We start from the raw sequence: 288,358 nt of genomic DNA, 5'->3' as shown, positions 1-288,358 counted from the left end.
TTCTGGCGGATTCCGACGAGATATAAAGCTCTTTTTCACAAATGTCCAGTTGGGGCAGGTCAGAACGTTACAACAACGAACAACACAAACACAAAACAGGAGTGCAAAGTATAGGAAAGGTAAACGAATCAATTAAAAAATATATACAAAACAAAACGAAACAACTTTAGCGAGCGCACGAAAATGTCTTTTCAATCCGCGAGTCAACGGACACCGTTGCGCGCGCCTGGCACTCGAGGTGTAAGCGGGACGCACGTTGTTGTTGAGGTTGGCGAGGAGTGGGAAATGCAGCAACGGATTGATATCCAGACCAGGCTGCAACAGTCCAGTCGGTCCCCGCACCATCGCAGGAAGCATTCCTCCCGGGCAAGCATTGGCTGCACAAGACAGGGAACAGATCGACGTGACAGACAGACACACACACGCCACTTAGACGTTTTACGTTTAATCCCGTTCCCATATATGGGGCACTAAATTCTTTTCATTTTAATCAAAAATATCTATTGTTTTTGGGCGTGAAAATAAAAGTTATCCATGTGTAATCCTGCAGTTTATTTTTTTATTACTGTTTAAAGTCGGCAATAGTTCTTTCCTCGCGTAATCATATTTTGATCATCAGTGATGAGGCTTCGCGGAACAATCGTCTGACCAAGAACTTTTAACATAAAGTCGATAATGGTTTTGTCTATGAAAAAATGCATTTAAAAAGTAGTGCCCAGGTGTGGGAACGAAAATAATTTTCTAGCCACTTTTTCCTAGTTCACCTTTATGGCCTAACTCTCAAAACTTCCTTTTCATTTTAAATGCGTCTTCATGGCCACTGCAACGGTGTGATTATCCAAGCCGGACATGTTCACCACCCCCCCTCACCCCCCGTGCCCCTAAACCGCCCAATGCTCTGCGCATAAAACCAATCTAAGCTAATATTGCAACTCGGAGAGCCAGAAAGAACAGGTTTGATGTTGCGTATAATTGGCGGCTAGTAGCTCGGCTCAGAAGGAAGGGTTGGGAAGACGTGTTATTGTGATACAACGTGTAGTGCGATTTGTTTTTATTGCCGGATTACGAGTGTAATACAGTTGAGTTCTGGTTGGCGGGGCGGGTGTCTAAATTATGCTTTAGTCGTTAACCTGTAAAAAATATTCTGTAAAAATAGGGCTGTGTGTTTTTGAAAGGGGGAAAAGATGTCTCAAAATGTTCAAGACGAAGACAAGAAAATGTGTTCCATATTTCTCGATTTTTTGTTAAAACACGGACGCCTGATTTTAAATGACCATCCTATTTTAAGCCCCCTTTTTTAACGGTATTGAAGGTATAGTGCTAAAAATACGATCCCATGAACCCGTTTCTTGAAAAAAATGAACGACCTGAAACACATTACTGCAACATTATCTTCCTGCATTTCCTTTGGCTTCCTCTTTTTTTGCAAGGCTGATCTTTTCTATTGGCAAACATGACATTTCCCCATGGTCTGCACGAGTAATTCTTGTAGGCATTTTGCTGCGGCGTTTAATTGCAGAAGTCAGGTTGCTTTACATGATGCTTCATATTTCACCTCGGTTCGGCACTGTTTGATTTTGATTTTTTTTCTTTTTGGGATGAAATTTAATTTCCTCCCACCAAGTCTTATTTGTTATTGTTAAACGTAACATTTTGGTATAGTTTTACTTTTTTTTCATGCTACAAAGGCAAACCAAACCAAAGAGGCCTCATTAAACGTTATATACTATTTCAGAACAGATTAGGCAAAAAACATGCAAATGCTTTAATGCTCGGCGGTTGTGTGCACAGAATACGGCAATGGGCTTCGGGAAGCCGAGCAGTGCCTGCTTGCTGAATCACTCTTCTAAAATATGGAATAAGAATCCATTAACCTTTTTTTGGTGGCAGTCGAAACTGAAATAATACATTTTAATGCTAACAACCACTCCAGAGCCCAAGGAAGACACGGGACAAATTAGGATGGAATCCCTCCGCATAAATAAATTTGGGATCGGGGTGGGGGGGGGGACACTGCTTATGGCACTTCGTAATATGTAAATGACATCATTAACATTGTAATAAGCAATAATGATGTTGGTGATCATCAGTACATATTTGGGATTGATCTATTACGACTGTACAGCCTTTTGAGGTTGTGCTGTGCGTCTCTCCGACGTGTGTTTGGTTTCGCGCCTCGCGTTCTTCTGTTTCTTGCAGGAGCTCCCAGCAAGTGCAGCGAAACGTTGGACATCGTGCCGGACGACGCGCGGTCGAACCCGAAAACGCATGGGAGAGAGCTGCAGATTCACTTATTGTTAGGCAGCTTCAAACACGACACCCTGTGTCGCTCTTCAAAGGATAGGACACACACTTGTTGTGTACTCCAACATGCAAACAACCAAACAGTGCGTGTTATCGCTCTCCTTTCAGTTATTATGCTCAGCATGATGACAATTTCAATGTCAGACAACATCCGAATCGCCCTTCGGATCCATGTGCCACGTAGGCTCGCAATGAATGCACAACACGTGGATTAGAGCACGGGGAACGTGGGTAGAGAACAAGTTGGAGACAATTCTCATAATCAACGTTTTTGGGTTTAGATCGCGTTATTTATAAATGTGTCGTAACCCTCCACCACTCGACAGGGCCAATCGGCAAAACAAGTGTCACGTTGACAAAAGACAAATAGTTCACTGCTTTAGCCCACCGGTGTGTTGAAGCGTGAAACCACAACATTTACAATTGGAGTACGACGTTTCGCTGGTAATTGCATCCAGCATCATCATTTTAGAAACATACCCCCTCGGTAGAATATTTGTCCACTAGAAATGTACACGTGATAATCCACTTTGTTGAGCTAACATTTGTGGCCAGGTCACTTCTGAAAAAGAGCAATATAGCTCAGTGGGCCTTACTTGGAAAACTAAAAATAGTTTTAAATAGTTTATTATATCACGGAGTCAAGACATATTACAACGGCTTGGCAAAGCCTTCGTTAAGCAAGTGAATTGGTCACGGCTGCTGCTGATAATGACGGATATACAACTTGCAATGCGAGAGATTCACACAACTAGCAGCACCCCAAGAAGTGGCCTTTCATAAGAATGCAACGTGCAATTGCTCAAATTTTCAATCTTATTACAGTGACCACTCTCATCAATGCACGTGGTTGCCCCTGTCAATGATTTACATTATGATATGGTAGCATTACCAAGTTGTTACAACTTCAGCTGGTATTCCAAACAAAGAATAGAAGCACGCAAACATATATGTTGCTTGTGAAAAATTGCAACTTATTCACGTGACCAAATTGTGAAATGAAGCTGTTTCCCCCCCCCCCCCCCCAAATTCAATCCCGATAATATTGCACCGATGTGTTTTCCGTACACATATCAAAAGTAGCTATTGTTTACAAAAAGAGATTAATTGTTTTCGTTCAATTGTGTTCTTTGAAAAAGATGTCGGGAAAAAAATACATTCTGAATGCTCGTTATGAATGGTCATACAACTGCTGTATTTTCCAAAACGAAATTCTATTATGATCCACAGGGTGGAAGATGGTATATTATTATGCGGTACATAGAGACATTGTACTCTGAAAGGTAAATGATGCCAACCTACAGATAACCATGAAGACACTTGAGAACATCAATTTACAGAATCCCTGAGATAACTTTTACATTTATGCATTCTTCACAAAGAGTTTCAGTTCGCCCTTTCTTATATAAATGTATCGTTTTATGTGATCTCTTCTCCACATATAAACTCACCTTTAAGCGATAACCACACACGAGAGGCTTATAGCATTCTATAAGATAAGCCAACAATGGCTCAGATTTTTTGAGTCAATATTGAATCCCATTTATGTAAAAAAAAACTGATAAAGCTATAAAACAGTGAGTACCACACTGATATGATCTAGATATTATATATAATACAAATCAACATTTGTATTTTTTCATACAATACAGTAAAACAAAAGTAACGTGTTATCAATACAATTAAAACACCTGAAAAGTTGAATATTACATTTGTGAACATTCAACCTCTGAGATAAATATGAATAATGTACAGTAAGTAATAATTCGTCTTTGTTAGCCGTGCAGTAAAGTTCTTAGATTACAAAATGCAATTTCATGAAACATAGGACCTTCATTACTTTAAAATACGGCTTTCAAAATATAATATTTTATGGGCTTTGAATATTTAATTTGACTGACCAAGAATTTTTTCTCTAGCACCATGCAAAGCAAAGTAGCAATTGTATTACATCTACAGTCCTTTTTTTTTTATCTAAAACCCATATGTATACAGAGTATATCTAATACGAATCTGTAAATTGAGATCTGCGATTTAAGTTTTGCAAGAACAATGCATTGCATTCCTGACTCTTAAAAGCATAAACCAATCCAATAATAGGCCCTGGCTGGAAAGCTGATTTAACAGGCTCACACACAGCAAAGCCATGAAAAGCAAACGTTTATTTAATTTATGTCCCTGTGATGTGTTTTCTGTTCGGCAACGCAACACAACACATCTTTAACTCACCTAGAAGCATTTTTCTTCAAGAAGAAGCAGCAGCAGCAAGCGAGACTCAAAAAAATAAAAAATAAACCACTCTATCTTGCTACAAAATAACACGAGCACAGAGCGATGATAATCCGTTTCCCCGACAATGGAGACGTCGCTGAACCGTTTGCTGCGAATTGCAACGCGGAATAAGCGCGTGTCTCTGCCACACTCCACACACCACCACAGGTGGTCGGCATGGGTTACGGCGAGAGAGGAGGAGGAGGAGTGTGGTGGTGCTGGTGGTTGTGTTCATGCACGTTTCTCACACACACGCACGCTCGCTCGCTTGCTAACCCTTTCCCTGCGCCCATCACCCGATCACCCTCCAACCAGCTGAGGCATCTGCAAGAAGCGCACGCAATTTTCAATTCGGGCAGATCGCACGCGAAGAATGCGCCAGACGTCACGGCTGCGATCTCTGCTCCGTTATCGCAAAAAACGACAGCGGCTTTTTAAAAATTGTTGCACGTTTAAACAACAACAACAACGACAGAAATGTTTTGGCACAGGCAGCCAACCCCACTGTGCGGCAGTTGAAATAAACGGGTTAAAGCGGACACTCATGTTTGCGAGACGACGGTGGTGGTGGTGGCATGTAGGGTGGAAAGGAGGAGGTTGGTTGGTTGGAGGGGAGGGTTTACTCGAGTGCTTCAAAAAATTAACCCGTAAAAACAAAGTTTTCACTATAAATCCTTTATATGCGTGGCATCGATTTTATTTTATTATTCATTTCTGTTTTTCTTGAGTAAGAGTTTTATTTTTATCACATTGGTATTTTAAATTAAATATGAACATTTTTTTTCCTAAAAAGTAGAAAATTTTGGAAAAAAATTTTCACGAAAATAAATTGTCACGCACAACGAGTCTGTGTGCAAAATGTCAGCTCGATTGGATCACGGGAAGTGGGTTAAAAAACGACCGAAAGATTTGCACGGTCGTAAGCGCGCAAGCAAGCAAGCAAGTGAACTTAATATAAAGGATTTAAAAAAGTAGGGTCGGAGGGTGGGTGATCCTCCACCCACCCTCCTTTATCTTTCCTCCCAGCCATAGAGGCGTGGCGTCCCTGCAATTTGTATCTTGGCCCGTGAGCACCAATTTAGGCAGGGAGGTTCCCGACGACCATCCCCGTGTTTGGGTCGGAACACGCGAAGTCGCCAACGTCGCCACGTCTTCTTGGTTCTTTCGGGAAAGTCACGTAGAAGGGAAGTAATAAAATAATTAAAAATAAAACATAATGAAATTAAGTTTTATTTTATGTAATAAAATAATAAAAATAAAACATAATAAAATAATGTTTTATTTGTATTATTTTATTACTTCCCTTCTACGTGACTTTCCCGAAAGAACCAAGAAGATGAATCCCTGCAGACACGAAAGCTTTAAATCGAAATTTAACGTCGCCACGGTCGGCAAAATAACGTCAGACCTCGCGAACGGGTTTCATGTGTGCATTTCTTTGCGTGGGTGGCGGTTGGGGTGGTGGGGATGTGATCTCCTCTTCGCAATCGTCAGGTCGGCGTCGTCTCCACCTGCCCGCCCCACCTCTGTGCGCACCAAGAATTTAAAGACACCGAGATGGGTTCCCGGGTTGTTCTATCAGCACGCGATGATTCGTGTTACTGTGACGCGCCACCTGTGTGCGTGACTAATGAAGATAATTAGGCTGCGGATATTGGCTCGACGTTTCCGAAATAGATAAATAAAAATTGCCCTTCTTTTTAAGTTATGACACCGTAGCGTTTTTCGCGGATATGAAATGGATCGTTTTGCATATGGCACACACCTTAGATTAGAATGTAAATCAAATTAAATTTAAATCTTAAATCCGACGATCATAAAAACAATTGGGCACAAGAAGTGTATATATGTAGTTCTTATTCATTTGTATTCAATGGGCGTGTGAAATGATGAATTAAGAGATTTTGTATGACATCTTCAGTACAGTGGCCTTAATTAAGATGGTTATTAAAACCCGGTATAAATGCGTACGCTGATATGTGCAGACCGATTCCCCCTAGCAGCCAAATAAAAGGCGGGTTCTAAACAGCTCAGGGCATTATGAGCGGAGCAGACTGGGGATCTGGGCAATTATCTGATAGAAATGTCATCAATCTACGAGACAAAGCCCGTGTGAAGGCAACACATTACATTTCCCCCTGATATTCTGCCGTCTCTCTGTCTCATTTCGTCCGCGTTCCTTACTCTCGAGATACAAAAACGGCAAATCGTAAGATCGAAGACCTAAGCGTTCCTATGCACAGCAGGGGTGGAACGATGCGAGCCTGACTTGGCGGACGATATGCGCTCCGTTTCTTAAGTTGAGCGCGTCATAATTTAGATTTTGTTTCGATTCGTGCACCGTTGCACGTTAAGCGGGGTTTTCGCGATGCTTTTCATCCAGTTTAACACGTAGTAGGGCTTTCGCGACCAATATTATCCATAATAGAGGTTGTTTTTGGGTTCGATCGCGTAAATGTGAATGTGTCGTTAAACTCGCCACCACCCGACACGGCCAATAGGTGGAGTTTGTCACGTCAAAAAAATGCCAATTCGTTGCCAGTGCAGCACATTGGTGTGTTGGAGAGTAAATCTCACAGCATTTACAATTCGAGTAACGACGTTTCGCCAGTAATTACAACCAGCCTCATCAGGCGATAGCCAGATTTTAAGTAACAAACCTTACTAATTGGCTGTGTCGGATGATGGCGGGTTGAACAACACATTTATATTAACGCGATCTAACCCAAAAAACATTTTCATGCACTAGATGCTGCTACATTCATATGATTGACCATCACGTGGCGTTTATTTATTTATTCGTGCATGCCCATCACAGTCAATAGCAGTGTTGCATATTTGTGTTGCTACATACTTGACAATCGAAACAACAAAAACTGAATCAATCGATCATTGAATTGTATCCTCGCCACAAAATCGGAACAATTAATCGAATCTTTGAAAAGGCAAACCCTTGCACGTACAGTTTTGACACATGTATAGCCATGCGTATAGGTCACTGTCTGTCCACTACTTGAAGGAAGTTTCCTCGCTCCACTGCCATTCTAATTCCTGCAATGCCACAGTCCATCTCACTCCTGCACAGGTACTGACCCCATTTCTCCATCTCTGCAGTGACCATCCACGGTGGCTAGGAAATGTTAATTATCTCGCGTGGTATTCAGGAGGTCGTGGGTTCAATCCCGACCCTGACGTCTGCTGTGTATTTGGTGTTTGAGTGTCTCTCTCTCTGTGGTCGCGTGGATTTTTCTCCGGGTCCTCCGGGTTTTCCCTCCACATTTAGAATCAACATCACGCGTTTATAGGTATGTGGCTGCTCATAGATTTACACGTGCGATAAGCCACTTTGTTGAGCTATCATTTGTGGCCATGTCGCTTCTAAAAAATAGCTACATAGCGCAGTGGGCCTTACCTAGTAAAATAAATAAATATACATAGTTTAATCCTCCGAGGAATATTCTCTCATTTGGCTGCCATTCCATCACTAATTTTATCCATGATCCCTTCTCATGAAGCGTCTTCACCCAAGCCAATTTCCTTTCCTCCATAGTCAATATGATGTCCGACTTCTGATCGTTCCCCAATCCATGTGATTTTTTTGTCTCCATTATAAATACATGGAATATATCAATATATATATCATGGTCGATGTTTAATGTGGTTTTGTTTCTGTCGGGGATGCTACTCGAGCTTTCTGCCAGCAGCTCTTGGCCATCGAGATAGAAAACACGTTGACACAAAGACGGCTTGTTACAACTCCCACATCTGTACCAATGCAATGCACACTCTCCCTATACAATATAACTGCACCATTAAATTCTTAAAGGCAAAGTTTGGGAGGTGCTCAATTTCGGTTTAAATAATTCCTGTAGCGGGGGGGGGGGGGGTGGTGAGTTTTCCTTAATTGTAAAGCTACTGCCCGCGAAGTGGCATGCATTTGTGTTGACCCCAGAGGCATGATGCATTGAGTTCCCGACTGGCGATTGAACTGGCAACACTCCCATTGCAAATCGCGTGCTCCCATCAATTGCACAACTCAACCAGAATGACACATGCTATTAAATTAGCATGACAATCACGACTAGGCAGCTCTTTCAACGAAGTGGATTACGTGGAAATTTACCTTGAATCAATATTTCTAAGAAATTTGATCCACGCTTAACATTAGCGAGCAACAGTTGAAAGGGAGAAAGAAGCAACTTGTGAAACGTGGCCGGTGCTTCCCAGCAACAGACAGGTTAGCCAACAATCTACAAATCTTATTTGGAATCCCTGCAGGATTCTCGGCGGGTGTAGTTGTCGGAGAATTAATGCCACGTGTTCGCTACGCGTGCATCCTGCGCTTATTTTCCACTCGTCGGGAGAGACCTGCTGGTGTCGTACAGATTTAAGCATTAACCCCGGGGGGAGGGGGGGGGTATTGCACAGGATTACACGGCCGTCAAGAAAATAAAAAAGTCATATTCGGTGTTGGTTGCTTCTTTCACGGATTATGACAGAATCCGGCATCTGAGGGTTTACACAGCAAAGCGTCGCTCCCGCGTACATTCAAAGCCGTTGTTTCTGTGCGTCTCGCATCATCCAATGTGGCCCATAAATTTAATTTGGAATCAGACAACTGTGTCTGTGGCCAAGGTGGTAACACAGTTCAGAGATACGCTATACAGCCACACGTCCCTAGCAAAAAAAAAGGCGAAACAATGACGGCGGAGAGTATTTCATTTCACGTTTATAAACCCCACGAGTGGATCAGATGTTGCGGCTCTGAAAACATTCATAGTTTACCGAGGAACGGGAGGCAATGAAAAATAAAATATGCGGCACTATTGGATTTGTATGTTCATTGAAGTAGGTTACCCCCCCCCCCTATTCATGCATGCAGCAGTCATCGCTTATGAAAATGATGCATTAATAAAACAAAGGGTGACAATAGCAAAAAAAAAATCCATCGCGCATCACCATTAAGCTCGCTTGTGCATGTCAAAATCACTATTAGAATGTAATCAACGAGATATTTAATATGGATAGCTTTATATTTGACACCATTGTATGAAATTGCAGGTGACTTTTTGATTGCCATACTGACCTCGACAGACGGTTCATGAATTATTTAGCGAGGGTCTTGCATTCTTTAGTGGCTTCTATTGTAATGAGGCCTGCGCGCAAGGCACCGTGTCTCTCTCTCTCCGTAGCGAGTTACCCAAACCGCAGGACAAAAAAACACCATCACCACGGATAACTCTCGAGTCAGAACTATACACGGGGAGTCAAATCAAAATGCACTTTCAGGGAGCCCACGTTTAAATGAACCCGCGTGTACATCAAGCGGCGGAAGAAAGAAATAATCGCAAGCCACTATTTTGTGAAGTACAAAACATGACTCATTAAAGTTTGACCTTTGGAATTATCAAACAATGTGGACTCTGAATCCCCGGTGAGATGGTGTGTTGTGTTTTTTTTCCCCTTGAACTGTTATTTCACATTCTTGCACCGAGATTTTTTTTTTACAGCCGTAATATCTTGCAAATGGATAAAGAAATAGCTGTGAGATTGTAAACACACCATGGGCACAATCCAATATATGTTTGATTGTATCTTGTGTGTTTTTTCTGGATTAAAACTATTTAACATGTGGGGGGGGGGGGGGGAATTGTTTTTGGTAATTTAAAAGTTAAATATTTCACACAAACAACACATAACTGTAAAACAGAATGCAATTGTGCAATGCTCTACTTGATGCCTAACCAACGACCATCGACATGAAAAATTGCTTCAGCAGCAAACCACACCTCCGATTAGCATGGTTGGTTACGTGAAGTGTGAAAGAATTTGAACATATATCCATACAACCGAAATATATTTTGGCTATTAATAGCATCTCTCAGGTCTCGACAAAAAACCTTCTTTAACAACACACAATGTCCAGGTTCTCGTTCGACATGACGTTCGACGTTTCGCACTACCTATGAGATCTTCACTCAAAACTGCTCTAGAGGAGTTGTCCACCCCTAGCTGCCACTGCAATTCAGTGGCCTCAAATACAATGTTTCGCTCCGGATGATCGCTGCAAAGTATGATCTGTGTTTTGATTTAGTGTGCTGATCTTAAAGGTGCACTGAAAAATGTTGACACTCCGACTGATGCTCCTGCTGTTGTGGAGTGACTCATGCAGCCAGCTATGGCTGCAGGGTTTTGGTAGTACGTGTTGTTTACGTCGTTCATTGTGAAAATTCGGTCACAGTTCCTATGATCACTGTTACATTGCTTTTATGGCTTTATTTTGGTGATTTTCGAAAAGTTTTTGGTTTGGTCATGTTTGTTTGTTTGTTGTAGTACAGAGTTAGACTGATGGCCTTAATCTAAGTTGTCTTGTGGTTGTTGTTGTTTGACTTGCATCCCACTGGGATTGTTGCACACAGTGTTGGTGTACGGTGCTTTTTCTGCAATGTTTTGCTGTCTTTTCTTGAATTTTCTGTTTGCACATAGTCACTTTAAGATGTTTTCTTGTTCATGTTTTTGTTTTTTGTTTGTTGCAGTTGCACCCGATTCAAGAGCCGAATGGCTCACAGGGCTACACCTAATAAATTATGATAGCTTCTTCAGTTCAATTAATGAAGCAGCTCTCAGCGATGCACAAAATGCTGAATATATTTTGGTACAACTCGAAAAATATCGGAGAGCTATACAGCGCAACCGTACAAAGCTACACAATTGTAATATACAATTCTCGCACGCAATTTTAGGGCTGCAAGCGTTAGGCCCATGGGTGCGATTTTGCGAAGAGTTTGTCCGTTGTCATCTGTAATTTCCAAAAAAGCAATTCCACCAAAATCGTCATGTGCAATGAGTGGGCCCTTAATCCACAAACAAGATTCTGCAGCCGATCGGTAGCTGGGGGAATGATGATGAGAATATGGACCATGCTTGCTTGATGCTGACACGCTCGGCATTAACAGACGGAAATGACAATCAGCCTCTGTCTATCTCTCACACACGAACACGCTCATTGCGTGTGCGAGACTTTCTCCATCATTCAATGGGGGTTCAGATTTGTAGGGCTAAGCCAAAGACTGCTTTACGCTGCTTAAAAATAACGATGATGAAGACGACGACGTTAAAGATGGGAAAGGCGATAACGATAATGATGAAGACATACATTTCGATTTTAAGCTTTCGTGACTGCAGGGATTCATCTTCTTGGTTCTTTCGGTAAAGTCACGTAGAAGGGAAATAATAAAATAAAATAAATACAACATAATAAATATTATGTTTTATTTTTTATTTTTTAATGTTTTTATTTTATTATTTCCCTTCTACGTGACTTTACCGAAAGAACCAAGAAGATGAAGACATAGTTCGAATGATAATAATGACAATGATTGTAATGATCAATGAATGTGATATTGATGATGATGATGGTGATAATGCTAAATTAATATGATAAAGATGATGCAGACAGCAATGATGATGATGCTGTTCCTGCTACCGCTGCTGCAACTACTGAGGATCCACCAAGCCGTAATTCTTCAACACACACCATTACGTACCCCTTGGTAATACACTCACAACCCGTGAGGCTGAGATGCCCTCAAGAAGGCTACAGAACAGAAGCACGGCTAACGTGCGCTGCGTCCAGTAATCAAATGTAAGTCGCCGGGTTTAAAGCGTAATCCACAAGTTAGTGCCCTACCACTACCACATACACACATTCAACAATTAAAGGCAGCTGATTACTAAACCGCCGAGGGAGAGATTAAACAAAGTAAAAAAGGTGGCTGAAACAGGATGATTTGATAATAGCAACGCCCTAGATCGCTAGTGAAAGTCCACACAGAAAAAAGGGTCCTTCACTTTCATAATAATAATATATGTTGTATAATATCTCGTAGCAATTTACAGACCTTGTCAATCCACTGCTGGATGAATGCCTCTGCATGTTGCGTCATCGTGGGGGATTGTTGTTGTTTTCCAGTGCAGGTTGGCGAATGAGAAACCAGGACAAGATTGAGATGCGACTTCACACTGACTGTTATAAGCCAGGGCCAGGAATCGAACTCGAGTCACCAGGTACATCGTGCAGAGCTGCTTCTATTCCCCAACTACCTCTACCATTTGCCTTATTAAATAGCCTATTCGATGGCTGTGAAAATGGTTGTGTATGTGTCTATATAAATGTGTTCATGTCTTCGTATGTGCTCGCTAACAGGCACTTGCCCGAACAGTCTGTTAAGGCTATGCAGGGGAACTTTTTCTTTGTTAATGCGCACTGCGCTACGAACCCGGCCACCCGGGTTCGATTCCCGCTCATAGCCACCACCAGTGACGATTATCTGAACCGGTCCTGAGCCTCCCTGTCTCGTCGACTCAGCCTCAAATGAGTAGCTATTGCTATGTAAACATAGCCACCTTGGAGACAAAGGCGGCCGGGCGTGGTGCTGGTCACCCACCCCCTCGTGTCCAGTGGCGGCCTTCACAGTTGCTACATGCTGACAGCACTTGCCCAGCCAGTATGTTAAAGCTATTCGGGGGATATTTGTGTAATGTGTGGAGTACAATAGTTTGTGGAGCTATGCTCTTTTAAATCTAGATTTAAAACTCTTTTCTATAGAACACATTTGTTGTGTTTAGTTTGTTGTTTTGTCTCTTCCACCCCACAACTCCGATTAGCACGGTTGGTTACGCACAGTGCGAAACAAAGTTCAACGTAAGGGTGCGCACCTTGTGTAAAGTTACAAACTGCGTGACGAGTGTGACTAACTAGCCATGGCACAGATCGTTGGCCAAGTGGTACCTGAGCCTGCTGGCATCTCGTAGGTCAACTGAGACCAAAATGTGTTGCCTTGTGCAATGTACGCACGGTGCTTGCGATGTTTTACATCGGAGGCACGGGGTTGGTTTGGACCACGTGCAGAATTGAGAAACCACCAAAACGGAGTGCAGAGTAACATCGCTAGGTTACTATCAAGACCTCCCAAAGTAAAAAAAATATATATGACAAAAAGTAAATTCTAAAATAATCATGAACTGCACATGTTATTTGCAACATGATCTACAAAACAGTGGCACGTGCTGTTAGGTACATCACAGATGTAAAACATTGTTTTTCGTTAAAGTTATGTTGGGTGCAATGATAACTCGTCACGGTGTGTCTATGTTGTGTGTCTCTCTCTCTCTGTGTGTCTCTGTGTTGTCTCTCTCTGCTTGTATGTCTGTCTGTGTGTCCCCGTGTCTATGTTATGTGTCTCTCTCTGCTTGTGTGTGTCTGTCTGTGTCTGTGTTTTGTCTCTCTCTCAAATTTAGCAATCTTTGGAAGAACGTAATCAACCAGGTGAGGTGCTGACTGTTGTGTTAGGCGACTCTCTGTGTTGGATTGCATTGTATTTCTAAGTTCACTAGGTTTCTTTGCTACCTGATGACGATTGCTTGTGTTGCAATCGAAACGTCGTATTCTATTAGTTAATTTATTTTCTTTCTATGTGACTTTACCGACAGAACCAAAGAGTAATTCCTGCAGTCACGAAAGCTTCAAATCAAATTTGAATGACAATTATGTTTCGAGTCGGGTGACATATATATGCGTTCCGCCCACGGAATGGAAAGCGTCTGAGAGGGCCGACCGCTGATAGAGATGGAGTGATGAAATCGGATCATGTGCAGGTGCTGGGTGATTACATTGCAGGATCGTAAGGAGTTAAATATAATTCTGGCATTTCCAGGAGACAAACATGAACACATGTTGATTATTATTGCCCCCAACTTGTTTTTTATATATATATAAATAGCAGTGCGTTGAATTTCCCTCGTGAATATTAATACGATACATCTATGGGACTTTTTTGCCAGTATCAAAATGATGAAAACAACAACAAAAATAAGAATGGCCGTTTTAACTCCTAACCAGCAGTTGTTTTCACCGTAGCTGATAATATATGCAATTGTATGCAACAAAAACAGTGGTGCGATGGTTGCGACTTTTAACAAGCAAGATTTCAGAGCGACGATTTAATCACGTGGATATAAGACGCAACAATTTGCGCACATCAATAATGACAACAGTTAAAATTCGAACCTCTAAAAAAAGACCAGCCGAGCGCGCAACGGCCCGCGATGACACAGTCCTCGACAACATTTCCACGGTTTGGCTCGTGGTGCTTATCTGGGCGCAATGGGCATCATCACCAACGGCCCCCTCGTTGCAGGACGAGGGTTTGGCAGCGATTTAAAACGGCAGCGCCATAGCGCCACCACACGGGCGCTCTGCAAACTGCAACCGGAGTCAAATTATGATTTTAGTTTTTTTAAAGTCGTGCTTTAACGGGTATATCTGTTTGGTGTTTGGATAGTCTTGACGCCTGGGTTTTTTTTTGCCAGAATTGAGTTAAAACGCCCATTCTTATATTGTTGTTGTTTTCATTATTTTGATACTGGCTAAAAAAAAGGTCCCGTTGATGTGTCGTATTAAAATTCACGAGGAAAATTCAACGCACTGCAATTTCTATATATTTTTAAACAGTTGGGGCCAATTATTTTTTCTTTTTTAATGTTGGTCTTCTGGAAATGCCGGAATTATATGTCACGCACTTCTTACACGGTCACCTCCCAGTACTCAGCAAACGTCTTAATCAACATACATATACATACAGTATATATTAATATATTCATATATAATCGCAAGTCTGGTACGACAGAATCATCCTATGCATATCATACCTTTTTTAAAGAAGGAATCTCAGAAATTAATGTGGGGCAGCCACCTAAGGTGATTTTATAAACCCACGCACACGACAGTATGAACATATTAACGTTCATACATTATAAAGAGAAGTGCATGAGTATTATTTCTAAAGTCTACGCTGTTAATTGGTTACTATCACTTGCATATTAATTCACTCATTAACCTATGCCCTATACCCAGCAGTTAATGAGACTATTACACACATGGATAGAAAAAAGAAACCTGTTATTTCTCAGTAACTCATTGTTCATGCAAGCCAACCACAGATATTACATCCTTCACGGCTACTCTAACCTTGGTGTAGATGTAATGACACAACAGCTGTTATTTCTTTATCCTTGAAACTGTGCAAAACATTCTAGATTTGAAGCTTTCGTGACTGCAAGGAGTCATACTCTTAGTTTTCTCGGTAAAGTCACGTAGGTAAAAAAATGAAATTAAAATTAATAAAAAATAAAATAATAAAAAATCACGACGTTTCGGAGGCAACACACACTTGATGACGGAGACTTGTGTTTATATTATTTAATTTTTATTAATTTTAATTTTAAAAAATTTACCTACGTGACTTTACCGAAAAAACTAAGTATGTGCAAAAAATGTCTCGATGCCGACTCATAAGCATCATTCCACTAAATCGACGTTTCTCATTCAGAAAAAAAAATGTCTGCGTAAATTTAGTAAGAATCTTTCGCTAGGCTGCGATTTTTTTTGTTTTGTTTGCAACTACAAATGTTCTGCTGGGCCCTCGCTCAACCGGAGGCGTATAAACCATTTTTGCCTCTCTCATTGAACGCGGAGCAGAGCTCCCTCTTGCGAGAGTGGAGACGCAAAACAGGGGGGGCGCCAAGGAGTGCAAGTCTATTGGGGGGTTTTTTCTTTTCTTTTTTTTTACGATCAGTGGAAACAAGAAGATGATCGGTGTAGTCGGCACTTTGCTTCGTTCATCATTTCGTAATTTTTTTTTAACTTTGCTTTATGTAAACCCCCACCTCTCGCTCACTCTCTCGGTCACCCTCTCACTCACTCTCTTCTCTCTCGTTCTGCACGCAGCCCTTCTCGCAGTCCGACGGCCTCCGACGGGGTATCTCATAACAGCACGCAGAGCTCCCCGTCATCTGCCACCGAGCACACGGCCTCCTCCATCGCACACAGCTCCTTCTTATTTAAAGCAACAACCAGTGCAACGACGACCTTGCTTTGTGCGTGCTGCAACGAGCCGCGAAGGGCGGTGTGCGTACGCGCCTCGATACAGATAAACACGACACGTGGACGCGTCGCGGTGATAACTCACAATGGGGGGGATGTGGGAAGGTGGGAGGGTGGGGGGAGCACATGTGTGTGTGTGTGTGTCGCATGAATCACAATCAATCGATGATCTTTGAAATATCAAAAAAACATTTCGACCGGCGGCGAGCCTCTTTTAACAAGGGAGACGCGAGATAAATGCAGCGCCAGAACAATTAAACGGAACGAACGACCAGGGGAGGGACAGATTTTTTGCAAAAAACAGACGCGAGATTGAGTGTCGGTGCGGGACAGGGGGCGAGGATAAGGGGCCATAACCACACCGGGAGTCGGATTCGCAGGGGTGGAAAGACAGAATGCTCGTTTAGGCGGCCCATTATGTGTTTTTCTTTATGTCAGCTGTGTTTCGGTTATATCCCCCCCTGTCTTCCCATTGTTATCCTTTCTCCCTTAAAAAAAAGTAACAATTTCCCCCTTCGCTGGGACCCTTGTGTGGATTTTGGGCCAGCGAGCACGTTCCCATCTTTCTATATCCCTCCCCCGCCACCCTCGCTTTTGAATACAGGTGTGGCTTTATGTTGACGGTGTGTGCACGCGTGCGTCACAGCGTGATGCATTGGGCCCTCACATTGCCTCTATAAAAAAACAAATGCATTAGAAAGAAAGCCGACACGATATAAATTAAGAGTCATGATTTCACAGCTCAATTTACTCAATTCACTACCCCCCCACACACCCGTGTCGTTCAGTCATGGGGGCCAGACGCGATTCGCCCACGAGGATCGTTTTGTTGTGTTTAAAAACATGTAAATAGAACGATTCTTTCAACGTACAATTGCCTCGTGAAGATAACATTCTAAATTGCTCGTATCAGAAATAGCTGCGACGCAGCGGTCTGATGCGTGCCCCGGGGAGGTCTCGGGGCGGTTGTGAAGGCGTCCGAGTGAGAGAGATGTCCCCCCCCCCCCTTCGTTGCGATTTTGCAGTTTCTCGGCATTGCAGCTACGCCGTTTGAGACCCATTCAGGGTGGTCAAACAAAAATGCCGCCCATGTCTGTAGTGACGACGTCACAGCGCAAGGTAGCACTGTGCAAGTATAGCAGGTCACAGTTTAACACGGAGACTTTGGCGACCAATAGTATTCATGATAAAGGTTTTTGAGTTAGATCGCGTAAGTATAAATGTGTCAAGACCCTCCACCTCCCGACATGGCCAATCAGTGAGGGATTTGTCACGTAAACAAAACGGCAAATAGTTACTACTTTAGCCCACCGGCGTGTTGAAAAGTGAATCCACAACATTTACAATTTGAGTATGACGTTTCGCTGGTAATTATTTGCCAGAATAGTGAAGCCACCCACCTGCTTCCGTCATCATTGAACCCAAAAACCTTTATTATGAATAGCAGGTCACAGCCTACACGCTCTAGGCTTTTGGCAGTGTCAAAGGGGGGGGGGTTTGTAGTGTGGACATTAGGGTCATGGGGACAGCATTTGAGTGCTTTGTTGTTTCGTTTCGTATTCTTTATAAATGCCTACCGTTGGTCGATAAGGCAGTTCTATCACTTTCACGTGAAGGCCAATAACATGACGAGCTTGTTCTTAATTAGAACGCCACATTCCCAGAGGTCACTCACAACCGCGCCAGCTGGTGGCAATGTCACGAGCCCCAAATGCATCGGGGTATATTTTGTGCGACATAGAATTGTAATGTATGACTTACTGTTAGTAGCTCAGCTTATTGGAGAGTATATTTAGTATATTGATGATACTAATGTAGTTTATATTTTAGTTTTTTACGTGGTGGTTTAGCTGCTGCAGCTCCATACTATTAAAATTCCTTCCCTTTATTAATGCTAACCCTACTCCCTCCCTTTGATGCTGCTAATCCTGCATAATACACGGGCATAATATGACTTTGAAACCCCCCGCCCACCTCCTACGCATTCCACAAGTAGTGACTAATCCCATATCTGCATTTCCCATAAATATGCTAAATTCCTCTTGATATGCAAATTAATTTGTCAAGGCGCCCTTCCCCCTCCAACCCAGCTTAAATATACGCTGCCAAGCCTGGTGGTGTTCATTCAGACGCTGTCTTTCCGACAGACCTGTTCTTCACCTGAGGACGGCTGCTTGCGTTGTGGCCGAAACGTCGTTAGAATAGTTTTTATTTTTTTTATTTTATTATTTCCCTTCTACGTGACTTTATCGAAAGAACCAAGACGATGCATCGGGGATTGCTTGAAGTCGACTTCGCCACACTTGTCAAGGCGAGATGGTGAGGACCGGTTCAGATCTCACCGCGCCAAGGGGCGTGAGCTTGTGACCGTGAACCTCAAATCGGGTCACAGAGTTGCTTCATTGTGCAACGCGCTAATAATCAATTATTCTGCAAATCCACAGCTGAATGTGTGAACTTAGTACGCGGTATTATGCTTGACATGCCTCATTCTGCGTATGAGACACACGGTCAAAACCAGTCCACAATTTCGATTTGAAGCTTTCGTGACTGCAGAGATTCATCTTCTTGGTTCTTTCGGTAAAGTCACGTAGAATGGAAATAATAAAATAATAAAAAGAAAACATAATAAAATAATTCTCACGACGTTTCGGCCACAACGCAAGCAGCCGTCCTCAGGTGAAGACCAGGTCTGTCGGGGAGACAGCGTCTGAATGAAACAACACCACGCTTGGAGCGTATATTTAAGCTGGTCTTCACCTGAGGACGGCTGCTTGCGTTGTGGCCGAAACGTCGTGAGAATTATTTTATTATGTTTTATTTTTATTATTTTATTATTTCCATTCTACGTGACTTTACCGAAAGAACTAAGAAGATGAACCAGTCCACAGTTTGTTTTCTTAACAAAAATGCTGCTCGATCACATTAGTCTAGAACAACTAAAGGGCTCATACATATCAGAAATATTAATGTAAATATATTAATTGGGCATAATTCCCCACTACAGCATATACTTATAATGTAATGAGGGTTTTTATTACTATCATTACAGACAACCAAAACTAAATCTTAAAATTTACATGAGTTCGTGGAGTATTATTAAATAATGCAAGTGATCATTAGAAGACAAAAGACAGCCACTACATAAAGTATTGCATTTTCTAATCTGCATTTAATGCATTATTCACGTATAACCAACAAAGGTGTGGTTTGTCAATCACACTCATAATTCATGGGTTCTTTCGTTTTTATTTGTGCTTCAGGAACTACAGCGATAAATACGTGTATGTAAAACATGGCACGTTTTCGCGAGTTGTATAAAAAAAAATCCGCGGTCCTACCAGTGTTTATCTGGCAGGAGGAATACGTCAATAGGATGCCATATATATATGTCAATAGGATGCCATATATTCATGTTTTTCAAATTATTCCTTTTCATATGTTGTGCTAATGCAACAACGCACCAGCAGCTGCAAGCTGGGAACGCCCACTGATATTATTTGCCTGCAGCCCAGAGTTGCTTATGCTGCAATCCATCGTGCAACAACACAGATTGCAACAAAAACAATGATACCGGAAACATTGTGGAAGTAAAAAAAAAAAATACGATGCACAAATATTAGTTTTAATTAAAAATAAGTGAAAATAATGTTATTCCGAGTGATCCTTACAGTGTACATTTCACCAAGACTTAATCCACACGTGTGTAATTCTGAGAAAATGTTTTTTTTTTATTCGGCCACCATTAAAATAATGAGACTGGTGAGATGCCCTCGCTGTGCTTTTTTCCCCCTCGCAAGGTCACCAGAACGCCTCTCGCGGAACGACGCTCGACGCTCAACGCACGCGGCTAAAGGCATCGGGGGGTTGTTCATTTGTTTCTGCAGAGCGCCGTCCAAATCAAGCGCACACAAATTTACGGTGGCATTTCAGCGCCCGGGGTCAAGGGCGATTCGACACTTTGTCCGAACGTATTCCGGTGGAGAAGCTACCGGTAAAATACGACAACCCTATAATCCCACCATCCTGGTACATCGATAATTTTACGTGTAAAAATAAATGCGGATATTGAAAAATAAAATTTTGCATTGCCGAACTATTAACGTTCGTTATTTTTGCGTCCTGTTAATACCGCGATTGTACCAATGAATCTTTCCATTCGCAGCAATTACGACCGCTCTTTGTTACTGTTATTATTTTATCTACTCGCATAGTCTGTGCTCGAATTGCTTGCGGAGTGCAACGACGCGACGATTGGAGGATTTGCGCGGACGAGCTTTATTTTGTTGCACCGTTCAGTGCCCGGTGAATTTTTTGTTTTGTTTTTTTTTCTGTCTCGTGTTGTTTACCACCGCTTGCCACTAGTGGACGTGCCGCCGCTCGCCGAGATATAACGGGGGCACGGCGATATCACCAGTCACGGGCTGCGTTGTTCGGGACACCACGCGGCCCTGAAATGTCTTGCCCCGCGCCACCGCCTACGGAAGAGTTTCCGCTGGAGAGAGCCGTAGGGGCACCCGTCCAGAGGGCAAATCTATTTTTGTTTTTAGCTCACTCTTCAACGTTGGCCAGACAACTCGGAAGTGGTGGGTTGCACCCACAATTTACACCATCACACGGGAACATGCCTTGCGTATACCTGTGATGTATCCGTTTACACTGCTGAGTGAACAGAGACGATGGGGGCAGCAGCGGGGACGGGGGGGCTATTTAAGAATCTGGTGACCTATTGGTTTCAGGTCCAGTATGCTAACCACTTTGGAGTTAGCCGTCCTTCCAACGCACCTCCGATTGGTACGGTTCGCTACGTACGGTGCGAAAGAGGTTCAACATACAGGACATTATATCATGGCTCCTTCCCTACTGCATGTTATTTACCCACCATTCTTCCGTAATGAGAACCGCAGTCATTCATTAATAGGCATCTGCGGTCGTTTATATTTTACCGACGTGAAGAAACAGCATGCTCTTAAAAACAACAGCATTTTTTGGTATGCGTCTTCTTAATTGTCAGTGTATATTTTGAGAAATTCGAATGGGTCTTTTTGAAATTTTGATTCACGTTATTCGCTTGTGTCAAACAATTGCCTTTTGTCATATGTACTTAAACTATTATTGTTGTTCCGCACATGTATATGAACCGCATATATAGGCTGTTACAAAGACGTACTGTATGTATACAGCTACGATAATTGCCAGCTGTATTATTAAAATAATTCGCAGCATAGCACAATACCTGTAGAGCCATTTAAATGTAAAGTACCTGACCCGCACAGCCCATTGGCTTTTATGATGAAATTGCTTTGACCAATCTGGCTGCTAAGCAACGGTCACGATTCATTTAAAACTCTTCTGCTGTGGCATCTTTTTTTTATTATCAAACTAAGCTCAGCAGCAGCCACTTCAGACAGAGAGATACATACCCCCCCCCCCCAAAAAAAGCCTCTCCAATACAGACAGGTGGCTGCTGTGATATAAACCTTTGCAATTGCTAATTTCTTTCCGTTGCCGAGTGAAGTATTTATTTCGGTCACATTTGTTAATTGTACGCTTGACCCTTTTGTTTTTGTTCCAGCATATCTGACATTGCCATGCAGGTGTCACGAAATCAATTTTAATTAACCCGCGGTCTTCTGCCGATCAGCGACCTCAAAGAACAGAGGAGATTGTCTTGATATTTCCGAAAACGGAGATGCAAACTGCAAAAGCCTCAAGTCCTTCGAATACTCAACACTGCACCGTTGTGTTTTTTTAAAGCGTATTGACTTGCATCCACCTTACCGCTAAGGGCACTTTACACCATGGGCAAGCAAAGGCAGCAATACCAAGGTGCCTTTTTGGCAGCTCATTTTACGCAAAACCTATTTGTCAGACACTTCGGGGGTTTCAGTGTTATGAGCGCAGCTGTGAATTTTGTTTGCCAAGTGCAATGTGCGAATATTGTATGCAAGTCCCACAACATTCACCGCCACAACTCTAGAGGCTTTTTGAAAGCAATTAATTTATCAATTGCTTATCCGAAAGGGGATCCAATTAAGCGGTTTCCAGATTAGTCTTTGTTAAGTAAGAGGGGGGGGGGGGAAACATGTTTTTTTATTCAGTGGCGAAACAATGATTTCTACAATGGTGAATGTGAAGCAATTACTGAAACAACCCAGTGGCTCGTTTAAACACGATATGCATCTAAAAGGTTGTAAATAATTCTTGAAATACCAATGTTACATATTTTCTATATGTTTTAAGGAATTTCCCATTCGGGCACTATAAAAACGATCTAAAATGTCTGATTTCACCACATTGATATTCGTGCCAATATTAAATCGAAATAGTGCATTAAAAATACCTTTATTTTGTGGCAGTGTATCAAGTTTAAGTAAACGGTTTTCCTTAAAATACTCTTTCAACTTTGCAATGGAGATGTTAATCAATATTAGATCACGAGGTATCCGTGAATACCTTCCACTCGTGCACACAAAAGGAGACAGAGTGAGAGGTAAATGATTTAACAGCAAGCACAATTGCTTTGAGATTATAATTCATATTCCATAAAGGTATCTTGCTGGTGCATCACTAAAAAGGCCATGGGCTTTGAACACAACTGCAACCTCAAAATCAATACCAGTGGGGTTAGAAACCCCAACAGCAAATTCTAGATCCACTGAGACAAACAGAATTTAGGGACATCTGTGGCACATCAGGACACAGCGGCATTTGAATCATTAACGCAGCTTACATTATAGAGGCACATCTGCCTACTGCCACATTCACATAATCATTTGGCATAGATTTTCTTCTCGTGGCTTCATGACCTCGAATGTGAGGATTGTTTTATTATTGTTGCCGTTATTTATGTTTGCTGAAGACAATTTAGAGACATTCCGATTCATTTACTCGCTCTAGCACAATCACAGATATCGCCTACAACCACAAAATACATTTGTGCCTCTTGCTGTCACTTCGGCTGATCGTGATGACGTTGTGGTAAGACATTTCCTTCATGGTTGTTGCGAGGGAGGGGGGGAGGGGAGAAAATGACGAGTAACAATATCAACATTCAGATATGATGCTCGGTAATAAAAACATGCCATTTCGAAAATGGCCAAACAATTTTGATGATTATATATAAATGTGGCGAAGTATAGTCAAACAACTCCCATGACTAAAACGGAGTTTCATCGAGCAATGGAATGACACAGTGGAATAAAACATAGTTATTGTTAAGCAATCCGCAATGCATCTCACAGACATAGAGAGATGGCCAGGAGTTTTCCTTCAGAATAGGATTTTGGACGCTTATCTTTGGCTTGTCAAATGGACCACAGAAATTACAATGACAACCATTACAAGTAAAGTATGCCAAAGTATATATATATGTACAATACACAGTGAGGAGCCAAGTAATATTACGCTTCTTTACCAAGGAAGACCTCACCGAGCCTCAAGAATTAATTTTCAGGAGGGTCCTGCCAAGTTTTCACAGTCGGGAGGGGGCGGTCGATGTTGATGCATTAAATCCCAATTGAATATTTTTGGGGTACATTTCCAGCATTGGGATGTTAAGCCAATACCAATCACATAGTTATGTTTGTTAGCTACGAGAAGAAACCAAACAAACCTTTAAAACTATATATTTTTTTTAACCAGGCAAGGCCCACTGAGCTATTTATATCTCTTTCAGAAACCACGTGGCCACAAATGATAGCTCATCGAAATGGCTTATCACGTGGAAATTTATAACAGCCAAAAACTCGACACTCATGTCTATAAGTGTGGAGGGAAAAAAACGGAAGACCCGGATAAAAATCCAAGCGACCAAGGGTAAAACATACTTTTATGTTTTTTCGGTAAAGTCACGTAGGTAAAAAATAAAATTAAAATTAACAAAAGTAAAATAAAAAAATGACGACGTTTCGGAGGCAACACAAGCTTCCGTCTTCAGGTGGAACCGTCACAGCACTATTGCTGTATCAAGTAAAGCAATTGTGCTGTGACAGTTCCACCTGAAGACGGAAGCTTGTGTTGCCTCCGAAACGTCGTGATTTTTTACTTTTATTAATTTTAATTTTATTTTTTACCTACGTGACTTTACCGAAAAAACCTAAGAGTATGAATCCTTGCAGTCACGAAAGCTTCAAATCAAGGGTAAAACATACAAACTCCACTCCGAAAGATGCCCCGTTCTGGAATCAAACCAAGACGCTTCCTGCCGCGAGGCACAAGTGTTACTGCCGTGCCACCCTGTCCCATAATAATGGCTAATTATGCGTCTACAACACTGGGAATTAAATGCAAGGGATTTGGCGACTAAAACACGTGCGCGGTGGTGTGTGTAATGCCTGGTGCGTGCCCATTTGCATGGGGCTGTATGGGCACACACAGAGCATTCGCTAATGGGGGCTGCAACACTAGCGCCTGCGTTTCAAATCGTATCATTGCGAGTTATATCTATGGGACCTTTTTGCCAGAATCAAAATGATGAAGAAATTATAATAGGCTTAACCTCTTCTGGCAATAAAACAGTAGTGTGTTTAGATGTTCAGAGACCAGATAGATACCTATTACAAGGCATCAGGTCTGTATTAACCACGCATGCTTGTGGCAGAAACATGCAAAAAACATGCTCTGATAATATATGCATTGTCTTTGAAACTGATGCCTCGCAATAGGTATCTAATTGGTGGCTGAGCAGCTGTTTTATTGCCAGAAATGGTAAAAAGCCTATTCTTATTTGTGTTCATCATTATAATTGCAATGTCGTGTTGCACCAACACCTGCACACGCGAATACACGCATGTCCTGCCTGCTTGTATAGAGTGTTCATTTGCACAGCTGGAAATATGTAGCTTCATGCGATACCGCACAGACAAAGTGGCATACGCCATAGAAACAATGATGCACACAATGACGGTGCTTTGGGGCCAGCATGCCAGTCTTCGTAAATGGTTCATTTTGGCAAAAGAAGAACAGGCATGGTGGCCTTCCTTATCAATAAATAATGCAAATGTACAGCAATTCTTTGCCCATGCACCTTGCTGGAAGAGGGACCTCCGCTCGAAGAATCACTGCATAAGAGAACCTCTCCTGAACTTATTTTAGCCTCCTCTTCCACGCTTGCCCCACGCCTTGGAAGAGATGGCAGTGCCAAAACCTTACCCTGCTGTGCCGATCGACTGACTGTGATGTCTCATTTATACTGCTGCTGGGTGAACAGGGTTGGAGGAGGTGGAGGAGGAGTAGGGGAAGATGGTAAAATGTAATAAGCTTGCCTATTGTTTCAACTGTCGTGGTCGGAAGATCAAATCAGTGATCTACAGAATGCAAATTTAGTGTGATAACCATTCGACCGTGGCAGCATCGCCATAAATGGGCACCGCAGCAGAATAAACATTCCCTTTGGAAGGATGCTAGATTCTGTGATGTTGCTTCCACTCATACAATGATGGGGTTTTAGCAAATTGCGGCTCGGCTCAAATATGCAGGCTTGAGCCATTCCTGCACCCCCTTGCTGCCAAAAAGAAAAATGTTCAGCCATAGACCTGGCGTTCGTGCCTCCTCCATGTAACCTACAATTACTGGACCATTGCCACAACTGGTCAAGCTGCAGTGAACACTCGAGGTGACTTTTCTACTTGCATGCGTGACGGCCAAGATTGTAGTCTTTGGTTCTTTTTTTCTAAGTGGCCATAATGCAGCGAAAGTACAGGTTGGAGGACAGCAGGAACGGCAATTTGGAAATATGCAACTTTTTTACAGACCATACTGCCACCTCTGCAACTCTTATAGGCTACAGCCAGTACCAAGGCATTAGTCCAACTTGAGGTAAGAATGGTGTGCCCCTCGTGTTTTATTTATTACTTTGCACCAAGTGTGTCTCGTTTGAGCCCGTCAGAAAACTTGAGTTTTCGCCTGCACTTTTGTGTTTCCTCGCTCTGAAGAACCCACGGTGGGTGATAAATAAAACAAAGGCGAGCTCATTGCCTTCCCAAACTGAATTCATTCCTCACAACTGGCAACCTACCAAATAGGGGAATTAGCCTTTAATCCGTCATGTGGTCTCTGAAGTGTAGGATTAATCTGCAAACTACACCCACTACTACCTGGATTCAAATCAAACGTTTGGGTCCCTTTCCCAAAAATGCTAATCCACCTGTATATTTCCTTTGGCCCTCATTGTTTACTTGAAGCATCCCGGAATAAGCATTGTGCATACAGTTTATAAAGCGTGATGGCAGATGGCACCAGTTAAACAGTTAAACCGCGAATAAGAGGACACAGGCCAGGGGACAGGGCTGCTTTGGCCATCTGGTTCACTCGCTGCCTTTGCGTGATTTCATCCCACCACTCGGAAGGGCAACAAAAGTACGTCTATTCTCCCCGCAGTGGAGAACGTGTCCAAGTGGTGCGGCTGCCTGCTGTCCTCTCTCTCACTCTCTTGCTGGTTTCCAGAAAATACAATACATAATCAGATTAGGTTCACTGAGAATGAACAAAGGTTAACGAATACCTTCTAAAACGTTTTGCAGTCGTGTCCTGTTTCGAGATGTCATTAGCCTAATGGAGTACATTTTATGAAAGTGCTTCAACTCTGATAATATTAACCTTGGAAATATCATATCACAGATACCCTCTTATATATATAACATGACGTCATTCATATAGTGCGGCGTGATGTGTACATGCCAAATATTGCCTTGTGGAAATTTGAGCCAGTGGTTTACGTAACCCAGCATTGGTGACGTTCAAACTGAAAAGCCACACATTTGGCAAAACATTCTCACATTCTCCTGCTTGCAAGGCGAACACTCAACACAATCATACTTGACTAAATATGTAGCCCGCGACAATAAAAATGCACACATTGCTTGGGAGTATGTTTTCCAATGGAATTGTCGGAAAAAAAATTCTTTAAAATTTAATATCGAAATAAAGAGAAGGCTTACAGTACCTGTGCAGACCAGCCAGCCTTTAGCCAGCTGCCGTATCCGTTTGCGGTGCGACTTCCCGTTGTAGTGGATCTGAGTTTGCGCTCGCGAGTTGAGCTGGATGTTACAGATTTCACAGAACGTAACGCCGGACTTCTTGGCCTCCCGGTGACCATCGACATCTTGAGGCCCATGCAGCCCTTCCTCGGGTGCCTCTGCACGCTGCGGGCATTCTCTCGGCAAGTCTCGGCCGACGTCCCAAATCATGGGTAGCCCAAACTCGTCTTGTGTCATCGCTGGCAATGGCTCAGCACCGTTGCTCCAGCACCCAGAGGTGGGCACCACGCCACTCGCAGAGAGATGCTGGGCCGGAGGGGCAGTGTCCCACGTTTCAGCCGGGGCGGTCACGGGATCTGCTAGGTTACCTGCCAGCTTGACGGGGCGAGAGTCACTGCGCGCCCAGGGCCCTTGCATCTCCGGGAGTGCGTTCCCAGTGTACAGCATGGGGTCTGGGGGCTTGTCAGGTCCCCCTGCAGCATCCCAGTATTCTGAGGTTGACGGGGGAACGATGGCGCGGTTTGCAGGGATTTCCCGCGAGAGAAATCCATTGCTCCAAGCAGAAGGGTCTCCGTATACGTTCCTCATTGGACTCGGTGGCCTTTTCATAACCTTCGGGGGAATAATAGGAAGCAAACATCGAGAACAAGAACACATATAATCAGGTCTAAAACAACTTTAACAAATAAATGTAAACCGTGCACAGATTACGTGTGCTCTACTTTAGCGAGCACACGTCAGCGATTCATGAAATAAACATTGCACCTTTGTTTGAAATGCTGAAAAAAATACAATTAGGGTACACATTAAATATACGAACAAATAGCTGCAAAACAACACGTGGCTTCTGTTACTCAGCGCTTGTTCATCCATTTTAATAAAACGTATTAATACGTACATAGAATGCAAAAAAACACACGACAAGTTATTTGCGCAGTTCATTGGCAATAAATATTCCTTTGAATGCGGATTTAGTATGAAAATGCAGAAATCCTCCAAAAGGAAAGTGCAAGAGCCAAAATTCTGTTCGTCATTATCCTTGCGAGTGGAGGATTATATGGTGGCACTGCATCAATGTACAACAATGCTTGCTGTCACACGCTGAGGCTGTTTTTTTTTTATGCCAAGATCCCCGGCGCTCTGCCTCTGTCCATGGTGCTGAAATTTGGCATCCCTCCCAAAAGTCAACATAACCTATCCTTCCTTTTCTCCCCCGATGGCACTTGGCGAAATCACTTTCCTAATGTTTGTTGAAACCGTGACATTAAAAACTGCGTGATTTTTTTTTCCTTTGTCCTACTTCTCGTCTTTAAAAAAAGGTAAAGAACACGATTTAAATATCCCCGGCTTAATTAATGAAAACGTAATTAAACCATCGCAGTGATTTTTTGTTTTCAATTAACCACACTGCCACATAAATCAGCTCACTCTGCTTATTGAAAACGACCACATTTATCATTTGCAATTCACAGACATAACCATCGTCACATATTGTTCTGCAGGCCGTTATTTTGCTGCTTAAATGGACAGCAGCTGCAGGCATTAACATTGGATGGGTATTCTTTGTTAAAGTGATGAAGAAAACTTGAAGATATTAGAAAAAATTACTGAACATCAAAAAATCTAGATAATTGTTTTGTTTGCAGTGATCATGTCTGTATGTTAAACGTATTTATTCGCACAGTACATAACCAAACGTGCTAATCGGAGACGTGTGTAAGTTGAACTTCTTTCGCACTATACATAGCCAACCATGCTAATCGGAGGTGTGTGTGTGTGTGTGTTGAACTTAAATTTTGATTTAAAGCTTTCGCAACTGCAGGGATTCATATTCTTGGTTCTTTCTTCACCGAAAGAACCAAGAATATGTTGAACTTCTTTCATGAACTTCTCTCGCACCGTGCGTAGCCAACCGGGTTGACCGTTAAACACGTAACAGTGAGTAAATAACAACATTGGACTACTACAAATCATACTGGCAACACTGGTATCCAGGCTGTGTCCCATTCTGTAATTCGCAAGCTGTGAGCAGCAATAAACTGAAGGTACTACATCTCAAAGGGCCACTTTGCATCAGACCTTGCCACCGTAACTCAATGCCACCCCTCCTATGCAATTCCAACCTCAATCTTCCTTCGTACAATGTGGTCTCCCAGGTGAAATGTCACTGTCGCCGGTGAATTCTTTTCGAGATAAATAGGGAGGGTTCAGGAGGCCCTGGGTCATTCGTGTCTTTTGTTAGCTGGGACAGTTTGACCTGTAAAAAAGAATTCCTGATGATGCCATCACACGAGTCCATTGAAGTATATTTACTGCACTTTCAAGTACATGAATGGTTGTTCTGATGAGGTCTGGCCTACGATCACAAGGTAATGGTTTGCCCTTAAACGCAGGTGCAAGGTGATAAAAAATAAAAATAAACAACAACAACAACGGTGTCTGGGACCCCTTTCTTAACGCCCTCAAAGTACACGCTGCTTTCGGCCACATTCCCTTGCAAAAGCTCTCGGCTTAACAGAAGTCTCTGCCCTCATTTCACAGAGTCACTTACGTCGGGCAAACCTGATGACCTCTTGCAATTGGTTTTTCGTGTCTGCGACCGATGCGTGTCGTGAGTTAGCGCACATTGCCGCGCTCCTCCGTTGTGGCCCTCCTGCCGAAACGATGTCAAGAGAAAAATTTCTCGGGGAAGCGCTCGCAATCAATTTGACGCTTTGATGCTTTGTGACAATTATATATATCTTCATGGTTCTTTCGGTAAAGTCACGTAGAATGGAAATAATAAAATAATAAAAATAAAACATAATAAAATAATTCTCACGACGTTTCGGCCACAACGCAAGCAGCCGTCCTCAGGTGAAGAATAGGTCTGTCGAGAAGACAGAGTCTGAATGACGGCTGCTTGCGTTGTGGCCGAAACGTCGTGAGAATTATTTTATTATGTTTTGTTTCTATTATTTTATTATTTCCATTCTACGTGACTTTACCGAAAGAACCAAGAAGATGAATCCCTGCAGTCACGAAAGCTTTAAATCGAAATTATATATATAAAATATATATTTGGATCAATAATCAGCATCTAAATTATTTATTTATCTGTAATACCATTTCTTCAGGAATGCCTGACTACGTCTGAAGATTGTGTTTCATGAGGGTCCTGCTTCGAGGTGTCTAACCAAATGCAGTTCTGAGTAACACGTCACTGAATCTCATTCCCACATTGTGTATTTTGTTTGACCATACTTCGCCACGCTGGTCAGTGCAAGATTAGTCACATTGTATCCATTAGAATAAGAAATACGCCAGTAAATATATATTGAAATGGAATTTTTATAACAAAAACACTGCATAAAATACCTTCATACAGCCCTGACAGTTCAACTTGGCATCCTTCACACTACGTTTATTCAAATTTAATGTCGCAATGCCAAAGGTTCCTGGGCAGACAATGCAAAAGTTGAGAGCCCAGCTGGAAAGAGGGCACAGCGAGCCCCATGCTGTCATTGCACTGCCAATCATCGTTACCTTAAGGTTTAGCAGAATGACCTTCCCCCTGACCCACTCACACCCATCAACTTGAATAAGGAAAAATATTAATTCCAAGAATATGAATGAGGAACTGTGTATGACCACAGACTTTGCAAACACAATGCGTTCTGGAGAAGCTGCCTGCAACATTTATATACATTATATATATATTATATATACATTATGTATATAAGGGACACTGCTTAAAATACAGGAGACTATGATTGTCTCGGGCAATTAATGGAAGAAAGATCCAGATTTAAAAATAATAATAAAGGGCCAGACAACATCGTGGTTATGCGCTTTAAAAAAACTGAACTGGATGATCCAAAGTGGGGTTCAGAAGAAAGTTTTCAATCAGTCCACACTGCCGCTCATGCTATGTGAACCAGAATCAGAATGTGTATTTATCCTGGAGGAATCTGATGAACTATGAAGCTCTTTTTCACAGAGGTCCAGCAAGGGCGGGTAGGAACGTTACAACAACAAACAATACAAAACACGATAGGTGTGCAAAGTACAAGAAAGGTAAACAATTCATAATCAACGTTTTTGGGTTTAGATCGCGTTATTTATAAATGTGTCGTAACCCTCCACCACCCGACACGGCCAATCAGTAAAACAGTGTCACGTTGACAAAAGACAAATAGTTCACTGCTTTAGCCCACCGGTGTGTTGAAGCGTGAAACCACAACATTTACAAGCAATAGAACTATTTGTCTTTTGTCAACGTGACACTTTTTTACTGATTGGCCATGTCGGGTAGTGGAGGGTTACGACACATTTATAAATAACGCGATCTAAACCCAAAAACGTTGATTATGAGGGATACATACATATGTAGTGATATAGCGCTGACTGTTGGACATCAGCAGCAGCAACTGCAGGTGGGCACTTAGCGCAAACGCCGCTGAGCATATACGCGGGCGTGCCACAGGGCGGAGGAACTGGGAGAAGGGTCATGATAGACTTCGTGTGGAAGCCCCTGGAACCCTCTAGAGGGTTCGAGAAGGGAGGCGCGGCTAGGGCGGAGCCAAGCCGCGCCGAGGGGAATAAAAGCAGCTGAGAGCGAGAGCTCCAGGCTGCCGGTTCTGGGATTGGACTCGTCTCGTCATCGTTGTCGTCGTCGCCGCCCTCGTCGCTGCCGCCTTCGCCCGATCATTGCGTGGCCAGACAGCGGTTGGCTGTCCCGGTCGATGCCTTCGGTGCAACGCGGACAGGGTCGTGTCTGGGATGGGTCGTGCGGCAGCGGGGTCGTGTGTGTGAGAGAGAGAGAGGGGGCCCAAGTGGTGGTGTGAGCTCGGCAACAACAACGAATAAAGAGGGCAGAGCGGTGCCTCCTGCCACCACCTCGTCTCCGGCTGACTGTGTGTGCGACGTACACCACCCGCACGCACAGACGAAACTACACATACAAGGGGATGACCACCACAGAGATGAAGCAATGAGATACCATCAAAGGACTCTGAGGGATGGTGACAGCTAGGGAAGGCCTTCATCTGTCAGTCAATAGACAATGTGTGATGAATAAAAATAAATCTAAATCATTAGACTATTCAATTAAAACACAAACAGACAGTCATTATCACTGCCGTCATATTTATAGCAGGGACTCTGTATACTCCGTGACAGATGAGACTGTACTCTGACTTTAAACATTCGTTTCCGATCCAAAAGTAGAACGAGTAGGTACTGACGTGGCCAATCGAATGGTTTAATGAACTGTGATATATTACGGCGTGGATCCAATGAGCTCACTTTGGCAGCGCCTGCTACGTGGTGGCGGGCCAGGAACAGTCCACCTTGCCCTGCTTTGGAGCTGCGCGGCCAATGTCACAACTTTGCTTGACTCGATGGAAAAATAAAAAAAAACCTCTCGAATGAGTAAACTGATCGGGAGCATTTCGATTTAAAGCTTTTGTGACTGCAGGGATTCATCTTATTGGTTCTTTCGGTAAAGTCACGTAGAAGGGAAATAATAAAATAATAAAGATAAAACATAATAAAATACTAAAATATTATTGTATTATTTCCCTTCTACGTGACTTTACCGAAAGAACCAAGAAGATGATCGGGAGCAGATAACTGTTCAATTTTTATCCCCTTACTAGTGGGGACATTTGCAACAACAACAAAAAATTGTATGCTGAGCTCTTTAAAAATATCACACACCTACATCTACTTTATGAAGGTTATTATATCGGTGAGTTTTTTTTAAGGCGCTATTCACCTTGTGGCCCTATTATCAAGGGGGTTTATTTTATTTTATTATTTCATTACAAAAAAAAACGTTGATAGGTTTCAGCACACCCAGGTGTGCTGTGGATGCCACTCTATAACCTCATTTCACCAGCCGCAATGTCATCTCAAACCCAGTGTATTGTGAAACTGGGCAGAATGTCAGATACTTTGTTTAAACATTACATACTGCGCATGGCGTACAGCAGCTACTTCCGAAAATATATTCTATTTTCTCTCCCACAAACATTATTACTTGCGACCTTGACAAACCAAGCGAATCAGCTAGCTCATGCTGCTGCGTTTCCATGGCCACTGGATATTAATGTATTGTCTGAACGCTTAGAGAGCCATACGACTTCAAGGTCTTGGCCCCATCACTTTGTTGCTCAGCCCCCAACACACGGATGGTTTAGGTGCAAACAAAATCGTTGACGGAAGGGCTTCCACCCGAGGGAGCTCCAGAGAGCCCCTCCCGAGAGATATTTAACCTACTCCTCCATGCTCGCCAGATGTCTTGGAAGATGTTAACCGTATCCACACTTTACCCCACCACGCGTGACTTGCCGATCGATTGAGGTGTAACCCAATCTAGATTTGAAGTTGTCATGACTGCAGGGATCCATACTCTTTGGTTCTTTCGGTAAAGTCACGTAGGTATAAAATAAAATAAATTAAATCACGACGTTTCGATTGCAACACGAGCAATCGTCATCAGCTGGGAAAACCACAGCACTTCAGCATAAAACAAAAACAATTTATTCCTGTGGTTTTCCCACCTGATGATGATTGCTTGTGTTGCAATCGAAACGTCGTGATTTATTTTATTTTATACCTACGTGACTTTACCGAAAGAACCAAAGAGTATGCGGTGTAACCCATTTATTTCGCCGAGTGGACAGAGGCAAGGTGTGGGGCTCGAGGGTTTGAAGAAGAAATTCGCCGAATGCTTCGACTGCCACGCCGGGGATATCGCAAAGTCCAGGGCGTGAACCATTATACCACACGGGGGGCAGTGTCCGATTTAGATTACGTTTTCCCACAAATTAAACATACTGTGATTGTCATTTAAAATGTTCCGCTCCGTGTGACATCATTACGGCCCTTTTCCGAGGGCTGTTTAAGCGGGCAGCGTGCAGCTCCCCTGCACAAAGCGAGCCACGGGCTACACAGCCTAGTCGCTGCTGGATTGGCCCAATATGTCAGGTACGTACGTGGGACTTCTTTCACACCGTACGTAGCCAACCGTGCTAATCGGAGGTGCGGGAGAAGGGCAAACAACTTAACGGACAAAATCAGTTCTAAAAGAAATGACTATTTTCAATCTCGATTTAAAGCTTTCGTGACTGCAGGGATTCATCTTATTGTTTTTTTCGGTAAAGTCACGTAGAAGGGAAATAATAAAATAATAAAAATAAAAGATAATAAAATAATTCTCACGACGTTTCGGCCACAAAGCAAGCAGCCGTCCTCAGGTGAAGAACAGGTCTGTCGGAAAGACAGCGTCTGAATGACGTCTGAATGACGCTGTCTTTCCGACAGACCTGTTCTTCACCTGAGGACGGCTGCTTGCTTTGTGGCCGAAACGTCGTGAGAATTATTTTATTATGTTTTATTTGTATTATTTTATTACTTCCCTTCTACGTGACTTTACCGAAAGAACCAAGAAGATGACCGGGAGAGTTTGCGCGATAGACAAAGTCTGAATGTGGGGAGGAATCCAGGCTGAGCCCGCTCACCTGGGTGGCAAAATCTGGGTCGGCTCACTTTTTGAGCGGTGGTGGTGGTGGGAACACAGCATTCAGCATGAGCACGTGTGGGTATTAGCTCGCACATCTGTAGGGTAAATCACGGAGAGCAAACTGGCCGATGAGAAGCATTGAGAGCAGAAGCTAGCATGACTGCTCAGAAGTTTTGGGTCCTTACTCGACGTATCGAGATATAGAAGAAGAAAAAATTAAGACATTGGTGTGAGACTTTGCTTCACAAAAGCCTTGGTATCTTGAAAGCAACACATTGATACTTAATGCCAATGCATTTTCTGTCTTGTCTTACACGCTTAGGCCTTACAAGGCCTTCAGCAGTGCCGATCGAAAGCGGACGAGTGCTGCAAATCTGACTCTATACAGGCGTTATTACGGATTATATTAAAACTCTTACATATTTTCTCTAAACCAACCGTGCTGCATCCTATGATATAATGTGCATAATCTGACAGTTCGGTTTTTAATAGCATGCTTCAAAAAGCCTTCGCGTAGTTGAAGCTTAGGGGTCTCTTAACCCCCCCCCACCCCGTTTTTTGGAAGGTAGCAATAGGAAAATACAGACATGGCTTAAAAACACCTCTCTTCCTCGGAGAATACTTTTAGACTGTAATCCGATAATGCTATGACTCGTCTGTCAAAATACATGGCTAGAAATAATTGTATCTGCTTATTTATATATATTTTAAAATATATATTTCACATATCAAGTATATGTATTTCTCTCGTCGAGGAAGCATACACCATCACGAAAACTCTGGTCACGATCGTAGCGGCCTTTGGCTAAGCCATCGAACAAAGACAGTCACTGTATCGGTCGTCTGGAACGTTCTTTCCTTCCGATATTAGGAAGCCACTGAAGCTATGCACCTTTAAATCCAGATCGAAAACTCATTTCTTTAGAAATGTTTTTTGTGTTTAGTTCGTTGTCCTTCCTCAGGCACCTCCGATTAGCACGGTTGGTTATGTACGGTGCGAAAGAAGTTGAAACATACGTACGTTTACACTTTATTACAATGAAAATTACAAAAACGACAAACCAACAAAATCTTAAAGCAAGCGGGCCACCTATACTCTTTGGTTTTTTCGGTAAAGTCACGTAGGTAAAAAAATATTTAAAAAATTAAATCACGACGTTTCGGGTGCAACACAAGCGTCCTTCTTCACATTTAGGCGGTGTTGCTTTCGTTGTCCCCACCTGAAGAAGGACGCTTGTGTTGCGCCTGAAACGTCGTGATTTAATTTATTTTAAATAATTTTTTTACCTACGTGACTTTACCAAAAAAAAACTAAGTGTATGAATCCTTGCAGTCACGAAAACTTCAAATCTATAATCAAGCGGGCCCCCCCTACCCCTGGGATCACAGACGATATTAAAAATGCCACCAATCATGCAACACAATTTATTTCACCGAAGCCGCGTCACTCCCAAGACAAAACACTTTGGATAATATTTTGGATAACACTGGTCGCGAAAGCCTACGTGTTAAGATGAAGAAAAAAAAATGTGCGTGTGTATATAAAACGCCGCGCGTTAGGAATGCGCTGGGTGTACACACGCACAGCTCCGTAATGAGCGAGAAAAGTGTAAAGCCTACGCAGGAGACGCACGCTTTTTGTATGCAGCGCATTGTGAATTTACACTGCCGCATCTTGTCCGAGGTGGCTTCATTAATCTTTCTTAACAGGATGTGGTAAAGGGCACGATTGCACCTCTGCAAGAAAAATTCGGTCACGATGTGACTGTGTGTAAAGGGTGTTGTGAGACCCCATGCATCCCCTATGGCAGCATATGGGACCTTGGTATTAAAGACCCCCCTCCAGGATCATGGCATGCTTATTCATCACAGGGATATAATTCATCGCAGTGGGAATTGGGGGATTGCGGTGGCCTGAGATTCCGGTGAGAAACGTTGAATCTCATTTCCCTCTTCCCGGTCTTCAAGTCTCATAGCGGCGGAAGTGGCCAGGTGACTCAGAGGTCAGGGTGCTGAGCTGGCACCACCGTGTCTTGTATTCGAATACAGGGGTTCAACCACCTGTGATTAAACCAGGTTCTCAAGGGTCGTGAGTTGATGCTCTTAACCATCACATTCTATGGGAATTTACACTTAACTTGGATAAATTCCGGGTCTGAGAATTGAGTGAAGGCGAGGAATGTTTTGCACAGGCACTATATTGGTCACGTGACTGCATTACTCTCTGTGGCAGGGCAGGTGGGTAAGTGCTACCTCATACTGCGCGGACCTGAGGTCATTTAAAGGGATCTCAAAGGTAGCTCTTTGATATCAATTTCCGTTGCCCGTGTTCTAACACAAAGGGTTGCCCTGCTCTGTAAGACACCCACATTGACTCCGCTTCTCATGATGTGGTGGCGCCAATAGCACAATCGGTATAAACATTTGGAGGGAGTAAACACTAAGACTAATTGTAGTGAGTGCTTATACCTGTTCCATATTCTCTGTCTGGCTGACTCAGGAAGGAAGGCGAGGAATGTTTTGCACAGGCACTATTTGCCTTCCCAAGCACAGCCCGAGGCCCTTACTGCAGCAGATCCAACCCTGAATGCATCGCTTAAAATATTGTGCCTCGTTTTCCCACAATGCAATCTTTCAGTCACATTATATGTTACTGTAATTATAAATTAGCTTATTTAGTAATACATTTGATTGTATAAGGGTTTGTGTGTTGCCCGATGGCTTCTATTACGTAACTATTCACGCGCCAATTTAAAAACTGGTCAAAATAAAAAAGAATTGATTCTCACCAGGCCCCATGGTGCAACGTGCAGTTTCCATCTCGTATTAACCACTCTGTCTCTGGCCTCTGTTTATGTGCTATATGAAGAAGGAACATTTGCCAAAAACAGCGCCTATTCTGCATGTTTCTCTTAAGGCCAGAGTGTTATTGACGAATGTGTTTGGCTCTATATGAAGAAGAAGAAGAAGCTAAGCGAAGTTTAATGGAACTTAATGCCATGGAGGTCGGGATTTCAAAAAGACCAAAAATATTTGGAGCAACAAAAAAACACAATGCCAGTTATCATGCTGCAGTAAAAAGGAAATGTATATTTAAAACGTTTTTAAGACCAAAAATGTGTTTTCCGTTTTTTAATTTCATGAGTCCTGGTGAATTGTCATCTCATTTTTCACAGCTCCAGTGATAAATGTGAAACATCAAAAACAGCTGTTTCATTAAGCGGCTCTTTTTTTGAATGCGCAGAACACGATGCCATAACTCAGCCTTAGCACCTTGTTTACATACTGCTACTGCATTATACGGACAACACCGCCTTGTCAGAAGATTGCCAGTGGACGATGCATCAGCGTGTCATCTCTCACACAGCATCCCATTAGGGAGATAGAGCCACGTAATTTGCTCGTCTATGTCACGGGCTCTTAGGCGGTCTATGACTCGGTGCGCCTTACCGGACTTAAAATCAGAAAAAAAATACCCTCTGAAAGGCTTGGCAGCGTCGTTAGGGCGTCTAGCCAATACTCGGTACAACGTCAAATGCCTTGGAAGCCAAACGCATTTCCACAACTGATTCAAACGTACAAAGCGGTGAATTTTTTATTCGGGGAATCGCTGCACAATTTCGAGTTTCGTGAGAAGCTTCAGAGCAAGTCTCTCATTGAATCACATGACAACGTGTGGGTGTTGAAGTGAGTGTGTGATGTAATGTATTGCCTGCGAGCATTATCAACCAGAGGTCGCCGGATCAATCTTCCCAGCAAAGTAAGGATGGGTACATTTCTTCAACCGCTCATCACGCCTCTGTCCACCCAGCAGTATAAATGGGTGTACCAGAATCAGAATGTGTATTTATACTGGAGGAATCTGAAGAGCTATGAAGCTCTTTTCACAGATGTCCAGTCGGGGCGAGTAAGAACGTTACACAAACGAACCGTACAAAAACATGATAATAGTACAAAGGACAAGAAAGCTAAACAAATCACCAAAACACATACAAATGAAACTATATCATTCCCATCCTACCAGGGAAAGCCCAACGAGGTATCAACTTATTCTTCAGAAGTGACCTCGTCCCAAATGATAGCTCAACAAAGTGGCCCATCATTTTGACACGTATAGCACCAAAATTATCGAAATGATCTTAATGCATGCTACTAAATGTGAAGAAATACACCGGAGGACCCAGAGGAAAAAATCCACGCGACCACGGGGAGAACATACAAACCACAAATATACAGGCGCCTGGGTCGGGATCGAACCCCGGACCTGCTCCGTACCGGGCGAGGAAGATGACATCCCACCACCGTGGGTACGCCACACTTAGTCGATCAGCAGATCATGTGTGGTAGGCCAAAGTGTGGCCACTCCCACGCCTTCTGGGACGTGTGTATGTATGCTGAACTTCTTTCTAAGGACATCAAACAAGTGTGGAATAGAATTCCGAAAAAAACCCTCTATAGGAGGGGGCTCTCCAGTGCTCGCTCGAGTGGAGGCCATTCCGGCCAGAAGTGGCATGAGTAAGCGATTGCAAGGGCGTTCACCCTTTCACTTTTAGCATTGTTATTTATGGTAAACTTATTTTGTTTTTTAAATGTGTACACATTTTAAAACGGCGATAGACAACACCGACGAACCGACTCGCCTTCGTTAATTGTAAGTTCATGACGATAAAATAAATACGGTGGTGGATCGTTTGTGCCGTCGTTTGTGCATTGTTTTATGAATCCTATGGCCCGAGTTCAATTCCTGGCCATGGCAGCCGTGAGCGGCGAGTAATATCTGAACGTGTCCTGGGCTGCTCAATTCACCAACACACACTAACCTGTGTGGTCAAGTATGGTTAAATCAACCTCCATGACAGCATGGGGAGGCCTCCACATGAAGAGGTGTATTTACATCATTATTTAAATACAAAATTCCCAATGATTCCCACCTTCGCATTCAATTGTATTCACATTCTCAAGAATGTATGCAACCGTATGACGGAGATGCAATAAATGCATGAAAGATTGACAGCTAAATTACAAAACACATCAAAGCAGAACATATTCCATTGCGGAGGCGTACATACACAATCAACCAAAGAATGCCACACAAAAACAGCGAGGCAATGAACTTTTATAATAGCATTTAAGATAACCTTCATCCTCAAAATTAGAGAGGAAATTGACTTGTTGATTTTTCGGTTCTCGACTCTGCACTTTTTACCTAGGCGTACGCTTTTAACGAAAGCAATGACGTCCGCATGTGCACGAGTATATGTGCACGCGTGTGTGTGTGTGTGCATGCGTGTGTGTATATTCGCGTAGTGGTTAGCGCGCTGCGCTATGAACCTGGCGACCCGGGTTCGATTCCCACTCATGGCTAACACCAGTGACGATTATCTGAACCGGTCCTGGGCCTCCCCTAGGTCGACTCAGCCTTAAACGAGTACCTGGTGCGGTGTGTAAACATCGCAACTGGGGAGACAAAGGCGGTCGGGCGTGGTGCTGGCCACCCACCCCCTCGTTCGTGTACCGTTCCGGCCTTCATAGGTGCTCGCTAACAGCACTTGCCCCTACAGCCTGTTAAGGCTATACGGGGGATCTTTGTGTGCGTGAGCTTCATGTACGGAACTCTTAGGCCACGCACCGCTTTCGGAAAGGGGTCCTCCACTGGAGGGATCTCCATAGAAGCCCCTTGAGAGGGTCCTTTGGCCTACTCTTCCATGCTGGCCAAGACGTCTTGGAGGAGATGGAAGTCACGCGCACTTGGCACCGTCACCAGTGAGCTACCAATCGAGCGGCGTTACCAATTTATACTGCGAGCTGGAGAGAGGTTAAGGGGTTTTAGAAAACGTCACCATTGCTTCCACTTGCTGTGCCAGGAGATTGCACCGGCGACCTCTGATTTGTAAGTACAGCTTGCAACGCAGAACCAATTGCTGCATCCTTAGCTTTGAGCCATGTTTCTATATGAAACGGAAATAATAACAATAGCAAATAAATAAACCGTTATTCCATACGAGCATCCGATCGCCGCAGCAGCAGCAGCAGCAGTATCAGCATCTGCCTGTCAATCTTCTGCGGATTCACGGGCAGATGCAATCAAGTGCACGTGATTCTCACAGAAGTCGACCTGTGCTTTCCTCACGCTGCTCAGAGTGAAGATGCCACTTTGCAGGCTTCAGTGTATGCAGCATATGACCAGAGTCAATGAAGCATGCGAAATAGTAGACTGTGAGCTGGTCAAGCAATTTTCGCTAGGTCACAAATATAAAAGTGGATGTCATGCTTGATTTTCGTTTGCATCAAACTGCAGACCCGTTTGCAATTTTTGTTCATCTAATACGCAGTCAAGTAATACATAAGTGAGCGTATCTTCTTATTATTTCAAAATTGAGTAACTAAAGTAAAAAAATGTTTGCATACTACCTCCTACGACTCACTTCATAAACATGGTTATTAACAAAAATAATGGCATAAAAATGGAAAAGTAGGCAAATAAGTATTCAGAAATGATGGCTTGGAAGAATATTTACAGATAAAAAATGAAGGAACACCGGGATTAGAGAACACATGCAGATTAATTACATCATTAAAACCGTTAAGATGGTGAATTGTGGCTAGAAGAGATGATGGCAGATGACCAAGAATTATGATGAAATGGCAACTAAGGAATGGAGTGCGTCCAAGAATATGTAAATTTAACTAAAACGAAACTAAATTTTGACTTAAAGCTTTCGTGACTGCAGGGATTCATATTCTTGGTTCTTTCGGTAAAGTCACGTAGAAGGGAAATAATAAAATATTATTAATATAAAACAATAATTGTTTTACATTAAAAGTCACGTAGAAGGGAAATAATAAAATAAAATTAATATAAAACAGTTATTGTTTAATATTATTATTTTATTATTTCCCTTCTATGTGACTTTACCGAAAGAACCAAGAATATAAAACGAAACAATTTTTGTATTATACCAAGTAAGGAACGCTGAGCTATGTAGCTATTTTTCACAAGAGACCTGGCCACAAATTATAGCTCAACGAAGTGGCTTATCGTGTGGAAACTTAAATCAGTCAAATTCTCTGAACGCACATTGTTACATTTGTAGAGAAAACACGGAGGACCTGGAGAAAAATGCACGCGGCCACAAAGAGAGAGAGACATGCAAACCCCAAATATACAGGCATCAGGGTCAGGATCGAATCCACGACCTCTTGTATACCAGGCAAGGTAGCTAACATCTCGCCACCGTGGCACCCCATGTCCACTCAGCAGTACAATATTGTGTGCAGGTGCTGGGTGAATTGTTACATGGCAGGACTGTGAAGAATTGCAGTGTGCTTGGCTGATGACAATGAAAGTCTCGAATTTACAAACATCCCCAAAGCTTCACCCAATTGTTAATCCTTATTCAATCTGAGCACAGGATTGGTAGCATGCACGAATTATTTATCTTTATTTATGTTTCTGTGCATATTGCAAGTTGGGGCAGCCATGCCCCGTGTCGTGAATCCGGTCAGCCGAGGTCAATTCCCGGCCACGGCTAACGTTAGTGTCGAGTGATATCCGAACGTGTCCTGGCCACCCATTTCACCAACTCGCTGTGAGCAGCGTGGCAAAGTTGTGCGTCAAGGAACCGCCCCCATGGCCAACGTGGCGTCGATTGACAAAGGAGGCTGTGAAATATTTTTTAACCGCCGTGCTAATTGTGTATCGTCGATGTGTTTATCAGCATTATCAATGGCATCGCAACGTAGTATTTCACGGATGGAAGCCTGCCATTCTTCAACATTAGCTCGTATCAGCAACATTGCCATTAGTGATTTATTTATTTTTTTGTCCCTCGCTTTTTCTGTTATGTAGAATTTTTAAGCTAAATCGATGCTATGACGGATCACCGGGCGCCAGTTCATGCCACGCGATTGATCCCACGGAAAACGTGACCGAGATGTCTGTTGCGCCCTTTCAACAATTTGCACGCACAATGATTGTGTTGCCATTGTTTCAGCTGTGGCCCCCCCCCACCCGATTTAATTTTCTTGGAGACCCTCATTTTGTTGCACGCAAATCCTATCATGCCCCCCCCCCATCCCCCCGTTATAACCCAGTGTTGAGTCTAACAACACCACTGTATTGACGTGTTTTTCACCACTGTTATGTTCGTGTGTATAGAACTGTTAAGCATTCCCCCCCCCCTCCCCGCCTGCGGGCCACTCTGCCGATGCAAACATTTCCGTGCACCACCCCAGCCAGCCCGGCTCCCCCTCCCACCCCTGGTGACAAAACGCATTCACAGTCTCTCTCTAAATACCAGTTAATACAAAATGATTAATGTTACCGGAACATAAAAAAAAATGACGCAGACATAAAAAAAAAAATTCGGGAGCGGGGTCGGGGCGGCATTTAGATCTTAGGGTGGGTTAGGATCGTTTAATTAGGGTCGTTTACCGAACTTACAATTTTCTAAATCAGCGGAGGCAGCTTCACTAATAATTTGTGGTTTCCTCCCTTAACTCATCTTTTTCAAAAGCGTATCCCGAAACTGCTTCCTGTCCTTTAAGCCTTTACCATCCTCCTCCCCCCTTCCCCTTCTTAACCTCGCCCCTGCCTTTCCCTATCATCACCCTTCCTTGCCATCCCTCCCACTTCCCAACACTCAAATCCCATCCCTTTCCCTATCATCACCCTTCCTTGCCATCCCTCCCACTTCCCAACACTCAAATCCCATCCCTTTCCCTATCATCACCCTTCCCTGCCATCCCTCCCACTCCCCAACACTCAAATCCCATCCCTTTCCCTATCATCACCCTTCCCTGCCATCCCTCCCACTCCCCAACACTCAAATCCCATCCCTTTCCCTATCATCACCCTTCCCTGCCATCCCTCCCACTCCCCAACACTCAAATCCCATCCCTTTCCCTATCATCACCCTTCCTTGCCATCCCTCCCACTCCCCAACGCTCAAATCCCATCCCTTTCCCTATCATCACCCTTCCCTGCCATCCCTCCCACTCCCCAATGCTCAAATCCCATCCCTTTCCCTATCATCACCCTTCCCTGCCATCCCTCCCACTCCCCAACACTCAAATCCCATCCCTTCACCCCAGCAGCCAATAGGAATGTACCATTTATCATGATTGTAAACCGCGTTCGACAAAAGCGCTTTGTAAAATCCTGGATCAGATAGATAAGATAAAATATATATATATATAAGTAAAATATGAATTCATGTCCGAAACAAAAGATATAATAAACGTCGTCATTATTGTGCGGGATCAATATGCGCATTTGCATCACAGCCTCGCAGACCATTTAACACAACGTAATTATGAAAATGCAATAACATAAATCTTCAACTACATAATTGACTTACATTCTTCTTCATCTGTCGCATGGTTATAGCAACAGTTGCAAAGCTACATCTGGCGAGATGTTAACGTCCTCGCCTGGGATACACAGTCATCTCTGACGAGGGAGTTCAAATGTCTTTCTCCCCATGGTCGCGTGGATTTTTCTCCGTGTCCATCCCGTTTATCCATTCACATTTACAAACATGCATTTAGAGTATTTGGCTGCTATAAATCTCCACGTGATAAACCACTTCGTTGAGCCATCATATGTGGCCAGGTCGCTTATGAAAATGAAGCTAATAGCTCAGTGGGCATTACCTGGTCAATTAAAACATTATTTAATTTTACTTATATTTTTCGTGTGATGTCATTACCTTTCCTATGCTATATACTGTAGCTCAGTGGGCCTTACCTGGTAAAATTTCAAAACAAATGTGAATAGTTTTATAGTTACCAGATTTAATTCAGAGAGCCAGTCAAGAGCATCATCGGGTGCGGAAAGAACATTCGTTGTCCTGCAGGGAATAAGTGAATATAAGGGGCTACTGCCCACGATATGATCCGTCCATTGTTTGACGATCGCACAGCTGCAGCGTGGTTCGCCTTGTAATCATCGCCACTCGTGCATCAGATATGATCAACATCGCCCATGGGGAGTCCTCATGCGGTTAATGATCGCCGACTGCCACCGGGATAGTGGCTTCACAGTATAAACCAGTTTATGTTTTTTTTTTATGAACGCTTATTCGTGTGTTCGCTGCGGCAGATTTCGACGCGAGGTAGGTATCTTCTATGAACGTACGGCCCAAATTTCGATTTAAACCTTTCGTGACTGCAGGGATGCATCTTCTTGGTTCTTTCGGTAAAGTCACGTAGAAGGGAAATAATAAAATAATAAAAATAAAACATAATAAAATAATTCTCACGACGTTTCGGCCACAACGCAAGCAGCCGTCCTCAGGTGAAGAACAGGTATGTCGGAAAGACAGCGTCTGAATGACGCTGTTCTTCACCTGAGGACGGCTGCTTGCGTTGTGGCCGAAACGTCGTGAGAATTATTTTATTATGTTTTATTGTTTTTATTGTATTATTTCCCTTCTACGTGACTTTACCGAAAGAACCAAGAAAACGTACGGCCCCTTTTGTTTTTTCAATCCACCGGTTGACGATGATGACCGTGCTTCACCACATTGGTCAGCGGGGGTTGGTGAAGGTTGTAGAGGATCGGCGTGGAAGCATAGGAAGTACAGTACAATACAAAAAATTAGTTTGCAGCACTACCTTCTCTTGTGCACAGCGTGGTCCCAAACCAGCCTATAACACCTGTTTCATGGAGGGTGGTCACCCAATCCAAGCGCTATCCAGACTCAACCCCGCCTAGCTTCTAAGATTTGGTATTATTGGGCACATTTTGGACGATTTATTCGCAAGACAAAATACAGATTGAGAGTAATTAATTTGAAATAAATGTTACAGCCACCACCCCGTGCCATGCCAGACGTGGGGCTCGTTTCACCATACTTTACCACGCTAGACATGGTTAAATTTGGGTCCCGGGACCGGTTCAGATGTCACTTGCCACTGATGTTCGTCGTGACGGGGAAATTCACTTATGTCATGGGATTCATAGTGCAGTACACATATTCACTACGCCACTGCTTATTTCCATATATATATTTTAACCAGATGATAATTCAAGAGACAAAGATACTCTCATTTTTTTTAAGTGACTTGTTCAACCACTGTTATTACAACTACAATGTTGTTATTATTCATGTAAAAAAAAACATGCAATTATTCACTTCCTTGGCGATTAGATGAATTGCGGCGTCCAAAGTATTTTGCACGAGGTGCAAGAAAATCAACTCTCACGTGCACAATTCGCAGCGTGCGTCGGTGATCCTAGGAATCAAATTTGTATCGACGAATACGATTGCGTTCACTCAGGAACACCGTGTGTGTCTGCAAATACGAGTTGTGAATACTGGCAAACCGGATTCCGGCTCTCGGTCTACATTGTTTCATCGTGCGGTATTATCGCTGCGAGGGTCACGTCCAGCGCAGCACCATCAATCATTGCCGCGATAAGCGAGCCCGTGCGAGACTCGAGTTTAATGCCGCTGTAATAAAAACACGGGGACGCTGCCATGGTTAGCGGCGCGCCGGACTCATGATCCAGATTTGAAGCTTTCGTGACTGCAAGGATTCATATTCTTAGGGGTTTTTTTCGGTAAAGTCACGTAGGTAATTTTTTTTTTATTAATAAAAGTGGCTTTACCGAAAAAAACCTAAGACTCATGATCCAGAGGTCGCCGGTTCGATTCCATCTGTCCCGGCGTGGTAGTTTAAAATGATGGAAAACTGTCTTTCAGTCCTCCCTGCCTCTGTCCACGCATCAGTGTGTTCGAATGTGTGTGTTATACTGCAGGAGGAATCTGATTAGCTGTAAAGCGCTTTTTCACAGATGCCCAGGAGTGTCAACGGGTACGCCACAGTAAAGCGATTGGCAGACCGTGTGTGGCAGATAGTGTAAGGTGTGGGTCCCTCCACCTCTTCTAAGATGTGCCTCCAGCGTGGAAGAGGACGCCAGAGCTCTCGGGAGAGCTCCCTCAAGCGGAGCAGCAGCATGAGCAAGCAACTGTAGGGTCGCATCTTTACCTTTACAATATAGCAGACGCAGTTTATTTGCATGCACATCCAATTAATTTGAGCAATGTTCAGAGAGGGGGTGGGGTGTGCCCATTCGGGACACTTTTTTTCCGGTATGCGTGTGTGTACATTCCAGTTGCTTCTTGTTAATGCAAGTGGGGCTATGGATAGGACGAATTGCTGGGAGGGGTGACGGGCAAAGGAACAAACTAATGATGGGATGGCTTCCAATGGAGAGACATCACATCAGGGGCACCGCTGAAGGGGAGATGGATGAACTGAAATACTGGCATGTATTTCAGCTGCACAGTACCAGAGATGGGAGCGAGTGAAATAAAGTTAGCGCTTTTTTATGGGTTGAATTTTTTTTTTAAATGTCTTCTGGGATTAAATGTGATCACTGAGTTTGCACAGGCGAGGGGAGAGGGTGGCGCAGGAAAGGGTTTATATTATTAATTGTTATTTCTGGTGCCCTCTACTTGGCTAACCAACGATGGCCACTACACACAGCAGTTGCTCAAGCAACGCCTAACGAATGCTGATATTTCCGTGAGCCATGTGCTGAAAACAATGCAGCGAAACGCTCTCTTGTGGAATAACGGCAAGCTCCTGCAGGCCATTGGAACATCGCACGAATAGTTTTCCTGCCGCACTGTCTAGACATCGAAAGTGAAATTGGCCATTCGTTCATGCCAATGTGCATAATGTCCAAAAACTAAACAAAACAACACAGTATATACGTAACTATGTTGATCTTGATAATTGTTTTTTTACCCTTCTATCTGGCAACACAACTGACACCTTGTTTACAAGGAGTCATGTTTGCATAGACCACAATACCTGCAGTCATAATGCAAACAAAAAACATAACTCTGATAATGTATGCACTGTCCTTGAAGTTGATTGGTCCACACCCGAGACAGCTTTCCTTAGAGCCGCGTCATCTGGTCCAACCCATGTGAGACTAGGCTCTCAGGAAAGCTGTCTCGGATGTGGACCAATAAACTTCAAGGACAGTGCATACATTATCAGAGTTATGTGTTTTTGTTTGCATGATGACTGCAGGTATTGTGGTCTATGCAAACACGACTCCTTGTAAAAAAGGTGTCAGTTTTGTTGCCAGATAGAAGGGTAAAAAAACAATTATCATATTTTTTTTACTGGCAAATGAGGTTCCAATGGTGTAAATGTTGATCTTCTTTGGCACCGTAAGTAGCCACCCGTGCTAATCGCTAAACACGTAACAGTGATTAAATCACGTGCAGAAAGACAAATTGCAATGAGCCCGCTGCTCCAGGCTGCTCTGTTTAGTTTCACTCGGAAGACGTTGTTATGTAAGACCCAACACCGCCAACTGCCGCTCATGCACATTACATTTTCTACTCGATCACCTCCTCCACCCAGAACAATGCACGTGTGTACGTTGAACTTCTTTCGCACCGTACGTAGTCGACCGTGTTAATCGGAGGTGCGGAGGAGGGCGGGGGGGGAACGAACTAAACACAAAAAGCGGTTCTAAATAAATTAGTTTTTACTTCCGAAAATTGTGTGCGGTGCCTCTGAGAGAAGATCGTGGCCAATCTCAAAAAGTCGCATGTTGGAACACAAATCCTTGCTCCAAGCGATGTCCTGCGAAAAGTGGAATGAATATTGATGCACAATGCGTCACACGCGTGTACATGTGACCTGCATACGGCATAACCTTAATTAAAAGTTGAAACAATCAATATTCAATGTGTACAGTAACGGGTCAATTAAAAACGAGCAAATGGTTGTATTGTGTCAGTGCGTGTTGTCATTTCGCATATTGGGGCTTTAATATGAGAACATTTATTTGGTCAGCAGCAACTGCAAAATTGGACCTTTTTTGCCAGTATCAAAGTATGAATAATTAACAATAAGTTTTGCCCTTGCTGGCACTAAAACAGTGATGTTCAAACACCAAATAGAAACCTTTTGCGAGGAATCAAGTCTGCATTAACCTCACGGACTTACGGGTTGTGCTACTCGTCTTGTGTGGTTCTCTGGTTTGACACTGGTGAGACCAGGCCCAAAAGAAAGCTGTCTCTGGTGTAGGCCAATCAGTTGCAAAGACAATGCGAATATTATCAGAGCATGTTTGTTTGTTTGCATTTCAACCACAAGTACGCGTGGTTAATGTATCATTGATTCACACTCTTTGGTTATTTCGGCAAAGTCACGGAGGTGCGAAGGGACCAAAGAGTATGGATTCCTACAGTCACGAAAGCTTCAAATCAAGATATAATTAATTCCTTACAAACGGCATCAATCTATTTGGTGTCTGAACATCTAATCACCTGTTCTAGTGCCAAAAAGGGTCAAACCTATTCTTAATTCTTCATACGAACTGCAACAGTTATTGAGTTCTCGAAGCACAACAACAACAACAACAATAAAATCCCCATCATTCACAACGGCAACTTCAAGCAGAGCATCGGAAAGGCTTCCGTTTGGCGACGAAAAGCAACTTTCATCAACTCGCTCCGAAGCGGTGAACTCGATCCATCGCCGTCAGTGTCTTTTCCGACTGTGACTTGGCTCGTTCTCGCTGAATTCCTAATGTGACGGAGGGCCGTGGAAGTCGGCCACAGCGACAGCGTGCTCAATGAAAACTGACGGGTTTTTCTCACCGGAGAGGAGGAAAGGGAATTTTTTTTTAAAAACCAGCAGTCGGTGGCAAGGGATGACGTTTCCTTGACAACGCTCGCCGCTTCAAATAACAAGTTGACGAAGGACAAACTTTGGTCACATTCGAGCGATATTTCAGCTCAAGAAAAAAATGTATAGGGAGCTTTAACAAAAATAATGATTTCACGAGAACGATGACTGCTCCCACTCGGTACAGGACATACAGTCTCTACCACGGAATACGCTATGCATGTAATGTTTGCTCGTCTATATGTGCACGTGTGCACATGTACGTGTGTGGACAGGAGGTGCATCTGCCCGTCATCTCAGTCAGTCAAACCACTAACACCTGGGTCTCTCCTGCGACCTGCTGCCAGCGAGCGTTCGGCACTGCACCGAGCCTGTTGTCCTTCCACCGCACCTCCGATTGACACGGCTGGCTACATACGGTGCGAAAGAAGTTCAACGTGCATACACAAGCACCGTGGCGATGTCACTGCCACTGCATGACGAACGACGGTTGTTGTTGTTGTTGTTGTTGCACGGCATGTACTCGAACGGCGTGGTGGTCTAAGTGGGTTTCTCAATTGGCTATGAACACAACTCGAAACGTTCGATTCTTAGCCACAGCTATCAGTGGACCGGTGGTGAGCCTCACTAGAGCATGGAGACATCGACACCGTGGAGACAAAGGCGGCTAGGTGTAGCCCTGGCCGCGACATCCCCATCATGCATCTTGGCCACCTTCATAGGCGCTCACGAAAATAATCTATGGGTGGGGGAAGGATCTTGGGAGGGAGGGAGGGGGGGGCAGGATTTGTATTTATTTAAATATCTATTATAAAGAATGGCAAGGTGTGATTGGTAACAAGTATAACCCGTAAAAACAAAGTTTTTCACTATAAATCCTTTATATGCGTGGCGGCTAGATTCCTCTCGTCCTCTGGCTTGAGATGGCTGCCACCTATGGGTCAGATGATTGCATGGCACCATTAAGCAATTGGTAATTAAATATAATATTTTTGTCCTAAAAAGTGTAAAATTTTGGAATTTTTTTTCACGAAAATTAATTGTCACGCACAACGAGTCTGTGTGGAAAATGTTAGCTCGATTGGATCACAGGAAGTGGGTTAAAAAACGACCGAAAGATTTGCACGGTCGTAAGCAAGCAAGCAAGCGCGCAAGTGAACTTAATATAAAGGATTTAAAAAGGGACATGTAATGGATTGGTTGTGCTCAGGGAATGACAAATTGTTTGGGTGGTGCGCACGCATGCTTAATATTGTCAAGCATTTCAAAAATACCACGCACTTTTATTCAGTGCTGCAACTCAATATCCGTTTCATTCGTTGACAGCATCAGCAATTCAGAGATGAATGTGTTATTTTTGTTTTATTCACTAAAGCTTGGCTCCGTGCCAACTTGATTCATCGATTGATTGGGTTGTGTTTGGTGGTGGCAGGTACATAGCTCCATGAAGCCGCCAAAAATCACAGATGACGTATTAATAACATCGGTGGTCAGGGCCCAAGTATAAAATGAGCAAAGCTTCTCGTGATTTGAGGCGAACACAACACAACCGTGGAACATATCGCTACGCAGTGCCCCGTTCACAAATACGAAGGAGGAGTAGGAGGCATCATCACAGTGATACTGCTCCATTCTCCGCTACTCCTGACGCAATCATCTGGCGCAAACCACCTCGACGTCCATTACTCTACATCGGCATCGGCCATATGGGGAAGAAGGGGAAACAGCATCGAGGTAGACCACTACAGCACTACATCTTGCTTACATGATGAACGTGTTCACGATTATGTCCAATTGTGCCGATTATCTGCCCGCCACAGCATCGGTGAGTCTCGAGGGCCTACTCAAGAGGGACTTTGCGCATTGCGATGCTTGGGGTGACACTGAACCGTGGCAAGTTATTCACATTGAAGTGGTGTTCAAGGTGGAGATGAGCAAAAACAAAAGTCATGTAGAGAATGAGTTCTCGCCAAACAACTGGAGATGTTTGTCGGAGGGACATAACTGGTAAACACAGCAGAATGTGTACCCAGAATAGTTATTGAAGGCAAACGGAGACCAAAATGATGCTTGAAGAACAAAATGTTTAATACGTGCATACGACCCGCTATGAAATATATAATCAATTCAAATTATACCGAGTAGGTATCCACGTATATGTTAAACTTCTTTCTCAAGCATACGTAGCCAACCGGAGGTGCAGGGGTGGGAAGGACAATAGACCAAACACCAAAAAGCAGTTCTAAAAAAATGAGTTTTCAAACTGGTAAGCCATTTGCTAACTCTCAAAGAAAGAATGACTCGGGAGGGACAGCAAGGGACCGGAGAGAAGTGGGAAGGCAGTGAGGCAGTGAGCCGACACAAACAATTGCCCAAGTTCTGCGATCCTCCACATTCGCAGATGTTGTCAGCCAATGAACGAGTGTTTACATGTGGAAGGAAACCTAAGCGCCCAGAGAAACCCCACGCCGTGCGAGGGGTTAAACATTCTACCCCCAGACAGATGGAACTAACTGCAGAAGTTCCACATTGTTTTGCTTGAATGCCATTGCGCCTTGGCAAGCAACGGTATGGCTTCTCCCCCCTCCACACCCAGTGGCATTAGTACAGGCGTGAGACACTGCCGCCAAAATCACAGAACATGGACCATCATTAATGAACGAAGACGTAACTGAAAGGTGGCAGTTGCTCAAAGAAGTATGGAAAGAACACATGCTTGGAATTACACGCACAGAGAGAGAGCGAGAGAATGACTGGAGCACGCGGATTAGAGAACACGCACAGGCGTTAACGGAAAATGTGAGCGGGCTTGGGCAGAGACACGGCACCAAAAAGGGTTAACGCCCATTGGTGGAGACCGATGTCGGATCGGAGGCCAATGGAGGGGAACCTCACCTGAGAGGACATCAACTGTGAAGATTGAGCAACGAAATCAACTTGTCTGCAGGGGTAGGATCGATTGCTACATCTCAGGACCGTGAAATATGTTAACGGCTTAGGGGATTGTCTTCTTCCAAGAGTGTATTGACCACGACTCATGACGATGATGATGATGATGACATAATACATATATAGACACGTATAAAGTAGGCCCCAATATGCTCCGTTGTGCATTTGTACATGCGTTTTTTTTTGTTGTAGGATGGCAAAGTCATTTAAATTAATAAAGATAAAACAAAGGTCGTTCGGGATCAACACGGTTTACATTGTGCACAAGGGATTATGTGATCATGAGATACGTTTTAATTGGAGAGGGAGTCTGAGAATGTGAACGCATTCCTGTTGTAATGGGCCAGATTAAATCAGCATTAAAGGGCCAGTGTAAGGTCAGTTCTTAGAGGAAAGGCATCGACTATCTTTAATGGCCTTAACAAGATCTGGCAAAAAAACAAGTTTCATTACGTATGGAGGGCTGCGACTTAAAACTATTTTATTCATCGGTTGAGGCAATAAGTGGATGTGAAGCTCTGACTGCAGGCAAAGAGAGGGAGAACAAGTGTAAATATTTCAAAGATAATGGTGTTGGTGAGAGTACAACTTTCAAGAAAAGAAAGATCTATGCAAAGATTACAGAAGTCAGTCCTTATATTTGAAACTTTAATGTTGGATGCGTCATTGGTTTGGATTTTTTTCCCTTCAACATTTACTGCATTGCCATGTGATTTTTTTTACAAAATTTCTTCTGGCTCAGAAAAATAGTCCTAAAATATCGGCTTCGACAGCCAACTGGACAGAAAACTGCGTCGTCAAAGTTTGATCTGAGGTCGGGTCTGAGTTACCTTTTTCAAAGTAGAGGGTCTTAAAAAATGTTTACACCCAGCGATTAATTTTGAGACTGAGATTTATGCCAGCCAACCTGCAACGAATGATAATTATGTTCCTGAGGATATTACGGCAACAAAGTCATCATGATATGACGGTGGCTTTAACGATGCTTTAATTTGGAGCCATGTGAAAAAAAACTACAGTCGGAATAATTCTAGATTTGAAGTTTTCGTGACTGCAAGGATTCATACTCTTTGTTTTTTTCGGTAAAGTCACGTAGGTAAAAAATAAATAAATGAAAAAACAACTAAATTCAATCACGACGTTTCGGAGGCAACACAAACTTCCGTCTTCACAGTGATATCTTATCACAGTGTATTTGGCTGTAACGGTTCCACCTGAAGACGGAAGCTTGTGTTGCCTCCGAATCGTCGTGATTTAATTTAGTTGTTTTCTCATTTATTTATTTATTACCTACGTGACTTTACCGAAAAAAACAAAGAGTACAGTCGGAATAACTTATTTGTAAATATATATAATGGAGACCAGAATTGCAATCGTTGTTGTCATGATGGTGGTGTATACTGTACTGTCGTGTGCTAAGAGGTTATGGGGCTGAGGGAAGTGGACCTGAACCGTTTCAGCTAATACTCGATATTGATGTTCGCTGTAGCCAGGAATCAATTAAATACCAATGTTTGTGGTCTCGAGGAGGGCAATCACCCCCTATTGCCCTCTTTTGGACCCGCGGTGGCTAGGAGATGTTAACTACCACACCTGCTATACAGGAGGTCGTGGGTTCAATCCCGACCCTGACGCCTGCTGCTGTATATTTGGAGTTTGCGTTTCTCTCTCATCGCGGTCGCGTGGATTTTCCCCGGGTCATCCCGGTTTTCCCCTCCACATTTAGAATCAACATGACGCGTTTAACAGTTTTTGGCCGCTATAAATGTCCGAACGTTAAGAAGCCGCTTCGTCGGAATTATAATTTTCTGCGGGCCAAGACGCTTCTGAAAAAAAGAGCTGTATCTAGCGCAGTGGGCCTTAATTGGTAAAATACAAAAAAAAAATACCTCGTAGTTTGTGGGTTCACAGTGCACCATCAATCTCTACAAGCTGCTCTGACAAGCTCGGTAGGGTATCGTCAAACAAGCCCCATGGACTGGCAAGGCCCGAGGGAAACCGTCACTCAGTAGTGGATTGACGAAAGGGCTAAACATTTTATTATTGTACGGTACAACATCGCATATCTTATCTTAACGTAATTTATATAGCGCCTTATACAAGGCGCTTTACACAGAATTAACAACGGCACGTATGAATTTAATCGTGGAGATGAGGTGAATGAAAAAGATGAGAGGAAGCGGTGGGGGCAAATCTGTGACGCGTGAATTCGGTGAAAGCGAAATTGATGGCAGTAAATGATGATGCATGGGTTGAATGGATGGCGATTGAGAAAATGAAGAGGGGAAAGTAACGGTGGTGGTTATGAGGGGAGATTAAGAAGGTCGTGGGGTTAGCTCTGGAAAATACGGAGATGCAGTCTACGCAGATATGTGAAAATGTCAGATTTGTGGACATCGTATCGAAAAGGACAGTTATACCATCATACACAAATACTGCACTGGGTGTGGGTGGTTAATTGGGCCAGGTGGTCACCGTTACCTGCTACTGGACATCTGCAACAAAGAGCTTCATAGCATTCGGATTCCGCCTGCCTCCATAAGGATTGCAATTCAGATTCCGAATACCAAATCTGCCAAAGCAATTTTACAACAAAAACAATTAACCCCCAGCCAAAGATATCCACGGTTTTAGCCCCGTGAGCATGGTCGACAAATTGTTGGCAGCCCAAACGTCAAGATGATAAAAAAAAGCTGTCAGTGGTGATGTACAATGCCTGCAATTGGCGATTGTGTCCTTTGCTAAAATAACCCTCAATGTATGGTCATCTCAGCCAGCAATATATATCAGACAGCTCAAAGGCACTTAATGTGAGGGGCGCAGGTACAGGGTTCATGGGTGAGACAGACGTAAGGAGATTCCTGCTATTTTATTGCTTCAGGCACCGCAGCCAAGTCTCTGGGTTCTATGTGAGCAGGGTTGTTGGGGTTGAGTGAGACGATGATAATATGGTCTTCTGGTGATATGATGTTGACTGATATGGATTAAAAGACTGGCAACTGCTCTCCTGTTTTCTCCATCTCAAGGTCAAGCACTGAGCCAAGGGTACAACTGTTTTTTTTTTGCTACAATACCTCACATATGTATCTTCAATGGGTGAGTGAAGATTAAATAGAAAATAAATTCAGAGTGCTGAAAGAGTTGAATCAATTCCAGGACTTTATCATTCCTGCCATAAATCTATCTCATAATAATCATTCGTTTTTTAATGTTGAATGTGTTTTTGAATATGAATACATGCAATTTTAGATAAAGACCTACCCTGCCATAAATACCAATGCGTATTTTAAAACCGTCGCATTAGGCGCTACTGTACGGCACTTCGTAAAAGCAATGAGTAAAAATTTCACTAATTGCCCACGTGTGTATTATCATCTTAATTCAGAGGAAGGCTCAAAATGAGCTGGAAAACAGCATTGAAATTATAAAGACGCCTTCTACATAGCAAAGTCAAATACGTATAAGGATAATCTTCCATTCGTAGTCCAAATGCGGTTGTCGAGGACTTCTTTGAGTAGGACTACAAGAAAATTATATATACTTTATTCAGAGCGGAAGAAAACTCTCCAGAATGTATACAAAAGCATACAAATGCCCCCCCCCCCACTCCCGTAAATTCTGCCAAGAAAATGGTGCATCGACAGTCAACCCCGTTATGAGCATAATGAGATATTTTTGAGCTCTTGGAAGAAGAAGACAAAATCCGGTCCTGCCAAGCAACCTTCATAACATCCTCCCAAGAGGACAATGACGCACTCTCTGACGATGCACCTGCATCACGTGATGCGAGCCGTTTACAGCCAGGTGATCTCCGTGGTCTCAGGGACAAGCATTCTTCCAGCGCGGTGCCCCCAATAAATAAATAAATAAACGTGCGTGTGTACATATAAATGAGCAGACACAACTTGAAAGTGTCTGACAAATTGTGTTTTTTGCTGTGAGCAGTGCACAATTTGGAAATGGAGAATATGGTCTCTTCGAGAATCCATTACTTATTCCTGGAATTAATTGCGTCTATAAATGTATATTCATATTGCCATAAGCGGGATATGCTACTCAACATCCAGAAAATGTGTGTTACTCACTGAGCATCCATATATATAAATGTAAGGTAGAGATTGGCATTCGAAATGTATTCTTACAGAAGGACACTGCATCTAAACTGGACCCAAAAAGTGACCAACGTAAATGTCAGAAAAGGTTGCGCGTAAAAAAAAAATACCTCATGATGTAGGCAGTGATAAGTAGAAGGAAACTGGCATCATTTGGACACATATGAAGGATACATATCAACAGGAACATTTCAAGTGTGTTGTTTGGGAAAAAATGGAAGGAACTGGAAAGAGAGGAAAACCAAACATCAAATGGCTTGACGACAATATCCGAGATTGATGCCAGAAAGATGTTGCACTGCTTGAGCATATTGGCACAATACAGAAGACAGTGGAAACAAATTATGAAATGTGCAGTGGACACCTACGGGGCTATCTGCCCATGGACCGTGGTGATGATGATGATGAAGGTAAGTAGAAGTTGGCCAGGTGGCTCGGAGATGAAACTGCTGAGCTGGCACCGCTGAGATCGTGGGCTTGACTCTGACCAGCCGCTCTAAATTAAACCGAGCTCTCCAGCGTCGCGAGTGGATTGCCTCGGCCTATTCACCGACGCACTCTAAAGTAATCACGTTTCATCTTCTTGGTTCTTTCGGTAAAGTCACGTAGAAGAAGGGAAATATTAAAATAATAAAAATATTAAACAATAAAATTCTCACGACGTTTCGACTGCAACACAAGCAATCATCTTCATCATCATCAGCAATCATCAAGAAAATTTGAAAAAAAATATTGCTGTGGATTTCACACTTGATGATGATTGCTTGTGTTGCAGTCGAAACGTCGTGAAAATTGCATTGTTAAATATGTGTATTATTTAATTATTTCCCTTCTACGTGACTTTACCGAAAGAACCAAGAATATGAATCCCTTCAGTCACGAAAGCTTTAAATCAAAATTTTATCACGTTACACTTTAGTTTTTGTACCGAATTCGAGCAAATTTCCAGCTCTGAGAATGAAACGCAAATGCGTTGCCTGTCACACAACGAGCATTGCTCTCGACGGGTGTGGAGGGCCAATGATCACGGTGAAGAAATTTCAGAAGCAGCTCTGTCGCATATCCTTCCAACGAACCGTTCTCTAACACGGCGTGTTGTGTGCACTGCTCCTCGTGAGTTGCACATTAATTCATCTCAGGACGACGCCAGTGGCGCAAACAATATAAAATTGGAAATATTGGGGGACTAAAATTGTTTAAATACAATGCGGTGTGGCTTCTTCAGTGGGTTGACCGATTCGAGACAAATTCACAACCTGCAGGAGGTTGCTTTATTGCAACAGAAAGGTCACAATGCCCTTCGTAATGATAACTCTTCCACACTGCTACCATAAATTCATATTTGCCACGGAATGCTCAAACTGTTTTTTTTTTACTGAGGAATGGTGCACTAAGAAAATTGTTGAAGAGCCGAAATGCATTGCATGGCCTATTTTTTCTCCCTGAAATCAATTTCAATTCATAGCAACAATCCCAATTTGTGTTTCGCAAGTCCATAATTAATTAGAACTCCCTGAATATTGAAGACTTGCCGTCAAAACTGTCAGCTCTCTTCTCCCATAACCTTACAGTAATGTGTTCCAAAAACACGTGATTAGGCAACATAGATAATTTCCCTAAGCTGTGATATATATGGCGTTTCATGGGGAGCCTGAAGTAATGAACAATGAGATATATGGATATTCTATTTTTCTTGCTGCCCAAAGCAGTCAACTTTTAAAATGGCCATTGTGGTGTGTGTGTGATGTAGGACATTTTAAATGTACAAACACAAGTGAAAGTACAGGACAATAAAAATGCTGTTTAAAATCATTATTCTTATTTATATAATTTAATCAATCAACTTCTGGAGGAGGGCCTCTCCACTATGTGTTAGTCGTGGGGGTTATTTGAGATCGCTTGGTTCATAGTGCAGTGCGCTAACCACTGCACTACCACTTCATCACGTATTCAACAATTAAATAGTTCATCTTCTTGGTTCTTTCGGTAAAGTCACGTAGAAGGGAAATAATAAAATAATAAAAAATAAAACATAATAAAATAATTCTCACGACGTTTCGGCCACAACGCAAACAGCCGTCCTCAGGTGAAGAACAGGTCTGTCGGAAAGACAGCTGAGGACGGCTGCTTGCGTTGTCGCCGAAACGTCGTGATAATTATTTTATTATGTTTTGTTTTTATTATTTTATTATTTCCCTTCTACGTGACTTTACCGAAAGAACCAAGAAGATGAATCCCTGCAGTCACGAAAGCTTTAAATCAAAAATTAAATAGTTAATTATAGGCACGTAACAGCGCATCGATCCATTGATTACAACTGATTACTGCACTTGCGATACATGCATCGAATTGCGTAAGAAGCAATTATTTTCTGTACGTATACACTGTATGTAATTGGTTGACACGACCCCTGAAGCTACCACCACGCTCACCAGTGTAACAACAGGTTATGCACAAATCAAATGGTGACAGTCCAATCGACAAATAGAGGGGAATGTTTGTACCCCTATTTTTCGAGACATTTTATATGTACAAACGTAATTTAGAGTACAGGAAAGCAAAATAATGGTAAAATATAAACATGTGAAGAAAAGCCGTAATATGATATCCTGAACCAAGTTTTTACATGGTCATCCATACTACAATAGTTAATCACAGCCATTGCAAAACTGAAATTAACAGGCAAAATGTAATTCTGCCCTAAAGAAATACAATACAAAGATACGCACGCTTGGAATTACAAACACGTTAATGTGCAAGAGCGCAGAAGAGCGTGGAAGCGTGGTCAACACATCTACGCCTCTACATAAGGAACGAAACAATTAGACTTCTCCACAAATCTGGCTGTCGCCTGATGAAGCTAGTTGTAATTACTGGCGAAACGTCGTACTCAGATTGTAAATGTTGTGGCTTGGCTCTCCAACACACCGGTGTGCTGTACTAGTGACGAATTGGCACGTTTTGCTTACGTGACAAACCTTATTAATTGGCTGTGTCGGGTGGTGTCGGGTTTAAACGACACATTTATATATTTACGCGATCTAACCCAAAAACCTCTATTATGGATGATATTGGTCGCGAAAGCCGACGTGTTAAACATGAATGTAGCAATATATTTACTTCTTTTTGCTATAAAATGTGCTTTTTTTTCATTTTAGTGTTACCATTTCAAGGGAAATTACTAAATGAGAGGTTAAAATAAAAAATGGTTGACATTTATGTATGTTAGATGTAAAAAAACCCCACACTCCCTATCTCCACGGTACCAATTTCTCTGCATAATTATGGTTGATTGAAAGTCATTTAGGGAGTCGTTTGCTGCAATTTTAATGTAATAAAAATGTTAAGAAGTTAAATGCAAGTGACAATACTGCAGTTTATATTTTTGGGACTTCCTTTTTTTGTACTCGTAACCGAATTATGTTTGATGCTCATCCGATCAATGCAAATGCAATATGTTTAATCTCTACAATCAAGCAATAACTTTTCAAAACATTATCAATATGAATGCAATTTTGAAATTTATTTCTTTTTAAGCTGACATCGAAATCTCATTCCGATTGAAGGCATAAGCACATTTTCAAAAATTTCCTAAGCCCGAAAAAAACACGTCTTTCTTTTTTCCCAGTGTATCACGATAGCTGACAACACCATCGAAAAAAACGCCAGATAATTCTAACAACACGAATATCAACGATGACGTTAGGTTAAATAATAATAAGAAAAACAATACATAGATTTTTGTTTAAATAAAAATACGTCTTTCTTTTTTTTTTACAAAAAATCTGTAAAAAGTCTCACAATACTTGGCAGAATGTAGCAAGGATTCCATTGTACATTTGGCAGCGTTACTCTCAATCAATGAGCCCCCACCATGGCAGCACATCCCATTAAGCAGACGAGCCATGCCTCGAAGACTTCCAGGCACTGCGCCACGCTCGCGTATTTGACGTCGCTCAAAAAATCGCGTCCGTGGGGCACTCTCGCCTTACTTTGACAAGTTCCTCCCACAAGGCACCATCCTTTTGTGCTCCTCCACTCAAGCGCCGCAAAAAGGCAGACGCGGGGCACTTCTTGGTCATCCGGCGGACAGACGGCACGAACTCACGGCGGGCAGATGGTGGACAACAATCCCCCCCCCCACACCTCTAACTAGCAGCATGTGCAAAATTTGCTCATTTTTTTCATTTAGCCAGTCGGTCACACGCACGGATTGTCAAGCGCTGAGGCCGTTATGAGTGGCCTCGCAAGTGGGAAAGGTGCTTGGAAGGAAGAGCTGCTGTAGGGGGGGGAAAGGAGCAACCTTTTTCAAACTATTCACTCGCGCGACGAATGATAAAAGAAAAAAAAAATGTGCTTTCACCGTCTTCAAATCCGTCGTGACCTTGACGACCTTCCCATTATATTCTCCCCCCCCCCGCCCTCTAATTTCATCTTTGCCCTATTCTAGCAGCCACTTCCTCTGCTCCGTCAATCCCAACAGGATAATAAGCCAATCCTCTTTCGCTCCTGTTATGTTCCATTATTCCTGAACAAGGGGGGAGAGAGAGAGAGAGAGTGGCCGAGCAGCGGTTCAGCTGCATTGTAATCTGAACCCGGTGACCTGAGTTCGATTCCCAGCCTACGGCTAAAATCAGTGGCCGAGTGTTATTTATCTCTCTGTATATTTTTGAACTATCGCTGTTATTGCTTTTTTTATTTTCTTTCAATATCGTTTTGTTGTTTTGTCAGAGTTGACATACGATTGTTCAGCTTATCTACCAATGAAGCAGCTTTTTTCCCGTAATTTTCTGCTATTACCGACCCCCAGATTGCAAAGCTTTGTTGCTTATTGGCTTCTTCCGGCTTAACAAAAAAAACACTCGAATTGTCGACGTCTCTTATGCGTGCGAGTGATTCAGGATTTGCACGCATTAATCGCTTAAATGCCACGGCATATCAAAGAGGCCTGCAAATATATGGGAGACACAAAACACGTCAGGGCAAAAATACAGAGGGATGAGATGTGATCGATGCGAGAGTCCCAAGACCTGCAGAGAATCCCATGGAAGCATGGGATGTACACGAAAGATCTTATTTTACCATAGCTAATAGCCCATTGGGCCATTAGCTATATTTCAGAGGCAATCTGACCACAATGAAGATAATAGCCCATCGAAGGAGATTAATCGTCATTGTCGTCATCGCCACATGTGCGGTTTTATAGTAGCATGGCCAAATCTAGATGCACGAGTGGAAATGTGGAAGGCAAAAAAATCCACGTGACAAAAATCGTGAGACATCTGATATCCGAAGGGATCCTGGGTCTCCAATTCACCAAGCCACACTGACCGGCGTGGTAATGTACAGCATTGCCGAAACAAACCCCCTGAATTAATGCAGCAATGGTTTGACAAAGGGTCATACATTATTCGTATTGTTCGCAAACAGCCTTCCCTTCATTCACACTTCTGACAATTTCACATTGTTAAATTGTGATGGATTTTTTGTAAATTTAATTTCCTTAATCCCACCGGCCAACCCCTGTACAGAATTGTCAACACAAGCAGATGAAAAGACAACATAAACATCCCATCCTCTGGCACCACTGAGAATCCTGATTTTGAATCCAGGCAGGAAACCCATGAGTTTACCAGGTTATCAACCGCAGTGAGTTTATGGTCTCAGCCTGGTCACCAATAACTGCACAAACAAAACGCATTAATCAAATTTGGTTCTCCACTTAATTTGGCCAAATTCCAGCTCTGACCATTAAACATCGGCTTGACTTTCATGCAAACGAACCTTACTCTCATTTGCAAAGTGCGTGGGTAGAGTGCTTGCCTCTACTGAGCTGACCATAGGTCACCTGAAGGCATATCAGAGATAGCTTTTATAATATCCACTTCCAATGGCTGTTCTCTCATTGGAAGGGTTGCGATAGCACAATCAAAGCAAACAATCCATTTCCAAAGGAAAGCACACTCTGATCCATTATTTGTAAAGCATCACCAGTGCCAGCACCAGGATGAAGTTCTTAAGATGACAAACGCGGGACTAATGGCTGGGTACGTTAGCCTGCCCCAAGAAATTGTCAACGGCTATATATACGTACCGGGAAATAGGAGAACGTATTGCTTGTCAACCGTTGACCTTGGCGCTTGTAATACCTGCCTCGCACTCTGCTGGTCCGAATGCCCCCTCGTGCCACTGTAATAATGGCCACGTTCACAGCCAGCAATCACCGAGACACTAAAATAATTGGCTGGCGAGCACCTCTTTTTCATTGGCAACAACTGCTTGAGTGCAAGCTGAGATTGCTGTGCAGACAAAAGCCTGCATCTCATTACGCCGTATAATTATCAAAATAAAATAGTCATATCTTTTTACTCCGGTGAGTGTCCCGCGATGTAAACCCAATGCCATTCACTTAAATTCCTGCCCACGTCTGACGACTAAATATATATATATAAAATGATTCATGGCATATCGAATCGTTCATGCAAAATTGCATCCTCACCTTTGCTGAGGAATTACAGACACAGCTGGAAGTCTGGCAAACGGTGAGCCGGTGCCAACAATTGCTCTGCAGTTCTCTATGTCATTTTAACACGTAGGCTTTCGCGACCAAATAACGCGATCTGACCCAAAAACCTATATTATGAGTTTTCTATGTGTTAAAATGTCTTTAGCTAATTGCTATTCATACATGTGGGAGGAAACCGGAGCACCCGGAGAATAGCCGTGCATGCGAGGAGGCAACACCCTATCCCACACAGAAGGGCCAGATGGACGTTAGTCAACACCATGCTGTCCTGCATTCTGCTGGCAAGCCAGGGCATTGTACTTCGTTGTCCACGGGAAGGGAATCTCGCATACATTTTGTAATTTGTCCGGCGATCCAACAACTCTCGCGGCCTCCACAGGGCTGGAATGCACACGTGCGCCGCCACAACAGAGGCAAATTGTTATCCAAACTCACCCTGGGGCTCGCCAACCCTCACCGAGCAGGACTGTGAAAGTATGGACAAACAGTCCCCACGACCGAAGCGCCATCATGGGCAAGCCTTCATTCATTCGTGGATTGATAAAGGAAAAACTATTGTAATTCATCTTATTGGTTCTTTCGGTAAAGTCACGTAAAATGGAAATAATAAAATAATAAAAATAAAACATATAAAATAATTCTCACGACGTTTCGGCCACAACGCAAGCAGCCGTCATCAAGTGAAAACCAGGTCATTCAGACGCTGTCGCCCCGACAGACCTGGTTTTCACCTGAGGACGGCTGCTTGCGTTGTGGCCGAAACGTCTTGAGAATTATTTTATTATGTTTTATTTTTATTATTTTATTATTTCCATTCTACGTGACTTTACCGAAAGAACCAAGAAGATGAATCCCTGCAGTCACGAAAGCTTTAAATCGAAACTATTGTAATTATTCAAACTAATTAACATGAAGGAATGTCTATCGTGCAGAATCGTCCAGAGAAGCAACGGCCAATCGGTATATATTTTCGGCAGCAATCCTTGTGTGCCTTTAAAACACATACATATATTTCAACATTACCAAATTCGTCCAATGTGATTTGCTGAAAGCCAACGCTATAAGACCGGCAATAAAATTCTCTCGTACCCACAAAAATGGATTTCAACGTGAACCACATGGCAGGATATTGATGGAAGTGGCCGTACTTCATCATGGTTCTGTAACAGTGTCGTAACTAAGGCAGGGAGGGTGGGTGGGTAGGCGTCCTAGCGGCGTGAAAACAATTCACAAGCCACCCTCATGGCGAGAGACACGAGGATTTACCGGTCGGTAAAGAGTCCTGCTGAAACCAACACTTGCCCCACTCTTGGACAGTGCCCTTAACAGCCGCGACTGTGCGCGCGTGTGTGTGTGTGTGACTGTGTCTTTGTCCTACAACCGACCGCGGTGCTCCTGAATGAATGAATGCCATCTCATTCGAACTCAGAGGCTATTCAGTAGGGATGCCTGGTGAGTATCTGGATGGGAGACCATCTGTCTTGGAAAGCCGGGTGTTATATTAACCGACACGAATGCTCGCTGGGCCTATGCGGTGAAGCAAGGTCACGTGATCAGAACAGAAAACGCATAAACCAGCGGCAGCTTGAATCTCATGCATCAGCAGAGGTTATCTGGGCCACCACCATGCTGTAGCAAGGGACATTTATTTGCTCGTATTCATTCGTTGATCAAATAATGTCTTTTTTTTACAATCTACTCTATTCAAGGGGGTCATGGCAATAGGTTTGGGGAATAGAGGTATTCCACTTAACGTGCGAGCATTTTTCTTTTATACTGCATCAACGAGATTATAATTGGACCTTTTCTTCCCAGTATCAAAGTATGAAAAAATAAGAGTCAGGTTTGACCCCTTTCTGGATATGAAACAGGTGTTAATATGTTGCTGGCCAATCAGTTGAAAAACCAATGCATAGATGATTACAGTTTGTTTGCACGTTCACCACAAGAACGCGTGTGTGATTAATGCAGACGCGATTCCTTGCAAAAGGTTTCTATTTGGCGTTTGAACACCTGTCCTTATTGCCAGAAAAGGGGTAAAAACCTATTCCCATTTTTCTTTAGTTTTTTCAATTCAACGAGATTGTTGTCCATCGTCAGTCGCAAGTTTCCCACCTGTCACGAAAGGTGGTTCTAGATTTGAAGCTTTCGTGACTGTAAGGATTCATATTCTTAGGTTTTTTTCGGTAAAGTCACGTAGGTAAAAAATTAAAATTAATAAAAGTAAAATAAAAATAAAATAAAAATCACGACGTTTCGGAGGCAACACGAAAGCTTGTGTTGCCTCCGAAACGTCGTGATTTTTTAAAACTTTTATTAATTTTAATTTTTTACCTATGTGACTTTACCGAAAAAACCTAAGAATAAGACTAGGTGGCTTTGCGGGAAGTGAAACGATGTGCAACATTCGTGTGTCCAACCCATTGTGCGATCCGATATACAGCGCAGATTTATACACACTGACCCCCGTAGATTAACTCGGACCAGCCATTTCCCCCCCCCAGCTCAATCTATATGATCCGACACATCGCACTCTGCTTATAGCGTCGACAGATTAACATGTGGTTTAGTGTTTTATAGAAAGTATTTTCATATATAAACTCAGCAGCCATATATACAGATCGATTCACAATCCGACGCATTACCTTCTGTACACCTGTCCGCAGTTGAAATACGGCAGATTTGCATTTTAACAAAACTTGGGGGCGGTTGGTTGAGGTGAAGTGGAGCAAATGTACAATTAGAAAGGATGACTTTGCCTAAAATGTAACGGCATCGCACCCGCAGAGTTTTCACGCAGCAATGCACAATAAATGTCACACTTCGTCAGCTCACCATGTGGCCTTGAAAGGAAAAAAAACGATACACCGCCAGGAGACGTTTCGGGCAACGGCCCTTTTTCATAGCAGCACGTGGAATATACGTGGCAAGGCAGGCATGCACCATTTTAGGTTAAAACCCGCAAGGCGTTAAAACGTTCAAAACGTGTTGATCCCATTGCTGCCGTGTTTGCTCGTGGTGTTTGTACACCCCAAAATAAACAAATACACTCAAATGATCAAATCCCATCGACACGTTCACAAACGGGAACATTCACAATCAGTGTTGGAAGGGGAGGCGCGCATACGACGAGCGCGCTTCGTAGGAGCAATGAAACACACACAGAGACAAAGATCCCCCGTATAGCCTGTAACAGACTGTTGGGGCAAGTGCCATTAGTGAGCACCTATGAAGGCCGGAACGGCACACGACGGGGTGGGTGACCAGCACAATACACGGCCGCCTTTGTCTCCCCAGTGGCGACGTTTGCACACCGCACCAGGTGCTCATCTGAGGCCGAGCCAACCTAGGGGAGGCCCAGGACCGGTTCAAATAAATCGTCACCGGCGTTAATGGCCGTGAGCGGGAATCGAACCCGGATATCCCGTGTTTCATAGCGCAGCGCGCTCACCGCTCCCCATTGAAGCACAGAGACACGCACGCGGTCATACAATCTCATCGGTGCCTGCTATCCAGTGCCACACCGACGCTGGCACGGCGCGAACCGATAAAAAAAAAAGATACAATCGACGCGAACGCCGCCGCGACTCGTTCCGCCTGCCACTCGTGGGCTGTGGACGAATCTCTCCTGGAGTCGAGTTGTTTGATTGAAATTGCTGGGCAATCTCGCGCACGCACGCACGCACGCACTCGATACCGACCAACAAACAATTGGTGACGCTTCGTGATATGAATTGCTTCTGCTGCTGGCATTGGCGTCAGTTGGTGTGCGCGCGTGCGTGCGTGTGCGCGCGTGCGTGTGCGCGCGTGTGTGTGCGCGCGTGTGTGCGTGTGCGCGCGTGCGTGTGCGCGCGTGTGTGCGCGTGTGTGCCTATGCGTAAGTGAGTGCGTGTGCGCGTGTGTGCTATGCGTAAGTGAGTGCGTGTGCGCGTGCATGCGCGTGTGTGCCTGTGCGCGCGCGGGTGCGTGCGTATATTTTTTGCCCAAGTGTTAAGAGGAGAGAAGGGGGCATATTGCCGTGCAACAAAAAAAAACCCACAGCGCCGGCACCGCTGAGCGCAGCTGGAGGATTTAACCATCGCCGCCGACGCCTCCGTGCAATTTCCACCCGACTACTGAATCTCACACTCGCAGAGAGACGTGGCACCAGTCATCGATACGTATCGTAGGCACGGTAGATAAGGCAATGGGGCGGGAGGTTGTTTTGTTCCGTTGTAACAATGTTTTTTTGTATCGAGTGACCAAGAAAATGGATATAGAGTAAACGTTGGATATTAGCACACCTCTGGGGAGCAATGCCAGCTGTGATCGTATCAGAAAGGACCCTTTGCCTTCAACTCCTGCACCAATGTGATATTAGGATGTGTTGCTTATATCAGAACCGTGCTTATGTAGAGTGTCCTTATTACCAGATTATACTTTATAGTTCAAATATGGCTAAGACTCACGTGCTAGATCACCAACCCATGGCATGGAATGCCTTCCGTCCACTGTCATATTGAACATAGAGCTTATGTTTAAGTATGTTCGGTATCGTAAGCTATGTAATGGGGAGGGGTGGAATGGGAGAGCAAAGTTGCTGGACATCTGTGAACATACCGGGCATCCGTGAAAAAGATCTTCACAGCTCATCGGAACCCTGCGGTCAAAATAATAATTCTGAGACTCTGATTCTGCAATGAAGTTGGCGCATGCGCTGGACAGCAACGAGCTACTTAGCATTGGATGATCGCGAACGAAATGCATGCAGCCGTGATCCAGGGGATGGAGCAAAGCCCTGCAAATGACTGACTCCTCGACTAATGAATGGGGGCATGGGAGCCAATTATTGAAATAACATATGTCACGGCTGCTGAGGAAATGACCTCAGTGTTTAATTGGACGCTTCAAATATTTAAGCACGAGGTTAGCACACACGACACTACCTCGAGCGGCAGCGCACTTGACACCCCTTACTTCTCCTTCAGCCGCGATGGATAATATGGGTCAACTGTGCAATCGACTCGCCTGCATTTGTTTCCAGGAGCAATTAAGTAAAATATAGTTTGTCAAACAAAATTGATGATGATGATGATGATGATGAAATAAAATGGAGAAAAAAATCCGGCGAACGCAAATTTGTCTCGTGCATCTGCTGCGTCAGTCACACGGTTGGCTCATGATGCGTGTTGAACAATGAGTGATACGCAACGTGGCGTCACTTCAAGGTTGCCACCTATCCTGGTTTTCCCAGTATTTCCTCTTTATTTTATTGAGGTAGCTGCTGTCCTGGGACATCTGTAAGTCTTTCCTGGGATGTTAAAAAGTACCAGGTTTTTTTGTCAGCTGCAAAATAACATTATAATTATAATAACACATCATACTCAGTTTTTTCGGTAAAGTCACGTGGGTAGAAAATAAATTAATGTTTTTTTTTTACCTACGTGACAAAGAGTATGAATCCTTGCAGTCACGAAAACTTCAAATCTAGAAATAACACATCACTCAAGTCAATGCATTTACATGCAGCTCACTGCTCTTCTGAGTATTGTTAAATGTTATTTGCCCCACAATGTGTGCCGGTTGTTTGTACCTACTGGAGCGTTTGCGAAGCGAGAGTCACTGCTGCGATAAGAATGTTTTCCCTTGCTTCTTTGACATGAAAGGAGAGAGAGAGCGAGCAGATGCTAATCCAAAGTCTTTTTTTCTCAGTAGGTAAATGATAATGGCAATCATCAACACAAACAGTTATTCTATATTCACTGATGAATGAAAGCCTCCCCGTGCCTCGGGTTACATGCAGCTATAATCCATCTTGCACCTAAATGCGCTATAATTCAATTTCCCCGTCTCTTTCCTGATTGCCCATCACCGGACTCTTCCTTCCCCTGTGCTGTCATTCTGTCACCCCGTCCGTCTATCGATCATACGTTACAACTACTCATCCTCCATCCCCCGCCTCCCAAATAAAATGTAGAATATATGGAGTTAATATTTTCTTCAGGCTGCCAATGCCAGTTTATATATCGTAACCCGCGCTGGTTTAATACAAGGATTCTATATATATATAATTATTAGCACACATATAAAACAACATGCGGCAAGATACATATAATATCGTCTCTGTGTTATGTTGTTTTTGCGCGCGCGCGCGTGTGTGTGTGTGTTTCTAATAAGGCTCGTGTAATTGCGTTTGCATTGAATTTGCGTAACGATCGTTTAGGCAGAAGCAGCGGTTCCAAGGTTTTCAGCCGACGACGGCCCATCATCATCATCCTCCACAAGCCTCTGCCGCAGCTGTTCCCAACGAACCAGCGCCGTTCGTGAAAGTTCCCTTCGCTTGAGCGCTCCAGTCGGAGACGCACGCGCGCGCGCGCGCCACACCGAGCACGCCGGCAGAACTACACGCGCAACATTTTGCCACCACCCGACTCGACTGGCCCCCTTCTCTTGCCGAGTCAACATGGTGACTCGTGAAGGAAACGAGACGTCCGTCGGAGGCAATGCAACGGCGAGTGGGCACACCTGGCAAGTGGGCACACCTGGCAAGTGGTTACAGGCACACCAGGTGAGGGGTTGAGGTGTGTGTGTGGGGGGGAAATGTTGTGCAGGACAGATAATTGGCACGTAGGTAATGCAGATGTAGTTATTGGGTTTTTTTGCCACGTGCTATGGAAATACAGACGAGCCCTCTCCTCCTCTCTGTCTCTCTCTCTCTCTTGGCTACGTTGAAGCGCAACTTTACCCACCCACCCCCCAACTCCCACGGCTTTCTGAGATCGCTTCTTGTGTTGAATTTGTGGTAGGTCAAAAGACGATCCTCTGGCGATCCGAGATGCGTCTGTTCGAATTAAAGCACGTGGCGTGGCCGTTGCTGCAGGACACGTCAACTTGACACGTGCTTGACTCTCTGTGGCATTGCGTAAGCACGGAGGGGGTGGAGGGGGGGTAACCTCGCGTGCCAAAGAACGCAATGTTTTGAATGCATCCAGATTCAAAGTGCAGGCGCGTGAGTTATGAACGCCAATCACGTTCAGTCACCTCTCGCCATATTCTCAACCGAAGGCGCGTTGACTGCTTAACAGCTGCTCATGAGAGCCATTGTACGCGATACAATAGATTATCCACTTATTTGCTTAACTTTAGCTTAAATAATAAATATAAGACACCTTTGTACTATGTGCCAAGGCAAAGGACACGTATACCCCGTATAGCGTTTAATAGACTGTTGGGGCAAGGGCTGTTAGCGAGCACCTATGAAGGCCGGCACGGTACACGAGGGGTGGGTGGCCAGCACCACGTCCCGGCCGTCTTTGTCTCCCCAGTGCGGATGTTTACACACTGCGTCAGTTTAACACGTAAGTAGGCTTTCGCGACCTATATCATCCGCTGCGTCAGCTACTTATTCTGTAGCGAGTCGATCTAGGAAAAGCCCACTTACCCGTCACGTATTGGTCGTGAGCGGGAATCGAACTTGGCTCTCCGACTTGGCAGCTTAGCGAGGCAACCACTGCACTAACCGCTTCTCATATTCTTGAGTTTTTTCCGCTAAAGTCACGTAGGTAAAAAAATTAATATTAATTAAAGTAAAATAAAAAATATAAATCACGACGTTTCGGAGGCAACACAAGCTTCCGTCGTGATTTTTATTTTATTTTATTAATTTAAATGTTTTACCTACGTGACTTTACCGAAAAAACCTAAGAATATGAATCCTTGCAGTCACGAAAGCTTCAAATCTAGAATTAATAATCGCTTCTCCCTCTGTGTGTGTGCGCGTGTGTACGATGTGGACACACACACACACAAAAACACATACACTTCCCGGAGCTTAGAGTTGCCCTTGTCTTTTAGTCCAAGTCACAATGTCATACCCTACCGCACTCAAATTGTTATTGCAATAACAATAATTGGTGAGTGCCTTACAAAAAACATAAAGCTGGCTTCGTGCCCTTGATTAGATTTTATTTATCAGCCGCGTGCCACAGAAAGGAAAGCAACTTGCAGACGCAGCAAACTCGTTATACGTGCACACAATGCAGGCGCACTCCACAAATTAGATATGCATTCACAGAATTGTATTTAGCAATTTGCATTAATGGCCATTGTTCTCGGCTGGACGCGCGTCTGATATTAGTAAGACAATGGATTTAATCAAAATGCTTCATCTAATGAAACCCCATAGAATCCGGCACACCCGAGCAAATGTACCAGTCTGCCCCTCCTGGCGCAAAGAGCAAAGCCACGGAAGACTTCGAGTACAACTCGTGTGCCCGCCGATGTACTCTCTGTGCTTCTGCTTCAGACTTTCATTAGTGGCCGCACGCGAGCTCAAAGCGTTGACCTCTCGCTGACCTCTTCAACAGAGACAGTCCGATGTCAGCTACAATGCTGGCATAGATTTACTGAGGCTAACTTGGGGGGGGGGGGGGTGGGGGTCCATACTCTTAGTTCTTTCGGTAAAGTCACGTAGGTAAAAATGAAATAAAAATTAATAAAAATAAAAATTAAAAAATCACGACGTTTCGGAGGCAACACAAGCTTCCGTCTTCAGGTGAAACTGTCACAGCACAAAATCTGTATCAAGTGGGGGGGGGGTCCTCCCAGCAATGAGTATTTTATTTTTTGTTTGCCCCCCTCTTTCGGCTATGTTGAAATGCAACTTTGACACTGTTGCGCCACTCTGAAATTTGACGGGGATGAAAACGCCTGTACGCACGTTTGCTGAACGAGTTTTTGTTCGCACAGTGCCGTAGCCAACAGCGCTTCAGCAAAGAGTCAAGCGTGTTCTTAGATTCACCACGTGGGCTTCGACACCTACATTTCGTAGGCAGCCTTTATTTTATTTGTTACAAAAGCTATCCGTTATTTTCACGGTTTGTTTTCTTCTTTATGCGAGCTGTGAATTCCGGCAGATGATTCACCACTCTCATTCCTCACACCCGTGTCCACATTTACCAATCGCCTTCTTGCCTCTGCACATGTCACCGAGTACGATGTTGCAATTCGTGTATCCCTGTTTAGTGGTCGGCTAATGTCCCCATCATAAATTGGGGTCTGCTTATTCATCTCTGTAGTTTGCTGTTGAAGTGAGCGTATCATCTCTAAGTTGTAGCGTTTTGAGAGCCTTTGACGTATTCACTTGCATCTATGATTTCATCATCCTTGATGACAGCAGTGTAGGTGTAGCTGTAACCGCAAGCTACATTAGGAACCACTTGGTAATAACATCAGAGTGTAAGGGTCTATTTACCCCTTTGGTGTAAAAGGCTATCTACAATTGTCTTTGGGGCACCGCGGTGGTGAGATGTTAACTACCTCGCCTGGTATACAGGAGGTCGTGGTTTCGATCATGACCCTGACGCCTGCATATTTTGAGTGTGCGGTGTCTCTCTCCCCGTGGTTGCGTGGATTTTTCTCCGGATTCTCCGTTCTCCCCCCCCCCCGTCCCACACATTTAGAATCAACATCACGCGTTTCAAGTATTTGGCTGCTATCCATTTTCCAGTGATAAGCCACTTCGTTGAGCTATCATTCGTGATAGCCAAGTCGCTTCTGAAAAATAGCTACATAGTTTTGTGGTACCTTACCTTGGTCAACTAAAAAAATATATAGTTTGTGTTTTAGTACATACACACGGGGGCACCTTCAAAATTAATTCCACGTGCTGGCCGATATTCTCTGCGCTCCGACTCTCACACTTGGAATGGTAGCGGTGACACTTCGCTGACCCCATCAATATTTTCCCACACGCCTGGTGCCCCCATCCCCCACCTACCAACGCTGGTATTTTCATGCGGAAAGTAAAAGAGCACGTGCAGAAAAGTGGAATGAGCCCATTGCTCCTGGCTGCTCGGTTTAGTTTTACTCGGAAGACGTTGTTATGTAAGACCCAACACCACTAAGTGCCACTCATGCACATTACGTTTTCTACTCGAGTACCTCCTCCACCCAGAACAATGCACGTGTGTACGTTGAACTTCTTTCGCACCGTACGTAGCCGACCGTGCTAATCGGAGGTGCGGAGGAGGGGTAGGGGGCAACTAACTAAGCACGAAAAATTGCTCTAAAGAAATTAGTTTTCCATCTAAAAAGAAATTCGTTTTCAATCTGAACAAGACAGACATTTGTCAACACATTGTTGTAGGGGAGGGTAAGCTTGAGCATTAGCAATATACGAAGCATGGTTTAATATATCGTTATATATTGCACATTATTAGTTTACGACCAGACGAAGCAAAAACTATCGTTATTTTTTTTCAAAAAATATTTTTTTCTAAATTTGACAAATGTCTGAAATGCAGGACAATCCTGTAACGGAGACACACCGAGTGATGCGACTCAGCGGCGTCTTTCTGAAAAGACAAAGCCCCGCACCGGTAGAGATATTGCTCACCGACCGTGTACTTCCCAAGCACACTTTGAGTCGCGTACACCAAAAAAAAAAAGCGTAGCAACACCAACGCAGGGAGATGGGCACTTGAGATGAACACTTAAAATGACCACTGCCGTTGGCAATGATTCGTACTGAAATAATATATACACACACACAGACACACAAATTCACGATAGCAAGCGCTCAATACGGCTGTCGCACATCGTGCCATGCGCGAAGCCGCTCGCGGTCCCTCCGCCTCTCACCTGTGCCGACTCGTGTCGATCGGGGTGGCTTGAGGCCACAGGCGTTGCGAACTCTCCTTGCTGGGATCTGTTTCACCTGAGCCCCGCGCTCACGGTCTAACGCTGGAGCTCACAGCCGGATATCGAACGGCACAACAACCCCCGCTGCCCTTCTCTATACCAGCAGCGGCAGCAGCAGCAGCAGCGGCAGCAGCAGCAGCAGCGGCAGCAGCAGCAGCAAGCAGGCAGACGACATCTCACAACACATCGAATCTCGTGCGGAGGAGCTGCGTGCACCGCGCGCGCGCACGCGTACGGCACATTGCACGAGAAGAGGCGCGCTGCATGTCGCGGTTACTGATCTCGCGTTGTGTTCGATTACTGATGCCGGTCGCCTCGCCTCGCCTGCCTGGCTGGCTTCCCACCGCTCCTCCGCTTTGTGGATATGAGCGCTTGTTCCAAGCGGCTGGTGCGAGGGAGGGAGGGAGGGGGGGTGGTGGCGGTTTTGATGGAGAGACCCCCAAGAGCCGGGTAGCACCTCCCGCAAGCTACGAAGCCTCCCAATTGCGTCGCGAGCAAAGGAACGATCGAACATCCACCTCGCTTTCTTCACACCCGCCCCGCCCGCCCGCCTTCTCGCTCGCTCGCTCTGTCTCTACCACCTCCCCCTCCTCTCTCTCTCTCGTCAGCCCCACGCTCTCGGTTCCCTCTTTGCTGAAAGCGGTGGCGTGCGGGAGGAGCGAAAGGCGCGCCGGGAACTCGCGTCTCGACCGGCGACGTCACCATCGAGTCGGACGCGCTCCGACTCGGTGGTGACGCTTCGCGCGCAACGCTCGAGCGGCCATCGTCGCGATCGTCATTATCGCCATCATCACCACGAGTGGAACTTTGTTGTTGTTGTTGTTGTTGTTGCTGCTGTCCTTGTTTGTCTGCCGCGCATCGATTTACAGCGGCGGCGGCGGTGGTCGCGTGTTCTCAGCGTGTTCAATCACAGCGCCTTCACCGAACCGCCGACGAAACCCAAAAAAACACCACGGTAGTGATTTGACGGTTGGAAATAATATTGAGGATGATGATGATGGGAGTGTAAAAGTTGCACAGCGGACGTGATGTTCCCGGGCACACTTTTTTCGTGTGCTTCTTCTTAACCGCAAAACACACGTGGCGCGCACGCCGCCGTGCGTGCCACACGCTGCGCTGAATATTAAGCAGCCGAGGGGGGCGGGGTGGGGGTCCCACATAGAGTCCCCCCCCTTTTTGACCCTCCAGCCCCCCCCTCTTTTAACCCTCCAGCCCCCCCCCATTTTTAACCCTCCAGCCCCCCCCCCCCCATTTTTGACCCTCCTGCCCCCCCTCTTTTAACCCTCCAGCCCCCACCCCTCTTTTAACCTTCCAGCACCCCCCCCCCCCATTTTTAACCCTCTAGCCCGCCCCTTCTTTTAATCCTCCAGCCCCCCCCCTCTTTTAACCCTCCAGCCCCCCCCCCCCCCATGTTTAACCCTCCTGCCCCCCCTCTTTTAACCCTCCAGCCCCCCCCCTCTCTTAACCTTCCAGCACCCCCCCCATTTTTAACCCTCTAGCCCGCCCCTTCTTTTAATCCTCCAGCCCCCCCCCCCCCTCTTTTAACCCTCCTCCCCCCGTCGCTGGATTCTCTGTTAGAGGCACGCCGAGCTTCAACGCGGCCGTGGCGTGATTCCAAACGTTTGATTATTTCATTCGTATTTGAAGCGAACATCATCCGATGGAGTATAAGAATACATTTTGAGCATCTCTAGGTCATTCTAATAGGCAGTCCTGACCGTGTACGTGCATAGAAGCATAACACCGTTGTGTCTACACATGTAAATACATATATATAAAAAAATGTGTTGTCCGTGAACCTATATTTACTCGATTGGTTTTCCACAGAAATATTCTCAAGAAGAAGCATTTTGTTCAAGCAAGCAAAATTGTGGGGCCAGGTGTCGGCCTAATGGGTCTCACATCAGCAGACCCAGGCTTGTTAAACAAATGCTACTGCGTGAACAAATGTCACAGGTAAGAAGAGCAATGCTTCCTATAAACTAGGAGACCCTCGTTTAAGGAAGGGGTGGTGAGATTTGCGGGAAGAAATAACAGCGTACAAGAGAGACGTATGAATAGGCAATACCTGCAGACCTGCCCTATGCAAGTCGGCGTGACCCATTGAATCGTCGCGTGATTAAAATCAGACGCGACTTAGGGGGGCAAGGGGGGGGGGACACGGTTAAACTACGCTCAGGGAGTTTTAGCTCGAACGCAGCGTTGGCGGTTAATCACGAGAGAACTCGAAAGTCAACGCGAACTGCAATCCCAAGTCATTCAGGATCGGGTTCTCTTCATTTGTACGGCTGCTCGGCTCTCTGGTGAATATCGCACATGCGGCGTGTACGAAACGCGCCGTTACGAGCTCAGCGAGACGCTGGGCTGTGAATGATGGCATTGCACCCAGCTTAGGAGGCCGTCCATAAATGACGTCACGCGATTTTGGACTATTTTTGACACCCCCCCCCTCGTCACACGGCGTCACAAAAATTCAGACCCCCCCCCCCTCAAATATGACGTCACAAAGCTCTGCAAACCCCCCCCCCAAAAAATATATGAAACATGCTTCAAATCGCTTTAAACTATTGTCATTGTAGTGCGTATTTAATGTGGCGCTGCACTCTGATGTTGTAGAAGAAAACATGTATTAAAACGTATATTTAATTAAGTAGAACGTGTTGTCTATATTTATTTAAAGTTGCGTATTTTAATGTGACGTCACATTTCTCAACCCCCCCCCCCCCCACACATCGTCACAAATGTCTGACCCCCCCACCCTCCCCCGCTAGGTGCGTGACGTCATTTATGGACGGCCCCTTAACCCGAGTTCAATTCCCGGCCAGGAACCCAGACCCTCTTTCCCCGTCCCCAGCATCACCAACACGCACTGACCAGCGTGGTGAAGTATGGTCAAACAAACCCAGATGCACCACACTGCGTGCCGATGCCTTCACTATGCATATAACCACACCTTGTATAAGCACAGTTCTGATATAAGCAACACATTGCATGACACTGGTTGGGGGAGGGGTGCAAAGAACACATTTTTTTATACGAGCACACCTCTTCGGATATAAGCACACGTGTGCTTGCTCCTTAGGGGCGTGCTTATATCCAGCTATTATTGTAGACCTTTCCTGTGTATGTATTTGTAAGGAAAAAAACGCGCATTGGACGGTGTAACAATCGAGTCTTCTTTTGGCAGCCGTGGAAGACACGTGATGAATGAAAGGCAGAGCAAGAAAATCAAACCCACCGATACAATAAGAAACACAACTCTCATAAATGATTCACCTAATGAGATATCAATATACGGCCGCACGAGACGCACGCCGAAGTTGTAACTATGGAAGGGTTGGCGTTCTTTTCTTGGCCCGACCTCGACTTTAACGCACACGATGACAAGCGGAGAGCGGCGGTGCGGTGGTCAGACCCCGAGTTACTGTCGCCTGACCACGGATACCATCGGTGGCGAGCGATAGCCAGGTCGTGAGCAGTACGGTTACATTTTTTTTTATAAAAAAAATATAAATATGATCACACAGCTCCCATGGCCGACAACAAAGTGGGCGGCCTTCAATTCAGCAGTGGATTTTTTAAAAATATATATAGAAACGGAATGTTAATATGATATATTCGAACACAAATTTGGTACGTGTAAGTAGAAACGTGCACGAGTGCATGGAGTGATACGGGGGGGGTGGGGGAGGCGGTACACGCGTGGACAGCCCACGTGGCTTGCCTGATTGCAGCTCGCCAGAGGCTTTATATGGACACTCGGACGAGTAAACACGTGAAATATTTAAGAACCCGCCCAAATCCAATACCCCGACCCCAGACAGCAAACATGCACGCGTGTAATCTTATATGTTTAAAAAAAACATATCATTCAGCCATTTTCAATCCACTGCTGGATGAAGGACTCACCGCTTCACGTCGGCCATGCGGCTGTTTCTTTTTAACCATACTTCACCATCACCTTGCATGTGTATAAGTTTCGTAGGGGGGTTTTATTTTTGCTTTGCGTGACATCTGCGCCGGTCTCGAGAATCACCTTCACCAACCAACACGCGCACACAAGTGTGGTCAAGCCAAGGCACGTGGCCCTCTCACGGCGCGGGGAGGCGCCTTCATCCGGCAGCGGAATTACTTTATACATCGGGCGATTTAATATTCCGAATGTATGCGACTTACACCCCCTCTCGCATAGCAGCCACGTATTGCCTCGCGGCAGTTTCGTGGATGGGGGCGACAACGATAGCCTGAACAGAGAGACACATTATCCGACACTGTGGTGGCCTACGAGGAGCATATGCTACTGCATAGTGTAAACAGACATGTCTGCACATCGCTCATTAATGCACAGTACACGGGGGTAGGGGCTGGGGCCTCTTGGGATTTATTGCGAAATAAACAAACTAGTAACACGGTAAGACGTGGTGATGAGCGCTGTTTCCCCCTTCACCACCACCACCACCACCACCGTCCACCCCATCCCCTCCCCCTCCATCTCTCTCTCTCTCTCTGGGATAATTTCTCTTGTTGCGTCGTCAAGTTGGGGAATTGTGGCGCCACAATCGCTCTCTCGGTGCGGGTCACCTGGCGGAACTCTGCGCTGTGTGGCTGCGGAGTTCCTCATCCTCGTGATGACGCCGCAGTGCGACCTTTCAAAATAAACGGCTGCCCTCCGCCTACAGGATCAGAATATTTATATATACTGGAGGAATCCGATGAGCTATGAAGCTTTTTTTTCCACAGATGTCCAGTAGGGGCACGGGGTCAGAACGGTTACAACAACAACACACAGTACAAAAACACGAAAGGAGTGCAAAGGATAGGGAAGGTAAGCATATCACACAAAAATACAACTAAATATTTTTTAAAAATAATTACCAGATAACGCCCAGAGCTATCGGCTTCTTTTTCAGAAGAGACCTGGCCACAAATGATAGCTCAACGAAGTGGCTTATCACGCGTGGAAATGTAAAGCGACCAAATAATGGAAATAATTAATCTAACACGGCACGGGCACACCTTATTTTGCAGGGCGACGGATTGATTTGCGCGAGCTCAGAGGCGCTGCTGCTGCTGCTGAGACTCAGCATGGTCGAAATCGGTCCAGAGGTTTTTGCCGATTGATAATGTTGGTCTGGAAAGGCATAATGGTGATGGATGCAAATAATATATAAATATGGTTTGTCTGTATACACGGAGAGAGACAGATTAATTACATGCGGTGCTGCCTATATTTGCAGTTACCCGCATGGCTTCACGACCGCACAGAACGAGTTTGTGTGCGGTGCTGCTTATCGCGTTAAATGTGTTTCCCGTGTGGTTTTTTTTTACGGGATGATCTTTCCAGTAACATCTGTACATCCGTCAGCATATTTTTTCTTAAGAAAACTGCTGATGGGACCCAGAGGGTCAAAACCAGTCAACCCTGAGCTATAAATGCTCCGATACGTGCATAGTTCTTGTACCGTTTCGCCTTGTGGCTTTCTCTGGTCTGACACTGGTGAGACTGGGCCCTAAAGAAGGCTGTCACTGGTGTAGCCCAATCAGTTTTTAAGACAATGCTAATATTATCAGAGCATGTTTGTGTGCATTTTCACCCCAGGTACGTGTAGCTAATGCAGAATTGATTCCTTGCAAAAGGTATCTCTCTATCTGGTGTTTGAACATCTTAACACCTGTTTTAGTGCCAGAAAGGGTACAATCTATTCTTATTTGTCATAAGTCCGGAGTTTGTTTGCTTAAACATATACTGCACGGTAACGTTTGGCCTGGAAATCCTATCGCTTGATCGACTAAAACACCCCGTGCTGTATTTAAACGTGGAGAGAGAGGACAGAGTTCTGTTTTATATTTGCTTTGAGCTGTATAGATATTGATTGTTTATTTGTAAAAAAAAAAGCGTGTTCGCACATATGATTAACACGGTTGGCTAGGTACGGTGCGAAAAAAGATCTATATATGTGTGTGTGTACATCTCATTTCATCACTTCACTGCCAGCTTACGCGCTCTAGATTGTTTAATAAGCAGCAGGTCGGTGAGTCGGTGAGGGATAGTTCACCATACTTCCCCAGGTTTGTCAGTGCGAGTTGGTTGAAGGTGGCCGGAGAGGGGAGGGTGCTGAAAAGGAAAGCCATGTTGCCAAGCTGCCCTCTGCTGCCCATAACCCCTACGGCGCCTGTGCTTTGTGCGCGATGCTGGTCACCCATCACAGCACTATATCCAGGCTTGGCCGTGGTCAGTTTATGAGATCTGACTGCCATCGTCAAATTTGATTTACTTTTATGTGTAACGCCTCTGACGACGATGTAATAAGAGGCACTTGATTGGGATGCAGCCACAATAAAGGACCCTATAGGCTTCGTGTATTGTATTCCAGCTTATAACTTCCTCCCGAAAGCCTCCACTCCCCGTGCTCTCTCCCCTTTTAAATTCCTCGAGCCCCCTTTCTCGAACCTTCTTGTCTTTGTTTTTTTTAATTTAGCCAATCTCTGTCCTTCCCCACTAACGGATACTCTCTCTGTTGCCCGATTTATTTCGTTCAAACCTTATGCCTCCAATCCCTATAAAAAATCTGCCTCTCGACCAATCACCGTGGAGGCCTATTTCTACCAATCGGATACCTTTCTTTATTATCAAATAGCCGTTCGGCTGCATATTAGCTTGTGGTAATTTTTCGTTAATTACACGTGTAATGTATTATTGGTAGTGTATAAAGCAAGAGAGACAAAGATCGCCCGTGCAGTATTAACAGACTGTTGGGAGCTGTCGAACTTGGGTCGCCAGGTTCGTAGGGCAACGCGCTAACCGCGACACCACCACTGCCCCGAGGTGTATAGAACACACACACACACGTGTGTGGACAGGTGGATCATTGCTACAGCGCATTACTCTACGAGCCCGGCGAGCTGAGTTCGATTCCCGGCCACGACTGACATCAGTGGCGAGTGATGTCTGAACCGGTGCTGGTTCACAGTTCACCAACACTCACTGTCGAGCGTGGCGAGGCATCGTCAAACAAATCCCACACTGGACATTCCGTTGGGGGGAGACCTCCCATCCAGCACTTGATCGACAAAGTGGGGACAAATGATAGTGAAGGAATTCATTCTGAAAACATGCGTTACTTCTGTATTATTACAATTGCCCTGTCCTAAAATGTGCGCATTAAAATGTCCCATGAGCACGGCAGATGCCCAAATAGGTATGGGGGTGGATCCCGACCTTGGGGTTGTGCTTTTTAATTAAATGCCACATCCATAAATGGGGAGGAGAGGGGGTGGATGTGTCGGTCACATATGACAGACGTCAAGATTTGATTTTCACATGCACACACACCCACTGGAGCGAGTGGAAATTAGCATACGAGTGTAAACAAACGGCAGCCCACGGCCACTGCAGAAATGTAACCGAGGCAATCAGTCTGAAGCCTTCTTCAGATCAACACGCGCATTACGCTCTCATATCGCCGAGAAAGAAATCGGGACAAATAGTGACACAATGCCACAACACGCAGGGATAAAAAAAACACCCGTTATACGTAAAAATTATAACTATAATGGTAATTCTAATATAAAAAAAATATATATATACACAATGCAAATCACCAACATCTGGCTACTCTCACACAATTCTCCCTGCGGATTTCTTATCCGTGACGAATTGCTGTCGAAATGGAAAAAAATGCTCCCCTGGCCATCCAGCTGAAATAAATAAATAAATGTGCGTGTGTGCGACCAAGCCACGGGGAAATGGCTCGTAATAGATGCAGATGCTTACACGCTTACCCTGCATTGATGCGCATGTGACTGACAGACAGCCGCCTAATTCCAATGTTCACGCCTTCCCCTACGTTTTGACCGTAACGATGGGTTTTTATCGCATTTAGGCTGCGGCTCTTCCATCAAACCGCTGAGCGCAAAGGCTGCGTCGCCATGCCCAATAACGACCACGCGTCGCACGATCATTATTGTTACCGATGCTCATCGCCATCGTTTTCACGAGCCGTGGTCAATTTGCTGCGGCGCGATGGGCTTCCTCGGCCGCCACCGTCTCTCGCGATGAAATGCGCCCGAAGATGTTTCCGTCGCCCACACCTGCGCGCGCGAGCTCACCACTCCAGAGAGCTCCATCTCATCGGGCGGTAGATAGCTCCAGGGGCACGTCCCAATTCCTGGCTGCTGCTGTCATTTACTTTGTTTTTGTACCTCCCATCGGCCATCAGTCACCATCGTCATCATCTCTTCTAGCGACGTGTCCTGCCGAAGCCCCCCCCCCCCACGTTTATTTTTCTTTGCCGTCCGAATTGCGTCTTCAAACTACGCCTCTGAATCCGCGTGTTTTTGTCTGTCAACGTAATTCCAAGCGTGCGTCTCTCCCACGCTTCTTTGACGAGTCGTGCGTCTTAACCCTGCGATACTATGGGGCGGAGTGGGAGCGGTGGTAGGGTGGATCGCACACTGCGCTTGAATTACGGCCACCTGAATCATCTCGTTCCCTATCGCGGCTCGCATCAGTTGCAGCTCCCCCCACCCCCAATTCACCAACCCGTAATGTCCATCGTGGTGGTGAGGTATGGTCACACAACCCTCATGGCTGAGGAGGCCATATAGCAGTGGATTGCCAAACGGCCGTGATGAGTGATCAACAATGATAATTTATCACGTCCTATGCGCACAAAGCACGAAAATCGGATTTCTGCATCATCGGCTGCGGGTTTCAACGCAAACAATTACTCATTTGAAGACTGGGGGGAAATGAGCGGTGGCGTAATTATTAGCGCACGAGGCTATGAACCCGGCGACCTGAGTTCCATTCCCGGCCACAATTAACATGAGTTGGCAATTGGTATCAGAACCGACTCACACCGACCAGAATGATGACCTTTGTTTTTTGTCCTAAACGTCATCTATAAGATACGTTTCCCTTATAGGACAGTTTTGTGCACTTTTTTTTATTTTGGCCAAGCAAGCCATACGACCAACACGACGTGGCGAATCCATCATTCCAGCAGTAGATTGACAACGTGCCGTGAATTATTATTATTATTTAACTGAGCACATGAGCGAGAAAACGCTCGAAGCTCTGGGTTTAACCACGGACAATGAGATGCATGCACAGCCTTGAGTCGGCTATATCCATTTGAAAATCGAGGCGAATTGAACTAACGTGAACGTTGACAGCGATCGATTTGCCTTCAGTGGCCGGATTTCACGGGGTTGGCTCTGCCGAGAGGAGAGCACACACGCTGGGTGCACGGGGGGGGGGGGGGGGGTTACACGCGTGGGAGAGTTCACCCTGAAAATGACATTGCGCTGAGCTCGGCAGGTTCGCTATAATAAGGGGGGTGGCTTTCAAAGGCAAACCCTGTGACCCGTTCTCCAAACATCAATGAGGTCAGCGTACAGAGTGGGCATGTGTAACCTGTGCATACATATCATTTTCAAATCCAATGTGTCCTCACGCTCCAACGGAGGGTAAACACGTAACCGCATTCCTCGCAGCCTGCCTTCGTACATCTTTTTCAGGTTTACCAGCTGTAATGACGATGACGTCCAAGGCACTTTGTCAATCTCAAGTTTCAAGTTTCAAGTTCATTTATTAGGTATAGCCATGTGAGCCATTCGGCTCTTGAATCGGGTGCAACCGTAACAAACACAAAAACATGAACAAGAAAACATCTTAAAGTGACTATGTGCAAACAGAAAATCCAAGAAAAGACAGCGAAATATTGCAGAAAAAGCACCGTACACCAACACTGTGTGCAAAAATCCCAGTGGGATTCAAGTCAAACAACAACAACCACAAGACAACTTAGATTAAGGCCATCAGTCTAACTCTGTACTACAACAAACAAACATGGCCAAACCAAAATTTTTTCGAAAATCACCAAATAAAGCCATAAGCAATGAAACAGTGATCATAGGAACTGTGACCGAATTTTTACAATAAACGACGTAAACAACATGTACCACCAAACTCTGCAGCCATAGCTGGCTGCATGAGTCACTCCACAACAGCATTCTACTGATAGATCAAGGTATCCTCGTGCTTTGTCGGTCATGGGGGGGGGGGTTCTGTTTGACCATACTTCACCACCCTGGCCAAACGCCAGGATGTTGAATATTCTTAGGTTTTTTCGGTAAAGTCACGTAGGTAAAACATTAAAATTAATAAAAGTAAAATAAAATAAAATCTCATTTACTTGATACAGCTGTCGTGGCTGTGACGGTTCCACCTGAAGACGGAAGCTTGTGTTGCCTCCGAAACGTCGTGATTTTTTATTTTATTTTACTTTTATTAAATTTAATGTTTTACCTTCGTGACTTTACCGAAAAAACCTAAGAATATGAATCCTTGCAAGTCACGAAAGCTTCAAATCTAGGATGTTGAATGTCGCAGCCCGGCACCGGCAGGGGATTCAAATTTCGTGGGCCACTCGTGGTGGCTGCGACTTAGCCGCACATCTCAGTAGAGCCTCCCAGAAAACCGTGGCTTCATCCTCGCCCGCCACATCGCCAAGCAGGGAAGTCGCGCGCAAGCTTCAGGTCCGCTTGGCAGTGAGCTCTCACCCCGGAGTTTGCCAGCCAACATAAACTCGACGCAGCCTCCCAGAGAACCGGTCTGGCTCTAGCCCAGCAGCACGAGCTGATGGCACGAAACTTAGCCTATTGTTCTCCAATCATTTAATCAACTGCTTGCGTAATCCGCTTTGAGGAAACCCGCGGCGTTTGCGGAGTCCACCGGCACAACATTTTTAAATCCTTTATATTAAGTTCACTTGCTTGCTTGCTTGCGCGCTTACGACCGTGCAAATCTTTCGGTCGTTTTTTAACCCACTTCCCGTGATCCAATCGAGCTGACATTTTGCACACAGACTCGTTGTGCGTGACAATTTATTTTCGTGAACATTTTTTTTCCAAAATTTTACACTTTTTAGGAAAAAATAAATTATATGTAATTACCAATTGCTTAATGGTGGCAGGCAATCATCTGACCCATAGGTGGCAGCCATCTCAAGCCAGAGGACGAGAGGACTCTAACCGCCACGCATATAAAGTATTTATAGTGAAAAACTTTGTTTTTACGGGTTAATTTTTTTAACGGACAGAGAAGAGTGTGTTGCGGGTGAGATGTGTGTGATGTATTTACTGCACTGATGATTCCTAATCTCGATGAAACCACGAAGAAGCTGTCCCATTGCCCTGCTGCTGCCTACAATATGGTCACAAAATGTAGTCTCGGTGATATTAAACCAAGGTTGTTGTGATGAATTACACATGCTCTCCGGTGATGTGTGACATGCAAGGCATGCTGAGAGGACCGATCCAATGGTCACACAAGCACGTTTGGGTTTTTCGTTTAATCCATTATAGTATATCGGTATTTCGTTTCCCCCATTATCGTCTAGAGGCATTTTGTTTAGCCCAATAGAGTCGACGGGCATTCCGAATTCCCCATGCGAGCCAATGGGCATTCCGTTTTCTCCAAAACCCTACAGACTGCGGACATTCTTTTTTCTGAAACATCGTCGAGAGGCATCCCCCCGCCCCCCACCCTCCCCCCCCCCCACCTTCCCCCCCCCCCCCACCTTCCCCCCACCTTCCCCCCGCCCCCCCCCCCACCTTCCCCCCGCCCCCCACCCACCTTCCCCCCGCCCCCCACCCACCTTCCCCCCGCCCCCCACCTTCCCTTCGCCCCCCACCTTCCCCCCCCCGCCCCACTACCCCCACCCCCACCTTCTCCCCGCCCCCCCCCCCCACCTTCCCCCCGCCCCCCACCCACCTTCCCCCCGCCCCCCACCTTCCCTTCGCCCCCCACCTTCCCCCCCCCCCCGCCCCCACTACCCCCACCCCCACCTTCCCCCCGCCCCCACCCCCACCTTCCCCCCGCCCCCACCTTCCCCCCCCCCGCCCCCACCCCCACCTTCCCCCCCCCCGCCTCCCCACCCCCCACCCCCACCTTCCCCCCGCCCCCCCCTTCCCCCCGCTCCCCCCCACCCCCTTCCCCCCGCCCCCCCGCCACCCCGCCACCCACCTTCCCCCCGCCCCCCCGCCCCCTTCAGCTATCTCGGGGCATTCATGTTCACCTCCCTCCTTTAATCTTTGCTTAGCTCGACAGAATCCTCGTTGGTATCGTGCGAGAGAGGATTCTCCGAGATGGTCTCTCTCCCCGAGCACGCGTCCCCGATTTCGCATCGGTCTGAAGGGGTTGGGAGGGGGGGTGTGGAGTAGGGGGGGGGGGCAGGGGATTTTCATCGTAAAGACCCCCCCACCCCCACCCGCTTATTGTCTTCCGAGCGCGGCGCACATTAGCATAAGGAAGGGTGCATGTGCGCATCAGCGAGCACATTATGTCTGCCGTGTTGAGGGAATATGGGAGACATTCCGAGTGGAGCCATTTAAAGCCACGCAATTGGCCTAATCAGTGCTTGAACGAATACTGATTAATAAAAGCGTATTATTCCCATTGAGGAGTGATCAGCGGTCGTCCGATGTAGAGACTCGCCTCTCCTGCCACAGGGATGTGGAATTGCCTGCAAACCGGCTCCGGTATGTAGAGAGCAGATGGGCACCGCCTCAATGTTCATTTGAGGAAAAAACAATGTTTTGACTTCAAAACAATAATACTCACTTTTGGATTTAAAGCTTTCGTGACTGCAGGGATTCATCTTCTTGGTTCTTTCGGTAAAGTCATGTAGAAGAGAAGTAATAAAATAATAAAAAATAATAAAAATAAAACATAATATTTCATTATTTTTATTTTTATTATTTTATTACTTCCCTTCTACGTGACTTTACCGAAAGAACCAAGGAGTAAGGCACCCATTGGTTGCCTTGTTTGACATACATCATCAGCATTAGTTGCTGAAGCTTTTGTAAATGTAGTGACCCGTTTCGTGCGTTCTCCACCTCGTTAATTAAACTTAAACAGCTTGAAACGCGCGGGCAGAATTTTAGACAGATGTAATTCGCCCCCCCCCCCAGGCTGCCCCCCGAACCGTCGGACTTGGTTGGGAATCTAACTTGGATCTCCGGGGCTCTGACCGCTCGCCTCGTTGTTATCACTTCTCCAGCAGCACCTGGCAAGGCTTTCACTGCGTCTACCTGCCTCGTGGGGACATTCAGAAGTGTCCGTAAGGGTGATGGGCATTGCAGTTCACAGGGGCCGTCCATAAATGACGTCACGCACCTGGGTGGGGGGGGGTCAGACATTTGTGACGATGTGTGACGAGGGGGGGGGGGGGTTGAGAAATGTGACATCACGAAAAATGCGCAAGTTTAAATAAATGTAGACAACACGTTCTACTTAAATATACTTTTTTATGTTTTCTCCTACAACATCAGAGTGCAGCGTCACATTAAATACGCACTACAATGACAATAGTTTAAAGCGATTTGAAGCATGTTTTTTTTTGGGGGGGGGAGGGTGTGGCAGAGCTTTGTGACTTCATATTTGAGGGGGGGTCTGACTATTTGTAACGCCGTGTGACGAAGGGGGGGGAGAGGTCAAAAATCGTCCAAAATCGCGTGACGTCATTTATGGACAGCCCCACACAGACACTCGGCGGGTTTGGGTAGCGAGCCGCGTACACAAACTCCATGCTTCTTCCAAATACAAACTAAGTCGCTACACGCGCCTGATGGTTGGTAAACACGTCGCACGTCACGTGGAGAGCGTCGATTACAATTTAGCAGGAATTTATTTTGAACCAGAGCTCTCTGCCACGTGTCACAACAATGAACTATTGGGGCAAGTGCTGTTAGCGAGCACCTTTTAAAGGCCTGCAAGGCACACACACACATACACAATGGGGTATGTGCACAGCACCGCGCCCGGCCGCCTTTGTCTCCCCATTTATAATGTACACGCACTGCCCCAGTTACTCATTTAAGGCTTAGTTGACCTAGGCGAGCGTCCAGGACCGGTCCAGGCATTCGTCATTCATAGTAACAGTAACACGTACACGCAATAGACCCCAAAACATTTTATCTTAATTATAATCGGTGCTTCCCCCCAACGTCACGTGAGAGGCACAGATCTCTTATCTCCATTTGATGCGGTGCTCTTGTAAGTCGCCTGTGACACACACGCACACACAGACAACGATCTCTATCTTAATTTGAATCAACGTTCTCTCCACTACGTCACTTGTGACACACGCACAAAGACAACGATCCCCCCCTCTCCCCCCCCCCGTGTAGCCTCAACAGACTGTTGGGTGCAAGTGCTGTTTGCGAGCACCTATGAAGGCCGGCACGGCTTTCGCACGAGGAGGTAACACGTGTACGTCCATACACTTGCCCTGTGTCACGCAATTCGAATCAGCAAACTCTCGCTCTCTATACGCAGACTTGGGGGACATGTTTGCCAATCATCAGGCGCGTGTGTCGCGCGTAAGCACTTCATCTCTATTTGACACGAGACTGTTGACAATGCGTGGACAACAAGGTGGACATTGTGTGATGTTGTTGTTGGATCACAAGGACGGCAGTTGGGGAAATGCTGCAATGAAGATAGCCTGGCAGTCGAGGGCTGGCTGTGCCGCATGCCTCTGATGGAAGAAAGAGCTTGGGGACAAGGAGGGTGGAAAGAGGCGTTTGGGGGGCAGGCGAAGTGATGCGTGTGGGGGGGGGGGGGTCAGCAGAGTATTGTGCTGACCCGCGCCCCTCCACACACACAAAGACAAAGCCCCTCCGTGTAGCCTCAACAGACTGTTGGGGCAAGTGCTGTTAGCGAGTAGCAGGGGGGGGGGGATGGCCAGTACCACGCCCGACCGCCTTTGTCTCCCCCAGTGGCGATGTTTACACAACGCAACCAGAAATTCACTTGAGGCCGAGTCCACCTAGGGGGAGGCCCAGGGCGGGTTCAGATAATTATCGTCGCTGGTGATGGCCGTGAGCGGGAATCGAACTCGGGTCATTAACCGGCTTCACTTCGGCTCCCCCCCCACACACAACAACCGCCATTCGCCACTAAGTGGCGGTGACGTCACAACGACGCTTGTGCCAGGCTAGGTGCACGTTGAGGCCACGTGAAGTGTCGAACGCCCGCTGGCAGGAGGTCACGGGGCAGACCCAGGTGCCACGGGTCGACTGACTGAGATGACCGAGATGAGTGGCCGATGCACCACCCTTGCCCCCTACTGTTCCAACTTGCTGTGCTTTAGCCACCCGGGGCTCCGCTCATTGTTGTGAGCGTCGCTCCTTTGCCCTCTGTTGTTGTTGGAGGGCGACTGCCTCCAACTGCCCAGTAGCAGCGTCCTTCACGAGCCTCCTCCTCCACAGAGGTCGATGTTGACACCGCTGGTACCAGTCATCGGCAAGTCCACTCAGCTCCACGTCCTCCTGTACCACATCACTCCATCTCTTCTCTAGCCCGTGCCGCACACACACACATCGCCTCCCACACACACCGCTTCTCAAACTGCTTCTCACACACGCACCACCTCTCACACACACACCGCCTCTCACACACACACACACACCGCCTCACACACACACTGCTTCTCACACACACACCACCTCTCACACACACACCACCTCTCACACACACACACGCAGGCTGCAACGCTGAGCTTCTCCGTAACCGCACGGCGCCAGTGTTCAATCACTGTAGCCGAGCCCGGTGCTGAACGGATTGAACCGTGTGGGCTGGGGCTCTGCTGTACGTAAGCGAGCAAGTCTCCACATTAACCCTTATCACCTGTCGGCTATTTTTGGTCCATTCAATGAATGCTGTTCAATACTCAAACGATTGCCATATTTGTGGCATGCGCATTTGTGAAATCAATTCGTCTCTTAAGTGATTTAGCCATTCGATTGCTTTGCAAGCTGGTGGATTGCAGATACGCCTCCCTTTTTCAAAATCTATATTCGGGGGCAGTGTGAAGTTATATGGTCCATGGATCTCTAATAGTCGCTCTCCATCGACTATATGAGATCATAATCATTATTCAATCAATTCATTTTCAAATTACGCCCCCTTTGTCAATCATTGGCTGAATTAAGGCCTTCCCCAACAGTGTCCGTCGCGGGGATTCTTTGACCAAACCTCGCCGGCGAGTGTGAGTTGGTGAAAGGTGGAGAGAGGGGGGGGGTGAAGTGAAGGCCAGGGCCGGTTTGGTAATCACTTACCACTGATGACAGCCGTGGCCCACGATCAAACTCAGAGCGTGCAGTGAGCGAAATGCTGCTAACGCCCCCCCCCCCCCACCGTCATGCACGACGTTGTTGATCTACGCCTGGAACTTCGTGCTGCGTTAAAGATGTAATTTTAGATTTGTTATCCACTCAATTGTCTTTTCAGAAGCAGAGTGGATCTCGTCCCACTCCTCACTTTAAAGGAGTGAAGACAACAGCGGAGTGCTCACGATGTCGTCGACGGTTTAGGATTCGTGGCTGCACCACTCCAAGGGCCGCTGAACCTTTGATGGTCGCATCGTCTACATGGTCGACCATTCACTCCTACTGCTGGGCAAACTTCATTTCAACAAAGGCCCCCCCCCCCTTCCACCCCAATGATCCGATCGAAATCCCCAATTTCGATCAGATCATTGGGGTTTATTAGTAATAAATCGGCATTTTGCGACCCCCACTGCCACTGTGTAGCATATTATTACGTGCCAGGGACTCTATGAGATGATAGGACAATAGTCTGAGTCCATAATTGGCAATAAGTAACGGCAAAGCAGTTCTAAGTGACTCACAAAATTGTGCGCAGTTGCGTATACAGTCCACGACTTCCCTGAAAGCATTCACCTTCAGCGAGCGCGATGCCGATCACACAACGCGGTTAGAATTCGACCCTCGATCGATGGCTGTGCCATCGCCGCACACGCGTCGAATAAAAAGCAAGGCACAATACCTTACTTACTAACAACTCCTCTATCATTTTTCATTGCTGGAGGGGTTGCCAAACCCCCTACCTGAACATCCTGGCTCCGCCACTGCACCCACCCACTCCCTATTCCATATCTACCACGCACACTCGTTATTGACGAAGAACGTATCAGAAAAGTAATGAGCAGCAAGAAAGAAGACTGCAATTGCCCGATAGTCAACTTGAAGACCGACGACGCAAATATTTTCAACCGTTATGACTTTCACACAATGTGTATATATTGGTTTTCTTTTAAAACCCAACTGATTGTTAAATACAGCTGAAGTCACCCTCATTTAAATTGACCGTTTTAAGTGGCGGGACACGAATCCACATCACGCGTACGTCGAATGGCACGCGAACACGCGAAATGTCACGGACGCGTGCCAAGAGTGGGTGAGGTGCGTGGAGGACAAATTGTGCCCGAATTTATGCACGGTTGGCACCACACGGAATCACTTCCTCCCACACGCCTGATTATTTTCAGCATGAATGTGTGGTGGGGTTCTGTGTTAAAATTTCAAACGCAGATTTAAAAAAAAAATTAGGGGGGAGGTGTGACTTAATTAAAGTCTCAATGCGCAACGTGTTCCAAATGTATCCCTATTCATAGGCTATTTAACGTGTCGTCGGAAAAGCGGTTCGCGTTGACGTCAAAGAACGGTTGAACGGGGTTTGAACATGAATGAATGATACATTGGTAACTTAGCAAACGAGCATAAATAAAAGCCAGTTATTGTTATTTTGACAAGCTGGATGTATGGAGCATCTCATATGCAGTTGCACCTGAAGACGTACAGAAAGTGGAAATGTGCAACGTGGAGAATCAAGAAAACATAAGATCATGACATGAATTTCTATATTAGAGGGGTCTTTCATCGGTTTGTAGTCCACATTAACACTGCTGACAGCTTCAATCATTCACTGGCAGAATTTCAGATATTCACGTGGCTACTCCTGATGCCATCCACTGGCTCACGCCACGAACATATTCACGTTGCTGATTAACCGCCCACCATATGAAATAACTTACGCGTACAAAAGTAGTCTTCGTTGAGCTTAGATTTGAATAAAAGGCAGGGAGTTGGTAGCGCAGATGTCTAAAGGTGCATTTTGTGTGGCCAAATTCAACTTTACCATTGTGTACCGAATTCTCTGTATTATGATAAGACGCTCCAGAAAGGAAGCCGCACCCGAAAATTGTATCCAGTGTCAATATTTAAATCAGTCTGGTCACACACACACACATCTACCAGATTATAATACGCACCCCCCATATGTTGCTTATAAAACAAACAAGGGGAAAAGGTATTCATATTCTTGGTTCTTTCGGTAAAGTCATGTAGAAGGGAAATAATAAAAATATGAAACAATAAAAATTCTAACGACGTTTCGACTGCAACACAAGCAATCATTATCAAGTGTGAAATCCACAGCAAGAAAATTTGGAAAAAGTGGATTTCACACCTGATGATGATTGCTTGTGTTGTAGTCGAAACGTCGTGAGAATTTTTATTAATATTTTTATTATTTTATTATTTCCCTTCTACGTGACTTTACCGAAAGAACCAAGAAGATGAATCCCTGCAGTCACGAAAGCTTTAAATCTAAATTTAAGGGGAAAAGGTGTTTTATAATCCGAAGATTTCGGTATTATTCTGTTGCTTAACGTACACCGTTATATTATCTGAATTCCAGTTTTGTATTCTTGTCAAAAGCACAGGACTGCATTCTGATCTCTATTCAAGTGCTGCTAAAATTGCACAACTCAGCATTTTGGCCCACTAACCCAGTTACAATAAACAATGGACGGTGGAAAAAAGCAGCAGACTAGGCACTATTTTAGAGAATCACTGCACAGAAAAACAAAGGTCTGCATACGCCAAGTGCAATTTGTTGTCGTGGCAGCAGAGAAATCACTTTGTGCTTTTGAAAAAATCTGGCGGCTGATTTTGTTATTTGTAAGTTTCCTAATGAAATATAAAACCGGAGCAAAAATTATTCAGTTGATCACAGCTGATTGATATTAAAAGGTCATCGCCCCGCAGGTATTCGCCATGTGTATTATTTTTTTACTGCAATGTCACAGATGGGTTTGCATTGATTACTAATTACTTACAAGTGTTTGGCAAAAGGTCTCAAGAGAAAGATAATAAACATTTAAGTCAATGTAAACTACCAAAATGTAAGATGACAAAATATGTATGGATACTAGATCACTTTCATTCAACAATAGTGTACCTGTGTATTTTAATGCATTTGATCTTGTCACATTATAAGACGATGAAAAACATTGGGTTGTTTTTTTTTCTCTTCTTGGTTCTTTCGGTAAAGTCACGTAGAAGGGAAATAATTTGTATTATTTTATTATTTCCCTTCTACGTGACTTTACCGAAAGAACCAAGAAGATGAATCATTGCAGTCACGAAAGCTTTAAATCGAAAAATTGGGTTGTTTTGTTGTTCAAGACAGACCTTAGCATATCATACTCCTATATAATAAGAAAAAAAATCTATCCCTCGAGTTTCCTGGCGAGCTGCTGGGTGGGATCCTTTCTGCCCCAACAATAACTCTGCGGTTCGTGACACAAACACGGAAGTTAATCAAAACGGCCGAAGAAGTTCGGAAGAAATAACAGCTTTCGAGAGCAAAGAGATGGGAGTAACGAAAGCAGCAGACTTGACATTTAACTTGTGCTCCTGTTAATGGACGTTGAACGACTTTCGCACCGTGATAATCGGAGGTGCAATTCTTTAAATATATTTTTGAAATCCCATCGCATATAAAAAAAAAACACATCACAATATACATTATGTTGACATTTTATTATTACAAAATCTATTCGTTTGAGTGTTCCGAGTACAGGACGATTGCGAGAAGAGTATGAAAACAAAAAGCGGTCTCTGTTATTTTCCTTCGCAGAGACAACCGGGTTCTCGGAGACCATCTAGAAGGTATTCATACTCTTATGTTTTTTCGGTGTAGTCACGTAGGTAAAAAATTGAAATTAAAATTTGTATAAATTATTTTTTATTAATTTTAATTTCAATTTTTTACCTACGTGACTTTACCGAAAAAACTAACAGTATGAATCCTTGCAGTCACGAAAGCTTCAAATCTAGAACATCTAGAAGGTAACTTGGCCAGGCTGGGCAGACGTCTTGGGAAAATGTGGCATGACCCACACTTTACCCCATCACACGTGACCTGCTGGTGCATACTGCTGGGTGGGCACACGGCAGGAGAAATTAAACTGACTTCTGGCATTGCAATGCCAGCGTGCTAATCATTATAACCAGGGCGTCATCCACAAGTAGGGAAACACATGTCACGTTTACTTGAGTCACTTTTACATATGCTTCATATTTTTTTTCATCTTAGGAAAGACCGCGGCAGCGTGCAACAAACACACCGCAGCCAGGCCCATTGCTTGGCCTTTGGAAGTTCTGAGCAAACAAATAAATCACATTTACCCTTGATTTACTTATTGATAAAACATAAATGAGCAATCTATCCTAATAAGCCGGTATCCAATGTGGCCATTTTCGAGATAGCAAAGGCATGATTGACTACAAATGTAAATACCCAGTAGAATTCTCATTGTAAAACATTTTATCTTTGAGAGCCAGGTGCATTTCTAGTGTACAACAAAATGGTTTGCAGAACGTGTCCTGTACACAATGTGCTATGGACTATTTTTTATTCAGTTTCTTATTGTGGGTTTACACATCAAGATTCACATTAGCAATTAAACTTGGTGATAATGGAATTTCGTGCATGCACACAAGGTCTATATGCAATAGAGTGAATTGACGTACAGTATTGATGATCATGTTAAAGTGGATCTTCGATTGTAATACTCGAAGCCGCTTAATAAAAGGCTGACCTTTTCTGCAGCACGAGCCATCGGTGACCTTACGTGGACACAATCAATACTGATAGTATAGAAAACCCACGTGTACTGGCTTTCATAGTCAATATAATAATATCGAACACCACACTCCATTGTATAATTAGCCATTGATGCACCGAGGCATTACTGCAGTGGACAAGCGTCATAAAATGCGGGCGCTGTGAGAATTGAATAATTACAGGAAATAATTTTTGTAATCAAGAGAGCAATGTACATTAACAATTTAACACGCGGAAAATGAATACCCCTTCGCCATACTATGTCCGAGCAATGCATGTCAATTTTATGGACACATTATATTGCAGTCGAGGGAGCCATCAACACAGGCACAATAGCACGACGTCGTGACAGGATGAGTCTACGGAATTGACCCGAGGACTAGGGTGTCCAGATGGTTTCTGCGAATTATAAATCTTATTTGCATTTAGCTTTTCATCTCCACTCGTCTCTCAAAAGCTGTCAACACCTCACCAACTGACAACGAAATGTCGTGCAGGACATTGTGCACACAAAAGGTAATACAGAAGCATTCTCCATTGTACGCTTTGAACAAAAAAACACTTCCAGCACAAGGGTAAACGGGACGAAAGATTCAGCTGTTCAATTGCTATCGTTTTGTCATCGGTTTTGAATCGTATGGAAGAGGTAAAAAAAAATGGAGGCGAGGTGCATGTCAAGGGCGAAAAGGGTCAGTTTACAAGCTCAAGAGACGACGATCTTGACCACCCACTCTCTTTGCAATTGCCCTCCAGCACGACCAGATTACCTCATTTGCTTTTATGCCGTATGGTCAGAAGGGTCCGCTGTGTCACGCGATAGTGATGTTGTTGCAAAGCAAGGACATGTTTAAGAATTCTTTATTATGGTAACATGCGGAGAAGGGAGGAAGGGGGGAAACACAGACGTCACAGGGTAATGTGAAAGAGTTAGGCCCGCAATCGGTACACGCCACCCCCCCCCCCCCCCCCTTTTCACGAGGATATTCACAACAAATGTCAACCATCATCCCTAAAAACTTCCGAATGCATTCGGATATCAAAGAACATGACAAAATATTTTACATAAACATGTTATGTTATCACATTTTCAAGCATAACGATGTGACGGTATTACAAAGGCAAACAACTTTTCACAAAAATATTTAAGAATGTTTTCCTAACTGCGGCGATCGCGATCGTGGGAACTGTCACGTTCTCGATTGCGGGGTCTGCCCTGGTGATCCCTCTCTCGTGACCTCTCTTGATCTCTTGCTTTCCTGCTCAAACGGCTGTCATCATTTTTCCTGCCTCCTTTTGCCTCACCCTTGTCTCTGGTTCTGTCTTGCGACCTCTCCGTGTGTCTCTCTGGAGATCTCTCCTTGCGTCTCTCTGGAGATCTATCCGTGTGTCTCTCTGGAGATCTCTCCTTGCGTCTCTCTGGAGATCTCTCCTTGCGTCTCTCTGGAGATCTATCCTTGCGTCTCTCTGGAGATCTATCCGTGCGTCTGTCTGGAGATTTCTCCCTGCGTCTCTCTGGAGTTTTCTCCCTGCGTCTCTCTGGAGATTTCTCCCTGCGTTTCTCTGGAGATTTCTCCCTGTGTCTGTCTGCAGATTTATCCTTGCGTCTCTCTGGAGATCTTTCCCTGTGTCTGCCTGGAGATTTCTCCCTGTGTCTGTCTGGAGTTGTCTCCCTGTGTCTCTCTGGAGATTTCTCCTTGCGTCTCTCTGGAGATCTTTCCCTGTGTCTGTCTGGAGATTTCTCCTTGCGTCTGTCTGGAGTCTTCTCCCTGCGTCTGTCTGGAGATTTCTCCTTGCGTCTCTCTGGAGATTTCTCCTTGCGTCTCTCTGGAGATCTCTCCCTGCGTCCGTCTGGAGATTTCTCCCTGCGTCTGTCTGGAGATTTCTCCCTGCGTCTGTCTGCAGATTTATCCCTGCGTCTGTCTGAGGATCTCTCTTGATGTCTATCTGGAAATGTATTCTTATGCTTCTCTTGCGATCCGTCTACATGTCTTTCTTCTGATTTATCCCTACGTCGGTCTTGAATTCTGTCCTGGTGTCTGTCCTGAGATCCACCCCTATTTCCCACTGGAGCTCTCTCCCTATGCCTGTCTTGGGATCGGTCTTGAAAGGGTTCTGGGGACATGTTCCTGGCTGTCTCCTGCACCTTCATGTGATTATTTTCTCTGGAATTCTGTTTATATCTTCCCCTGTCCATTTCCATGTCACTGGAATGGTCATGCTCCTTTCGTTTGTCAGTTGTCTCTTCAGGTCTGCCAGATCTCTTCCCACTTCCATCTGCCTTGTGATTACTTTTCTTTCCTTCTTCATGCCTTCCACGATCATCATCTTCATCATTCCTCTCCTTCTCATCACTAGCTTTCTTGCGTCTTCTGCTTCTCTGCATGTCCTCCTCCTCATCCTCATCGCTTGTGTCATGTCGGGCCCTTTTGCCGTCGCTTTGATTTGATTTCCGTCCGGGTTGTACGTCATCCTTTTCCCGATCATTCTTCTTCTTCCCATGTCTTTTGGACTTCCTTGGTTCTTCATGCTCCTCATCTACACTTTGATTTGTCTTTCTCCGTCGATCCTTATCGTTGATTTGCGGGCTTGCACTGCTGCCATGTTCTCGACCTCTATGCTTCTGCCCGTCGTCGCTTTTACTCGGCCTGTTGCTGCCCTTATCCTTGCTTTGATCTTTCTTTCCTTTTTGATCGCCACCTTTGACTCGACCACCATCCTTCCTTGCGACATCCCTCTCCTGGCTCGAGTCTCCGTGTCGTCGTTCATCAGGGCTGGCGCCTCTGCCGCCGCCGCGCTTTGCTTTGGTGCTCGTCTCTCCGCTGTGACCCCTGCGTTTTTCCTGCTTCTCCTCCCCCCTCTCTGCATCACCGCCCCTCTCTCCTCTTTCCAGATTTGTCTCGCTTCTTTGGGCCTCCCTTTGCCTACGATCCCCTCTTTGAGAAGTCTCTTCATCGCCCTCCCTACCTCGCCTACTCGTCTTCTTAGTTTGGCTCGCATCTTTCTTCCGAGCCTTCCCCTTTCCGGAGACTTGCTTGTCTTCCTTTCCGACTTTTCCTTTTCTCTTTTTCCTGGCACTCGCGGCGTCTGTCGTGAAACGAAATGACAAGGATCAGAACAAATGAGTCGCAAATAAATCTAAGGTATTATCACATTTGCCATTACACATCCCGTCACACCTTGACAGAAGAGAGTGCGCGCGTATCATGGATACTCCGACAAAAATATGTGTGTATAACGTAGATGCATTAACAGAGACTTAAGAATATTCTGAAAATCTTCACGTAGAATGGAAATAATAAAATAATAAAAATAATAACATAATTCTCACGACGTTTCGGCGACACTGCAAGCAGCCGTCCTCAGGTGGAGAACAGGTCTGTCGAGAAGACTCTGTCTGACTCTGTCTTCTCGACAGACCTGTTCTCCACCTGAGGACGGCTGCTTGCGTTGTGGCCGAAACGTCGTGAGAATTATTTTATTATTTGTATTTTTATTATTTTATTATTTCCATTCTACGTGACTTTACCGAAAAAACCAAGAAGATGAATCCCTGCAGTCACGAAAGCTTTAAATCGAAATTTATTCTGGAAATGTTTAATTTAGTCATGTTAATGACAAATACGCCCCGGGTTGATTAAAGCAAATTGCAGCCGTAACTATGCAATTTCTAAATTTAGAAAGCCTCCTGCCGATTCTAATTATTATTGGCATGGGTTCATTTTAGTTGGGCAATCGATCACAACTCAGACTCGCTGTTAAAGGGTCCTGACTTGTGACGCATACCTTCCCTACCAACATCTGTGCGGAAAAGACAATGCCCAATGAACTGGCTTCAATGCCTGCATAATTCGGAGCTTATGATGCATGGCCTGAAAATGTCATCATGGCATATTAAAATAATTCTTAATGACAAAATATGTTCTAATGAGAAGAAATACCATAAAAGGTACCACACACACAGGGCAGTGACATTTAACTACTCAAGCATGGCAGTATGGGTGCAGTTGCATTTTGTCTCCCCTTACATAAGCCAAGAAAGACTAAACAGCAGTGTTGCGCATGTTCTAAAAATAAACATTCATGCACCATCTTCTTGGTTCTTTCGGTAAAGTCACGTAGAAGGAAAATAATAAAAATAAAACATAATAAAATAATTCTCACGACGTATCGGCCACAACGCAAGCAGCCTTCTTCAGGTGGAGAACAGGTCTGTCAAGTAGACAGAGTCTGAATGGCACGCCCCAGTGGGTAGAATAAAACATAGTGTAATATGACAATGTATAGTCAATAAGGATATTAGTTGCTGCGGCGCCATATTATTAACATTCCTTCCCTTTATTAATTCTAACCTTACTCCCTCCCTTTGATACTGCTAATCCTGCATAATGCATGGGCATAATGACTTTAAACCCCTCGCCAAACCTCCTACGCATTTCACAAGTAGCACTAATCGCATATCTGCATTTCCCATAAATATGCTAAATTCCTCTTGATATGCAAATTATTTTGTCAAAGCGCTCTTCGCCCCTCCATCCCAGCATAAATAGTCGCTCCAAGCCTGGGGCGTGCCATTCAGACTCTGTCTACTTGACAGACCTGTTCTCCACCTGAAGACGGCTGCTTGCATTGTGGCCGAAACGTCGTGAGAATTATTTTATGTTTTATTTTTATTATTTTATTATTTCCCTTCTACGTGACTTTACCGAAAGAACCAAGAAGATGAATCCCTGCAGTCACGAAAGCTTTAAATCGAAATTCATGTACCATTTGACTCAAAATAACTTCAATCTAACATATACACTTAATGCAAAAAAAACCTATTCATGGATAGTTTAGTAAATTTCAAATCACCAAGCGAGCAACAATATAAATGGTATCCAGAATGGAAAGCTTTAATGTCCCCAAAATGTAATAGCCCCGGGCAAATGCTATATATTGGGCTAGTTGTCAATATAAACTCTGTGCTGCGAAATGATGAAACCGCCTGCTGAAGCATCATTAGGATGCAGTATTGATCCTCTGAAGCCCCAATACGTCAAAAGAGCGATTAGGAGTCCAATTTATGAAAACAAAAAAATATGGCACGGAAAGCAGAAACATAACTATAATATTAACAAGAGGCCAGGAGATATACCAGGTTAGATTTTTACGGCACAATATTTCAGTTTATGTTGACATTTTCAAAATGTACCGAGAAACTCCATAATCTTATTGTATTGCACTATATATATATTTTTTTTTTACATGAAGTTAAAACATTTTACGAAAATTTGATTTAACCCCAAAATGAAAACTTGCCATTGGCCATTCAGCAACTCTTGAGCCTCTGTCACCGAATTGTGGCAATGTTGAACCGGTTATTGGATTTTCCTGGAGCAGTGTTAAAGTGCCTCAGAAAATTCAGAGGCATTTCGTATTGGTCTGCAGAAAAGTTAACTTGATCAATTCACGAACAATGTGTTGGCATGACGTGGAGGAGGTTACTGCTCATCATGTGGCAATGGCAGAGTTCGTCAAGAAGCCACGTTAACTTCCGAGGCGCTCTCTCCTTTAGGCCATCAGTTGCTTTCGCAGCTGCACATTTTAGGCTTGTCATTAAAAGGAAAACATCAGCAGCAGCCTCAAATTTGACGGCAGCCACTGATTTGGTGCTGCGGTCGCGAGATAATAACTACCTTGCCTGGCATGCAGGAGGTCGTGGATTCGATGCCGACCCTGACAATGCCTGTATATTTGGAGTTTGCATGTGCTCCCTGTGGTCACGTGGTTCTCCGGTTTTTCGCTCCACATTTAGAAACATTCGTTTACAGTATGTATGCTGAGCTCTTTTCGCACCGTACGTAGCCAACTGTGCTAATTGAAGGTGCAAAGAAATATCACGTGCTGGAAATTTTCCATGTGATAAGTCACTTCGTTGAGATATCATTTGTGGCCAGGTCGTTTCTGAAAAAATAGATAAATAGCTCATGGGGCGGCTTGCCTGGTTAAAATAAAAAAACAAGTTTTGTTGAGTTTAGATTACAAAATGTATTATGAAAAACAAATGAACTTTGGCGGGACCACGCTGCTGGAGAGGGACGATAACCAATGAACAAAATTAACGGCAAGACAACAGTCAAGCGGGAGCACGCATGAAAGGACAAACAGAACATGAAGTGAGGAAATTGAGGCACATAAGAGTTAAAGAGGAATTGAAAAAGGGGTGGGGAAACATTAACACCGAGAGCTTAACATTGCTGCACGTAGGCGGCTGGTGGGGAATTTAAAAAACAAAAGATAAGAATGTGCATTTGTAAAAAATCATATTGTAATAAGCGCACAACTTTATCTATCTGTGATGAACGCTGCACTTTCCGTCGTTTTCATGCAGGGGGCGCTGCAAACCTACGCGCCCCCTGCATGAACGACGGAGGCGCAGGGACAGACGTTCAATTACGTTGCAATCGATCTGCAGACGGCAGTCTTCTCGCACAGACAGCTCTATGTCGTCTTATCTCGATCCCGCAATGCCAAACAGGTGAAAGTCCGCATCGAACCGAACCCCTAGCAAGGCCATATACTTAACGACGAGAGAAAATTCACACGAAATGTCGTTTTCAATTAAGCCTTTCAGATGTAAAATGATATAAGCTTTTTATGAAGAAATACAATTATCTCATTTAAATCATAATACAATTCAAAGATGTTTCATTTTAAAACTTGCGTGAATGCGTCGTTCGTGTGCAATTTTTTTCGTGAATTTCCTGGCCGAAGGCCGAAGGCCATAAATGGTTGTTCGGGAATGCCCCCGAACAACCCCTAGTAATATTATAATGTACTTATTAAAAGGAACAGTTTATGCTATAAACCATCAAGGTACATTTGAGCTTCAAGAAAGGTTAATGTTTTTGTCGATTTCTTCTTTGCATGGTCCAGGAATTATTTTCATAGTATGACAACGATATTGGCGCCGGTGGTGCATGCTACGGTAATATGCAGTCGCGATTGAAAATACAGCCAACACAATGCGGGTGACACTCTTGGGCTGTTTAAAGGCCGATAATAAAGCAATAATCGTGCATTTCAAATTTGACACGACTAAATGGCCTTGTGAAAAATATATTTACGCTAAATTAAAACTTTGGCTGGCAACAACAAACAAATTTACCACAGAAAAACAACTTCATTTACACAGTCATCATGCTGTCCATTAAAGAAGTCGGTCAAAGCACGAGCAGAGAGGACAGTAAAACAAAATAATACGCATTGTGGGCTCATTAGCAGACGGCACTTAAAACGGCATTAACTGCTTTTTCTAAGTGAAATGGTAACGCAGGCTCTGTGCTTGTGCAAATTCTACGTCTGGGAGGCGGCGACAGTTTAGAATCGGAATCTTTATCCTGGAGAAATCCGACGAGCAATGAAGCTCTTTTTCACAAATGTCCAAATGTCCTTTTTCACAGATGTCGGAAGAGGCCGAGTGAGTGAAGCGAGCTGCTCAATTTGTACAAGCCACACGCACGTGCGCACCGGGGGCAGTGCAAACCACCGCAGCCCATTAGGATCGGATAAAGGCTGCCTAAGGCCCAACACCTGGTGCTCATTAACTTTCACACATTTCTATTCCAAGGATTATCACAAGGTCAAAGGAAGATGGAAAGTAAATTTTCTTAAACGCACCTATTTGTTGACATTGCACACCACACGCACGGTCTTTATTTTCCATTTGGATTAGAGAAATGTTGAATTTAGATTCCCTGTTTGTGGAATTCTATATGCATGACTAATGCAGAAAGCTACCCAACTCTTCGTGACTTATTGCAAAAATGACATCCACCCTGAACTGTTACGGAACTCATTGTTTGAGAAATGGCCCTGCCATTTGGCATTATAAATTGTGGTATAATTATAACAGCGCTGACAACTGCACATGGTTACATTGCTTAGTTTGTAAGCAAGTAGAATATCTAAATGCAATCTCGTCCAAATTTTATTTTGTATGATTGCATCTTTTAGAAACGTATATGTATCAAATATAGTTCCGACATTAAATTCAACGCACAATGCTCAGAATCACGAAATATTAGGTGTATATAATTACTCGATAAATAAAAATCGAAAATGTCAAGGTAAATGTATCAAGCAATTTAAATGACAGCTTACAATCATTTTTGTTTCTTCAAATTAAAAGGATGTAATAAGAATAATGCAAAATTAATTACACTTTTTTAAAGTAGCAGTATATTTATCATAATGCAATTAGTGTTTTCACACATTCATTACTTAAATAAGCTCGTTAGCATTTCGAGGTCAGCGGCTGACGATCAGGGGGGGGGGACGACTCCTTAATAGCGGGCCTCAGGATTTTATTAATCATTATCTTTTACGGGGGCTACATGTTTTCCTTGGAGCTGCAACAAGCTATAAAAAATATAATTCTATGCGCTTCAATGCCTTGGAGATGGAATAGTCATTCCACACATGCATTGCTGTAATCCGTGCTAAACCCAGTGAGATAAAATGGGTTGAAGTGTTGTTTTTTTTGTTGGCGAGATTTCGCACGGCTTAGAAGAAGCGGCAAAACACTGAGTTCTAAGACGAAGCGTGTGCCGGGCACAGCGACGACCGGAGCTGCTAACATGATAGATGGTTCTGTTCAGAGATCTTTAGTCACTGTCAGAATGCCGTTACAATTATATTCAATCAAGCTCACAGTGTGTGACCTCACCGTGCAACCATTGGAGGCGATGCAGACAAGGACAACCCAGCAGTCAAAATAATTTGCTTGCCCGTTGGGTTACAAAATTAGGGCATGGGACATGGGACCAAGAATGTAATGGGACAAAGAGAGCCCAGTATTCACTCAGCGTTAGGCTTGCTACACCTCCTCAATTGTCGCGTGATGGGTACAAAATCAATTCCACAGCACCATGCCAGCTTTGTACAGGACACAGCGTGTATGCTACGTTATTAATAACAAACAACCTTCATATATGGCACTTAATTCACTTAACAAGGAGTGCCTACAGAATGAAATCCAAGACATGAATATGCACGTGTAGGGCTCAGGGGTCTGTGGAGTGGCCAAGTGCCATGTTTGTCACTGGCCCCCAGTGAGGGGGAAAAGGGTCATTCGCTGCTCAATGACTTACGACAGAAAGAGTAAATCTGCTTTGAAGAACCTCGAGGGCAAACTCAGCATTTCCTTTACGAGGACGTAAATATTGTTTGTGCTGCCATTTGATAAACCTATACTGGCTTTTTTTTTTTGTTAAAGCTTAGCTGAGCCGTGGCCAACGTTTCCCCATTCGCACCACCGGAACATCGCCGCTCGCAAAAAAAAAACAGCAACAAGGCTGCAACGCTGTAGGTTTTTTGGCGGGTCGCCGTTTATCAACTGCTGCCGCACTGACAAGCAACGAATAACATTTAACTGTCTCCATCTAAGTTGCGGTCTTCAAACTGTTCTAAAATAAAAGCTTGCTGGGCGAGTTCACCCACACTTGAGCGCAAAAGCATAGATATATATCTTTTACGAAACTAGTCCACTTTAAATTCTATGTAACACATTATTAATATGGTTCTGTATTTTTTTTTTATACAGAATATTGATGTATTCCACATTGTTGAGAATTTGCTTAAAATATGCAGCCAGACTGAAGATTTCAGAAGGGCACACGTAATAAGAGCTTTTGATATAAAGAAGCCAGCACTTTCGATGACTGAATGTAAGAACGCACTGCTTGGCATATGGGACATAAGGGAAAAAAAAAGCCTTACAAAAGTTAGGAGTCATTATTGTCTGTGAAAGTGTTTCTTGCTGTTATTTTTTACGTACAAAACACACCACAACAGCTGCTCCCACTGTTAAAAAGAGCTGCACATCCTACTTAAATGCCATGCAATTTAAAACCCATTCATCATGTGCATTGCGTGTAACTGCTTCCATGTGCAACTAGTAACAGTAAATGGTAGCACCTCTTTCATGATGGCCTAATGCAATGCAACCAATCAAAATGAGTATAGCAAATACTATTAGCCAAGCATTTTTATAGCAATAACACGAATGTATTCCCTCAAGTCTTTCCTCACGTGGAAATAATTACTAAAACATATTTGTTTTTAAATCTTGACTCAAAGCTTTCGTGGCTGCAGGAATTCATATTCTTGGGTCTTTCGGTAAAGTCACGTAGATAGGTTGTAATTAATGCCCTTTTATTTAACACGACGAAAGGCAATTACCATTTTTACCTCGAGGTGGTTATCATCATACATTTTTATTTCTCGGTTGCACATTTCACGTTCGACACGGATGCAAAAAAAGGCCCGCAATGTCACGCAATCCTCAACGTTTGCCGACGTGTGCTCTGGTAACTCACTGGTGTAGACCGCACTGGGCCTATCCCAGCTGCCTTTCACAAATAATGTCCCACGAGAGAACCGCCACTGCGACACTTCACCAAAAACCTTCCCGTGGTGGAGGGGGGGGGGGCACGTGTGGCAGTGAAAGTGCGATGTTTTAACCCTTTCGCGTTGCAACGATGTACGTGTACGTCATCAGTTTTTTTTCTTTCTGACTACATTCTGATGACGGAACCGAATCCGAGCGGAAATCGGAAGTAAAAGGGCATGCGGGAGGGCGTGGTGGCACAGTTTTGGCTTCAGCCATCGTAGAGTGCGGCAGTCGTGTCCGCTACGGTTCTTTGCGGCGAGCGACAACGTCATTTAACAACAACGGTGCTACCGCGCCTCTATAAATAACATTAACCCTGAACCGCTCGCGTGTTCAGAGATTCAGCGGCGAACGGGACCCACCCACACCCTGCAACTTGCACGACGTCTAGGATCGGGAAAGGGGTTAAGCCGTGGCCGGTTCCGCTCTGCACCTGAGTCACTGCTGCTGCTTTCCTCTTCGCTGGAAGAGTCCGCCGAGCCGGTGCTCTCGCTGCTGCCGGAACTGCCCGAGCCGGAAGACGAGTCGACGTCGTCGTCAGATGACGAGTCAGAATCGTCGTCCGTATCGTCCGTCTCGTCCGAGGATGAAGAGGACGAAGAGGACGAGGTGTCGGACTCGACCTCCTGGCGCTGGGCCATGATCAGCTTGGGGGCGATCTTCAAATGGTCTCGCAGCTCGTCGCTGTAAGAAGAGAAGAGACACGTCGAAATAAACACAACTCGGTGTCTGCGCGGTGAATGAAACACTTCGAAGGCAACACCGATCGATATTCATCCCCAAGAAGAGCATCGAAGAAAATTCTCGCCGTTCTCAATTTTACTCGCCACGCCGAAGCAAACATTCCGCACATAGCGATGTGATCTATTAGGCCAATTTTCTGCCTCCCGACGTGCAGCGCAAGCCAGCTGGATGCACTATATTACTAAATGGGGCCGGGCGCGCGAGGCGGCTTGGCAGCCTCGCAACCACGCGCGCATCTGGAGGTCAAAGCAGGAGGTGCGAAATTCAGAAGGACCTACGTGAGACCCCCGAGCCCAATGGAGGTGAAGAAATTGATGGCGAATCTGGTGTTGCGTGGGTTGTCCCGTGGAAAGAGCCCTTCAAAGAACGGCTGCAGTGTTCTGTGGGGAAATGAGAGGTCGCAATCCATTAACACAGTTCGGACGAAAGTACAACAAACCAATCCAACACGCGCGCCTAATCAATACGCGCCGATTGTAAAATGCTCCCCCACCTCTTTGGTTTACCCAAGTGTTGCACCTAAATGAAAACACGTTTTTACATCTTACAGTTTTACATGATACTTGGGTTTTTTTCTTTAAGAGTGTATCATCATCAGAGTTGTTTCTTTTTGTTTGCATTTTGACTGCTTGTGTTGTGGTTATTGCAAACATGATGCCTTGTATAAAGGTGTCAGTTTTTGTACCAGTTGAAAGGTTAAAAACCTATTACTACTAGTGTAAAAATTGCCACTGTTTATCGGTTGAATATTAACAAAAAAAATAACCCGTTATATTTATTATGAATATTGCTGTGCAATACAAGCAAGCTGTATATTAGTGTGTCAGATCTATGTTTTGTCTTGTGGAGATTTATATATATCTCCAGTAGCGACAAGGAATCAATTCAGTGTGCAATCACGCTCAATTTAAATCGACAAGCATCAACAGAAGCGAAGACCGAAATACCCCACGACTTCACAGCACAGATGTACTCACGACTGTAGCTTCAGTTAAATACACACATTTACCGTGTTAGATTTTCAATCCCATTACAATTGAACACGTGGCAACACTAATTAATATACTGCACAGTATACAGCAAATTTTACAGTGTAAATCGATTGCACATGTGAAGCTGGGAAACCCAAGGCAAAGAACTTGTCACAGCCAAAGTGAACTACGCATCCACTCCATACTATTTCGGTTCTTTCGGTAAAGTCACGTAGGTATAATATAAAATAAATTAAATCACGACGTTTCGGGCGCAACACAAGCGCCCGTCATCAGGTGGGACAATCACAGCAAGAAACAATTGCTGAAGTGGGCAAAAGGGCTGCTGTGACAAGAGGCTATGTAGGTTAGAGAGGGGGGAGGAGCCAGGGAGGAAAGATAAAGAGGGGGGTGTGGGGTAGGGGGAGTGGGGCACTGCTAGAGGGATTAAAAAAAAACTTCAAATCTAGATTACGCATCCACTGTCTATGAACAGGATTTATTGGTCTAGTACTTTCATACTGCAGTTCATATATCTCGCAGTGATCACTCACTCGTCCTTTAAGCGCGTGTTGAGGCGTGGAAGTCCCATGTATTCGCAAAGCTCTTGAAAAAGGATCTTGACAAAAATACGGCTGGATGATGTGGTGGTGTCTTCACTGAGAACCACAGACTCCAGCACCTGCAGGAAAAACAGACGAAGAGAAATGGGTTGATAAGCCGCCATCAAAACAAAATGTTACTGGTTTTGTCAACTATCATTATCAACACCATTTGTCTATCCACTGCCGTTGACATTGCCAGCGGACATTTGAAAAGAGCACTTATACAAGTGTAGGCACGGAGCCTTTACATTGAGGATAGTTTGGCCTACTCTTTACCCGCCAGATATGTTACGTTAGTTTGGATGATTAGCCGATTAAGTTAATGAATATACAAAAAATTGTGATTTTTTTCAACTTTTTTTGTGGTCGATTGCCTAGGTGCTGCCGGACAACATCGTGCCTCCTATCAAACAGCCATGCCCAGCATGATACAGATGATACTGATATCAACAAGACTAGCCCATTACCTCTCATCCAGTGGCACCGTATAGAAACAGAAGTGAGATTTCCCCCCCCCAATTATTTTCCTGTTATCAGATTAGTCGAGTAATTGATAACTTAGGTAATCGGATTTCCCATTCCTAGTCAGAAAATATAATGGTACCAACACTTTTCCCCCCCGCCGCACGTATGTATAATTGTTGAACTTCTTCCGCACCACACGTAGCCAACTGTGATAATCGGAGGTGCGGGGGAAGTACAACAAACTAAACACAAAAGCGGTTATATAATATTATTGGTTCTTTCGGTGAAGTCACGTAGAAGGGAAACAATAAAATAATAAAAATATAAAATTCTCACGACGTTTCGACTGCAACACAAGCAATCATCATCAGGTGTGAAAAACGCAGCAAGAAAATTTGAAAAAAGTGGCGGTTTTTTCTTAACGTCAGCACCACGGACAGCGATTTTGGCAGTTGTTCAGACGGATAAAATAATTGCCAACAAAAGCAGTTGTAAAGAAATGAGTTTTTCAATCTAGATTTAAAAGTGCATGGCGCAGAAAGGCATCTGAAAGCGCATCATATCCTTTTGCTGCTGGTGACAAAACCGAAGAGAGTCGCCCAAATAAACAAAGATCCCCCCAATGATTCAATAACCCTGCTGACAATTACAACCCATCGAAATAATTGCCAACACTGAAAAAATATGAATAGTCTTGTAACAAAGGCAACAATTGTCTGAGTGTTGTTATTGTAATGCTTACTAAAAAAAGAAATTGCAAATATCAAAGCCGACATTTCTCAAGGAGAGCCTTTCTCCATCAAACTCCTGCGAGTATCAAAATAGTTATTTCCATTAACCTTGTTTTAAATGAACAAAGAGCAGTCAATCTTAATGACATTCCATTTAGCGTCGGGGAAATAAGAGATTTAAGAAGTTTAACATTTAATGATCAAAGGTAGGGGGGGAAATGAGAAGGTATCGCAAGCGAGCGAGCATGTGAACGAGGAGAAAAGCTTTGGTCAAGATCAAAACTGACATTTTTTGTTATTTTGCCAGCTAAGGCCCACTGAGCTAAAATAGCTCGTTTTCAGAAGCGACCTGGCCACAAATGATAGCTCCACTAAGTTGTTTATCATGTAGAAATGTTTAGCAGCCAAATAATCTAAACACATTTTTCTAAACATGGAGGAAAAAACCGGTGGAAAAATCCACGCGACCACAGGAAGAACATGCAAACTCCAAATATACAGGTGCCAAGGTCGGGATCGAACCCACAACCTCCTGTATACCAGGCAAGGGATATAACATCTTGTCACTGCAGCGCCCGAAGGTCACGGGGTCAGCCACATTGCTTCTTTTATTCTGATATTTTTTAAAGCAGTTGCAAAGCCTACATCAGACCTCTGATAACTGCTTTTGTAGTATCTCACAATCTGGCTTCAGGTCTTCTTGATTGCAGAACTATGGGAGCCGCACTCCACCACAAGTCTCGGCAATGCACAAGTGATTCAAACTGCTCTTTATAATACCATCTCAATTCTTTTGTGCCATGTCTTATATTTAACTTTCCAGTTGCTTACCACGATTCTTGCCATGACATTTTAAGCATTCCCCCCTTCATGCACTGTGCTCAAAGGTGAAAAGCATTTCCCTCTTGTCGCTTGTTAAATCCACGCATCTCTCCCCCACACAAGAGGAAACCCATTACTCCAAACGCACACATCCATGTCTTATCACTCAAGCCGACATCTCTATTCTTTCAAAAGTTTATATACTACATCAATAACCTGCCCTACTAATATAATATGCCTGTTGATGTCCTTCCCACTACATGCTGTGTTAATGCACGTTACTACCTCAATACAGTCTTCTATTACCATCATATGTTTCACTTTCTCCTGACACCTGTGAATAGCCCCGATATGAAATTTTCATATCAGGGCTCTAGGACACATTTGACCACTATTGAGTAGTGACAAAGCCAATACGGTGGCATCTAGCAAAGTATCTACAAGGCTCAATTAATGCAACTCACTACTCTACGGGACTTCTGGCAAAAACATAACCAAGCTGCAGCGTGTACGATATTCTCTGGCACTTGTCGCGACGGGTACTGCAAGTTGCCAGATAGAAGGGTAAAAAAACAATCATCATATTTTTACTGGCAAATGAGGTTCCCATAGTGTAGATGCTTGCCCCGAGCTCTCATACTCTGATGGTGCATTGTCTTTGAGTTGTGCGCCTTTTGGCGTCATCTGGTCCAACCCATGTGAGACTAGGCTCTAAGGAAAGCTGTCTCGGGTGTGGACCAATCAACTGCAAGGACAGTGCACATTATCAGAGTTATGTTCTTTTGTTTGTATGACTGCAGGTATTGCGGTCTATGCAAACATGACTCCTTGTAAAAAGGTGTCAGTTTTGTTGCCAGATAAAAGGGTAAAAAACCAATTATCATATTTTTACTGGCAAATGAGGTTCCCATAGGGTACTGCAAGATTCGACCATCCAGTGCTCGCCAAGCTGCATTGGCTTCAAGTTGCCAAATGAATACGTTATAAGGTCGTACTCATGACACAAACAATTCTTGCCACAAATGAACCACAATATCTTCGTGATCTCATCAAGGAGCATTAACCATCTCATGAACTCCGGTCATATTCACAGCGGCTTTTGGCCGGCCACTGAACAAAGACGGTCACTGCATCGCGCGCTTTCAGACGCGCTTCTGCGTCCGTCTGGAACGCTCTTTCTTCTGATGTTAGGAAGCCACTGGAGCTATGCGCTTTTAAAATCTAATTTCATTTATAGCTGTGTTTAGTTTGTTGTCTTTTCCCTGCACCCCCGATGAGCATGGTTGGCTATGTACGGTGCGAAAGAAGTTCAACATACGTACCTACAAAGGTACATGAAATCCACCTCGAACCACTGACAACTTTGTTTATGTAAAGCCCACCGACTACATTGTTGAGCCTTAGTAGCTAAATGCCAAAATGTGCAATGCCCCAAAGTCAAGGTCCTAGCTAACATACCTGTATCGTCTACCTACTCAATCTCTTAGGTGCTAATGATCAATTATGATCCCCGAGTGTTTTGCGACAGTTTCATTAAAAAATAATTGACAATGCTGTCTGCTTGAAAAATATATTACTTATGCTTTGCTTATATTTAACGAATAGAAAACAGTAAGAGTAAACATCAGATTGAGGGATTTTATAAAATAAGGGACAAACCACACAATTAGTTCACCAATGATATATTACGTGTAAATTAGTCTCCTGAATAAAATGTTCTCTGTTTTAACAAGCATGTCATGTCTTTTAAGTAGTTCCTCACCGAATCTGTTATTTTGCAAGTGACTGTAATGCTCAGCCGATAGCAGGCTGCAGTAATGCCTCGCGTAAAACACGTCAATCGTTTCCATAAACGTCGTGTTAATTGTGAATTGGAATGCCCATGTTCCAGGGCAAACTCATTAATCACCAGGACAAAGTATCAATACCTTTACAAGAGCACGTGAAACACCTTAATTGTTAATGAAAATATGCACCGAAATTGTATCAGCCCCTCTGTCAATCAACTGCTGGATGAAAGCCCTGTGCACATGTTAGGCACATTTTGCAACGTTGGTGAAAGGAGACTGGGAGGGCGAGGCCAGGATCGGTTCTGATATCACTTCGCCACTGATGTTAGCCATGGTCAGGAATCAATCTCAGGTGACCAGGCTATTGTGATTTGAAAGACGTCACTTCATATAAAAAAAAACAGATGCCACTAAAAAGGCCCCTTTGGCTGAGACTGCCAAACTGAGCATGGAAAATGATGTCCACCTCTTATCGAACTGCAGATCTCAATCCCTCCTTGTTCTATTAGACCTCACAGTTGCTTTTGACAGCACCCACGATGAGCTTTTTGACTACCTTTAAAAGTATGTACGAATTTTCAGAAAATTCCTCCTATTCAGTTCGCTTACACTGTACTTCCTACTCAGGTCCTACTATGTTTCCATGCAACCACATAGTATTTTTTCGCTACAGCATTCCACAAGGTTCCATCCTAAGTCTGTTCCGCATCTCAATTTACCACCTACAAAGAAAAAGATCACCTCCAACTTCAACGTTCACAAGCAATTTCTATGCTGACGACACTCTTACAACCATAGACCCCATTACAACGTAAACGCTCGCACTTCGCTTTGACGTTGCCGAATCTCCCGATTATGGTTGAAACTCACCCTGGCTAAACATTGGCAATACCTAAAGGAGGAGTCCTCATAAGCAAGAGGTCCAAGCTCAATAACGATAAGAGCTGAAGTGTGTGTTTCTCTTAAACTTTGCCATGAAGCTGGCAAAGTGCCTGAACATTTGGAGGCAAGGGTCCCGAGCCATTATTCTCCTCCCACATTTCTCAACTCTGCAAGACATGTTAATTTTATTTCATTAATTTTATTTTCACCTATGTGACTTTACCAAAAGAACCAAAGAGTATGGATCCTTGCAGTCACGAAAACTTCAAATCTAGAACTACTCTCTTGTCTGCAAAGCACAATACACCTCCTGCATTAAACACTTTCTCGCACCATATTCTCCCGAAACCCGTATCGACATCTTCATATCTCGACTGGACTAGTGTAATGCTCTGCTGCTTCACGGCCTCCCAAAAATCCTTCACCTCCAAACTCCAATTGCCCCAGAATGCCTTTGCAAGACTCCTCACCTGCATCAGTAAACAAGGCCACATCCCCTTGATCCTAAGATCCCTTCATTCTAAGAATGCCCTCGCAACGTTCATGCTCCACTGATCCGCCCCCAAACCTACGTATCCCTTCTCATCTGACTCTCTATTAACCTCCACTTTCCTCTCTGCTGCAGCAATCTTCTGCCAAAAAAAACCCCAGTCAACCTTTGGTGATAGGGAGGGTCACTTCTTCTCTCATGTTGTCACTGCTGTCTGGAATTTCCTTCCTACTGGTTGTACAAACTGTTGAGATCCTTCACCTGTTCAAGTCGATAGTGAACATCGTCTCTTCATTGAAGAGTTTTCATTGCACCTTTACAATAGACGTGACAACGAATGGTGATGATGGATTGATTTAAATGAATTGTTTTAAGCTCACAACACATGCCATTGAATCGTGCACGAACACATCGATTTATTTTTAAATGTATGTATGTAATTGGTGGATGTAATCCAAGCAGGTGTGAGATATACGACATTTACCATAATGTACAATATATTGTGGAATTGAACGGTCACCACAGATAATAAATTGTTATGTGCAACACCATCTCACCCAAAAAAAAACCCTATTATGGATGATATTGGTCGCGAAAGCCTACGTGTTAAACTGACCGTTTCCCTTTCCTCCCTTGCCAGTAACCCCTTCTACTCCTCATTCTCTCCCTGTCTAAAAAAATAAATGGAATACATAAAGAAAAATAAATGCCATTTGAATTACCTCAATGCATATGTCCTCTTCATTTTGTACAGAATTGAAATGCGGTCACATTTATATTCATACAAATATTCAAACGGTCACTCGTATTTTTGAAAAGCGTCGATGATTGGTTTACTCTAGGTGCGCCGTTTGAAGTTCAAGAAAGTTCATGTGCATGGATGCTCACATAGTCGGAATATATTTTATGGAGTTCTTTCATCCCTGATACGGTATCAATGTAACAATAACCTGTTTACGTATGCATTACCCTGTATGTAATAATGAAGAAAACTTGTTTTACTCGTAATACTGATTCAAGAAATGTATTTTTATCTTATTACAAATACTATGACATATATGGATCGTTTTCTTTTATAAATTTCAACAACTGTCCAATAAAGAAAGATATATTTACTGCCTATGTATTTCATATATATATGTGTCATCTGTAAATGTGTGCTGTGCATGTGTGCTGTGCACATATGTTTTTCACGTCATCTGCATATATGCAGTTTGCGTGTCATCTGCATGTGTGCCGTGCATCTGTCATCTGCATGTATGATGTGCATGTGTCATGTGCATGTGTCATGTGCATGCGTCATGTGCATGCGTGCTGTGCATGTCATCTACATGCGTGCTGTGCATGCGTCATCTGCACCTGTGCTTTGCATGTCATCTGCATGTGTGCTGTGCATCTGTCATATGCATGTATGATGTGCATGTGTCATGTGCATGTGTCATCTGCAAGTGTGGTGTGCACGTGTCATCTGCACATGTGGTGTGGTGTGCACGTGTGGTGTGCACGTGTGGTGTGCACGTGTGGTGTGCACGTGTGGTGTGCACGTGTGGTGTGCACGTGTGGTGTGCACGTGTGGTGTGCACGTGTGGTGTGCACGTGTGGTGTGCACGTGTGGTGTGCACGTGTGGTGTGCACGTGTGGTGTGCACGTGTGGTGTGCACGTGTGGTGTGCACGTGTGGTGTGCACGTGTGGTGTGCACGTGTGGTGTGCACGTGTGGTGTGCACGTGTGGTGTGCACGTGTGGTGTGCACGTGTGGTGTGCACGTGTGGTGTGCATGTTGACTGCACTGTGTTGCTTGCGGCAGCCATGTTGTGAGTGTGCACAATTGAGTAATGTGACTGTCGTCCGTGTGCAGCAACAAAACATATGATTTATGACCTGCTCATAAAAAAAAATCCCCTTCTCAATATTGTTCTGCTTAATTTAACAGGCTCAATATGTAAAAAAACTAAAACTGTTGGATTTAGGTTAAATTGAGTCTCTAAGGAATACCGCAGTCTTTTATCTCAAAAGCAGCCAATTCTCCTAGCTTTATAGTCTCCATTTCACTTCTAATGTATGCCACCGTATTAAGAGCACCCTTTCATGTTTTCCAGCCGTAAATAAATATTTCAATTCGGGCCTTAACAGTAACCCTTTCAGTGACATAAAAAAAAACCCGTAGGTTTACTAACAAGCAATAAACCCCCACAAGTCTATTCGAGTGCTATCACTAATGGAAGGCTAAAATAAATCATCACATGCAACAGCTCCTAATTGGAAGGCAGGGCCGTTAAATTAGCGCCGTCACGAGTGACAAAAGAAGTCAGGGGGATGCACAGCGAACAAAACCACGGCCCATCAGTGCGAAGCGTGGAGGATGACCCCTCACCTCCCGCAGTGACTGTGGCACCTGGTGGTTTTTGCTCTTTAGCCGAACTCCACTTTTCAAGTATATTTTGTTTAACCAGGTGACAACTCAAGATATAGTCCAAGATAGTCTAATCAAGAATGTACGGGGGGGGGGGGGGGGGCATTAGTCTGCCAGTCGGCGGCTATACGATTGCTATGTATTGTCCAACTTGAGTCATACGACATGGTCGAAAATACATTTTTTTTAACCCTGACGCCGGCACACAACGACCTACTCCTAGGAACGATGTCCCGGGGATCTTTAACGTCCACTCTGAAATAGGCCTCGTCACCGACCAATGCACTGCCGCCACACTGCGCGGATCCACACCGATACGCAGGAAAAATCCGTACACCACCTTGTGACTAGCTTTTCTAGGCAACTGCCAGTTTCCCACTTTCTCGAGGGAATCCCGATTCCCTCCCCATGCATTTGAGCTTCTCCCAATGTCTGTCGAAACAGTCTTTTTCGTCGCGTTGTTTCCCAACCGCTTGAAATATAAACTCAATCGTGCGACGCTCCATCAGTCGCAGAACTGGGCGGCTTAGCGATCTATCCTCGAAAATTTACGTTCCCGTAGGAAGGTTGAATGGATCAATCGCTCCTTAGCGGTCCCATGTGCGAAGGCTGAATAATGTTTTTTTTTTATTCTTTGAAGCTTTACAATGTATCTGTGCAAGAGTGTTACCTGCAGGGCATGTAAATAACACAATAATTGAAATCTTATCAATAGAACAGGCTTAGTATACTTCTGTAATCATTTACTCAATATAAACTGCCCTCAATCAAGAGCCAACGATATAAATAACTGCTTAATTTAATTCCTAATGGGGAACGACAAAGCTTAGGAATTAAATAAGTTTCAACAACTTAATGTTATTTCTTTTAAAATCATGTTAGGTGGCATAGAAAATAAATCTTTACGAATGTAAAACCCATCTTAAAAAGGATATGAATATACCAAAACTCTACAAGAGTTATTCAGTAATAATTTAAATTCACTGGGTCTTAACTTCTGTCTCCAAATAAGACAGCTTCATTGTCTGCTATATTACTCGCCATTACATTTAAATTATTACATCTACTCTCCTAATGTCTCCTTTGAAATGTCCATAATTCTATGGCTGAGCATGAGAACCAGGTTTTAAAGAGCAGAGGTGTTAAGGAGTGTTGGTCAATGTTGATTTTAAGAAATCTAAGATATTTTTTGTATGTAGCCAGTCACATTTTATGAATGTAAGTAGTAAATGTACAAAGATGCGTGATATTTCAAACGCTCAAAACTGTTTGACACTCATCATAGCTTTTAATATACTGATATTATCCTTGATAGTAATCCACTTTTCAATAAAAATTTAATTTCATGAATTCTATGCCAGGCCATTTAAAGTTCAATACACGCAATGTATCAATTAGCTAACATGGTACAATTAGTACTTACATTCATAAAATGTGCCTGATACATGCAAAAAATATCTTAGATTTCTTAAAATCAACATTGACCAAAAACACTCCTTAACACCTCTGCTCTTTAAAACCTGCGTCTCATGCTCAGCCATAGAATTATGGACATTTCAAAGGAGACATTAGGAGAGTAGATATAATAATTTAAATGTAATGGCGAGTAATATAGCAGACAATGAAGCTGTCTTATTTGACGGAAGAAGTTAAGACCTAGTGAATTTAAATTATTACTGAATAACTCTTGTAGAGTTTTGGTGCATTTATAGCCTTTTTTAATATGGGTTTTACATTCGTAAAGATTTATTTTCTATGCCACCTAACATGATTTTAAAAGAAATAACATTGTTGAAACTTATTTCATTACTAAGCTTTGTCGTTCCCCATTAGGAATTAAATTAAGCAGCGTTTTATATCGCTGGCTCTTGATTTAGAGCAGTTTATATTGCGTAAATTATTACAGAAGTAAACTAAGCCTGTTCTATTAATAAGATGTATCATCAGCGTACTCTGTTGAAATCTGTGAATAACATTAACTAGGATTTGTTTTACACGATGACACTTAAAACAAATACTGAATGCAGGCCACATGACGCACTCAAAATGTTGTCAATCCCTAGCAGGCATATATGCATCTGTGTTAACCAGGCTGCTGCTTCCAATGCATTTGAAAATTGTGAAACCCCATAAAGCAATAAAGCATTTTCTGATATTCCAGCGACTGCACTGGCCAGATTGAGTAACAACCTACGCATCAAATCTCACTAAAAAAGTGCTTCTTTTCTATAACACAATGCGACCTAATATGGGCTTAAGTGTCAGATCTGACTTTAGCCATGGAGACTTTCATACACTTGTTTTCAAGTTTTTTTACTGTGCAACGTAGCCTTTTAAAGTGCAAACTCTATAATGTATAAGCTCGTGAACTCCCCGCCAAAACATTAAGTCTCAGCGCACAATAGCAGATGTTGGCTTGATTACGGAGCACATACCCAATCTGTGTGACAAATAACAAAGTGGCATGGCAATCGCTGCCTGCCCCCGGACTGCTAATAAGTGCGGCAAGGCACTTACGCTCCACGGTATGGAGTCGGTGAACAGCAGGTGGGCAAAGAGCTTGGCCACGTTGCGGAGTTTATTCGTCTCCAGCCGGTGGATCGCCTCGTACTGCTCCCTGAACAGAGCCTCGTAGCTCTCCATGTACTCCTTCTTCAGAAGGGAAAATCTCTGAAACCAAGAAATGCGTGACAATTATGTGAGGGGTAAAGCGCAATCAAAAGGTAAAACGCCTTTTTTTGAACAAAATATTCGGATTGTATTGAGTTTCATAAAAAGCACAACGCAAAAAAATGGATAATTGTTATGAGGTCGTAAAAGGTAAAAAGGTGCAGCCTTGCAATCGTTTGCTCATGCCACTGCTGGCAAAAGGGCCTCCACTTAAGGGAACTATCGATAGGCCCTGTAAAGGGTATTTTTGCCGACTCTACCTTGCTGGCCAAACCTCCTGGAAGGGGTGGGAGAGTTCCTACACTTTATCCCACCACACACAACCTGCCGATTGACTGAATGTGGTGTATCTATTTATATTGCTCCGTGGACAGAGGCAGAAAAATTTAAAATACCTGCCCATTGTTTCAACTGGCGTGCCGGGGGAGATCAAACCGGTGACCTCTATATTTAAAGTCCAGCATGCTTCCAATTACACCAGCAATTATTTTACAACAGACAAAACTCTGTAACTAAATGAGAGCCCATTAAGACAATAAAATAACAACATTTTGCAATGGAAACTGTGCTGTATGCAATTAAGATGGAACAAAACGAGTGTAGATGTATCCCTTACACCTGCCAGAAGGCCAAAAAACTTTTCGTATGTCCTCTGTTGAGCGCAGCAGTCCAGAATCATGTTGCATAACTCCTTCTGCAGCCACAGATTAAAAGAGTAACAAAAACAACTTTCATCAGCATTCATAGACGTCAAATCGAATTGCCAGCGAATAACCATTTGGAACAGCGTTGTAAACACTGTGCCTTCACAGTGCCATGCTCACAGGCACATACCATAGACACGCACCCATTCAAAATGTCAAGTGTAGCACACAAAGTTATTTTCTGCAACAAATTCCTCTTTTTTTTTAAACGCATTTCTCAGAACCACAAATTACATATCCTCCACATGCCCAGAATCAAATACCGTACAGTGCAGATTTCTACAATGATATTTGAGAACAACAAAGAACATTTTGTGTGAAAGAAAAGCAACAAAAACGAAAAATAGATGTTAAAAATAGATGTGCATGCCTCCTTTTATTGCCATTGCCACCTTTTACCAAGAATGGCACACAGCACTGGCCTTCTCATAGGATTAAAATCAACACGGGTAAATAAGCAGACTGCCTCGGGTGGCTGCCAACCGGATGCATTATCACATCGCCAGCGGATTGGAAATGCAAAAAGAAGCCTTCCTGATCAACTATGCTGGTCATGCCGCACGAGTATGTGCATTTTGATATTGCCTGTAGGTCTCCAAGCATTAAAAAAGCATGCGTAAGTGCACAGATGGGAAGGTAAGAGAAATGTTGACTTTTCCAACATTACACAATTCAACATTTCATTTTAGGATTGGTTTAAGTGCTATGTATATCTCAGACAAATCATACAAAGTGTACAAGAAAAGGATGAATGGCCTTATGATTAAAACATATATACAAATTGGTTGGAATTGTAATAAAAATTCGACGTAAATTGGTATGAGAAACAGTGTCAACATTGCAAGGCCAAACCCTTTAACACTAAACTCATAAAAAGCACCAGTGCAGCACAATAAAGAACAATAATTCAGAGTAAATAACTCGGCACAAAAAGATGCATAACAAAAATGACTCAATGCAATTATAATCAAAACCCACCACTGAATGAATGTGCACAATTTTAGTCAGTGGAAACAACACCTTACAAATTACTAAGATTTACCTACGCTTTGAGAATTCTCAGGAAATCAAAAAATGGGCAGACTGCTCTAAAGGCACCATCAAAGGGTGAAAATTGTGGCTTCTAGGACGAAGCAAATCGACAGCATTTCCCAAATTGGACGATTTTAAACTTCATCCACTGAGCCGACTGCAAGTGCTGTTCCCATTTACTGAATTTTCTTTGTGTGGAACAAAAACCGCATGTGAATATAGACTATTGAGAGAACAAAATAAGGACATGTGTTTTTGAAGGTCTCTCTAAATATCAGAATGTACTATGCTCTGGTATAGCTTCATTGGGTTTAAAAAAATTAGCCACAAGCAATACATAGAAACAACATAATTATGCATTACCCATTTTACTGTTAAAAATAACAATTTGAAACGGGGAAATAAATAAATAATCGTTTTGAACATTTATGTTTTCATTGCTTTTTTTACGTGACATTATTTCCTTCTGTTTCTTTCTAAAACTAGGTTTGTTTTTTTTGGTAACGAGAACATTTTTTTACAAATATGCATGTGTGAAGTGCTCTGTTATTCTGCTGCTGGATTAGGACCCATCAATAACCATGAGGGTCGAGTTATTTGACCACACTCCAACACGCTGCTAAGTGAAGGTTTAAGGCGGAAAGCATAAATATAAGAGCATAGAGTGCAGTACATCAATGGAATTTGCTGCACTGTCCTTTGGTTCCCAACACTTAAGCCCAACAGCAGCCTATAACAACCTGTTGTGTTCACCCAACCAAGCATTATCCAGGCTCAACCCTGCTCAGCTTCCAATATCTGACGAGACCAAGTGCATTGAGGGTGACTTGGTCAAAGGCTTCGAAACATGCAGGTGAATAATGAACAAACATCAAACAAAACCATGTACGACTTTGCAAAATAAAATTTGTTAAAAGCAATTCCCTCCCGTCGAAAAATTTTCCCCAAAAATGCGATAGGAAAAAAAGAATTGGCTGACCTACATCTGACGGACAGTTTTATTATGGCCCAAATGTGTGAAAATATAGGAACATTCTCTATCAAAAAGTAGTCAAACTTGAAGGCACAAAGTTGGGAATGGTTGGAATGAGGCCATTGAGTGCGGATATAGCGTTTCCTGTCCATCTCCTACAAGCCCTCCACATGCCACTGCCAAATGTGCCCGTATCAGGGTCACTAGCTTTCTCCGTAGATCCATCTTATCTGAAACGGTCTAGCAAATAATGGTGGCTACAGACACCCATCGAAATTGCCAACACTTCTATAAAAGTGCATTTTTTTTAATAAGTTATGACATTTGCATTTGATTGCTCAAATTCTACCAAACATGCACAGCCTTGCAGAGATTACTTGTGGTGAGAGCAAGTCACAAATTATCTTGCTCAGAAAAAGCTGTCGTGGCTTTGGACCTGACAGGATTTGGCATTTGTCGATGGGAAAGCCATGGGGGGGCTTTGCTCACGGCTTCGCAGTTCAATTGCGGTATATTCCAAGGCTCTGGCATGCCGTGCTTACTGCAAGCAAGACGGACCCCAATCGAATTCAGAGACACAACGTTCAAGGAACAATTGTCAAAAATGTTTCTTGTCGAAATATTTTAGCAAATAAAACCATACGTAGAAGGCACTTAGACACATACACTTGTCACACACATTAAGCCATACAGCCAATTTAATTGTGTTCACTAGTTCAAGTAACAATCGCCAGACCGAGGTAAAACATGGGCCTCATATGTAGGAGATTTGTTGGGCATCTGCCAAAACCAATGCCTGTGCAAAACGCCATTTTGCACTGAATTCTATCAAGCCTGGCTGAGCTTTTGCAGTGGTATTCGGAAAAAGAAATATTTGCCGAGTGAGCCCCTCTCTCATCTTTGCTGCGGAGGACAGCACAGTCAAATAGTTATTTTAAATAGATCTTTAAAGGATATCAGGCGAAACCCTGTGATGTCAGTTTCCAAACTATCCCAAATGTGGCCCTTGTACAAGCTCATGGTTAAGTTAATAATCATGTGTAGCAAGCCCAACTCACAAATAACACGTGAGAATAATTAAACATTATTTCAGCTCTATGTCATGAATCCACAGGGCGAGATCAAATATCACTCACCACTGATATTCACGGAAGGCTGGGAATTAAATTCCGGTCGGCAGGTTCAAAGTGAAATGTGCTAACCATCGTGCTACCACACCAGAATAATAACACACCTTAAATGGACATACTTAGTCCAGACATGAGTAGAAAAAAACGCAACAAATTGCAAAACTGCAATCAATAGAATGCGAAAATAATTCCAGATGTGAATATCACTGGATTCATTATATATACAGCAGCTGCTTCTAAATGTAAGAGACAACATTTTAACTGGGGAGCGTGGTCAATTATGAAGCACACATTCCATTCAGTTTGCTCATGAATAATAATGAGAGGCTATTGCTAAGAAAGATTAATCCTCGTTTCACACAGCATATGGTATGTGCATGTTAAGTATAATGACTACAGGTGTGTTTTACTATTGACACAGATGGCCTTCTTTAAATTTTTAAGTGCTGAGCTTTACAAGAATTCACCGCACAATGTATCTTCAGAGAAAAATAAGAGCGTTAATGAAATTATAAACAACGCAGTGCTGGTTGTGCAACTAATGATTTTCCCTTAAACCCCTCAGTTATAAAAACCATAATTCTTTATACGTTGCAATATAATGCCGTATATAGTTTGCAATATGTGGCCTGAACGTGAGTAACCATGCCCACTGAAAGTCTAACAATGCAATACCTATTATTAGCGTTCCAATGCAACCTGGCTCATATCGTGCACAATACAATTTCTCAACTAATCATGATAATTTCACACCCCAAAATTGGCAGCCGGATAAAATTAGCTCCATTTATGTTTCGACAAAAGTAAGCGTTTCAAACTTTGGAAGAAGCAACAGTAAATGTGTCGATCTATTGTGGTGAACTAAAGTGTGGATCCTCGTGCCTACGATAAGTCACCTGGTCAGAGTGAAATAATATTCTATGTGGAAGGATAGTTCACATAGTGAGATGTAACAACTAACCAGACGTGTGAAACTACGCACGGTTTCAGATAGTTGCTGGGTCAAAATGCTATACTTTCTCTAACCAGAAATTCAAACGTATGCCTGTTGGAAACTGATATTCGGCTGATGTAATGGTATCATTTGCACATGCATGTGAAACGATGAGTTCATTGTTTTTACGAATACAACATTTACCAAAAAATGTATCTGCACACGTGAGCTTGCAACAGCGACTCTGACAATAAAACAGCAACAGCGACGAATCACTGTGCAAAGATCATTATAAGGCAAACATGTTACACAATTTTGATGGAAAGCTTTCGTGACTGCAGGGATTCATATTCTTGGTTCTTGCTGTGGATTTCACACCTGATGATGATTGCTTGTGCTGCAGTCGAAACGTCGTGAGAATTTTATTGTTTATATTTTTATTATTTTTTATTATTTCCCTTCTATGTGACTTTACTGAAAGAACCAAGAATATGTTACAAAATGTTACACGATTCATAATTTTGTATTTATTTAAAGCCTTCGTGACTGCAGAGATTCATATTCTTGGTTCAATCGGTAAAGTCCCGTAGAAGGGAAATAATAAAAGAATTTTATAAAAATGTTTATAAAAAAATATACAAATATAATATATATTTATTATTGTATTATTTCCCTTCTACGTGACTTTTACCGAAAGAACCAAGAATATGATTCATTAATTGGCAAATATTGGCAATATTTGGCATCGTTGTCACTCCTTGTGGTGCTGCGATGCCACAATCCATGTCCCTCCTGCATATAAACCGATGTCATCAATCCATCTCTGCGACGGTCAACCTCTGGGGCATGATCCCTCCCCCCCCGGTTGGCAACCTTGATTAACTGTCTTGTCCATCGTCCCATCAACCCTTCAAGTGATCTGTCCTGCCCTAGCCCACTTACTTTTCCTCACAGTCACTCCGATGTCTTGGATTTGTGTTTGTTCTCTGAACCATGCGTTTCTTTTTCTGTCTCTCAGTGTAATTACATGCACTCGCCACCCATGCTTCTTCATGTAGTCGGCTACTCTTCTACTTACTATTTAGTGTTCTCGTTTTTTCACTCCATTTTTCATAATGCATTATATCCATTGCTTTAATGACTTCCTCTTCAGCCACAATGTTGTGTTTTTTTTATTAGTATGTTACATTTTTCCAAAAGCACTCCAACCTGCACTTGCTCGCCTCTATTTCATCATTGATCTTGGAGTACCACCCCTTTGGTATTTTTCCTAGAAAGAGACATACATAGTCTTGTGTTCCTCCTACAACGATTTTTTTTTTACTCTGAAAAGTTGGAAACAAATTTCATTTTGCTCATATTTATCATTATCCCAACCAAAGAGAAAAAAAATCGGAATACTGGAAATAGAAATCCATGGATTCGTTGTATACCCAGCAGAGGAGTCAGGCAAGGAGATACGCTGTCATCCAGGATATTCACAGCAAATCCGATTATAGCACGGTTGGCTACGCGCGATGCGAAATAAGTTCAATATGCATACATACATACATATACACAATAGGATAATTACATTTCAGATTAGAAAGGTGAAATAAATGCATAAAATAAAGCCAAAATTGGCCATCTGATATTCGTTAATATTGGACATTACAAACAATCAACTAAGAAATATTGAATAAACACGATAATAAATTATGATACATTTAAGCATAGTTTATGAGGAGTTAAGTTGATTAACTATTTCTATTGTGGTTTCCTAAACGCAACATCATAGGCATATAGACAAATATATACATACATAAACAAACGTGTAAAAATTGTATTCTCATGTTGGACAATGTAGTTTTGCATAATACAGCTTTAATGGGTTAAATAGCGTAAATATAATAATGTCTCGATTTAAAGCTTTCGTGACTGCAGGGATTCATATTCTTGGTTATTTCGGTAAAGTCACGTAGAAGGGAAACAATAAAATAAAATAAAAAAATAAAATTCTCACGTTTCGATTGCAACACAAGCAATCATCATCAGGTGTGAAAACGGCAATACATTTTTCTTGCCGTTGTTTTCACAGCAAGAACATTTTCTTGTTGTTGTTTTCACACCTGATGATGATTGCTTGTGTTTCCCTTCTACGTGACTTTACCGAAAGAACCAAGAATATAATGTTGTTAAACCCGCCACCACCCGACACAGCCAATAAATAAGGCATGTTCTGTTACTGTGACAAACCTTACTAATTGGCTGTGTCGGGCCGTGGCGGGTTTAACGACACATTTATATTTACGCAATCGAACCCCAAAAAAATGTATTATGGATAATATTGGTCGCGAAAACCTACGTGTTAAATATAGTTTCGCCACACGTTTTATTGAATAATTGGAAATGAGTGGAGAGGAAGCTTGCTCCTTGAAAGAAGCGCATCCTTTACAAAAATAACAAAATTAGGATTCACATTCTCACGTGAAAATACTACTTTGACATTTAATTTTCAACTTCTTAATGATTGCATCAGAGCAAGCACATTTCTCATCACAACTGAGGACCGTCGTAACAAAGATTTGCTGATGCAACCATTTTTAATTCAGCATTGTTATAAAATGGGCCTTTAAAGGATGATTATAACTGATTAGCATACTGTCACAGATGGTGGGGCAGTGGCATTTAAATGTTAATGCTCATCGTGCCTCACACAAAACACCCCATATGTATTCTATGTCTGGTCAGGAAACCAAACATAGGTTGCCTATCTTGCTTGTAGAGATATTTATATTGAGGATTTTTTAGGAGGATCTGAAACGCAAGCAGTTATAATTTGTAAACATATCTTACGTTTTCTTTCTAACAAAGGACATTTATTTTGGCCATTAAAAGGGACATGTAACATGGCGTTTCTTTAAGGTTTCTTTTTCATTTTTTTTCATTCAGGCTGTACCTTAGTATGAAACAATGTAAAATCTCCACGAAACACCAGGTCATATAATAGTTGTTTTGGTGTATTAGTGTGATGGAAATTATACTGTGTTATTCCATACATCACCACAGCTACTTAGATATCGTCAGAAATGTTTTTGCAAGTAACATACTTTCCACAATCTAATATGATGCAATACATTACTGTTCACACCAAACCTGCAATGGAAAAACTCAGCAGGTAAATAACAAGTTGCTTTAAGAACGGGTTAACACGTGTTTTGGCGGAGCCCAGCTGCAAGCAGACAGCTCAATCCAGAATCAAATTTTCACACTTGTAATGGATTCTGTCACTCACTGAGCGTCAATTTCCAGCTCTATAACATACCCAAGAAAGCAGGCTGAGGCTTTTCCCCATGCAGATTAATTGCCGGGATGGAGCAGCAATATCCAAACTTAGTTTAGCAGGCCACACGTGATAGCCATGCGGGTTGGCCACGTGGCTATTAGCCAACCCAAGATCAAAGCTCATATTAAATGATGGCTTAAAACTCTACAAAATGACAATTTTATTCATTAATGCATGGCACGACTTTTAAAGAACTGCTATCCGTACATTTTCAGCTGTATTTCAATCTCTGAAGTCACCCACAAAGACTAATGTACAAAAATTATGATTGTCATATTTTCGTGCCATATTATAGCATCCGTGGCGTTATCAGTCGTATTGTCTGTTTGATATTTATTTTAAATACATTTCTACTTATATAACATTTTTATTAGATCACTTTTATTTGTATGCTTTTCTGTATGTATGTATGTTGATCTTCTTTCGCACTGTACGTAGCCAACCATGCTAATCGGGTGCAGGGGAAGAACAATAAATTACTTTTCAATCTAGATTTAAAAGTGCATAGCTCCAGTGGCTTCCTATTATCGGAAGGAAGAGCGTTCCAGGTGGCCGCAGAAGCGGATCTAAAAGCGCGCTATGTGGTGACCGTCTGAAAATTGCTGCAGGGTGATTCGACTTAATGGATATAGAGAAAGAACTGCAGGAAATTATTTCATAACTTAATAAAGGTGGAATATTGTGGTTCGAGATCTAAATGAAGTATAAATCGTTTTTATGTATGTAGAACTTCTTTCACACCGTACGTAGACACCCATGCTAATCAGAGGTGCAGGGGAAGGACAAATAAACACGAAAATAAGTTCGTTAAAAGCAGTTCTAAAAGTAGTTTGCTAAGCAAGTGAAAATACAAACTCAAGGGATGCAATTAAAAAAACACATCAGAGTATGTATCGCTAGGGCAGTGGTGAAGGTGGTAGCATGGACAGGTGCATGCTTAGAATCACACGTAATAAAATATTTTAAAATACTTTTTTTTAAACACTCTTTAATGAAATGTACTGTCCGAGCTGCCCCTCCCCCTGCCCCCTTCCCCCATCGCCCCTCCCCTCCTTCCACATCCCCCGCCCCTGGGCATGGCTCCCCGAGGCTTGCCGTGACGTAAGGGACCACGTGGTGATTTACAGGCAACGTTAGTTGAGCGTGGACAATTACAGCCGTTAAAAATGATTGTTTAAAAATATTAATTTTTAATGATAGAATATAGTATTGTCATCAGTATGACACACCTATACGAAGTTTGCAGTCGATAAGACGTTGGGAATACGGTTGAAATTAAGTAACAAGATTTTTGAATACAAGACACACAGTAAGTTAAATAAAAGCGTGTAAAATTTTGAAAAATATATGTTTTGGATTTTTTATGATAGAATATAGTGTTGTCATTAGTATGACAGCTATTTCAAGTTTGCAGTCGATAGCACATTGGGACGTGTGTAAAAATTGAGTTACAAGATTTCTTTTTTGAGGATACAACAGACGAAGAAGTGAGTTAAATAAAAGCGTGTAAAAAGAAAACATGCGTCGGAGAACATAGGCAGATTAGAGACATCACCTTAAGAACAATAAGTGGGTTTGGGGCATGAAACTTGTTGGTAGATGAGTTGATGGCCGGTGGTGGAGGCTATTGATGGAGTTGCAAAGGAGGGATCATCCCAAGAGTGTCTACCGTGGAGATGTAGTGATGGAACCCTGCGTGTGTACAGGAGCTAGAGTGCTAGACGGATTATTGCATCGTGCAATAGCTGAGGCAGGTGTTCAGGACTAATGATGATTTTGATGACGAATATCTTCACACATAAGCAGTCTCCAACTCAATAAGTGGTCAGACAATATTAAGATAAATAATATATTTGTTTGATTAATTGGGTAGTACAACTCAGACTGCTGTAAAAAAGAAACACATTCCTAAACTTAAAAAAAAAGCTAAATAAAAGCATATGTATTGCAGCACAGAATTATGACCATACAACTAACCCTGCAAAAGTTGTTTAAAAACAAATACAACTGTAGATTAACACAGAGAATAGGACGTCTTTCTCATGAATTTCTAACAAATCAACTTGGTGCACAATTCAGACACTCTTAATTTGTGATATTATAAAATATAAAACATTGTGGTGAACATGTTACCCAAATAAGTTCGAGCTCTCTTTACTTTGTGAATGTTTGTGTATGAGTTGTGTATATGCTGTGTATACGTTGTGTATTTTGTGTATATTTGATGTATATTTTGTGGATGTTTTTTGGTATATTTTTTCCCGCTTTCAAGTGACCGTTTTTTTTTTACTCACGCACTAATTGTGCACTTCTGCCACACGTTCTCCTGCTCGAGAAATATTTCATTGCATGGCTGTCAAGCCAATATTGCCTAATTGCGAACAAATGTGTATAGGCAGGTTAAGTTAAATTTCGATGTAAAGCTTACGTGACTGCAGGGATTCATCTTCTTGGTTCTTTCGGTAAAGTCACGTAGAGTGGAAATAATAAAATAATAAAAATAAACCATCGTTTTATTTGATTTTATTATGTTTCATTTTTATTATTTTATTATTTCCCTTCTACGTGATTTTACCGAAAGAACCAAGAAGATGAATCCCTGCAGTCACGAAAGCTTTAAACCGAAATGTGCGACATCGTTTAGTCTCCTTTTATTAAAAGGCATTTCTTCTCTTAATGGATTTGGGTACTTTTGCCGAAATGCCAGAAAATGCAAACGATGCTTAAAATATAAACTTTTGTGAGAATCAAGATTTCTAGACGACATGCTATTCTCTCTTTTGTGCGGAGAAAAGTCATTCCTTTGACGGACCAGTGTGTAACTTTTTCTGTTGCTCATCTAGTTTCTCATACATTGTATTTGGACATGATTTTATTCCTTGCATACCAATCAGAATAACATGTTTTTCTCTTAATCCTTTGATGTGCTGTGTGGAGCTTATAATCAAAGTCTCACATCTCCTCCCTTTGTATACTCTGATTTCTCATCTATATTGTGAATGCAAATTGAATGCATGGTTGGTCACAACGCAAGCAGCCGTCCTCAGGTGAAGAACAGGTCTGTCGAGAAGACAGTCTGAATGATACACCCCAGGCTTGGAGCGTCTATTTAAGCTGGGATGGAGGTTAAGTTAATACCCAAGTTTAATCTCACGATGTTTTTGTATGCACTCATGCTGGCAACTGGGCTGAGGACCAATAATGATAATGCACTACACTTGCAAATTTGGCTTCATCGCAGGTGCCCATAAATCACAAGTTCCAACCCGGATCTCAGTGGTGCCAACTCGGGACATGTAAAGGGCAGAACCGCCCGGCAATTTCAAAACTTAACTCGATCGTTTAATGTTGACATGGGGCAGATCAAGACGACGTATCTCAATTGTACGTGGCGGGAAGAAAATTACCCATCAATATTGGGGTTATCTCTCGCGCACAGAAACACGATGGCAATTTTATTGTGGCCTGGATTTAACAAACTAGCATTTTTATCACACGGATAATATCAACTTCATTACCAAAACCATACATACCTAATGCAAACTAATTTTAATGAGAAAATACAATTTTCTCTGCACTTGCCATCAATGTGCTACTTACACCGACTGTGTCAATGTGAAACGAAGGCTTGTTATTTTATCCAATATCAAATGTACACGGGCCAGCCAAAACTATGGGTTTTTTTCCTCTCTCTTCCGGCAAACCGTTAATGGTTCTGTGCGTTAAGCAAGAGAAGCATGTCTGGACTGCCCTCCTACACTGACCTCCATTAACCCCACCCACTCCCTTGTCACCGAAACGGATCTAACCCGCACATATCATGGCCAGGCTGCGAGGGCTGCTCAATTAAAGGAGCCAGAAGCCATTTGCCTCTGCAAATGTTGATGTTTCTTTCCGATACAACACCACTATGCATGGATTGTTAGTGATGCGTTTTAATCAGCTTCTGATTGCATGTGCGGCTAAGCTCCTTGTTGTGGGAGTCCTTTGGGGAAGTGAACCAAGCCCTGAAACCCTACAAAATGGAATGCCCATCGAAATGTGTGCAAAATCTATAAGGCGAATTCAATGAGAAAGAATAGGTTTTACCCTTTCTGGCAATAAAACAGGTGTTAAGAATCATGTCTGCATTAACCACATATACTTGTGGTGAACATGCAAACAAAAAACATCCTCTGGTAGTATATGCATTGTCTTTGAAACTGATTGGTCCACACCAGACATCTTAACACAACTGTTTTATTGCCAGAAAGGGTAAAACCTATTCTTATATTTTGATACTGGCGAGGGAGGTCCCAAATTCAATGAGTCTGGTGAAAGTATGGCCACACCATTTGCTTGAGTCCGTTTTACCTTGCAACGGCACTCTGCACGGAGACATTGCTTTTAATTGATTTGACCCTTACCTTTCTTTATCGTATATTCCTATCTCCCTGAGACATTATTTGAAAGGACTCTCATCATCATCATCATCTGTCATAAACAATCCACGACTGGATGTGGCCCTCCCCAAATTGTTACCATCTCCCAGGGTTCAGCAGCGTAGCAATTCACCCAGCTCCTGCAACCCGAGCAAATTTCATTGTTTCATCTCCGCAATTTCAATTAAATTATTTTTATTCGTCAAGCTCAGCTTTTCAAAAGCAACAATTTAACATGTTCTCATCCACCTCCTTACTTCAGAGTTTTGATTTTGGTGTGCGTTTTAACAACTGTCTAAATGTATGCATATTCTACTCGTTTTCAGCTCTGTCCCTCTGACAGAAAGTTTCAGTTGTCTAGCAAACTCATACCATAGGGCACCCCGGTGCCTCGCCTGGTATACAGGAGGTCGAGGGTTCGATCCCAAACCTGACGCCCGTATATTTCGAGTTTGCATATTCTCCCCGTGGTTGAGTCGATTTTTCTCCGAGTCCTCCGTTTTTCCCCTCCACATTTAGAAACGTGCGTTTATAGAGTATTTGGCTGCTATAAATTTGCACGCGATACGAAACTTCGTTGAGCTATCATTTGTGGCCAGATCACTTCTGAAAAAATATCTATGAAGCTCAGTGGGCCTTACCTGATACACAAAAAAAACTTTAGTTTTAGTCATAGTTCCAATACTAACTTTGCTGGCATCACTATCAAATTCTTCCTGCGCTTGCTGTAGTTAATTCCGTTGTATGTTGTCAAGGACCGTGCTTGTCAGCAAAATCTGATACGGCGAATATTTTTCTACATTTATATTTGACGCCTTTTTTTTTCTATCCAATTTTATGAAAACATCCTCCAATGTCATCGTAAATAATTTAAACAAATCTGGACACAGCTGGCACGAGTGAGATGAAAACTTAAGGGGGAAAAACCTGACGGTGGATTTTTGCACAAAATGATAACTTTATACATGAACATATTTATGGCATCACAAACAAATATGAACATTTTATACAAGTGCTTTTTATTTTGCATAATCATAACCAGTGGCCTGAGGCTTGTAGGATGTTGAAAATCAACGTGCACAAGTTGATGGTATGCTAATAAATTGCAATTAAAGAAAGATGTTGATAGACGTCTCATTTTAAGTGGTAATGCAGCAAAGGTTTATATCAGTAAATTATAAAAGTATTGTATTTGGCAAAATGTATTTTTCCTAATTATGTTAGAGACTTAAAGTTGCATATCAGAAGCATGCCTTTGATGTTTTCAGAGCATGCCAAAGGGAAATGAAATTTTAAAACTAAATAGAATGCGCTATCTTACGTTTACAGTTGGCACGTGTGCTATGCGCGTGTGTGTCGGACTGACACAATTAATAAATTCCTCACCGAACAAAAAATCCACAGCAATTGTAACTGCTCTATAATAAAAGTGAAATTGCAGCAGGCAGCATCTCATTTACATCTAATTACATTGTAAGCTGATAATGATGCGATGTGCCAATGCACCCGAGGGGGAGAAGGCATCTGCTCTTGCTTACATACATAATTTGAACAAACAAAATAGTTACCTTTGCAAAATGCAAATATTACATTCGTTGTTATCTTTGAATGAAGCACAATTTTTTGCTATTTAGAAAGTTGGTTGCTTCTATTCCCAAACAACATGGCACTTTATAAAAGAAAATTTTCACGGATTACTAAATATTGCATGATGTCTATGGCATGTTTATTTGTGCTATACAGGCTGACATTCTATAAACGTAGTGGACTGTTAACAAATCAATACTGGCTCTTAAATACCAAATGGCATAACATAATAATTTACAGTTACTTCAAATTGCAAATCTGGAATACACTTCGTGAAAAGCACGTCTTGCAGAATTATGTTATCAGCTGCCAAATGGAATAGAAGCAATACTTACGATCACAAGCTCAATCCTGAGCAGTGATTGACACCCTTTCTATGAGAATCAGAATACCTATTTACACTGGAGGAATCCGACAAGAGCTATGAGGCTCTTTTTCACAGATGTCCCGCAATTCTAGATCCACAATTCTAGGCCCCACGAACCACTATCAACCCTTAATATATCTTGCAGACCACCCATGCACCACCCATGCACTATATATTCTTGGTTCTTTCGGTAAAGTCACGTACCGAAAGAACCAAGAATATGAATCCTTGCAGTCACGAAAGCTTTAGATCACCCATGCACTATTAACATATTTTTCTAAATTCAGCACAAATTCAATGGCCCATTTCACGTGGCTTCACAAAACCACCAAAGGTGCCACACAGACCACAGGTTGGAAACTAAGCGAGGTCGAGAGTGCTAGGCGTTCTCATCTCAATGCAACCCGCTGACCTCATACACCTTTAGAAATCAAAATTGTAAGCTCGCGCACCTCAGGTCAATCTGGCCTGTACGGAAGCCGCATTGCGGCCTGCTACAATATAGCAACCAAGCACGCTGATAAACTGAGAGCCCACTACAAATAAATAGGTTGTGGCCAGAGGCACAATGGCACTGTAGCACTGGCCTGTTTGACGTCAGATTGGAAACATTTTACCTTTCTTCCAGCGCCGTTCTTGGGAAAAGTTTGCCTAACTGCTACACTGATTCAACGCTATTTATTTGTTCAATTGCAGTATTGTTTGAAATTGCTTTTGTTAAGCATGAGCGCTATTGGGGTTTAAATAATTACTAGCATAAGTACCCGGCGTTGCCCGGGTGAAAAATATATTTCTTAATAACCTTACATATATACACACCCTCACCACTCACCCTCACCATTCACCCTCACCACTCTCCCTCATCACTCTCCCTCACCACTCATCCTCACCAATCACCCTCAACACTCACCCTCACCACTCACCCTCACCATTCACCCTCACCACTCTCCCTCACCAATCACACCCTCACCAATCACCACTCACCCTCAACACTCACCCTCACCACTCACCCTCACCATTGACCCTCACCACTCTCCCTCACCACTCTCCCTCACCACTCATCCTCACCAGTCACCCTCAGCACTTAACCTCCCCTCACCACTCACTAATCACCACTCACAACCGCCCTCACCATTATATTTTTGCCCCAGTCAACGCCGGATATTTCCCATTCGTAGCAGTTTATATCAACTCTATAAGCAACTTATATTAAACAGGAAGCGCGATCCTAAAGTAATTTACAACCTTCGATTAGACCTTTGTGCGATTCAAAGAATCGATTCCTGGCATGTTGGGGGTTTACATTTTGAATGATAGAGTTTCATTGTTATTTTATTTTTTTATTTTTTCAGGAGTTTTTAAGTACATTTTTGCCCCGGTCAACGCCGGATATTTCCCGTTCGTAGCAGTTTATATCGACTTTAAGCAACTTATAGTAAACGGGAATCGTCCGAATCTAAATGAATCTACAACCTTCGATTCCTTTGCGCGATTCAGAGAATCGATTCTTGGCGCGTCGGGTTTAAAAGTAATTACACAGTTGTTTTTTCATTGGTATGTAATGTTTGAAAGTTTTCATAAGATTTTAAATGTATTTTCCCCCCGGGCAACGCTGGGTATATCGAGTTTATACCACAAATGCGTGCGCATATTTTTAACGGGAATTAAAAATGGCGTCCACCCGGCAGCGAATGCGTCGCTACCCGTTGCCAGGGGCAACCGCCGTCCAATGAAACTGCGTATGGTCCGGCGACACACAGACACACACACAGACAGACAGATTTGCGATTTTATATATATAGATTTCCTCAACCAGTTTTTCCCCATGAATACAAGTCAACTGTAATTGTGTAGCAGCCATTAGGAAATGTGTAGGGTACGTGCAATGACATCTGACGAAACCAGTAAATTACGCGTTGTGAATGTCTTCTTCAGTTCACAATGCTAAGGGTATTATAATTGCCTGGAATAAGTATTATACAGCAAGTGTAATGCATATGTAGTTGTTAATATGGAAAATGTATGCTCTCTTTTTGGGTATACTGTATTTGACATTTGTCTAGGGATTCATTATTTATTCCGAGTTTATTCGTTATTAGACAGTATGGCGGGGCACTACAGTTTGAAATAAAAGCCATATTTAAAACATACCTCTTTAAGGAGAAATTTGGCCAATATTTCGAGAAGAGATACATTACAGCAATCACACGCATATTTTCCGTCATTTGTGTTGTCACACAGCACGATGCGCTCAATATTTACAAATGATTTTCACAGCTTGAGACAGTGTATAAAACTCGCACACATCTGTCTGCAGCGAACAACAGCAGGGCGGAAATAGCATAACAAGGTAGAAAAAAACGCTTGCCACAAGATGGTCAGATTATTATATAGTCGGTAAAAAACAACACATACTCCTTTGGTTCTTTCGGTAAAGTCACGTAGGTATAAAATAAATCACGACGTTTCGGGCGCAACACAAGCGTCCATCATCGGGTGGGAAAGCATGGTCTGCTGCTGAGGCAGACTGTTTTAAAAGGTTTGAAATGGGTGTAGCTCAAGGGTCATAAAGAAGTGGCCAGGACTAGTGATGTTAAATAACTACACAGCCAATACAAATTATCTATTAGTTAATCAGGCCGGGGACAAATATCAAATTGCGCGTGCAAGCTACATTTCAATGTAACGTTGAGGATAATGGCGTGAACACAAGTGTACAAACAAGACAAAACATGCAAAACAACACAAACGAGATGGTGAAAAGAGCCAAACAAAATAATCATTCGTAAAAAAATCTCATTACGACCTCGCATCACACCAACTCATCCAATCACAAGGCAGTGTGGGTCTTCACGCCCATGTTATCAGACATCCTATATTGAAGCAAGGTATGGTTATAATTTGTATCACCTTAGCTGCTGTGGTCGCCTTAACGTATGTCACCCTTCTGAACAATGCCATTATATTTTGCTGCTGAGAATGCTTTTGGCTCGACGGACGGTTTCACACATGCCAATCGAGCATGCGCGTCTCCCGGAGACTTCCTCATTGTGGAGAAGTGCGCACCGCATGGGCCAATTACCGCAAACGAGCGAGGGAATTTGTGAGCCGTCGACATCGTAACTCAATCAGCCTTGCTCTCCACGGACTAAAGCTACGGGGGGGCACAGCCGCAAAACATTGTAAACCCTTACAAGCCCGAGCCAGTAGAAATCAGCAGAAATGGAAAGCGAAAAAAAAAGTAAAATGTATTTCTTGATAAAAATGAGCATTGAAGCGGTGCACGCTCATCTCCCGTTTAAAACCCCGGATACGGAAATGAAAATGTCACATTCCAATGGCAGGGTTGAGTGTATCCATCGGACAACCGCTGTTCACTTCCCCACAAGGTGGTACCCTTTTTATCGGCCCGGGAGAGATGATGGGCTGAGTCAACTGCCGAGCAGGATTTTAACTCTCTTGAGCTGTCGATTTGCGAGCCACTCGCTCTGCTGCAGAGCCACCTGGCCCGGTTATTCAATGCACAACACCGACGCAAGGCAGCTTCCTCATACATCGTTGCTCAGATTTAGCAGTAAAATGGTTCTAGTTGGCCCAGTTTGGTGGAGGGAAAAATGTATTTCCTTTTATGTTTAATGAAGTATGCGCTTCAGTGCACATTATTTCTTATTCCCCACGAAAGTGAGCTTGGTCTACGCGGAGTCTGTACGGATTGACCAACCATGCATTCAATTTGCATTCACAATATAGATGAGAAATCAGAGTATACAAAGGGAGGAGATGTGAGACTTTGATTATAAGCTCCACACAGCACATCAAAGGATTAAGAGAAAAACATGTTTATTCTGATTGGTATGCAAGGAATAAAATTATGTCCAAATACAATGTATGATAAACTAAATGAGCAACAGAAAAAGTTACACACTGGTCCGTCAAAGGAATGACTTTTCTCCGCACAAAAGAGAGAATAGCATGTCGTCTAGAAATCTTGATTCTCACAGAAGTTTATATTTTAAGCATCGTTTGCATTTTCTGGCATTTCGGCAAAAGTACCCAAATCCATTAAGAGTAGAAATGCCTTTTAATGAAAGGAGACTAAACGATGTCGCACATTTCGATTTAAAGCTTTCGTGACTGCAGGGATTCATCTTCTTGGTTCTTTCGGTAAAATCACGTAGAAGGAAAATAATAAAATAATAAAAATAAAACATAATAAAATAAAATCAAACGACGTTTTATTTTTTTTATTATTATTATTTCTCTTCTACGTGACTTTACCGAAAGAACCAAGAAGATGTCGCACATATTTGTTCACATGGATATTATTTGTCAAGTTGCTCGCTCAAGCTTCTACCCTGCCAATAAAGGGACGTCTCTTCTCTCTGTACGCTCAACTCCTTTCGTACCGTACGTAGCCAACTGTGCTAATGGGAGGTGCGGGCCAACCATGCTAATCGGAGGGCATCTTCAACCATATAGTCTCTTAGACTGTCAGTGCCTTACAAACAATAATATTTAATCCTGAATGTGCACATCCCCCCCACCATGTTTCATTTGTAAAATCAGTTGTGGAGAACAGCCACAAAAGGTTAATTACTCCGAGAATGTATCATCAACAATAATAAACGTGATTTATAACATGCACATATTTCAAGAATTGGGAAATAATATTCAATCGGGCGCAAATGTTCAATTCAATCGAGCAAAGTAACTATTCAAGGTGTTATTGCGAATGTTTCTTAAACGGAGCAGGGTTATCAGAAATTCAAGAGACAATGTTCTATCGTACAATGTCACAAGCAGCGCACCCCGAATCAAAACTGCAAAAGTAAAAAAAAAAATCCTGAACGCTTCTCAAGAAATGGGAACAGTTATTGTTGTTGCCGTTGTCAACCCAACAATAGCGTGTGATTGCAAGACGGCACCACATATAACAAGATGATCGTACACCACCCCGAATTGGACAAAGGGAGTGCCGCCAAGCACTGCGTCGATATTTGGCGTGTGAGTGCACATTTTAAAAAAAATGAGCAGACATTACAATAGAACAAACTATGAAAATTCCCTTAAAGAACACTGTGGAAATGTCAGAGCCTGTGGCGAAAAACTAACAAAAATAACTTTCTAGGCATAAAGTACATTGGTGATGTTCTGCTGGTTGGCAGAACGATCTTATTCTATTTCTACATTTCTTCGAGTTCAGTTTATTTGAATTACCCTGTGGGCCAATAAGTTCTTAAATCGGGTTTCATCAACAATAAAAAAAACACAGCCGCTTCTGCGACATACGCAAGAAGTCGCGAAAAAATAAATAAATAATAAGCTGTGACAGACGAAATAAATGATAGATAGCAAATCATAATCACAATGTAAACATTGCCTTTTGCTTTAAACATACAAATGTAGTTACATAGAGAATAGTCGGGAAATAGAACGCTTTATCTCGAAAGATGACCCACATGAAAGAAAACACTTATTGGAAATGTTGAAATTCAGCGCCACTAACCAAAGAATAATTGGAATAGTGCACATATGGAGATAGTACAAGTATATTTTTTTATGTACCCACAATGCAGTTTTAAATTTGAAATGGGTATTTAGGAACATGCCAACCGATTTACGTTCCTATACTGTGGACCTTGATATAATAAATGGGAAACCACGTACACATTTTACGTAATTGAGGCCAAGTGACACAAAACTTTATTTAAAATTGTTAAAATGGCCTGTTTATTTCTATTCGTGACAGCGTTTACATTATTTCCCATAAACAAATGCTCGATAAAATACACAGCAGTGCATGGAAGCTTCCAACATTATGTTGCCTTAAATAGAGATTCCTTAAAGAAAATGTCGATATGGATTACATTGCATATCCAAGTTCACGCCACAATAATTCATCAAAAACATATCAAAACATTACATAACGTACGCTTAGCATTAAATAGTTTAGACAGACACAATAGCGATAGTACTCTTGTTAGATAAAAAAAACAACAATAATAACTTAAAATTATGGTCTCCAAGAGCGGGCCATGTCAAGTGAAAATTTGAATCATAATGACACCTTTTAGAAGCACTTCAGGGGGAAGTGAACACTTGAAAATAATCTAGTGTGCTAATAATAAGGATTAAAAAAGAAAGACCTCCCTATTAGTATGACAACTAAACTGCAAGGCACAACCGCCTTTGAGCGACATACAAGCAGCCAGAGGGCTCGGCTGCAAGGATGCAGCCCTTTTTCTACCACGAGGAAAGACAGTTTGATAATTGAGATATGCAGGAATAGAAATGAAAAGGAGCTGACAAGAACAAGATAATTGAGCTGCATGCCTTGCAGCACGCTTGGAGGAGAGGGGAATAAAACATTTTATATTTGGCTGCTAGGCAGCTGCGAAGTATATATCCGATCAGGGCATGGGCCCATTCACCATGTTTTGTGGCCGCGACCGGGCACATGCGTGTGCGCCAGTTCAGTATGCGGTGAGGATTTTAAGAGAGAATAACGTCTTTACTTTAGGACAGTGGTTCTTAACCTGGGTTCGATCGAACCCCAGGGGTTCGGTGAGTCAGTCTCAGGGGTTCGGCGGAGGTTAAGACACACACCTGACTCATGATTGTGCACCAGTAAAACATATACCTATGTTTTGAATTTGAAAAAATATTTTATTTTTCCAATTAAGAAGGGTTCGGTGAATGCGCATATGAAACTGGTGGGGTTCAGTACCTCCAAAAAGGTTAAGAACCACTGCTTTAGGAGAACTGGGCCCGATGGTGGAGGTGTTGCGGAGTGGTTGAAATTCATCTTTGGGCGCACTGTTCATTCACCAAAAGGCAGAAGCTCTTTTACACAAATTGGTACCTTCACACGGTCCTCTGTCCTAAGTGTGCTCTCCTAATTTGTCAACGATTGCTTTGAAAAACGAGTGCCACCTCTCTGGATAACGCATGTCGTTCATCGACCTCCCAGCCGGAAACGGCAAGCCTTTCATCGCCGACCTGTGCCTCTCGACGGGTGCAAATTGCAGGCCAACAGGGCTCGAAGCCACATGTTACCGTCCAACCAAAAACCAATTGCTTCATTTGTGAACGCAAGCAACAGATTATTGCAAGAAAGGACACGCCATTAAAAGTTTCTTGGGTTTCACAATTGAACAGCGTTATCTTCGTGGCTAAACATGTAACTTTTCGGAGATTATTACTACTGTTTCTCTGTGGTTTAATTGTATTTTCGTACTGGCAACTGAAACCACTGCTACATATAGTACACGGTTTAATAAGCACGTATACATATACCCTCTCCAAATGGTACAAAAATTACACTTAAAAAGCCCTGCTTGGCCCTGACATTCTGCTTTAGTACATTCAATGTAACAAGCCACGTTTTTATTGATGGTGACAAAATTACTATGGCAAGTCCCGTAAATTTCGATTTAAAGCTTTCGTGACTGCAGGGATTCATCTTCTTGGGTCTTTCGGTAAAGTCACGTAGAAGGGAAGTAATACAATAATAAAAACAAAACATAATAAAATATAATTCTCACGACGTTTTGGCCACAACGCAAGCAGCGGCTTGCGTTGTGGCCGAAACGTCGTATATTTTATTATGTTTTGTTTTTATTATTTTATTACTTCCCTTCTACGTGACTTTACTGAAAGAACCAAGAAGATAAAGTCCCGTAAAATTGAAGTATGCAAATTTATCTTCCCGCACGACGTGAAAGTAAAAGTTTAGCAAATTGACGCAAGCGATGGGCGGAACGTTGCGTGGTTTATTTCTGGACTAACCGTTCACGTTGATGCGCAAATAACTCAATTTGGAGAATGAAAAGTTTTAGGCGAGTGTTACTCCCGTTTTGAGGTTCCTTATGTATAGCAAGACAGGAATGACTCGAAAAATACATCCAAATCTGTCTTCTAAAGCGCTAACAGAGCATCCCACAAGACACCATATGCAGTCTCCAGAGCCATTTTCACAAAGAATCATCAGTAACAACCTCATTACTGCTTTATCGTTAAGCGTTTATTCTGCCACGCATTGCACATGGGAGATAAATCGCATCAGTGGCAAACACTAACTTTACAGAAAATTAAATTACATTACAGTAAAATTCCATAACGCTGTTGTTTGATTTTGTATAATTTACATCACACCTTCAGGGTGTTACCATCCTGGTCCTCTAAATATAGAAATCTAAGTTGGTTATTATAAAATAAAAAATGTTATTTCCCCCCCCCCCAGAAATCATTGTTATTACATGCGTTCATGTGCATGTTTTGGTGCTTTATTGAAAATATGAAAAGCAATATTCCGAGATTTAAATATTTATTTTAAAAAAAGAGGGCATTTAAATTAGCTTGCTGTGGATGTGAACGTGTAATCGCAACAGATTGCAGCCTTTTTTTTTAAAAGAGCTATGTTGTTTTGTGCATTCATCATTCATGGAATGTCGGTCGATGACAAGATGTTTTCTGTCTTCGGCTCTTGCTAGTATATATCTGACTTTGTTTTCTCAGTCCAAACCTGTAATCTTTTCCAGACCAAAGGTTATGTATTTCTTGTTCCAGACGCAATGTTCTTAATGCACGCAGGTTTCCCAAATGTCCCCAGTGATGTGATCAAGGTGCGAAAATGAATATATTTCCTACGCTTCACTGAGGAATGTATCTTGGCATCCTGCAGTTAATTCAAACGTGCACGACGCACCCATTGCAACAATAAATAATTTGCAGGTCTTTATCCATCCACTGCTGGATGATGCATCGCATGCACGATAACTCATGGGAGTTTTTTTTTTTACCAGACTGACATTAGCCGTGGCCGGGAATTAAACGGAGGTTGCTGGGTTTTGATTGCATTTGCGCTAACTGCCGTGTCATCCAGTCATTATGTTCCTTGTGATTCTGTAAAAGTAGTTATTAAATAATGAAAAGTCAACAATTAGGAGTTCTAAATAAAATTTTAGTCAGAAATAATTGGATACCAGCTTAAAATGCTGTCCTCGTAATTATAGCTTTTCCAAATTAATTAATCCAACAAATGCACAAGCCTGAAAATCTGTGATTGGGAAAAACAAAAAAAACTCTTCTTTAGGACAACATGTTCTTTGGGCCTACGAGCACCCAAGAATACATTAAACATTCCCACGTTAACGTTTAGAATGCAGAGTGCGTCACCGTTTTGTACCTCTAAACGTATCATCGGCCTGAAGCTTGTATATCTGGAAATAGTTTGAAGAATGATATATACTTCACATTTGTTTGATGTGGCTTATTTTCGTTTGTCGTCATACATTTTTAAATTGCTTTCTCTGAATATTTTACGCTACACGCTTCAAGGTTAATTTCCATTCAAAAATCCCACATGAACAAGCATAACGTCTACAGCAAAGAAATAATGGTTTAACATAATTTACATTGTTATATTTTTTATTGCATAATTAAAGTGTAATGACATTTTTATTTTCTTAAAAACAGATAACGTTATATATTCTTGGTTCTTTCGGTAAAGTCACTTTACCGAAAGAACCAAGAATATTAATCCCTGCAGTCAGGAAAGCTTTAAATCGAAAGACAACGTTATATTATTGAAGAGTTAATCGATGACGGAGGGATAAACCAGCCAGAAACGCGATTTGGATGAAAAAACTCTCACCAAAGCAGCGAGTGAAAGCATTAAAAGCAGCGTTTCAATTGTCCAATTACAGCACCCATAACGACACATGGCGACTACACATATACCCGTGTTGCGGTACGACAAGCATCTAAGTCACAGTGTAAAGGTAACGGGGGAAAGGTGCAGCCCAGCAATGTCTTGCTCAAGCAACTGTTGGCTGAAGGGAGCGCTATAGAGAGCCCCCTCAAGAGGCTTGTTGACCTCTTCTTTCACGCTGGTCAGACGCAGTGAATGAGACCGAAGTGTCCACACTTTTACCACATCAGACGCGACCTGCTCATCGACTGACCGTGGTGTAATCGTTTATGCGGCTGGGTGGACAGGCATTATGGGGGGGGGGGTGGTTAAAAAACGTGGCCAGTATTTCAACTGCTGCACTGGGAGAACAAATCGAAGCAAGGACTTAGTGCGCTCATAGTATTCAGTCTAGTGCGCTCATCGTATTCAGTTGTTTTTATTTTACCAGGTAAGGCCCACTGAGCTATTTCGCTCTTTTTCAGAAGCGGCCTGGCCAGAAATCATAGCCCAATCAAGTGGCTTATCACGTGGAAAGGTATAGCAGCCAAATTACTCTAAAATGCATGTGATTCTAAATGTGGAAGGAAAAAACCGGAGGACCTGGAGAAAAATACACGCGGCCACAGGAACAACATACAAACTTCAAATATACAGGCGTCAAGGTTGGGATCGAACCCATGACCTCCTGTATACCAGGCGAGGTAATTAGCATCTCTCGCCACCGTGGCGCCCACTTGGCCGTATCCCTAAACCGCAGTGTAGAAGTTTGTAAATGGAAACAATAATCTCACTGGGTCAGGATGCAAAAGGGAAATGTGCTGCGGACTCACTGCTCCGCTGGTAAATATTACAAAGACTATTTGCTTAAAAACATGCGCAGACACTAGCAAGGGACAAGTCTAGTGTGCTCAACGATTTACCCAATTGAACGTGCAGGCTTTTTACCTTCTGGAGAGAAGCAACTGCTGCAAAGCCTCTTAAAAATCAAACAACCCTAGGGGAATGGGAGATCGCACGAAATGGACAACCAAGCTGTGCGGAACTGCCGTAGTTGTAATTGCATTAACCCCTCTCTGTGATTGAAAGGCAGCCAACGCCAGTTTGGCATTGCGGACTTTAATTCGGCAAAGCTAGAGGATGTAATTATCATCGTGGAGGCGTTGCAGGAAATTGGATACCCCAATACCCGAGCAGTTAAAGTCGTGGAGGGACAAGCAAAAGTCACCGTCTTAAGCAAGCCTTGAATTCTTAATCGGCATTATTTTACAAAAGCAGCTGCTTCTTGATATCCGAACGACTGGATATCCACAAGCTCAATAGCATACCATTACAGCACTTGGCCAAATGTGAGATACATATATTCTTACGTTGTCAAACTTTTACCTACAGATGGTATGATGGTTCCTCCTTTGAAACATAGCATATGTAGCATATGCGCAGGATCCTATGGGCAATCACACTTCATAAATATCTGAACACATACAATCTGCACTATTTTACTTGTTGCTGCAGACAAACAAATCAACTCCACTGAAGTGGCCGGTCGATTCGCTGTGGGCCCTTGAAAGCCTTTAGACAATCACACATGTCCCATGAGACCAACTCCTCTGCGTTTCGTTTCATCTTTTCAAATGGTAGAATGAATTCCCTTGTAGCTTGCCGCATTCTTGAGCCGATTTAAATCTGCTTTGAACAATGCCCTCAATGCTTTGTTCTTGAGCGCATATCAACGATTGTTGACTTGAACAGCAACAGCCTCAACTCGTGTTAAAATTTACTTGTTCTCATTTTTTGCAGACTTCCCACCATTCAAATAACAAAAATATCCCTAAATTAAAATCATATCATATGAATAGATTTTTTTCGTCACTTACTTTACAACTCGGTCCTTGACAACTTTCTTTAAAAAAAAAACCCTATCGTCTGTCATATCTCAGAGTAGAATCCTATGACTTGCCATACCCCAAAGTTGGAAGCGGCATCATTGGGTGAATCAATCGACTGATCAAACACTATCCACTTTGCAGCTGACGTTCAATCGCTGCACGAGAGGTCGTTTAGTTTGTTGCAGCTGCCAATGCAAACGAGCTGCGGACCACTCACTGGCTTATAAGCATGTACCTCAAACCCAAAGCCTGTCGAAGATGGACATGTAAGGTAATCCGCAAACTGATGCAACTTCAGAGCAAGATTTTCTCAAACGACTATGAACCTCTTGTTTGTGAAGTTCTATCAAGGGCAGTCCCCCCCCCCCCCCCCGCCGTTTAATTGGGGTCACGCAAATAAAGAACGCTATGCAACAAGTGCAGTCACACATTAAATCAGCCGCCATAATAATAATTTCAACCTGTAATGCACCGCACAACATTGAATGACTCAAAAGGCACGAGCATGAGCCGGAAAGAAGTGGGAGTAAGGCAGTCAGGTGGTGAGCCGTGCCAAATTTTATCCCACACCTCCCCCACGCACCCCCAAGCTCTGCAGTCCTCTATATATATAATGCAATTTATAACGCGCGCAAATTTGCGGACGTAACGGCCGCAACTCAGAGGCGCGCAGCCAAGCTCAGAGTCGCTTGAAAGCGTGGTTATAGAGGTGAGTTTTCAAGTCTCTCGAAGGAGGCGATTGAGGTGATGCTGCGAATATGCAGAGGAATGGCGTTCCAGACTGTTGGGGCTGCCACCGAGAAGCGGCGCATAGCCGTGACCATCCTGGATCTCGGTATCAAGAGGTCGTGAGTCGCGCTGCGCAGGCATCTGCCGTGTGCTGAGCTGCAAGTTGTCTATAATGAAGAAAGGTACGGCGGGCAGGCAGATGTGAAGGGCATTGTGGCAGAGGCAGGCGATCTTGAATATGATGCTACTGGCGATGGGTAGCCAGTTGAGGGCACGGAGACAGGCTAGTGAGTCGAGACGGGGATGAGTGTGGCCAATTATGACACGTGCCAGGTTGTTTTGTAGTCTTTGAAGTTTTTTTAGGTTGCCAGTGGAGGTCCGGACTAGGACGGAGTTGCAATAGTCAAGGCATGACCCAACTATGCAGCATGCCAATGTGTTGGCAATTTCAGTGGAGATGAGAGGACGTAGGTGTCTGAGAGCCTTCAGGTGAAAGTTACATGAACCGATGATATGGTTGGTTTGACGGTCGAAGGATAAAGTTGAATCTATATACACAAATACATTATTGTCAAATTCCCAAGTGTTTTACGTGGTCAATCCACTGCTGGATGGAGGCCCACACCCTGAAGCCTCCAGCATGTCTCAGGATCCTGCCATGCATTGATCCACATAGCGCCATCGCACAGGAACTGATTTCGTCGCTACCGTTCCCTCGGTGAACTCGCTCTCGGATGCAATTTCACTCCTTAGCTGTGACGCCGTCATTAACTTTTACCATCTGCCACAATTCCCTGCCAGTGATGCACCCTGCCCAAGCCCACTTAATTTTCTCAAGCAGTTTTAATTACGTCATGAGGCTGTCTATGTTATATAACACACGTGCGTTTTGTCTTCATGTCTCTCAATACGATTCCAAATGTGCATTTCTCCATGCATGTGTTCTTTTTGAGATTGTTATTTTTTCGTGAATGACACACATTGCATTGATGTGTTCCTTTCCATTATCGAGTTCAACCATCCAAAAGCACTCCAACTTGCTCTTATCCATGACTAAAGTGAAAAGTAAACTAAACAAGAGCCTGGCACTACGGATTACAATGCATGCAAATGCATTCTGAAAGTCACCGACCGTGATAATCCCCAAAATATGAAGTAACACCTGTTTTAGAGATTACAAGATACGCGAGGAAATTAACACACCTCAAACATGTGCACGATGTCTATTACAAAGTTATACAAATCTGGTCGCGCACACACACACACAAACCCATCAATTTAAATACTCTGAACTCTTGCTTTATGATGCAGGACAAACAAGCGAGTGATATAATCTGAAGAACACAGTATTATTTACATTACGTTTACATTTGCTTTTACGGTAAAATAGAGGGTGACATATCGTAAAGTGTTTTTCTTTTTTTTGCTCCATTAACATAAGCAAACACAAATTGATTCAGGCACGTACACAACTTTTGCCAAAAATTGAAAGACCAAAGTGGGGGAAACCCAGAGTTCAGACTGTGTTATTGACTTGGAAAGCAAGAATCGTACATGTTGATCCCTGACATGGGAAAATGTTAGATGTCATTAAGATAAAGCCCACCAAGCATGTCAAATAAAAGCATTTTTCATTGTATTGTTGGCAAAGCCAACAACACATTGATTCAGTGCTGTCAGTGTAATCACACCATTTGTCAGGCACTTAAATGGCCCAGCAACTCAAAGCTCCTGCCATCTCAGCTATACCACCAATGCCCGTGCAGTGACTAACTCGGAGACGATAAGACTTCGAGGCACTTCTTTATTAACTGGCACCATCGGGATTAACACACTTAATATTGAGTCCGTCTATTACACTGGTCAACACACTTTTTCTGGAATAAGGTATTCCAACGGTTTTAAGGTAATTTTGGGGTGCCTATTCTAAATCTGGCATCAGTTTTTGTCTATCACATCAGGTTTTTTGAGATATCAAATATTGCATTTTCAATAAAAACTGCAGAAGAAAAATATTAAATAAATGTGGATAGCTACCTAAAATTATATTATAAACACACTATCCTAAAAATACAGCACCATATCTTAACACTAAAGCAGTCACTGACTCGCAACAACTTGCAATCATAAGTGACAGAGTTAATTTCGGGTAAAATCAATGAAAATGGGGTATGCCGATAGCATAATAAGTATAACCCGTAAAAACTATAAATCCTTTATATGCGTGGCAGCGAACTTAATATAAAGGATTTAAAAATATATTCGCATGTGGAGGACGCGGGGATCGATCCCGCAACCTTTGGCATGGGAAGCGAGGGCGCTACCAACTGCGCTACTCCGCCACGGCCTGTGGAGGGGTTATGCTCTGAGCTCTTAAACTGTGACGTTCAGCCAAAGCGATGAATGAGTTCTATTTGAATATATGTAAAATAATTTTTTTTTGCCTAAAAAGTGTAAAATTTTGGGAATTTTTTTTCACGAACATTAATTGTCTGGCACAACGAGTGTGTGTGGAAAATGTCAGCTCGATTGGATCACGGGAAGTGGGTTAAAAAACGACCGAAAGATTTGCTCGGTCGTAAGCAAGCAAGCAAGCACGCAAGCAAGCACGCAAGCAAGCGAACTTAATATAAAGGATTTAAAAATGAGATGTGATAGAGCAAATCTGAGGTCAGATTTGGAATCAGCACCCTGAAATTAGTCTAAAACAGCTGCAAAAGTCCAGGCCAGAAAAAAATGTTTTTTTTGTTGACCAGTGTTACCGGCGACACTACTCAGCCAGGACAGTTGGTAGGCTGTCTGACTAGTGGCGCCCCGAGATGGTAGAGACGACGACGCGAAGAATGGTGAAGACGACGAGAAGAATGGCGACAATGGACTTCAGCAGCACGACAGGGATCCCACTCCAACAACAGCCTCGAGGTCCCCCCCACAGGGGCCTTCCTCTTATACCGTCAGCGTGGCCTCGTTCCGTCCCCGGCCACACCCCCTTTCTGGAACCTACCAGCGGGTTCCTGGTGGGTCCCTTCTGTGATCTTTCCCCAAGATCCCCCTCTCGTGTATATCCTGGCCTGCTAACGTCAGGACTGCCACACGCCGCAGATCCCCTTTTCTGCCAGCAGCCAGCGCTATGCCACTACACCCGTATGAAGGTTTTAGCTGACGGCAGACGTGTGGAAAAATGTGTATGTAGCAGTGGCTTGCAAAATGGGTTGCCAGTAGGGCACGATGCTGCCATTGGTTTTCCAAATTAAGTAATGAGTGACGAAAATAAATCTAATCCGTGGAATTTGAAACGTGATGCAAAAGGAAAACATACCTCTTGGCCAGCTGGTAACTCCATCTTTAGTAGCTTGTGGGCACACTCCTCAAAATCCAAGCTGTAAAGATATAAAGGCAACAGCTGAAGACGCGTATTCAAACTTGAATTAGCACTATTATATGTACATTCATTGTTCAGTTTCTCCTTAGTGATATATGTTTTATGTAACCCATTCAAATGCAAAAATGAAAGATATACCCAAACTATGCAGGGAATTAGATTTTTGAGACCATAGTCACTTATACATAGCAAAGACAAAATAATTACACACTTTAATTCGCTAAATGAGAATTTTGGTAAGGATTTTTTTTTTAAACATTCCTTAGCTTTTATATTTTCCCAACTTTCAAGACTGCTTTATTTCACTTTAATGCGTAATACAGTGGCCTATTTTCCACAAAGCATATTTCAGGCATTATTAAACCTCTGGAGTTACATTTTATCTCAGCGAGTGCTGAAAAGTGGTCACACCGGGACCACCAAGCGGGTTTCTCTCCATGAAAAAATCATCAAAGCAGGCGGGCACAAACAAAAGCAAAGATCTCCCGTATAGCCTTAACAGACTGTTGGAGCAAGCGCTGTTCGCAAGCACTTACGAAAGCCGACACCGCATACGAGGAGGTTGGGTTGTTTACACACCACACCAGGTACTCAATTGAGGCTGAGTCGACCTAGGAGAGGCCCAGGACCAGTTTAGGTAATCATCAATGGTGCTGGCCATGAGCGGGAATCGAACTCGGGTCGCCAGGTTCGTAGCACAGCGCGCTAACCGTTGCACTACCGCTCCCCACAAAGCAGGCAGGCACACACTCACACAAACATACTGGGCTTAAACTACCGTTCACTAGGGCAAAGCCAACATCAAACTCTGCACCATATTCCCCCTGTATATTTGAATTGAAAAAAACAATCCTAAATGTAACCGTTCACAAAGAGATAGAATTTGGCACAATGCTGCTGGTAATTTCAAAAGAAAACTATATAAATGCACTACAAATTTAAATTGAACACTACTCGGAAAATTCTAATTTGTACTGAAAATTAAGAGCATTATATTTAATCGTTTAATTAACAGCATGTAGCAGATTGGTTAAAATGGTAAAAAATATTGATGCAGTCGAATTGGCTCACAATTAATACGATTTTACATTCAACCAGACTGTTAAAATACATAAAACTCTACATTAATTTCTAAACGTAAGTTAACTATGGAAACACCACACAATTTTCAAATGAGCCGAAATGTACAGAGGGGATATTTATGAAGCTCTCTTCATTGAACTGTACAAAAATATTCCTTCGTATTTTTACTTAGAAACTTAAATCGGACTCGTATACCTGGCAAACGAAGAACGAATGTCCTAACGGCACAAAACGATGGCTTTCTGACAAGTATGAACGATGACAAATGACAATATATATCCCATTGCCTTATGTAACAAAATGTTTCAAGCACGTATAGACGATACCAGAATCAAAGTGTTCTTCCCGCGAAGCTCCCCGTCCTTTCAATACGTTTTACGAAAGTACTCGACACTTGCAAACTGTGCTTGTAGTTTACTGGGCACATCTGAAACAAAGTGAATCTGTGGCTCATGTGCAAAAATAAATGGACCGTTTTGCATGAAAATTGCTGATTTTATTGGGCTGCTTTGCTACGGAGCGAAAAAAAAACTCCCTGCCAAAAATGTTTTTTTTATTAAAATTATTGCTCGGCTGTTCTTCAAACATCCATAAGGGTCCTATGCGTATCACAGACACCTAGCGTGGCATAAAGAGCATCGACCTGACCTTGAAATATGCAGTTCAGACTATTTGCCGGGTTTGTTCTGGGAAGAACGAAATGGCAGAGCACAAAATGTAAGTGCTGCACAATCAATCGTGGATCCCAGTGAGGGAATTAAAGTACAAATTTTCCCATGAGCAATTGAAGTCTTCCATTAGGTCTAATGCACATTTCCATACAATTTAAATGACTGTAGCTCTACACAGTCCCGTTTAATAAAGCTGATTTTGTAACGTAAAAACAATCTTGGATTCAGCACTAATTGGACGATACCTATTATACGAGAGCAAATTGTATACGAAAACTAGGTATGCCTCATTCAGACATTTGAACATATCTTCCACACAAACATCAGTGTATACTTTTGACTTAAAACTTTCGTGACTGCAGGAATTCATATTCTATGGTTCTTTCGGTAAAGTCAGGTAGAAAATTTTTCTTTATAATAAAATAATAAAAATGAAAATAAAGTGAATGAAAAATAATAAAAATATCACGTTTCGATCGCAACACCATAGAATATCAGTGTATACCTTATTTGTGTAAAAACATTAGAAATGTTATATGAGTAAAACATCATCCGCACCTAGTTTACACAACAAAGGCTCATTCGCGTGCTTCAGCCGCACCGAACCTCACAAAAATAATATTCAGGGCCCACCTTGGCTCCTCCCACCCTCAACCAGTATATATACAAATACTGTTTCTTGGAATTTTTCTCACTTGATACAGCTATCGTGCTGTGACGGTTCCACCTGAAGACGGAAGCTTGTGTTGCCTCCGAAACGTCGTGATTTTTATTTTATTTTCCTTTTATTAATTTACATTTTTTACCTACGTGACTTTACCGAAAAAACCTAAGAATATGAATCCTTGCAGTCACGAAAGCTTCAAATCTAGAATACATCAAACAGGGTTTATCGAACACCAACGCACTGTGTGTGTTCAACATTAACGAGTTAGATACAAAGATGGAAAATAGAATGTTCCCTTCATTATTCGCGAGGGATACATTCCGGAGATGCCTGTGAATAGTACATTTTGCTGATAACGATATTGGCCTATGAAAAACTTTTTTAATGAATACTCTTAGTTCTTTCGGTAAAGTCACGTAGGTAAAAAAATGAAATTAAAATTAATAAAAAATAAAATAATAAAATCACGGCGTTTCGGAGGCAACACAAGTCTCCGTCTTCAGGTGGGACCGTCACAGCCGTCACGACAGTCCCACCTGATGACGGAGACTTGTGTTGCCTCCGAAACGTCGTGATTTTATTATTTTATTAATTTTAATTTCATTTTTTTACCTACGTGACTTTACCGAAAGAACTAAGAGTATGAATCCTTGCAGTCACGAAAGCTTCAAATTTAGAACTTTTTAATGAAATGCATTAAATAAGTAAATAAGCTATTAGATACGTGAAAATTATCATAATAATATCTCTCAACACCACATCTCATCACTTTCTAACATCAGATTCTCCCTCATCACTTTCTTTCTCTCACTCGATGGAGTCGTGTAGAGTTCCAGATGCAATTCGTGGAAAGACAAAGTCGCAGATAGCAAGTTCGTGAATAACGAGGGGCAAATACATTAAATGGGTTGACCTTTACAAATAAGAATGTTTCAAAAAAATAAAGCCTTAAAAAATGCTGTAGTCAATTTTTGAGAAATCTGATTTGCTGTTCAATGGCTTGTAAATGCCACGAACATATGAGTTCCCTAAAGGCCAGAATAATGTCAAAATAAATGTCTCCATTTTTTTTTACTGGTCCCACTGTAATGTCCAACGTTGCTAAAGGTTAAGGTTTCAAGGCTATTGTGTTACAAAATACAGAAAGGTTCAGAGCACTTCCCCAAGCACCAAACATTTGCAATCATTACAAAACCAAAATCTAATCCAGCAGGAAATTTACAAAAACACAAGTAGCCTTTACGTATCAAGGAAAAGTTAAACTTTTTTATCGCAAATTGTGTACACACAATGATCAATGAAGTACAAACCACAGTAGTTTTTGACCTTTACATGTGTAGGTTTTACTTTAATGCTTAGGTTTTTGCAATGATTTTACAAACTGCTAGAATATGTCAGGCCGTCAAAATGTAGACGTAATTGGATGAGGGGCACGCAATGAGCTGGATAATATTGGTCTGGTAAGCCGATATGTTGACGGACTAAAACGCATTTTACTTTAAAGTGGAGAAGCGGGGATTGTAGACTCCAACATAATTTCCACTATACATTGGTAAAACATACACCAGTCATTCCTTGTGCTTTGCATCCAAATGCCTTTAGTTAATTATAGTTAATGCTTCTTTTCATGAACAATAACACCTTCATTGCATGCATAAACCCCATTATGTGTTGTTGAGCATTTCTACTAGTACCGTGCATAGATCTCCATTCATTTTGAACAAAAATAGAACATATCTGTGAGTCTGCCACACTCGAGGCTTTCCAGGCCAATATTATCCAGCAACATTTTGTATTTGTTTAACATGCTTTACTGTACTGATGAAATCCAAAGGATTAAAACAAGCCAGAGTGTGTTTGTTTAAACAAATACTGAGAGAAAAAAACATTTTATCTATGTTGAGAAAACGACCATATCAATGTTAATTTCAATCAATTGACAGGATTTATTTCATTCTAGGAACAAAAAGTATATATTGCATGAATAAAAATAACAGCACAGGTTCATCAAACCTCATCAGAGTGCCACAAAACCTTCTGAGACCAGATATTTTAAAGACTTCATTACAAAGTTGAGGGAGGGAATGGCACAATAATTTCTGTCCATGCAATTAGTACTTATAGACTTAAAACATGTTCGTGACTTCCTTAGTTTTCCAATACTGTGCACTCCTATCAGTCTTTACATTGTTTGTTGTTGTTTTTTGGGTATTTGGATGTGATACATTTTCACGTGATAAGCCACTTCGTTGAGCTATCATTTTACATAAAATTTCTAAGTAACTTTCTGACCCGTCCTGACTGGACATCTGTGAAAAAGAGCTTCCTAGCTCATCGGATTCTTCCAGTCTAAATAAAGACTCTTGCTTCTAATAAAAACACTATGCAACAGAAGGACCAGTGACCACAACCTGCACAAACCAAGTGACGGATGAGGCCAAACCAGGATGATGCATCCGAGTGAAAGTTGTAAACAGAATATAAGAGGACAAAGGTCAGCTGCAGAGGCGATGTTGCCACCTTTGTCTGAAAAGAACATTGACTGTACCAAACGCCACAGCCAAGAGATGGCATTGACCCGACTCTTGATTAATGAGACCTCCAGCGCCACCCTTGGATCTTCAGACCGAGCACGATTAGCACGTGAGTTGTAAGTAGGTGCAAGATTTGTTTTGCTTAGAGCCGTGTGGTTAACTGTAAATGCAAGTCACGGGCCTGTGTGATTAATCGTTAATCTATGTAAAACACAACTTGTGGGTCATACAGGAGGTGAGTCTGCCTAATCTTTCCTGCCAGAAAAGAATCCAAAGCTTGTTAATTATACATCACTCACTGTGCAACTGCCAATTTTTAGAATGTTCGATGTTTAGGGAAAATCCTCATGGGAATATACTCAAGAGAGTTTTTCAGAACCACCACAAGGAGATTTCGAGAGCATCATTATGGGTGACCTCACTAATGCTAATCACGGACCCTTTGCAACAGCTTACGCCTGCTGCTAGAGTTACCATGCGTCTGCCTAAATAGTATTTGATTGCTGAAGCAATCATTGCAGCAGCAATCAAATCATTGCTTAAGTTAGGTATATTCTTTGGAATTCATCGCGACTGTGGAAGGATGGTGGAGTGGTGGCGCAGTGGATAGAGGCGCACTGCCCTATAACCGGAGCGACCAGAGTGTGATCACCGGCCAGGGACTAACATAATTGGCGAGGTGATATCTGAAATGGTTCTGAGCACCCCTCTCTCCTCTGAACCCGTGCTGACCATCCTGGTGAAAGTAAGGTTAATAAACCTCGCAAATTCATGAGGAAGCAGTGTACTTCGACCAGCAGTAGACAGGCAAGGGGCTGCACATTTGTACATTTATTGTGATGTATGAAGTCAGGATGCGCAGCAAAGAAAGGGCTCAGTTCGGTGACTGCTGACTGAAATCAGTGATCCCACGTCAGAGAATAACCCTGGAAAATGACCCATCTTTCCTTTCCTAAAAAAACATGATCCAGTGCTTCTTCGTGCTGTCTAGGGTGGTTTGGCGTGTGAAAATATAGCGCGTATCCAAATATAGCCATTGCGGCTGGGCTCGAACGAATTTAGTATTCTGAATCATGCACATGATGTTCTTTTCGTGCAATCATTTGTGATCCAGATTGAGACCATGAACTCACTATACTATAAACTCTGGTTTAATCCAAGTGGAAATGTATGACTTTGCCAACACACACAAAAACTACATAGATGAAAGATGTTCACTACATCTCACACTGATTTGTTTTCTAGATATTGTCCACTTCATAACCCACAATCACTGTTGCATGTAATGCACTGTTATATTAATTTCAATTTGGAAATGTGCAATTATAATTTTAACAATTTAACTTGTGCCATATTTACAATTAAGGATCCAACCTGGAGGAAAAAAGGCCCAATACATTATCACAGTAGTCTAATATTGATTATACCATAAAACTATCATTAAATTTGTGTTGCATGCAAAATGTATTATATTTGGGTTGGGGTGAAAGATAAAAGAACATTGTATATATGCAATGAAAAATCACAATTTTCCTGGCGAATGAGTGTTTTACAACCACAATTAATATAATAATTAACTACCTTGTAGTCTATGCAATAAATGTGCTTGCAAAGCCATTGTGTCATGATCGGGTCCCCCCCCCCCACTCCTAACCCCATACACACATACTCCTCAGTCTTCATTCCCCTATATTTAGTTTAATTACAGATTACTTTAAATACTAATATCAATTGTGACCAACGCTGAAATAACTTAATGATGAGTGAAATGTTCCCAATGAGTAATGATCTGAATGAACATTACATTACCCGCGTCTACGGCTTCCTATCCTGCCAACTTCACAGTTAGCCGAGCGAACAAGACAGCCCTTCATTTAACCTTCACGACAGCGCTGTGGAAAGCGCAGCTCAAACAATGCGACCGCTGTGGACGACTGTAATGTACGAAACCATTTTTAAAAAACCCTCAGGAGGGAAACGAGCAAAGCTAACGTATATCTTTTTGCGACGGCCGAAAAACCAGAGATTATTTCACAGTCCGAAGAGGCAATGACAAACTGGATTGTTAAAATACACTCAGTTCCTCGTCACCATACAAGGCCGCGGCTCCGATTGGCACGGTTCGCCACATGCGGTGCGAAAGAGGTTAAACAAACACGCACATACATAGGAGGCCAACATCTTGCGTGATCCAAGACTTTAGCTGTAAGGGAGTAAGTATAGAAGTGCCTACGACGCTATAAAATGGTCCACTTGTGCAGTGCTTAATGGTCTTGGCACTGAAGCTGATGACTGCACACAATATCCATTGAAAATTGTCGTCTGAACCTCCTTCAGTCATGTTCAACTCTTCGGAGGACGAGCAGCAACTGGTGATTGCTCACATGTTGAGTGCACATTAAGCTCTAGGGAGTCTGAATAAAAAAAATTGCCAATTGATCAGGCGTTAGCAAAATCCTTGATCCATCTGTACTCTTAGACTGTAACTGGCAAATTACATTAGCACATCTATAAAAAGAACAAAATATAAAAACCATTAATGCGTGGTTCCTGTAAAGCTTTCCAGTAGGCATTTATCCTTGCAAGTATTTATTAAAATAAAATGTCACGTTTCACACCACAAACGGACATGATGTCACATGTAGTGACATCACCGGCAGGGAAGAGGAGGTGCTTGCATGGCATGTGATGTCATAAGATGATGTCGCATGCAATGTCAAAGCAACTTTATGAGTGCTGAATTTTGTCCCTAAATATTGGACGATCTTTTAATCAATGTGGTGGGCTTTCTGTAAGCAAAGCCCTAAAAGCAATACAACCTTTCTATAAAGTTGCGGTCACATTTGATAATATTTACAATAGTTAAATTGATAGTGCATTTCAGACAGACAAAAAAAGGCCATAGAGATAATGTAATAACACTTTCAACCTCAGTTGGCAAGTGTTAAAAAGAAGGTAACAATTTGCTGCAGGTTAATACAACTTTTGGAGACCTGGAAACAGGCATTAACCGTATTTGTGACGTTAATTAAATCCTATATTAAATTAAAGTTCAGAGTACAAGATCTGCATAATAAGTGGAATAGCAATAATAACGGCTAAAGTTGAGTCTCTTCAAGTACTCACTGGACGGTTAATGAAAATGAACTTTGGATTTCAAAGGGCATTCACTGCAGGATACAAAGAAATCTGGTGAGACTTGGTAAAAAAAAAACAAGTTCCAACAAAAGCTCACCTTCAATACTCTTAGCTGCATAATAGGCAATATTTCACCGTTATACAAGGAAGAACACAATTACATAATCAATAGTATACTTCCGCAGCTATTCACAGTCGAAAAGAATGCCCTCTCAGCTACCCGATTCATCCTGCACCACTGTATCACTTTAACTCTCCGATGTAATCTCACCGATACGGGCTATAGAAAGCAATGTGCATGGTCTGTGGGCACTATTCAGCCTTCCCGACACTCCTGGTATTGATTCCTAACTCCCCCCACCCCCGCATTAGATTAATATCATTCCGTGTAACCTGAAGACATCAAGCCAGCAAGAACAGAGGACACCTAGACTGACTTTACACACAAAGTCAATCAAGGTGCAATTTGTTTTTATGAAAAATAAGGTGTGGCCTCGAAGACCAAACAACGTGAAGTAAAACAATTATATCTGCAAATCCATGGCCAAGTCTAATTTTAACCTGATTTTCTGCAACAATTCCATAATTTGCGACAAAAATCTACCGAATTTATTTCGGAATATTTTTTTCACAACAGAACGTTTCGTCTCTTATTCAAAGGCCCATTTAAAAACTGGTCATCGGAAAACATTTAAAACTGCAATTGTCATCAGGCCCCATGGTGTAAAGAGCAGTCTCCAATTCCTCTGTTCTGCAATCTCTTTGATATGGGGCCTTTGCCCAAAATGTCACCCATTATATTTCCTTTTAAGATAGTATTATTGACGAATGTGTTGAGTTGTATATTGGAATTGCAACGTTTATAAATAAAAGGAGCGGTGATAAGAGTCGTTAGCACACAGAGCTATGAACCAAGCATCCTGGATAAGATTCCCGGCCACGGCTAATACCAGTGACGAGTGATATCTAAACTGGCCCTGGGTAATCTTAACCAACCCACAGTAACCAGCTTAAAGTATGGTCAAACAAGCTTCGCAACAGACACGGGCCTCGGTAGCCCTTCATCCAGTTGAGGATGTATCATTGTCTTCATTTGTTACATGCATTATAATTGCATACTGCACTTCCCACACCTTTTCCATTTGCAGATCGCCCACAAATATGACGTATATAGTCTCCATGGGCTCTCACCTGAACATGATGAAGATGACATTAAAAAGCAATCAAAGCAGCACAGGGTTAACAAGTACGATCATGTTACTACATCTTATGCAAGTTTCTCTCCACATTTCACACATGATTGCGCTTGAGAGCTGCTCACAGCCAGAACAGCAGGACACACTTTAATAGCCCACCACACATCGCGGTGCTCACTACGTCTAATTTTCATCATTGTCTCCTTTTTGCAAAGTGCATCGCGCTGTAATATGGGTCCTGCTTAAAATACGGTTTTCAAAAATCCATCGCTCAAACGCACGGGGCCACGATGCGTGGCGCCAATATTTTTTTTTTTATTCTATGGTAGAAGGTACGACTTTAAAACGATACACACATCGAACGCTTTTCAGAATCAAAAGTATGTGCGCTAATGAGACAATAATTTCAAGCTGAGAATGTGTTTATGCGTTTTCCAAAACCTCCCCTCCAACCAACCCTGCCCACGCATATAAACATTTTTTGTCTCGAGTATTCACGATAAAATACGGACGTTGTTGGATCCTATGAAAAAGCTAACTGGCAGCAGCAGCAGCAGCCGCGTCCGAGACTTTGCAAAAAAACAACAATGGCATTATACCCTGTGAGGAACGGCTGGGTTTCCACATAAAAATTCCGAATTCAAAGCAGTTTTAACAGTTTACCTTTTCAGTAGGAAATACAAACTCTGCACCAGTGGAATCACTTCGACTTTCTTTTTTTATTTCTGGCAAATACACACCGAAACTGTATCGAATTTCATAACTTCACAAGGGGTTTAATGTTTCGTATTTTCGTGCCAAACGTAAGCATTAATATATGGAAGTTATAAAGACTGAATAACCGATGTATATCAATAATTTATGAATCTCAGATGAGATGCGCAGGAATAGTTATTATTATAGTTATTCACAGTTGAGGGTCGACGGATATTTATGCTCATATTCAAGTATCTACAAAAGGTACTGCAGCATGAGGGTCAGTAGATGAAATTTACAGGAGAAAAGTACGTTGTTTTTTTTTATATAACTCAATCCACATGTCGGTCAACAGCTTTGCATGGGATGGATGAAAGGTCTTCAATGGCAAATATATAAGAAATGTAAATGCGCAAGACTGAAGGCTATTTATATATCTGCAGATATATTTAAAAGCAAACCTGAACAATAACTAAAGTAGATTACATCAACAACACGTTCAAGTTCACACACTCGAAATCTGCTCTGTGCCACAGAATCAGATATCGGTCACCACTTACGTTAGACCCAGCCGCTAATCAAACCCGGGTCAACGGGTGCATAGCAGTGTCCTAACTACCGCGCCACTCCTCCCCCTTGACTTGTATCCATTTCTGTCTTGATATCACGTTCTGTGAGATCTAAGGGCGGTCTTTTTTTCACGGCAAGGACCCTCAAACCACCATCTCAAGTCCTTGGCCGACCCCTCTGAAGCCATGAACCACATTCTCTTTCACCTTCCACCCCAGTGGGTTTGACTAATTGAGAAGGAAGCACTGGAGAGAGCTCAAACGCAAAGATGAGCAAATGTGACGATGTCTCCCGAGAGGTTGCCATGAGAGGTGGAAACACAGGGAATCACCTTCATCTCTTACTCCCAATGTCAAGGAGATGTCTAAAGTGCCACGGGGTGGAACAGATTTCAAGAGTAAGGAGTGGAGTGTGCCAAAGGCTGTAAGGTAAGCCAGAGTTATGTGAACACATTCTTTGGGGTACAAGCGTTGAGAACTCTTTGGTTCTTTCGGTAAAGTCACGTAGATGAAAATAAAAAAAGGAAAATAACTAAATTAAATCACCACGTTTCGGAGGCAACACAAGCTTCCGTCTTAAAGCTTTCGTGACTGAAGGGATTCATATTCTTGGCTGTCTTTCCAACAGCTCAAGTTTCTTCACCTGAGGACGGCTGCTTGCGTTGTGGCCAAAACGTCGTGAGAAATTTGTCAGTATGTTTTATTTTTATTATTTTATTATTTCCCTTCTACGTGACTTTACCGAAAGAACCAAGAATAAGCTTCCATCATCAGGTGGAACAGCCACAGCAAAATTACTGTAACGAGTAGTCACTCACTAACTATTACTGTAGTCACTCACTACAATAATAGTTATTTTCATCATTATTATTTTATTATTATTTTTCATCTACGTGACTTACCGAAAGAACCTATCCTTGCAGTCACGAAAACTTCAAATCTAGAAATGTTGAGGAGTAGCGTGATGACGTCATGGGGTAGTGGGATGACGTCATGTCACGGGTATTGTAAGGGGGTACTTAAGGGGTACTCCCCCCCCCCCCCCCCGCGTGACGTGAACGGCGTCGTTGTGGGAACCCGGGAGTGTGGATCGGCTGTCGGGCTGTGACGGTACCACCTGAAGACGGAAGCTTGTGTTGCCTCCGAAACGTCGTGATTTTTATTTTATTTTACTTTAATTAATTTAAATTTGTTACCTACGTGACTTTACCGAAAAACCCTAAGAATATGGAAGAGGTCTCGAAGAGATAGCCGAGAGTAGAACTCGAAGAAGCCTGTGAGAGCCGGCTGATAGTGAGCGAGGTTCTTCTCTCCTGTGAGTTTAGAGTGTTATTATACTGGGAGGAACCTCTGGTTACACCAGTCACACAGGGGATTATTGTGTCCATCCGTCGTGCAGGTAGGGGCTGGGTGGGGAGGGAGGGGCTGGGTGGGGAGGGGAGGGTGGGGAAGGGCTGGGTGGGGAGGGTGGGGCTGGGTGGGGGGTGGGAGGGGTCGGGCTGGGTGGGGAGGGGCTGGTCACCCCGTGGTGCCCTTATAAAACTCAACGTTTAACCTACTCACACCGGCTTGCGGAATACACCACGCCACCGTTGACCCTGGCCATTGACCGAGCAACCCAACGTTCCTACCAGCTCCCTCCGCAGGAATGTGTTTAACAGTTTTTAATACAGGGATAAAGCCCTGACATGAAGTTCTGTCTCCGAGTGGTTCTACATCTCAAACACAAGCATAGATGCATGTATGGATTGGAGCAAGACACAGTCACACCTGCAGATGCATACACATGTGGAAAATACTCATTGGCATTGATGAGAAATGAACATGGCACCACACACAATTGGACTCAAGCATGCTATGCCAAGCTTGAACATTTACAGATGCTTGTGTACACAAAGGCACACGGCACCAATACAAATGTGTTTGACGCACATCAGCTCAGGCAGGGAGTGAACACAATATTTTTTTTCATCAACAGCATTGTTGGTTGTAGCTTCAGGTTGAAAATGTCCAAGGGGAAAAAAACAGCATTTCCAAAGCCTTTGGTGGTTCTCAAAGCTTTAGTCATGATGCTCTTCACGACAAAAGTAATTCTTTATAGAGGTCTCGTCTCACGGTTGACTTACTGGGTACAACAGTAAATATCTTTTAACAACAAGCTGTCTCGGAGAAACATGGCCAGAGATAGTCAGGGGCCTATCTTCACTGACCTCCTGCGCCAGCTGAAGCAATGCCTGCCAAGCCATTGCTGATAAACTGCAAATTACAACAGGCAATTACATGCTGTCACTAGCTATGACCGTGGCCTACCTCCCTTTACTGTAACCAGGATGAATTACATCTCCGGAACAGCCCACTAATGCAGCGAGGCAATCGCTATTAATTACACGTGAGGTAATGTACATCCACAATGCACTGACAAAGAGAAACGCATGCAAAATCGTGAGTGGGTTATTTTAAAGAAACTACAGATACTCAATAGTTTACATCCTGTTGAAGGCTTCAGGGCTGAAGCTGCAACAATAAAAATCTCAGCTGATCAGAGATGTGTATTCCAGGTTTTGGCGATTTGTGTGTGTAGATGTCGTTTTCACCATGATTTAATTCATGAAGTGTTGACTTTTTTTAATGCACAGCGCTCTGTGATCTTTCAATGAAAGGTGCTGTATAAAAGATGAATTATTATTAATTACAAGACATGTTTGTGATGAGGTTCAGGTTTCATTTTTTTTATTTTAGTTCTGATTTCGCATATTTTTGGATTCCAATACATTATATGTTCATCGTCGTCACTGTTTTTTGCAACAAACATTTCTTTGTAACATGAAATCCCATTGGTGAAGAAATCGTTTGAACGTAAAACGTTGTGTATAATAATAACTTAAGTAATGTCACATCTTCTTGGTTCTTTCGGTAAAGTCACGTAGAAGGGAAGTAATAAAATAATAAAATAATTCTCACGACGTTTCGGCCACAATGCAAGCAGCCGCAAGCAGCCGTCCTCAGGCTGCTTGCGTTGTGGCCGAAACGTCGTGAGAATTATTTTATTGATTTATTTTTATTATTTTACTACTTCCCTTCTACGTGACTTTACCGAAAGAACCAAGAAAATGAATCCCTGTAGTCACGAAAGCTTTAAATCGAAATTTAATGTCACATCGTTGAAATTACATCACTTGTTTTGTGGGCAAAAGTGCAATACATGACGCCATGGAGAATAACTTCAAATACAGCCAAAATTAATTTAATTTCCGGACCATCTAAAATGTTGCATCTTGGCCCAATCTCCTCGATTAAATATAAAAATTGGGAACACATCTCCCCCCCCCTCTCCTGTGTGCACGTGAAATGTTTCAAATGTTGAGTTAGGAAGCAGACTTTTCAAACAAGGATTAATCCAGTAAAATTCAAGTGGTGATGAAATCATGATTCTAGAGTACTTTGGTTGGCAATAAAATCGGAGGGCTCGTTCATCACCCACTGATCAAAGTATCAACGTGTGTGGATGTCTTTGTTCACGTATAATGAACGCAAGTGAATCGCAACGCAAAAATAAGCACTCAGAAACATGTGTATCGTATAAAATAAAATGGCAGCGATAAATATTTTCCCGTACGCAATTAAATGTGGACCTTTTAACTTTCAATAGATTTTGGTTTGTAAAATTAAGTCAATGGTGTACAAACGGATGTATAAACAGCGGGTTACAAGATGCTTCGTGTACCTTTAAAAGAACAGAATGGCAATAACAGCAGCATATTTGTTTGGCGTGCTTTTGGTGTCCTATTGCGCGGGCATGCAACAATTGCTTTTGTAAACCTCAGAATATCATCTACAAAAGGCCAAAAAAAACCAAGGATTGAAATGTCAAACATGTAGGATGGATCAAAGAAAATCAACAGTCTTGTCTCCTTTAACCTTTGAACTGTGATATTGACATTATGATACTTTCCCCCTGAATGGCAAAACTCAATACTGTGCCATCTTTACTGTTTAACCTGTGAAAATCTTCTTTCTTGGCTTTTAAAATAATGAAATAAGTATCACGTTGGATCCCTTGACTTCAGCACAACAAACCTCATTTAACGCAGCCATGAACCCCGATTGAGACTTGATGATGTTGTTCAATTCCGCCTTTTTTCACCCCGATTGCAGCCTGGCGACGCCGTTTGAAGCCTTAAGATAATCTCGACCACACATAATAAACGTAGCTAAAATCATATAAAGGACCGCTTTTTTTATCAGAAGCGTTGAGGTTTATTGCGCTATTGATGCGAGTTCTGACGCCGCAAGAGAAGGGTACAGCGCAGTTATTTCTTGCTCACGCCATGGCTGGCACAAGGGGATTCAACCCACGAATAATTTTTGGCCTACTCTTCCACGCTGGCCAGACGCCCTCACAAGGGGTGGAAGTACCCCGCACGATATCATCTGCCGACCTGTGGTGTTACCCATTTAGCCTGCTGGGTGGACAGAGGCTGGGGGATTTCAGAAACTTTCCCACTTGTTCAACTGCCTGTGGGCAGGGGGTTAAATCAATTGCGCTAACCATGAAAAGTAGAGCTACAGTATGTGTTCCAATAAAAAAATGTAGGCAACTTGGTTTAGGATGAATAATGAAAGAGGAGTGAGAGGTGGTTAGTTGGCTCTAAGGTCAGAGCACTAAGCCATCACTGCTCAGTTCCTGGATTTGAATCCAGGCAGTCCCCCACAATTAAACTGGGTTCTCTAGTGAGTCACAAGTTGAAGGTTTTCACGCCTGGCCATGAATGACTGCTTAAAAACAACCCATAATATTAAGTGTTTTTTTATTACTGAATTGCACAAAAACAATTTCAAACAATTTCAAACAATCTCCTAGTATAGTGCTGGGTAAAGTGCAGTCCCGACTGTGAAATCAATAGAGGCAACGCGAATGATTCCTCAGAAGTCAAGTAAAATCATCTCGACTGTGGACCCTTTTACACTTGGAACGCACCCATCCTGTGAGCATTCCAAATGGAATTATGGATCTTATGACATGACACCGATCGCAAAATTGGAATAAATCGGGGGTCAACTTGCGAAAGAATGTTTTAAAAAATTAAGGACGGTTTAAACATTCTTAATTTTAGAACTTTCGTGACTGCAGGAATTATTATTTGGTTCTTTCGGTTAAGTCACGTCTAAAGATAAAATAATAAATTAAATTAAATAATAGAATACGACGTTTCGATTGCAACACAAGCAATTATCATCATTGATACTTAAAATGGTAATTAATCGTGCATCATGATAAAAAAGTGCTAAAAACGTCCATTCAGTTTCTGATTGGTAAAAGTGGGATGAGACAACCACGATCTAAAACAAATATGAATCTTGCACAATGTGCTAAAACTCAAAGGTCAGACCTGGCATCGGAAAGAACAGTGATTAAAGCAGTACAAAAACCAGGTCCATTTTCACACTTTAGTAAATATAACACTGAAGCCAGTTGTTTCATCTAAAGAAATCCCCCTTTGGTGACAGTGATTCAACAGAGAATGGAAGTAACTTTTTGTGGCACAGACATTCCTGGTCCCCACGCTCCCAAAGCAATTTGAAGCTACGCTTTGCCTTCCTGCAGCAACACAACTCCCCGTGGAATACGCTCCAGCTGGAAAGAATTAGATTAAAACCTCTCGCAGTGATATATAGCCAACCGGCTTCCCAGCACTGGCTCAGCTTATGACGTCCAATAAAAGCAGAGTGTCTTCGCCGCAATTTCATATGAAGAGATGCAGTAGCAGAACCTCCCCTTAAAAGGAGTATATGTTGAGTTTATAATGGGACTGCCGTTTTAGAGATTTTTCTAGAAACTTGTCATTTTGGCCATGTTCATGAAAAAAAAACATTTTACCTTAATCCTAAACTGATCAAATTTAGTAAACCTAAAAAAGGGGACATGAAGCCCCTTTAGACAATTTCCAAATATGTCGATTATCATAAAAAAAAGACTCATTCATTACCTTTACGAGTATTTGTGCTCATGCAAATTGTGACCACGTGATCTACACATTAACGACAATTTTCAGATCATTTTAAGGATTGCATTTTATGTTATTCTGTACTAAAAATGCTTCATGCAAATTACACAGCACATTAGTTTCATGTCAATGTTTAGCACCACACTACAGCACGCTATTTTATCCCCCTTAAGTGGCTGACATGCTTTGCATCCACAGTGCTTCACGAGCATTAAAAGCTCATCACCTGCTTTAAAAACACATTCTGCAATCACCTACCTGTTCCCACACAATTACGAGAATACAGTGTGCAAAAATGCAACTTCTTTCTCGAACATACCCACCGGGATAATAACCAAATTATAATTTATCTTTCTTTGTCTCCTTCCTCGGTTTTTATCCCGATGGTGCTAACGGATCGGTGTCATGAGATGCAGAATCCATTCCATCTCTCGCACGGCAGCGCAACCCTTCTTCATGTTAGAGAACAGCTCACGGATGCGGATATCAAAGAGCTACCACTGAAATTCCTTCAAGCGACCTCTGGTATACAGTAGAGATGAGCACTGTCGTACTCAATGTACCAGTCAAACCGATATGACAGTCAAACCGATATTTTAAATTATCAGAGGTGGAATAAGTCAAATTAAGTGCGCATCCAAATCTAATATGATGGGGCTTTTTTGCGCAGTGATTGATGACTGGGGCTGAGACCATGAATTCACGAAACCCAAATTTGAACCCTGCATCTCAGCATGCGGATATCTGAGCCACCCAGCCACCATAATTAATATTTATTTTTAAATTACTTTTTCACAAGATTTGTATGACTTTAGAAAAAAGAAATTAGACAATAAGCAAAGGTGCATTAACGCAATTGAATGTAAAATTATCATTAATATTCGACACATTACGTATACTGTGGATTAGTAAAAACATGTTTGGCGCAAACAGGTACATCGGCTTTACCTCACCGTGAGCAGCGATTCATTGGTGATGACAAATAAAAGGTGAGCGAACACATGCAAAACAAGAGCGGCAACTTCAGATGTGTTTGCATTTAGACTAAAATAACACAAACTGGATTGTATCCTATAAAGGTATTGGGTGGGGTGGAGTGGCAGTGCAATGGCTTAGTGCACTGTGCTATCAGCCTGGCTACCTGAGTTTGATACCCAGCCACAGTTTACCATCAGTGGTGAGTGACATCTGAACTGGTCCTGGGCAATCCTCATCATCCCACAATGACCATCGTGGTGACCTGATACTAAACAACCACATGAACGCCAATGCAATGGCGAGGCCAACATCTATCAATGGATTGACAAAGGTTCTAAATAATGATTACGAGAGAAGTTTTATCATGCACATATAATGAACCAGTGGTAAAAGACAATGGCATCCCACTTATCCAATACTGGGGCAAAGCACCATTGTTAATCTTAATTTCAAATGCATTAAATGTCTTCTTCACTTTCAAGTTAGGGTAGAGCAGTGAACAGTTCAACATAAAATATTCAGGAACCTTTTAAAGTACAAATCTGTGCATCTGCGAGATGCATTCATTGGTTATTTTACTTATTTAAAACATGCAGGTTAGAGTTAAATGATTCATTTTGTGCTATGCATGTTGAAATACAATGCAATCAGAGCATTACTATTAGCACGCACCGTATGGTGCCAAAGAAAATGCCCAAATCTTTAATCCCGTCCCACTAGTTTGTCGGTTGCCCGAGTAGAATAGAATAAAAACGTGACTGCACCAAGAAAAAATTAACCCGTAAAAACAAAGTTTTCACTATAAATCCTTTATATGCGTGGCGGCTAGAGTCCTCTCGTCCTCTGGCTTGAGATGGCTGCCACCTATGGGTCAGATTATTGCCTGCCACCATTAAGAAATTGGTAATTAAATATAATTTTTTTTTCCTAAAAAGTGTAAAGTTCTGGAAAAAAAATTTCACGAAAATAAATTGTCAAGCACAACGAGTCTGTGTGCAAAATGTCAGCTCGATTGGATCACAGGAAGTGGGTTAAAAAACGACCGAAAGATTTGCACGGTCGTAAGCGCGCAAGCAAGCAAGCGAATTTAATATAAAGGATTTAAAAAGACTGCACTTCCAAACAATGTAATGTAGTACGGTAATTTAAATTCTCATTGCTCCAAGAATACATGACAGAATGTGCCCTTAAATTATATTTCATATTTTCAAGTGTTCAAAGGTTATGTTAATTTCCAACACAATAACAATGACTGGAAAGCCTCCACATTATTATACTACGGTCTTCAATTATTCCAATATCCATTTATTTTTCACGAAATATTTAATGAAATGTTTAAGTACTGTATTTTATAGCTATACGAGCACTCTGTCAGAAATCGCACATACACTTTATTTATCACCATTGCAAATTAATTCTACAACCTATCGTAAACTGAGAGACAAGATATGTAAAATACGAAATCGGAAAGTTAAAGATGTTAGAACGTGTTAGCTATGTACAAAAAACACAAAGTGCTTTTGGAGCTCAAAAACACTAAACACTGGGAACAAATATTTTAATTTGAAGTGCTTTGTGCTAAGCTTTTGGGCTAGGTACTTATTATCACGATGCCACAGCAATCATAAAAAATGGCTCAAAGTTTTCACAACTCGATGAAGGTACCAGGCAAAAATATCTACCGTTTTTAGCTTCACGCACGCGCAATGGAACAGATTATACCAGAAAGGCATAGATGTTCGAAAATAACTACACACGCCAAGAGGGAAAGCCAAATATCAGCAAATGGCATGCTTGTCTAGTTATGCCATGTGTGTGCGCTGGAATTGAGAAACCAACTGTGTTTTACTGGCCGAGTGCTGCTTATTGAACCAACATAAGCAAATTATCGGTCAATGCGACCGAACAAATTAGGAGAACAAAGAGATGTAATGGATCAAAAACCTTTAAAAACGTACCCTAAATGTAGGCTTAAGCACGGGTTAAAGCTTTGCTTTAATGCGACTACAGAGAACAATCAGTATTGAACCAAGTGTAACATTTTCCAAGTTGCCAACAAAGTTTTCTTTTTTAAAGGTACTGATGTTTTGCTCGGCATCGATCAATAGATAAAAACGTTAGCGGTTAGAAAGGTCATCTTAATTGTTGTTGTTCTAAATGTTGAGGTCACTTTTATTAGCTTATTTTATTGCCGGTGGAAAAAACACAATGTCTTCAAGACTCCAGTGTCCAAAATCTCTGAACTATCTTTCACAAGTGAAACAAAAATATTTCATCAATCAAACTACTCTCTCGAGACTGGTCTCTTTTCCCCACCCCCATGCCCAATTTAAAGTAGCACACCCCCAAATGTACTTGAAAATATATATAACGAGATGCAGATTAGTTTTCCATTTACGAAGCAGTAATAATAAAAAAATTTGTATTACACTGAGGGACGGCTGCTTGCCACAAAGCAAGAATCCGTCCCTCAGGTGAAGAAACAGGTCTGTCGGAAAGACAGATTTGTTTCTTCACCCGAGGACGGCTGCTTGCGTTGTGGCCGAAACGTCGTGAAAATTTTATATAATTATGTTTTATTTTGTATTATTTTATTATTTCCCTTCTACGTGACTTTACCGAAAGAACCAGGAATATGAATCCCTGCAGTCACGAAAGCTTTAAATCGAAATTCAAGTTTTAAAGTTACAAGTGAAATGTTTCCTGACAAGTAAACGTGCAAGTTGCGCGTACATTTTTTACCGCAGTACGAAATAAGCACTGCCACTGCAAAGGGGAGATCACAGCTGAAATGCCATCCAATGAGTTGCACCAGCAACCATCGCAAGCCCTCATGCATATACAGCGACGTTTCTTTTTTGCTTCCCATTGGGATCATCTTACAGCGACTCCCATATATGTATGAAGATGCCCTCCGATTACACTGGTCACACTTTCTCTGGCATCAGGTATTCCAACGGTTTTAAGGTAATTTTGGGGTGCTGATTCCAAATCTGGCATCAGTTTTTGTCTATCACATCAGGTTTTTGAGATATTAAATATTGCATTTTCAATAAAAACTGCAGAAGAAAGATATTAAATAAATGTGGATATCTACATAAAATTATATTATAAACACACTATCCTAAAAATACAGCACCATATTTTAACACTAAAGCAGTCACTGACTCGCAACAACTTGCAATCATAAGTGACATAGTTAATTTCGGGTAAAATCAATGAAAATGGGGTATGCCGATAGCATAAAAATTAGATGTGATAGAGCAAATCTGAGATCAGATTTGGAATCAGCAGCCTGAAATTAGTCTAAAACAGCTGCAAAAGTGCAGGCCAGAAAAATGTTTTTTTTGTTGACCAGTGTTAGCACGGTTGGTCCGTGCCTCCGATTCGCACGGTTGGCTACGTACGGTGCGGAAGAAATTCCAACATACATGTTATACTCAAAAAAATTCCCACAATGCTCCGCAGAAGGTTATTTAATGTGAAAGTAATTATATAAAGGGCATCATTGATTTCAGGTGCAAAAACAAATGCATGTCACACTTTACGGAAAGGTCACGTGCAAGGCAATTTGAAATTACAAATGGCAGAAAAAAATTGAATTGTGCAACCACTGCATCAGACCACCCCAATAAAATGGATGTTTTTATTCTTACCAGCCCACCCCCTTAGCATATTTATTATTTCAATTGCTGATTATTTTCACAATATTATTTCAGTATTGATTGTTCACACGCCAACAAGAGCACCCGTGTTACCATACCGTCACAGTGCTCCCCACAAAACATGAAGCTAAATATCCTCAATAAACTCAATATGCATGTCCATTTGCAAGATACAGTTCCTTTTCTCTGGTGGTGGTCAAATGCTTGACTGAATGGCCCCATCTCTCTGAGAAAACTAATCACCCACCAACGCTGCTTAAAGTCTTAACCCAAAACCCATTATTCTTAGTTGACCTTCATGCTGACCTTTCCAGCACCAATTATCTGACGCATCAGTGAAAGCTTTGTAGTGCAGAAAGACTGAATATTTCCCCAAGCACTAACGCGTTAATGCAACTCAGCCTGGTAAACTGCAGGGTTGAAAGGAAAGAAAATCTTGTCACGATAGTTTTGTCCGCACTTATCTATGAAAAACATCAATTCCCCAGGCTAACTAAGCAGTGTGCAGAACAAAATATGTAGGTGTTAATGCACACATGCAGACTCTCCTCGAGTCAATATTAAATGCTTAGCAGTAATGGATTGCTTAGGGGTCTTATTTTCAATGCAGCTATAATATTGGCAATAACCAAGTTGGAAGCAAATGGTGCTCACAGCATGGGTTTCTGTGTAAACAAAGCATTGCACCCCGGATAAACAAAATGCTGCAAAAACATTTTTATTTTATAAAAAAAAATCCTACCACTTTTGAGCCAAACGTACACGAAATAAATAGCACACACGAGAACACATTTGCAACCACGACGGGAGCTAAGGCATCTTCGGGGCTGAGAATGACGCTCGAGTAAGATTAAACAACTTGCTCTTCCTCTTGTAACATTGATCTATCGGGCTTCAATGGGCCTTTAAGCGCCACCAATAGCTCAGCGTGGAGAACATTTTAAAGACCTCCCCATGGAATACACAACACACATCGCCAGAGCATATTTTGCCTGTAGCATGTAAAAAAAAAAGTAAACACTAATATCAAAGGCTCAACGGATGCAGAAATACTGTACTCTGAATCTATGAGTAGTTTTTGCATCAATGATAGATTTTTCCCTTGGCTTTTTAATGCAAGGTACTGATAATATGGTGAGCTCCAAAGACAAACATTTGTGCGGTCTTTATCTCGTGGTGATGGTCTGCTCTGTACATTGTGCTTTGGTATCACAAATCTGTAACAATATAGTAAGTGATCAAAGTGACATATGACAAAGTGTAAGTATAGCTCCGCATTCAACAACCCCCTCCCAAAAGCATTTCCTCGTGTAAAAAAAAATATATACTTGAAAGAGTGACAACCATGAACAATGTTACATGGATAATTATGGCAAGACATCAGCATTAACAGCAAAAGTCAAGCTATCTATAATTAATACATCAGCAAAAAACCTTTGTGAAAGCTAATAAGTAATTTAAACCGTGTTTTAACGTCTCTTTTTTATGACGAGCAAACCTGAACCTTGTATCCAGATATTTTTTGACCATATTCTGTGCAAAAAGCCATACATCTCGTTTTTTAGCACTCGATAGCCGAGTAATGGGGACATTCAGCCATCGCATTACCTGGCTATTGTGCACGGTCTATGAGCATAATTCTAAAGCGTATAATATACGATGTACCCCCCTACCCCCCCCCACTAACTTTACAGCTTTTAATTTAACACCAAGAATGTAAATAATACAAGAGTTCTCAATATTCTGTTAACAAAAAAAGAATGTGCCCGGAAAAATAAATACCTACATTCAATGTGGCATACACGTTTATGACTGTGCAATTACATCACAGTAGCTTGCGGATCATTTTTAAAAGCCACACATTTTCATTTGCACAGTTCGTAATTTTGCACACACGCAAAAAAAGGTCACGCGGGATTTTGCACGTCAGTGATATGCCTAACAATGGTCCCAACTACAAGGAATGGCCAATGTTAATGTCACAGGTTTAATGAGATGCTAAAACCTTTCCATGCTTAACATGCAACAAAAAAACAAGCTCATGGAAGAAGGGTGGAATTTAATTGCACTGGTATCTGCATACATTCTTTTGTTCAATGCCTCAAACGAGCGAGGCAGAACAGATGCTGATATGCATGCTGAAAACAGCGCTCTGTTAATTACCTGCAAGCATCAGCCAAAACAATAAGTTGGACCCCCACTGATAAAAAAAACGCACTCCCATACTCCGCTTGCTTTGTTGAGCACTTTATTTTCATTAGCCTAAGCAGCAGGGTTCCATGAGAATGCTGTAAAAAATATCTGTGATTTTACGAGAGCCAATAAAGCTTTGCATGTCACCCTGCCACTTTAAGATGTCAATAACACAACCAATCTTGCTTTGGTGGTGTAAAAAATTATTTTACCGTTTTAGTCGCCTTTTTAGTCACCTCAAAGTGAGAACCAAAAAAATCCCGATTGCGAACCGCATTCGCTTTAATTGCATAGCCTTCACCGTGTGAGGTTGGCTTGGAAACTACATAGACCCCCCCCCCTCCATTTCCTGCTGTTTTCTGATCATCGATAATGACCCCCTCCCCACATCTCTCCTCCACACAACCCCCACCCCACACACAACACGCCAAACATTCCTTGCTCATCACCCCCCCCCCCAACTCTCAGCTGCTTACGAATATTTTACATAAAGACTGATGGATGTGCTTTTGCAGACCATATTTAACTTCATAAAAAAAACATATATATAACTGAATTGGTTACAATAACTGTATATTCAAAACACATTGCATGCTGTGGTCGATGGTTTTCTCTTGAATTTTTTTTGAAGTAGACCAATAAACCCCTGCTTAAAGACGCCAGCTTCCAGGACGATAGGGCTACATGCAACAATAAAAAAATTATTCCGAATAAAATGAAGCAACTATTTATTATTTATCATTGCACGTTCCTCTGAGGAGCTCATTTCCCTCCCAGAATGGCATCCGCGGTGCGAAACCTCTAAGTGATAGCAGTGACGCGAAATTGCATATACCACAATTAGCGTTCCATCAGAGAGACGGCGAGATTCGGCTCGCGCAATTTAGTCCCCGCGATTGGAAGGAAGTCGGTGTCTGTTACGTACTAATGAGCAGTTTAGGAACCAATTTTGAATACAGAATGAGAGCAACAATAATTGTTTCACAAATCCTAGAGGTTTCCACCCCCCGCCCCCCTCTTGACAATTTAATTATTTTCCCAGGACACGAGAAATTTGTAAAATTAGAGCATCTTCTACTCTGTAGAATATGATCACCACCTTTGGGGCATTTCTGCAAATAAGCATACTTAAAAGACATTTCAGCATTCTCGATTGCGTGTTAACGAGCACAAACATGCAAATAAAAAAAAATCCAACCATTGCAACACGTCTGCCTTACAGATCACAGCTACGTAACCAACAATGCGATTCAGAGAATAAACAATAGCCAAGCATCTCTACTAAAATAATTGAGACTATTCACAAGCAGAAGCTTTGATCGAGAAAATGACAAATCTCATGGAAACCGCTACAAGAGATTAACACGTAGGCTTTCGCGACCAATATCATCCACAATAAAGTTTTATTTGTTAGATCGCTTAAGAGTTTTACACGACAAAAGCAACAAACTAAATGACACCTTGCGTCCACGAAAATGAATTTCAACGTAACCAAACGAACCGCAAATTCGGTTAATAATAAAGCATGCTGAATACACGAGGCTTTAATGAAGCAATGGATTCACTAAGGATTGTGAATTATTATAGTTTTAAATGTTCAATTTGTAATGAGTATTTTGAATATTGAGCCATGATTTATCCACTGCTAGACGGAGGCTTGCCTAAGCCATCACCTATTTGTCTCGCAAAACAAGAATCCATATAGCTCCTATACCCAAGCTTCTGTTGTCAATCCACCCCCCGCAGTGGATGTGTTCCCTTCTGTTGGCTGCAAATCCATCATTAGTCTCGACCACCATTTATAGCGAATGCTCCTGCCCAAGCACACTTTTCTCGAGTAAAAATTACATTGTTTACCTGCATATGCTGTCTATCACATATATTCCCGTTTCTGTCTCTGTAATTCCCAAGCGTGCACCTTTGCACTCATCACGTTTTATTTAATCACAATTGCTTTGTCAATTTCTTTGCACAGAGATAAGTAAAAGCATTCCTTCCTCCGTGTAACCTATGCGATACATCTATGAACTCAGTCTTAGCTAAAGACAATTCACATCACATCAACGTGAATTATGAGAATGATACAATTCATCTTTTGTCTCTGAAGTTATTTTATACAATGCGGTCTGGTTTCCTAATAAATGAAATGGCCTGAAAAACATCGTAAAAAGGATTAAGATTGAGTCACGGTAAAGCATTTTTTTTTCTCAAGTCCAACGTTATCACACAGTTAGGCTGAAATACTACCTAGGTTTTGGCAACAAATCTTTACAAGGTAACACTGAGTAGCAGCGGCCTTTGCATAAAATGACCTTGGCTTCAGATGAAGTGCGAAAGCATCACTTGTCGAGTGCAGTGCAAAGCCACTGTGTAAAAATATTACGCGGGTTACCCATACCACAAAGACCACCAATCTCACGGGGAAAAAGGCAAACCTTCGGGCAATTGACCGAATCGCAAACGTTTGGTCCACCATTCCTTAGAAGATTCCTCGCAGTCGAAAGCGAGACTCTATATTAAGCAATGTGCAATATTTTATACTTCGTACACAATGTGGCTCCTCAATTTTAAATAAATCAGTACGGTACAAGCAAAATATGAATTGCCAATTCATCAAACACACGTAGCGATAATCAGTAATTAACAGCCATCGGCAGCGGCTAATGAACTGAAAAACATCGAGGAAAATAATTTAATTCAAATCGTGTTTGATATTGCAGAGGGACATCTTAAATGTGAGACACAATAGGGACACACATTCCCATAATAAATCATCTAAATACAAAATACCCAGATGATGTACAGCCTTCAGGTTGGCTACATAGATGTGAATGCCTCGGATAAAAACTAAATAGTGTGCCAATTCTACTTTGTATTCGTTATTTCTGACAAAAGCACCGCTATTTTGTAAGGAACCATTATAGTATAAAAAGAGACCGTTGAAATGGACTATGCTTTGTGTTTTATCCAGAAACCAAGAAAGTAATTTAATTTTAAAGTTGTATCACATTATCCATCCTACAATAAAATGTGTTACGGGAAAATTGCTTTATTCAGGCGTTCTTCACAAACGCCAACAATTACTCTGACATTATTTGCAATGCCATTGCAACCCAAAACATAGCCGAGACAAAGCTTCCACGAAATTTCTGCAGGCAAATGCTTCCCCGGGTGACAAAACCATAAATTGTCAACATAAACCACTTCACTGTAATCTCTCATTGTGCATGCATGGGGCCTGTGCTTGTCACTCTTGGATTGTGACGGGTTTTTTCCACTGTATTTAAGTTCAATAATTCGAGTTCAGAGTAATTATTAAACGTCAATGTCTATGACAGATGAGCGTTATCCTTTAAACGGAGAAATTGGATTTGATAATTAACACGAAATGTGCTTTCTTGACAGACAAAAAGGTGCTTCCGTGACCATAAACAATGGCGATCTAAAAAGAGGCATCGTACGTGCAGCAACATCGGACTGCAAGGTCTGGAGAGGCTCACTTCCAGGAGTGGATTGGAAAAATAGGCCTTACATCGTGATGTCATGTGACATGCAAGGCATGATGGGAGGACTGAGCTTTGATCAAAATACATTAGTCAATAACACTGCCATACACATTCCTGCGGAGGGAGCTGGTAGGAACGTTGGGTTGCTCGGTCAATGGCCAGGGTCAACGGTGGCGTGGTGTGTTCTGCAAATATGGCCGACTGTGATGGCGGGCACAAGCCGGCGTGAGTAGGTTAAATGTTGAGTTTTATAAGGGCACCACGGGGTGACCAGCCCCTCCCCACCCAGCCCCACCACTCCCACCCAGCCCCTCCCCACCATCCCCTCCCCACCCAGCCCCTCCCCACCCAGCCCGACCCCTGCAATTTTTAGATGCACGACGGACAGACATAATAATCCCCTGTGGGCTGGTGGAACCAGGTGGTTCCTACCAGTAAAATATATATAAAATAGGTGATGTTAGGGCAATTACCCTTTTTCAAAGCACATGACTGTATGTGCTTGAAGGGCGATGGCCTGAATTATCAGCTTTTTTTTTCTTCATTTAAGGCCAAAGTGTTTTTTTATGAAAAAATGTAACTGCTTTGTTAATTGTGCTTGTGCACCACTGCCAACACAGCGTCGCCAAATAATTTGCTTCATTGTTACAACAATTTCCCATTTGCCATGTCTGGAAATAATCGTGTGTGTGTGTGTTTTATTAGCATTACTGAGATACTGGTCATTTACGGAAAGAGTCAAAATTGATTTGTTCACTCCAAGGCAACTCTTCAACAAGCTGATTTCAACTGCATGCTTTTCATTTACACTCACTATTGTGCAATGTGTTCATATACGTATTTAACTTACATTAACACAGTATAAAATACATCAAAGTTGACATTCATAATATATAATGGATATATACAGACAATAGAAAAACTGTGCAAGGACGACCTTCTGATGAAAGATAAAGAGAACAAATCAAGTCCAAGCTTGCTGATGAAAAATATTGATCTTGAATACCAATCATCTGAAAATATTTGACCCTAAAATTTCCAATTTCTTTTACATCTAAATCATGTGGAAATGCTGATATGGCACCACATGCTCTGTACATATGCAGGTTTGGATTATTAACAATTTTCAAAAACAAATAAAAGGTAATGGGTATAATGATAAGCCATAAAATTATATACTACAAACTTAAGTCTCACTGGCTAAAAACTCTAAACACAATGGGTAATGTTTTCTGAGGTAAACTATGACATCACCATGTGTGTGGAATGCAGCAATCATTTAACTAGTTTCGTGCCCGAAAAAATGTACACTTTTTTTCAAGGGAAGACCTTTATAATTGCATTTATATACGAGGGGATACATTAATTTATTCATGATGTAGGTGTATGGACATCGTGGACACCATTTGGATGTGGTTGCAGTACCGGCCCTAGAGGGGCTCGGTGAGCGCTGACTGACAGTGCTGGATGGCACCACGCTCTGCGTGCAGTGCCAGCCCCTACAGGATAGGGTGTGGGAGTGACGGCCATGGGGTCACTAAGGGCCATGACACTCTGATTGACCCGAGAGGACACGTGACCGGTAAAGTCTACACAGGGCCCCCAAGTGGGGGCTAGGGGTGGTCACGAGATCCTGGTCGAGGATTCTAGGTGGTCGTGGCTAAGGGCGGAGCCAGCCACGCCACAGAGGATATAAGCCGGGTCCCCGAGAGGGACCGGCTGCTGTTGTTCATCCTGAAGAATCTATGTTCTACGTCCTACAGAGTCACCAACACGTGGACCTGGACCCAAGCTGTGGTCCGGTCCGTTATAGCTCGTTACAGTGCAATTAGTGTAGTTAGCCTGGTGGTCACCACCATAGGTTGTTATCCTGTTGAGGGGCAGCTACCCCGTGTGTTGGTGTTAATAAATGTGTTGCCTTCAAAGAGTACGTCTGCGACTCAGTTCAACTCGCTGCATAGGTATGCGCTATTTTAAAATGTTGTCTGTGAAACCTGCACACACTGGCTTAAGTCTGGGGAATTCTCTGGCAGGATCGTTAATGTTTACTGACAGTAATCAAGGCATCTTGGTAATTCACCATCTAAATTCATCATCTAATTCATCATCTAAAGAATAACAGTTTGTATTTTGAAGTACAACACTACACAAATAGTTCTCAGAAATATTTTGTATTATGACCAACAGATAATGGTGTCAGTGATTTTGATTCAAATTGGCCATGTTGTAATATATAGTTATACAGTATGCAGAATGTTTCAGTCCTTGGTCCATCTGCTATTAAATCAAGGCCTCCTCCATATTGTGTCGGTGATGGGTTTGTTTAACCATACTTCGCCGCACTGGTCAGGGAGGGTTGGTGAAACGGGAATAACCCGTGAAATGGTTCAGAGATCACACACTGTTAATGTTAGCTGTAGAGAAAAATCGAACTCAGGTCACTGGATTCATCACATGCAGGGAAATTAACCGCTGAAACACTAATTTCAGAATCAAAATACAGTAAAACCGTGGATTGCGAGCATAATTCGTTCGGGAAACGTGTTTGTAACCCAAAGCACTCGTATATCAAAGCACTCGTATATCAGTTGTGATCACGTGACGCTCGGCAGACAAAGCGTATACACGTACTACTCGTATTGCAAGACCTCGCTCGTTTATCAAATTAATATTTATTTTAAAAATTTGCTCGTCTTGCAAAACACTCGCAGACCAAGTTACTCGCAATCCAAGGTATTACTGTATTAATTTATACTGGAGGAATTCGATGAGCTATGAAGCTATTTTTTACAGATGTCCATTAGGGGTGGGTCAGAACGTGGCAACAAACAGTACAAAACATGAGCGGAGTGTACAGTATAGGAGAGGTAAGCACGTTACTTACAAAATATAAAAATAAAACGAAAATATGTTTATCTTACTGGGTAAAGCCCACTGAGCTATTAGATTATTTTTCAGAATCCATCTGGCCACAAATTATAGCTCAACGAAGTGGCATATCATGTGGAAATTTATAGTAGCAAAAAATCTAAATATTATCAAGGCATGTTTCTAAGTAAGCAGAGAGAAACCGCAGTACCTGGAGAAAAAATACACACTGTCCGTGTGGTAAGAAATACAATGAAACATGTTGTCAAATAGTACCTGTTTGCCAAGCAGTCTGCATTTGAAATGTACGTGTTAAGAAATTGCGTTTCACATTGGCAGAGTTCGTGATTTGTACACCACATTGGAGAGCGGTATACTTGGCACAAGATAAAAATGGACAATAACGCAAGAGAGGACACTGTACACGAAGGATTTGAAAAAAAAAAGAGACAAGATCTGCACTCGTTACACACAAAGTGCTTGCCACAAATGAGCCACAATACCTTGATGATCTCGTCAAGGAGCATAAACCATCATCACGTAAACTCTGGTCATCCCCGCAGAGGCTTTTGGCTAGCCATCGAAAAAAAAACTATCACTGCATCGCACGCTTTCAGATGCGCTTCTGCGGCCAACTGGAATGCTCTTCCTTCCGATATTAAGAAGCCACTGGAGCTATGCACTGTTATATCTAGATTTAAAACTCATTTCTTTAGAAGTGCTTTTTGTTTAGTTTGTCCTTCACGCACACCTCCGATTAGCATGGTTAGCTACGTTACGGTGCGAAAGAAGTTCAACATTCATACCTATATGCACAAAAAGGAGAGGTGCCAAGAGAAATAGTAACCTTTTTCAAGTATGATCATAGCTTCTAAACAAAGCAGCTGTTTGAACATGTTTTTTTAATATAAAATTGGCGAGGGCTTTCAGCGAGTAAACTTTCGGCCCTCACTACATACCATTACCCCATGTTTGTGAAATCCACCTCCCCGACACATCGCGAACAACATTCTACACCGTACCGGTAATGCAAAGAGTACGAGCATTACTGAGCAACACACATTGGTATGCCGGATGGCTTGCAACACTGCCATTATAAAAACTGACAAGCGAATATTGAGAAAATGTGCTGTGCCATTTATTTTGAAGCTGCAGTTTATCAACTGTGTTGAAGAAAATTCTCACGTGGGATGAAGCATAACACATTTTCTGTGATGGAATATTACATTTTAGAAGACATTCTAAAGGCAGCCACATGTACCTGCTCAAAAACAATGTCCAAGATGCCAAAATGTTGTCCAAATTTATTTTTTTGTGTAAATCACTTCTCCCATACAAGTATGCTCTTTACAACTTGCTGACAGGTTTGATTTTCAACAATTATTTTACAATCTGCAGGTTTAAATACTCAGAACTATACAACTTATTTTTTTTTTTTACACTCGGGTAGCTGGATACAAGGATAGAATTCAAAGTCAAATATATTTTCAGGTACTTTCTCCAGTCGATATCCTATATTTCTCCCTTTGGGCTAGGTACTCGGTGTTCTAAAAATATATTAGCATATAAACGTTACTTGAGAATTCATTTTTAATTCCCCCTGTATTGGAGGTACAAGAACACACTGTTTTATTGCTGAGCAATGAGCCAGGTTTTCACACTGGAGTGCATGTAAATGCGTTTTACCAACAATTCCCCAAGTACACCAATGAACCACACATAAAAAATATACATCATGCATTGATGATAAAAAAACTAATTGCACTATAAAAAAAAATACTCAACACATTCATCAATAATAATAATGTCATAAAGGAACATACATATAATAGGTGATGTTACGGGCAGCTGCCCTTCTTCACAGCAAATGTAAAAAAACAGGATGTTTACTGCCTTCGTATCCATGAAACGTACCTGGACTGTATGGCAAGGTAGATGGTGCGACGAAAAGAAACCAGGTTTGTTTCTGTTTGGTCCAAAATTGTCATCTTTTGTTTCTCTGCAAGCGGAAAGGCAAGGTTGGTATTCACTTCAGGCATCATGGACACACAGTATAAACCATTTTTTTTTATCAACATTTGTTTATCATAAGACGTTTTTGGGTTAGAGCGTGTGAATATTAATGTGTCGTTAAACCTGCCACCACCCGGCACAGCTAAATTAGTAAGGTTTGTCAATTAAACAAAATGTGCCAATTCGTTACTAGTTCAGCACACCGTTGTGTTGGAGAGTAAACCCACAACATCTACAATTAGAGTAACGAATTGGCACGTTCTGTTTACATGACAAAGCTTACTAATTGGCTGTGTCGGGTGGTGGCGTGTTTAACGACACATTTATATTGACGCGATCTAACCCACAAACCTCTATCATGGATAATATTGGTCGCGAAAGCCTAAGTGTTAAACATTTGTTAAGATACACGCTTCTTGCGATTTCAAAAACAGGTGCTCAAATCAATTCGAAGTCCTTCTGTGCTCATATGAGCACCGAGGCAAAATTGCACATACCTATGGTGGGGATGAATATATCCATAGGATACCCACTATTAACTTCCCCACAAAGTGGTACTCAATTCGACTCCAGAGAGATGATGGGCTAAGTCAACCCGCGATCAAGGTTTAAACTCGCAACCTTCCGAGCCACCTGGCCGGATTCCCAGGTTGCTCTCAGCAGCAGTGGTAATTTGCAAGGTCGGTTACAATCAAACAAGGCAAATGGCTGCTGTGAGTGCAAGTGTCTTGTTCACTCACCTGCTTCCTCTTCATCCTCTTCTTCATCGTCGCTGTCACTACCTTCCCCCTCCCCGCTCTCGCCTTCCCCGCTGCTGCCTTCATCCAATATTTCTGTGGAGTGATTCAATGAAGCGAGTACATTACAGTATGTGCACATCGTCTAAAGCAGTTGTTTCTCAAACTTGTTTGGGCCGCGGGCCGCTCAGCCGATGCAAACATTTCCACGGACCACATGAACCAGAGCCAGCCCACCACCCCTGGTGACAAAACGCATTCACTTCTCTCTCTAAACGCCAGTAATACAAAATGATTAATATTACCGGAATATAACAAAAAAACGTCTACTTTTTTTTTTAGGGTTGGCATTTAGATCATACTAGCGGGAAGTACCCGGCATTGCCCGGGGGAAAAATATATTTCAAAACTTCTCTTAAAAACATAACATATACATACACAAATACTAAGCTATTGTGAAAGCCCGGCGTGCCGTTTTTCTGTCCATTTGTCCATCAACAAAATTAGAAGAGGGTTGCAGAAGTCCAAAAAGTTAGAAATGGGCGGTAAATAGTTGATCTAAAAGGTTTCCGAAAAATGTCGACCCCCTCAAAACATATTTTTACCCCCGCATAGGCATATATACCTACACACCCTACATACAAGAGAGTGAGTAGTATCTACTGACTATAGTAGTAACTAACTCTTTAGTAGTAACTTCTGACTCAATAGCAGTATCTGCTGACTCTATAATCATATCTACTGACCCTGCAGCAGTATATAACGACTATAGTGGTATCTACAGACTGTAGCATCATATACCGACTCTATAGTAGTATCTACTGACTATAGTCCTAACTACTAATTCTATAGTATTTGCTGACTCTATAGCAGTATCTGCTTACTCTAAAGCAGTATATGCTTACTCTACAGTAGCAGCTACCGACTCTGCAGTAGCAGCTACCGACTCTGCAGTAGTATCTACCTACTCTGCAGTAGTATCTACCTACTCTACAGTAGTATCTACCTACTCTATAGCCGTATCTACCTACTCTATAGCTGTATCTACCGACTCTATAATAGTATCTATCGACTCTATAGCAGTTAAGTACTAACTTAACAGAGTGCCGTGGTGAGGCCTAGTCCCGTACAGAGCCCCCGGCCTCGCCTAGCTTGCCCAGCTGGCCGAGGTGGCGCATTGGCCGGCTGGGGCTAGGCCGCTACCCCCCCCCACCAAGATGGTTAAGGGTCGTTTAATCAGGGTAGTTTACCTAACTTCATATTTTTTTTATGAAATACCATGATTAAAATATGAACTAATGTGCAAAACAAAAGGTATAAACGTCATGAATTCCAAATCAACCTGCATTTGCATCACACCCCCGCAGACCACCGGTAGTGCCGGGGGACAACACTTTGAGAGCCACTGGGTTAAATTAGCCACACAGCAACAATTGTAGCGGTGACATGGCCCAACAGTCGTGTGGGTGTATTAGTCATGAAATAGAAACCATCGGCTTCACAGCGGGCGTTAAAGAACCCATGATGTTCTTCGCAAGAGTAGGCCCCATTCCAAATTTGGCAAATTAGAAAAATAGCCGGCAAAATAAAACAATGAGAATTATACAAAGCAATTATCGCCCTAAATTAGAAGACTGCAAAGCTTGGGCAATTGTTGGCGCCGGTTCTGGCTGCCAACAGGCCAAACTGTGGTTTACCGTGCACAGCACTGTGGGATGCAATTTTTGTGCAGAACGCGATATAAAATAACAATACGGAATCACCAAATCGCAAAAGGTGCAATGAACATCCACAATCAATGGAGAAAACAAATCTCTTAATAAAAAAAAGGTTCATGGGATTTATACAAAATAAACCGGTCAATTAAGGTGATTAAAAATAGAAACTTAAAAACATATATCAATAGAATTAATTCTGTATAAATAATTAATTATACCAGCTTGTTTTTACGACAAAGACAATTATTTAGGAATGCTTTCAATCTTGTAATAATATCGAATATATTAAAACCCAAGTGCATTCAATAAACGCTGGAGGTTGCATGTCTCCAAACACATTAAAGTAAATATGTAGGGGGAAAAGATGGAAAAACTTCAGAGGATTGCATTACCTTTCTTGATGGCTTTGTATTTTTCTTCATTGTTCAAAAAATCTGGATCCAGCTTGAAAATATCTGCAATGACACCAATATGCAAAAAAGCAAGTTAAGGTCAAAGTCATAATTATTCATCTGAAAACTCTTGGGTATATGTCATACAAGATTAATTGACTCACCTTCCAAACAAGCCTAAAATTAACCAAATAAGTGGCAAGTGATGACCAAACAAATTAGGAAGAATATTATAGTTGGGTGGAAACTAATTACATTTTAACTGGAAGAGAAAAATACTTTTTTTTTAATTCAGTCATCTCCATACCAATTTTGTACCAAAACTCACACAAATAATACAATATCACAAATAAATGCTACAATGATCAAGGTCTGCATATTGCCACATACTCTATCAAAACACGATATTCCATAGCAAGTTGGTTTACATGCACACAACTCTTCAGGCTAGAGCTCTGTGTACACCTGAAGCAAGGAATACCTTAAAAATCAGTTAATTGTACCTAATTTCCATAATTACCTTCTAAGGGACTCTCAAAAGCCATCATTTTCATAATTAGCCTTATTGGAATACAATTAAAGTCATTAAAACTTAAATTATTTCCCCGCTTGATGTTCTTATAATGAAATTCTGTGGTATGCAATCAACACTTTAAATCAGTCCAGCGAAAAATGTCTTTAAACTCAAGTTAAATTAAAATACTGCAACACGTGCAGTCAGAATACGTTAAAAAACTATCTTTATTTTAAACCAAGATAATGATTTTTTTAATTACCTAATGACTATAGCAATTGGGCAATGCCAAATCTGCCTACAGCAGCAATAGTGAAAACACGTTTTGTTACTTTTGAGTGAATCGTGGCTTTCTATCATTTTACACACTTTGTCTTTTTCTAAAGCCTGGTTTCGCTTTTCATGAACGATGATGTCGGTGTGCATAAAACAGATACACCAAAGTCAAACAAGCATCTCGCCTAGTTAAAACAAAGGAAGTTTCTGATCCCCGATAGTAAATATTCCTGATCAACCGTCTCCTTCCATAGCTCAAAAGGATGTGGGCGGCTTGACAAAGCTGTATCCAGGATGATTACTCCATGCAAGATCTAAGCTCTAGTGCTAAACATGGTTGGCCTTATGAGGAAGAACACTTTAGGCCCTACATACAACACTAGAGAATAAACCAAATCAGCATAAATGTATTTTATGTCATATCTTGCAAATTACGCAAAGTTGAGGCTGTTAATTGTTAGCTGGAAGGACTGTGAATGAAAGATGAAAAAAACACCACTGAAACCACTGTCAATCACAAATCAATTGTGGAACACAATGCATTGCGAGAGTAGTTACCGTAGAGTAACTAAGCCTCCCTGACGCCTGCCATTTCTGTGCAGCGTGGAGATACCGATAACAACAAGGCAGCATTGTTTTGCACGCGGTTCAGTTTTTAATCTTTGGAACCACAATTTTATATTTACAAATAGCTTTTCATTTTTTTAAGGGATCCTGAAAAAAAAACTCGTTATACGCGACACAAGGGATATCTGCCCATATTACTCCCAGGGACAAGCTGCGACACTTCCTGGCGCTTCCGCAAAAGGGGCCACCAAACCTCCCACCCACGGACAAGTGCTCACTTAAAAGGTCTTCGGAGTTGTAGTCATCCTCCAGCGGCAGCATGTGCGTGAACTGGTCATCCTCTTCCACAAGGTCCAGGCCTTCAGGGATCACTGGGTGGTCCTTGAAGCCATCCTTGCGGATGGCGAACATCACCTCAATCATGTACTGCACGCGCTTGTCGATCTGGGACTCGTGCAGAATGTTCCGCAGCCTCTCAAAGATCGCTGCAGAGCGAGAAGTACGACAGATATTATTAACAGGGGTCTGTGACGGCGGTGTACGCGTGCAGGCTCCCATGATGCAACCATGCAATTTGTTAATACTGTAGGTAAAGGTACGGAAAAATAGTTCACGTGTGAAGGTGTAGAGATGCCATATTTAAAATGTAGTCTATTTTTTTCAGTGAGAGATGGAAACAAAATAGTGTAGACACCCACGTATTTTCACATCCTAAACAAACAAGGAATTTTGTCTCAATTTACATCCATCTCTCAAGTCGCGCTAAAATTTGAAGAAAACATGCAGAAGCTTTGACAATGTAGAGATGTGTCCAGAGTGCGGCAAGAGTCAGAAGAAACCATGGCAATTTCAGGACCATGCTGTGTATATTGTGGTTTGTCGTGTGCAGGGCATAGATGGCCTCGACATTGACCCTTGAGGTCAATATCAACGGACCTCGTGCCAATTGACTTGTTTCTGTGGGGCATACTACAGTGACTTTGGCTGTAACGGTTCCACCTGAAGACGGACGCTTGTGTTGCCTCCGAAACGTCGTGATTTAATTTAGTTGTTTTCATTTATTTTATTTTATTTTTTACCTACGTGACTTTACCGAAAAAAACAAAGGGTATGAATCCTTGCAGTCAAGAAGGCTTCAAATCTAGAATCATTTTAAGTAGGTCGTCCACACGACTACAAAACAAATAAATATCAATATACCAAGTTCGGTGCGTTAATACAATGCAATTCACATTTATATGACGTTTAAAATGCAACCGCATCTCCGGACAATTAATAGGAAAATAAATGAGTCTTAAAGCTTGACCTGCCTGTCCGAGGGCACCGTCTAATATCTAATATCACTGTAATACACCATGAGGAATGTTCCAGCATCCTGTGTGAAACGGACTGAAACATGTCCAAGCACATGGCGCACAGTTCAAGCATCTGCTCTAATTTACCGTACAGATGGCACCGCAACTATTGCCGCACCCTGCACAATATACCGCAACATTAATTTAATGCATTTCAAAACAGGTTAATTGTACTGTGTTCCTTCACAATTAGTACATGGAGAATTTTTTTACATATGAGCCATTCAAAAATAAAAGATGAATAAGTACACGCTAAGAGCTTATAAAATGTCCAATGACCATCAAAATGAAGGTACAATAGCACTCCCTAGTGGAGTATGTCTAAAACTGCAAGATTTAATTAAATGGTGTGTATTAAAGAGAATGTCAATTAAAGCAATGTGTCACATACAGGGGGCTTACTACATGCTTGTGTTGTGAGCTTTTACAAATTACCCCAAGCAAAAATGCGAAAAGGTAAAAGCATGCATACACGCATGACATTTGAAAAATTACCTTTTCACATGATTCTGCTGTTTAAAATGTTGGAAATGCCAGGAGGAGGGGGTGTGCCTGGTGTTAGGCATTGTTTATTGAACCATCCGACATTGGAACCGCAAAAAATGAAATTAGGCCCATTAATTCTTAATTTCACACAATACAAAAATCAATACATTGCAATAGTTAGTTGGCTTTGAACCGAATTTCAGCCGAGCGAGCCAAAATATATATTTTCTACAACGCTTTTGTGTAAAACAATCGATGTACATCGTAAAATAAGTTAGTTACCAACTATTTAAATAAGTAATTAAAACTGAAGTACTGCCAAGGGGCATTTTTGTGGCACCAGGATAATGAATCAACCCAATACAATTTCCCAACATTAATTAAATTTAGTTTATTCCTGGTACTCGAACAGCACCGGATGCCTTGTTGATGCCACCGTGTGTGTGCGTACTAACCGTTGATTCCCCGCGGTGAGACCTCTGTGAGCTTGAGACCACACTCCTTGAGGAAGCCAACAGCCACCTCCACGCTGTCATCCGTCGGCCGCTCCAGCAGCAGAGTGAGAATCTCCAGGGACAGCACTTCGTGCGCCTGTGGAACGAGAGCACGCACGCATGCAGTCACTCATGGGCATCACGATGCCAATTAGCAGCAGAAACATGGGAATTAGTGTGACGTTAACAGAGAATGGTACGAGTTAGCGCTGCGGACAATTTGTGCCTAATGCAGATCGCTTAGGTTCTTCTTGTATTTATTCTCACTGATTATTTTATTATGTTTTATTTTTATTATTTCCCTTCTACTGACTTTACCGAAAGAACCAAGAATATGAATCCCTGCAGGCACGAAAGCTTTAAATCGAAAGTTTGAAAAATGTTTGCTTTTTGTTGATGTGGTGATATTATAACTGGCAACTCCGAATAAATGTTAACGTTGATGAGCACTCCCTGTGCATTTGAGCTGGACACACGGCCAGAGTGGAGCTTGACGTCGGTGTGACGTGCGAAATGCCTCAACGCTGTGGGACACGGGTGACGTCATCGCACAGATCCGAACACGGAGACTTGCCGCCCGTACGCCAGCCAGCCAGCAATTCAGAAGGGTGGTAAAACTTTTTTTCTAGTATAGTATGAAATGTAGCGGCAGTGTATACAGTTATCATTGTAATATTAGCAGCGGGTACAATAGATATGTTGACATTTAATTATAGTTTCATATAATTTTAGATTTCAAAAGTCGGAATAAAAAAGTGAATGAGTACGCATGTGCATTAAATTAAATTTTAATTACAAAATGAACCTCCTGTTCAATTGTTATCTTATATTGTATTCATAACCATTCCATACCTTATTAAAAAATGTAAACAGAGAACTATTTATATAAAATATCTAAAATTCAGCTAGCCAAAGCGCTAATTTATTATGGGGGTGTTTTTATTAGATAATACAATTGCGCTTCATTGCCATTAAAACTACTACACCAGGTAATATTTCAACAGTGCAGCTCATGCCAATGTTCAAACTTAAAACAATCTTTGTTTAAACATTGGTGTGACGGTGTAATGTTTTTAAAGCATGCTGCTCTGAGTCATGAGGTTCACAATAAAATGCTCACCTTAAAATTAATTTTAACAATACCCATCCATCCCTTATGCTCTCAATAACAGATTGGGTGCATCTAATGTAATAAGTCAATATTGAATTAAAAATAACAAAGTACATACCACATTCTGGTTCACAAGGTGAGCAACGTACTTGCTTGTCGACAGGCAGAGTGGCTGTAAAAATAAGCAGAAACAGCCAGTTAGTGGAGAATATATTTCATTTCACTCTCCATCATAAATTAGAATGACCTTCATACCCATGTATTATACAGCATTGGCAAAATTCCTAGTGCTAGAAGATTCCAGTAAAACAATGTATTATTCAATACCGTACAAAACCATGATTCATTTACCATAGTGCACATTATACAAATGAAACGAACCACAGCAGAGGTTTATGTAAATATCACAATGGCTATTCTGCCAGACTAACAAAAATGATAAAAGTAAATGGTTAAGAGTGAAAACAACCTTATTTACCAAGGTCAAGGAAAGATGACTACAGAAATTTGGACATGTTCCGAGACTGGTCTGAAACCCACACTTGGTGAAGTGGAAAGAAAGAATAGTGGGGGTTCAAATGTCGAGAAAAAGGATTAAGATTGCATAAAGCAGAATTACTGGCTCAAGAGAACAATGGCAAAAAGTAGTTTTTATTCCCCATTGTAGCGAATAAACTGACAGAATGAACAAATTAAGACAATGAAAATAACACAGCTATGAAGGACTTTGGCAGTTTTCAAATCTGCACGGATGATCATACCACACACGATCACGTGACCCTGCTTCTCAGGAATAATTTGTTTGCAGAGACTTCAAATTCCATGCAGAATTGACATGCAATGACCTAGGCTCAAGTCAACATTCACATCCGATCCCTGGCCTGGGGAACGGCTTGCCTTGTCGTTACGACGGTATCCCTTGCGAAAGTTGAGTATGAGACGCCGAAGAATGAGCTCGCCAATCTGCGGGAACTTGGAGTTGATGATGGCGGTGAGCGCAGAGTAGACGTGTGTGAATGTTGGGGAGGCCATCTGCGCTTGGATCATGGAGCGTGACAGCAAACCACTGCAGGAGAGACAAAATAGGTGATCAAACCGTGTGCTCTCACCCACACAATCCCAAGTATCGATTCATTTATCCCACAATAGGAGACAATCTACAATTACTGTGGTGGATGTACTGTACATTTAGTGGCACACGAACGTACATGTACCTTGGGTTTGTTCAAAAAATGCACCTGCTTTTTAAAAATACGTGGCAAAGGACAGTTTAGGCATCCAGAAGAAATGCATCACCTTAATATTACCCAAGCAAAAACAAAATCCGATTACAGAAACATTGAAATGAAACCAAACCTCTTAATTCACACTGGTCATAGCCCTAAATCAATCCAATTAGGATGACAGAGCAGGCACATGTTCTATATACTTGTTTTATTAGTATTCTTGCGATGCTTGTTTTGGAACCTATCCACTGCACATCATCATACTTCAAATGACGATCACATGTACCCCAATATGTACACACGAAAACTCGACAGAATTACTTAAAGATGCAAGGATAACAAATAGTTGAGAACCATATCATGACTTTATGATTTATGGATACTGCACGCAAAAAAGTTCATGTACGTTAAGGGAACAAAAGTGTAAAAAGTTTTTTTTTATATACATATAAAACTTCATGATGTTTCAAAGACATGTTTGTAAAAAAAACTGAAGATTCAAGGCTAAAGGGCAAGAGTTCTTACCGTCCCCGAACAACGTTCTCTTGCAACAGCTCCTTGATGATGTTGAAGATGTTTGAAACGTTTACTTTGTTGATCAAGCCATTTATTGATTTCTTCAGAGCTTCCCAGCTCATTCGCTGATACGCCAAACTTGGATGGACATAAACGGGAATACCACGTTAGTAAAACGCAACACAAATTACATACTGCCATATCATCGGTGACTATAAATCACAAAACGTCTTACCAAAAAAGCCTGCTTATTTTTGTGTTTTATTTTACTGGATTGAATGAAGAATTAAATGTGAAGCCAAGCATTCGTTTCGAGCAGCCATGGTTGGCTAAGGGAGGAGGGTAGGCATGGAATTGGAGCTGTGATGGCATAAACAACCCCCACCACAAGCGCATGGTTAGTGAGAGACAAGAGAGATGAGACAGGCAGAGACGGAGGAAGAGATTGAGGGAGACAGTGACAGAAATGCATATAAACAAGACAGAGGGAGAAAGAAAGACACTCAGACAGTGGTAGACAGTAACAGACACACCGTGAGACAGAAAGAGACACAGAGGGACAAAGATAGGGAGACAGACGAAAGGGGATGGACAGGATGATACTTTTCATCTTCTTGGTTCTTTCGGTAAAGTCACGTAGAATGGAAATAATAAATAAAATAAAACTTAATAAAATAATATAAGACATTATTTTATTATTTCCATTCTACGTGACTTTACCGAAAGAACCAAGAAGATGAATCCCTGCAGTCACGAAAGCTTTAAATCGAAAGATACTTTTCAGTTTAGAGAATACATTAAAACAATACGACTCAGCTTAGAATTCTGATTTGCCGAAGGAAAATAATCAAGTGCTATTTGGTCCTACCGCAACTTACAATAGAAAACACAAATAGTGCACGCTGCATCAAAGCAGTATGCAGTGTTAAAACAAAATCATCAATCCTCATGTGATACTCTTAGTTCTTTCGGTGAAGTCACGTAGGTAAAAAATGAAATTAAAATTAATAAAAATAAAACAATAAAAATCACGACGTTTTGGAGGCAACACAAGCTGTTTTATTTTTATTAATTTTTATTTAATTTTTTACCTACGTGACTTTACCGAAAGAACTAAGAGTATGAATCCTTGCAGTCACGAAAGCTTCAAATCTAGAACCTCATGTAATAGTGCGTACCTGCTCTTGTCTGCAATTTGCTCTTGCATCATGCGCAGCCTTGCAGGAGGAATGTATGCTCCCCCTGAGCGTGTCAGGATGGGATCCACTTCATCCTTCTTTTTCTTAGTTGGTGGTTCCTCTCCACCTGCTACCTCCCCGTCTGGCTCAATTCGTCCCCGCACACTCTCCGCTGCGTTTGCATCTCCCAACTCACGCCCTCTCTCGGCCTCATCCTGGGTAGGGGATTTTACTCGCTTCCTCCGCTCAACATCACGGTCTCTTCCTCCTCTGTCCCTGTATCTGTCCCTGCCGCCATCTCTGTATCTGCCCTCGTCCTCAATCATATTCCTATTTCTGTCCCTATCTCTGTATCTGCCCTCGTCATCATCCAAGTCTCTGTGTCTGTCCCGATCTCTGTCCTTGTTCCTGAATCCATCTCTTTCTCCATATCTGTCCTCATCGTCATGTCTATCTCTGTCTCTGTACCTTTCATCATCCCTCTCTCGGTCTCGATTCCTGCCACGGTCCTTCTCTCTATCCCGGTCTCTACCTCCATCTCTACCTCCATCTCTATCCCTGTCCCTCACTCCATGTTCCCCATCTCTGTCTCTCTCCCCATCTCTCATCTCATTCTCATCCACACCACTATCCCCACCACTATCTCTGTACCTGTCCCGGTCTCTCTCTCGGTCCCCATCTTTTTCCTTACCCCCACGTCTATGTCTTTTCCTGTCCTTGCCCTTATCGCTTTCTATGCTTCTGACATTGTCCCCTTCCTCATTCATGTCTCCATCCTCATTCCTATCCTTGTTTCTCTTCCCACTGCCATTTTTGTCACTGCTATTTTCTTTTCCCCGATCCACATCCATATCACTATCCTCGTCTTTATCATTGCTTTTCTCCCTGCGATGATCTCGGTCCCCTTTCCTGTTTCTGCCTCCTTCCCTCTTTCTGTACCTGTCTGCCACACCTTCCTGACCTCTGCTATTGCTGCCATTCTTATCTTGGTCACTGGTTCCATCCCCATCATTCGCCTTGTCTAAATGCGTATCCTTGCGTTTGTCCTTGGTGCCGTCCCTATCTTTGTGCTTGCTTCCATCATCATCAATGTCTCTTTCCCTACTCTTATCCAGCTCTCCATCCTCACTCGTACTACTGCTCTGGTCACTGTCACTGGATTCATCATGCTTTATATCTCTTTCCTTGCGTTTGTCCTTGGTCTTGTCACTGCTATTGTCATCCTTTGCTCTGCTGCTCCTCCTACCCTCTTCTCTGTCATCGCTCCTGTCCCCACTCCGGTCGTTTTCCTTTTCATGATCCTTGTCACGGTCACGACTTCGTTCTCTGTAAAAGATGCACATGGGCTTCGAATTAATGATCATACGATATGATTTACTTCCATACTAGTCTTACCAAAGACAATATATTTTATGTTTGGAATATTAAAGTGAGAATCTGTATGCATTTTATATTGCATTGCTTGTTAAATGCAAAACGTTTATGTGTAACTATGACAGTAACGTGAACGAATATGTCATACTGTATCCCATTCAAAGGCTTTAACACCAATATACGGATACTGTACATTGATGTCATACATGTATCGGCAACAGGTTGGATTTCTAATAATGGGGTATACGTGGAGTAGAAAACAGAACGCACACTTAATGTTCTAGAGTTGAGGTGGTAGAAGGGTGTAAAGAAATTAATGAATAGTACTTAATTTTCATATGCAAAACAAACATTTCCATACAGGGTGAACAATTCATAGATACCCCACTAAATAGGTAGTAATTCAACTTACTATTTAAAAGTATCGACATGTCTCCCACCAACATAAACACAAGCATTAAATATGCTAGCGCTATCTTCTGTGAGGAATGGAACCATCGCCTTCAGGACATTCAAACATTTGTTTGACAATAAAGTAAAAGGGGTAATCATAAATCCGTGGAATATCTACAGATGGCTCACTCCATACAACACATGTCAGGAGCGTTCACGCACGTGCGTATGAGCGCATTTTGATGCCAAGCCTTTAGTACCTAGAAGTTCGACACTTAAGTTTCCCGACAAGCCGGTGTTTACGTGTCCTTATAATTAGAAGGAAAAAAACGTGCAATGGATATTAAGATAGTCACGATACACGCAACTGCACGGTTTGATAAAATGGGCGCAAAAGACAAACTTACACCACCACACTACTATACTTCGATATCGTAGCACTGGGCGATTTACAAACGGTTCACCAAGGGCTCTATCGTACTCTGAACGTGGCTGCGAACACCATAAACACACGAAGTGGGCTATTATAGTTGATTACATTACGTCAATCGCAACAACAAAGGGGAAATGTGAGGGGTTTTTTTTTTACCACACCCATCCTCGCCTAGTGCCCCCCCTACGGGAAGTGAAGGGAAGCCGGTACGTAAGCTAGGCAAGGCAGGCTTTCCGTGGGGTGGGCCCAGTGCGCTCACAACCCAACGATTTAAAACGAATATTTAAAGCAACCGATACTTACTTGGACGACATTACGGGCTGCGTCACAGTGAACTATCCCCCTCCAACAATCTTTAAAAATTAAAAAGGAAACTCGCTAAAAGCAACGGAGTTCTGAATTCAAAGAGCCACGTTCTGGCGCGATGTGGAGCCTAGGCCGTGCGTGGATGGGGCAGCGTCGAAGTTGGAGGAGGGGGCGGGGGGTTCCCGCAAGGGACGGCGGCGATTTTTTCCGGAGATTGATCGAATTTTCTGAGCCCCGACACAGGCAGTCCCCTGGTTACGGAAGGGTTAGGGGCCGTCCATAAATGACGTCACGCAATTTTGGCCGATTTTTGACTCTCCCCCTTCCCCCCTCGTCACGCGGCGTCACAAAAAGTCAGACCCCCCCCCCCCGTCAAATATGACGTCACAAAGCTCTGTGCCACCCCTAAAAAAAACATATTTCCATTTTGAAAATAAAATATGCTTCAAATCACTTTAAACTATTGTCATTGTAGTGCATATCTAATGTGGCGCTGCACTCTGATGTTGTAGGAGAAAACACGTATTAAAAAGGTGGCTTTGGAAAGCTAAAATTTAGCATAAAATGCACTTGAAAATATTTAACGTCTAACTAAAACTGCAGATGTTCATAATATTGTAATGAAATTCTCTTATAATTATAAAATATTAAAGTCATTCTATTAAAAATCCTGTATTTGAAACTTTGTAGTAAAACGAAGCAAAATGGAGAGTACAATCACATATTCATTCCACAGAATGAAAAGCCCTGGTAGAATTATTAAAATAAAAAATATTTAATAACAATCATTCAAAACATTTACAAAATGTATGCTTCTCCATTCTCCCATGGAAAAGCAAAATGCTCCTTCATGGAACAAAGTTTTTCACTATAAATCCTTTATATGCGTGGCGGCTAGAGTCCTCTCGTCCTCTGGCTTGAGATGGTTGCCACCTATGGGTCAGATGATTGCCTGCCACCATTAAGCAATTGGTAATTAAATATCTTTTTTTTTTCCTAAAAAGTGTAAAGTTATGGAAAAAAAATTTCACGAAAAGAAATTGTCACGCACAACGAGTCTGTGTGCAAAATGTCAGCTCGATTGGATCACGGGAAGTGGGTTAAAAAACGACCGAAAGATTTGCACGGTCGTAAGCGCGCAAGCAAGCAAGCAAGTGAACTTAATATAAAGGATTTAAAAAGAGAGGAAGTCTGATTTGTAAAAAAAAGGGAGAAGAATTGTATATCTGCCAGGGCCTGGCAGGGATGGGTTAATAGCAAACTGAGATAACCCTGCTATTAACCTGCTCAGGTCAATATCAGTTTGCTGTGTGGAATATGAAATGTGCAGGTTGCAGTGGACTGCAGATACTGCAGTTAACTGTGATTGCACCCAACCATCATTATAAAGCCACGAGATATGCATTGGCATTGCTCTTCTATAATGCAGACGTCAAAGTGGTTCGTTTATAAGATGTTGTCGGGATTGGCAAATTACACACTCGCTTGAGCACGCTTCATCGGTGGCAACCGACATGCAAACTCGCGCTAATCCTATGACCATCAAGTTATTCCAGTGGGGGGAGACAGGGGAGGGGTGCAGATTTGACACGATCAATTGTATGCCTGTCAAAGATAAACGAGGGCCACTGTAGAAAGACGTCACAAATGAACAGAGGCCCTTTAAACATTCACGTGATTGATCCACGCAGGCGTGAGACGAAGCGTCATCGCTGCTGTGGTGGAAAGGCACGGGGTGACAGGCAGTTTGGGAGGCATTTTTTCCAATGTGATGGCTCCACCTCATCGACAAGGACACACTGCCTCGTTTGTAATGGGTGCAACCAGTGCCGGATTAAGCTAGTGCAGGGCCTGTGGCATGTATGTTATAAAGGGGCCATAAATTAAAAAAACGTAAATATTAAAAAACAATTTTTTTACGTGCATAGTAAAGAAATTGAATTGTTTTATTTGCTATACGGCCAGATAATACGACAAATTGCTAACCTTGAACACCCAGTCGTTCAAAAACGTTGAAGGCAGTATAGGTCTATAGGACAATAGTAATAGAGCAAGTGCAGAATCACTGAACCGGAATTGATAGCTTGAAAGCATTTAGCGCGGGGCCCTTGAAAGTGCGGAGCCCGTAGCTGCTGCACATGTAGCTGCTGCACATGTAGCTGCTGCACATGTAGCTGCTGCACATGTAGCTGCTGCACATGTAGCTGCTGCACATGTAGCTGCTGCACATGTAGCTGCTGCACATGTAGCTGCTGCACATGTAGCTGCTGCACATGTAGCTGCTGCACATGTAGCTGCTGCACATGTAGCTGCTGCACATGTAGCTGCTGCACATGTAGCTGCTGCACATGTAGCTGCTGCACGTATTCCCCATCAGCATTCGCTGATTGATCAATTGTTCGCAAATTATAGTCCTCACACCTCTCCATGTGCTATGAAGATAATCCGACATTGGGTGCAACTGGGTCGAGCAACCGTGTTGATACAGTCACATTGGCAAATGTGATTTGTTACTTCGATCCTTACCTTATTATCTGCGAGTGTGCAACAAATCCTATTATCAATGCCCCATATTCTTCCTCTCATCTGCGGTTCATTGTACATTGTGCTTTTAATTTTTGTAACACTTCTGAGAATTTGCAACAATACCACGAGAAATGTGCCTCCGGGCTATGAAGACCAACTGGAGAAGATTCCAGGCACGCGTTGAAGCTATTAACATACATTTGTTATCATGTTACAGTGTATTATCCATTCTTTCGCCATTAAAAACAATACTTCCATATAAGTGTTAACATTTCCTGGTAGGAACCCACTGGTTCCACCAGCCCACAGGGGATTATTGTGTCCGTCCGTCCGTCGTGCAGGGAGGGGCTGGGTGGGGAGGGGAGGGGCTGGGTGGGGCTGGGTGGGGAGGGTGGGGAGGGGCTGGGTGGGGCTGGTGGGGGGTGGGAGGGGTGGGGCTGGGTGGGGAGGGGCTGGTCACCCCGTGGTGCCCTTATAAAACTCAACGTTTAACCTACTCACGCCGGCTTGTGCCCGCCTTCACAGTCGGGCATATTTGCGGAATCCGCCACGCCGCCGTTGACCCTGGCCATTGACCGAGCAACCCAACGTTCCTACCAGCTCCCTCCGCAGGAATGTGTTTTTAAGCACCCTGTATATGAAATACATTTGCAGATAATTACGTGGGCAGTCGGATCCACGACGCTCATCCAGCACATTGCCGCAGATAAGAGGAGTCATTTTGTATCGATGAAGAAAGGAAATATGTTGTGTACCACCATGTTGATGTCACCTAACATCAACATGGATGTGTTCCCTGGTCTATGTTGCTCATGTTGATGCCCCCGAGTGTAAATCCAAACAAGCGTGTAATCCATTTTCCTCGTCAATGGCCATGCGTTCTGACCCATACTTCACAGGAGGTAGTAACGTTTAAAAAAATGTACTTCTGAGGACACACGTATGTTGGAAAGCGTTACAAGAATCCACGCACGTACATGATTTTTCATGCTTGTTTTAAACAAAAAAACACATTTCCAAATGACCACATTTGACTCTTCAATGCAAATGTAGGGCACAGTCGTCTCGAACCAATCCCGGCTGGCAGAATGGAAATGCAAAACAAACAAATAAATAAACGCTTCAACAATTGACCAACGAATGTGTATGACAACACAACACACATCCTTTATTAATGCAACATTTACCTTATGCACAAGCAAATGGCAGTTATGGTACTGTTGTATAGAAGGCATAGGGATTTTTTTGGTATAGATTTGAACTCCTGCCAGAAATACAGATATTCAGCGCTAAAGGCCTTTTGTTGCTCTCTTTTTATTATTGTTTAATTTCAAACACAATTCAACTAAATCGCAAGCCCGGCGAAATGACGGTCATATGACATTCCTAGAAGAGAAAAAAAAATATGTACAGATTTCCGCACAGTTTCAAAAACAACGTCAAAACATAAACACCCCTTTTGTTAGCCCAACAGTGTTCAGTATCCATGTTGGACGCGAGCCATATGAAATGCTTTCATACAGCAAACTAGGGCACGATACAAAGTGAAAACGGATGCTTACAAGATGAAGGTTTCAGACATTTAACAATTTAATGCACTCTTCTTTAAAATCGCGCAAAACTTGTCACCAGGGTACTGTTCAAGATTGCGACGTTCTCGTCAATTCCAGGTTTTACAGCCCTCCACAACAGGTATGTGCAGTTGCATTTGTGGTATTTCAAACATTGAAATCTGGGTTTCAAATCTTACGCTATCTCATTGATGAGAGTTGATGACACCCAAAAGGTTGAAATCCTATCCAGAATTTGCTTGCTTAAACAAATGCTACAATAGGTTGTTGATACTAAAACATGTTACATATATGTGGAGACAGAAATGAGTTCTGCTTATATTTGAGTTTAATGTCTTTAAATATCATATATAATAGTTCCTAAGTTATGCAACGTCAATCAAATTAGCAAATGGACTGTATGCTCCAAAAGCATTTTTTTGAGAAAAACATCACACATCAAAGAGCAAAAATACACAATTGTTATTTGTAATGCTCACACTATGCACACAATTATACCTTTGATTGGACCTATTTTTGAGCAGGGTCCTTCAGCCTGGATTATTATTATTTTGTAATGAATTCAGCAAGCAAGCTGTTCCAATGTTAGGCTCATGAACACTTTATAATTGTGAATACAAATGTGTTGGCTTATTTTTTTTGCTGCATTCTCTGACGCCGTAAAGCAAGACTGCAAGAACGACCTTCCAATACAAAGTAAGTCTTGTTGACAGTTCGGGTCACGTGACCTCTCATCATTATTTCCCCTTCCAGCTCCCCCATCCGAAATGAATTTTGGGAAAAGGCATAGCCGAGCAACATCTCATTACACAAAGAACATCCAAGTGTGCACGTATAATGCATGTCAAGCGAGACGTGTTATTTTTCTGTAAGTGAAACTATTAGCATGCTGCAGGGATACGCGGAATCAAAATCAGCAGTAACGAACAGCGATGCAATGCTATGCAGTGTATATATGTTTATATAAGTGGACTTATCAAACGTAGCTCTTAAAAAAAACACGACAATGTTTCCCCAGCATGTGCCTTGCGATCTGTAATTCATGCTACAATTCAATAACTGCCCTTGAAGTCTGAATTTACGCGTTTATCATGACAGACAAATATTCCTTTTTTTTCTCTTATAGAAGCACAACCTAGTTGGCTGTAGCCCTCCCCCCACCTTCTCATGTTTATTACTTAAACATGTTTTACATTTAAAGTACCTAAAGTTAAACCACTTTTCTCTTCTCAAGCAAGGCGAGCGCGAATAAGATTTGACTAAATCTATACAGGTCTCTTAAACACATCGCAAACCGTGCGACTCTTTACAATGACGTAAAGTACGTATGAAAAGTGGCGGGTCAATTATTACCACGATGGAACACACACACAGGGGAAATCTTTTTATTTTTTCACACAACCGCCTGCTCAGAATATACTTGCAACTGGGCTTACAGGTGAGCACGTATTAACAAGATACTGCTTTTCCATTGGCACATCCGTGCCAAGCCAATGCAGGATCCTCACCGTGCTGGTGATTTCCCACTGGCGATTCTCAATGCGGAGATGGAACCTAACCCTCGGTGCCATCTGAATCCAGCTTGGTGCCAAGCATGGCCAGCCAGGGGCAGGTGGGCACGTGGGAGGCGGAGGGGGGCTAGTGACATGTGCATGGCGTGGAGAAAAACGTGAGTCGGCACGATTTGAGAACGCAACATATCACCACGCCACCTGCGTGCGTCGCGACTCGTTCAACGCGTGTGACGTCAGCGGCTCGGCTTGTGCAATGGAAACGCAACCTGGCTGAACCGTGCCGGGCTGGCTCAGCGTGGCCCTGGCGCGGCTCGGTCCCCTGGGTTCGGCAACAGAAATAACAAGAGACATTTGTTTTAGTAATTGGCAAAAAAGAAACGATATTTCTAGAGCCGCAATCAATGCACGTGCGGCTTGGGAACTGCAGGTTGCCAACCTCTGGGCTAGGCTGTTCAGTAGAATAGTCAAATGGTTGCTATTGAAAGTTTCTTGCTATACAATATTACCAGGCATGTAACCAGTCATCCCACGGCGATTCTTTGAGTCGTCACGATTCATGGTCACAATTCAATTCAAGAATAAATTATATTTCGGTCAGATTTTATCAGCTCATTTGCATTGTTTCTTGATAAAAACAAATGTTTACAGTTTTCGCCACACCATGAGGCTAAATGCGACATTAGCAAATAATTTGCATACATTATAAATAATCCATTCTCATGCACATTATTTGATGCAAGTATGATGAATCGCATCGATGATTTTTACCGATAAATCGATCCGTTGTTACATGCCTAGGTAATTCATCCTGGGGATCACTTGGTTAATGTGGGGCAGAGAGCAGAAGAAAATAGCAAATGTAGCTCCTCTTTATCCACGGAATGACGGGAAACGAATGTCGCAGATCCTATTGTCCACGGAGTCGTTCATGAATTGACTCCACTAAGGGGCAAAGGTTAGTGGTTTAAATCTGGCGGGCTGCCCTGGTTAATATCGCCGATGCAATAACCGTAAAATGTGTGCACCGTCTGTTTCGCAGTGGACGTTAGTCATCCCGTGGCGTCGTTCAAAAAGAGATATTTAAAATTACGCCGAAAATTACTCAATTAGGATTGCACATAGCAACATAGCGGCCCTGCAGTGAAAAGACTGCACACGATGTCTGTAAAAGTGCCATCCTTCGTGATAGCCTTGCGCTATAAGAATGGCATGGATACTAATTGTACTAACTTATGACGCATTTTTATTAGTAGTCTCTCGTTATTCACGAGGGATACATTCTGGAGATGCTCTTGAAAAGCAAATGAATAAAGCTATTAAATACATGAAAATAATCTCATCACTTTATCTATCATCACTTAAATCTCTCATCGCTTTATCTCTCATCACTTTATCATCACTGTATCTCTCATCACTTTATCACTCATCGCTTTATCTCTCATCGCTTTATCTCTCATCGCTTTATCTCCCATCGCTTTATCTCTCATCACTTTCCCCCATCACATTCTCTCTCTGTCGATGCAGCCGTGTTGAGTGCCAGACGCGATTCGTGGAAATACAAAACCACAGATTTGAATAACGAGGGAATATTTTACTTATCCAAGGAAGAAAAACATGTGGGGATAATAAATAAGAATTGGGTCGCGGATAATTGTAGACATCGCAGACCCGACAGCTCCTGCGGATGATAGGATTCTTGGTTAACATGTTCGTGGATAATATTCTCGTGTATTGCATTTTCAAATATCGCCAACTGAACTCGAAAGCTCTTTGGTTTTTTCGGTAAAGTCACGTAATTTTGCTGTGACGGTTCCACCTGAAGACGGAAGCTTGTGTTGCCTCCGAAACGTCGTGATTTAATTTGTTTTCTTTTTTTGACCTACGTGACTTTACCGAAAAAACCAAAGAGTATGGATCCTTGCAGTCACGAAAACCTCAAATCTAGAATGAACTCGAAAGGTTTCCTCCGTCAGCCTGATACACAATGGCAGCAATGTCCTTTCCCCAGTTCCATGATGCCAGGATTATTTAAGCAGCAGTCAAGAGCAGAATTTTGTTTTACACTAACAAGTGACTACCACGGTGTTTGTGGCCAAATTAAAAATCCCTTTCCACGCAGCAGTGAGAGCGAGTTTTTATTTTTAGACAAGGTTGTCTGCTTTGTATTACATCAATCTAAGCCATAACAGCGGCTTCGAGTTCCCACGTTGAATCTCAAGTTACGTTGCACGTCACATCCGTAACTAGCGACGAAGTTTAATTAAACACAAGGCAGACAGCACTGTATCATCCATCGCCAATATTTTCACATGACCGCGACACAACAAAAGATGTATTTTGCGAGCATGCAGCAATCGGCACCGCGTGTCACTGCGATAACGTTTCGTACGGAATTTTAGAATATATTAAACCAACTTCAAACATTACACACGAGCACTGGACGTTATTCGATTGCTTCGCGAACAGTGTCAAAGGCAATCGCACAGTTGGAATCAATTCGACAATGAAGAGTACTTTGAAGTGTTTTATTTCCATACTTAAAGGTTCAGAAGGTGGCAGCCAAGGCATGGGAACGCATCCACCGGGAAAGATGGGGAGATGAAATCAGTTCGGAGCGCGCGAGCTGGGTGGGAATTTTTTTGTTTGTTACCACATCGCAGGATTGTACGAAGAGATGATGACCGTGGCATGGGGGAAGGCCTTCATCCAACAGTGGATTGAGCGTGGCTGGTGACGATAACGATGAACACAACAAATATTTATAGGCGTTTAACACAACACATCTATGTGCAAAACAAATACTGCACTAACCTTAATTTGTTTTGGGGAGGGGAAAAAAAACTCACAGGAAACGGTGTGCGATATATGTCATATCTAGGTTAAAAAGTACTACATATCACAAGCTGCCCTTATATGGTATTAAAATCTTTCATTGCGTAGTAGAAGACACCACGTGACAAGCGGGTTGATTAACTTAACAAACGCAGGTGATTGAAGCAAGTCGTTAACTGTGTTCTAAAGATCAACCAACCCTAGGCGCTAGGCTATAGTGCTTATGTTATGCAGTAGAAAATTGTAGCTGTCCACCATGAAGTTGAATCTGTTGGTGCATAAATTGTACGTGTCTTTCTTTAAATCATGCATTGTTAATATACGGTTCAAGTTTAACTTAACACTTAAACCGCTACTTTATTTTCCAGAGTACAAATCCTGAAACGCATATTCACAAATGTCTCGGTAAGCATTTTTCCTTTATTGTAATTTGTAATCTGAACAATTTTCCTGGACACTGTAAAAAAGAAAAATATCCAGAAGAGACCGTTTAGAAACATGTATACTTGAGATCGTTCGAGTGTGAACGGTAGTGTTGTAATTTACCAGACCCACTGCCTTTTGGCTAAATTATATGCACGGACAGCATCTGTGTAGTTTTAAATTGGACAAAATTCTCCAAATAATTAAACAAATTCAAAACCAACGAAAGTTTGGTTGTACATATGCAAAACATGCAGGGCGATCCATCTACAGACACCCCACTCATTTCTAATGACGCCCTTGCTGTCAACTAAAGAGGTGATTAAATATTGTGCAGGCTCGGTTTTAAAAATAAAAGTCTATTGGGTGAGTTTTAAAAGATGTAATGTTTATTGACAGTGGTGGCAGACATGTAGAGGCTTGAAATAAAATGTAATTTCCTCTGTAATTTCTCCCCGTTATTTTAGTGGAGTGCCTATAAACAGATCGACTTGTACAAAGGGTAATAAAGGGACACAATTCAACATACCAAAACACACGTTAATGTGTGGATATTTTGTTGCAGTAGAACAAGGGATGTTCCATAAAGGTCCCTTTGTACCACAAGAGTGCGGATATGCCAAGTCTGTTTGAAAAAAGGTGAGCCTTGAAAGAAAAACGTTGCTGGAACTTCCCAAAAGCAGTTTTATAATATGAGCAGCATAAAAACATTCACATTTGCAAACCAAACAAGCAGAAAGTCAAACTGCTGCTACTCGGAAACGTGCCAAATGGCAATTTTCTTGTTTTCCTAACTCGTGTTTACGGCTAACTTGCGTAATTTTAATTTCAACCAGAGCTCTGTGTTGGAGTCTTGAACTTATCTCACGAGGGGTCGGGTGCCAAGTAATGTATTTTAAACTAATGTAACAAACATTGGCAAATTGTGCCACCCTTTAAGTCAAGTCTTCAGCAGCGTCTATACTCTTATTTCTATTCAACTGATATCGCAGCGACAGATTCAAGAGAAGCCACAAATGAGCAGCTTTGTACGGCTATATCATCATACGAATGACTGCTTACGCAACATGACGAGCTCCCTTTACGCGCAGTGCGAAGATTTTAAAGCGTCACCTCCGTGTGTCCAAAAATGAGCAAAATAAGCCGATGCGTGACTCATCAGAAGGTTACCCAATTTGCTTTTCTGCAATAACAGAAAGGTGACACAATCTTCAGTACAATCTTACCACACCAAGCCTCAACAAAATAAAACAACACGTCCGTGAAATGGCAAACGATTGTAAAAAAAAACAAAGTTACTTTCTGACCGGCAGTTCAAACGCAACCCCAAGATTCGTACAGGCAAACGGATGGACAGATGGTGGAGTGGAACGATCCACCCCTCTCCCCCGCCTCTGGAGATTCAACGAATTGTCACGATTCCATTTAAAAATTTACGTAATTTTAACATTGCGGAGAGAAAGGTAGTTGCTTCCTAGTGTGACAGCAGGGCTGATGTGAGCCAATCACATACAACGTTAGATGAATTGAAAAAAAAAAGCAATTGCGACGCATGTGATTTCATGCATGTATCGCGAGCTCAAGAATTAATCGATGAACAGATGCATCGTTCCACTTGTGTATGAAGACTATTACCAGACGGAAACCCATGGATACATGCATATCTTCTGCAAAGCAGTGAATATTTTGCAGCAAAACAAAACGTAAAATCGTAAATTTCACGTAATCATTTGTTCCTCTTCCCTTGCCCCCTCCACGTATTGCTGCAAAAATGACCAAATAATGAGACCGATGACAACAACGCGTGGGTGAAAATTTACTCTATGATATTGGGTTCGTTTGCCATCTGAACCAATCAGCAAGAGTGGGTGGGGGGAGTGGAGAAGGTGGGGTGGGTAGCGTAAGAGGCGGGCGTTTGTCGTGCTGCGTGACCTGGGCCTCGGCTCGGTCACGGGGCAGGGAAGGGGGAGAGAAGTGAGGGTTGGGGGGGGGGGCGTGGTGGGGGTGGGGGCAGCATCACGAGGGAACAGCGCCGTGCTTCGCCCGTTTACGTGGCGTAGCGCTTGGTCCACTGACGCGCCGTCCGGTCGTGCTCGCTTCTGTTCGTCAGGTACTGCGTGGCGATGCTCCCCACGAGCGGGTCCGCTGTGACGAACGAAAACGGTAGCAGAGAAACGCGCTCAATCACACACACTTTGATGCGGCAAACATGGTGGGGGTGGGGGGGGCCTTCCTGGCAGAGGGAGCTGGAGAGAACACCTCCAGAGGTGATTTGGCCTACTTTTCCACACTGGCTAGATATCTTGGAAGAGGCGGGAGTAGAGACACATTACTTCCCACCACATGCGACCCAGCCGACAATCGACTAACTCTGCATAATACATGTTTTTTTGGTTGGATCGCGTAAATATAAATGTGTCGTTAAACCCGCCACAGCCAATTAGTAAGGTTTGTCACGAAAACACAACATGGCAATTCATTATGAGTACAGCATACCGGTGTGATGGAGAGCAAATCCACTACATTTACAATCAGAGTACAACGTTTCGCTAGTAATTACAACTAGCTTCATCAGGCGATAGCCAGATTTGTGGAGAAATCCTCCTGTTTTGTTCCTTAAATAGAGGGATATAAGTGATGACGTCACTTGTGAGCCCTTCACGTGTGAAAGGGGGCGGGATTAATGAACGCATATAAATTACAATGGGTATCCATTACCGGTTGGGTTATATTTATGCGATCTAACCCAAAAAAACAATATTACGGATGATATTGGTCACAAAAGCCTACATTTTAAACCGACTAACTGTGGTGTGCCTATTCGTACTGCTGGGAAGGCAGGGCTAGCATGTGTGGGGCACATCCTAAGCTGGGGCTGCGATGAAGATGATTCTGCAATGGAAACTTGAAGAGAGGAGGAAGAGAAAGAGGGAGGAAACAGATTACGGTGGGAAACAATATGATTGGTTGGACAGGACTTCTCCTTGAGAGACACTGAAGGTCACAGGAGATGGAAAGTACCCGCTATGGACATCAGCTATGAATTATAAGGATATATAATAGCGTGCTTGGCTTGAAGTGACCCGCTCACACGCCTGTACACAGCACACCTTGTTTACAACTGGCATTTAGCTTTCTGTTAGATACTGGCTGTCACAATAATTTCAGTAATTTCTACAACCCGCTGGAAAGAGACAACATGAGATAAAACTGCTCTACAGGTGTTGTTAGTCTAACTCAGAATGCACAAAACAGGGCAACATGCGTTGAATAAAAAAAATCTACTACTTCTTACGGTGCGGAGAATTGATCTGCAAAGATCTTAAATTTGGAGCTTTCGTGACTGCAGGAATTACTCTTTGGTTCTTTCGGTAAAGTCACGTATAAAGATAAAGTAATAAATGAAAGAAAATTTTCTCATTTAATTTAATTTATTATTTTATCTTTATACGTGACTTTACCGAAAGAACCAAAGAGTGATCTGCAAAGGTTTATACATTTGTGTCGAGGTGGGCTGGTGAGCCAGCGGACGGCTTCAGGAGCACCCTGGTGAATATGCAAAGCGCTGCTGGCGAATGATCAAAGAGGGCAAGTGGTGTTAATGTGCGCTCCGTGGTTTGAGGTTAGTAACCACAGTCTCACGGTAGGGATAGGTTCTCAATTGGCCATTGGTTTAGGGAGATACCTGTAACTGTCGTGCGACCTGGCCAGAAATGATAGCTGAACGAAGTGGCATTCACCGCATGGAAATATATTGCATCCAAATAAAACAACTAGAATTTCGGCGGCTCATCGGATTCCTCCAGGAATTTTTTTTTCAGATTCTGATTATCTATGCATTCATCTTGAACATCGCACCGTACACAGCTAGCCGAGCACATCTTCTCTCGGGCTTTCTCCTAGCATGACTGCGGGCATCTTCAGTGGTTGAAGAATCGCCCAACAGCGGCAGCCCAAACCCGGGAAAGACCACACTCAGGATTCCACGCAGCTTTGAGAACCCACGTGGAAAATTACGCATTTATGTAACGTACAAACTCAGCGAAGGCTCCACTCACCAGGGTTGCAATCGGTGAGGAGGGAACAGATGGAAAGGAGCACTTTGGAGATGGTGAGTGCCGGGCTCCAGTTATCCTTGAGAATGTCCAGGCAGATGACTCCCTGGCTGTTGATGTTGCAGTGGTAAATGCGAGTGCGGAAGGTCACCTAAGGGAAAATTGTTTGGCACCATCAGCAGAATCCTGGCTTATAAGGCATGTGAATGTGTCGATTCAGCCATAAAAATATGTATTCTCGTGCTCACAATACACACGGTGAAACCCCTGTTGTCTACAGCAGGGTGAACATTGTGGCTCCTATTACCTGCAATGTCAACCACGAGTTTTCTCCACTCATCCTTACTCGGGTCGCATGATTCATAGCTTAGTGTGTGAACCACTGTGCCACCGCTCTAGCTCAATTTGCATTTAGTTTTCACAAATTATCGATTCTCCCATGCAGTTTAACGGATGAATCCAGAGCTTAGGAATCAATTTCAATTGATGAATCAGTGCATTATTACATGCCTACTCACCTGTTCAGAAATGTCACTGTGTAATTTGCTGGCAAAATGCCCTCTCTGACTACACCACTATCACAGCGAATTTGTTCCCACCATCACAACAACAACAAAAACACATTCATGAACAATGCATCTTAGCAATATTGATGTATTCATCATCACTTTGCCATGGTCAATCCCCTGGCAGATGAAGGCCTCCCTAAAGCCACCGCCACTTCTAATGATCCTGTAGTCACAATCTGCCAAGCACTTGCCCATTAATTTATTGTCATCGCTCCATCTCCTGGGTGGACGTACCATTCCTGATGTGTTGCAATGTCAACTATTCCGGGAAAACTCTGACCTCTGCTCACCGAGTCTCAATTCGGTAAAATGTTAAATACCATGCAGTCTTACTGTATTAGTTGGAAGGCTGGAGGATATTTTTAAAAAATGATGAAAGAGAAACCAAAACATCCTCATCCCCACCCTGCCTTACGTACAATGCGTAAACACTTGTGTGCCTGCCCGCAGGGCTGCACTCGCCTTTAACAGAATGTCACACAATGTGAATCTAACATCGCCAGACTGCGCAGTCTGGAGTAATGATGACAGGGCCCCTTTAGTTTTGGATACGTCACAATGCGCAGCAATCGACACTGGTATTATACATACGAATAATACAGAGGCAACGATTACCCATTTAGCCTTAACAGATTGTGGGGGCAAGTGCCGTCAGCAAACACTTATTTAGGTCGGCGTGGTGCGCCTGGGAGTTGTGTGGCCAGCACCAAGCTCAGCCACATTTTCCTCCCAAGTTCTGATGTGGTACACGCAGGTCTGGGACTGGTGCAGATGTTATCCACTACTGTCAGCTGTGGCTGGGAGTCGAACCCAGGTTGTTGGATCTCAAGCACCATGTGCTAACCCACTACTCCACCCTTGTAAGTAAAAGCCTAAACCACAGGCACTTACTCAAACAAGCATGGCACAGTATTAAACACACAAGGGTATAAATATATGTAAGAACCATGTAAGCAAACACATTCCCGAAATTTAAAATAGCTTGGTAAAATTATCAGGAGCTTTGCAAAAACAAACAAAAAGAAGTATATAGCACTGTACTTTATTATGTTTTTTTATTTATAAAAACACACACCCAGTATTATGCCATTCCTGGTGAATGCCGTTCTTATGGGCGCACTCCCACCCCAGCAATCTGTTGCACAACACAGTTGCACGCAACCGAGTCGCTTATGTGTGGACGTCTTTGTTGCAAGTTAAAAGCAGCTGCACCAGCCCCCTTGCTTAAAAGCAGAAGCAGACTCCACTTTCGAGTATCGATCTGCTCAGATATGATTTCTACCGACTTAGTCCATCACGTTGACATTTGCGAACGCATCATTGGTCGTAAAGTTGGGTGGGGGGGTGGAGCTAAGCGGGAAAAGGGAGGGTAGGGCTCTGCTATTAAGGGGTGCGGCCAGACACTTAAAGCCTCACCCAGACGTGACCACGGCAGAGGTCGCAACCGGTTACCCGATACCCGTACCCTACCCGATACCCGGGTACGGGTACCCGTTTGCGACCCTGGTGCGGCCGGGTACGGGTAGGCCGTGAGTTACTGGTGAGTAACCGTTTGTCACTCATTTCGGGTAGGGTACGGGTAGGGAACGGCTACCCGTACCCGGCTGGGTACGGGTACCTATTTGCGACCCTGGTGCGACCGGGTACGGGTACGGAATCCAAACCCGTTTGCGACCTCTGGACCACGGTGCTGCAACTACTCACTCAGAAGCGGTCAAAGCCGTCGCAGGCGACGACGACGATAGAGTTTCACGGCGGACTCCAGGGGCGATTTGTTCACACAACGGATGGGCTCATATGTGGATACGCCCAATGAACACAACGCCCATAAAACGAGAGCTCACCTTGGGTGGTTTGAAGGGGTATTCTGGAGTGAAGGTTATGTCCAGGAAAAACACTCCGCCCTCATACACAGAGCCAGGAGGGCCCAAGATGGTTGATCTCCATTCGTATATGTTGTCACCCTTGGGGCCAGCACTGCAAGAAAGGAAAGTTCCATTTGAGGCTTGCGTGCTATGTTCTCCCACAAGATCACTATAAACGTAGAGTCGCAAGGCAACAAAGTTTCGTTCACATAAGTTGACAGTTGTTAACTCCATTGACGGTATGAATGGTATCGACCCTGGTAGGCTGATGGGCTGAATCAACCCTCAAACACAGATTGCGGGCCACTCAATATCACTTAGCCACCCAGGTTGGGTATCGGAATCAGAGTATTTATTTATCCTGGAGAAATCCAGTGATCTATGAAGCTCTTTTTCACAGATGTGCAGTAGGGGCAGGTCATATAACAACAACACAAAATAAACTATAGGAGTGTAGAGTATCGGAAAGTGAAGCTATTAACTATAAATACATAAACTACAACCAGCTATTAGTTCATTTTCAGAAGCGACCTGGCCACAAATTATAGCTCAACGAAGTAGCTTATGTAGAAATGTATACTAGACACGTTTCTAAATGTGGAGGACAGGTAACACTGTAGTATGTATAGCATGTGTTTTATTATGTGCATATGTACGTGCCTGTGTGAGTGTATTTGGGGAGCGGTAGTGTAGCTGTTAGCGCGCTGCGCTACGAACCCGGCGACCCGAGTTCGATTCCCGCTCACGGCCAACACCAGTGACGATTATCTGAACCGGTCCTGGGCCTCTCATAGGTCGACTCAGCCTCAAATGAGTACCCGGTGTGATGTGTAAACATCGCCACTGGGGAGACAAAGGCGGTCGGGCGTGGTGCTGGCCACCCACCCCCTCGTGTGCCGTTCCGGCCTTCATAGGTGCTCGCTAACAGCACTTGCCCCTACAGTCTGTTATAGGCTATACGAGGGAACTTTGTATGTGCGGATAAACGCCGTATTGTTTGGCAGGCCACCTGGGCCGTCTTGTGACCACTTGCTTAAGTCTGCGGACAGCTTGATTTAGGGCGGCAAGTGTGAATGCTGGCGCACACGTTGTGCATTTGTACCCCAAACACAAGGGCCATGTGAAGATGTACGAGGCAAACTGAAGCGCCACGTCACAGCGGCGGGGGCGGCACCTTATGAAACATCTTATCCATTTGTGTGCATCGAGCCATGAGGTCACGACGCACAGCGGTGGTCCACCCACTCCAACAACCGCTTTCTCCAAACCAGAATCATCTTTCATCTTTATTTAGACTGCAGGAGGAATCCGATGAGCCATGAAGCTCTTTCCAGAGATATTCATTAGGGACGGGGTCAGCAAGTTACAACAGCACGGTTCTTCATAATAGAGATTTTTGGGTTAGATCGCGTAAATTTGAATGTGTCGGCAAACCCGCCACCACCCGACACAGCCAATTAGTAAGGTTTGTCACGTAAACAAAACGTGCCAAATCGTTACGAGTACAGCACACCGGTGGGTTGAAGAGTAAACCCACAACATTTACAATTTTAGTACGACGTTTCGCCAGTAATTACAATTAGCATCATCAGGCGATAGCGAAAAACGATAGGAGTGCAAAGTAGAAAAAATGGTAAGCGAGTCACAGAATATGAGTAAATACTTAATAAATCATTCCATGAAACAATTCCGATTTATCAAGATTGGGGAAGTCAGCAAAAACAACAAAACAGTCCCAGACCACACCAAGATATCACACAGTAGTAGTCACTCAATAAAACTGGACTTTAACATTGAACTATCGATACACCGGTAATGATCAAAGTCGCAAATCACATCTGCAAAGGACGAAGAGCGATTCGCGCGGACGTGCCGATCTACGTTGGCCCACGCCCGCGCGATAAGCGGGGCACAGCTTGCGCCATTCATACGGCGGCAGTTATGTGCTGGCAATGCCATAACTCTGGCGTACAACGACGGGGACATGGCACCTGCTGCTATACGGTCATGTGTAATATAACACCCACATCATCTGCTCCATAGCCAGAGGGTCAAGAACACCCAAGTACACACAGGGGAACTATTATGCATTGATGTCAAGGCCATTTTGACACCCAACACAGCCACCGCAAGCTGGAGGAAAGCCACGCGCATCCGACTGCGTATATATCTATTCAATGAAAAGCTAACAAAGCGGTTCGCAGGGTCTACCATTTTTAAGCGACGTCTCATTTTAATTGCCGGGCACATTCTCGTTGTTTTGTTATTCACTTCAACTCATCGTCTCTGCTGATCATTTCCGAAAAAAGAAAGAAATAAACGCACGTGGCGGCACATTGCCAATAAATCTACCCGTGCGGTGCCTTTTTAAACCCGGTTATTAACTTCCAACGGGTGTGATTTCTCCGCAAAATATGACAAAACCACACGGCTGAGTGAACACAACGTGCTTCAGCGTGTCCAGTCGATTTTTTTGCTTCATTATTTTTTATTATTCAAAGCAAACAGACGCCCAAGTCCCACGCCAACCACCGCCTCTCGCATGTGCTACGCTAGACCCCAGTAACTGTAGACTCTGCGACACCAATACGGTGAGGGTAGACATCTAAGCTCATCACGCACAGCACTGGAATACAGTGCTGCCATGCTCAAGGGACCAATGCACACACACGCACGCACCATGGACACACGCACACGAGCACGCATCTGCGCAACCTCATTATGAACAAGTAACAGCCACGCCGGACACTATTTTCCTTGGCACCTGAATGATGTCCTACTTAATTGCGACTTCAAACCAACGTCGCCCATGCATCAATCATATCAAACGCGTCTGCATTTCAGATGTTCTTCGGAGCTTTCCCATCTGAAGCTTCGTCGACATCCTTGGACGCACTGGCCCACCTCTGCGAAGCGTAAAAATAATCTTTGTTATTTTTAGTCCGTCCACCCCGCCTCAGACAGGGGGCCGTTAAAATGTGCGCCCCATCCACAGAGCGGCCCCGCATTCGTGTTTTGGACGTAAAGGAGCTGGGCGGGAAACAGGAAACATATGGGCAACACACGTGAACCGCAGACATCCCCAAGCGAGCTCGCCCACACACAACAACGCACATCCCTATGAAGCAATCCTGGCCAGGTGCAGCGATGTGTGCACTTCTCCCTCTCTCTCTCTCTGCACGAGGAGGTCCATTGTCCAGTTGCTGATTGAGGGGAGTGGGCGTCGAGTCAAGAGCCCACAGAGGTACCCGCCGGGTGCCGTGCTCGCTCCGTGGCAGCGTTGGCAGGGCCCGGTTTATTTTCCGTGCAGGTTCTGCACATTTCTGCCCGTTATTTTAAGAAGCCGTCATCCTTTTCTGTGTCTTGTGATATTACTGCCAGGGTTATGCTTGGGTTCAAGAAAGGGACTTAAGGGTGTAAGGCCTTCAAAGCTTTGCATTTAAGATGAGGATTTCACTTACGGCAGTTTTGATTTCCTAATGAAATGAGTTTGGCTTGGGAATTCACATTTTAAAAAAACATGGATTGCATAAAGAAGATATGGTGATGAACTCTGAACCCAGTAGCCTGTGTTTGAGTCCCGACCAACACTGGTGATGAGTGATATGTGAACTGATCCTCGCTTACCAGCAAGGTGAATTGTGTTCAAACAACCTCTAATTGTCATCAGTGTATGGTAATATGACCCATATAGCATAAATAACAATGAGCACATTGATATCTTGGTGGCAGAGAAACCCAGGACGAGTCTGAAAATGTCACAAACTCAGCAAATTATTGTTTTTCTTAGCAAGAATACTTCCCAAAGGGTGAAAGCCTCTTTGTGCAGATATCAGTTCAATGCTGTAATCTCCACTCATATGATGAAAGGTGCTTGCGAGATGAATGGGCGTCTAATCGTACTAGCCGATTGAACAGCCAAGCTCAGCAATCCTTTACCTCTGCTGTCCATTACACTCCGCTCAAGTAAAAAAAAAAGTGACATATCGACTTTGGTAACAATTGCTAGACTAGTGATAATCATTAACAGCCGTGCTTTATCCACTGCTGGGGGGGGGGGCTCCCCCACAAGCTGTTGATACACCACACTGCCTTTGCGATGCAACAATCAATCGAGCGCCTGCACACCAGTCGATTTCCCACTCTACGTCCCCACGGATGTGTTCCCACCATTGGCTGCCAATCCACCATCAGGTCTCATCCACTGGCAAATCATCCTTCCCAAACCCACCGACTCTTCTGAACAAAGAACGCTGTCATCTCTCCAATAGCTTCTTTGGCTGCCATTCCGTCACCTGCCATGGCGGCGAGATGTTAACAACCTTGCCTGGTATACAGGGAGGCCGTGGGGATTTGATCCCGACCCTGATGCCTGTATACTTGGAGTTTGCATGTTCTCTCTCCACGTCGTCACGTGGATTTTTTCTCCGGGTCCTCCGGTTTTTTCCTCCACATTAAGAATCAACGTCACCAGTTTTAGAGTATTTGGCTGCTATAAATGTCCACAACACGAGCCACTTCGTTGGGCTATCATTGTGACAGTCAGGTCGCTTCTGAAAAAGAGCTACATGGCTCAGTGGGGTCTTACCTGGTAAAATATAATTTAGTTTTAGTTTAACCCCAGCCATCGTCATCCTTTCTAGTGGTATGTGTCGTCTCATCCGCCGGCCATCATCAAACGGGAAGAATGTTTCCCATTTGCGTTTGTCCTCTGATCCGTGTGTTCCTTCTCGCGTCTTCCATTGTAATTCTAAGCATGGCCCTCTCGATGCATACATTTCATCTTTTGTTTAATTCGCTTCCTCACTGTCAATGTATTAAAGCCATGTGTCATCGCAGGATATATGCACTCGTTGAATACTTTCGCTTGAGGTACACGCTGGGACGCCGCTTCTCATTATCAAACTCAGTTTATAAAAAAGCACCCCAACCAGTTTTTCGCCCTCTTAACTTCATCATTTTGATCCTAGACTCCCCTTCAATAACTGACAGTGGTATATTTACTTAGCTGTCTTTTCCTGTTATTTTTCTCCAAAACATAGCTTCATTTTGTCGAGCGAAATCATTGTACAAGGCCCTCTTGTTTTTCCCAAGCAAAACTCTAGATTATGTTTGACCATACTTCACAGCACTTGTCAGTGTTGGGAAGTGAATGAATGGTGGGGGTGCCCAGGACTGATTCAGCAGATATCACGTGCTACTGTTAGCCACGGCCAGGAATCAAACTTAGTTACCCGGGTTTATATCCCAGCAGTGCAACAGCCTAGGTGACACTGCTCCCCTGGAGTAATATATTTCCTTACAAACTATTGTACAATACCGAGAGCCAAACACACACGAATCTAACAACTTAGTAATTTCCTCCATTCATCATATGCCATATTCATAATGCTGCACATAACCGGTTAAATAGCCTGTCCAATGAGACCAAATATGCAAATACAACCTCACACCTGCTAAAGAGGCTGCAGCCCCGAAACTGCAGCCTCTTTTGTCCACTCGAAGGAGGCTCTCGACACCCCATGCTTAAAGGGTATTTGGCCTCATACTCTTAGTTCTTTCGGTAAAGTCACGTAGGTAAAAAATGAAATTAAAATTAATAAAAATAAAACAATAAAATCACGACGTTTCGGAGGCAACACAAGTCTCCGTCATCAGGTGGGACCGTCACAGCCAGATTTGCTGCATCAAGTGAGGGAGGGATTCAAGATGCAAGCTTTGGTATTTGGCCTACTCCTCCATGCCGACCAGACGCCCGGGAAGAGGTGCAAGTACCCACACTTTACCCCACCAAACGTGACCTGCCAATCTATTGCTTAACTGTGTACCCATTTATTGCATACTGCTGGGTGGACAGAGGCTGGTGGGTGATTCAAGGAACTTGCTCCACTGAACCCGACGGCTTATAGACTGCAAGTCCAGTGTGCCAAGCATTACACCACGGCAGCAACCCAAAGCTTGGTATTTAATTGTTATAATTGAGCCAAAAGGCTACATTTGGCTTCAGGTTAATGAATCGATGTGCATGACGCAAATATGCTTTACGCATTCTAAGCATGTGTAGATTCTTGGTGTTCAACAACTGCCTGCCACTTTTGTGACCATAATATGTGCTGCGGGAAGCAAGGGACAGAGTTCACCCATTCAAGGCCAGTTTTGGCAGACGAGGATAAGCAGAGCCTGTAAACATCCACACAAGCGCCAACTTCGCTTTTTTTAAACCAAGAAAAAATAAGAAAATTCCTTAAAATTTAGAGCAACAGGCTGGTCATCGTTTGCCGAGTACATTTTCACAGAAGCAATCCAACTCTTAAATTTTTCCCCCTGTTTGTAGCATTCTTGCAAGGATGCGTTTCGTTTTTTCGTCGTCTTAGAAAATTAATTCAAGAGCTGCCGCAGATTTCTTTCTTGGCTCTCGGGATAATGCGGCCAAGCGCTGTGGCCCGCGGGAATCATATGAGCACATTAATGGAGGACGGCAACGGCTCGTACGGCAGGTCGGATGAAAGCCCCCCTCCTCACCGCCCCCCCTTCCCCCCCCAGGGGCCAAGATCTCCACGCACGCGTGACACCCGGATCCACTGCACACGAGAACGTCCAAACGAGCGCGTTTCCACGACGCTCGCTGAGTATTCCTGACGCGTCACGTTCACAGCCGCTTGACGCTGATGTAAAAAGTCAAGATATTTTCTCTTCTTGGTTCCTTTGGTAAAGTCACGTCGAAGGGAAATAATAAAATAATAAAAAATAAAACATAATAAAATAATTCTCACGACGTTTCGGCCACAACGCAAGCAGCCGTCCTCAGGTGAAGAACAGGTCTGTCGGAAAGACAGCGTCTGAATTATGGTTTATTATTTATTATTTTATTATTTCCCTTCTACGTGACTTTACCGAAAGAACCAAGAAGATGAATCCCTGCAGTCACGAAAGCTTTAAATCGAAATTCAAGATATTTTTCTCACAACCTATTTTTTTTCTCTCTCTCTGAAAGAGAACGGTAAGGAATTGCAGAAGAAACATAATTTACGTGTTACTTTTTACTTAGATGTTTTGTTTGTTGTCATATTTTAAACACAACGGTCCGTTAAAGCTGTAATTCTTCAATGCTAATAATTGTGTTTGCTACTGCAATGTTTTTGTACTCTGCGCTCATGCGACAAGCAATCGTGACTTCCCAAAGAAGTGGTACAAGGGTTTGCTCCCCCTGGAGTGATGATGATTGAGCGAGTTATCCCTCAACTGGGCATTGAACCTTAACACAAAAATAACTGTTCACCTGTTTCGCACCTCCGATTAGCATTGTTGGCTACGTACGGTGCGAAAGAAGTTCAATATACATACAGATAGTACTGAGCGAAGACAGACCATGATCAAAATAATTAAATTGAGGCAACTGCATGAAGGTTGAAAACCTCAGAAGGGAAACATTTCTCCAAAGCGGGGTCCTAAATGCTTTCAATTACAGGCGAAAAGTAGTGTGATGCCATTCACTTGGAGGATATAATATCAATGACGAGTGCAATCTTTTAGCCTGTTGTCGATCCAAACTGCAATGTGTATACCACGACTATCATGGTGTGCGGAGGCCTTAATCCAGTGGAGGTATTGACAGAGGGCTGTAAATGATAGATTTTCTATCAGGAAACCACACCTTTCCTTGAGTAAAGTTCACCACAATATTTGAATTTTGCTCCAAATATTTCGAGTTAAGTTAATTTATTGCTTGATGTAACTTCCTATGAGGCCAATCATTCATCCTGAATCTCTTGTTATTTAAGACCAAATCACCCTGAATGTGCTCGATCCCAAGCCGGGTTGAGCCTGGCTAGTGCTTTGATAGAAGACTGCCTGAGAATACCAGATGTTGTAGACTTTAGCTGTGAGCTAGTCAGGAAGTGGCTGTAGAACACTGGAGTATTGCACCTATCTGTGCAGCGCTTTAAGTAACTCTTTGATTTACACCATTGGAACCTCATTTGCCAGTAAAAAAATATTATAATTGTTTTTTTTACCCTTCTATCTGGCAACAAAACTGACACCTTTTTTTTACAAGGAGTCATGTTTGCATAGACCACAATACCTGCAGCCATAATGCAAACAAAAAACATAACTCTGATAATAAAAAAAAACATAACCCTGATAATAGTGCATATATTATCAGAGTTATGTTTTTTGTTTGCATTATGGCTGCAGGTATTGTGGTCTATGCAAACATGACTCCTTGTAAAAAAGGTGTCAGTTTTGTTGCCAGATAGTAGGGTAAAAAACCAATTATCGTAACTCTGTGATGTTTCACTCCCAGTTCCTGAAGAAGCTCCCAATACTTAGAGTGAAATGTTAGACATCATACCGAAAAAACATGCGATACAACCCGAAAACAGATCTGAACTACACAGCACAACTAGAAAATCCTCGGGAGTTGAGCTTTGAGTGCTATCCACTCGTGTGGAAGTATTTTCTCAGGGTAGTCAGGCTTCTGTCAAATACTCACAAATAGAATTTTTTACGTATGTATTTTACACTTCTTTCGCACCGTACGTAGCCAACCATGTTAATTGGAGGTGCGAATTGGCCAGAATTCCCAACACAGGACCACACCTGTCAACCCGCCTTATTACAGCCCTTATAAATCTCAACGTTCATCCTATAAAGTCTCATCAGAAAGGAGAAACACAAACCAATATGAGTGTATTTATTTATTATTTGCCCGTATTGAAATGGCTGTATGCGATATGGACCTGAAAACTCAATTTCCCTGCACAACAATACGAGTAAACCGTATGGGTTGACAGGTATGCAGGACTATCCAGATACATAGATTTAAGACTTAGTGTGGTGTTCCTGAGTGAAGAGAAATTATTTTTTCTCTCCCTCCCTCTCTTGCCTCTCTCTATACGTTTGCTATGAAGAGAGGCAACTGCCATAAACGTCGCCTATTATATTACTCATCCGTTTAAGGCAAACATGTCATCAACAAAAGTGTTGGGCGTTTTCGTTTTTTTGTTTAATTCTCATCATAATGTCATCATTAGGAGGAGGAGCAGGAGCAGGAAGACAGAAGCAGCGCTAATTTTTACGTTGTTTTCAATGTCGTGGGTGTTCACACGCCGCCCAGGTACAGCTGCTCAAGAGTCACAGCCACGACGTTTTGGATGAGAATCACCGTTTGCATCCCTTCCAACAAGGTGACATAAATTGATCGATTGTGCTGACCGCAGACAATTTTAGTACACAGCAGTGCACGGAAACGTGGCCAGTCATTGTGTAGATTCGATACAATTATAACGCAACACATTCGTCAATAACGCTGCCCTCTGATAGGGGGAAATATATGACGGGCAACGTTTCAGGCAATTGCCCTTCTTCTTCAAGGACAGTGTTGTAAAATGTCACCTATTATATATATCTCTTTCCCCCCCATTCAGGGTGGCGTTATGACAAATGTGTTGAAATTTTTCTTATGTACGCTCGTGCACCACTGCCAATGCAGCATCGCGCCACCGCTGTTTTTTGTTCCAACACGATCATTGTACAATAAACATCCACTTAGCCATGACGCAGTTGGGCGCAACTCCATGGATCCTAAATGCAATCTCGCCAAATAAATCACCGGGAACCATTCAGAAGTACGACACTGCCCCACCCCCCCCACCCCTAACGTTTCACGGTGTGGCTGCGTCCATTGCCGTGCGCCGGCTGACGATAAAATTTAGAGAGACGCGAGGGGTCGGGGGGCCCCTTCAACTCACCTGCAGTTGGGCGGAGGGTCGAGCGTTATCTCGGCGAGCTCCTTCTGGATCCTGCACGCATTCGCCCATGAAAACAAACTGGGTGAGTTATCAGAATCAGAACATTTATTTATACTGGAGGAATCCGACGAGCTGTATATATACAGATGTTCCAGTTGAGGCGGGTCAGAACGTTACAACAACAAACGGTACAAAAACACGACAGGAGTGCAAAGTATAGCAAAGGTAAGCAAAACAATTAAAATACTAAACTATTTTTTATATTACACGGTGAAGCCCACCGAGCTATTAGCTTGTTTTTTTACAAGCGACCTGGCCACAAATGATCGCTCAATAAAGTGGGTTATCATGTGAAAATGTATGGCAGTGAAATAATCTAAATAATCTAAACACGTTTCTAAATGTGATGGGAAAAAACTGGAGGACCCGGAGAAAAAAAAACATCCACATGAACACGGGGAGAACATGCAAACTACAAATATACAGGCGTCAGGGGTGGGATCGAACCCCCGACCCCTTGCGTACCAGGCGAAGAAGGTAACATTTTGTCACCTTGGACACACAAACCAGTCGGCGCTGCGCTCACAACCCTGAGCCGCCACGTATATTACAGCTGCATCTTTATTACAATTACCGCTAGAGCTAGCTCACATCGGTAAATTACACTTAACCATGGATATAATCCATTCCACAGTGCAATTTATGCAGTATAATTGCATAATAAAAAGGAAATTTTAAGAAAATCCCGGGTCCATGCGAGGGTCTATTGAGATACATATTATCATCATCATCATCACCTCCGTGGCTGGATAGCCTTAATGGTACCAAGGTTTTGTATTTACACATAGGGTGGCATAGTGGCGAGTATACTCGCTATGAATCCGGTAGTCCGAGTCCGATACCTGGCCATGGAAAGCATCAGCGGTGAGTGATATCTGATTTGGTCTCTCTTCTTCACCAACCCACACTGACCAGCATGGTGAAGTATGGTAAAAAAAAAACCCTCGTGACCAACATGGCATGGGAAGGACCTTCATTCGGCAATGGAATGGCAAAGGGCTGTATCGTGAGTGTATCAATCGGTTGTCATATTGACGAATAGATGCATTATCGCATGCCTAATGCTGACGACCATTAAGGCTATCTGGCCACTTGCAAAAGAGACTTATAGTCTCAATGGGCTCTCAAAATTGATTGAAGTCTGAGGAAAATACTGCTTGGGTTTTTCGCAGTTGTGTTGTCCAGCTCTCCGATGTGTTTTCGAGTCATTCGGCGTGCTGTGTCTGGTGTCACGTCCGACATTGCTCCCGGCACATCGAGCGAAATTTCGGACATCAACATGCCAGAGAAAGTTTGAGGCTTTTTTTAACAAAGCGTAAATGTATAATGTTGCGAATATTTATTTTAAAAATAAAGCATATCTACTTGCCACCCTGTGAATGACACTGCTTGATATATATTTAGTGGCAGGTAACAAAAAGATACATTAGTGGATATATTTGATTACCATGTCAATCGCAAAATGCATGGCATAAACGTAATCAACAAATGCAGCTCTCAGCGTGTAACTGAGCGACAAACGCTCGGGCAGTTAAATACGCGCCATGATTATTACCGCGCATTACGTGGTACGTCAAGTAAACAAGAGCAACACAAGATATGCTACGATCTTTTAAACATGAAAATGCCAGGAACCCACTGAAAAACTTTTATACTTAGAAGGCGTTAACTCAACATGCCCAAAGGAAAACAGATTAGCAGTGACAGCCAAGCACCAAGAGAAATCTGATCCTTAGCGAATGCGCCTTTGCATTTGGCAAGATTCCAAACAGACCACCCACATCTATTTAAACTACAGACCCTTCTCAATGTTATAGCCTTTTTTCTTGCAGGATTAAATTATTCTTCAATTTAAAAGCCACTTATGTGCCTACGAGTGTCCACGCTTTAATACGCCAGTCCGACGACCAAAACGAAGAGACAATTCCTCAGCAATTTTGCTCTGCATCCATGGCCAACGGTAGCGACACGGGGGGCACGCACGGTATCCATTTCAAAATGCACGGTGTGAGCAACGAAAGCGGACGATGTTACTCGGCCGTTTGGGACACGATTAAATAATCAGTGGTCACCTGTGGCAGTCGAACAACTCTGTCTAGATTTACACAGCGCGGTAATTTAATTCACGCACGACAATTACGGAATTCGGGCCACAATATCTGCATTGACCTTCGGGAGCACCGTCGAATGTGGCGTCACCATATAAAATACGACTCCCTTATATATCACCGTCATTTTAATATGATGACTCTTAACAATTCCTTCTCATGCTGGGGACTGCATAAGCAGTTACACACGTCACGGCACACAATAAATCACTTTCCTTTTTTCACTTGAGAGCATTATCCCCTATCCTCGCCTCTAGTCCTGCATAAAAACCTCATCAGCCTCAACCCTTACAATTTGCATTTCTCCTTTCCGCAGCGTAAATTCAAGTGCAATATATATTATTGTTTAATTAATAATAAAATACATATAATTCCAAAGTAGGGAGTGTTGGGACAACCCATAAACAAAAAGGAGATGAATCGATTGGTTGTTCAGGCCTTGTAAGGGTGGTACTCTTAGCTTTAGTATCAATGCCCTGCTGTGTAACCTTCATGGACTGCTTATTTTGGACTCAAATGTAATAAATAGGGTGGGAGGAGACGAAAAAAATAAACCTCACTACGTAATGTCCTGTGAGCATGCTGGTAGAAACGTACTGAAAATCAATAGTAGTAAACAAAAAATGATTCCAACCATTTTCAATCCACCGATGAATGAACACACTTTCCCACGGCATGTTGGTCATGTGTTTGTTTTTTATAATCATACTTTACCACACTGGTTGGTTGGTGAAAGGGGCAGGAAGGGGTTAGCTATCGCTCGCCAATTATGTTAGCCGTGGCCGGGGAATTAAAATTCGGGTAACTGAGTTCATTGTCCTGTGAGCATTGTCCTGTGAGCATGCTGGTAGAAACGTATTGAAAATAAATAGTAGTAAACAAAAAATGATCCCAACCATTTTCAATCCACCGATGAATGAACACACTTTCCCATGCCATGTTGGTCATGTGTTTGTTTTTTTATAATCATACTTTACCACACTGGTGGGTTGGTGAAAGGGGCAGAAAGGGGTTAGCTATCGCTCGCCAATGATGTTAGCCGTGGCCGGGGAATTAAAATTCGGGTAGCTGAGTTCATTGCGCAGCGCTCTAACCGCTGCACCACCGCTCCACCCCGGTACCAATGTAAAGACACATGATGGAGGTGATGAACATCTTGGAAAATTGATGATCAACCATTGGTGTATGAGCTATTAAGAAGCTAACTGATAGATTTGAATGGCTGCCACGAGTGAAATCAGACGTGCGGTGATAACGACATTTAAAGTACGGACGAACTTAATCAGACATTACTTTTGGTCTAAGATGTGTATTTTAGCATTGACAGACATAGAGAAAATTACAAGAACGTTGTCAAATTATGATGCCTGGTACACTGCGAGTGCGTACATCCATAAGTCGGGACGTGCGCAAATCAACACTCGAGTTTTACTTTTGTCGATATATAAAAAAAACACCTACCACCACTTTGGATGTTGGCAGCCCAGTGTCCATTCTTATACCAAAACTGTGGAATTTACTCCATAGCAAATGACACAATCTAATGCCTCATCAGCCTTTACGTTTTACATAACACGTAAAGTTGTATGAACGCATCCATGATAAGTACTTCCTATCCTTCCCCCACACCTCTAATTAGCACGGCTGGATACGTACTACGCACAAAAAAGTTCAAACACGCATACGTACATGCAATGACGATAATGTTTTCATGTTTTTCTTTTCATAATGTCCCGCGATTTTATTCCGATTATGCTTTTGCCGTCATCTCATGAGATGAAGCATTCATTCACATCTCTCGTAAGGCAACGCAACCCTACGATTTAGCGAACGGCCTACGGAAGCAGAAACCACAGATCTACTTTTGAATCCCTTCAAGTGACCTCCGATGTATTAAGTGACATTATTTTTACCCATCCCACCAAGAGACATGTTCATCGCATGACAGTCAACCCTATATATTCGTTTCCTGGAGCTGAAATTTTGGGCAAAATTAAGTGCAGAACCAAATTGAACGTAATATTTTTTGCGCGCTCATTCATGATGAAGATGAAACTACACTTGAGAATACGGTTTATTCGTAACAAACTCTACGCAATTCTATAGGTCTCTGTGTGAGTCTATGGGTCTTTATGTCAGTCAATGTTAAACCGGGCTGAGACAATCAACTCACTCCACTTGAGAACCCATTTGAATCATGAGCAGTAGCATGAAACCAGGATCCAAACCTGGGATGTCAACGGTGCTAACTCAGCACTCCGACCTGTTTTCCACCCAGCCACCTTGACGATGATGACAACTTTCGATTTAAAGCTTTCGTGACTGCAGGGATTCATCTTGTTGGTTCTTCCGGTAAAGTCACGTAGAAGGGAAATAATAAAATAATAAAAATAAAACGTAATAAAATAATTCTCACGACGTTTCGGCCACAACACAACCTGAGGACGGCTGCTTGCGTTTGTGGCCGAAACGTCGTGAGAATTATTTCATCATGTCTTATTTTTAAATCCTTTATATTAAGTTCACTTGCTTGCTTGCTTGCTTACGACCGTGCAAATCTTTCGGTCGTGTTTTAACCCACTTCCCGTGATCCAATCGAGCTGACATTTTGCACACAGACTCGTTGTGCATGACAATTTATTTTCGTGAAAATATTTTTCCAAAATTTTCCACTTTTTAGGAAAAAAAAAATTTCATATTTAATTTAAAATACCAATGTGATAAAAATGAAACTCTTACTCAAGAAAAACTGAAATTAATAATAAAATAAAACCGATGCCACGCATATAAAGGATTTATAGTGAAAAACTTTGTTTTTACGGGTAAATTTTTATTATTTTATTATTTCCCTTCTAAGTGACTTTACCGAAAAAACCTTGACGATGATGACAGCGACGATCAAAAAGCCACAATCACTCGCCTTTTTGCGCTGGTCGACAGCTTGGCGGCAGTTTTGCCTGGAATCTTGGCCTCCTTCCTCCGCGGCTGGGCAGGCTCGCGCTCCGGCTGGTCAGCGTCCGAGCCGGTGCCGCTTGTGCCAGGGCTGTCTCCGGATCGTTGCTCCCTCTCAGCTGCACTCGACATGGCCTCGTGTCAACGCTGCCGGTGCAACACAACTCGCAAATCAACCCCGCGTCACCCATCCCCCACATTGCTCCACCTCCCCGAAACACACGTCTGGTTTATATTCTTAGGTTTTTTCGGTAAAGTCACGTAGGTAAAAAATTAAGTTAATAAAAGTAAAATAAAAATAAATTAAAAATCACGACGTTTCGGAGGCAACACAAGCTTCCGTCTTCAGGTGGAACCGTCACAGCACGATTGCTTGATACAGCAATTGCTTGATACAGCAATCGTGCTGTGACGGTTCCACCTGAAGACGGAAGCTTGTGTTGCCTCCGAAACGTCGTGATTTTTATTTTATTTTACTTTTATTAATTTTTATTTTTTTACCTACATGACTTTACCGAAAAAACCTAAGAATATGAATCCTTGCAGTCACGAAAGCTTCAAATCTAGAATTAACACACGTCTGGGTTTGCTACTAGTCCCGATGGACCCAATATATGGCCCACAGATGTATGCAGAATGTAAATCGTCATCATCACCAGCCATGATCCACTGCTGGATGAAGGCCTCCCCAAGTCATCGCTATCTCTCACAACCCTGCGGGTTTGATAAATCCAACTAGAACCTCTACATGAGCTGATTTGTATACGTACAGCCCCTCTGCCAGTCCACTGCTGGATGAGGGCCTCCCTACACCATGCGGGGCCATTGGCGTTATTTCACGCTTCTTCACCAGGCTGGCCAATGCGGATTGATGAAGGTGGGGAGAATAGACGATCGATCATAGTACAGTACAACAATGGATTTTGCTGAACTGCTATATGCTGACAATGCAGCCCCACGACAGCCTAAAACACCGGTTTCTTGCATGGTGGTCACCCATTCAGGCACTCGCCATTCTCAGCCCTGCTTAGCATAATACAAAATGTGTGGCAAGCATGCAAGGACGAATAACAAAAAGCGAAGCAGTTATATTAAGACATAATTCAATAACCAACGCAAAGTAAAGGCTTAAACGCTTGTATTCGTGAACCCAGTGTTCTATCCACATACGACACTTCAGTCATTAAACATCATCGCAGGAACACTTCAATCCAAAAATAATTCTCGCAAAATCCCCACCACCAACGTCACACCGATGTTATTTCCCACGCTTTGATATTCTCATTAACAGAAAATAAGCAAATCAGAGTACAAAGACACGATTGCCAAGTCCATTAGACATACAGTGTGGGTATTTAGGCAGACGGTAAGCGAAAATAATAGACTAATCTTCCATATTTCCCATCGGGATGTAAACATGGTTAGCGTGCATCATCCTCACTATAAACGGAGAACTGCTGAGCAGTACAGAGCAACACAAAGGAGCAGTATTCACAGGTCACAGTAACTCCATTGGCATAACATGAAGCGCAGGAACTTTGGAAAAAACTAGCAGGCTTTTTGATCCTCGCCAGCAATACTGCAGCCAGTCTGCCATAAATCCTCTCTTTCTTTTGCAAATCCTGCCATCACGCACTCTCAACAGCACCCTCACAACGGAGCAGTTGACCTTCAGTGTTAAATCTCAAGGTCTGTGATGATGCGGGTGTGTTAAGTTAATGTCCTTTGGAGTAAACAGACCTTTGGAAGTCACGTTGCATTAAAAAGCATCGTACTGTATACACTATATATATGTAGTGTTAAATCTCTGTGGAATCAATCAATGCTGGCCGTGTGGAAAGGCCCAATTTGACCTCTTGCTGAAGATCCCCCGTCGTGTGCCGGATACTTTCCACATTTTACGGTAAAAAGTTGAAGGTGCACCCCTGAAAAATTTGGTGGAAAGGCCTCCACTCCAGGAAGGTGTATTCGGCATACTCTTCGACATTGTCCAGACGTCTTGTTTGGTATGTACGTTGAACTTCTATCGCACCATACGTAGACAACCGTGCTAATCAGAGGTACGAGACCAATTGTGCTAATCAGAGGTCTTGGAAGAAGAGGTAGGAGTAAACCACACTTTACCCCACCACACGCAAACCTGCCCCGGTCGACTGTGGTGTGCCCATTTATACTGATGGATGTACAAGCAGGTGGAGGGGATTTGAGAAATTGTCCAAAGCTGCGAATGCCGTGCCGGAAGATGGAGTCGAACCGGTGACCTCTGGATTGCAAGTCCATACGGGCTCAGTATTACGCAGCGGCGGCTCCCTGCTCATCATACTTGAGAAATAGAACCGATACAATAGCTGTATGTGATTTCATAATAACAGTAATGCACCGGCCTTTGTCAATCCATTGCTGGATGAAGGCCTACTCACGCCGTGTCAATCAAAGGGGGTAGTTGACCATATTTCATGACAAGTTCAGATATCATTTGCCTCCGATGTTGCGTTCCTCACTGTGCCACCAACTCTTCCCCACCCCATGATTGATCAGGCTTGGATTATTTAAACGAGGTAAGGAGCCAATTCAGATAACACGAGGGAACCACAGGACATGCGCACACATGCAAAGCTTATTCAGCATGTTTTGATAGAATGCTTTTCAGAGCATGAGTGCACAGATCATAAATCTGGCTTTTGTAAATTACTTGCCAAAAAGAGAAAAGATGAGTTGCCAACTGCGAAACGAATGCTGATGCCAGCAATGTCAGGTAGAGATCTCTGATACTGCAAAGTTGCTTTTGCATTTTGTCCTCAATCTCTTTCCTCCGTCATGAAAATACAATTGAGATCTCCTTAAACACGTGTAAACATCGCCAGTTTTCAGATAATACAGTCCCATGTTTGTGAGCGTAATGTGGGGCTTGTTGCAGAGATATCAATGACACATATTTGCCTGTAATAGGTCTGGAAATAATATGAAAAATACCAAATCTCACAGCCAGTTCAATTTCATGGTGTGGTGAGGATTTTAGTCGGCAAGGTTGTGTACGCGCTAGCAAATCCTCCTATGATTGTCGTTTGGGAAATTGCATAGAACATGAACGCATCTTAATCCGATTCGGTCATATAAGCCTGTGTATGATTAGCACATTGCAAACAAATGAGCACGTACGAGCAATGCATGATGGCCAAATTGCGGTGCACAAAACCACAATGTTTGTGGGTTTATTGGTGTCACCATTAATCTGAGCAGCACACTTTGACAAAATCTGTGGTGTGCACGTCTAAGAGTAAACGATATTTGCTTCACATTTTACAACATTAAAGGTCCTTTCTTGGCGAAGACAGCTGACAAAACAAGCAAGAAGGGCCAAGCCACACGGCAGATAATAAACACGTCCAAAGCCTACTGAACAATCCCCTCCTGTGTGCTTCGTGCTCGGTAGAAGAAAACCCATCCCGTGAAGTCTCGCCATGGCCAATGTAATACGTTACACGTAGATCGATAACGTCAAATGCAACCAGGACAGATATTATTTGTTGTTGTTGATGTTGTTGTGTTTTAAACCAATGAACACACGGTGGTTATCCTTCTGTATATCACGAACAGCTGTCGTGGCGAGAAGACCTCGACAATGGCATTTAGCTGCTTGACATGTTGTTGTTGTTGTTAGCAAGAACATAACATGAAGCCCTCCTGTGAAATGTGTAATTCGTATGCGTATTTATGCATTTCACGATGGGAAAAGAGAGACAGACAGAGAGATATAGCCCACGGATAATCGTGCAAAACACGTAAACGAACCTCGCTCGCAAGCCTCTTTATGAAGAAAAGAAATCCATGCCAACAGAGTATCCATTTCATTTGTTGTTTATGCGTTCAGCTCAAGGACTCTACTACCGAAAGGGCCAATGTTCTGAACCATAAGCGGTGGTGGTCTTCAGGACAACCCACAACATGTTTGGCCCGAGAATAATAATAACAATATCAGCAACAACAACACAATAATAACAAACGAGCGAACCGAATGGAAGGTGTGACCGACGATGCAAGGGTTAAACTCGCGTTGGTTTTTTAAAGGTTTGGGTCAGCGAGCGAACAAAAGAAACGCACACGGCTGATGCCACCGACACCACCACTAACTAACCACATCCAGCAACTCATCCCTATTCTCTTCGTGATCCATCAACCCCTCTCCCTGTCTCATTCCATGTCGGTTGTCATTTCCCAACACGAATTCACTCACCCAACCCACACTGCATTAAGAAGCACAAGCCCGGCGAGTTCTATCACACACACCACACACACACACCACACACACACCACACACACACCACACACACACCACACCACACACACACCACACACACACACACCACACACACCACATACACCCCACACACAAACCCCCCACACACACCCCACACACTACACACCACACACACCCCACACACTACACACCACACACACCCCACACACCACAAACCACCGCACACCCCACACACCACAAACCACCGCACACACACACACCACACACACACCACACACACACGCACCACACACACACACACCACACACACCACACACACACCACACCACATACACCCCACACACAAACCCCACACACACACCCCACACACTACACACCACACACACCCCACACACCACAAACCACCGCACACACACTACACACCTCACACCACACACACCACCACACCCACACACCACCCCACACCACACACACACCACCCCACACACCACCCCACACACACACCACCCCACACACCACACACACACAGCCACCACACACCCCGCACCACCCACACACACACACCACCCACACATACACGCCACACCACACCCCCACACACCACACCACCCCACACACAATCACCACACACCCCCCACGCCACACACACTCCACACACACACCACACACCCCCACACACACACACCACCCCACTACACCCACCCAGCCACCACACACACCCCACACTCAACACACACACACCACCCCACACACACACACACCACCCCACACACCACCCCCCCAGAGGCACTTACTTGGCAACTCTCTTTTGTTCTCCAAGTCGTCTTCTTGTTCCCCGTAATAACCTTGCTCGTTATTTCTTTTTGATGTTACTAGTTGCAAGAAGAGGCGCAGGATGAGGATGGCGAGTGTGGGTTGATGGGGGAGGGGAGGGGAGGAGGTCGACAACGAAGACAACGCAGCCACCAAACCACGCTGCTGTCGAAATGTTGTTGTCTGCACCACCAACACCACCACCAACAACAACCAAACCCCCTAGTCTACACAAGGTCTCGTCAAAGCCAAGCAGCACAGCCTGCCTTGCTTGCTTGCTTGGAACCTGACCTCAACGTCTCTCCCGACTGGCTTCGCTTTCGCTCTGCGTATTGCTTCTCTCCGTGTCAGCACGCAGCGGTGTGTGGGGGGGGTAAGGCTATGAAGCTGTCCCCATCAGCTGTCCCCCAACACCACCACCACCACCAACAACACCACCAACCTCTTTGAGAAGCCCCCAAATAAAATAACGAAACGCGAACTCCGTCTCTCGTAACCTCGCCCCCTCCTCCTCCTCGTGTCCCTTCGCCGTTCCACGAACGTCTTGACGCGGCGTGTGTGTCTCTGTGTGTGTGTCTGTCTGTGTGTGTCTCTGTGTGTGTCTGTGTGTGTCTGTGTGTGTGTCTGTGTGTGTCTCTGTGTGTTTGTATGTGTGTGTCTCTGTGTGTGTGTCTGTCTGTGTGTGTGTGTCTGTGTCTGTGTGTGTCTCTGTGTGTTTGTGTGTCTGTGTGTTTGTGTGTCTCTGTGTGTGTGTCTCTGTGTGTTTGTGTGTCTGTGTGTGTGTCTGTTTGTCTCTGTGTGTGTTTGTGTGTCTCTGTGTGTGTCTATGTCTCTGTGTGTGTCTCTGTGTGTGTCTCTGTGTCTCTGTGTGTGTGCCCTGCTTGGTGTGTCTGTGTCTCTGTGTGTGTCTTTGTGTGTGTCTCTGTGTGTGTGTCTCTGTGTGTTTGTGTGTCTGTGTCTCTGTATGTCTCTGTGTCTCTGTGTGTCTGTGTGTGTATCTCTGTGTGTGTTTGGGTGTGTGTCTCTGTGTGTTTGTGTGTGTGCCCTGCTTGGGGTGTCTGTGTGTGTGTCTGTGTGTGTGTGTCTGTGTGTGTGCCCTGCTTAGTGTGTGTCTCTGTGTGTCTCTCTGTGTGTGTCTATGTGTGTGTGTCTGTGTGTACCCTGCTTAGTGTGTGTGTCTGTGTGTGTATCTCTGTCTGTGTGTGTGCCCTGCTTAGTGTGTGTCTCTGTGTGTGTCTGTGTGTGTGTGCCCTGCTTAGTGTGTGTCTCTGTGTGTGTGTCTCTGTGTGTGTGTCTCTGTGTGTGTGCCCTGCTTAGTGTGTGTCTCTGTGTGTCTCTCTGTGTGTGTGTCTCTGTGTGTGTGTCTCTGTGTGTGTGTCTCTGTGTGTGTGCCCTGCTTAGTGTGTGTGTCTCTGTGTGTGTCTCTGTGTGTGTGCCCTGCTTAGTGTGTGTCTCTGTGTGTGTGTCTCTGTGTGTGTGTCTCTGTGTGTGTGTCTCTGTGTGTGTGTGTCTCTGTGTGTGTGTCCTGCTTAGTGTGTGTCTCTGTGTGTGTGTGTCTCTGTGTGTCTCTCTGTGTGTGTGTCTATGTGTGTGTGTCTCTGTGTGTGTCTCTGTGTGTGTGCCCTGCTTAGTGTGTGTCTCTCTCTCTGGCTGCCTTCCCCTCCTCCCTCCTGGCTGCCTGCGGCTCCGTCTCTTCTCTCTCTCTGCGCCCGTCCCCTCCCCTCCCCACGTGGAGCGCGTTCACGCCTCCGCCGCGATGACGTCTCTCCACGCCTGGGTCAGCTCAGACGGAACGACGCTGCCTCGGTGGTGGTGGTGGCGGAGGAGAAAGAGGAGGCGAGAGGGTGGGTGGGTGACTGTGTGAATGAGAGCAGAGAGGGGTGGGTGGGTGACTGTGTGAGTGGGAGCAGAGAGGGTGGGTGGGTGACTGTTTGGGTGAGTGGGAGCAGAGAGGGTGGGTGGGTGACTGTGTGAGTGAGTGGGAGCAGAGAGAGAAGAGTGGGTGGGTGGGTGACTGTGTGAGTGGGAGCAGAGAGGGTGGGTGGGTGACTGTTTGGGTGAGTGGGAGCAGAGAGGGTGGGTGGGTGACTGTTTGGGTGAGTGGGAGCAGAGAGGGTGGGTGGGTGACTGTGTGAGTGGGAGCAGAGAGGGTGGGTGGGTGACTGTTTGGGTGAGTGGGAGCAGAGAGGGGTGGGTGGGTGACTGTGTGAGTGAGTGGGAGCAGGGGGAGAGGGGTGGGTGGGTGACTGTGTGAGTGAGTGGGAGCAGAGGGAGAAGGGTGGAGATGGGGGTGACTGTGTGAGTGAGTGCACAGAGGGAGAAGGGTGGGTGACTGACTGTGTGAGTGAGTGAGTGGGAGCAGAGGGAGAGAGAAGGGGGAGGGGAGAGAGAGGGTGGGTTGACTTGGTGAGTGAGAGAGAGGGGGGTGAGTGAGAGGGGGGGGTGAGTGATTTGGTGAGTTTAGAGTGTGTGGTGGAGAGAGAGAGAGCGTGGGTAGACTTCCTGAGTGAGAGCAAGGAGAGAGATAAATGGAAGAGTGAGAATGAGTTGGTGATTGTGAGTGGTGGGTGGGTTCTGGGTGGAAACGCCGTTTCCTGTGTGGGGATTTGTAACATCCAGGCGGCCACAGACGTCGTGGTGGTGGTGGTGGTCGTGGCGGCTACGAAGCGACTCGATCAAGGCGGTGAGATACATTAAACACACCATCTTGTTAGGGGTGGAGGGGTAGAGAGAATTTCACTCTTGCTGGGCAAACACTACAACAACAACAAACACAACAACAACAGGAGCGATTCGAATGCGGAAACGCCGCTGCTGCTCGCATTGGCGTTCTGCCGCTTGCGGACGACATCGCCGTCGGTTTAACACGGAGACTTTCGCGATAACAACAATATTATACACAATATTATTAATATTATACGCAATATTATCAATAATATTGGTATTAACACGTTACGCGATCTAACACCGCACCCCAGCCCCCTTTAAAAGACGTCTGGATGACATCTCCATGGTGAGTTGTTACACAGACGACCCGTGTAGACGGCTAAGATGGGCAAGTGTGGTGTTGTTGTTGTTGTTTGTGTGTACACTTGATACACACACACACACACACCAGGGTATCTGAGGTGCACACTCGTGTAAACGTATGCATTCTTCACCTGAGGACGGCTGCTTGCGTTGTGGCCGAAACGTCGTGAGAATTATTTTATTATGTTTTATTTTTTTATTACTTCCCTTCTACGTGACTTTACCGAAAGAACCAAGAAGATGAATCCCTGCAAGTCACGAAAGCTTTAAATCGAAATTTAAGTCTGCAGAGTTGTGTGCTTGCTATTGTAAATGTAGGCGATGCCGTGTCAACCCACACGGCTGTAGCCTCGTGTTCTTGTACGGGGGACGTTTGAGTTTTCAGGCACATGCGGCCACATTTTTTTTGCTTTTTTGTTGGTTTATTTTTCGTCTATTTGTGAATTTGTTTGTGAATTTGCTTGTCTATTTGTGAATTTGTTCGTGAATTTGTTTGTGAATTTGTTTGTCTATTTGTTTGTGAATTTGTTTGTTTATGTTTTCGTCTATTTGTTAGTTTATTTTTTCGTCTATTTGTTTGTGAATTTGTTTTTTTTCGTCTATTTGTTTGTTTATTTTTTCGTCTATTTGTTTGTTTATTTGCTTGCGTTTCTCCCATTGTGATGTGCGATTTTGTAGGATAAACGTCGAGATTTAGAAGGCCACCGGGGTGATGAATGAATAAGGTCTGAATTGATCTGTAATAAGTGAGGGGCACTGATAGTGGGTTGACAGGTACTGTGTATGTGTGTGTTTGTCAACGTACCCTGCTGATGATGCGTCCTTACCACAGGTAGTAGTGTTAGTGTGTGTCGACTGCATGCGGTGGTTTGTGTGTCTGTAGGTCAATGAGACTCAACAACCCCGCCAGAGCTGTGTTATTGTGTACTTGCCAATGCCACTGTGTACTCAGTAATGTCATTGTTATACAGCACTTACATGGTTGTGTATACTTCCTACAGGATATGGACCCAGTGCTAGTGTCTCTGTGACCTGCAAACACGCCACCTAATGTGAGTACACACGTGTAATTGTGTGTTTTTGTGTAATTGTACACGGTACTTAGCATTGTGTATACTTCCTACAGGATATGTACTCGGTGTTTGTGTCTTTGTCTCTTTGAACTGAATACACACCACCTAATGTGAGTACACACGTGTAATTGTGTGTTTTTGGTATTGTAAATGTATACAGTTATTAGCATTGTGTATACTTCCTACAGGATATGTACTCGGTGTTTGTGTCTTTGTCTCTTTGAACTGCATACACACCACCTAATGTGAGTACACACGTGTAATTGTGTGTTTTTGGTATTGTAAATGTATACAGTTATTAGCATTGTGTATCAGAGGTGGGACAAAGTCATTGTTATGCAAGTCCAAGTCGAGTCGCAAGTCATCAAATTCATGACTCGAGTCTGACTCGAGTCCAAGTCACATGACTCGAGTCCACATCTCATAGGTGGGACAAAGTCATTGTTATGCAAGTCCAAGTCGAGTCGCAAGTCATCAAATTCATGACTCGAGTCTGACTCGAGTCCAAGTCACATGATTCGAGTCCACACCTCTGTTGTGTATACTTCCTACAGGATATGTACTCACTGCTGGTGTCTCTGTCTCTTTGACCTGCATACACACCACCTAATGGGAGTACACACGTGTAATTGTGTGTTTTGGTACTGTAATTGTATACAGTTCTTACCGATGGCTGTACGTACTGCAAGTAGTGTGTGTGTGTTGTATATGTCATGGTGGTTTGTGTGTCTGTAGGAAGAATTGTTTACACACTCATGTAATTGTGTACTTTGCTGTGCATATTATGAACGGACAGTATGCACATTAGCCTGCAGTTATGGTGGTGGTAATTTCTTGTTGACTTACACATACCACCAGTACTACCTTGATAATGCTATACAATGTAATTGTGTATTGCACTTGCTAACCTGTGCTGTATTGCTATTGTAACGTGCTGAACCGCCCACACTGGACATCTGTGAAAATAGCTTAATAGCTCATCGGATTTCTCCAGTCTGAATACAGATTCTGAAAACACTATGTAACACAATTTTTGTGCCTGGGTAGTAAGTGTTATTTCATAATTGCTTATGCTTAAAAAGTATACAAAATGGCTATTATTCCCCACAAACTTTGCTTTTGTGACCAGGACAGTGATATTTTGAAATTTACCTTTTTTCAATGAGAAAACGGGCCAATTTGTGACTTTTCGTTCATGTAAAGTAAAAAACAACAACATGTGAATCAAAATTAACATTATGTTTTCTAAAGTAATACAAAAATGACTACAAAAGATTTAGAAGTAAGTAGTTTTTCGAGATTTACGATTATACTGTAAATCACTTTAACGTTTCAGCCCCCAAATTTAGTCTCCCATCATGTTCTCGTTATACTGTCCTTGGTAGCGGCGTTCAAAGTCAAGTATATCCTGGTGGAAGCGCTCGCCTTGCTCCTCCGAGTACGCTCCCTTGTTCTTCTTTCTTTTATCAAAATGAGCATCAAGGATATGGACTTTGAGGGACATCCTACAGCCCATTGTGCCGTAGTTCTTCACCACAGTCTGAACCAGCTCCACATAGTTTTTGACCTTGTGATTGCCCAGGAAGCCACGAACCACTGCGACAAAGCTGTTCCAAGCCGCTTTCTCCTTACTAGTGAGCTTCTTGGGGAATTCATTGCACTCCAGGATCTTCTTTATCTGTGGTCCGACGAAGACACCGGCTTTGACCTTTGCCTCAGACAGCTTAGGGAAGAAGTCTTGAAGGTACTTGAAGGCTGCCGACTCCATATCTACAGCTCTGAAAACTTTTTTCATAAGGCCCAATTTTATGTATCAGCACCTTCCGGGGGTCCACCAGTGGCTCCCACTGACGTTGTTCCTCCCCACAGAGAACTCGGTCTGCTGTGGCCAGTCTCACCTGTGGTAGTGCGCCTTGGTGTCTAAATCTTTTGTAGTAAATTTTGTATTACTTCAGTATAAATACATGTACATTTTAATTTATATGTTGTTTTATTCTGACTTTTATGTGAACGAAAAGCACAAATTCGCATGTTTTCGCATTGAAAATAGGTACATTTCAAAATATCACTGTCCTGGTCACAAAAGCCAAGTGTGGGGGGAATAATAGCCATTTTCTGTACTTTTGAGGCATACTTAATTAGGAAATAACACTTACTACCCAGGAACAAAAAAAAATTGTGACAGTGTAATAGTTCTGGTGGACAGTTAAACACGTAGGCTTTCGCGACCAATATATTTTTCGTTACAGGTTTTTTTGGGTTCAATCACGTAAGTAGAATTGTGTGGTTAAACCCGCCACCACCCGACACAGATAATTAGTAAGGTTTGTCACGTAAACAAAAAATGCCCAAAAAACCCTCTATAATAGTTCTGGTGGCGTTCTCTCACCTATGGGCACATACCACCACCACAACTGTGTACACATGTAAAGGGTACACTCACCAATGTACATAACTGATACATACTGGCTAGTGTACACCATTGCGGTGAGGTTGTGTGTCTCGACCTACAGACACACCACCACCTTACTATGTACATACTTAATGTAATTGTATACTAAGTGCCTACTAAAGTACCTTACTAATACTGTCTGTACACAGAGCACACAGCAAATGTTGGGTCGGGTGTCGGTACCATAACTGTGTACACACATACATCACTAGTTGAACACAGTTGTGATGTTGGTGTGTGTTGCGTGAAGGGGGGGAGCGGTGGTGAAGCGGTTAGCGAGTTCGATTCTCGCTCACAGCCACCAACACTGATAACGCATGATCTGAACCGGTCCTGGGCCTCAACTGAGTACCTGGTGCGATGTGTAAACATGAGCACCGAGGAGACAAAGGCGGCCGGGCGTAGTGCTGGCCACCCACCCCCTCGTATCCCGTGCTAGTCTTCATAGGTGCTTGCTAAGAGCCCTTCCCCCAACAGTCTTTTCAGGCTATACAGGGGGGGGGATCTTTGTATTGCTCTGCCTAAGCTCCCAGCTGTCTGCCCCTGCTTGTCATGGACTGTACTGTGAAGCTGTGTATTTCCATACACAGTGGTGTGTGTATGTGCTGTGACCACGTGTAAACAGTATCACCCAGTCGACATGTGCTTTTAGCTGTACTCATTCCTGATAATCATCAACAGCTGTGGTCCACTGCTGGATGAATGTCTCCCACAAGCTGTTGGTAGACCTCACGCGGCCTTGCTATGCGACGATCCATTGGACTCCTGCACAGGAGCCGGTTCACCGCTCCGATGTCACCTCGGATGTGTTCCCTCCGTTGGCTGTCGTTCTATCATCAGGTCTCATCTACCGGCCAATCGTCATCCTTCCCAAGCCCACTCACTTTTGTGAACAAAGAATGTTGCCATCTTACCGCTGGTTACAATGTCGCAGAGGCGTGCATGCTCCTTTTGGCTGCCATTCCTTCAGCCTTGGCTATTGTCATCCTGTTTCACTGGTGTGTGCCTTATGCAAGGCATCATGATTAGTAAGGCATCATGATTAGTATTGATTTGACCGCTGCTCGATGAAGGCCTTCCCTTCCTTCCGGCATATTCTATCCCATCCTATGGTTGCCATTTCATCGTCGCCAGCCTCTTCTGTCTGCCGTCATCCTTTCCAGCGATGTGCTCTGTCCAAAAACCCAACTTAACTTTTCAAGTCTCAAATTTGAGTTTGTAATCTGATCCACGTGTTCCTCTTCCTGTTTCCCAGTGTAATGCTAAACATGCACCTCTTTACTCTTTGCACACACACACTTAAACTTTTGTAAAAAATTGTCATGTCAGCATCCACGTTTCCTATCCATGTCATCGCACGCCGTATCCACCGATTGAAACGTTCTTCTGTGATATTTGAAGAAGGGCCATTGACTATAACGTCGCTGATTATATGTTTCCTTCTAAGGCAGCGTTGTTGGCGAATGTGAGTTTTCTCTTGACATTTGTATGTTGCTTTCATTGTCGACTTAAATTTCCTAAAAGCACTCCAACTTGCTCTTGCTAGCCTCTTAATTACATAATTTGTAGGCCAAGCTGCCTTCAGTAATTGCCAAAGGTATACATGTCACTCTGTTGTGCTTTCCAGTCAAGGACTGAATCGGTATTAACTCGTACTCGACTTTTCTTTTGTTCAAGTTTATCTTGAGCCCAACTTTGCAGTGTCCATCTTCTTGGTTTTTTCGGTAAAGTCACGTAGAAGGGAAATAATAAAAATAAACATAAAGAATAATTTTATTATTTTTATTTCCATTACTTTATTATTTCCCTTCTACGTGACTTTACCGAAAGAACCAAGAAGATGAATCCCTGCAGTCACGAAAGCTTTAAATCGAAATTTTGCAGTGTCCTTTTAAATATCCATCATATCTTCCTGCAGTTTCATTGGTTGATATTAATGACTGTTATAAGAAAATCAGAGATGGTTAATACTTTTTCTCTGTTTATGTTTCAAGCCTTTTACCCAATACAATTTCCCTAAATTCTGGATCTCAGAATGTTGCCGTGATTGTTGTGTGTTGAGCTTCTGCCGCACCATACGTAACTTTGGTGAGAGCATACCTTTGGTGAGACCATATCTCATGGACTCACTCGTATTATTTACTTTGCTACTTTCTTGATTCCATCTCAGTATTTTTAAATCCTTTATATTAAGTTCACTTGCTTGCTTGCGTTTTTTAATCCACTTCCCGTGATCCAATCGAGCTGACATTTTGCACACAGACTCGTTGTGCGTGACAATGTAGGAAAAAATCTATTATATTTAATCACCAATTGCTTAATGGTGGTAGGCATTCATCTGACCCATAGGTGGCAGCCATCTCAAGCCAGAGGACGAGAGGACTCTAGCCGCCACGCATATAAAGGATTTATAGTGAAAAACTTAGTTTTTACGGGTTAATTTTTGTTGTTCCATCATACACTCCACAGTTTCCATATATTTTAATGTAAGCCTCTATTTGTGAGAGCTTGGATGATCATACATTTCCACTGAGTCAAATAGCATGTTTCAGACGGAATGTCTTTCGTCAGGGGAAACACATGACCATACTACGCCATGCTGCGTCAGTGCCGATTAGTGGAGATATCCACTTCACAATGTGGTGCATACCACCCCCATGAAAGCCACCTCCGAACTATTAATATCTTAACACCACATATGACAAATTCACCGGGAATGCACCCAATCTCGTCAGATTTTGGTAAGTTTAGCCTGGAAGGTGGTCGATTGCACAACGAGGTTGTTACAGGCTTGTGCGTCGTAGCAGCAGAGGGCGGTGAAATCAAATCCATTGCCCTTGCCGTGTGTACTTCATTGCTCCCGCACTCATGCTGCCCATCTTCATCAGCTCCCACTGACCAGCATGGTGACGTATCAGAGGTCGCAAACGGGTTTTGATTCCTTACCCGTACCCGTACCCGGCCGCACCAGGGTCGCAAACGGCTACCCGTACCCGGCCGGGTACGGCTTCCCGTTCCCTACCCATACCCGTACCCTACCCGAAATGAGTGACAAACGGTTACTCACCAGTGACTCACGGCCTACCCGTACCCGGCCACACCAGGGTCGCAAACGGCTACCCGTACCCGTACCCGGCCGGGTACAGGTAGCTGGGTATCGGGTAGGGTACGGGTATCGGGTACCCGGTTGCGACCTCTGTGACGTATGCTTAAATTACCCCCACGATCAGCATAGCGTGAAGACAACCTCATCTAGCAGTGGAATTCCAACAAGGGCTGTAACATGTACAGTACTTCTGTACCAGTAACATTACTACTGTACTGATGACTAATAAGTATTAAGTGGCTTTTGCTTTCTATTGACTTAAGCGTCAATAGGAGTGATTGTGTATAATGCATTACTTGTAATATATTCGAGCAATTTAGAGCTTTAGGCTGACCCTGCCCTATGAGTGAACCCAATCAACCACCATATGACACATTTTTAGCACCAACATTTTTAAATGTTCTGTTTCAGATTCTTCTAGTCATAAACATAGACTTGACTACAGGTATATCAAATGTAACCTTTTTAGCTCTTCCAGAACTTAATTGGCATCAAAGACAAAGATCTCTGTATATCCTTAAAATACTTTTGGGGGTGTGGGTGGCCAGCACCATGCCTGGTGATGTTTAAGACACCGCACCAGGTATTCATTTGAGGCTGAGTCGCCATAGGGGAGGCCCAGGACCGATTCAGATAATCGTTACTGTTGTTGGGCATGAGCAGGAATCAAACTCGGGTCGCCGGGTTCGTAGCACAGCGCGCTAATTGCCGCACGAACGCTTCCCACCATTTACCTAATTCACTTGTGTCAGATTCTCTAGGTATGAATCACACATTACGGCTTTAAAGTTGTCAGTTTTACAGTGTGAGGTGTGGCCACATAGGATGGGATGACACTCGGTCTCTGCTGTCCGTCAGTATTCTCCGGGTACTCCAGTTTCCACCCACATGCAACTCATGAATGGTATTGGCTAAACATGCCAAAGTAGGACCCTCCGGTAAAAATGGTGTCTTGGGGACTCAATGAGACTTTCCTGGGTAAACAATTAGCAATACAGTAATATACTCATGTTAACAACAGCTCATGAAGTACAGCCAATCAATAATTATCAATTCATAGCCAAGTAGGATATGAGAGGGCAAAACCTCCGAATATTGGATTTTAATTTGTTGCATTGAGTGTGTTCTTATATTGAGGATAAGGCAGCCAAGGGATGGAATGTGTCTGAGAGGACGTTTTTCCCCCCGAGCTGACGGGGTGATGAAATTGGTTCGTGTGCAAGTGCTGGTTGGATCGTTGCATTGCAGGCTTGTGGGAGATGACGGCAGCTTGGGGCGACCTTCGTCCAATAGTGGATTGATCATGGCTGATGATGATGATGAAGGAGGTCATAGAAAAATATGATCCCTGGCAATATACAGAATGTGTTTGTGTTTTAAAGAAGAAATACTGCGTTTGCAAAACTTAATTTATGCATGATGCATGGGCCAGATGAGTTAAATAAGCTGTGGGTCGGCCACATGTGTGTTTGGGCTGTGTTGCGTGAGACTGCGGTTAAGCAGGAAACCCATGCATTTGGATCAGCCTCAATTGTAGCAATTGAAAAACGTGTTTGTTTGCTCAGCCTGCTGCAACAATTCAGCATCAATTGCCAGGAAACACATGCGTGTCAGAGGATTTTAATGATGCCCGAGATGCACTCCGCAGTGCATCAGGGGTTTGTAAGTTTACGTAATCACACCTACTGACAAGCCACTCATCATGTCATTCCCAAGGATGGATGTTGTTGAGAAAGCAATACATCTCATAGTCTACCCACCAACACCCGAACTCGGTTATCTAATGATGATTACTGATCATAATTGGAAATACTGTAATCCTGACTCCATTTGTACTTCATACTCTGGCTCTTAGTATAATTAATTGCACTCGGTCATCTTGTAAATCGATACAGGATGAATCACAAATAGTTTTAAAGTCTGTGTGTGCGCACAAAAACTATACGCAGCAAGCGATGGGTTTCATTTATTAGTAAACATAATTTGTAATGTCTGCTTGCAAAACAAACTATGACAATGCAAGAGAGGCCTGTCCTCCGGGTGAGTACCACAGAATAAAAGGGCAATCTCTTCCGTATCAATATTTTATTGCGACAAAAAGATAATGGTGCAGCCCTGCAATTAGTTATGCTACAGTTCGTCGAAGGGCCTCCACGAGTGGGAGCTTGACAAAACCCCTCTAGAGGTGATTTGGCCTCACCTTCCATGCTGGCTAGCAATCTTGGAAGAGGTTAAAGTACCCACACTTTACCCCACTACATATGACCTGCCGTCACGACTGTCACGTACCCATTTGTACTGTTGGGTGGACCGAGGCGGGCAGGGAGTGTTTAAGAAACTTCCACCTTGGTTGCAACTACCATGCCGGGAAATTGAATCAAACCAGCGACCTCTGGATTGCAAGTCCAGTGTGCTGACAGTTACACCACGGCAGCATTCCCCACGAGAGCACCGCAGAACTAAAGGGTAATCTGTCATTGCTATCAATATTGCATTGCGATAATTGCCGCATTAAAAAAATGGCTCGCGTTTCTCCATCCCGGTGTTTTCTGCAGGTGACGCGCGGGTTTGCCAAATCCCCAGCTGTGTGGTAGCTCCGTCACGGAGTAAATAATAGGATCTCTGCTGGGGAAAGATGCCGCACGAGGGGGTCCAAAGAGGAAGGGAAGAGCTTGGAGACGACGGCGTGATGGAGGGCACGGGCGATCATGGCACATTCACTGCTGCAGCAGATTACAAAGCCGCTGACTTGACGCAGGTTAGTGTCGGCTGCTTTGACTGCACAATTGCAACACGAATGACCATCAGTAGCTCTAAAAGTGGTACAAATTTTCTGAGAATGGGATTTATATGTATCAAAAAGGAGCATACGCCGAAACAAATGATTTAACTTTCAGCCATCTGTCAAACCACCCCTGCACGCAGACCTTCCTGCGCCATGGTGATGATTCTTTGACCATACTTCTCCAACTTAGTCAGTGCGGATGGGTGAATGCGCAATGGCAGGGCCGTTTAAAATATCACTCGTCACCGATGTTAGCCTTGGTTTCTCGGTCCAGAGGGCATGGTTTAATCATATAATTGTACTTAAATCGTCGTGATACTCACGTTTACCCAATGACATCAGTGCATTATATCACGTGATTAATCCAAAGATACGGATTATAATTGGGGCTGATATTAAGTGGTATAAGTGCAGTATTATTTTTTTGCATCTCATTCTGATAACGATGAAACGTAATTTTGTTCACGTTTTGTACATTTTAATGTAACCATAGGTTGTGCAGTTATATAGTACTTCCTTATCATCGCAGTATGGCTCTACCAAGCCCTACTCCCTTCATTTGTTCTGTCCATCTTCCTCCAGCTGAGCTTCAGGCGTGGCGACCGGATAGTCGTCCACCAGCAAATGTCCAACGAGTGGTGGTGGGCCGAACTGAGCGGCTGCTTTGGCTATGTCCCGGCAAGATATTTCACGGAAAGGGACCCGCTGCAGGACCTGGGCGAGGAAGACACTTGGCAGGACGATGAGTACTTCAACAGCTACTCCAAACTGGTATGTCCCAGTGCCCGAGTCACTCGCGATATCGGTCACATTCGGCTCTGTTTTTACCTCCACACGCTCGCCAGTGGGAGAGGTAATACTGGTCGGAATTCCCTTGCATTGTCATAGCAATCATAATACTAATTCGTAGCCAACCAGGTGGCTGAACGGATGAGTGAATGGTTTTGCAACCCAGACATATCATTGGAAGAATAATATCTCACAATACCGGAAGAGGGGTGAACTACATGTAAACACATTGTCTTAAGTGGTGCATTATTGCGCAACTGGCAAAAACGTGGACTATTAATTTTCTGGAATGACTTACAGATTCTCCAGGACAGCTATCTTAAAAAAAGAGATCCTGGGAAAAGCAGGACAGGTGGCAACACTAGTCACCTGCCAGGCCAGTGGACTTGGAAATTCATACCATTCAAAACACGAGATTACAGGCAACTGCACGACTGACGTGAGTAGATGTTAGGTCAAAGCCAACGTGAAAATGCAATTGTCTTGCAATGACGTTGCTAAAAACAATGCGGTTGTGTGTTTTGCTTTGTTTAACGTAGATTGCAACGCTTAGTAAAGTTAACAAAAACACGTAGCACTGCGTTGGCATTGTTGCACAAGCACAATTAAAAAGCCAACACATTCGTCAATAAAACTTCCCGAAAAAATGTACAATAGGTGACGTTTTTGAAAATGGCATTACTTTATCAGAGAGACGACGAAGGGCCATTGTTCTTAACGAATTTGTTCAGTTATTTGGGAAAATAAAGTTTAATTCGCATCACGAACATGCAACTTTGTTCAACAAAGCTGCTGAACTATGTTGCTCTTCAACTCTAGCAATGCGTGCTCTAATTATATGGATGGGATCACGTGGTTAACATGGCTGATTTTATTTTTACGTGTATGATGGCTAGATGTTTGATAAGAAAACTGGACTAATCTGTCTTTCTAAAGGTAAACAACACATTCACCTGTTACTTTTCTTATTATTTTATCATGTTTTTTTATGATTTCACTAAAGTTCCTGAATAGTGTTTTAAAAGTGAAATTTGTAGGCTCAGGAGGCACCTTGGCTTACCTAGACCCCTGCCAGTTTTCCTGGGCCAGGTTGTCCAGGCGAGAGGTGAGGGCGGAGATAGGGCCTCCTAGCCTCTACCATATTGCACACAGATATTGGCCATCATTGAGTTTGTCAACTCGGTAATGTATAACTGTGTCGTAAAACAAAAACGACACTTTCAATGTGTAACATAGCATGTTGCGCAACGTTAGAGGATTGTAACAATTATATAAGGTAAAGGTGCAGGCCGACAATTACTTGCTTACATCACCGCTGTTGGAAGAGCCTTTACTAGGTGGTGCTCTAGATACCCACACATGACACAACCACACACGACCTGCCGATCGACTGCGGTGTACCCATTTATACTGCTGGATGGACAGAGGATGTGATGATTTGACAAACTTGTCCATTAAATTGCGATTTAAAGCTTTCGTGACTGCAGGGATTCATCTTCTTGGTTATTTCGGTAAAGTCACGTAGAAGGGAAGTAATATTATTATTTTATTATGTTTTATTTTTATTATTTTATTACTTCCCTTCTACGTGACTTTACCGAAAGAACCAAGCAGATGAAACTTGTCTATTGTTTCAGCTGCCATGCCTGGAGATCCAAGCCGACGACCTCAGTATGTCCAGTTCAGTGTGATAGCCCTGAGCCAGATGGAGATGTCTCGTTAGGTCTGCGTATCTCGTTTTGGTCATGGCTCGGCATGGCAATTAACCGCGAGAGGCCCCCCCCCCGCATGCAGGCTCGGCTCAAATGAGGACAAAGGGTAAAAGATTCCAACAAGCAAATTAACTTTAATCTCAAAACAATTACCGCCGTCCCTCCCGCCTTCTAACCGCTGCGTTACCGTGTGCAGAAGCTGCAGCAGGAGATGCTGGCCGACCGAGTGCGCACCGAGACTTACGGTGCTGTCATGAAGAGGAGCCGCGCGTGGCTACGGGGCAAGGCGGTGCTGGATGTCGGCTGTGGCTCTGGTATCATCAGCATGCTCTGTGCCAAGCATGCCCAGCCATCACGGGTACTGTCGCCCTCGACTCGGCACACTGTGCACCGCTCAGAGAGATGCACCTCGGGGCCCTTTTAAAGAGTCGTGTCAAGGCAGCCGGCACAGGCAGATTTGTACCAGCACAAGCCAGCTGATAGACATGATTGTTAAATATTTATTACGCCGCATTACTTTAACCATTTAGCTGCGCTTTTTTCAATTGGTGTACAATATCTGGATTTTTCCAGATTCGAACCCAAAACAACTCGGTGACAGCTGTACCGACAGCTTACGTCAGCTTGTTTACATTTATATGCAGATCTGGCCTCTAGGATGAGCGATAGTGTGAGTAGCTCGCAATCGGAAGGTTGCGAGTTCAAATGCTGGTTTGATGGTTGACTCGGCTCATCATTCCTCGGGAGCTTGATAAAATGAGTACCACTGGGAATAATTAATTGACAAAGGTACCACTGTGGGAAAGGTAATCGTAGTTGTGCGATTGCTACAATTGCTCTCACCTTAGGAATGTGGAATTTCCACCACTGGTTCAGGGCTGTAAACATAAGATGAGCACCAATGCCTCAATGCTCATTTGGGGCAACATATCCCGTTTGACTTTTTTTTTGGATAACATGGAGCAGTACAGGGGTGAATTCTCCGCAGCTCTAATTAAATTATCTTTGCTGATACCATGGAAGAGTAGCGTGGGTTAGGAGATAATTCTTGGTTTCAGTTTGCAGGCTCTATAATACCATCGTCATCACCAGTTATTGTTTGTCTAATGCTGCATACACAATATTAAAACTACGCTTTGCATTTGTTGTTTGAAACTTTAAGCTGTAAAAGTCTGAAAATAATATTTAAGCAGTGGCTGCAAGGGTGAGCAACTCGCGGAGGAGAAGTGACCTGCCATAGAGCAAAAAAAATATACGCGAGACTCGCAGGGAATGCAATGTTCCTTCGGTGCGGAACAATCCTACAAGTGGAAATATGCAGTGATGGAAAGCGGTGTATAGCTTACATTAATCATCATCTAGTTGCTTCCATCATCTCATTAGCGACGTTGAAGCCAAACAAATGTCTGCCATGGTTCTCTTTCTGTAGCCAGTCTCGCTGTTTCATTCAGTATTAATCTGTATTCTTCTTTCAGCCCTGCATCTGTCTGCCTGCTTTTATGTATTCTACTTCTCATATTTCTTTTTTTGTTTGTCATTGTTATTTGTTCATTAAATTTCAATCCCCTTCTAGATATTTTACCACTGCTTCAATGCATCTGGTTTTCTGTCTTCCCTGGCTCCTAATTTCCTGTACTTCTTCTATGCATCACCAGCTGCGGCATCCTGCCCAGGATCATTCTCGTAAAGTGTTCGAACCACGGTAGCTTTTACAAAGCAACCGTAAACATCAGCCACATTGAATGTACCCATCCATTGCATATTTATCATTATAATATTAGTAAATTGACACCATTTTCTATTATGACTGATGATGCATCTAGGATATTTAGAACTATTAGTATCTGCTGAAAATGGCTTAAGAGGTTCAGTGATTAATACTCTTAGGTTGTTTCGGTAAAGTCACGTAGGTAAAAAATCTATAATAAAAGCATAAAAAGAATAGAAAAAAAAAAGTATTTTACTTCTATTAATTATTTTATTTCCATTATTATTTCTATTATTTTTATTATTTTATTATTTATTTTACCTACATGACTTTACTGAAAAAACCTAAGAGTATGAATCCTTGCAGTTACGAAAGCTTCAAATCTAGAATTCAGTGATTAACTTTATGCATGTCAACAAAATTCAAGGGAACATTATATTCATGCATGTGCACTTAATTGGCTGACTACAGTCCCAGCTAAGAAGGTCATTGTAACACACAGGTTTGGCATGAATCCTGCAACCAAATCGTGACCGGTATTTTCAGATCTGGTAAGCTAAGTAGGTGTTTTGCTTGTTAGTATTTGGATAGGAAACGACTTGGAAGGCCAGGTTTTGTGGATTGAGTTGCGAGGTGGCGAGAAGATGGCAGCATAGCAATGGATCTTGAAGCCATCTATGCTGAGGTTTGATTGTTACCCCCTCATATGTGTGGGTTTTCTTCCTCCCACAAATTAAACACTCATCAATGGAACTTGTAAAATTATTGCAATGCAGGACCCTCCTGCAAAATAGTTTTTTTCTCATTGAATCGGTCTTGGGTAAATAAAGGCTGATATTTAATACGTAGGCTTTTGCGACCAATATTATCGAAAAGAGGTTTTTTTGGCTTAGATCACATAAATATTTTAAGGACACATTGATATTTACGCAACATAACCCAAAAAACCTCTTATGGAAAGGCTAATATTTTTCATAGACGCCTTTTGACCAAACCACCTGAAAAGCACCCCATCTCTTGAGACCACAAAAGCTAAGCAGGCTTGATCCTGCAAAGCGCTTCAATGGGTGACCACCATGCACAGGGTTTGCGGGGTTACATCATAGACAGCGGAGGGCAGTGCAGCATAATCCCTCGCTGTACCGTGCTTCTCTACGCTACTATGTCTGTGCTCCCTGCTTGGCCCACGTGTGCACCGATCGAACATCGCGAAGCATGATCGGATAAGCGCCGTGACCCGCGTGGCGTGGGAAGACCCTCATGCAGCAGTCGGTTGACAAAAAGAGGGTGGCGCACGCACGTGCACATTGTTGTGACCTTCTTGGTTCTTCCGGTAAAGTCACGTAGAAGGGAAGTAATAAAATAATAAAAATAAAGCATAATAAAATAATTATTTTATTATGTTTTATTTTTAATATTTTAGTCACGTAGAAAGGAAGTAATAAAATAATAAAAATAAAACATAATAAAATAATTATTTTATTATGTTTAATTTTAATTATTTTATTACAAAAACATAATAAAATAAATATTTTATTATGCTTTAATTTAATTATTTTATTACTAAAACGTAATAAAATAAGTATTTTATTATGTTTTATGTTTTTTCTTTTATTACTAAAACATAACAAAATAATTATTTAATTATGCTTTATTTTTATTATTTTATTACTTCCCTTCTACGTGACTTTACCGAAAGAGCCAAGAAGATGAATCCCTGCAGTCACGAAAGCTTTAAGTCGAAATTGTTGTGACCGTCAAGGTGTACGCGGTGGAGGCGAGCGAGCTGGCGCGGCTCACGGAGCAAGTGGTGCGGTGTAACGGGATGGAGGACACAGTACGAGTACTGCAGGGCCGCGTCGAGGACGTCGAGCTACCCGGCAGCGTCGACTGCCTCGTCTCCGAGTGGATGGGCACCTGTCTGCTGGTGCGTGTTTGTGCCGCCTCCCTTCCCACCACCCCTAAATAACCAGCGCTTTAATTATTTACTTATTCATCATCATCATCATCTTCACCACTTAATATTTATACCGCACCTCCCATGCAGTAGATCTCGAGAGCGCGCTGCCGCAGCAGGGGATCCCCCCGCGGTGGCAGCTGCCCCTGTGACGAGAAAGGTGAACACAGCACCGGCCAGCAAGTGGGCATTAGTCTGCCTGTCAGGGGGTGATCTTACTACGTGGCTTTGTGAGTAATTTGGCAGGCCTGTTTACAGAAGTGGTAACGCAAAAACCTGAGTTTGATTCCTGGTCGTAGCTAATATCAGTGACAAGTGACGTGCGAACCACGGCTGGCCCCACCTCCTCAATGTCTTTCACCAACCACATTTACCAGCGTGAATAAGTATACAATGTGGATTTATATAGCATCAAAAGTGACTGCGTCTTATAAAAGCTGAATATAAATTGGGGGCATATTTACTTTATACGGAGAGGCGGTCGGTCTTATGCAGAGGAGGAAAGTCTGGTCAAACAACCCCCATGCCTGACACAGCGTGGGAGGCCTTTCATCCAGCAGTGGATTGATTTTCAGCATTGCCAGAACCAATATTATTTCAGTTGGTGGAACACAAGACGCACTATTCACATCATTCAAGAATAATCTACACTATTACGACTGCCAGCTCAAGAGATAAAATGTAATAACATATTTAAGTCTTTTCAACTTGCGATTTTATAGCACTATAATAGACGCTTGGAAGTTGTGCAGTTATTTCTATAAGTAATTTAACTGACTGCAGATCGTTGGCTACTTGACTAGCTATTAGTAACTGCATGTGTGGCCACCCTAGGTATGAGCCATCCTTACATTTTCTAGTGAAGTGGATAAAGCGATTTGATTAGGAAACTCAAATTAAAGTAAAACAAATACTCACTTTATCTCATTTAATGTTGCCTCCTGGCAGTCCAGCAACAACTAAAATGTGAGCTTTGCTGTCCATGGTGTCATTGCCTTTGCGGTAAAATATAAAGGTGCAGACCTGCAATTGCTCGTGGCTGCCACTGTTGTCCGAAGCTCAAGAGAGGAAGCTCTAAAGGGCCTCCTCTCCTTACATCCTAGTCAGACATTTTGGAAGCGGAAGTTACCCACACTTTACAACACCAAGCGTGACTTGCCAATTGACTAACTGTCATGTATGCATTTATACTGCTGCTGGGTGGACAGGGGCAAAAGTGGCATTCAAGAAAATTGCACTCGTTTCAGCTGCCACGCTGGGAGATCAAATAGAACTGGTGACCTCTAGATTGCCAGTCCATTGTGGTCGCCCATTACACCATGGCAGCATCCAGGTGAATGGTTTAATATCAAGTAAAACCTTGAGCTCACAATAATAATAATGACAAAACGCACCAGATTTTGCAGCAAAAACTCAGAGGCGCAGAGCCAAGCTCAGGGCTGCTAGAAAGCCTGACCAAACAGATAGGCCTTTAGATGTTTCTTGAAAGCCGGAGTGTATTTGATGTTGCGGATGTGCAAAGGGATAGAGTTCCACACAGAGGGGGCGATAGCAGAGAACCGACGTAAGGCTTTTGTCAGTTCAAGACCTTGGTGTCCAAAGCAGATTTTGAGTGACGCTGCTGTTCATTTTATTGCCCAGTTTGAGTTCATGATCGAGTCGGTGCTGCAAGCCCGTGACCGCTGGCTGCGAGATGGAGGAGTCATGTGGCCCTCAACAGCTGCCCTGCACTTGACGCCCTGCTCTGCTCAGCGTGAATACACGGACAAGATTGGCTTCTGGGACTGGCAGTATGAACTGGACTTCAGCCAGCTCAGGTGTGGTATGGAGAAGCACCCTGGCCAAAGGCAGCAGTCATAGCCTTCATATAAAGAAGGATAACTGGGTTTGTAATGATTCGGCGCACGCAGCGATTCTATGAATTGGCATGATTCGGACATGTATTTTTTGCTGCACGAAAATATATATTTTCGGCCACATTTTCACCATGTTTCTATTGTTTCTCATTAATTCAAACTCATTGTTATGGAACCTGATTCGATTTCATGTATCATGAGCATAATAATGTGTTTTTTAAGAGATGGGTCAGGAGTCGGAGCAATGAGCTGGCACTGCTGAGAAATCTTATCCAGGCAGCCGTCTATGATCAAGTGGATTCGGTTGTTTGTTCTCAGCCTGGTCATCAATGACTTCACAAAAAAACATCACATTAAATTTGATAATTTCCAGCTCTTAGAATAAACAAAAGACTGCTTTCCAAGATTCCTCTCGGCAGCATAGCGGGTGGGAAAATGCTGCCGCCTTGACGGGGATTTCAGAGGTAAGTTCCTGAACACGAATGGTCATGCAGCTTTGCGTACTTCATTGCTCACAAATGGGATACAATTGGGGGGAAAGGCAAAAGATTTTTAAAAATGTAATCTTTTAGTGAATTGATCGATGCATTGTTGCATGCTTAGCCAGAAATGACTGCTGGAATATTGAGTCAAACACTGAATGATCCCAGATGCTATTTTAGTAAACATTACAAGAATTACAGAAAAATGTAGGAAAAACACGTGCAAATGAAAATTTTCTGGCTGAAAAACTGACTACAACTCGAATGTTTTTATTTTTTTAACGATAAACAATCAGCGGAGCGATTTTATGTAATTATTCAACCTTTATATGGGGCTTTAAAATAGGGCCAAACCAAGTGATTAACATTTTAATTTCAGTGGTTTCAGCAGCCCAGGTTGTTTCACTGCGTGCAATGAAGCTTCACAACTCGTGTCATCTACCGCTGGCCGCAGGACTGAGGCGGCGAAGGAATTTTTCTCCAAGCCCAAGCACGACCACCAGATGGACCCAGACGACTGCCTGGCAGAGCCATGCTGCATCCTGCAGTTGGACATGAGCAAAGTGCAAACTTCCGATTTGGAGGTACGCCCATTGATTGGCCCTCGAGCCGTTAGCCCAGAAATGGTTTATTGGTACCACCCCAGGTGGCAAGTGCTAATCATCATGCTATTGAAACATTTTATCTCTGGATAACAAATATGCATGATAGCAAGGTCAACCTGCTTGCTTTTTGTGAGAACAATTACATAAAAGTAGGGTAACTTAGTATGTTTGGCAGAGAATATAAACTTTCAAAAGTATTTACGTGACGTGAAACATACATGAAATATGAAAATAGTAAGTGTGGATAGAAGACAGTGTTAGTGTGCAGATTTCTGCCCAATGTGGACACGGGCAGTATTTGCCACCCCAGGTGAAACCAACCACAACTCCCTTGGCCCATCGGCTGCACGTGATTACCTTGTTTCTGCGCAGAAAGATATCTGCAAAGTGTTGCTTTATGACCAATATGTGTGTGTTTAATCCAATGCATAGTAACTCAAATGAAGTGGTGAAATAAGAGAGTAGCCTCAAGCGCAGTTGAGCTTTTAATTGAGATCTTTATTCTTGTTTGTGTATATTGTCTATACTACATTGTTTTTTCCCAAATTGCATTTCATCTGCAATCATATATTTACTGTGTTTTATTTTGTTATTAATCTCAAACACCCCTCCTGGCGTTTCAAAAATGTATTGCATGCGAAACGCAGCATAAATAATACATGATGAATAACCAAAGTGATGCAGAGGAATTATTTAATTGCTATTTTGTTGTTGTTTTTTACAGGAGATTACTTACGAATTTATATTCGAGGTCAAGAAAGCAGGACCTATGCACGGGTTTGCGGCGTGGTTCAGCACAGAATTTAAGTGCCCCGACTCCAACCCTTCCATAATTTTGGACACAGGACCCATGAGCACGTAAGCCTGCCTGACATTTCTGCATTGTTCCCATCATCATTAGCCACGATAAATCCACTGCTGGATGAAGGCCTTTCCAATCCGACCCACCGCATGATCCTGCGATGGCATTATCCATTTGCAATATACAATTATGCCTGCAAATATTAATTCAATGTAAACCTATTGTGGTACTTTGGAACCTAATAACATAATTTTCCGTGTAATGTTTAAAAAAAAAAGTTTAAACTATGCTTTCTATTTAATTCCAACATCATGATCCATTATCTATCCACTGCCTGATGACAGCCATTGAACAACTTCGCCATCCCTGCTGGTCCTGCAATCCCTTATTTCATCTCATTCCCTGTGGAAACGTTTACCATGGTGCTTATTTTATACCGAGTCGACTTGTTTTAGGCCACTGGTGTTGTGGGCTGTGACCGAGAAGTGAACTTGTGTGTAGCCTGCATATCAGCTTCTCTGTACTAAACACAAAACCCACCACCGCGTGCACACGAATGGCAGTAATTTAATTCTAGATTTTAAGTTTTCGTGATTGCAAGGATCCATACTCTTTGGTTCTTTCGGTAAAGTCACGTAGGTGAAAATAAAAATAACTAAATTAAATCACGATGTTTCGGAATGTTGTATCCTAGCCTTCTTCCAAGGTTGATATATAATGAATGAAAACACACCAAAAAGCAGCAGGCTGCAAAACACCAGGTGTTGTTGAGTAATGAACTGAAGGAGGGCTAGGATGGCAGAATTGCAACCTTGCTTCAAGGAAAGATAAGGGCAGAGACAGTGGGAGAGTCAGCCAGACAGAGTTAAGGCAAAAAGCCCAACCATCTATGACCTCAGCACATGGGCGAATAATGGGGCAGTGTCGACTCGAAGGCAATGAAAGGAAGCAGAGGCGCCTTTGTCTGGATCACGGCCACAGAAGGCCGGGGGTCATCACTGATTGTGTGTTTAGGGATTTCGAGCTAATTGGAACACGTGCACACAGGGAGGAGAAATACGCCTTGTTCTCCTGCAGCTGAGGGAGCCAAGATAAACCCAGCTCAAGGTTGTGTACACAGGAGAGGGAGCTGATTAACAACCCTGCACGTCTGAACGTGAGGGGGCCTTGTCCTGAAATTAATCACACTCCCAGAGCAGAAGGTTGGATGACCACAGTGAGACGAGAATAAGGGTGTTGTGCCTCTCTCAAGGATGCTGGCTCAGCTGAACAGCGAGGCTGCGGGGGTCACCAGAAGTTCGTGTTCGCCTAGTTAAGTCAAAAAGCTCAATTATTCTGTATTGCTATTAAAGTCACGTTAAAGTCGGAATTTAACAACAGGGTAGGCTAAAGTTATTGATATGAAATGTTATTTCCATACTTTAATACTTTATATACAACTCGACCCGAAGCATAACGGGATGAATCACCACCAGGTCGAATATAAAATACATAATAAAAGAGCGATGTTAAACCCAGGGTCGGAGAGAAAGGGAGATCCCGGCCGTCTTTGTATCCCCGCAGCGCGGGATAGGAGTGTATACGCTCGGGGAAACACCTCCACTTGAGTCAAGCACCACGATGGGAAACGACAGACCTTAGGTTACATACAGAATCATAACTGGGAAATGGTAAGGGACAAATGTTAGCTTAAAACTCTTACCCATTTCTTTGTGCGTCAGTGAGGGTCGGAGGGAGTTTGCCCCTCCCTCCAGGTGGTGCAACACGGACAAAGATGCCTATGAGACGATTTGTAACGTCTGTGTTTTGGTTCATGAAGAAGGCCAAACAAGAGATAATATCGCACCCAGACAGAGAGACGACCTCGAGGCAATTTTGTAACACCTGATTGTTTGCTCGTGGATTTTATGGAGGGAATATGACAACGGAATATACCATGGGTGAGGCACACAAGGACATACGGACGTACGTACACACACATGGACACACCTACCTACGGAGAGATCCTGACACAGTAAATCAAAAGAAACCCCGCCTTGTGGGCAGGGTCCAAAGGGATTTTTCGGCATAAAAGAAAGGACCCTGAGCATTGGAAACCAGTTCGACCAGGAGGGTCAACTCATCAGCCGAGTTCGACCAGTGGGTCGGCTCAGGAGTTCGACCGGGAGGGTCGGCTCAGGAGTTCGACCGGGAGGGTCGACTCAGGAGCGAGCTGCGACCAGCGGGTCGGCTCGACTCATCTTCAGCTCGACCGGGAGGGTCGACTCAGGAGCGAGCTGCGACCAGCGGGTCGGCTCGACTCATCTTCAGCTCGACCGGGAGGGTCGACTCAGGAGCGAGCTGCGACCAGCGGGTCGGCTCGACTCTTCAGCTCGTCTGGGACTCAGCCGAGTTCGATCGGCTCTCGGGGCTCGACTCAAGCGGCTCCCCATCTCCTCTGCAGGCGGGCAAGACCCGCTTGACAGCTCAACTCGGCCTGCGTGGGTCAACCTCTGCCGAGTCAGAGGTCTCTGCTGTCGCCGGAGTGGCGAGAATCGCGGTTTGGCGACGAGGCTCTGTGCTTCCCCTGGTTGACGACCCAACCCTGCACGCTGCGAGCGAGCTGTGGGCGCCACCTACCGACCGGGTTCCGAACTACGACAGCGTATCAACAGGCATCCAACCAATTCACCACGGCGACAGGGGAGCGACTGATACGTATGACGCGCACCGCCCCCTCACCACACGACCACCAGGCGTCTATTTGACATAAAGAACCGACTCCGAACACTGACTATTCAAGACAACTCTTACCACTCAAAAACACTCGAGACCGAGTGATGGCCATCCGTCGTTTATAAGAGTATTCGTAATTTTTATCTTTAATATTTAGTGGGCTGTACTCTTAATCGCATAAATTCCCAACAGATCCATCAATACGAATTGATTCTTGGCACCTCCTTCCGCCAAGCCACGCTCACGTGGGGAGTGGTGGCCCACCAGATCCTTATCAGGTGATCTGGTCCCCAATTAGTAAACTTAGTATAAGATAACGATCTTCGGAAAAGGAGCACCGTCGCAGGCCCTTACTCCGAGCCATTCTGTTGTCAGATAACCTGCCGATGTATCTGTTGAGATTGGTGCCTTTAAGAATAATAACTGTTTTTGATTGTGTTTTTTTATCGCCGTATAATCTTTCAAGTATCTTTCATTCATTAACGTTAAGGTTTTTCTTAGCATAGTATTTGCATGTTTTAACGACTCTCTCTCTCACTAACAACCATCGCGTTATGCGGGATCTATGTGCCGTGTCAAAGTGAAATCAGACAATCGTTGATGATGCTGTATTGATGCCGTGTTGACGTTCCGGGATTGAGAGTTCGCATACTATATCATAGTTGAGGTTGAATTAGTAATAAATTGATTAATACAGAAGTGGTTGTGTGATTCTTTCCTGAAATCTATGCATAAGATCTGCTTCTGCGTTGAGATCTGAACTTGGTGACCTTAATAAACACACTAATACATACTCAGTAAATGTTAAAGCGATAACGGGGTGAACCGGGGACCTAAAATATAAGCGAGAATGAGACGAACCTAGACAACGATGCCGAGTTAATCTAAGTAATCTTGCATACTTACACCACACCTGCATAACTGCATACGATTAATTGCCTTATTCCGATCGATAACCCACCCTCGTCACCGAGGCGGGGTCTGGTTATCATAACGACTTGTATTATCATAATTACACCCACTCGCATAATTACTACGATTACCTCTAGAATTGGCATAATTAAATGTGCATAATTACATAAATTAACATATTTCCGGATAATTACACATTTGACCAAATTTCATTTGATTATTATTATTTTCACTGAATATTCATAACCCACATATACAACATAATAATTTCACCCACGCACGCATACAACATAACAAATTTTCATAACCAACATATACAACAGGAAGCAACACAAGCCTCCGTCATCAGGTAGGCCAGCCGCAGCAAGAAATAATTTTCTGGAGTGGACAAGAGCGGCAGTAATTGAACTAATGCCAGGGCATAGGAAGTCGTAAATAATAAAGGTAGTTTCTTTTGTACGATGCGATGGACCAGACATAAAGCAACAATGAGCCCATGTGCCTGAATGGCATTAAGGTGTAATAATAAAAGGTTAGGTGAATATTGCTTTCGAATCCTTCCAAAAACTACCACACGTCTTTCACCAGCTGCGCCACTACCCATAAAGCTCTGAACAATAAGCTCAAATTCCCCATTATCATAATGACACACAACTGAGACGCACAATGTCATTCGTTTGAGTCTTTTAAAATAAATGATGAAAATTAGTTTTAAAATATGTAATAGCACTGTAGTTGCTGGGAAAAATATTTTAATAACTGGTCATGGTTTCAATATATCATTGTCATTTAAGAGGTGACCAGGAATAAGGATTTGTATTCAGGCGCTCACGCCAAATAACACGTTCCTTCGGAGTGGGCAGGTAGGAACTTGGTTTGACAGGGCATTCGTGCACGACAGACAAATAATCCCTGGTCGGCAGTGTGGAAGCTGTTGTTTTACCTGTATAAGTGTAGTGTATCGTGTCGTGTATAGTGTAGTGTGTAGGTTAAACGTTGAGTTTTATAAGGGCACCACGGAGTGACCAGCCCCACCCCTCACCCGGGTACAGCACAGGCGATCGGCAAGCCACACACGATGGGGATTAAGTGTGGGTTCTCCCACCTCGTCAGCATAATAATGCATTTTATTTATATATCGCTTTTTCTCACGCTCAAAGCACTAAACAGTAAAACGTATTCAAATATTATACATACTAAAAAAAATCTTATTACATGGAAAAAAAACACTGGCATGTGTATAAAACATCATAGCAGCATAGAGAGCATTCAAGGGACGGAATATACTAGGTGGGAGAGTTGAGGGAATTGAAGATAGATTGTAAGAAAAGCTAGATTGCAAGACCTTTTTAACAGATGAGTTTTTTTAATTGAGATTTGAAGGTGGAAATTGACTCGGCAGATATTATCTCAATGGGCAGTGTGTTCCATAGCCTAGAAGAAATTGAGAGGGCCCTATCACCAACGAAGTGGAGTTTGGTGGGAGGCACGAGTTTATGGGTGTCAGAGGATCGTTGGGCGTGGGCCAGGGTGTAATGGTGAAGACCAAAAAAAACCCTCAGAGGGCTCTCTAAAGCTTCCTCAAGCGGAGGAATTTTCACCAGCAGTGGCTTGAACAAGCACTTTCAAAACAGTACCCTTTACCTTCACGTGTTTTTTGTTGTTGCCTTCCCCACTCTGCGTGTGTGAATTCTCCGTTAGCGCCACACACTGGAAGCAAACGCTCTTCATGTTGGACTCCCCCGTGGCGGTGACTCCTGGAGACGTCGTGGTGGGCAGTGTCGCGCTGCGGAGGAACCCAGTCTGGAGACGGCACATGAGCGTGGCTTTCCGGTGGCGAGTCGCCCCGTCCGCGGATGCCCCCGATGCCATTGGCGTGCGTTAACAATATTGAAGATAGTCGTCAACTTAAATTTGTAACCGACGCAGTTTCTGTTCACTATCGAATGAAAGAGAGAATTAATGAGAGGCGTGGGAAACCACAGGCAAGCTGGAAGGCAGCCAGAACCCAGCTCCAACAATTTGTCAAAGCCGTGGTCCTATATGTGTGAGAAAACCAGAGTACCCGGAGATAACGCACGTGTGCAAGGGAGCAGGTTTCTCATCAATGGGGGGGGATAAGCGACTGGTTAGTGGAGGTGTGTAATGATTCTCAATTAATTGGGGTAAGTCGTCAGTGGAGAGTGCAAAGGCCCACATTAAAACATTGTCCACAAATAGGAAAAATAATAAAAGGGCCTTAAAAATGGTGGTATATTTATTGAAATAAATACTTTAAACCCTTTACTAAACATTATTTTAAATACAAACTTTTATGGACTTTTAAATCAACTTAACTAAACTTTATTTTACCAGGTAAAACCTACCGAGCTATTGTCAGAAGAGACCTGGCCACATGATAGCTCAACTGAAGTGGCTCATCACGTAGATATGTATAGCAGCCAAATACTCTAAGCACCAACAATAAAATGCTGTTCAAGGTGGACTATCTATACAAATTACTACTGTATAGGTTTTCGCAGTTGTTTATACTGCTCTCTCGTGTGTCCGTTGAGTTGTACCATGTGTTTGCTTAAGCTCCTAGCCCCGTGCAGCAAAACGTCAAAACATAATGCCATAACAAGATGCGGCACAACCTGAAAACAAACCGGATAGCTATCAAAACAAGTCGTCGGCTATGTTGATGTTTAATGGTCCTTTGCATTAGAAAATATGTCATTTACGGGATTGCTTGGCTTTATGTTTAACTGACTACATCTTATAATAAAGGTTTTTGGGTCAGATCGCGTTATTTATAAATGTGTCGTAACCCTCCACCACCCGACACGGCCAAACAGTAAAAAATGTGTCACGTTTTTCAAAGGACAAAATAATCCACTTCTTTAGCCCACCGGTGTGCTGTAGAGGGAATCAACAGCATTTGAAAATTTGAGTACGACGTTTCGCTGACAATTACAATCAGCTTCATCGGGCAAGAATGGTGAAGCTCTCCTGTTGCTTCCGGTCTTAAATAGAGCAGCATCAGGGTGACGTCATCATTTAATTCAATCCAATCTGGTGCAGTGATTCGAGGCAAAGAGGGGGAGGGTATTGTAATTATATACATGGGTAATCATTCAATTGTTATTCTTTTCAGGAGGGCGAGAAGACCTTTCCTCTGTGGCGCTGAAGAACACGGTATTCAACGAAAAATTCCAGTTGCACAGTTCACCCCACACATTCACCTTGTTGCTCTTAAATAATAATCCGCACAATTTTTACACCTCTCCATCGTTTTGTTTATTACAAATCTGAAGAATGTGACTGCTCATTGTGTTTATGTATTTTATTATGAGATCAGCCGTGTGTTTTAGTAATGTTTTGTCAATTTATATTTTAAATTATTATCGTGTAATTCGTAACCTCCATAATATAGCACAACTTATTTCGGAAGGATGAAACGAAGATGATCTGTTGTGTTTTCATTGGTCTAGAAAGTTGTGCGTTGTGTTGACGAACGTAAATATGCATTAGTTTGATATATGTCACTAATCGACTTGTATGTCAATCTCGTCATTTAGTTTACAGGTGCTATTTGTGTAACACGCAACTAAAATACAATGCCCACAATAAAGTTTTTTTAAAATCTGCTACAGTTGTATTTTCCACTTATCTTTGAAGCTCATAATTCTGCAAGTTGTTTACAGCAGTAAAATTATGTATCATTTGCAATGCAAGCAATGTGATCCAAGGTAAATTTGCAGTTGCTTGCGTAGGCAACTGCATGCAGAAGGGCCTCCGACAAGAGAACATTCTTAAGCCCACGCTCTGGAGGGTATATGGCCTACTCTTCCACGCTTGTCAGATGTGTTGGAAGAGGTACCCACACTTGACCCCACCACCACACACAACACGTGCTTGGTGCTCAAGATTTAACGCAAATTTTAGTTTTACACGTGTATATAAATGTAGGTGTTGACTGTCATCCATTATGTTAAATTACAAAATAGCCGCATGCAAAGTATGACAATTGTAAACAAAGCTACCTTATTCAATGCTTTAAATAGATACTTTGCTGATAATACAAAGATATACATAATTCCTGTAACAGTGATTATATTCACACTGGCATTCTTTTTCAGTACAAAAAGAGCATATCCGAACAATTTACGCAAACTCATTGTCAACAAATGACTGTCTCCTTGGGGATGCGTTCCTAATTTTTGGATGAATCTAACAAAATCCAAAAATTTTGCTGAAAACTTTGAGATGATCTGGAAAAAAATTGTAGGACTACGGCAATCCGATCAAATGACATTACAGGTAACAATGACATCACATCCACGCTGTTCCCACCAAAAGTGGCGTCACATTGCATCAGGTAACAATGACATCACATCCACGCTGTTCCCACCAAAAGTGGTGTCACATTGCATCAAGTAACAATGACATCACATCCACGCTGTTCCCACCAAAAGTGGCGTCACATTGCATCAAGTAACAATGACATCACATCCACGCTGTTCCCACCAAAAGTGGCGTCACATTGCATCAGGTAACAATGACATCACATCCACGCTGTTCCCACCAAAAGTGGCGTCACATTGCATCAGGTGATGTCACTTTGTTTGCCCAAAAATACATTAAATTAACATCCCAATGATTTTCAACCGAAACTCATCCACTACCTCTCCTCTTTAGTCCCTCTCTACTCACCCAAGCATACATCCATCATAAACCAATATACATGATAAACTTAGACATTCATAATAGTTTAAATCCTATGCACCGCAACAAACCCATTTCGTACCATCCACACAGCCACAAAGCGTCACTGCACGGGACTCGACAGACTGTCGAACGGAGTCTGCTGCGACTCTTGCTGCTGCGGCTCTTGCTGCTGCTGCTGCTGGGACTCCTGCACCTGCTGTTCATCCTGCCGGCTCATCCAGCAGAAGACCAGGCTGGCCACGAGCGTCGCCAGCATAAGCCCCGCACATATGGTGAAGACGTCGCGGGGGCCCGTGCGCACGTCTGCGTCGTGCAGTGCGAGCAGCCCGAGGCACGTGAACGTGTTCAGCGGCACACGCAGCCAACCCAGTACCCCCGCCTGGCTCTTCTCCGGTATGACCTGTGGGTAGCGTCGGGACACTTGTCATCGTCGTGACACTTGTCATCGTCGTCACGACTTAATATATAAATACAGCGCCTCTTGTACGGGACTTCTTGAAGCGCCCCGCGGCAGGGGACAACCGGCGGCAGGTTGGCAGCTGTCCCTGTGACGCACAAGGTGAATGCAAAAGTGGGCCTGCAAGTGGGCCTTTGTCTGCCAGTAGGGGGCCATGTTATGTCGCTTCCCGTTTACTCTAAGTAATTTATGAGTCGTTTATTTGGACCATGACGGCCACACACATATGGTCTATTTTTTTTATAACTCCACGGGATCTTTAACAACCACCGTGAAACTTATGGCAGTGAAGTAATCGAGCTGATAATAAGAGTATTTAATTGCTTAAATAATTGGCTATCCTAACTCTTAAAATTTGTAAATGTATTATTTCCTTAAAAGTCTCCCCAAGTATTGCTGGTCTAGCATTGGGGTGTTTTGTTAATGCCATTAATAAATATTTGGCATGGGGAATAAAACCCATGAACACAAAAGGGTACCACTTAAATCTCTAAATTGATTCAAAACCCTCGTTGCTCAAGCCTACAACACGTATTCCCATTCAGTCTCCCATCAATGTACTTACTAGACTTTGCTTCGGAGATCTCAAGATTGGGTGCATTCAGAGAAGGGCATTATGCCTGTCAAAAATATATCCAAAGACTAACAGTTGCTGACCAGATTCCTCTTTTGACAAGAAAAATAAATAAATGGAGTCATGCCAATTGGACCTTATCTGACGGAAGGACGTGAGCTGTATATTTAACAGGTATGATTGACAGCTATGATGCTTTTAATATTAAATGCTATCAATCATTTATCACTGTTACCATCCATTTTATATAGTGCCTCTCCAGTATACTGTGCCCCCCAGCACAATGCTCACCCTGCAATTCAAATGCAGTAACTATTGGACAAATCCTAGCATGGGCGCTTTGGCAAACCGAGGCAGATCGATATCAACTCCATATTGCCAATTGGACATTTAACCCTGTGATGGCAGAGGGATTTAAACATTACTACAGACTTTCAATTAACTGCATGAATACGAAAGGTTCCTTGCGTGGATAGGGAAATGCTGTGGTTACATAAATGGTAACAAAAACATGCGGTGGAGTGGTGGTACAGTGGTTAGCGTGCTGCGCTATCAGCCTGGTGACTCGAGGTCAATTCCCAGGCACAGCTAACATAAGTGCCGAGCGATAACAAAACTGGGCCTGCTCTCCCCCATGCTTCTCCCACACTGACCAGCATGGTGAAGTATGGTCAAATAATCCCCATGACTGACAGAGTGTGGGGGAAGGATTCATTCAATGGTTAAGAATGTCTGTAAATTGATGTAATAATTATAATAAAAACAAATAAGACCAGCAGAGATGATTAGAGGGTGGGAGCAAGGAGGAAGGGGTAAGACAGTAGTAGGTTTCAGACAGTTCACCTATGCATACGTGGTTGATCTCGTGTACAGTCGAATTGTTAAATAAAACCAAATAATGAGTATATTTTGTATTCACGCCATTCGTATAGCACGAAGCTATAAAATCTTTCACGAAAGGGCTGCAGTAGTTTAGCGGTAGGGGGCGATGATTGCTAGGCATCCTTCCAATCAATTGCGAGTAGACTGCCGAACGAATACATTATAAGGTTGCACTCATTTCACCCAAAGTGCTTGCCACAAATAAACCACAATACCTTGCTGATCTTGTCAATGAGCATAAACCATGCAAGCTCTGGTCATCCTCGCAGCAGGTTTTGCCTAACCATCAAACAAAGATGGACACTACATCATTCACTTTCAGATGCGCTTCTGTGGCCGTCTGGAACGTTCTTCCTTGCAATGTTAGGAAGCCAATGAGCTATGCACTTAAAAAAATCTCGACTGAAAACTAATTTCTTTTGAAATGCTTTTGGTGTTTAGTTTGTTGTCCTTTCCCCGCACCTCCGATTAGCACAGTTGGCTACACACGGTGTGAAAAAAGTTCAGCACAGACACGTACATACGTGTACAAACCTTGCTACGCAGGAAAGCAACGGCTGGGAAGTAGACGCCGACCGCGAACTCGAAAGCCAGGAAAGCCAATAAGGAGCGGTAGGGACTAGCGTTGGGGGGAGCCGTGCTCCACACCAGCTGCACGAACGCGCCGAGCGCAAGTGCCACGGAGAGCAGCAGGGCATGCGTGGGCTGCACGAGCGGGCGAGAGGGCGATGTGGCGAGGCGGTAGAGCGACGAGCCGGCGAGGCTGGCCAGCATGAAGGAGGAGAAGGCTATGCCGAGCGGCGCGTTCCAAGGGTCCAGCACGGGAGTCCACAGGAACACGAACATGTAGACGGTACTCTCGAACAGGGCCTGTGGGTAGTGTTTCAAGCGACTGGATGTAAGCATTTATACTACGTAACGTATTCTAGTTCTTTTTATATTTCATGATACAATTACATATATCAATTGGCATTGTTGCCATGGTGTAATGGCACCCTGAACTTGCAATCTAGTGGTCTGCTGATCCATCTCACTTTGCTGCAGTTGAAAATTTGGGAAGTTGCCTACACCCCCCCACCCACGTCTGTCTATCCAGTAATATAAACGCGTGAGCCACGGTTATTTGATCGGGAAGTTGTGTGTGGTGGGGGTACTTTAACCTCTTCCAAGACGTCTGTCCAGCATAAAAGAATAGGCCGATTCTCCTCCAGAGGGGGCCCTTTAGAACTTTCTCTAGTGGAGGCCCTTATACCAGCAGCGGCACGAGCAAGCAATTGCAAGGGCTGCACCTTTACCTTTGACTGCGATGAACGTCGCCACAATACCTGTATAGCCGCAAGCAGCAGCACTTTGCGGTCGGACAGCAGGCATTGCAGTCCCTCAATGCAGCTCCTCCTCAGCCCAACCTTGGTCGTGCTGCGATTTTCATCCCAGCGCCAGACGATCAGCGCCCCCGAGACGGCCAGGAAGGGCACGGCGAGCACGAACGGGGCCACCGGCCCAAAGTCCAGCGTCTCCGCGGCCACGTTGGCTACGACGCCCGCCACGGCCGCAATGGCCCCGTTCCACAGGGCCACCTCGGCCAGAGTTCCATCCACCCACTCTGCTGGGAAGTCATGAATCTGCCTGTGCTCGTGCTGGTACCAGGTCTGCGCTTGGGGAAAACGAGAGAAGCAAGGGAGGCAAAATGAATGTGGTAGCTGCAAGCGGGTTATACGAGTGGGCAGTTTCAAGGTGACTCAAATGTCTTTTGGACGGGGTGTAAGACGTGGAGTGCAGAGGTGGCACAGTATTGATATCGCACACTTTGCTCTCAAATTCTGCAACTTAAGATCATTCCCAGCCAGTCCTGGACCCCCCCCCCCCTTCAAAATCCGCACGAATCTAAAGTGTAGTCAAAACAACCCCATAACTGACATGGTGTGGAGAAGCCTTCATCAATTGTCAGATTGAGAATGGCTGGAAGTAACTATACATCCCATTCATAGGTGTGCCTTGCTCCTCACTGGGTAAAGTTTTGGTGGATCTTACGAACTGGCCAATAGCGGTTTATGCTGAACCAGGCTGGAGACTTTATTGACCTGTAGTAGGATTTTTATGTGCAAATGCAAAATGTGTTATAAACTATTGTCTACCTAACGATTAAGGTCCTGTGATGCCACAATCCATCGAGCTCCTGCATACGGATTGATCTCATGGTTCCATATCCACAGTGACTTTTGCTATCATTCCATCACCGGATTCAACCACGTGCCATCACACCTAGCAAGACTACCCCGCTCAAGCCCACTGACTGTCACTTACTTTCAACATGACGCACCCGCTGTGCGTTGGGAGTGCATTTATTTGCTTACATAAACTGGATGCGAATTGTGCATTCATTTTAAATCAATCCATCAATTATTTGAAGCAAGAATCGAAGGTATTCGTCAAGATTCTAACATGGCATTTTGGTCCACATTTGTCTGCGTAAAAGCAATCACTCTTTTGTGGGTTTCACCAACAAAAGTTGCGCGCGCATGGTAGGCAGGCAGTCGGAATGTTGCACCTCATGGGCTGTGAAGAGGAGGGCGGTGGAGATCCCACCCAGGATTCGGGCCACGAGCAGGACAAAGTAGCCGCGCGACAGCTTCAGGAGGCAGCTGGCGGCGCAGAGGAGCGAGAATAGGACGCACGACGTGCGCCGGCCGCCCAGACGCTCGGCGAGCGTGCCGACAAACGGTGCCAGCAGCAGGCCCGCCGCGAAGCCGCACACGTACAGCACGGCGATCTGCGGCTCCAGGAAGCCATAGTGGCTGTAGAGCTTGTACAGGTAGGGCCCTGTCCGACAACACACAATGCTCAGTGTGGCCGACATGTATGATTGCGTCATGACAATAGAGCCTCAACGCGGTGTGAGAGGACGAGTGGCCACAGGAGGTAATGACAGGGAAGTCAGCCTACAGTACAAATGCACTAGTGGCCACGGGAGGTGATGACAGGGGTATCGGTTGTGAGTGCGAAGGGCCTGGTGGCTACGGGAATGTTCGAGAAGGGAGCGTGGTCGGGTGACGGAAGAGGACGGTAGAGTCTGCCGGTCGAGTCTGCCGATAGAGCGAGCGTCCAGAGTCGGAGAGAATGATCGAGAAGGGGGGGCGTGGCCTCATTTTATACAAAAGGGAGATGCGCGGGAGACTCAGGGCCGTTGCAGTCGGGTCTCTGCCTGATGTCAAGTGAACGTGTCTTCAATAAAGTGGCATCTCAACAGAAGTGTGTCGAGTCATCATGACAATTGTATGAGGAGCTTCTTTTGCGCCGTATGTAGCCAACCGTGCAAATCGGAGGTGCGGGGAAGGACAACAAATTAAACGCAAAAGTCTGTTTTAAAGAAGTGAGTTTTCAAACTAGATTTAAAAGTACCAACTGTACACAAGGCTGGAGGGAATTTGTGAAGCTACAAAATAAGGTTGCCACAACGTTTTTTACGACACAAGTTTCACAAAACGACAATTACATACAATGTACCGTCATGTAAACCAAATGTGCCTCATAATTGCAACGGGCAGCTTCCTCGAGTTAATCTGATGAAAGAAAATGTATTAAGCACTCTCCTGGTACGTTGTCAGTTACATTTAAAAAAATGTTTTAACAATTTTCCGTTACATCGTACAAAAAATAAATAAAATGTCATAACCATTTGCAAATGGACTTTCTGAACCAATGTTGAACAGGCCTCAGTTTCGTGCTGGGTTTTTGCCTATAAAATCCAGTAAACCAGCAGTCCACAAACATCTGACAATACTCTAAAAGGGTAATATGGTCCAGAGTTTGCCTCCTTGAACAAAATTGCACTTGAAAACCTTGCTTCAGCAAGGTTAATTTGCTGACAGACTTAAATATTTAGTTTATGGTGGTGAATCGGACCCATTTCTTTTTACTTACTGTTACTTGACACGTAAAATATCTTTATTGTGCCTATTATAGCAGCCTCATGAATGTTTTAATATTTCCAATAACCACAGTCCCCTGAAAGTAATCAAATTAAATCAGAAAATCGACATGGCTAACAAACAAATAAATCACGGCAGCTGTTTAGTTCCCTGGTATGTTTTCAGGCTGTGCTCGTGTTGTCCAGCACGACGTCTGACGTTAAGCTTTGCATGCTGCGGAGCTTCTTCATTAACTGAGCTCAGAAAAAAGCTCCCAGCGCAATATCGGACATCATGCCGTACAACACAAGGCGCAACCGTAAAACAAATCTTTTACCTAGTTCCTGAAGAGGCTCCCAGCACTCGAAGCGAAATCGTCGGACATATTGCTAAAATATAATCAGCGCTCAAACCTGAAAACACATCGTAACAACCTGCAAGGGGGCTTTACCTTGCAGCCAGTCGGCGGCGAGAGCCAGAAAGTAAGGAGCATAGAAGTGCAGTTGGAAGTTCCTGTACGTTGGGTTTCGCACGGCATCTGTTCCCAGCCGGGCTCGGGATGCCAGCCATGCCAGGGCCAGGGAGGCGACGCACAGAAGAACGAAGGCAGCGTAGGTGGCCCCAAGCATCTTCACTCTGCTGTGGATGTGCTCGGCAGCTGACCGCTCATTCCGTCACCTGTTGGGAAGAAGATGGGAGGCAAACGGATGTCATTACTCAAGCAATGTCTCCTTCATATATCTGTCTCTCCGTGTAAAGAATAAAAGTATTTTTCACACAATGGTATTAGTGGTTAAATTGCATTGTTACAAGATGACTTTCGTAGTGGTTAATGGTAGTTACAATAACTATTTGTCATTACTGAAGCTATTAGTATAGGACAGTTACTAATGATATCTGAACCAGTCCTGGGTTGCTTGCTCCCTTCACCAACCCACACTGACCACCATGGTGAAGTATGGTCAAACAACCCCCATCCTGGGGTGACTGATATCGATAGGACTGTCAATTATATTACACCAACAGGTGAACGTCATTACAGTAACATTAACCTTGATTTGACCCAATTGTTAAATCCTCTTGAGACATGCATATATTGCTAAAAAACCAACACAACGGCAAATATTTTCAACGATAACATAATCACAAAACCAATGTTAATTATGCATGGCCACATTCTCCGGTTTATAAGATGCTCCGGAAAGTAAGACGCACATCCCGATCTTGCGCCCCGTGTCAATACAGTCACGCAAATCTGGTGACACGTGCAAGAGAAAGACAAAGACCCCCCGTATAGCCTCAACTGACTGTTGGGGCAAGTGCTGTTAGCGAGCAGCACCTATGAAGGCCGGCACAACACACGAGGGGGTGGGTGGCCAGCACTACGCCCGGACGCCTTTGTCTCCCCAGTTGGCGAGGTTTTTACACACAGCACCAAGGTATTAATTTGAGACTGAGTCGACCTAGGGGAGGCCCAGGACCGGTTCTGATAATCGTGGCTGGTGTTGGTGGCCGTCAGTGGGAATCGAACCCCGGTTCGTAGCGCGGTGCGCTAACCGCTGTACCACCGCTCTCCACAACAACAAAAATATATATTTTAATTATTTTGATAGAATATAGTATTGTCATCAGTATGACATAAGTATACGAAGTTTGCAGTCGATACCACATTGGGAAGTAGGTTATAATTGAGTTACAATATTTGAAGATACGACAACAACAAAGTGAGTTAAATAAAAGCGTGTAAAAAATATAAAAAGGTCCTGTTTTGTATCCACTGCCCTTGACATATTTCCAAGCACAAAGAACCATACCGTGCACAATGAAAGCACACTGCAGTGCTGCGACATGGCATACAATAAGGCTGTATTGTACTATTGATGACAAGTCAAATATAGAGGCTGTGTGATGTACATTAGGAAAAGTAGACGCTGGATATAGGCACACATTATTCGAGCACTTTTCTGATATAAGCAACGCATTCATAGATTCGACTGGTCGTGGTTGGGTAATGCAACATTAACTTCTGATAACAAGCACGCCATTTACAGTAGTTGCAGTACTTCGATATAAGCACACGTGCGCGTCTCCCAAGGTGGGTGTGCTTATAACCGGCTAAAGCTTCGCACACGGGAAGTACAGGCCACGGATACCAATAAGCACAAGCGAATTGGGAGTCAAATTTCACGCCGCAATGCAGTCAACGAGACGATGACATACATCCTCGATGTGCGCGGCGCATCACGAACAGGACAAGCGTGCAATTTGACGAGGCGACGTTTCAGGCAATGGCCCTCGTTCATTGCCACTACCAAAAAAAATGACGCTTTCGTCCACATGGCATTGTTATTGCCACGATCGGGGTTATTTTTGTTCCGTGAGCAACAATGATGATTCGAACTCGCCATCACACATGGAAGCGCTATAACACAGGGCGGTCTGTCCCACATCGTAAACGCACCTTACTGCAGCCGTGTAACTCCACTCTGTAAATGTGTCGTTAAGCGTCCGTGTCAGCCTTCAACTGGCCTTTGCAGGACCAAACTTTATCAATATGATCACTACTACTACCACCCGACACGACCCGGCGGCATTCGTTTTCAGACGGTGACGCTGAACCACGTTGACTCTTCACGAAGCCCCTTTCACTTGCAGGGACCACCAAAGCCAAAGCCCCCCCCCCCACCTTATAGCCTGCAACAGAACGCTGTGGCAAGTGCCACTAGAGAACAGCGTTTTTGAAGGGTCGGCACGGCACACGAGGGTAGGCCAACACGACGCCCGGCCGCCTTTGTCTTCCCAGTGACGACGTTTGCCGCACAGCGCAACCGGGTTACTCACCCCGGATCCAACTCTGACCCCACCACCAGCAGCAGCAGCAGGGGCTACTTCCTGCTTCCGTACGCTCGTCCAATCAGGGGACCACACGGGCAGAGGCAGTGACCAATCACAGGACGCGTGCGTGCGTGCGTCTGTTGACATTGGGGAGCGGTGGCGCATCGGTTAGCGCGCTGCGATGCCTGCCACTTGCGAGTTCGATTCCCGCTCACGGACAACAACCGGCGACGATTGTGTGAACCGGGCTCGGGCCGCCCCTAGGTCGACTCGGTCTTGAGTGAGTAGAGGAGCTGGTGCGATGTGGAAATGTCGTCGCTTTCCTCCTCCACAACCTTATCTATGTATGTGCAAAATGGTACCTGTCAACCCCTGAAATAGTGCCTATCTTATTACAGACCAATTCAGAACATAATTGGTTACCCCGTGCCCTTATAAATCTCAACGGTTATCCTACAAAGTCCCATCATGAAGGAGAAACAAACAAATAGACAAAACAATACAATTTTTTGCCCGTATTGAAACGGCTTTACGTCGTATGGACCTGAAAACTCTTATTTCCCTGTACAAGAATACGGGTATGAAAAATGCACATTACTATCCGATGGGCACATCCCCTACGTAAATAGACGTGCAACCCAAAGTGTGGACCATATAGTAAAACCGTAAGAGCCTAATTCTTCTTCTTTCGTATGGCTGACGATGTAGATGGCAGAGCAACAACTGCAATGTCACATTCAGGCGGTGAAGCCAGATCATCGCTGTGATGTCTCCTCGTATTTGTGGATCTGGAATTGCGTCGATATATGTTGCACGCTCTGTTCTGGGTGGCCACAGTCGTACACTGGATAGTTTTCAATTTTCCATTTATGCATCAGGTATCCCCATCTACTGTTATGGTTTGTGCGGATTCGATCTAGGATGGATACCGAAAGAACCAAAGAAGATGTAAGATAAAATTTCAGGAATCCTTTAGAGACTAATTGAGATACATAGATATTCGGTACGTTAAAGGCAAGCCACAGTAACTATATATTTTTTTATTTTACCAGGTAATTGCCCACTGAGCTATACAGCTTTTTTTCAGAAGCGACCTGGCCGCAAATGATAAACCAACAAAGTGGCACGTGGAAATTCATAGGAGGCAAATACCCTAAACACATGTTTCGAAATGTGGAAGGGAAAAATCCTGAGGACTCGGAGAAAAATCCACTCGACCACGGGTCTGGATCGAACTTCTGTGCTCCTGCGTACCAGACAAGGTGAGATAACGTCTCGCCACCGTGGCGCACAGGAGTGCAATTGTGGCCATGCAACCCAAACGATGGATGATAGTGTCCATAATCAGCGTTTTTGGGTTCGATCGCGTTATTTATAAATGTGTCGTAACCCTCCACCACCCGACACGGCCAATCAGCAAAAAAGTGTCACGTTGACAAAAGACAAATAGTTCACTGTTTTAGCCCACCGGTGTGTTGAAGCGTGAAACCACAACACTTACAATTTTTGAGTACGACGTTTCGCTGGTAATGCATCCAGCATCATGGCGAATTGCCCCATGTGCAAGAATATAATGACTATCTTCACGCTTGTTTTCTCATGAAAAGGTGAGTCCTCCCAAGTTTTCGCTGCTGTGTATTATCCTAATTAAGTAATTGTTTTGTCCAATGCCAGTTACATTATGGGTTTTTTTTGTTATTTATTGGAAGGAACCAGATAAGCCGGAGGAAACCCATGCAAAACAGGGGGAGAACATACAAACTTCACACACAAGTCGGGAATCGAACCCAGGTTTCCGCCACGTTTGTGAATTTACTGCTGGATGGGGGGGGCCTCCTTCCCCACGCCGTGCCGGTCAAGGGGATTGTTTGACTATACTTCACCACGCTAATCAGTGCGTATTGGAAGGCCTAACCATAACCAATACATACGTATAACGTCGACTATAATAGCGTGCATTACTACTAAAAGTGTATAAACAAAATATTGTGTACAGCAGTGGGGATAAGATTGGTGCCAAAAATATACACTAGGTGGCGACTTTGCACTAATAGGCTGCTGTATTAGCTAACAGGCAATTACATTAATAACTTCTTATAATCGTTTAAGAACAATTTAAAAAACACCTTCAACTTTTAAAGTTCAAGTTGATCATCGTTAAAGCTGAAAAAAAAAAATACTGACTCTAAGTGGGGTGTTTGACAAGGCCATATCTGACTAAAAGGCTCTTAAATATATATTTAATAAATTAAAATATTCTGCGCTGCAGTGATTACATGAAATGTTTTACATTTTCTCGAATGAAAATCACTGTGAGCAACAGCACTAACATTGAGTGTACGTGACCGTTTTCTTACTTAACTTAAAATTTCTGATGAGGATTCTGCAAAGAGGCTCCATCCGTTTCACCTTCATTCAATGGACTTGTATATTTTCTTTGCACGTTTGCTATCACATGTGTCACTCTATCACGCTGCTACTCATGCGCGGACATTCTGTACTTTCTGTACAGCTTGCACCACACTTCAGCAGAATCCCTACATTTCACACCGTGGTAGTTCTATTCTGCTTTGCATAATGGAAAAATGTTCAGGAGTTAGATGTCCACGTCGAGCCTAGCCACGGACGACGAGAGGGCTTCTGGAGAGAGAGAGTTCGTGTGTAGTTTTTGATACTGCTCCGTTGAGAGAGCGCAGATTACAGTGGTTTACGATACTGTATGGCTCATAGTATGGGTTTCATGGCCACAATTCGCACTGCTGTGGCTTGTCTTAATTTGCTTTATTTATAAAGGGGATGTGCGCATCGACCCGTTGATGTTCTGATGTGGTTGATGGTCACACCAGCAAGCGTCTGCGAGGAATGTCAAAGCCAGGATATGTGAGTTTTGGGTCTCAAATGAGGCGTTTATTTTGGACGTCTATGTTTTTTCCACTCCGTTCGTCAGCGTTCTTTCGGATCTAGGTGAGATTCTAGGATGGTGATAACGCGATCCCAGAAGGGACATCAGGACTTGAGTCAACGGTGAGGTGCATTGCAACTCTCGAGATGATATCAACGGTGTATATGTATTTGCTTATTTATTTCAAAAACACACAAAGTTGATTGACCTCATTCCTACACCTGCACTTTGTAGATTAATTGTGATTCCACGGAGGGCTCTCGCCTACAATGTGACTCGAACGTGATTGGGTTTTTTGTGTGTGTTCGTTCACGGGCCCGTAAAAATTGCGTTTTTTTTTTAAAAGCACAATGGTTAATGCCGCGCCTGGACGGATACGATAGGATTGGCTCTGCTTTTAAGAGAAAGGATGCGGACAGACAGGCAGGCAGGCAGCCAGACAGTCCGCACACCAAAAGCCCAGCAGGAGGTCTGCCCCACGGCCCCACGGCCTACGCAACTGGCAAAGATAATCACGGCGCAAAAACCAGGGTGGGTCAGGATGGCCCACCATCACCCCACATTCTCTCTCCCCCCATCAAGGACGCGCGTGTGCACGAGAGGCAAAGAAGAAGCAGCAGCCAGATTTCTGCATGCGCCGGTCCTCTCGCGATTTGAGGCTCGTTCTAATTTGCTGCCTAATTAAGATACCACAGCCTGCGTCGCCACACCGCGCCGCTGCAATGTTTACCGGAATAGGCGAGCGTATATTTGTTGGGCTTGTGTGTTTGGCAATTGCTGTATTGAAAATTGTTGGGGGGTGGGTTTAAAATATATAAATGTGGTGGATGCATGCAGACTGACAAATGCTGTACATGGAAATTATGCTGTTTGGAACAAATCATTTTGAGTTTTTTTTTTATCCAGTATTTATTTATATAGTGATGTTGTTATTATGATGTTGTAAATTGTGCTCACAAAACACACCACACATACACATAATGTGCAATATGTTTATTGTATGCTGACATACATCATTAAATGGCGTGCATGGAATTGTAATCACGGCTAAGGTGGAGACAGATTAATTATGTAAGACCCCTCTTCAATACGCATACAATCGTCATTCAGCCTGTTGTGCCGTCTAATATTGTACATTCATTGTTTTTTTTGCAAATGCAACGTGAGCCTATTTAGACAACAGTGGCACAGTTGCAGTGTGTGTGTGTGCGCGCATGCAGAAAGGTGCATTTTATTTATTTATTTGCTGAGCAGAATGTGTTTCAGATTGAATCCGAATTTCAAATTGCAAATCGCTAGGGGACCTCCACATGAAAACGAGCCCAGAGGTTATTTCTGACAGATTAGGAATAATCTCCTACACTATTCTGCCCTACCAATTAAGCACGCCGCGCAGCAAATGCGCTTATCGAAGGGACTGCGCGTGTCACTTTGGTTACTTTAAATTATGGCAGTTTGTGTCTTCTGGCTTCTCTTTGGCTAAAGCTGTCTGTAGCTGAATGCCCAGACATGCCGAGTGAGAGCTCATAATACAGCTCAGTCTGTCCGAAGAAGATTCTTCGCTAAATCCGTACCGAATTCAAGCAGCTACTCTGGGCCCAAGGTGATATACCCTAATTAAAAGTCAAGTGCAAAAGCATTATGTTTGCTTTACGTTTCATGTAGGACTGACATTTTTCAGATTATTTCCTAGAGGGTGTGTATATATATGACACTGCTGAACTATATATGTATGTATTAAGGATGAGTTTTGTATCTATTTTTTTAAAATAGGAATTAGAATTTTTGTGTTTTTAAGGACATTTACAAATACACGTAATGCATTGCCGTGCTATTATTCTTTGGTTCTTTGGGTAAAGTCACGTATAAAGATAAAATAATAAATTAAATTAAATACTAGCATACGACGTTTCGATTGCAACACAAGCAATCATCATCAGGTATAAATTAAATAGAAACACAAATCTAGTATACTTAGAAATGTAATGTAATACAACAGAGAGTCGGATAACATAACAGTCAACACCCTCTCTGGTTGATTACGTTCTTCCTGAGAATGCTAAATTTGAGAGAGAGATTATCTTTATACGTGACTTTTCCGAAAGAACCAAAGAATAATTCCTGCAGTCACGAAAGCTCCAAATTAAGTTTATCTCCGTGCTATCAAAATTTACTTCAGCTGGGTCGACACCATGGCACTGTTGGGAGAAAAAGCATGGGTGTGATGTCATGGAAGTGATGTCACTTCCTTTCGGATTAACGATAACAAACACATGTTTCTGATAATACAACATTCAGAAAATTGGGAATGCATCCCTTGTAATGTACATATGTGTGCGAGTGAATTTGTTGCTATTCATGTTGGGAACAAAATCTTCTGATATTGATGTCTTTCAGATGTGCTTTTAGAGAGATCCAGGATCACCCGTCATTAGAAACGTGTGGTTTTTAATACTGATAATAAGAATTCCTTGGTAGAATAAACATTGGGATAACAATAAAAGTACTGAATGAAGAACACTTGACCATCGGTCAAAAAATGTAGTTCAACAATTATTGTCTCAACTACTCAAAATGCAATGCATCAATATCATAATGCACTAAAATCTTATTTCAGTGGGAAAAGACAATGACACTGAAAGGGGAGTGTTATACTTCTCTCCTGGTTCCACTCTTACCTCTGAAACTGCTCTTTCTATGCAAGGACTGACTTCCTTGATGGAGCCTTGTCCCACGAAGCTCCATCCTCATCCTCAGCCCCCTGCTCTATAAAATATATCTACTCTTGGAAAAATCATCGACAGTTTTAATGTCTACAATAACGCATGTTAGTATTGCCATTTATTCCATAAACCCAACCTCGCTTTCCCTTCTCCCATCCTGTCTTAAAATTATTTCATCGTGGATTGGTTGTAACCTCTTCCAGCGAAATGTTAAGCGCACGCTCAGTAAAGACTCCAGTTTGAGCGTGCACCTTCTAAACTCTGACACCATTCTGCAAAAGAGTGTGCGACAAATTGGAGCTGTCATTGATACCGAGCTCCCATTCTTTTCCCACGTCAACTGTCTTTGACCTCATTCCTCCATCTGCACAACGTCTGCCGCATCTGCTTTTTCCTTACCCCAGCTGCTGATAAGACGCTCATCCATGCCTGCATCAAATCCCGAACTCGACGACTGCAAGTCTCTCCTCTATAGCCTCCCCAAACTCTCATCTCGAAACTCCAGAAGATGCAGCCACAGTCTGACGTCTCACCTGCACCTGTAAATGAGACCAAATCACAAAAATACTCCATTCCCTCAATCCAATTCCGGATAAATATGAAGATGACACTTACCATCTTCAATATCAGCCATTGACTCACCCCTGGTTACTTTTCCCCTCTCATCTCACTCTACTCCCCTCCTGCATTCTCTATCACAGAAACCAAGGTTTAATTCTAACACGTAGGCTTGAGCGAACAATATCCATAATACAGTTTTTTTGGTTTAGATCGCGTAATATAAATGTGTCGTTAAACCCGCCACGATCCAACACAGCCAATTAGTAAGGTTTGTCACGTACAATAGATTGTAAATGGTGTGGATTTACTCTCCAACACACCGGTGTGCTGTACTAGTAACGCATTGGCATGTTCTGTTTACGTGACAAACCTTACTGATTGGCTGTGTCGGGTGATGGCGATTTTAGCGATACATTTATATTTATGCAATCTAACCCCAAAAAACTGTATTATGGACCAAGGTTTCATGTCAGAGTCTCCAGTCAACCTTTGCTGAGTGGGAGGTTGCTCCTCTCTCTCTCTCTTATGCTGCTCCAATGGTCTGGAACTACGTTCCCGCAGCAATGTGTCAAGTTGACGCCTTGCTCGTGTTCAAGTCTAGGCTATAGGCCTTTTTTCCCCTGTCTGTGACTGACTGCCTCTCTCTATAATATTTTTTTTTAAATGCCCACTATTTCTGTACAGTGTCTTGCGATGCAGTTGAATTTTAAATAAATATTGTATATTGTGTTGTACATTGGTACGCATGGCCCAAACCATGTCCGATTTTATTGAGAATTGAGTCTTGAAATTCAGAATACCTTTTTAGAAAACGTGTTTTGTAAATATTTGGAAAGAAGCACGTGAAGGGAAACTGCTCATACATTAATACAATAATAGTATAATGGTAGGTTTTTACCCTTTTAACTGGTACAAAACTGACAGTACCAGTTAAATGGGTAAAAACCTACCATTATATTTTGCCACTGGTAAAAGAGATCTCATAGTACAATAATAGTAATTAATTTACCCATAACAGACTCTCAAGATACTCTTTCAGCAGGGTCCTGCATTGAGATGTTTGGCTAATTCCATTAATAAGTGTTTAACATTTGGGAGAAAACTAGAGTAACCAGATAAAATCCACAGAGATATTATTATTTCGCCTGTTTACTTAGACAAGCCTGATTACTCTTCTAAAGAGGCTCCTGCCAAGTGTAGCAGTAGGTTGTGATGATGGCTATATTTGTATTCCTTTTCAGTAATTTCATATTGCATTCAAGTTCTATAATACTGTAACATCCGAGATTAAATTGCTACACGGCTATCTCTTAACCAACTCTCAGGCCGAGCCTACAACACCTGCTATTCCCAGGTAATTTCCCATTCGAGTGCTAACCAGGCTCAAAACCTCCTGAGCTTTTAAAATCTGACAAGCTTGGCCGCATTCAGCGCGACTTGGTCATAGGCAAACGGGTAGGTCCAGTACTATTGCCATGCCAAAAGAATGCGAGGCATGAGAGTGAACAAGAATGCATACAATGCACAGACATGCTTATTGTTTTGAGCCTTCAAAAATACCCAGCATCATCCCTTCAGGTAATGCAACTTTGAAGGCTGCCACCCACCATGTGAGTCAGAGGTGCAGGAAAGAGCTTGACCCTCAAAATATTATACTTCACTCACCCACAAGTGCCATATTTCATGCACATTCGTCGCCAAGGAATGAACTCTTGGCAGTGGCTATAAGCGAGGATTCCAATAACAGTGCAGATCAGCATGAGATGAGACCTCCTGCGATAATATTTCATGGGGCTCATATCCAAGAAGTCGGTGCGTTATGCAAACATGCCTTTTTTGTAATTACATTCCTTCAACGCATGGCCCGTGCGTTGGAGGAATTAAGAAGAAATCAGTCCACACTTGAAAGGATATTTAATGTTGAGCATAAAACTACGTTAATCCACCAGATTAATAAAACAACTATGTAATACTCTGCGTGCGGAGTGAGGGCTCTACGTCCATGCAATGTCAACTGATCGTGTTCTCATGTAACTCACAAAAACCCCTAAGGTCAGAAAGCACACGTGTTCTTTCACAATGGACATAGAAGCAATTGCTTTCAGCATGAGCAACAATAACTGTCTACCCACTTATACCATCAGCTATATAAAATGCAATTCTTGAAAAATACGTAGTATGTATGTATTAGTATTGCTACAGTATTACTATTCGTCTTTGGAACCACTGCAGTGGGGAAAAAACCTGTAGCACTCGCCTCAATGCTTTCGAGAAGACTGATTGGAAGAATTTCACTGTTACTAATATTTCAATATCCCTGTTGAGGAATTACTCTGAAATATAAAGACTATTCAAACGTGTGCACTGTACATTGGTAATTGGGATGCTCCAGCATTTTATTTTACGCTACTTGTATGCCCCGACAACTCAAACGCATATTAGATATCTACTCACGTCAACAATTCCAAGGCCTTGCTGAATTTTAGCCAAGGGACCCCCCCCCATATGGCAACTGTCCGTGTGTGGCACAAGGTGAACTCGAACCTGGCTTTGGACATGGGCAAGAGGCTGCCAATACAATAATACCAAGGTTCACGTCGGGGATGCGTTCCTGAAAGGTGCCACGACGAATATTGAAACGGCGTAAATCAAAGCGATTCACAGGGTAGGGGGTGGCGGAGGCGAGTGGTTGGTTGAGGCGACGCACATCAGGTCGTGATGAAGATGTGTTTGCGAAAGGACGTTAAAGGGGGAGACGTAAATCGGAATATTGATATATCTCTGAATTCCAACCGAGCTTTGTCCAAGGAAGGATTTGCAAATGTTCTAAATAAATGAGTTTCTTGTTGTATGACACAGACTGACATGTAAGTAGGAGACGTAAAAGCACACAATAATTACTTCTGTGTTATGAAATTATCAAATGTGGAAAGCTGTGACTCTGGATATCCTGACCTTTATAAAAAAATAAGTCTTGTGGCTGGTTGAGAGCTTAATAAAAGTATTCAGAACATAATTAAAATGTTGGCTATACATTTGCATTACAATTAATAATTAATCCCCGTTGAAACGTTTGACAGAGGAAAATGCAAATGTTTTCGCCCTCGAGTTATAGTGGAAATGCTAAATGTAATTGAAACCTCTCTTGAGCACCAAATATCAAGAGGAATTTTCTGAAAATGCCAGTGATAATGAATTTTAGATATTTTCTGAAATTAACCAATTCATATTCAAAATATTTCTTATTTTAGTTTGAATATTAATGAGTTGTTAGACACTCGGGATGCTACCATGGCATAATGGTTACCCTGGTTAGTTGATTGGCAGGTCACGTGTAAAGTCTGGGTACTTCAACCTCTGTCACGATGTCTGGTGCATGTGGAAGAGGAGGCCAAATACCATTTCTCGAGGGGCTTTCTACTCCTTCCAGTGGAGGCCCTTCTGCCAGCGGTGGTGTGAGCAAGAAATGGCAGGGAAGGCTTTCCCGACCAGTATTATCCATAATAGAGGTGTTTCTGGGTTCGATCACGGAGATATAAATGCGTCATTAAACTCGCCACCACCGGACAAAGCCAAATTAGTAATGTTTGTCACATAAACAAAACATGGCAATTCGTTACTAGTTCAGCACACCGGTGTGTTGGAGAGTAAACCCACAACATTTACAATTCGAATACGACGTTTTGCCAGTAATTACAACCAGCCTAATCAGGCGACAGCCAAAAAAAACTATTATGAAGTATGTATATCCTTGGTTATTTCGGTAAAGTAACGTAGAAGGGAAACAATAAAAAAATAAAAAAAATACAATTCTCACGACGTTTCGACTGCAACACAAGCAATCATCATCAGGTGTGAAATCCACATACACCTGATGATGATTGCTTGTGTTGCAGTCGAAACGTCGTGAGAGTTTTATTGTTTAATATTTTATTTTATTGTTTCCCTTCTACGTGACTTTACCGAAAGATCCAAGAATATGAATCCCTGCAGTCACGAAAGCTTTAAATAAAAATATTAAGTACTTTAACCTTTATCTTTATTATGTTATTAGTGGAGCCAAGTGTGATAGCGCACGCTTGTCATCCACTGGTGTGGATACAAGGGTTGGTGATTCACACAGAGAATCTTGACACTTACCAGCACAATAGTTGTTGGAGGTGACCAAGACGCTTCCGATTTGCATGTTTGGCTACGTACGGTGCAAAATAAGTTCAACATATATACATGGCAGCATAGCAAGTTGGTTGAATCCACCAGGGAAAACTTTGAATGTTATCTGAAATGTGTGGCATTTCCCATGTGCACGTGTGCTCCAGTTTCTTTCCAAATGACAAACACGATTAATGGAAGTGGTCAAACATCCCAATGCAGGATTCTCCTTAAAAAGTAATAATATGCGGTGATTATTTCCTCATTATAAAAAGCATTATTGTTATATAAATTTTAATACCATGCTGTGAGACTTCCTTTCCAAGTGGAGTTCTGCTTAAAACAGAAGCTGACTCGAGTAGATGGAGTGGGGGCAGTGAGGAAGAGTGAAGCACACAGAATCAGATTCAGAATATTTATACTGGTAGGAACCTCCTGGTTACACCAGCCCACAGGGGATTATTGTGTCCGTCGTGCAGGGAGAGGCTGGGTGGGGAGGGTGGGGCTGGGTGGGGAGGGGCTGGGTGGGGAGGGTGGGGAGGGGCTCGGTGGGGAGGGTGGGGCTGGGTGGGGAGGGGAGGGTGGGCTGGGTGGGGAGGGGCTGGGTGGGGTGGTTGGGGAGGGGCTGGGTGGGGAGCGTGGGGCTGGGTTGGGGCTGGGATGGGTGGGGCTGGGTGGGGAGGGGCTGGTCACCCCGTGGTGCCCTTATAAAACTCTACTCACGCCGGCTTGTGCCCGCCCTCACAGTCGAGCATATTTGCGGAATACACCACGCCGCCGTTGACCCTGGCCATTGATCGAGCAACCCAACGTTCCTCCCAGCTCCCTCCGCAGGAATGTGTTGTTGGACGAATCTGATGCGCTACAAAGCTCTTTTTCATAGTTGTTCAGTAGGGGCGGGAAAGAATGTTACAACAACAAACAGTACAAACGTATGAAAATAGTTAAAAGTACAAGAAAGGTAAACAAATCACCCAAACACATCCAATTAAAACTAAACCATCCCCATCCTACCAGGCAAATCCCACTAAGCTATTAACTTATTTTTCAGAAGAAACTTGACCACAAATGATAGCTCAACAAAGTGGCCCATCATTTGGACAATGTGGAGGGAAAAACCGGAGGACCCGGAGAAAAATCCACGCGACCACGGGGAGAACATGCAGACTGCAAAAATACAGGTGTCAGGGTCGGGATCTGGATCGAATCCCCTACCGCCTGCATACCAGGCAAGGAAAATAACATCTAACCACCGTGGCGCCCCTTTAATAAATAAATACATTTCATGTGATCACTCGCCGTGGCTCATATCAGCGTTGAGTGATGTTTGAAGCAGTCTAGGGTCCCCACCACTTCCTTCATCAAACCACACTGACCAGCGTGGGGTAGTATGGTCAAACAACCACCAAGACTTAAATTTCGATTGAAAGCTTTCGTGACTGCAGGGATTCGTCTTCTTGGTTCTTTCGGTAAAGTCACGTAGAAGGGAAGTAATACAATAAAATAAAAATTATAAAATACAATTCTCACGACGTTTCGGCCACAACGCAAGCAGCCGTCCTCAGGTGAAGAACAGGTCTGTCGGAAAGACAGCGTCTGAATGAAACACTACCAGGCTTGGCAGCGTATATTTGATCGAAAAAAAACTAAATAAACACCTTCTTGGTTCTTTCGGTAAAGTCACGTAGAAGGGAAATAATAAAATAATAAAAATAAAACATGATAAAATAATTCTCACGACGTTTCGGCCACAACGCAAGCAGCCGTCCTCAGGTGAAGAACAGGTCTGTCGGAAAGACAGCGTCTTCACATGAGGACGACTGCTTGCGTTGTGGCCGAAACGTCGTGATAATTATTTTATTATGTTTTATTTTTATTATTTTATTATTTCCCTTCTACGTGACTTTACCGAAAGGACCAAGAAGAATCACCAAGACTGTTATGGCATGGCGAGGCTTTGATCCCATAGCAGATTAACAACACAGTTCAAGATATCATTGCTCAAGTAGATAGCTTGCGTGTTTCCCTGAATGTAGGCAAACTTTAAATCATTTGACATACTTTTATTGCAATCTATATTTTCAGGGCTTGCCTATGAGGTTCTTTATATAAAGTGGGTTGAATGAGATTATGCTCAGCTACTTACAATGTATGCGGGCGATCGCCATGGTTGCAAAAACATTTCACAGGGCAAAAAGTGTTTGTTGTTGCAGTATTTGCAAGCTGAACTCACTCGCTGTGTCAATCAAGCTCGGTTGGCTTTACTGCAATGGACAGCAGAGCATTAACTGACCAGAACGTACATTATCGCCAAGATTATATTTCCATGGGTACAACTTCGGTGCAGATGCTGTCGAATCTAATGTCGTTTAACATCAAGGCAGCGTGTATCATGAAAACAAAGATCCCTACAAAAAGATACTATGTGCCACAGTACGCTTGACTGGTAAGTAAATCCAAAAGCCACTGATTTATTTTTAATTGTGTCTCGTCTATCGTTCGGCTGTGTAGTGTTAATATACGCAGCAACTACTCGTTAAAAATCGATAACCCACCCGATGAATTCCACAGGGGGGGGGGGGGCCTTGCACTAAAACCCTCCCCCGCTCCACAACGCCCCCCCCCCTCCCCCAGTAATCCCAACCTTTGTGAGCGGCAGAATCCCAGACTACTGCCCCCCCACAGTCTTTCCTTCCATCCTCCGCCGTGGCCGTCATTGAGACGGGGGAATTTGAGAGACAACAAAAACAAGAAGAACAACAACAACACACAACCCACACGGCTCCCACGGCATGGCCATGTAGCTGCCAGAGAAGTTGATAAATTAATAACAACACGGTGGAAATGCTCCCTCTATAAATGCACACCATTGTGGCTCTTGCAGTGTAATGTTTAAGTAGAGATTACAAGCATGTGGAACTCGGTTTTGGGGGACTTGGGTGAGGTTTTTTTTTATTTCCATATCAGCAGTGGGGTAATGTTACACCTGCACGCAACTCGTTCAGCACAGAGGCATTCTAAAAGTGGTGCGGCAGCCAAATCATGAGCAATGTTGTCGCAGGAAGGAACAATAAATAGGTGATCCCTTTCTTTGGGCTGTCAAGTGATGCAATAACTGAATGTACACAAAGCGTTCTTCATTGACTGAATCACAAGCAATACAATGTAGATGTCAGAATCTGTCTTATTTAAGAATGAATCACAATTCCACCATGAAGCATGCTCGTGTACACATATACGTTCCCAATGAGGGACTACGTGGTTGGCAGCAGTGCAGCCGAAATCAATTGCCATGCTGTATTATTCTTTGTTTTTTTCGGTAAAGTCACGTATAAAGATAAAATAATACATTAAATAATAGCATACGACGTTTCGATTGCAACACAAGCAATCATCGTCAGGTATAAATGATGATGATTGCTTGTGTTGCAATCGAAACGTCGTATGCTATTATTTAATTTATTATTTTATCTTTATACGTGACTTTACCGAAAAAACCAAAGAATAATTCCTGCAGTCACGAAAGCTCCAAAATTAAGATTTCCATGCTGTACTTCTATGGCTCCCACATTTATCATTCCCACCGTCATCAAACAGCAGTGATCAGCGAGGGTAAGTGTCTATACCAATAAAGACCTTAATCTGTATGTCTCAAAACCCTCTAGGGTACTTTCCGACAATGTAGAAAGCTGACATTTGGTGCATGCGTAGCTTTTAAGATATAAACAACAGGAACATTTTGAAAAAAATCGACATTTTTCATTTTAAGGCCCCCAAATCTATATTTAATTGCCCCATAAACATGTTTGTGCGTGTCAGTCAGAAACCGTTCAAAATATAAGATTGCGGTTCGTTTCCTTCGATAGAGCGTTAAACATAAAATAAATTTACAGCGAGAACCACTGTTCTATATTTTATTGTTTTTGAGATTATCAGTATTAAAACGGGTTTGAATGGAAAAAAACAGGCATTTTATGATCTTGAAATCTGAATAATTCGAAAACAGTAAAAGATAGGAGCTTCCCCTCACGCAGTCTTCAGTTAATTATTTTAGTTATTTCTAATAAAAAAAATAACAATCTTTATATTGAGACGTTTCCAATGGGTACGTAAGAAGTTCACTCAAGTCATCAACAATTATTTTTTTTGTGGAAATACGTTTTTTTATTAGTTGTTAGTGTCTGATCGTTCTTAAAAATTGTAAAAAAAAAATCACATCTGGTTCATTATTATATTGATCGAAAACTTTCACCCGGCAAAGACAGCCCTTTATGAACTAGTGGTTGAATAAACTCCCATGTTCCCGCACGGGTTTTCGAAGGCACCTCATCCAGCAGCGAATTGGCAATTTAATATTTCGATATACATAAACCGAGCATAGCCACCATCCTTGGGTAAGTAATCGCTGTTATTTCAGATTGGAGAAATATGCAGCATTACAACAAAAATGACAATCGCAATATGAAAAACACAGGGAAGCTCCACCCAAAGTGAAATCGATTGCCGAGTGATTTCATTGAGGTGCTAGCGAGGCGGAAGTGTGTGACAGCCACTAGTCACGCCGTTCTCCTGCCACAGGCCCTTGATTTTACGGGTTATTTTGGGAATTAGCTTGTTGCTACAAGCCCGAGATATGTTGAGCCACTGCTGGAAGCCGTGCTAAGTATGTAGTGCGAGTATGAAATACAGTTGTGCGTTTTTTTTTGGGGGGGGGGGGCAGTACTGGTAAATGTAGTTTAATTCATAACCAGGAGCTTAAAGCTATCAAATATTTTCAGTCTATTGCTCATAGAATGGCTAGAGTTAAGCAAACGTTCAAATGGATGTGAAACAATATATTGACTGCAAGTGTATTTTTTTTAATTTTATCCGCAACAAACTTTAGGGCTGTAATTTTAAAAATGGCGATCAATAAGGTAATAAACATAGTATACAACCGTGTAATCATTACATTCGTATGAATGTGTATGGTAATGTAAATAAATGTGATATGGTTGGTGGGAGTGTGCATAATTCACAATCGGAAGATTATGATTTCAGATCCAATGTAAGGTGTTGACTCAGCCCATAATCTCACTTGGGTCTGTAATGCGAGCAAGGAATGAGGGGGCGGAGTCTGGGTCACGTGAGGAGAAGGAGGAGTCAGGGTCACGTGAGAGGGAGGATTTAGGGGGAGAACCGGAAGGGATCTGGGAGTTGAGAAGGAGTGGAAACAGGAGGAGGCCATGCTGGGCAGTGGCGAGAGGGTGGCGCGATTGCCACGTGGTGGAAGGCCACGGCACCGTCGGCCAGCGGTGTACGTGGGGCACAGCAGAGCTAGTGGGCGAGAGCTAGCGGAGTAGAGCTAGCGGAGGAGAGCTAGTGGAGTGTGGGAAGCTAGCCGGGCGTGAAGAGCTAGCAGAGTGTGCGGGGCACACAGAGCAGCGGTGTGGCTGCAGACGGAGCAGCGGTGTGGCTGCAGGGTGTACGGTGGAGGAGGTGCGGGTCTGAGCGAGGACGCCGTAGGGGCGAGAGAGACAAGAACCCGAATAAAGGACAACGGAGATCTACACTGTTGAAGAGTCCTTTATTACAGGTCAATACAAACAGCTCCACTTTGTGAGGAAGTCAACAGGCGTTAAAAGCGATTCGTAATTAGTTTATTTTGGTGATATTGTGTAGTTTATAATGTAATTTGTTAACTATAACCCTCCACCACCTGATAAAGGCAATCAAATAAAGTTGTCATATAATGGGCAACTCTGCGAATTGATTTGGTTTTTCAGCAAACCGGAGGAATGTTGAAAAGCAAGCAACATTTTGACAAATTTACATTCGATGTTTTACTGAAATCACATCTAAATCGTCAGGTGGTATAAAAGCTCAGATCTCATGTTGAAAGTCTCACCCTTATACATTTAAGATGTGAAATTCCCACCACTTGAACAGGAGATTGGCACCGCCCTATGCTGAAGTGAGCAGATTAGCCAGGTTTTTTTTCCGACTATTATCTGCATGTTCTGTTCATATGAAATTCATGCCACGCTTCACGAAACTTCCACACAATGTGGCATACAAAGTTATGAGACCGTATTGGCATATGTACATGTGGACAGGCTCAAAATCCATTAACACCGTTATGATCAAGACTTTCTTGTAAAATAATTGCTTCTCTTTTACAAGGCAATCTTACCGACGACAGCAGTAGAGCTTTTTCAGATGGAATATATCTAAAAAATATTTCCAAAAATACATCCCACATTTCAATGTCTTAAATAGTGAAGGGAGGGGAGGGGGGTAACACACCCAAAGTGTTAATTAATCTTATAAGTAATGCACCATGACTATGCCATTGTCAGCAATTCGAGTTCAGATGGATTGGTATTTTTGGCAAGTCAAGCAGGTCTGCTAAGTCCCATTATTATCGACATGTTGCTTGACAGCGAGAGCCTCTTACAATAGAGAACCCAAGAGCATGGCGGCCCATCTGATGGTCATGAATTTTACATCCTCCTGCAACGATGGGTCACACAACCTCAGTGTTAACCCAGTTCTGATTAAGCCCCCCCTTTCAAACGGATGTGAAACAAGAAATTCACTGGAAAGTTATTTTTTTTACTTTCGCGACAACTTTTACGGATGTGACTGTGATCCACCACGTGCACGAATGTTTATCCACGGTCGTTTGTGTTTGGTTGCATCGTAGTCGCTGGACACGGACCTTGCAAGGTTCACCTCGCTCAACGTTGACGTGATGCAAAAGCCCCCCCACCGCACCTGCGTTTTTACTCGTTATTTTCTGATATTAACGGTGTACGAAACTTTTTGCTGTCACGGTAATGATTTCCGTTGGAATCCTCCGCAAGTGTTCATTTTCGAAAATTATCATGATTTCTCGAAGAGCAAAGTAAAATCACACAATACAGTGGGAAGGCATCGAAATGGAAAACAATCAAACAACGCCGATGACTTAGGGGTTAAGAAGCGGAGGGTGGGGAATGGGCGAGTGTTGGTGGCTGCGTTGCGTAGTTGGCGTCTCACAGGGTGGGTATATCATGTCCGCAGGCAGAAGGTTTATTCGTTAGACTGCCAAACCATAGAATCATCATGGCATACTGTGTTTACTACGGATGCTGCTGAGCTGCAAGCATCGGTAAACCATAATGCGATATTTATTAGCTCCGCTACGCTTGCATTAAATATTCATAGTCTCATAGTCTTCTGGGATTATCTGTGCCGAAGGCTATAATTTAAAACGTAGACCAAGTGAATTCCAAGGTTTTGACATGATGGGGTTGGTGGCTATCTTATAAACGTATCCAATGTTTTAATGAGCGGGGGGGAAAACATAATCGCTTTGGATAAAATTACATTTGTGGTAACTCTACCTTCTTCACCTATCGCAACCTACTTTCTTTCACTAAAAATGCAGAAGCATATTGAGCTCTTGAATGCTCTCCCCATCCACAAGATTGATCCCCTTTCAATTTTTATATATTGATTTCATTCATCACATGGATTCGTGCCAATGACATGAAATGACCTTATCTCATGTCCTCTAAAGCCCTGTCAGCTTCTCTTATGACCTCTTGCCACCCTAACAGGACATTTTCCATTCTTGAAGGTGACGGTGCGTTAAAAGGGGGGCAGCTATGGTCAATCAGACAATCATATATTTCAAAAAGCGACCCCATCAATATAATTTTCGGATGGACGTTTGTGACGATTTGTTTCCAAAAGGGAGGTCTGCCAGAGCAAGCAATGGTGTTTGTTACTCGATCAAGCAACATCTCACGCAATTTACAACACAATACGATTCGGATTGATAAAGCGTCTACATTCTACTGCATCTCAAGATCCTGTCTGCTCAGTTCTTCATTTAAATAAGGTGGGGAGGGGGTTATTTTTTATGTCTAATTCCGTATTGTGGCTGCTGGCGCTTCACTGAGTTTGCCAATGGGGGCCTTGTTACAGAACACGACTTTTTGTGACTGCAGCCTCAAGCGATAATGGTTCTGCTGGTGACCGGGTGTACACACAAAGACAAAGATCCCCCGTATAGCCTCAACAGACTGTTGAGGCAAGTGCTGTTAGCGAGCACCTATGAAGGCCGGCACGGCACACGAGGGGGTGGGTGGCCAGCTCCACGCCCGACTGCCTTTGTCTCCCCAGGGGCGATGTTTACACACCGCTCCAGGTACTCATTTGAGGCTGAGTCGACCTAGGGGAGGAGGCCCAGGTTCAGATAATCGCCACTGGTAGTGTTGGTGGCCGTGAGCGGGAATTGCCAGGTTCGGAGCTCAGCATAGCCGGCAGAGGTCGCAAACGGGTTTTGATTCCTTACCCGTACCCGGCCGCACCAGGGTCGCAAACGGGTTTTGATTCCTTACCCGTACCCGGCCGCACCAGGGTCGCAAACGGGTTTTAATTCCTTACCCGTACCCGGCCGCACCAGGGTCGCAAATTGGTACCCGGCTACCCGTACCCGGCCGGGTAGCCGGGTATCGGGTAGGGTATCGGGTACCCGGTTGCGACCTCTGGCATAGCGCTAAGCGGCCACACCACCGCTCCCCTTCACGCACTCGCACGCGCGCGGGGCGAGCTACTGCAGACGTGGGTGGCATTAAAGCAGGCGACACGTCTGCCTGCGCGAATGCGTGGAGCTTAGAACCATAATCCCACCCTGCCCCTCAAGCCGTCTCGCCCTGGCTGTTCCCACCAGCAATTCTTACCCCCCTCCAGCCGATCAGCCTATTTGCATTCATCCATCCCGTGTTGTTCGTTGAGCACCACACAGACATATATTCTAGGGGTGCAGTAGTAGAGGGGGGGGGGCAGACGAGTGGCGGGCACCCTGTCTGTCTGTCATGGCCCTGGAGAGCTGGGTGACAAAAAAGCCAGGCTTAACATGCAGTCACGTGAGATAAGGGGGCAACTACATGATGAGAGCCGGTCAGCCCAATGCAAGAACTCGCCGATAATCTCCACGGTGCCAAACAGAAAGGATGGCTTGGTAGAATGGTGTCTTAAGTGGCCATGAGATCGGTATCGAGGGAAAATCTAACCCTTGACCTTCCGAAATCGGATTCCTAAAGCATTCGCCAACCCCCGAGACAGCACAAGATGAGATTATTGAGTAGCTATAGGTGTCTTTTGCAAACTGCCATTCCCTTAAGGAATCCTATTTTTGCCTTTCCTGAAGTGGGCGGCGTTCTCAATAAAATACACCATATTATTTACTTGCAAGAATTGTTCGCATCATCTGTGGCAGTTGGCTACAACAACTGCTCATTTTGGAATAGTCGTCGCTGCAAGGCTAAATTTTTTTTTAGGTTAAGAAAAACAAAAGCGGATTTTTAGCAGATGACTGGTGGAAAAGGTTCTAATTAATTGTGTGAACCATACTCGACTAAACGGTGTAACCTTTGAACAAAATGCAAATAATTAACAATGCATTCATTCATAATATATGCTGTAAGAGATTTATGTATATTTTTTGAGCTATGCAACATTGTTATACAAGCTGGAATGTTTGTACTACTTAGCTGTTCATAATACAGGTTGTTTTGGGTTAGATCGCGTAAATATAAACGTGTGAATAAACCCGCCACCACCTGGCATAGCCAACTAGTAAGGTCTGTCACGTAAACAGAACATGCCACTTCGTCACTAGTACAGCACATCGGTGTGTTGAAGAGCAAATCCACAACATTTACAATCTGAGTACGACGTTTCGCCAGTAATTACAACCGGTATCATCAGTCAGCAGCCAGATTTGTGGAAAAAACTTTTTTGAAACCTTTAAAAATGGTTGCCTTCGGTGACCTCCCCCTCTTTCCTCCTGAAGACGATCGCTTGTGTTGTGATCGAAACGTCGTGGTTTTTTATTTAGACTTTTCTGTTTCATTTTTATTATTTTACCGAGAGAAGCAAAGAATAGGTTAAGAACCACAGAATATGAATTCCTGCAGTCACGAAAGTTTTAAGTCAAAATTATAAATGTTGTAGAGTTGCTCTCAAATACAGTTATGCTGTGCTCGCGCAGTGACATGGAATGAGTCACTGTAGCGCGTGCCGCTGGGAGATTTGTAGACAATAGAATTAGGGGTAACAGCCCGTTCTACCAGTTGCACCTGTACGCAAGACACGGAGCCCTCTGGGGGATCTAGAGGGGTGTGGGGGGCTGAGGGCGGAGCCTGGCAACGCTGGGGAGGATAAAAGGCAAGCTCCGACTCACAGTCGGGGCTGCTGCAATCTGGAATGGAACTTGTTGTGCTGTCACCCTCTTCAAGCTGTAAGTTTGGCAGCATGTTGGTTGTCCCGACCCGGTGTGTGGTTATCCCCCTAAGGCTGTGAAGGCCGGAATAAAATAGTACCTCCTACTAGTGTCTGTGAATTAGTACACTACATTAGTAACGAATTGGCATGTTTTGTTTAAGTGACAAACCTTACTAATAGGCTGTGTCGGATGGTAGCGGGTTGACCGACACATTTATCTCTATGCGATCTAACCCAAAAAAACTGTCATGGATAATATTAATCACGAAAGCCGACGTCTTAAACTTAGCTGTTACTTTCAGTATAATTTTACTGCAATTTAGCAGCTGGAAGCATTTTTTATTTTAACTCCATT

The 288,358-nt window shown here is 43.2% G+C and overlaps 5 protein-coding genes across 15 annotated transcripts in view; 1 reads left to right on the top strand and 4 right to left on the bottom strand.

The window, feature by feature from the left end:
* LOC144938212 (zinc finger protein 385D-like) overlaps window positions 1-74,064 on the bottom strand; it is a 107,632-nt gene extending 33,568 nt beyond the window's left edge. Inside the window, exons 1-3 of the mRNA XM_078866028.1 lie at window positions 73,877-74,064; window positions 27,465-28,110; window positions 256-377 (exon numbers count right to left, since the gene is read on the bottom strand). Of these exons, the coding sequence (XP_078722154.1) occupies window positions 256-377; window positions 27,465-28,107 (765 nt within the window). The 5' untranslated portion in view covers window positions 28,108-28,110; window positions 73,877-74,064. The remainder of the gene's footprint in view (window positions 1-255; window positions 378-27,464; window positions 28,111-73,876) is intronic.
* A 19,797-nt stretch (window positions 74,065-93,861) lies between these two features.
* On the bottom strand, window positions 93,862-192,948 carry CWC22 (CWC22 spliceosome associated protein). 2 transcript variants are annotated; one of them, XM_078866026.1, is made up of 17 exons: window positions 192,758-192,948; window positions 190,255-191,580; window positions 189,086-189,214; window positions 188,232-188,400; window positions 187,453-187,506; window positions 186,185-186,320; window positions 184,167-184,373; window positions 182,532-182,594; window positions 180,425-180,517; window positions 179,586-179,670; window positions 147,840-147,900; window positions 118,355-118,432; window positions 117,586-117,738; window positions 107,426-107,553; window positions 106,179-106,280; window positions 105,590-105,840; window positions 93,862-97,808 (listed from the first exon to the last, which is right to left on the bottom strand). In XM_078866026.1, exons 1-17 carry the CDS (start codon window positions 192,766-192,768, stop codon window positions 95,881-95,883), a joined length of 4,974 nt encoding a protein of 1,657 aa, XP_078722152.1. In that variant the 5' UTR covers window positions 192,769-192,948; the 3' UTR covers window positions 93,862-95,880. The 2 variants fall into 2 exon arrangements, with proteins under 2 accessions (XP_078722152.1, XP_078722153.1); XM_078866027.1 differs by lacking the exons at window positions 93,862-97,808; window positions 105,590-105,840; window positions 106,179-106,280 and having other exon boundaries at window positions 107,422-107,553; window positions 192,758-192,946.
* Window positions 192,949-201,605: 8,657 nt separating this feature from the next.
* On the bottom strand, window positions 201,606-228,698 carry LOC144938209 (ubiquitin-conjugating enzyme E2 E2). Of its 3 annotated transcripts, XM_078866024.1 has the most exons (7): window positions 228,501-228,696; window positions 228,040-228,117; window positions 222,956-223,134; window positions 217,868-217,918; window positions 208,095-208,227; window positions 205,685-205,832; window positions 201,606-203,771 (listed from the first exon to the last, which is right to left on the bottom strand). In XM_078866024.1, the coding sequence occupies exons 3-7, from the start codon at window positions 223,117-223,119 to the stop codon at window positions 203,674-203,676; spliced, it is 594 nt and encodes a 197-aa protein (XP_078722150.1). In that variant the 5' UTR covers window positions 223,120-223,134; window positions 228,040-228,117; window positions 228,501-228,696; the 3' UTR covers window positions 201,606-203,673. The 3 variants fall into 3 exon arrangements, with proteins under 3 accessions (XP_078722150.1, XP_078722151.1, XP_078722149.1); XM_078866025.1 differs by lacking the exon at window positions 228,040-228,117 and having other exon boundaries at window positions 228,501-228,698; XM_078866023.1 differs by having other exon boundaries at window positions 228,040-228,696.
* Window positions 228,699-229,767: 1,069 nt separating this feature from the next.
* Window positions 229,768-257,308, top strand: PRMT2 (protein arginine methyltransferase 2). Of its 7 annotated transcripts, none has more exons than XM_078866019.1 (14): window positions 229,768-229,902; window positions 230,678-230,741; window positions 232,090-232,140; window positions 240,275-240,477; window positions 241,087-241,275; window positions 242,190-242,229; window positions 243,202-243,319; window positions 246,476-246,640; window positions 246,761-246,830; window positions 248,312-248,487; window positions 249,463-249,592; window positions 250,338-250,471; window positions 255,744-255,918; window positions 257,179-257,308. In XM_078866019.1, exons 4-14 carry the CDS (start codon window positions 240,355-240,357, stop codon window positions 257,209-257,211), a joined length of 1,353 nt encoding a protein of 450 aa, XP_078722145.1. In that variant the 5' UTR covers window positions 229,768-229,902; window positions 230,678-230,741; window positions 232,090-232,140; window positions 240,275-240,354; the 3' UTR covers window positions 257,212-257,308. The 7 variants fall into 7 exon arrangements, with proteins under 7 accessions (XP_078722145.1, XP_078722141.1, XP_078722143.1 ...); XM_078866015.1 differs by having other exon boundaries at window positions 255,744-255,878; window positions 257,179-257,284; XM_078866016.1 differs by having other exon boundaries at window positions 229,856-229,906; window positions 255,744-255,878; window positions 257,179-257,284.
* SLC61A1 (solute carrier family 61 member 1) lies at window positions 257,297-267,482 on the bottom strand. 2 transcript variants are annotated; one of them, XM_078866014.1, is made up of 6 exons: window positions 267,415-267,482; window positions 265,025-265,251; window positions 263,214-263,485; window positions 261,991-262,314; window positions 261,200-261,535; window positions 257,297-259,152 (listed from the first exon to the last, which is right to left on the bottom strand). In XM_078866014.1, exons 2-6 carry the CDS (start codon window positions 265,200-265,202, stop codon window positions 258,853-258,855), a joined length of 1,410 nt encoding a protein of 469 aa, XP_078722140.1. In that variant the 5' UTR covers window positions 265,203-265,251; window positions 267,415-267,482; the 3' UTR covers window positions 257,297-258,852. The 2 variants fall into 2 exon arrangements, with proteins under 2 accessions (XP_078722140.1, XP_078722139.1); XM_078866013.1 differs by having other exon boundaries at window positions 267,035-267,443.
* Window positions 267,483-288,358: the final 20,876 nt, after the last annotated feature.

Source organism: Lampetra fluviatilis, chromosome 21, assembly GCF_964198595.1.
Source record: "Lampetra fluviatilis chromosome 21, kcLamFluv1.1, whole genome shotgun sequence".
NCBI lineage: Eukaryota > Metazoa > Chordata > Hyperoartia > Petromyzontiformes > Petromyzontidae > Lampetra > Lampetra fluviatilis.
This window is presented reverse-complemented; position numbering and strand designations above follow the sequence as displayed.

Bases quoted from the DNA above. Each gene is read 5' to 3' on its own strand.
- CWC22 (XM_078866026.1), bottom strand. The intron at 187,507-188,231 runs GCAAGCCGTTCC...TTATTTTTACAG, and splicing joins GATACCGTCGTAACGACAAG to CCACTCTGCCTGTCGACAAG. The intron at 117,739-118,354 runs GTAAGGGATACA...TCTTGGTTTCAG, and splicing joins TTTTTGGCCTTCTGGCAGGT to AGATTTTCCCTTCTGAAGAA.
- LOC144938209 (XM_078866025.1), bottom strand. From the start codon at position 223,119: ATGTCGAGTGCAGCTGAGAGGGAGCAACGATCCGGAGACAGCCCTGGC. The intron at 217,919-222,955 runs GCGAGTGATTGT...GAATGCGTGCAG, and splicing joins CTGTCGACCAGCGCAAAAAG to GATCCAGAAGGAGCTCGCCG. The intron at 205,833-208,094 runs GTGAGCTCTCGT...ATTTTCCCTTAG, and splicing joins ACCCCTTCAAACCACCCAAG to GTGACCTTCCGCACTCGCAT.
- PRMT2 (XM_078866017.1), top strand. From the start codon at position 240,355: ATGCCGCACGAGGGGGTCCAAAGAGGAAGGGAAGAGCTTGGAGACGAC. The intron at 246,831-248,311 runs GTGAACACAGCA...TTTATTGCCCAG, and splicing joins CTGCCCCTGTGACGAGAAAG to TTTGAGTTCATGATCGAGTC. The intron at 255,879-257,178 runs GCGAGTCGCCCC...TATTCTTTTCAG, and splicing joins ATGAGCGTGGCTTTCCGGTG to GAGGGCGAGAAGACCTTTCC.
- SLC61A1 (XM_078866014.1), bottom strand. From the start codon at position 265,202: ATGCTTGGGGCCACCTACGCTGCCTTCGTTCTTCTGTGCGTCGCCTCC. The intron at 263,486-265,024 runs GTAAAGCCCCCT...GTTGTCGGACAG, and splicing joins CGCCGCCGACTGGCTGCAAG to GGCCCTACCTGTACAAGCTC. The intron at 262,315-263,213 runs GTGCAACATTCC...CCCCAAGCGCAG, and splicing joins TCCTCTTCACAGCCCATGAG to ACCTGGTACCAGCACGAGCA.